Source organism: Myiozetetes cayanensis, unplaced genomic scaffold, assembly GCF_022539395.1.
Source record: "Myiozetetes cayanensis isolate MyiCay16 unplaced genomic scaffold, myiCay2020 scf3, whole genome shotgun sequence".
Classification (NCBI taxonomy): Eukaryota; Metazoa; Chordata; class Aves; order Passeriformes; family Tyrannidae; genus Myiozetetes; species Myiozetetes cayanensis.
The window spans coordinates 66,446,813-66,735,170 of record NW_026087521.1 but is presented as its reverse complement, the minus strand read 5'-3'; the positions used below and the strand labels follow the sequence as shown (position 1 = coordinate 66,735,170).

The window sequence follows — 288,358 nt, the reverse complement described above, 5'->3', positions numbered from 1 at the left end:
ACCAAGAAGCTGTGAAAATTCTTGAAGTAATGCCTGAATCCTATAATAATATGATTTTAAACAAATATTTCTTGAATAAACTGTGTGGCTAGGAATGGTTTTTGTCTCTCAAAAACTGAATAACAGCAGTACATGATAATAGTTAATACCCATGTGAATATTTCCATTTCACCTGCCAATCTTGCACTACTTTACACAAAACAGTAAGTAGCTTTTCTCGCCGGGTTTATAGGAGGAAGTTTGCTGTACTGCACACACACCTTACAGATGGTTATAATTTCTAGAGCTGTCACTCAGTTTATCTTGATAGTAATTTAGCCCATGGGAATCCATCGCACTTACGTTCCTCATCCCTTTGTTAACATGAAAAAAATCAAGAACTGAGTAGCTGACACCAGAGCCTCATTTCTATGGAAAGGCAGAATTTCCCTTATGCCTCTGCCCTGGACCATCTTTACACCTCCGTGCAGACACAGCTGGTGACTGGGCTAGTGAAGCTGCACGTTTCCTTAGCACATGCTGGTGCAATGCTTTCTCTGACCTTCTCACTTGCACCTCTGCTGAGGCTGTTGCTCCTGTTGCAGCCCCCCTGGTTTTTAGGGATGAGCCTGACAGTCAGGCTTATCTACTGCCACAAGAAGGCAGCAACATTTGCTCTCTAATGCCCTTGGAGCAGGATTAAGTAGAAACCTATAAAAGAGGCTGTATATCCACTTCCCAGTCCCTTGAAGCCATTTATTCCTACTAGCATAACTTTTTTTGGCATCAATTTATTTTCACTCGCTAAGATCATTATCAAAATGCAGTGAAATTAATTCAGAAAAGAATATGCAAAGGAAATAAAGTATGCTAATCCCAGGGAATTACTTTTTCGTGGTTCAAATGAAAGCAGCCTCTTTTGCTTTCTTTTTTCTGCCTTTCTGCTTTTTATTTCACTTTTATGACTGCAATTTAAATCTTAGGCCCTCATTTTTACTAAGCAGAAGAACAGCTTACACATTTCACTGGCAAGTGCAGAGGTCCTAATGTGACTATGTCTTCACCTTGTCAGAGGGGTATTAAGAGACCTGTGACAGATGTTCTGGTTCTACCAGAATAACATTTTAAGCAAGGTGCAAGTGAACATGGCATAGATATAACTGGTTTATGCCTGGTTTATGTCCCTTCTTTTTATTTATTGGTTTTTTCTTTGCCTTAAAGTTCTTTTCTTGCTTTCTGCAGAAATCAGTGGTTTTGTAATTAGCTGGGCAAGACAGCATTTGAAGCTCCTGATTTATTGCAGATATAGGTGCTGGGGTTTGTAAATACAAAGCGAGATGTGGACCAGTAGCACTGTCTGAATTGAAAAAAGTCAGAAAAATAAAGGACATAATCTAAGTAACATGGGAGTCCTGTAGGACCTCAGAGTAGATAATTGGAGTTTCATGACTTTTAAGACTGCTGATGTATTTGGAACATTTTATTGCTTTGTGGAACACCAACAAAATTTGATTTCAGCTTCAGGAGAGAGGCATGTGAGGGACCATGTTGTAAGTCAGTGCCAAATTAATTTCATTCCCCTTGTGCTTACATGTTGAGTGGGTGAGAGCAAACATTTCAGCACCCTGGAATTCTTCTAGTTACTTGCCATTTAATGCTCTTATCAGACAAATGGTAAATAAAAGTGTAATTAATTATTCTCTACTTACACGACAAGTTGCCTATAAGTTCCATCTCCCTGGGAATCTACTGTTTACCTGATAGTGAGGGGAAATTAGCGCAGGGTTATCTGGAGACTACCAGGAAGATGAGCATGAGTTTTGCATTTAGTTATTTGTACATCCTTCCCAACCTGATAGATAGATTTTGCTGAAGACCCCACACAAAGAAGGAAGAATTTAGGAGACGCCAGCTCTTACAATTGCAGCTGGCTCGTATTCACTTGCCTGGGAGAATCAACATATGGCAAATTCTTTATTTCTAATGAAATGCTCTGCGAAAGAAAGCTGCCAAATTCATAGTTCTGCAGATGAAATTCCAGTTCTTATCCACACTAAAGATGCCACTGAAAGTAATGGCAGCTCCATATGCTGCAATTCTTTCCCAAAGGCACTTTGTTAGGGTGAATCTGTACTTTGTGTCCATTGCAAGATCCTCTGCTTACTCCTGCTGTAACCATTGGATAATGAGTCATTCATGGTGTGTGTAAGAAACATCAGTAAATCTAATTTACTTCTCCAGCAATAATAGAACTGCAGTCTGTGTTTTCTGTGCCTTGGTTTGGGCCCCTCTCTCCTTTCTGATGTCTTAAAAGATATTTTCGGCATAAAATTGAAGTGACAAAATTGTTGCTAGTGAGGATATTCCTCCAAAATGTGACACAGGAGAGGCATTAAAACATTTGAAAAAGAAGAAAGGAGGGAAAGGACTAATAAACCTTTTGTTTTGCAATTTTCATGCCTTTGCCTTGAAATTTTGTGCATTTTCCAAATTTCAAAACAAAGATCTAATGCGTGAATAGATGCAAAACTATCTCTCCTGACCACCCCAACTGTAATGTCTGGGGGGGGAAGTAATAATTTTAAATGAATTTCTCTTATAGTACTGTAAATTAGGCAGATTATATAGAGACCACAGAAACCTTAATTAGAAACCTCATTAATAACCACCGTAACCCTTATAAATGCTTTAGGATGACTCAAGTGTTCAGTAAGTAAACCTTTGTATAAAATTTTTTGCAAGTGAAGTTGACGGAAGCATTAACATTGACCTCACAAGAGGTAAGACTTTATACTGTAGCTTCTTCGTATACAATCAACGAAGTTCAAGGTTGTGTGACATAATGATTTTTCTTATCTTCCTCCAGCTATTCTGTCTAATTACCTACTGCTTATCCAGGCACTGGGAACAAGATCGTGATTCTAATAGATATTGAGAGATTTGAGGCTTTTCTTAGTAGAATATAGAACACTTAATGTGTTAGTAGTACACTGTGATCTTAAAACACTCTTTTAGAATTGGAGTTCACAGTTAAATCTCTTAAAGCATTTCCATTTTGTTCCATTGGGTTTTATCTAAAAAAAAATCTTGCAAAGAGGAAGACTGACTCGTTAGTGGCATTGTTATTCTGATTTTCATTTATAAAGGAAGGAGGTTCATTGACCATCTTACTGATATCAAATGTACATTTCTCACCGTCCAAACACAGATATCTTCAATATTTGAATGAGAGAGAGAAAGGGATTAACTCCTAATATTCTCACCCTTTGCATCTTCTTTAACACCTTATTACATAGGAGCACAGGTTCAGTATTTTCTCCAACCAAATCACTCAGTTCTAGTGCGGGATTTCCCTTCCTCATTCTGGTTAATTTTTGCAGGTCATTAACCTATTGCAGGGAAGCTGACTAATAACTCTGGTCTGCTGTTTGGCTTAGTAAGCAGTCTGATGGTCTCTACAGAGAAGAAGGTTCCTTTTAATTTAATATAAGTATGGATTGGAGCCAAAAATTTTCTTCAAGATCCCACCAGAAAATGGAAAACAGCACAGAGAGGGAGGGTGGAGAGGAGTAGAGTTTGATCTGTACAGTTGAATACATACGTGATGGATAACGTACAGTAGGATAAGGCTATCCATATGGGAACTGAATGCTACATGTAATCTTTGTTAATAGCTTTCCCATTTCCCTGTTAGCTTGGATATGAGATTTTCCTCAATATCTCAGCTGTACTGCAGTGTTTAAACCCTGTTGGAGATGGTCTCTGAGACTGAAAAACAGTTATTGTTCATCCCTTCAATTAGTTCCTTCCACTTCTGCTCTTCCTGATTTTCCAAAATGTCCAGCACAAGTATAGCTTGATGGAGAAGGCTCTATCAGGACCAACTGGTGTGGTAAAGACACCTACTCCACTCCACCATTACCAATTTTCTAGCTGTTTCTCTTCACGCAAACTAGGTATTCACCTAAGTGTACAGAACCAATTTTCTGTGGTCTTCTGTCTGGAGAAATTTTTCCTGTCTCATTATCTCAGTACTATTGCAAATATGACATATAATACACCAAAAAAAAAAGAAAAGGAAAAGGATAAAAAATACAAATATAAAAATCTGAATGCTACTTGAAAGGGAAGAGGTAAATGAAGTAGAAGAAAGGCTTTACAGAATAGAAATAGGCTAAAGAAAAGCAGCTTAATTCAGTAACCAATTGCCCAAAGCCAATTTTAACCATGAAGAGGTTTGTCAGTTCAGCTTAGAATAAAATTGGCAGGGGGAGGAAACCCAAAAGTGAAATGATTTAGCCTTTCAGGGTAAGGACAGAGCTATGAAACTGTTGCAAACCTGCACATTTGCAAACCACTGGATAGCAGGAAGCAGCCAGGATAGCATTTCTCATTTACCTGCATGCCAGGGCATGATCCTGACTACAGCTTTCCAGGTTTATGGGAAATTGGTCCTCAAATCTCATTGCAATTCAATTGGAGACAGCTGTCTAATTTCCTCCTCTGCAAATCTCATTTTCTATGAAGCACACAGCCACAGAGGGCCAAAAGCAATACCCCTCAGGTAACAGCACTGTGTTCAGCTGAGCTCTGGACTCAGAAGTTTACCCTAAGAGCAGTTGTGGTTTAAACCAATAGTACCAACAGGGATGTGACAACAGGATTCATTATTGTTTGAGGCTGTGCTTTTAATAGTAATTCTACAAAATGAAGTTTGTGAGAGCACTGGAATGGGAAAGCCACTGAATGGAAATGCAAAATTCCCATCAACCCTTTGGCAGTGAAAGGACATCTTAGAACCTTCAAAGTTCTCTGTTATTGTATATAAATTTGCATAAATCTCTCATCCCAGAAATGAAAATACCAAATGCCTCAAGCTACAAAATACTCACAGTGTATTTCTGATTTCACTGTGACAAAAAAGCATTGTAAATCTCCAGGAGATGAGTGGTCTCAGGGGACTCCACTCTGATTTTCTTTAGAAGTTGGCACAGCATAGGTGTAAAATCACTTCAGATGAAATGATTCATGGGGTAATTTAAAAAAAAAAACAACCCAGCCTAGTGAATGAGGTATCTTCAAACCATGTCTTAAATGTAGATGAGAATTTCATCAATATTCAGAAGGAAATTTTATGTCTTGCATTTTTCTGGGGTTAGCTCATGGTCTCCTTGACCTTTGCTCTCATACTTTAGGGACTGAGTACTCACATTCTCTTTGCACTGAAGTTGGCTCTTTGAGTTACACCAGTTTGTCCTTTCTCAGTGCTCTAAACAGCCTTCAGCTTCTTGTGAAGGTCAGGAATATGAAGAGGATTGCAATAAAATAGCGTTGCTCCAAAATGTCAGCAGAAATATCAGGTAAGTTAAGTGAAAGGAATGTGACACTTGCTTTTTTTTTACATGAAGTGAACAATACCAATTACTATAATTTGCAGTCTATAAATATTCAAGAAGAAAAGCTTAGTTTCTGTGATACAACTGGATTGTTTTGTTGATTTTTTGCAACAAACTCTTAGTAAATTCAGGTGAAGTAGGACTAACAAAAAGTAAATAAACGCAGCAAAAATGGGATTATCTGTGATTTCTCTCAATATGGCATCTGTTCACATTGCTTGAGTCAGAGCCTGGAGTTTAAACACTAACTTGTCCTGTGTTTAAATTGCTGAAGTGACAAGCCTAGACTCTAGTTCTACTGACCCAGTTCTCTCATTGGAAAATCTCCTTTCTCTGCAGAGCTAGTGTTATGTTTGTGGCAGAGCAAGCTTGTGGTCTGCTCCTTATGTGGTCAGAATTAGCTGGTATATTTTGTATGTTTTAATTTTCAAGCCGCTTACAAAGTGTTGTGGTGGGGTTTTGGGGTGTGGGGTTTTTTGGGTTGGTTGTTTGGTGTGGGTTTTTTAGGGGGGTTGTTTTGTATTGTGTTGCTGGGATTTTTTTACTTCTCTGCCACCTACATTTATCTTTAGACTGGCTTGTTTCTCAGCATCATCAGTACTTATCTACTGCTGCACAGACTGATTTGTCATGCACAAAAGCAAAACAAAGCTTGGTGAAGTTTCTAATGGAGTGAAATCAGTCAGCTGAAAATTAGCAGCTATATGCCTATCTTGGGCTATGAGACAGGCAAAGAGAACTGACTCCTAAGTTGTTGCTAAGAAGGACTGGTCCAAAATTCTGTTGATTTCTTTGCTCCCTTGAGCCCTGTTCACTTAATCTCTGCCCAAAGGGTCAACTCTCACTTAACACAGCAATTGGCCAAACAGTGCAGCAGCAACCATATGTCTGTATGGCTTACATGGAATGGGATGCCATTCCAGTTGTGCTGTCAGAAGTACCAGAGTGCAAATCCTGGTCCCTACCTTGTTTTCCTCTGATCAGTACTATAATATATGTAAATGACTTTTTCCAAACGGAAAGTGCAATATTTTTACTGAAGAATGCTCATTAAAAAACTGAAGCAGTGTTGGTGACTTTGACCATGTTGAATACAATTCTGTTTCCTTGTAGTTAGCACCTTCCCACTTTCAAAGAAGTAATGGAAAGGGGCCTTAACAGTGTTTAATAACTTGCAAATTCATCTGTTTAAAGGAGTATTTTAGAAAAGATCTTGCAATTTATCAGAGCTTTGTCTATGTCTTGATGAAAAACATTTTCAAGAGCAGCTACAGGGAAAGGAAAAACACTGGTTTTCTGGTACTAATTTAATTTATCAGAAAAAAAGGAAAAGTCAAGTAATTAGGAATAAAAGCTCTTGCCTAATCATGTCCACCTCTGTGGAGTATGGACACTACTGTTTACAAGTTTTTCTGACAACTCCATGCTGCCAAACCTGGTCTACAAGCGTTTGGATCTTTTTTTACACAGATGTTGGATTTCCTCAGGTGCTCTCAACCCACTTTCCAACTGCCCAGTTATTCTGCATCTCTGCAAATCACACGTGTTGGGCCACATCCCTGCTGCCCAAAGCCCTGGCATCAGCACTGAATGATCTTAGTGCTAATCCTAAACTAAAATCTACAGAAATAAATAAAAGCTGTCTATGGAGTTAAAAGTGTTCAGTCAGGAAAAGTAAGTGCATTTGTACACACAGAAGCAAAAAGGAGGTAAACAATCTGCTTGTGTCAGCTTTTCTCTTCCTGAAGAGATAAGCATGGCTTTGGTTTCCTTCTTTTATTTTTTAATTCTGCTCTTTAGCAAGAATATATGGCCTAGGATTGATTAAAAAAAAAATTATCTGGAAATTTTTGTTATGGGTTCATTCTCCTGCTCATTAAAAACCCCACTGAAATGTGAAAATTTTCATCCATCTCATTTCATTTATCTGTGAGCATCCAGACTCCACGCTGAGGTCATTAGTATCTCAGGTGTATTACCTCATCACAGTCTGTTGCTATGGAAATAGCTCCAAGCATCTTCAGTGCCTTGGCTGTATACTGCCCATGCATCTTGGCAAGAAAGGCTGAATACAAGAGAGCAGATAGTAGTTTTAAAACATAATGATCAAAATTTGAACATTTACAGGTATTTTAAATTCTTTACTTTCTTGTAAATCTAGCATACTTGGTGGTGATTTTATGCAAACATATTTTCTTCTTACCTGCCTGATTTTTATCCCTTCCATTTGTGTGAAAGGGATTTCTGAAGAAAAGGAATGTCCTATACAGACAATAATAACCATATAAAGAGAAAGTTTTTTCCTCCCATTTGTCTTTCAGTTTTCTAGGTATTCCTGTGTGTAGCTTCCAGCTGTATAACTATACAAGCACTGCATCTAACATACCACTGTATTTAATAATAAATCAAGCAGCAGATAGTGTCATATTCTCCCTGAACTTACTGGTTTGACTTACTGTCTTCTTACTATACTGGTAATTATCAAATGGATTAAACATAGGTAAACATCCAGGCTGTTTTGCACCTTTCATTTAAGGATCTTCAAGAGCTTTATACAAGTTAGGACTGAATCAAGCTGCTCTTATCTCTCTGAGGGAATATGGAAGAATTGTCACAATATTTTCTCTGTTGCAGCTGCAGGCTGTAGCTGCTGACTCTGTGGTTTACAGCAATAACCCTTGGCTTAAAGGAGAGTGAGTGTGGATTAACTGAGCAGTCCTGTGCCCCTGTGACAGCTAGGAAAGGTGACAGATCAGGGTGGCTGATGATCCTTGGCTGCCAAATTTCCCCTGGAGAACTATTTGTTGCTGCATTCAAATTAAAGGCACTTGTGAAGCTAGTGTTAAATTTCTTGAAGGCTGAAGTGCTTTCCTTTCCTTTTCAGCCTAAAGGTGAAATAAAGCAGAAAGGGTTTTTTTCTTTTTTCTTTCCACCCCAGTTCCTTGCTCTAACTGTGAGGTAGCATTCTTCTGATTAACCCAATGGTGAAAGTTTTAGATATTTTTACCAGAGAAAACCAGCCAGCTCTTGTACATAGGAAGGAAGCTGTGGCATACACAGAAGCACCTCCTCTGTGGGAGATGTGTGGCAAGTGTCCATTACCTGTGTACTGTCTTTGCCTTTCTGCTCCTGTGCTGTTCCCTGTTGCCACTAAAACTTTGAAGTCCTCTTTTTTTTTCCTCTGTTTTTTTTTTTCTGGTTTTTTTTTCCCTCTCTCTAAATGCCTTTCAGAAAAACCCAGATGATGCAATGAGTAAGAGTTATGTTTTTAATCTACTTGGTTTGAGATGCACAGTGAGCAGTCCCCCTGAATTCCCTGCTCATTTGATTGTTTGGTACAGTGCTCTGGAGACTTACTAATAATTTCTATAATCCTATCTCCCAGACCCAAGAGTGTGGGTTATATTCTGTTTCCACCTTTTTCTCAGAACATAATCACTTTCAGTAGTGTTGAACAGCTGTAACAGAGAGACAAATTTTGTCTACATAGCTCGACACACCTCGCAAGGTGGTTCTGTTACAAACCTGCTTATCAATGACCATTAGTGGATTGAATTAGTATAACAAATTGTTTCCTAGTATACCTGCCTGGCTGCTGGTGTACATAGTTGTCCCATTTAGATCAGCAGGCTGGCTCAAGCAGCAGCCATGAAGCCTGAGACAGTATAAAACCCCATTAAATCCCCTAGAGCACAGGTTTGTTTGATACCATAGCAGGCAGAGTAGGAGGGTTTGCAGGATTTCTTGCTAACTCTTGTTAGTAATAGACTTAGAGTTTGAAGCTGTGAGATGTGATTACCTTGTTTCCCCATGCCTCCCCTTCATGCTCCATGCACACACACACACACACACACACACACACAGAGTGACACTCAGACACATGGACATACACACTTTTCCTTTGCTTCTCTTGGAGAGGGGCAGCAGGGATAAAGGGGCAGCAGTAGCACACAATATTTTTTCTTCTGAACATCTGATTCCCAACCTGTTATCTGATTCCCAATGCTGTTATCCAAGCATATATTTTATACTTGCACTTGAAAGAGAAGACTTTTTCAAACTTCAAAATTCCCCAGAGAAGAAAATACTGGGAGTTTTATTGCCTGCTCTTTCATTTATCATTGTTAAGATGAGCAGAAATGGAACTGTTGGGAAGATCCTTGCCTGATAGCAGCTCGTAGTACCCTGACTATGAGAAATCTCTGCCAAGTTACACCCAATATGATCAGGCTCGTTTTGGAAGGAACTGTGCAAACAAATTATCATGGAGTGATTTGCGGTGTTCTTATTGAGTATGACATCTTGTATGCTGGAAACTTATACCCACTGTATAACATTTAAGAAAAGCATTTTCAAATTAATTCTGATGGCTGCTGCCTTTAGTTGCAGATTTGGTTGGTGGGATGCAGAGTTTTTACTGGGATAGAAGGTATTGTTATCATGCTTGTTGCAGTTCACGAGCTGTATTTGGCCCCAAGGGATAGCTAACCCATATCACCTTCCAAAAAGGAGTGGAGGGGCAGGAAGAGAGCACTTGTCTGCTCCCAAAATATTGAATGTAAAGCCCTCACCTGCAAGCATTTGTCATAGACTAGAACTGTGCATTAATTGGCATTCCTTCTATGAAGAAGCATATCCTTCCTGAATCTTGCCAGTATCTTGCAGTGAGGGGAAGTGACAGTGATGGATAATTGTTGGGACTGAAGGATATCTTCTGTTTGTTAATGAAACGTTGCTTGTGATGAGCTAAAGTGAATACCTGCCAGGGTGTCATGACTGCTTCCACTAACTTTTGTGTTGAGTTATAAACATCAACTCCACCAAATATAAGCTTTTCTCTTTTTTTGAGGATTTGGAGAGAGGAAATTCTGACTACTGCAGGTATCACTGATATTGATTAGTGGCAGTAATAGAGACATAGAGCCCAAGCAAAAAAAATCATAATCTTCCAGCATCTTTATAATTGTTTCATAGAACTTTAGATAATTACATTAGGTGCCTGCAGGATATTGTCATGCCAAGCTCCTGCTGCTGCTGTTTTGAGTGGAGCTATACCATTGTAGGAGATAGTGGGTAGTCTTTTACAGGAAAAACCTCTTGAATAGACATATACTATTTACAGACAGCATTGACAAAAATTTACATTTAGAACAGACTAGAATATGAAAGGTACAGAGTATGCTGGTAGGAATTCATGAAGCCCATATATTATTGGTTTTATTGACAAAGACATTAAGAAGTGACAGCTGACTTAGGGCAAAATATTTTTGTATCCTCAAACAGCGATGAGTTAAAAGCTAGTGATTTGTAAGGATTAGGCACTGAACACCTTATGGTGTGGACATAAATTTTTCTGTCTGTTCATAGCTTACTATATGCTTGCCACTTTCCAGTCATATTGGTCTATCCCATGCAAACTCATATCTGAGAAAAACTATTTGTAAGACAGAATATGCTGTCGGACTGAATATGCTGTTAGACTGAATATGCTGTCTCCAATGTCAAATGCCTTGGAAAGTAATCCACCTGATTCTATTTTTTTTCTGTGTTTAAAATCTGTCATTTACTTATGGAACTTTACTGTATTTTCCTTCTTTTTTTTTAACACAGAAGAAAACCCAAGATCTAAATAAGAGTTTAAGGAAGGGGAAAATATCCCGACACCTTCCTTCTATATTACACTGTAAATTTCAATTACAGAAATGTAGTCAGATTAAGTGCAGGGCTATTTATTTCTTTCAGCTGTCAGTTCTGCATTTTTTTGTTTATGCGTGCTAGAGATAAAGAATGAATCCATTTTTAAAGAACTCTGTATAAACCGCAAGTGTATCAGTTCTGATCCTGTGGGATTGTTTTTACATTAAAATTTGTACTAAAGACATGAGGACAAAGAAGGACCCAGAATCAGGCCCATAGCCAGAAAAGTATGAAAACTTAAAAGCCAAGCAGAATAATTGGATGTTCACTAGCAAACTGACAGAGACTGTCATAGATAATCAGATTAACATGGCAGAAAGCCCTGAAAACAGTGACAGAGTAATGTTCATCTCTTACCCACAGGAAGCTTGGAATTTAACAAGCCAAAGAACAGGCTAGCTGTGCATAAGGTCATTATCAAAGCCAAAGTGATGTTTGTTGTCACACCTATCTCTCTCTCTCTCAAACCTTTTGAAGAACGGGAACACCTACAAGTGCTTTCCAGAGAAACCTCAATATTTATCCCCAAACCCAAGGGGCGTGTGTACCCCCGGCCTTTCCCAATGCCACCCATCACAGCCAAAACTGCCTCCTCAATCGCCCCTCTCATTGTGCACTGTGGCCACAGCCAGAACTGGACCGTAGGTGATGACCATCTGAACCTCCTCTCGGAGTGATGTATTGTGAAATAACTGTAAAAACTGGCATGTATTTTTAGCACAGCCAAGTATTTTGGAAAAGCATTCTCCCAGAGCGGTTGCCTGCTGATAAGATACGTATGCAAAAGACTTTTGTGAGTTATTTGATTGGGCCATTAATTGTCAAAATTAAAATATGCTAGGGAAGAAAAAAAGGGTAAAAAAAGCAGCAAAAAGACAAACACAAGCCTATTTAGAAATTCTCCGTTTTTAGATATCTAATATAGCGATAGCAAAAGCCTAATTCTCCAAATGTGTATTTGGGGGCTTTTAATGTGTGAAGAGACTTCTTCTCTTTAAGCCTGGGCTTTGTGGAAACCTGCGTTCCGTTTCTTCAAACTGCGTCTGTTGTCTTAGGCAAATCTCTTTAATCTTCCCCTGCCTCAAATCTCTGTAGTGTAGCGCAGATAGATTAAGTTTACTGCAGATATCCAAATTATCAATGGCACAAACCCTCCAGGAAAAAACTCCTTTGATCCTGCAGTAAGCAGATCCCTAGTAAAGCTAATGAGACTGAACATGCAGGATTCTGAAGTGCTGCTGTAGGTATAATAAGGCTACTGGCAAGATGGGAAGGAGAGTAATTTTTCTACTGCATCCAGGTTGTATTTTGTTGGTGGAGGGAAGGTGGAAATCCAAGTGGGTCTGTGTTTGTGTCTATGAAATGTCAGTACATTCTTTCCAGGCTGCTTATGTTTGCATTCTGCTCTTCCCATGTTCCTCATGAGTATATAAGCCATCCTCCTCCAGTGACCCATCAGTGATGAATTACTTCTCCTTCACATTGTTTAATCACACTGATATTTTACATGGCACAGCTGTGTTGCTGCTGCTGGAATTAAATGTGCCTTCTTGCTTTCACCTTAGAAAGGGCTGACCCTGCAAGGTGTAGCATGTCCTCCTTCCTCCCTGAGAAGTTCTAGCTGATGATCTGGGTGACACCTCCCAGCTCAACTGCAGGTCATGGGGCCAGGTCCAAAAGTTGGTGGGTTGAAACCTGTGGCCTCTGTGGTACAGGATGTAGGCTGAGGAGGTCAGAGTGCCTTTAAGATGATCAATCTGTGCAGTCCTGGCACTGAGGTGTTCAAGATTGCCCAGGCTGAGGCCGGAGTCCCTTTTAGCAAAGCTTATTCCTACAAAATGGTAGTTTAGGAGTGGAGAGCATCATGAAGTTGCAGGCTGTTATTTGATGTATTTTTTTGCTAACTCTGCTGTCAATCTATCTACATAATTTTGACGGAGCTTTGTTAAGTGATGCTTTTCTGTTCTTTGTCATGCTTCTTTATACTCAGTGCTGTAGCAAAGACCCTAAGACATGGCCATATCTTTTTGAGGTGGTTAGACATGCTGTTCAAAAACAATCCCTGAGACCAGAGATGCTGGGAAAAAATTTTCTTTTCTATTTTTCTCTATAAAGTTATTTTTATTCTTGGCTGACACGGAGATCCCTCATTAGTTATCAGTGGAGTTGGAGGGCCACAGAATAATTAAAACAGGAAGAGATCATCAGGTGGTCATCAGGTCCAACCCTCCATTTAAAGGCTTTTAGAAATTTTGCAGAAATAATGAACTTCTTGTGGAAAACAAAAATGGAACTTTGAAGATGTGCATTAACTTTTCTTCCCTTCCTCAGGTTTCTTTCAATAATCTCTATATTATTTATAGTAAATACCTGCAGATATTTTATTGTCTAGGTCTTTTTATACTCTTTGCTACTTTGCTCAGCTAAGATTTCCTTTTCCCACACTTTGTCTGTCTGTTGTTGTGGGTTTTTTTAATCAAAATCTTTAGGGAAAGGACAAGTTGTTGCTCTGTACAACATGTAGTACATACAAATCTTGATTGTGGTTAGATTATAGTTACAATACTCTTCAGAAAAGATGACACCACCACCTGCAGGCAGGCCTTTCATAGGATGCTAGATACTGATTTTCTGTGATAACACTGTAGTACAGGATGTTCAACATCTATCATAAAATGTTTTTTCTTGAAGCAATGAATGTTGGTAATAAATAGTCACCATTGTCTCTTGTACACAAATGAAAATGAATGTTAATCGTTATAGTGAATAATGACCCTAAGGTGCATCTTATGGAAACAAATATATGTCATTTTGCTTGCTTCAATAATGGGTCATATTTGCCTCAGTAACAAAATACAAAATGCTACAAAATAAGTCTGCTCTTAGCTGCTTGTCTGCCACCCATCAATGGTTCATTACTGTGTTGTGGTGGTGTAACACACAAAGGATATTGGATCCCTACCTATGTCAAACACTTCAAGGAAAAATGTGTTCAAGGCAAATAGAGGCAGATTGTCAGGCTGAGGTAAAGCCTCCCTTAATAAACATGTACAAGTTCAAACAAGCTTTTTTAATACACAAGCTCTTGTAATTGCAGGTTTTGTCAGCTACTGATCTGGTTCCTTTGCCCTCTAAAAATTGCTCTATGGACCAGAGGTCTCTTAGCCTAGACTTTCTTCCCTCTTGGAGAGGGAAAGGCATGTCAAGGCTTTAAGCACAAGAAGAATTGATGCTGCAGATCTGCTGTGCTTCATCAAGCACATTCCAAATTTGGCAGAAATTGAGATACCGGGGACCTGTGAGGTCACCCTTATCCTGAAGTTCAGCTGACCTGCTTACTGGGTTGGTCTGCCCTATACATCAGAGGTTTACAGAATAAATTGAGAATGCTAAAGGGCTTGCAAATGACCTAGACATCAGAGCAGGCTGAAGGCTTATGGTCAAGGACTATGAAATATTTTGGTTGGTTTTGACTAGCATAGGTCATTAATGTAGTATGTCAAGAACTGTGTGTGAGCTTTTGTTTTGGTATAGTTTTTTTCTGTTCTCTGAAATTACTTCTGCTTTGCACTGGTGTGTAGCATTCAGATTAATATGTGAACTAGCTACGATAGAACATTTTAAAGCTCTGTCTAGGGAAGAAAAAATAGGTTTTAACTTCCTAATTAAAAAAAAAAAATCATTTGGAATCTCTTTCAGTGTTTCATATTTTCAGATTTTGAGAAGTTTTTACATGCATGCAGGCCGGGGACTTGTACTGTGTGCCATTCAAACACAAATACAGAGGCAAGTTCCACATCAGAGATCTACCTAGGAAAGACAACGCCAGGCAGCTTGATCAGCAATATTGCAGCTGCAGGTGGTTGAAGATGGAGTGATGCTGTGATGTGAGCTGACAGGACTAAGGAAATGTGCACTAAAGCTTAATTATCAGATGCAGGAGAAGAACAGTATATGCCACCAACATAAACATCTTTTTTTTTCAGAAAAACTGACCAGTAGCAGGAAAAGCTAGCAATAAAATAAAATAAAATTTATAAGGAAGAAATACAGAGCACCACTATATGAGTGTAGGATTTGTTGGTTTGGGTTTAGATTCAAAACTATGGCACAGTGGTTCACCTTCCTACACAAACAACTGTGTATATATATGCCTCAAATTTAGCTTTATTTTAAGAATGATTTTTTGGGCTAGTTTTTTGCTCCTCAATCAGAATTCTACTTAGGCAGATATCAATTCCAAGGAGACTTTCACTGAAAAAATTATTGGGTGAGTAATGAAATCTTTAGTTTTGAAGAAAGATTGTTTCTGGAGGAGGTAATATTTTAAGGACCTGAGTATTCTTTTGTGATGTGCAACCCTCAGGTCCTCCACCTGCTTCAGCAAGTGCCATAAATTATTGATGATTTCATGATAGCCCTCTCAGCCTTTGTGGTTGGACCTGCTGCAATCTGAGTTTATAATATGCTGTGCTCCAATATAAGAGTGACTGAATGTATAGCCTGGAAATCAGGCCCTTTGTGTGGGATGCTGTGAGCAGAGAGGCTTGAACTCTAATTTTCCACCAGTCATTCTTATTCTTTTGACCATAAGCTCAAATTCTTTTGGGCCCCATTAGCATGTATATACACAGGAAGCGATGACTCCAGGAGGTGAAACATATGAAATCTGCACCAAAATATCATGTTCACATGCAGTTAAAGGCAAAAAATGGGAATATTTTACCTTTTCATCGTCTCCTCTTTAATTTAATCTGGCTTTTCCTCCTTTCCCTGCTGCTCTCTTTCCTTTCTCCCATCTTGTGTTTCTTGTCTTCTGTGGAAAATATTGCAACCTCTGTGTCATCTTGGTGAAGAATAGGGAAACAATTAATCTCAATTTCTTTCTGCAAGAGGAAAGAACAATGTCCCATCACTTAAACTGATGTTCAAGTCAGGTAAAAGCTAAAAAACCTGCATATTCAGAAGGCAAAAAAAATTGTATCTGGTACTCCTACTAGATGCAATAATCTTTGACTACTGCAGAGCTTTGACTAAGCAGAACTTAGAAAGGTGAGAAATTATTTATTAACACTTTTGGATGAAAAATGCAAGGAAATAAAATGTTTCTTGGTGTGGTTCTTAGGAAGATATGATTATGCCTTTTAGCAGTGTCAACACTGACATAATTAAGCTGATGTAGGGCCTGGTTTGTGAGAGGTTGCTACAGAAGCAGCTGTGTTTGTACCAAGTCTTATTCCTTACCAATGACTTATTATTGCTTCCACTAGCTTTACAGAGGTGGAAGCATCTGGACAAAGTCTCCACCAGAAGAAGTGGCTGCAAAGCATGGAAGAGTGCTGGGAAACAGTGAACATAATTGCAGAAAGAGTTAATTATTAAGTGCACAATTTTTTAACACCTTATTTTAAATTGGCAGGCAAGATTTGGATAGTTCAGGGATTATTAATCTAGCAGACTCTGTCTGCAAAGCATGGGCTTTGGAAGCCATGCAGGCTTTGGGTTTCCCCTGCTTCTCCTTTTTTCCCATCCCAGTGTCACAGTGAGACCTAACCCTGCTGCTTGCAAGTCTTTGCTTTGAACAGTACCATGGTGCCAGTTATCCTTTCCTCCCAGGGCTTTTCCTTCTCTTTCCCTGTGTGTTTTTCCTTTAACCCAAATAATTTCAATGGCTGAGTTCAGAGCAGGGCCCCAGAGTGTCTGCCTTGGCAGGACTATGGGGTGGAGAGGGTGTGTGATGCTGGGAGGAGGGCAGCAAGGAGCGGCAGTGCTGCAGGAACACCTCAATCACAGCACCATGGCCTTGGACCTTCTTCACTGGCTGCTTTTGTAAGGTGGCAGTTTCACAACTTTTCCTTTGGTGCTGGTTAGAGCCATGCCAGAAAAGCAGCTGCTTTTGCCCCTGCTGTAACCCTCCACCTGCTTATTCCTGTTTATACTCTTAGGCCATTCTGTTCCCATTCCTTCATTTCTGTGGCTACACAGCAAAGGAGACTGGGGGAGAGCTTCATCTTGAAAATGACCACTCTTAGTGAACCGATGAAATGAGTGAGTACTGTGCCTTCAAGCAATGGCACAAACTCTTCTTTTTTATCATCATTCCTGGTATAATTGTAATTTGTGCCACAAAAGAAAGTGTCTCCTTTTATCCAACCTCTGTCCTTCTCAGAGTGGCCAGGTAATGCATCCCTAGATGCATTTGTATGAGCACCCAGCTCAAACTTCAGAAGCCTTGTTATAAGATTGTGGAGCCCATTAACTGTATATATCCTCAGAGAGGAATATTGGACTTGTTTCCAGGAGTGTGTGGCTTTATCTTACCCTGAAACCTTACATACATCCACTAACTGACTATTCAGAGATGAAATTCATCATCTTTCCCACTTTTCCCATGAAACTGAAAATTTCTCCTCCTCAAGAAAATGGCTTAGTGCAGAAGGGATGCCACATAGTAAGGTGGAAGACTGAGGTCTTCTCTTGGTCTGAGGATGGTGAATGAAGAGGGTTGGCAGAGGGCAGCAGGATCATGGTTGCTCAGGAGGTTCTGTCTGAGGTAGATCAATACAAATGAATAACAAATAGGGCCCCTGAAATGTCAGGAGGCAGAGACTGCCTCTCCAAGCCAAAGTCCGCATCTCCTTGTCTCAGGAAAAGCTTTAGGAAACCCCTCTCATTTCTTCTGCCTCACAGTACTGCGATGCAGAGGCTGTTAGTGGCTGATGTTCCCTGCTTTCCTGAGGCATAAAATGCAGCAGCCTAGAATGCAGGTAATCAGGACCACTGCAGAAATGCCAAAATTAGTTTGCAAATGTGTCAGTTCATGCATTTTTAAACAGGTGTCTGAAAGGGTGGCTGTTGTTTCAAAAGGCATTTAATTGGCATTCCAGTTTGTCTTGTTTTAATTGCACAAAAATGCAGTGAGAAGAAAACCTGTGAGTGGGAGATTAAATAGGACAGTGTCTGCAATAAAATGGAATTTGCTTAATTAAACCTGCTCAGAAGTTACTAAAATTTTGTCACTTGGTGTATTTCACCATTTAGTTCCTGGAAAGAGGGGTATGTTCACACAAAAATAGTTTATTAGTATCATCTTTTGTAGATGTTTAAAAGGTTGTGGGATAGAGTTCCTGGTAGGGAAATGATTGAGTCACAAAGGCTTTAAGGTTTTTTAGAACTTCTGCATAGTAAATTCAGGAATTCTTTGAATTTTCAGCATCTGTGTGTGTCATATCTGAATTAATATGCTGACTTCCAAAGTGCACTTACTATTCAACAGCATGAATTGAGACTGTAAAAACTAAAGAACATGACCCTAATCCCTGGCTATGATAGTGATATATTCCCTACTGTTTGCAAGGGAAATCCATGAATCTGCCAAGTTCACCTCTAAAGCATGTCCGTAAGTGCCGCATGTACACATCTTTTAAATACCTCCAGGGCTGGTAGCACAACCAGTTCCATGAACAGCCTGTTCCTATGCTTGACAACCCTCTCTGTTGAGAATTTTTTTCTTATATCCAATCTAAACCTCCCTCAGTGTAAACTGAAGCCATTTCCTCTTGTCCTATTGCTTGTTACCTGGGAGAAGAGACTGAGCCCCACTTTGCTACAAACTCCTTTCACATACTTATAGGGAGTGATCAGGTTTCCCCTGAAGCTCCTTTTCTTCAGGCTAAACAATCCCAGCTCCTCATAAGACTTGTGTTTCAGACACTTCACCAGATTTGTTGCCCTTCTCTGGACGTGCTCCAGCACCTCAATATCTTTCTTGTAATGAGAGGCCAAAAACTGAACTCAGTATTCAAAAATGAATATGTAAATTGAAATCTGGGTGAGATTTTGCTCTGAGCACCCAGGTAGCTATAGAAAGTTGTATACTCTTTGACCACCAGCGTGTTCTCTGCTCAGGGCACAATGGCAACTTGTGGAAACTGCTCTTGAACTGCATAGCACTATGCTACAGTTTGGGCCAATGCCCAAAGTATGCCCCACATGAACCTGGCCCCTTTGGCTGCCTCCTTGGATATGTGCAATATTCCAAGCTCTGACTCTTGCTGATAAAGAAGATGGTGCTTCTCATTATTTAAGACTAAACCCTGAAATCCAGCAGCAAGTCTTTCATGATCAGTTTGACTTTGATGACTTTCTTGCCTGGGTCAGCCTGTTGGCTTTTGCCCCTGGGGAGTGGGTTTTTTTCAGTATTTTATCCAGAATGTGATGTTTACACTTCATAGGAGAAAACCTATAAATGCGGGTGAAATTTCTATAGCCCTCGCCTGACCAGTGGCACACAATGAGTTGGCTTAATGATACCACTTCCTTGGGAACAAATTGGAGATTGTCACTGCTGCAGTTGGTAATTAGAGATTTCAGGTGTTCTGCACAGAATGAAGTTGAGCTGAGAAAAAGGTAATTACACTGCAGTGCATTAAAAAGCAGGTACTGCATGTATAATTACTAAAGACTTTGTGTGTGTGTGTGTTTTCTTAACTTCATAGTCATCCCCTAACAAAACCAGCGACGGCTGGCGTGGGGTTCTTGCCAAGAAAAGCAAATTAGGAGGGTTATTACATGTGTTCAAAGCCAAACTTAACAAATGTTCACTGACTCCTGAGAGGGGAGTAGGGAATGGAAGGAGAAGCAGAGAGTTGAATTTCTGAAAGAAATTAAAGTAGTTTGTTTATGTCTGTGTGGCTATGTCCTGCCTCTGCTTTACCACTACTAGTATAGTAACAGAGTGAAGTGGCAGTACACGGAATCTTGGAAGGTCATCAGTATTTATTTCCATGAGGGGTTTCCTGCCATGCATCTCTGTGGAGCTGGAGGGGAGCAGCAGTAGCCGCTGCCTTAGCGTTTCAAACTTCAACAGCAAAATTGCGCAGGGGTGAGTGTCCTCTACCTGGGGACTGTGCTGCCTCTTCGAGCTGCCCCTCTGCCACAGGTCTTGTTCCGTGGGGGAGACTGGGGAACACCAGCGTTTCAGTGATGGGTGTTGTTGGCTACCAGAAGCACTCTTGTATCTCTTGTGGCCTTCTGGTTTTTTGGCATTTAATCTGTTTGAACTGGATCTTACTTTATCATTTGATACATGTCTTCATCTTTGTTGCACCCCCAATTTCTGTGTGACATAGCATCTCCAGCTCCTCTCCCTTTGCCTTTATGGGGACACCTCTGCTCCCGCTGCCAGGAGGGTTGATTCACTTTTTCTCCTCTCCTCTTCTCTGTCCTCGTATCTTGAAAGGGATAGGAACATGACAGCAGCTCTTTTCACCTACAAGATCATTCATACGTAGGATATCTTTGCCCACGTGGAGCTGGTGGCACAGCTGAAAGTAAAGGCCATCTGTGTCAGCAATGACAGTCACAGAATCACAGAAGTTGGAAGGAATCCACATTCACCTTCAGTGAATGGCTGGTACAGGAACCAAACCCGTGACCTTGGCATCATGAGCACTGTGCTCTAAACAACTGAGTCTATGAAGATTAATTTGAAAGTTCCCATTGCCGGGAGCCCTTTGCTGTGTTCATGTGTGGCTGCTGGCAACAAGGTAATTTGGCATTGGTCTGACATCTCACCTCCTGGTGAGTGACTTACCACGCAGGTGGGGCAGTAAGTCCAGGGCCAAGGCATTGGGCTACTGTGCCACACTGTCATCCCCACTTCCCTGCAGCATGACAGCTTAGGAATAGCCTATTCCTTTAGTATTTAAATTGCTCTAAGAGTCAAAATAGGCATTGGTGTGATAGAGAAATGACATTTGTGTGCATATTCAGCGTGTATTCCTTTTCTTGCAAAGCAGGACAGTGTAGCCTCTCAGACCATGTGAAGAGGTGAGGATCTCTGGGCTGGGTTTTCTCACAAACTATGATCACTAACCTGAAGCTACCTTATTGATGTTTTACATTAGAAATATATACATTTAGCAAATTAAACACTGTTAAAGGAGACCAACTACTGGTAAAGAGGCCCTCAGAAAGACACCAGGCTGTCTCCCCAGCCCAGAGAGCACATGCTGCATCTCTGAGCAGGAGGGGAGGATGGAGAAACATCCTCTGCAGTTCCTCAGGCTTTCAGTCTGACAACAGGGATTATCAGGAGTGACTGCATCTAAATTAAAAGGGAAAGTGACGATAATGTGCTGATGTCATGATTGGTACTTCGTCCATACCCAGGTAGATCAAATTAGCCTTTCAAGACATCACACAGCAAAACACTTCTAGGTACAATACATAGAAAATGAATTTGTAGTTGCCTTCTGTAGATAAAGTTGAGGGCTTTAGACCTTGGAGATCACAATTTGTGTTGTTCATCCTCTTTTTATCACACATGTATGTGAAGGAAAAAGAAGGTTAGTCTTCAAAGACACCACAGGTGACTGTGGAGATATTCCTAGAGAAATTATATTTCTCAAGCATGTATGAGCAAAGAGTGGAGATGCCAATATTCTACTTCTGTATCTGAAAGGCTGCTAAAGATTTTTTCACCACGTGTACAGGGAAAACAGCAAATACTAGTGTGATGCTTTAAAAGGGCATTTTTTTCCACATGCAATACGCATGTAAATGCAGAGAAAATAATGGACTAGTGAAATGCTTACTTGGTGGTATCCATCAAACTTCCTCGAAAACCTAAAAAGCAACACTGAAATATTATTGGTTCAAGGAAAATAATGCTGAGTGGCATGCTGCAAGACAAAATATGTAAAATGTTTTCATTATATAGATGCAAGTGTGAAATATTTTTTTTTACTCCTTAGCCAAATATATCACAAAGAAGGAAATACAATAGTTTGTCATTTGTTCATGAACCTCTCTTAGGGAGAGTAATTTCCACCTAAGGAAGAGTGCTGTTTATCATTAGCAAAATGAGTAACAGTGAATGCAAATGAGGTCATCTTTTTACTAATCATCCAGATTGTGAGTCTGCTACTGTAGACATGGCAGTGAGCACTCCTGCCTGAGTGAGGAGCCCTGAACTGCATTCTGAGAAGGTGGCACTGAGAATAAAGGAAGTCTGCTCATGCTTCACGGCCTAAATTATTAATCTAGCTCCTTCTACCATGTTAAAATTGTAGTATTGTTCCTGAGGTCTTTAGGCAGACAGGGTTGCTCTACCGCCTGATAAACCTTAGATTTTTTATATTCTTCACCTATCCCCATTAAAAAACAGACAAACAAACAAAAAACCCCAAACCTACAACTCAAAACCTTGGAGGTTTTTATAACCAGCACTAGTAAGCTACTCCCAGTTGTATTTTCTTGGTTACAAAAAATTACAGTTACATAGTACTTCCCAGGCTCTTTTGACATAGAAAGTCTTTTCTGTACTAGTCTGCACTGTCTTTAATTTTGAATTCAATTTGCATGGGCTGAGAGACAACGTTGTCCAAAAGCAAGACTGCTGGAATTTGGATTCTTAATAGAGCACAACGGTTGCAGCAGAATAGCGAAGATTATATCTGCACTTACCACTGTAGACTTACATCTTCATAATGGAGGAATTTTTTCTGATAAAATAAGCGTGCAGTTCTACATTACGTGATGTAAGGCTCATGGAGATGCTGTTTACTTGTGTCTGGCATAATTATCTGAAAACTATGCAAAATTTTTAGTGGAATGTAATATGATGTTTTCTATGGCATCCTGACAGTCCTGTTGTCATTCAGTGAGGATAGCACTGTTGTGGGGATAGGAAATGCTTTGATTAGACAGGAAGGAACAAGATGAAACTGATGAAATTCCTCCAGATCAATAAGTCCAGGGATAAATATTGCCATGAGATTTGTCATTTCAGGGTCCTTGCAGACTTAGGTACCTTGCAGTGCATTGATATTTTTTTCTCTAAGCACATTCTTAACTGTTTACTGATCAGGAGAGCTTATATTTTTTTTCTCTTTCCTCTTTTTTTCTCTCTTTTTAGCAAAGTTTTGACTTTTAGTTCATTTATACAACAGTAGCCAATGTTTTGATGTGTCTTGGGCCATAACAACTTGCTGTAGTCCATCAGCAGATTCAGTTTAGAGGATTTAACTGGGAAAAAAGGCACAGGATATTAAACAGCTGTTTTAAGGAAAAATTGCCAGGTCCCTTTGTTTTCTCCTTTGTCACCTTGTCACTGTCATGATGTGACTAGAGCCTTGGTTACCACCACTTTACCATGGCACTTTTGCATGTGTTGTACTATTTACAGTCCAGGACGTGAAGGTCACCCTAAAAGCACGGAGCCTGGGGAAAAGCTAAGAATGAGACATTTGCTTGATTGCAAGTTTTTCAGTGTGCTAGCTCGTTCCTCATGTTAAGAGCAGAGGTAACGGTGCTTGCTGCTGCTTTGCAGACCCGGACCTTGGGGACAGGGCAAGACAGGTCAGGCTCATACCGCACACCGGCCACATTTTATGAGGACCCCATTGCTACTCATCTCAAGTGCAAAACTTTCCCCAAAATTGTTACTGGTTTTCCCTAATGAAGTTAATTCCAGTAGTTTTCCCATGGCTGTTTTATGTGGGCTGTCTGAGGGAGAACAGAAGAACATTAAAATTAGGTTTTCCTGCTCTGTATTATGCTTCCAGCCAACCAGCCTTGACTCTTTCATGTGAGTAAGACATATTTACATTTAACAATTGTACAAAAGAATGAGGATTCCTCATGAAAGGCAGTATAGAAAGAGGCACTTTTCACTCCTCAGTAAATTCTCTAGAGATGGATTTTCACCTTTCAGCAAATGCGGAAAGAAGATAATATTACAGGAGACAAAATTTCTTAATATCTCTAGTTCTTCCTAGATCTCTTTCTGCTGTCTTTGGGTAGTTTAGATTCATTTCTATAAGAGATCTCCATTAGTGGTTGTAGGGTTTCTTTATTACAAACAAATGCAATTCCACCAATAATTTTATTTCTGGACTAATAAAATCCAGCTTCTGCTGGATCTTATAATGACATACAACTGGCTGGTCTTGTGGATTCTGCAGGCTACTGCTAAGCTGTGCTTTTTATATATTTTAAAAACAGATACCATAAATTTGAAAAAGGCTTAGGAAAAAAGTTATGAGAGTGATGCTTGGGGAACATTCCTTAGAGTGGGAGATTAAAGAAGCTTGATCTAGTTAGTTTATCCATGGGAAGGAAAGGAGTCAATTTGATTATGGTCTAGAAGAACCAATATGGAAAAGAGAATTCTGATACTACATAGTGTTTTGATCTCCATATTTTTTATTCTGTTAGATCTGAGGATTTGATGCTGAGTTTAATATGGAAAAAAACACATTATGGATAATTAATCTCTCTAGATACTTAGGGAAGCAATGGATTCTTCTTCACTTGTAAGTCTTTAATTCAGTATACCTACCTCATTTATATATGTTTTTCTTTTGTCTGTTACAAGGTAAAGTTGATACAGGTGACACCAAGACTGGGTATCTGTGTGAAACTGTTTTATGGGTCAACCAGAGGTTTTAGCATTAAGAGAAATTGGTTGGTGTTCTCTGGCCTGAGCTGTGTGAAAGATCATAATAGAGTATGGAATGCTGCCTTCTTGCCTTAAAAAATAAATCTGAGAATGTGATCAGTTACTAAAATAAGCTGTTATGAATCAAGAGGTACTACTAGGCAAAGAAATATGTAGAAAACACATATATTAGGAGAGAAATGACCAGATTTTTCCAGTCTTGTCTCCTTTTATCTTAGCAAACCTTGTCAGTTTGAATGTCTGGTATTATTGAACCAATAATGGCCAGTTGTGCTTTATTTACTCTGATAATATATGACAGTTGTGCAGAAATAAAGGTCACGGGCTGGTGCTGGTTACCCTGTCAGGGAAAGCCAGTTAGCACAATGATTCTGCACAGATTGATTAAACAATGCATTTTGAAATGCATTTGCAACATCACGGCAAAATAATCAGACCTCTGGGAACTTTTAAGCTTGCCACCACAAGCCTGGTGTTCCTGTGGGTGTGTTTATCACATGGGATCCTCACCATAGAGTGGTTATTAATATGCAGCTGTTTGTGTTAGAAATATTTCGCTGCTATTGGAAGATTTATCTGGTCTGTTTGACTTGCTATCGAAGAAGACAGTAAAGCCAGACTGTTGACTTTAAATCTCTGCTTCTTATGCTTAATATTGCTTCTCATCTGCACCCAGGTACAAATAAAGGTCCCCAGGCTACATATCTCATCAAATTTACACTGTAAGTAAAAAATATTGGCTCCAGCAGTAGGGTTGTCAGGGATCAGTGGCCTAGCACTCCTTACCCATCTCTCCTTACAAAACAGTCAGCAGGTGAGAAGCTCTCCTATAAATGCCCTAACTAAACTGATATACCCTGTCAGTGACAGCTTATTTTCCATGCTCTGCCAGAGACAAAGGTTTTCCATGACTTTATGGTACAAATCTTTTTTACAAAATCAGTCTCTTTCTGGTATGGCAGAGAATAAAGGGAACAAGCAGGAGGCTGAGGCTTTCCAGCAGCATTCCATGGCTGTGGACTGCATGTGCCAGAGTGGTACAAAAAGGGCTGCCTCTTACTCCTGCTCATAGGTCTGCCATCCACTCAGCAAGGCTGCCACTCGAGCTTTCTTTAGCCTTTCTTTACACTTGCTAAGCATCTTTCTTTATCTGATCTGCCCTACCCGCTTGTCCAGGGAAGATGAAGATCAAGTTGGTTACTGAAAAATTCACGTGCTGCTAGAATCCCGTTTCTCTGCTCATTTTTACACCTTTCTAGAGCAGAAGAAAATAGCAGAAGTGAAATCATCAGTCTTCATGTAACACATTGCATGAGGAAAGTTCTTGACAGAGCTTGATTAACTGAAGCACATGTTGATTGTTTCACTGTGGCTCTTGGATGAACCTAGGCTATACACACACACAGCCTGAAGCCTGGGCACACCATTTTGCCATCTGTCTGCAAAAAACCTCTGTGGATACGCCCTGAGTTACTCAAGCTCTTTCAATTAAAAAAATAATTGGGATTAGCAATTAGCTCTTTATTTCAGTGGGCTTTGGCTGTGGTTGAGAGTATGTAGTACCTGGGAGATACCTGAAATAAATCTAAATTAACTGCTGCCCGGCAGCACTGGAAAGCACTGCTCTGATGTGACTACACTGCTGTGTATCCCAAGTGCCCTGCTTCCTTTTTTCTTGTGGATGTGCTTCTTTGAGTACAGTGCAGGAAGTAACAGCTCTGTGTAAGCAGTCCTCATTCAAGCAGATAATGCTGTTGTCGCCACTAAAATTATTTGCGAGGTGTCAAGCTTGAAGTCTGATCAGTCTTTTCTCCTAATTTAGGGGTTTTTTTTAGCTCTGTTAGGAGAGTTTCCAGATTGTGCATTAGGAGGAAAGAATAGGGCAACAGACAGATCTGAATTTTCTAAAAGCTGGAATGAGTGCCCTAGTGTAATTGCTGATTACTTTTGCATCTCCATCTGTGTGGAATCTCCCTGGTTGTATCAGGCAATTCCTGTAGACTCAAACTACAAAATTTTGGCCTGTGTAGATACAGGGTTTTGCACACAAAAGGGAAAAATCCTAAGTCAAATTTAAGAATTTTGCTCACTTCCATATATGGGATTTGTGTGTGAGGGATGGATTATGTTTGTTTGTCTTTTAAAGTTCTATAGTAAGAAACTGAGAGGAGAACTAAGAAAGCAGATTGTAGAATACAGGTATTATTGAGGTCAGCTTAGTAACTCAATTGGATTCAAAGAACAGAATTTAGCAGTATTTCAGTCACTATTGCTTTGACTGGATTTAAGATCATTTTACTGGAAGGGAGGGAATGCTAAAAGTGGGTGATGTATTCTTTAAGTGTAATAAAGTGTTAGTTCAGTAACACCACTTATATAAGAATGGCCTTTCAAAAGCCAAGTTAAAGTGTTATCTATTGAATAATGATGCAGGGAACAACTATTGCCTTCTTGCTCTTAGCATCCATCAGGTTAAATAACTTCTGCATCAGTCATTCTGCATAGTGCAAAATGTCATTTTAATAGAGCAGTGACATGGGATCATTAGTGCCTTCTTTGAATATTAATTATATTTGTCTTGTACTGCTTGCTGGATCTTCAGGAGAGGACAAAGAAAGCAGAGAGTATTCAGAGTAATACAAAAGTGAATAAAACTGTTTCAGTAGTAATATTGAAACATCCACCATTAAGAAGTTTGCTGTCCTGAGACAATATCCTAATCTTCTGAGACAAGTTTAAGTCTACCTAAATGAATTATTTACATGTTTGCTGCACACACACTCTCACATACAGATTACCATGAAGACACAAATTGATGTGAAGCGGTCTCAGGTAACAGTCCAACAGCACAAATGTGCCTTGATCATGGAGGAGCTCAGCTGTACTCCAAGTTTATAGGACATTGCAAAGCAGTCTTCTGTGGAGGAGCTGTTCAGTAAAGCACTACTATATAAACAGTAAGATGTGAGACGTTGACCAAATGTGCTTAGGTATTTACAGAACGAGTTCAAAAGTCCTTTATGAATACAAATTTAGACAGTGATGTTAATTTCAAAATACGTCTTCGTTTGTTTTCATGGTCACTCCACTCACCTCAACAACTTTTCCCCCTTTGAGCTTATCTTACTAGGTTACAAGGGCTGTGATGAAACCATTTATTCAAACTGTATAGAAAACTGATGAACAAGGGTAGCTGGATAATAAACTGGTGTTATTCTGGCACAGGATCATGTGCTGAACCTAAATTCAGTTAGAAGGCACTCTAAGATCATATGTATGCGTATGGGTGAAAGAGATCCAATGAGTTTGTAAGTCAGCCGGTTGTTGGTAATAAGGTCTTTTGACATCAACTGCATTGGCACCGTAACTGCCAAATAAGTGACTTCTTATGGTCCCCTGTCTTTTCATAATTGTATTTCACAAATCACTATCTCACACACCTGAAGATGAAACCAACAATAAGGTTAATTTCTGAGTTGGATTACTTAATGAAAAATGGCAGGGGGGGCGATGACTTACAAACTATGCAATGGGCACAGAAATATGGTAATTAAGTGAACATACACTTTCCCTAAATTGCTCCAAATTTATGGCTCTGAAAGCTAAAGGGAACTGAAAAGAGACATGAAGCTTGGTGAAAGGGAGATTCAAGAAGTAAAGGAATGGCACAAACATGGATAAAAGAACCTGCAGGAAAAAAACCTGTATTATTATTATTAAAGCATCGTATATCCTATTTTCATTAATTTTTTACTGATTTTCACTACGTATAAAATTGATTTAATTTTTATTGATCCAAATATATAGCCTTAAATATTTAAATATAGTCTTAAATATATTCTTATTTATATTTATTTGTCCTAATTAAGGCTAATATAGCCTTAAATTTCAATCATCTTTTATCTTTTTCTTATTGGCAATGAGCATCAATCAAGTTCAGATAAGTCAGCTGTGTATTTTGACCCATGATAATATCTGTGAATGCTGCATCATGTCATCTTTTTGATCAGAGTCCCTAATTTTTCACATTGACAGATTAAAATGGTCCATTTATTTAAAAAACAAACAAACAATCAAGCAAACAAAAACCAAAAACAAACATTGATGGTTTATGTCTTTAAAATATGGATGTGAAGTCTACGACAATGTTAGCCAATCTATATTAGATCTTGAAATTTAGTAACCATTCATGGATATAATAACAGCCATAAGTTCAGGTGTAGAATTTCAGGAAGCCACATCAGGAACAGGTGTATATATTGAAGCATCTGAAAACCAATACTAAATCACTGGAAAATTAAGGAATCACTTGTGCTGTAATTTAGTCAGTCTAAAACATCTTTGCCAATTTGAGGATATGCTCGGTGTGTGCTTACACAGTGTGCACGTATACTGTATATAGGTGTATGTGTACATAATGACAGTTGGGTGAGGTGTGGGAAATGTGGACATTCCTCTGAAAGCAGTGGGGAGTTGGGGAATCCTAAAGTGCTCTGTGTGAGTAAAAGCACTTTAGGATGTTGCTTTCTTTGTTTAAAAACATATATTTGGTTGTTGCATTTGTCTAGGTGTTGCATTCAAACCAGAAATGAGTTCCAGTGGAGCAGAACGTACTATCAGAACTTTAATAAACTTGGTAATTGTTGTGAGAATTGTAATGGGAGGATTGTTTTAGTTGTTGGGGTCACATCTGTGTGGATTTTCTCATCTCTTTGGAGGATTGGAAGTAAAGTTAATGGCTGAAAACTACCTGAGTGAGCAGAGTGAGTGTATGCACTCAGCTTTCAGATTCAGCCTTTCTCTCCTTAGAAACTCAGTTCTAATTCAAGAAGAGGATGCCTGGAAAAGCTTCTTATGTTATTTCTGTGCTCATCATTGCTCTCAACATGTCAGTGGGATGAAAGCCACTATAGAAATGTAAAATCATTATGATCATTCTTGTTTTCCTCAGCATGGAGTGAAAAAGAGGTCATGGAGAATAATGTTAACAAGAATGACTGGAGAAAGGCAAACAAAACACAGCTGTGTGACTTCTAATGAACATTTTGACAGATAAAGTTGAAAACAGGATATTTCCTTGCTCTGACTGAAATTACTGATGGGTGCCGCATCACAATTAGTAGCACAGGATTGGCAGTGCTGTGTCACGAGTGGACCATGCAGCATTGTTTTTCCTCATTTTCTGTGACAGTGTGGAGATAAAACATGTTTAAAACAAAAATCAAGAGCAGAGCAGACACTGATTTCCCCCCACCCTGTTCCACTTTCATTGCTCTTATATGGCAGTGAGTTCCTTGTAGTCACATCGGCTTCCTCCTGCTACCAGTGCAGAGTCTGGTGAGGGGAGCTGGCAGAAGGGGCTGTTGGTTTGGACTCTGTCCACATCTTGGCCCGTGGCTTGAGCTGTGGCCTTGGACTACCTGATCCTTCTCCATGCTGTTTTTCCCAGTGAAAAACCTATAGTAGAATAATTCTAAATTACCTTAAAAGGCTATTGGGGGGTCTTTATGAATATTCACAGAGCACTTTGAGACCCTTGAATGAAAGAAGCTATAAAAATGCAAGATGTTATTATTTATTTATGAAAGTCCTCTGGGTTTTGGCCAACAACATGAATTGTTGACATTTAATTATTGAAACAGTATGCCTATCAGACCCCTTATGGTAGGAAGAGATAAATAATACAGAAGACTTCAGAAAACCTGGTCAATACCCTCTCAAGATCTGAAGCAAATATACCAGACACATAGCTCTAGCCTAAAAAGAACTGAATAATTAAACCAAGGAATGAGATCAGTTGTTTGGAATGCTTTTTATAATTTGTTCACAATGTTCTACAAATTATTTATTATCAGTCCATTACTTTCAAGCAGCCTTTTCTAAATAAATATTATACTCCTTGCCTATTAGGATCTCTTTATCTGGTGAACATATTAAGGACCAGTGAAAATGTATGAGCATTTTAAGTTATTTGAGCAATTACAATCTTCCTGATATCTTCAAGCGTTAAGGGTTTTTAAAAAAACCTTGTCATTGAACCTATTAATACTTTTAAATATGCAATCAGTCGTCTTCATATGAAAAGAAAAAAGGGTTTAGATGGTTAGAATGCTTTTGAAGGAGCTGTTTAAAAGAAGGAAGAGTCTGTGCAGTCACATTAATTATACAGTGTACTTTAGATGATGTTTTTCATCCAAGCGTTGCAAAGTTTTTACAACTGTTGAGGCTTAATGTCACTGCAAAGCAAAGTACGTAATTTACAGTACTGATATAAGACACTGATATCTAATAAGACAGCTTATGACAGGATCCTGGGTGCACAGCAAGGAAACTGGGAAATTCTATTCTTCCTCTGCAGGGCATACTTCCCCCTCTCCAAACTGTAGAAAAGCAGTTGTATTAACATTTACAGAAGGCTACTAGGAAGGAGGCACACTTCTGGAAACCAGACACCTTTGGCCCCACCTTCTCAATTGTTTGCTCATTTTAATGCCTCAGTTTTGGTGACACAAAATTTATAAGTAGGTGCAGTTGACTGACTCTAGCAAGTTCTGGTTTATCTGATGCCATGCTGCAGGCTGAGTAAAATTGAGATTAGAACTCCTCCATTCCATGACAATGCAGTGATGCGTGGGCACAATGCTAAATGAAACCTCTGACTGAGCAATGGGATTTTTGCTGTGATTTGAATGGGGGATTTTTTTGCCAGCTTTCTTGCGAGAGATTAATTCAGGAATTTATCCATTGCAATAGATCATAGTGATTTTGGCTAACTGAGAGCTGTTTGTTAAATTATTCTGTCATTTCAAGTAGAAGTGTTATTTCTCTTTGTTTCCAGCTCTGTAACAATTGTATCACAACTGACTGTACTGAGAGAGCGATGCTCTGTGCAGAATCATGTAAAGTGTAATTTGCTGTGCATCGATTAGCCAGCATCATCTCCACGGCATCTCGCCTGTTTCTGGCTGTCTCTTGTTAAAGTACTGACCGTGTCTGACCCTGCCTCAGTTATCAGATATGACAAGCTCACAGCCTTAGGTAGTGTGACTCAGAAATAGCTGGGGAAAGGGACAACAGCCAATTTCTGTGATGGCTGTAGAAGAGGATTAGTAAATTCCACAGACGTGAATGATTCCTTCCAGCAGTGCAGCTACCGAGCTCAAGAATACAGAAGGAAACTAATAATTCAGGCTGAAAATCCTCAGGCTGGGGCAAGTGGTGTTGCTGGATACTGCTCCTTATCTGAGTGGGGACTAAAAGGATGAAAAATCATATTCACCTTCACTTCTCTCTCTCTCCCTTCCTCCTTAGATGCTGTAGTTCAGGGTAGCCATTGTACATTATGTTTGATATTTCAAATATATTTGTAAAGTTTTCGAAACAGGACTGAAGGTTAATATTTCATCTGACACCACACAAAAAACAAAACAAAACAAGAGAACAAGAAGGTGATTATCCTCAGGCAATTACTCTGAATTTACTCCGGCTTAAGGTAAAGGGGTTTCCTTCATTTTATGTTATATTGTACAAAAAGCTACAAATGAATGAACAGATTTTTAAGTGCTTACTGATGCTCATATGGCTCAATTCTTGCAGTTAAGCTTTCAAAATATTTGCTGTGATGCTTAAACAATAGCCATTTCACACACTGCAAGTATATGGCATAGGTAAGTGTGGCTTCCATTTGTCTTTGTCACCAATAAGCACTGTGATTAGTATGAAGTCCAGGAATTAAATTTTCCATGACATAAACCAGGATAGTAGAATATTGAAAACAGAAACCATTCCCCAAAATGCATCCTGTGCTTAAAAATCCAGTGCATTCTGGGATCCCCAACAGAATGAAAAAATGTTTCTGTGATCACCTTTCTCTAAAGATTCTGTTTAATTGCCTTAAATTCCCCCCTTAAATCTGAGGGGGAAAAAAAGTGTGGGTGGGGCAGGCTTAAAACATGGACAAGAAGGTCTGGAGTCAATCTGTGGCTCAGACATTGACTTAGCTTAGTGATGCTAAATAAATCTGATTCTCTTCCTTTGCGTTGCTTTATTCAATGAGAAGGAGGAATGAGAAGTCTGTACTTGTCCCAGTAGAAGGTATTCTGGGACAGGGAGCCTGTGGCTGTACAGTGCTCAATAGAGTGCTTCCCCTAGCTTGAATAATGTCATGAATTTAACACAAACTGTAGCAGTGCAGTGGTATGGGGCATGGCAGGGAAGGCAGAAAGGAATTGTGGATATTCAAACTACTTCAGGTTTTGAGAATCAAGGTCTTGTATTAATCTCTTCCTCACATTAACTTTGCTTGTCTTACCAATATTTTCTGTGGGATGTGAAGTTATATCTGATATTGATTGCTGTGTAGTCTGAAGCACAGATCAGTGTCAGCTTGCATTAAGCTGTAGTTAGACCTCTCCTCTCCTCCCCAGCCCTCCCCCTTCCCCTCAGTGCTTTAATGCCGTTAAGTAGGTCATTGCAGAACTGGAAGCTGTATTTTTTTCCTTCTCCCCCATGTGGCTGCTGGAATACATTTAATTGCAAAGCAGAGCATCAAAGCTGGAGTAGCCAAACTCACCTCCGAAAGATAATTAGCAAATCTCTGTAAGTGCAGTGCGCTGGAGGGTGAGCTACAATTGGAGGCGGATAAATAAGCTGGCGTTGGGAGTCCTCACATTTTAAAAAACAATTCCTGTTTGAGGCTTCAATGGATGTGTTTTACTAGGCCAGAGCAATGCTTGGATTCCCATTTCAAGTGCACTGATGAGTGCATAGTCAGGTAATGAGGATGTGGATGACTTCAATGCTGTAGTTTGGAGGCCTGGCTAAAACATAAAACAAGCAAAAAGTGAAACTGAGGAGGAGAGAAATGAGTTTTTACTCAAAACTGTGTCAGGTGATGTGCAAAGGGCCAGCTTCCAGCAGACATGTGGTGAAGCTGTAATACAGCCAGTGATGCTTGGTATGCTTTTGGGGGTTTTGGCACCAATCCCTTTACTGTGAATATATGAGGACAGCTGTTAGAAAACTCTTGATTTCTGGATGTGTTTAACATAAAGACTATTTAAGCTTTTGGAAGATTGAGATGGAGGATTGATTGGAGTAGGGTTTGTCTGTAAAAGTCCAGACAAGGTTTAAGCATAGGATAAGAAAATAGGATATCTAGAGCCTCTTTCTGACTCTCTAAGAACTTTCTAAATGAACTCCCTGTATGGACTTATGCAGCAATGTAGACCACAAAATAAGGATTATGATCTTATTTTAAAGGATTTAGTAAATCAGTCCACTTTAGTGATTATGAGATAAACTGATAAGCAGTGTCACAAAAATCTTTACTAATAACCCAAATATCGAGTCTCATATTGCCATTTTAAGCATCATACCAAGCATACTTTTTGGGTTTTGGTTGAGTTTGGATTTGGTTTGGGTTTTTTTATATGGGATAAACTTCCTCATCTTGGTCATATAGGTTGTTTTAATAACTGGGTAGTTAAAGGATAGAAGTTTTATCCAGAAGTCTCTTGTGGCCATAAAGACACATGTTGTCATTCATCACTGGAAAGGGCTATATCTACAGGGACAACCTGTCACACATTAATAATGCTAATTAAGCTTCACTGGCAGCTACAGCCAGAAGATTTTAATCCAGATGTCTTCCTTTCAGGTTAGAAAAAAAATATACCTGGTCCTAAAATTCAAAATCTTAACTTTTACCTATATGTATTATGTTGATACCTCATGTTACCATTAAATGAGAGATCACTGAGGGCTTTTTTGGAGATAGTGGTGAAATTCTGATTGGGCCGTGATTTGTCTCAGGATGGGATATTCAGAGGAGCTAAGGGTCCTAAGAAGACAGACCCAGGGAAAGAAAGTGCAGTCATGTGGGGCCTCCACAGCCCAGGGCCTCATTCATGTTTTGCGTCTCACCCCATGGACCAGAACAGAGTTTGGCTGTGCATGTCAGAACAGAGATAGTGGGTGAGGTTCACAGCTGAGGTGAATTTCCCTTGAAGTTGTGCCAAGCTGGAAGTGACCCTGTGCCCTGAAACTCTTTGGAGCAATTACATTAAGGGTCTATATATGGATCTTTATCAAGCCTTGGAACAAATACTGGAACCATGCTCCTGGCTCTTTAATGCCACCCTGTATCCATTTTCTGAAACAGAGTAATAATTTCATATGGTGTTTGTTTTTTAGGGAGGCGGATTCTTTGGTTTTTTTGGTTTAGTTTGGTTTAGTTTGGTTTTTTGTTTTGTTTTTATGGTGTGCATTTTCAAAAGAAAGGTTGGTTTATTCAGTTACAGTTGAATCCAAATTGACAAATGCAGGGATGTTAGCCCACAGTAAAAGAAATCCCTGCTTCACTGGAAAATGTTTAGAAATGTGCACACTATTCCCTTGTTTTGCCATCAGATCAGCTTTGCTTTATTAGGCCTCTAGTTCCTGAGTTTTCTGAAGGTTTCTAATCTGTCCTACATTCTTGTGGATATCCTTTTTTTCTTGCCTTTTATGAGAGCCTGTCCCTGAATCTGCTACTAGCTCTGCTGGCTACATGTTCCTTTTCATGCCTTAATTTGTGAAACAGGATAATGCTACTTTCTTCCTTTGTAAACCCACCGAAGAGTTGCAGTAGAAGAATGAGCTTGGTATCATTATTTTTTCTTGCTGTGTGGGGAGCTCCTTTTCTGTGGCCGAAACAATAACATTCATTCTTTATTAATTTAAATTACAAATCAAACATCGGTAGCTTCTCTGCAGAGGCGGTGACAGCATGGCAGCTCTAGAGTGCAGCATGCAGAGTCAGGCCTTGGGCTGATACAGCTCAGCATATTCCACTGGAGGTAATGAAGCTGTGATTTATAGCAGATAAGCATTTACAATATCTCTAAAAGCCCTCTCCTCAATCTGTCACCTGCTAGTGTGGGCTTAGCAGCAGGATAAGATAATAGGAAAGATAAGGAATTACAAAAAGGCTTGTTTTCTTGTAATTGAGGAAAAAGAGCCTGGTTAGAAAAGGAAGACATAGTGTTAGTCCATCTGTGATCCAAGCAGCACTTGCTCCAGACCCTGTCCAATACGTGTTGTTTTGGGTCTTTTATGGTTTTTCCAAAACTTCAGGGCCAGATTACCAAGCCAGCATTTTAAGTATGGTTCAAGGGAAGACAGCGTGTGATGAAGTGCACTAAAATGAGTTCCCTGAGGCTGTGCACCATGGCTACCCTTACCTGGGGGCTAGGATAGCTCCAGCCTAGGTTTTCCAGCCATAGTGTTCGAAGACAGCCACGCTGGGGTACAGCATTGCCATGTCCCTTGCCCTGGTTCCATCGGGGCATGCTGGCAGTTGCAGGAAGGGCAGAGGGAGCTGCCTGTTCTGGCTCTGAGATAGATAGAAAATCCTGCAATTTTTCTTGCTCTTTGTCTGGTTGGAGCAGTACAAAAAGAGCAAATGGCATTAAATAATTTGGTTAGTGCTATTTTTTCTATTTATTCCACTGTAGAGCTTTCACATAAAATCCATGGTTTGGCCCTTGCTGTAGGTAACTTTCTAAAGTAATTATATGAACACAGTTGCAAAAACAAAATATTGAATAAACAAGGTTTTTGTATTCTTGGTCCCTTGGATTGTGCAACCTACCATACTTTTAACTGAAGTTTTCAAACATTTACATTTACTACAAATATTTTAAAGAAGAAGCAAGTTCCACTATTGATAGCTATTGGGTTTACATTAATCACTTTTAATTAAATATCCTTAAAACATTCTTGTGTATTTAAAGACAGGGGTTTTCGAAAAGTCATAAATTATGTACTTCACCTTTAAAAGGAAATTTCTTTCCCCAAGGTGTGAAAATCTGGTTTTCATTTGTCTTAAAAGACAGAAAATATTGAATGACATTATTCAGCAACTATTTCTGAAGCTGTGTTTCTTTATTTTCTATTTTTGTTGAGCGTCCAGGGAAAGCTAATTACTGTTGGGTTATACTGGATGAAATGGGTAAAATATCTTTGACAAGAAAGTGGTGTTTGCTTTTCAGTGGTCATCAAACAGACACTTCATCAATCTAATCTAACACCTCATCTAACTAATTTCCTTCCAGATATTTTATTTTATTTCAAGATGCAAAAATACCACAATTTTTCCATATGCTTGTTCTTTTGGACATCCCCTACTCAGGTGACAGATCTGTTTTTCATATAATTAGAGATCATATAAAAAGCTGCAAATTTCAGATTTTTCTCTTCAGGGAATCACCTCATGGGCCATAAAGAAAAAAATTTGAAAAGTATTTATTTTCTGTAAAGTATAATTAGACCACTTTAAAGAAATTCTGTAATTAAATACAATGCTGAGTTACTGTACAAAAGCACATTATGTGTTTCCTTGAAGTTGCTTAGAGAGCAAAAAGAATTATTATTATGTGGCAGTTGATATTATAGTGCTGTCATGTCATTATCTTTTTTTCTGAGATCCCATAACTAGGGCTGAGCTAAGCACTTTCAAAAAATTAAAACTTTTCACTTTAGTCCAGTAAATAAACCTTGCTCCTTATTAAATCTAGACTTTTTCCAGCTGGTGGATTTTTTGGACATGTTTTTTTCCATGCCTGATATCCATTCAGTACAGGAAGTGGATGTACCAGAAAATACAACAAGAAATCTGGGTGAAGAACTGTAATAGCAGAAACATATCTCAGATCACCAGCTGAAGACTGATTATTCACCGTGTTAAGTTCAAAATAATATAAATTTGAATATATAATATTTTATAATATAATTTTGATCCTTGGCTTACTTAGATATATAGAAATGGGTTTGAATAGACAAAATCTTTAAGTACATCTGTATAGCATTTTAGAAACACTGATGCATTTCCTTGACTCTAGGTTTTTTTTATGATCCTGACATTAGAAATTAAATTTTTTAAAATATTAAAATTTTCATTTCTGAATCATCTTGAACTGTGCATCTAGCACCCTGTTTTATGGATATTAAAAATCTTCATGAATTGAAATGACTTTTCCCCTCTCTGTAGTCTAAGAAATATAAGCCCTTCTGAAGTCAGCAGAAGAGCTACTAGCACATTACTGACAACTTTAAGTATCACCCTTGACCCTTAGAGGTGCATTGATGTACTCTCTGAGACACACAAAGCTACGTGTACCAAAACTCAGAAGAAAATTCTGTCTGATTTTTGTACATGGTCAGACATTTCCTCCAAAATAAATGTCATCTACTGAGGCTGCCTATATAAGGCTGACACAGAGACCTGGGTTTGAAGCAGAGAGTTTTATGATCATGCAGAGAAAGTTTATTCCAAAGATTTCCACTTTTGGGGGATAAACCACTTTAATGCTTCACTGATGCTGCAAACTTCCTTTTGCTGTCTGTTGACTCTATATCTTAATAGGGAGATGGAATGAATGAGAAACGTTCCCCACGTGTGTGAAATGTGAAGCATTTAAAATGGAAGCCTACATTCTCCTTCCTCCTGCTGGAGGGCTGGTAAGATACTGAGCGAACAGGCAGTCTGTTACTCGATTTTGGAAGAGGTAACAGTTTCTCTGTCATTTTTCTTCTTTGAAACCTTCTTTTGTAACCTATTGATTCCCTGTAAGAAAGGAACTGAGGTCTCAGTTAGTGCTGGTCTCTAACTGACCATGAAGGCACCACTGACCTTCGATTCACCTTGGTGCTGGGTGCTGAGATCAAACAAATTTTGATTGCCTCCTTTCTTCATCCAGTAAAAGAGAAATATGGACTACATTTGCTTCAATCTGGTCATATCTTGTTCTTCATGACAGTTACAGAAATCTGATGTCTACAAGAAGAGGTGAATTTGGTAGGGAGGTGCTCTTCTTAATCCTCTGAGGAGTATGACGAGAATGCAGCAGTCCATGGAAGCTGATTTATGCTAACCTTAGTAGAGTCACTTAATTTAGATCTTCCTGTTTATTCCCTGCACACAGTATAAAAGGCTGTAGGCTCTGCATAATACACACTTGTTCAAGTTACTTTGTATTCTACATCATTGCTGGATGCCCTCGTGATAATAAAGGGTTTGACTGGGTGGGGTTTTTATTCTAGAGATTTATGTTCCCTTCAGAATACAGACTCCATTGCAGAGTATTTTTCTCTATAAATGTCTAAGAAAAAAATATAGTTTTATAAAGCCTTGGCTGGCAAAGCCCCTTACTTAGTTAAGCAAAAGGTGTGGGATCTGGAGACACACTGATTTTTTTTAAGAAGTTTTAACATGAGCATGTGTAAGGATCAGGAACAAAAAGGTTCAGAAAGGCTGAGAGAAGTCACCAGCAGATGACAAAACCTGACCTAGATTGTCAGTTTATCCTTTTTAGTTTCAAAACTTACACTTTTAGGTTGTAAGACCTGCTTCTGTCAGATTTTTTTGGGACTTGGGGATTTGCATTTATTTTGAACTAGTCATCTGAATACTCTTTGTGTTTTTTTGGGGATGTGCACACACACATACATATATATAAAAGATGTTCTTGACAGATTTGCTAGGCTATATCACATACACTGTTTCGTGCTTTTCTTTTCCTTTTGTGGTACATGTTGTTTTGTGCTGTCTCACAATAAATCGGAGATGACAGTAAACAACGTGCCTGATTTGGTACCTTGTATGTGATCTGAGGGCAATGTCGATTCCATCCTTCAAGGATTTCCCTCAAGATCTGTAACTCAGCCTTAGATGTGGCAGGGGTAAAAAATGCTTCCTGTCAGAAGTGAATCCCTTTGCGCAATAAAACTCGAGAGATGCAGTTGCAGAACTATATTAGAAATGAAACTCAGTTTCCGGTGAAGTTTCTGGGAGTGAGCCTGCCTGTTCAGAGAGAGAGGAGCAGACCAAGGCAGAGAGCATTCCAGCCCAGGCACCATGGAATCCCCCAGGTTACCATCTTCTTCCAGCTTGCCCATTGCTGGTATCACACCCTGCAGAAACCCTCACTTCCATGACAGGAGGGGACTGTTTTGACTTTGAGGGGTCTGGAACTGGTCCAGACTTGGGGATACCCAGCATCTGGAGAAAGGTGCAGGTCTCAGGGCTTGCCACTCCAAGGGTTTTTCTCCCTCTTGTATACTGAGCACCCCATCATGTGCCTTGGTAGCACTTCAGTCTCTGAATCAGGAGTAATGATTTTAGTTTTGTTGTAAAAGCCTCACTGTTGTAGTTTTCTTAAAAAGGTGCTCACCTTACTGTGAAGTGAGTCCAGTTTCAGTACTGTCCTATATATGCAGTAGTATGAGTGAGTATTAACTGAGACTGAAGCATAATAATTATGTGAAGTTGACCGATAATTTCCATCGAGGAGCAAGACTGTGTGCAATTAACTTGCTGAAGGAATTACATGGACAATTATCATATATTTTGGGTAATGAAGAAATGCCAACTTACTAAATGGATGTCTTCTGAGTAAACAGTTATGTTAATTTCAAACCTCATTTATATAACAAATGATATGCAAACTGCATTTGGACTGTAATAGATACAGCTCAGGTCACCAGCTAATTTAAAATACATATAAATAATATAGCTCCCTTGACGATATAATTAGTGGAAAGTACCAAATTTGGAGCCCCTGGTCTTGAAAATGGGAACCTTAAGTTCACAAACTGGTAGACTCATTGGCAAATTGCTGCACAGCCTCACCCAACATTCTACAGGTCAAAAGAATAAGCTACTCTTCCCACCACATGAGATTTTCCATCTCCTTTCCCCATCTCATTAACCCCAAACTGTCTTCTTTCTTCCCCTGAAATACAGGAGGGTCCTAGGGTAATTCCTCTCTCCCCCCCAGGTATTAACTCATGAGAATAGGGGCCATTTCAATGTTAACTCTATCAGGTGTTTCAGAAGAACACAGCCTTTTCCAAATTGTACCCTGCCCCAAATAGCGATAAATCCTTTCAGCCTGTAGGAGCAGCCGTGTCCCAGACAGTCTGTGATTGACCGATCCCAGTGCACAGCCGTTTCTCTTGGGTTGTCTCTTGGTGATTGCACATGCTTTGTCATCAATTTTTTCCTTAGCTTTTCATGGATTGATCATCCTCAGCAGGTCAGTGGCTGATAGTCTGAGGGCTGTGCTATGTTGCTGCAACATGCAAGTAGATGCACTTGAATTTTCTGACATTTCCAACCACTGTTCCAGCTGGAATTTTTGGAATGTCAGAGCATTTCTGTACTGTCAAAGAAACAGAACATATCCATGCAGACTACTTGCAGTAGAGCAGACCAGGCTGAGATAGAAACATTTTAAATGGTGAAGTTCTTAATTCAGTTTTTAATTACTACAGGAAAGGCTTAAATGAATCACTTAACTTGGTTTAAGCTTCAGTGGGTTTTCTGAATTTTCAAAGGCAGAGAATAGACATTTTTCTATTTAAATCAAAATTTGCAGTCTTAAATTCTTAGCCATCATAGCAAGAATGAAACTTGCAGTGGTTATGGATGGCTAGTGGTTCAGAGGCAGATCCTACCTATAGAATCTGCTCTCAGATTTGAGTATTGAAAAGCTTGGAGTTATTTAGCTTCAGGATAGAGAGGAACCATTCATAAAGACAAGAAATGAGCATGATTTTCTGTGTGAGAAGAGTGGGAGCTGAGACTCCTGGGATTCAACTGAAGCCTAGAAAGATGGTCTCTCTGTCCTTCCTCCCATTTGGAGGGTAGAAGGAAGCATCTTCCTCTCCTTCTTCTCCTCCTGCTTTCTTTGCTTTGGAATAGCAGTGCAGTTACTGGGGTTTTCTACTTTCTTCCACCCTATCTCAGTGCTTTCACCTGTGTGAATGCTGCTGCAGAATTTGCCTTCCTTTTTTTTTTTTTTTTTTGGCTGAATTCTACCATGCCAATTATCCTGTATGCAGGAAAGAAATAAATCACTGTGAAATGGGTGGTTTCTTCCACCTTTCTTGATTCCACTGAGACTGGGTTAAAGAAATCTAGCTGCTGTGGTTTCAGCTCTATTATTTACCCTCTGTAAGGCCTTTAACCTTTTATTTATCTCATAGTAGTTTACTGACAGACATTAGTTCACGTACCAATCCTCTAAGCTAGCAGGAAGCTACACTAGCTAGTGCTAACCCCATGCTAATATACTTGACCTCTCATCAACATGTATGACTGTATCTCAATTTATCTCAATTAAAAAGCATCTATCTGGCTCAAAGTTCCTGTAAAGTAACACACAAGCAAATCTTTCACATGTCTTCATTATTGTTCTGTTTGTAGAACCTGCTAAGTGGGTAATTGCCACAGGAGTAGAGTGAACACTTTGAAATTACTAGGGGCTTTTCAGGAACTTAGTGTTAATAGTTAATCAGCTAAATAAAAATGTCTGAATTTCAGTTAAGGGCATAGGTAAGTTTAAGAGATTATATATTGATTTTTCCTCCTGCTTTATAATTAAAATCAAGTCCCACAGAGGATCTATACCTTTTGGATCCATATCCATCCCCCAGCAAAGTTCCTTCTCTTCCTTACGTCCTCCTACAGATCATTGATATAGTATGGTGTGTTTAGCATATGAGGAGCTGTTATACATTGCTTTAGAGGCTATTTTCTTATTAGAAGAATGCTCTAAATTATTTTTCAAGACAACTACTGTTGTTGTTTTGCAAGGCAACCATGCAATGGGAGGGCTGCAATAGGGAATATTTCTCTCAGCCTGAATCTTGCTAACTAGTCAGGCTTGTGACAGATTGACCTCTGAAGACACAGGTACTGCTATTTTGGCTAAGTTCTCACAGAGGAATTTGCCTGAATGCTGCTCTGTCACTCTTGTTCAATCAGCAATCTATGTGATGTAAAATTAATAAGCCACATGAGTCATGTTCTCATGATATTGTATTTATAGCATTCTTGTGAGGTCTCATTAAGATGTATTAGAAAAGTACTTGGAAAGTCTTCAGCGAAAGTTATCATATCACAGAAATATAGCGCATTTTACAATCTTCACATTAGCCTTAATAAGTTCTTCAGTTTAAATTTTCTAGATCTGAATTTCAGTTTAGGATCCTCTCCTTCAGCATGGCAAGAAGGTTACAAGACTGAAGTGCTTCCATACTTTTTGGGAAACTTAATGATGGTCCATGAAGTCTATGGTTTGAGCACTTCACGCATTACATTTATATACCATAAACCATGCAGATTTTCTCCAGTCTTTCTCAGTTAGCTGCAATACCAACAGTAGAGCTTATAATTGACCAAAATTATTCTTTCATTACCATTTGTTAACATAAGAGCTGGAAATGTAGGCTCAGCTAGTCAACCAAAACATACTCCTTTGCTACTGAATTTGGAGTGGGAGGAAACATGGTGGGGGAGAGAACAGGAGGACAAATTGCCTTTTCTCCTCCAATCTCATTTGTTTTCAGATCTGAGCGGGCGTGTTGCCTTCTGAAAGGGAGAGAGACAGAAACAGACAGTTAAGGGAGCAAATTGGGATTAGTCACTGCAGCGATTATGCATAGAGGAATACATGATTATTTCAAACTGACTTTTCTTGGTCTCTTGTCAGAATGCACTGCTTCTGTGCACAGAGCAAGAGGAAACTTAGCAGAAGGATTTTCTGGGCCACCATGACTGACATTAGAAAATAGTTCACAACTGAAGGATTTTCAAACAAGATTATTGGTGGGGTTGTCATATTGCTTCAGGTCAGGATCTCATGTGTCCTTCTGCACAGAACAGAGGAGATGCAAAACCTTTATCCTTTTGGGGAACAAACAATGAAAATTGAAATAGATTCATTATCTTGTAGCTGTGCTGGATGGCTGCAGTACAGACTGGAGGAGCAGTGAGAGCTCCCAGTAGGGCTGGAAACCTACCAGGCTGGTTGCTGTCACCACTGGATGAGGTAACCAGCATGGTCTCCAAAAAAGCAGCATCAATCCACATCAGCCAGAGGCAAGGAAAAAAAAAGCAATACAGAAGAAGAAGAAGAGAGAGACTGAAGAATGCAACACAGATAAATCAGTCAGAGAAACAAAACATATTTCTAAACTACTGGCTTTTTAAATTAGTTTTTTAAGGGGAGGAACATAGGAGCAAACCACATGCAAACTCTATATGAATTATGTTTCCTATTTATATAATTTTTAAATATATACATGAAGCAAACTGACACAAGCTGTTGGGTTTTACTACAAAGCTCTATAAAAAGGAGACATTCTTGATTTTTGATGGCAAGACAGCATCACATACAGGGAGCAGAAATAGAGGCAGGTAACAATAGGGAAAGAGTAGCATCGAATAACAGTAGCAAAAGTCTTTGGGGAAAAGGACAAAACCTTAGTCTGTGTGGGATAACCAGGGAAGGGATTCTATAAGAAAGCTGACATCATCAAAACACACAGGAAATATATTTTAAATATTAAGTGTTCAATTCAACTCTTATCTAGGATAACCGGAGCTGGGATAAACCAAAGTCAGAAGAAAAAAAAACATTTATAAACAGGGCATTAAGAATATGAGCAATGCATCCACCTTGAAAATTTATAAACAAATAAGTAGTTTTGAACTGGAGCCAGTGGAGAAGGGAAGAGTGTGAATGGTTTGTTCTGTGCCTCTGTCCTTGTGTGGCAATCCCAGGCAGGCAGCTGAACCAGGGCAGAGCTGAGCCAACACAACGAGAGCTTCAACATCTGCCCATACCCAGCACTGACTGTGCTCTGTGGATGGAGCCCCCGAATTTGATCACCCTATGTGTAATAGCAATTCTGACTAGCAATGGCTCTAGGGAGTTATTATTCAGAGCAAATAATGTTGTCTCAAGCCCCTTACATTTCTCCAGTTTCTAAAATGACACTAAAGTGTCACAGTTTCTAAAAGTCACTAAAATAGACCTTGCTTTTATGAACCTGGTGCTACTCCTGCAGCAGAACAAGCCCTTCCTCTGTTAATTGAGACACAGAGAAATGTATTTAGCTTCTCAAATTACTGAATCAATTTTTTTTCCTCCTCCCCCAAATTCCTTGCTTTCTCCTTCTGCCAGAGATCACTGTAGCAGGAAAGAAGTCAAACAGCACACTTAATGCAGATAATTACTTCCTGGATGGTATTGTTTTTCTTTTGGATATGCTGCCTGACAGTTAAAATCTCAAAGAAAAAAAATTTGAGGGGTATTTAATTAAATCTCACTTAAAAAATAAATCTGTCTAACCAGGACAAAATTCTTCTTATCATTTTTTTGTGTATGTAGAATCAAATCAATTAGTTATCAGAGTTGTAGCTTCTTCTGCCCCTTGAGGAGTTTTGTTTAAATTGTAATCATTATTCTGTGTGTGCTCTTGGTCTTTTCTCCCTAGATCCCCACTCTGAGCTTTTGCAAAACCATGCTGTAATTTCTTGGAATAGCTAATTTGAAATACTTAAAATGAAAGAAACCAGCACCAACCATGTAAGATGTGGATATCAAATACGTTCTTAATATTTTTTCAAAAATTAAGTAGGAATGAAAAAACATGCAAGTTTTTCAATTTCAAGTAAAATACTTTAATGTCTTAACAAATACAAATTAACATTGACATCAGTGAGTTAGCCTAGTTCTGCAGGAATTGTGCTTTGGCCAATGGCATGGAAGTCACAAAGGCCAGATTTGTAGGTCTTTGAAGGCACAAACTGGTGTCAGTGGGGTTTTTAAAAGCAAAAATTTTTATACTGAATCTGTAAATACCTTTAAAAATTTGAGAGTACTCTGAAGCTACTGCAGAAACCTTTGGCAGTACTTTGCCTAGCCACGAGACAAAGTCAAAGCAACACTGGGGTTAGCCTCAGTGAGGGATGGCATGATCCTGAGACTGTGTGTTGAGGTCACAGCTTCCCTGGTGTGAAACAAGGAAGGATGATCTTGCGATTAACCTGGCAAACTGGAACCCAAGGAGAACTGACTGGATTCATGTTTGAATGCAAAAGGTGGCTTTGTTTCCATCCTCATATCTACAGTGATCAAACTGTACTGTATCAGGTGATGATAACTGTATGCATTTGATTTCAAGCTATATTCATACCATATTGGATGACTGGGGTTTTCTGACTTGCATCTGAATGATAGCTACTGGCTTTTCTAGGACAGCTTAATATAACAGCATGGTCTTTACTTTCAAACCTCTGCTTTACCTTGTGTAGGTGGCAACTGCTTTTTTCTGGCAGAGATGTGGTTTTGTGTGTTTGGAATTATTTGTAATGGGATTGTAGCAGGTTTCAACCTAGAGTGGTGCCTCATTCTTGTAGGAAGTACAATTTTTTTTTCTTTTGTAATTATTTAATTTGATATGGAATAATTAATTACTCTATAAGCCCTTAAAACTTACAGGTAACACAACAGCTCATGAGCTGAAGAGGCTCCAGTGCCCTGTGCTGCACTGGGCACACTGGGCAAACTTTGTGACACTGGTCACAGCTTAAGTGACACAGGTGTGGTCTTGAATATTTCTTCAGATCTCAAAATCTTCTTTTCCTCCACAAACTTCTTGTCAGGCTAGGGGAGTAATGGGGTGACAGTCTGAGATAACAGTACCTTGTAAGTCATAGCAGTGTGAAGAGGAAAATTTTCAGGAGTTCAAATATGTCAGTATGAGACACAGAGCTCATCTTAGAGAACAAAACTGTTAAGTACTCATAAAGATGTCTGAATTGCAAAGCTGTCCAGGACTATAAAGATGTAGCTCTTTCATTTTAGTTTTGCTCTGTATGCCTTGGTAACAATTGGTGTGGTGTGATTTTTTTGATTTCACACTTGCTAATTGTTCTGTGTTTCAGGAGCATGTGTCAGTTTTCTTTCACAGCAAGAGCCCTAATTGTGAATGACTCCTCAATGCTGCTGTGCACTTTCAATTCTATTCTTGGTTAGCCAAAAAGTCACACATTATGACAGTATGAGGCACTCAGAGAGAAGCCTTTTCTATGACAGAGGTGAAGACAAGTTACACCAAGGCAGTGTATTGAGAGAATAATAGATCTCCCAAATCTGTATTCGTCTGCACATGTTGTTTTATACATAATAGGACTTTCATCTGGCTCAAGGAATACAGGACAAATTATTTCACAAGGATGATATGTCCTTGTACTGTTTCTCTGGTGAATTGGACATAAATAGGTCTTCCATTACCATCAGTCATGCGTGTCTTTTTTTTCCTGCTTTGAAGTAGAGACAAGCGGGGAAAAAAATGTAAAATCTCCCCAGCTTCTCTTTTTACTGTGGCCAGGAATAAGGCATTCCTGCTTTTTGGAGCATAGTTTCTGGTCTTTGGGTTTAAATTTCTTAACTATGTAGGCATTCTGCACTTGTGTGCAACTTTATAAGGACATTGATGTTTTTCTGTCTTTTTGGTATGCAAAGTGTGAGAACTGAATGAAGAGCTCACAGGGGCTAATAAGATAAGGAAGAGGAATACTGTCAAATTTATTATAGTTTATTCATAAACGTGCAAGCATGAATGTTCACTTTCACATACGTACTGGGAGATGTATTTGCAGCAGCAGAGATAAGGAAAGCAAAGCTAATTTTGTTACCAGAGATAAATAGATTTTTTTGTTTGTAGACTGAGCTAAAATAACTGATTGTGTTTACGACCCAAACCTTTGGGGTGATTTAAGCCAGTCATTTTTACCTGGTGCTTGAAGCTAACTCAGAGTGGGCACCCAATCTGTTACTGGTGGTGTTTCATTAAGCTGTGGACAAGCTGTTGCTTGGAAATGACTTTTGGTGCTGTGAGTTGCAGGGAGCTCACAGTGCTCTTGGGTGATGAGTTCCTCCTCTAAAGTCTGGGGGATGGACAGAAAACTCCCTGGCATCAGTGACCTATAGCTTTCTTCTGTATGTTCTCCCTACTTCTCGCATTACAAAAACTTGCCTGGAGTTAAAATATTTAAGATAATCTATTGTCAGCCACAGAAAGAGCCCTGATGAAACACCAAACGTTCCTCCTCCTCTGCTGCTTTAAATTTCTAAAGGCTGATGGGAAAGAGCTAGGTCAGGAGTGTACTTCTGTCCATTGACTCTCCTGGTACCTGAGTTAGGTGGCAAAAATTACATTGGGAGTAAACCTGAGCTGAGAAACAACATCGTAGACTGATATTGATGATGAAGAGTTTTCATTGCTGTATGAGCACACTGGAATGGCAAAGGAGAGAAAACTCAGTGATGTCAGTAAGGACCTGGTAAAGAATGAGTAAGTAGTGTAATTAAAATTTTAAAAAGCTATAAATAACTAAGAGAAATCTCTCATTTGCTTGGAGATGAAACAGCTTCTGTTACCACAGGGGCTCAGTGCTGCCAATGCGCATGTTCTTGCATCTTCTTCTGATGGGTAGGTTGTGTATGTATTTGTGCGTAAGGGACCATGCTCAGAAGGTGCAGAGATTAAAAGGGGCAGACTTGACTTACAAAAAAAATATACTGGTGCCCAGCTCAGTTTTTTTGAAGGATCTTGTACATACTATCTAATAATAATGACCAGTCTTCACGAGCAAAGATCCGGGGAAGGTCTTTCCACCTTCCAGCCTGCGCATTGGATTTTTTAGGTGAGACACAGTGTGCGCGGAACTGAGCCCACCCTTTAATCCTAAGGTTCATCTGCCGGGGCGAAGCGAGCTTGGACAGTGGCAGCGAGGTCCTCAGGACGTAGGTGGGTTGCCTTTAAGGGCTAACGAGCTCCATCTGCCCGGGGAGTGTCCCTGACCGGGAATCGAACCCGGGCCTTGGCGGTGACAGCGCCGCGCCCTTAACCACTAGACCACCAGGGGCTCCCATACATACTATCTATATCAAAGACATCTATATACATTTACAAAACTGATTCTAGTGACTTTTCATAGTCCCATCTGTGGAAGAAAAACCACATGTATTTTGGTATGCTCATAGGAGGATCATAAAAAAAGCTTTGGTTCAGTCAATGAGTTGGTAAGAGCTTAGGCAATGTGTTTGTTTCTTGAACTCTGAGTGCAGAAATTGATGAGATAAAAGAGATTTATGTATATATTTTTAATATATTTATATATATGTATATTTATACATTATATATATTTCTAGAAATATATTTATAAAATATTTGTTTGCATTTTATATCTTTATAGATTACTATAAATATTTATATAAATAGCATTGCAGTTATTGAGAAATGACCATACTAAGACCTGCAAGCGGCAGTCAGACAACTAGACTAATGTATTTTTTTGCCTGGATTAGTGTAATGCAAAACAACCAGTGTTTATGTATGGAATCACCACTTGCTGTGAATTAAATAAAAGCCAAAAGGAAATCCATGTCATCATCCCTTTTATTGGTGACAAAAATACTTCATAAAATAGAAGAAGAGAACAATGACATAAACACATGGTGAACTCATATCTAGAAGTAGGACAGAAAATCATTATCACTTTTAAGCTGTGCATATTTTTAAATGTCACAATCATAGTATTATATACTGCATCGTCGAGTGACCTGAAAGCTGTTCATGTTACCAATGAATTAATGCCTATGAAATAAAGCTCAGTAAATTTTTACTGTGGGGTATGTCTGGGAAAGGTCACGTTGACTCATTTCAGATCATGCTGTTTATAAATTCATCCATTTTAGAAGAGACTGTAAAGGTTTAGAATCCTGAGTTAAAATGAGGTAACAGTGTTCTAAAATCATATATTTTTGTTTTACACTCAATTCTACCATAGGGAGCAGACTTCCCGTTGAAGATTTCCACACAGCCTTTTCTCAGTTTATTAAGCCTTCTATTGCCTAGCCAGCCATTGTTATGCCTGGGGAAAAGCCCTGTCAGGTATTAAAAGAGAAATACATAAAAGAAAACTATTGGCTAAGGTTTAATGCTTTAAATTCTGCATTCACAGGGTATGTAGCTGCCAAACCAGCTAGAAGTTTATTCTGTATGCTCTCCATGCTATTACTACTGAGCTACCTCAGCATAAGGTATTAGGCTGATGAATGTATTTCTAACCATTTGTCTGCATCTTTCTTGGCCACTGAAAAACTGCCAAGTGTAAAAACCACATGATCATGGAGTAATAATTTCTTTTAAGAGAACACCAGACCTGTAGAACAGTGGTCTCAGCATCACCTAATGAACCAACATTTTACTATCCTTTGAATGACTTTTTAGCAACCTCACTTCATAAAGGACACAAAACAAATTAGAAGGAAGTTTCATGGGTTTATTACTCTTTGGTAACTCCAGAAAAGATACCTTGATCTCCAGACTGATTCTTTGTACGCAGAGCCTGCCATTGTCACCTAGGCAACAAATTTATGGACATGCTTACATCTTTTGTTGAGTAGAACCCTTTGTGTGCTTAAGGTTATTTGCTTTGCTCAGTCATGGCCATAATTTACTTTTAGACTGCTGAAAAGGAGACTAGGTAAACAAAATTTGAACTTTATAATATCAATTTAGACAAAAAAAAATTAGGAACCACAAGACATAAAAATGGCTTTACGAATTTGAGTTGCGGCTGCCATCATACTGCTGATGCTTCTGGTCTCATCTGACTCTTGATGGAGTTTAAATGGAAGTTGCACAGAGAGAGAAAAGCATCTGCAGAAGGCAGTTTGTTTAAGGTTAAGTGGATAAATCAAATTCTTCAGATCTGTCTCTCCCTAGAGAGTACAGAAGGAGCCTAGATGATATGCCCAATTTTTATTTTGATAAAATGAAGCCACATTAATTCCACACCAAGTACAGAAGTCTCAGCATAAATGTTCTGACCAATGTGACGTGTCATTAAGGTGTCCTCACTTTGAAGGCAACAGCACATTTAGTCTCTTAGTTAAACTCAAAGAAACGTGCAGAATATTTCAGCAAGTTCTTTTGACAGCACACAAGTGGGTCCCATGAAACGTAAATGTGGTGACTGTGTATTAGAGTTGAAGTAGAAGGATTATTATTTTCCTGGTCTGGTAAACACAGTTGCAGAAGATTCAGCTAAGTGAGTTGAAGCCATCAAACTGCTAGGAGAGGACATTGTAGCAGAATTATGTATTTCATGAAAGGCATATAATACCCAGTAACATGGGCTGTCATCCCTCTGATAGGCAGCAGCAGTCATTCTTCCCTGGCCAGTCTCTTCTTTTGTGTAGGTGTGGTGGCAGTGTTACATTTGAAAAGGTTTTCTAACAGCTGAGAATCCTGACCCATTTACTAAGCTCTTTGTATTCACTCCTCTCATTTGCTTCCTTCAAGTCAACCTGTGGCAGCTGTACTAAAAACCAAGTGCTTGATATACTATGACCAAATAAATCCTTCTGAAGTTATCCCTGCAGGGGAAGGTGGCAGTGACAAGTTATGAGTTTCTGCAGTGTTGCAGTTTGGTAGTGTTTATGACTTCTGAGCAGCACATTGCCAGCACTAGTGTGACAGAGCACGCTTATGTGGGTATGAATTTATTAGATCTGTACAAATGGCTGAACTAAAGCCACACTAGAAATGAACTGAAAATCAAGCTGTAACCACAAATGAAATGTTCTGTGTGGATTTGCAATTGACCTGTACTATGCAGAGAATTACATCTCTTGCTAGTAATCAGGGAAATGGCACGGGCTGCTTGTCTCATGTTGAGCACAGGTTGGGAAAAAGCAAAAAATAAACCAACCAAGCAAAGCAACCACCATCATCCCCTCACCCAACCTGTACAAATATTTTATTAAGAAAAAAAAAAAATTCATATGTGGGAACTAAATAACAAGAGAAAATCTCAGCAGGTTTTCTTGTCAGTTCTTGCCAATCTAGAGAACATGTGATCACCAGAGTAATCAAAGTACAGATCCACTTGGATCTGAAAGCAAACTTGCACTTGAACTTGAGTAAGAAGTCTTCCAGGGATAGCCATAGCCACATTATAATTATGGCTTGGGGCAGAAAGATAATAAGTATTTTTGAGCATAGAATGTGAAAACTGGTGATCTAGATTTAGACTTCTGTTTTCCTGACCATGCCATGACTCACTGAACATCGTGGCAGGTGTTTGGAGCTTTTTTTATGGGGGGTTAAGGGGCAGGGGCTGATAGAAAAATGAGTGACAATAAGGCAGACTGGTCGTTCAAGGTGACGGGGAGACCAAAGTGAAGTCAGCAGCTTTGATGGGGACACAGTGTACCCCACATCTGCTTCTGAATCCTTCATGTCACAAAATCAGATTTGGAACAGAATTTTTTTTTTCTAAGAATGTATTCTGATTTAAATTTCAAAATCTCTCTAGTAGCTTGAAAATATTTGGGAACACTTTGATGCCTAATTCCCATTAAAACAACCTGCAGATATGGAACAAGGAGTTAGGATTCTGGAGTAGCCCCTATCTACGAGTAAATTACTTTTCTCTTGTCTGTTCCCTTATTATAGATTAACATGGAAAGAGAACATAAAGTCTGGTTCTCTTTCACCTTGATCTCCATTTTCTCCAAGGGAGAACTTCCTCCCAGCTCTGGTCTTTGGAGGTAATGCAAATGGCAAAGCATTGCATTCTGCCTTTAAGAAATAGTTCACTTGTGTACATGAGAGGGTGTATACACACCCTATCAATTCAAAATAAAGGCATTTTCTCTTCTGTAGTACTCATAAGGCTCAGTCTCTACCCCACTGTCATACTCTCTGCCAGAGCATGTAAAATGAAGTTTAGCTGACACCAGTACAGTCCAGTTCCTCTCAGCTGCGCAACAGTGGTGGAATAGGTCACGCTCACAGTTTTCTCATGATGCAACATCAGTCTTTGTGTTCCATTGAACATCAGGAATTTTCTATGTGACTTTCTAATGTCACCTTTCAGCATCAGTAGTTGTTCTGAAGCTATTTCAGCATCAGAAGCTTATAATACAGACTTTCATTATTTGCAGAGGTGAACCCACAGTTTTGGAGCTGAAGCACTAAACAGCATGAATGAATTTGTCCTTCATCATCCATGAAACACATCTTTTCCAGTGTTCCTTTTCATCTCCTATAGGGCACTTTGAAATGTAAGACACCTCAGAGATTGTTTCACGCCATGGAAAGAGAGACTTCTTTCTAATATTTCAAATTATTCAAAATCTGCATTAATTAACTAATTAATTAACTAACTTATTCACTCTGCCTTCTCCTTCAGCCTTATCATGAGGTGATCTGTTCATCCATTTCTCTGTGATGGAGGGCAGACTGAAGTGTAGTTGTATATGTTTTGACCTGTGGATGCTGTACTGTGAAAGCACTTACTCCCAATTGATGGAGAATGTCTACATTCTTGGGATAATATATATGTGAAGTATTTTTTCCTTTTCCTTTCTACCTAACTTGTTCTTTCTGGAATTTAACGAAGGAGCCAACTTCATCCTCCCACCTGGCATATGTACAACTCTGATCATTTTACATTTATTCAGGTAGAAATTTATTCTTGCTCTTCTCTGAAAGACAGAGAACAAGTGTTGACTGGAAAAGGGACAGTTTGGTAGAATGAAGGGAATTGATGAAGCAATGTGATATGTTTTCTGTGCCCTTTTTTGTTTTCTGTTATTCACAAACAGGCTCAAGAGGGAAGATGCATTTTAATTAAAGCATGTGATTTAACTGACATGTTTGGGTACATCCACAAGGGATGGCTAAAATTTAATTACAGGCACTCTGTAAAGGTCTGTAATGAGGAAGGGAACCAAATTCATATATTTATTCAGCAGAATTATCTTTTCTGATATAATTTTAGTAGTAGGGAGAAGATAAAAATCTAGAGTGGAGAGAAACCAAACTATATCTGGCTGGGTGTGAAATAACGTTGTATTTGGGGTGTACATGTGTAGTCAGAATCAATAATTCAAACTACAATCAAACTTCAAATCTGTGAAGTTCTAATCTAGTTTTAAACTTTTTCAGCATCACTGTCTCTGAATGTCTGTGCTTGGGCTTTGCCCTCTCCAGTTAGCAGTAGAAAGATGGGATAGGAGTTTATCATTAGCAATAATTTATTAAATATTGGATGTGTTAATAATGTGATACATAAACGATATCAGCCTTACTGAAATCAACATTCTGGCATTTGCTTAATGCTGTTGTAGTACCAGTTGATTGTGTGAAGAAATATTTCCTTTCAGACTATTAATTTCAGAATGACAGCAAAACATGGTGGACTGTACATACCATAATGATGTTTGCATAAAAGAAAACACCCTCATATTCTGCATTTGTGGGTAGAAATGGGAAAAATACCTATCCCTTTAAAACTGTCTCTTAGAGCAATGAAATGTTGAAGCTCATTTATAAAATATGACTAACAGATTGTTATTACTGGCTTCTTGAGACTGAGAATAGCAACAGTGCTGAGGACACTATTCGTAGAGCAGAATGCCAGAAGTGATATGTTAACCTGAATCACAAATCATGAATTATTGAGAACTGCTGCTTTTGCTATCTTTTCACTTGTTAAAATATTCGGTTTTGCATGGAAAATCTTGAATATATGGGTTTGCATTTCTCCCATGGAATATTTCTTCTAAAGACTATTTATTAAGGGATGTTCTCTACACAACCTATGGAGATGTGTAGATAAAAACAAAAGCCCCAGAAATAAATACCCTTCTTTTCAAGAATGTTACAAGGCTGTAACATCTTTGTTCAGATTCTTGAAGACCATTTCAAACAATCCTTTCTTCTTGCAGCTGGCACTCAAGTCTACGACTGCTCCAGAATTCACTGCAACATGTGGAAAGCTTAGGATGTACTCCCTAAATTCTGTAAGGATGTTTTTGCCTAAACTGTAGGGTCTAATGATAAGATAAGAGCTAGCAGTTCCAAAGAAACACATTTTGCCGTGCTATTTATTTCTTAGGTACTTTCTGTGGAGGTACCACTGCAAGAGGCCAAGATCATGAAATCCATCTTGGTTGTAAGGCTTGGACTCACTGCACCCAGTGATAGAGGACTGCAGGAATGTTGCCAGGCTGGGACCTTTGGCTTTCAGTGCACTTTCAAAAGTAATTCAGATCTCAGACGAATCCACAGGTACTCTGTCTGAAAAGGTCATCCTGGCTCTTAGTCATTCCATTTCAGTACCTAAAATCAAGTAAGATGAATCGTGGTGAGAATGAATCATCATATGATTTAGAATGAAATTAACATTATTGGCCACCAGAAGAAAATACATGAGTGTAGTAGAATCACTCACAAAATAATCAGTATTTCCAACACAACCAAGAGATGGATATAGTGTTCAATATTGTCTTGTAGTACTTACATTGATGTTATTTTTGTCCAGCATTATACAGTAGGTTATTATAACGGTGCCTAAGAAGTAGATCCTCATAGCTTTGGGGCTTTCAGATGCCCACTCTGAAAACACTGTGATGTTGCAGGACTTACTCTGTAAGAGCTGACAAAAGTCAGATTTGTTCAGGATTTTAGTTCCACTTGTTTACCATTAGATAATGTGATGCAGTCACCAGTACTTTAATTTTACAGAGCTGATGAGCAGCGACAGCTCCTCTTAAAGTCAGCAGAACATGTAACTACTTGCACTTCTGGTAATTGGGTTCTGGCACAATGTGTTTCACAGTGAGACATTTAAAAGCTAGAGTACTTAAAATTAGTAGTTTTGCAACTTTGATCTCTTCCTCATTCTGTTAAAAGGAAATGAACTGAGGATATAGAATTCTGAAAAGAGAACTCTGAGCTCTGCTGCACACCATTTGTTTTCTTATTACTCTTTGAATATTGTTTATTTGACATATTGTATACCTCCTTGACACCCTTTCCTTTTTTTTTTTTTTTTCACTGAGACCTGGTTATTGGCTGGAAATTCCACTAGCATGACTCATCCCTGAGCTGAAAATTACTGTGAACAGGCATCACATTGTGGGATTTACTCCTTCCCCCCTTTTTTAGTTTCTAAGTACTTTATCATGGCACGAGCTTGTAATAATAAACTAGGAAGGAAGTAGGAGCTAATCATTTGGTTCTGAATGCACAAGCCCTGCCAAATTTCCCCACAGGCATGAAACAGCCGCTCAAGCTGTGACACCAGCAAATTAAATCCTGGAGGTAGCTGACCAGAAGTAATGAAATGTGTATTTACCATACTGATGCTGTCAGTCTTAAGACACACTGGCTTTACAATCTAGTTAAGTGGGGCACGTTTGTCACTTCCAGCGGTGCTTAGAAAAAATACTCAGTTTTCTTCCTATCCTTCCTTTCAAGCTCAGTTCTGTATGGTAACCCTCACCTTGTACAACATGGAAAACAGGATGACCAGAATGGTCTGTTCTTTTAAAACACTGCCAAAGTGAAATTCAAATCCCAAAGGAGATTTCATCTTATGACATGTTAATTGCCAAGTCTTTTTATTCATCCCTTATCTACCACTTCATTCTATAATCCAAACCTTAGAGATAAAGTTAATTGATAAGAGCTCTTTCAAGAGTCTATGGCTAATAAGCAACAGATGCCCCCCACAAATCATGTGTCCCATGCATGTAGCAGTTTAAAACCCTGTGAGCATAGAGTGATGTGGAAGAGGGACATGTAATCACTGAAAAGGTACCACTCAAGAGAGGGATGCTTTATGCAGGTAGGCACAGGCATGGGATGGACGAGGCATGCAGCTACTAAAGAGATGTCACTCAAAAAAAATGCCTGTATATCATGGCAGTAGAGGTTCAAGAGCATCTGGACATAGAGGAGGGAAGTTATTTTACAATCCCCACATGCTTAAGGTCATAAAGGACTCAGAAAAATTTATTTACTCCAGTCAGGTATTGTCACAGGTAAACACAGCATATGTCTGAGAGGCATTCTATGCCAACTGTGTGAGGACTATTCAAGAAGGTTAGTGAATCATTTGTTGAATGGTATTTGTTGTGGATTCACAAAAAAGTTGAGAGGGGAAAAAAGGAAAGCACAGTCTTCCACATGGTTAATACAATACTCATGGAAAAATCAAAAAATAAAATCACAACCCATATGAGCCCTTTCTGAAAGCATGTAATTATATCTTAGGAATGTCTATGACTGTGCAATTATATGCTTAATTTCCAGCTGTACTTGACTAACATCACAAATTATTTATAATACAACCAAGTATAAGGAACTTACTTTGAACTGTTTGCTGCATATATAGATTTGTTTGGCACTTTTGACTGTCTCTTCATAGTCAGGTAGGCACGTTGAGTGTGATTCAGTGGCAAGGCAGAGGGAAGGCCACAGTAATTTTAGAGATAACACCATTATTTTTCCTCTAGTGAAGCACTCAAATGCAAGTCTATGAAAGGTCAAAACCAATAGACTTCTATGGGATTACACATGCATTTCAAGCTTAATATGTAGAAATAACCTTGCTGAATCCTTGCTGGTCTTCCAAGACAACCTTGGTTTCTGGGATACAATAACACAGTAAGCCAATTCTTTTGTGGCTTTCTTTTGCTATTTTCCCACATCAGGAGGGCTGAAGTAAGATTCATTCCATGTTTCCTCAGTGCACAGAAAACAGGGATGAGGGAGGATAAGAGAACCTCTACTTGTTTTTTACCAGATCTAAACATGTTTGAATCTGTGTGAATCAAAATGCTAGACTGGGATTTTAGGCAAAATACAACTTGAACTGTGGTGTTTTGATCTACTCAAGGGTCAGCCTGCTGAAGTCAGGTGAGGCTGAGGAGAACACATGGAAGCTTTTACATAATTGTCATCTTACATTGTAAACTTCTTGGAGCAATTGCTCTGCCATCTGTCAAAAATTACCCAGGCTTCTACACCAAAATATTCTTTCATTGATAGCATTGGCTTATATAATTTTAACAACTTAAAAGTAGTTTTTAAAAAGACTAATCAAAGCAAACCTCAAATCAGCAACTGAAGCTGCATTGCCTCTCTTTGTAATCGAAGGGTTGAAGCTGTTTAGATGAGTTTTCCTGTTTGAGCTGGACTGATTATATACTTGTTGCCTTGTTCTCATGTTGGATCAGGTGATTGCGTTTGCTTAGGTCCTTTTTCTCAAGTCTGTACTTTTACCTGTAGGATGATATTGCCTTAGGTACACTGCAAATGTCAAAGGCCAATGATAATAACATAAATATATGAAAAGATGGAACTACTGTTGTTTGAGATCTTACACTCCTAGAACCAATGCTTTGTTCTTGGTGGGGGGTTTTTGTTGTTGTTGCTGGGGTTTTCTTTGAATGCCAGTAGTTGTCAACACCATATGTGTGATTTCAAAATAGGGATCCTGGCTGCTGCAGCATAAATCCCAGAAAGATTATTCTCCTGGAAGAATCCCCACTAAACAAAACTAAGATAAGACAGGAGGTAGCCAGGCTGCTGGAATTACCTCTGAAGGAAGTATATAGCTTTTTGGTAGAGGAAGAACTTGACTGAATAAGTAAGTTGCAAACTAACCATGGTTGCTCACCCTGCACAGAGAGTTCAGCCTGTGAAGATGAAGGAGAAAGAGTTACTATAGAATTGGGAACTGAAAATATCTGATATTGCAGTTTTCACAAGGGGTAAAAAAAATTTAAGGAGCAGTGGGGTCTGATAAACAAAAAAGCAACTCTTGAACTTTTCCTTCTCATTAATTACCATGAATCTGTTTTGAAATTCCAGTAGAGAACAAGTACTTCTCCTGATAGCTGGTTTGAAATTAATAAAAGGGAAAGGGTTTTCAGCTGTCAATGACCTAACATGCTCATGATACATGAAAACAAGGTTAAATTGCTCCTTTCTCTCTACTACTAATAAAAGAAATATTGAAAATGAAATGCTGTAGCTTAGGAAATGAAAAGTGCCAGCCAAAACTATGGACATAGTGCTGTGAGCTTCTTATCATCTGGTACTTGTTGGAATGGGCATATTTGGAAAAGCTTAGTCAGTGCCAAGAATTATTCTTCAGTTGTAGGCGTTCAGAATAAATTGCATTGAGGAATATATGATCCCATTTCTGCATGATAAAGGAGTCTTGATTTAATAATCTCTTTTTCAGGATTCAAATGACTTTGAGACTTTATTGGAAATCCTCTTGTGCTGATACCCTTTTCAGTCTCATCCTTCTTCTGCTCTACTTCACCTTCTGTCAGAAAAGAATGACAGGGGCTTTGTTGCTCAGAATGTAAGGAATGGACTATCCAGAGCATCAGAAAGCACATGGGAGAATCCAGCTTATGCTACAGAGAGGCTGGCCTGATAATCAAGTGCCTGTGTACTGTGAAATAATTGCTAGGATTTTGTATAAACTCTCTTACGGAATATAAAATGTAACTTTATTGTAAATATAATATGAGTATCTTATGATCTTATAGAAAATGTGTGAAAGCAAAATAATTTATTTTACTTCAGCAAACTCTTTATTCTTGTCTTATAGAATACAGAACCTTTCCAAGTTACCGTCCGAGAAGACAATTGTATCGTTGTCTCCCTGGAAGCATCTGATGTGGTGAACTCGTCCTCTGTATATGTTGTGAAGATAGCTGGGGAATCCAAGAACTACTTTTTCCAATTTGAAGAATTCAATAGCACTTTACCTGCCCCTGTTGTTTTTAATGCCAAATACCATGGCCTATATTACATAGTAACTCTGTTGGTAGTGAACTCAAATATGGTTTCCAAGTCAGCAAGATCAATCACTGTGTTAACCAGTAAGTAACACCTTCCTCTTTTTTTCTTCTGTTTCGTGTTTGGTTTTTTTGGGGGGGGGGATGGGGAGGCTATTCTCCAGAAGTTCTTCTTGCGGAGAAGGTTGGGTGAGTTTGTGGGGTTTTTTTCCATAGATCCTGATTGTGTGTAGGATGCATCCCTGTGTGAGAATAGTAGGGAAGGTAACTTGAGAAGGTTGAGTGAAAATTCACTGGGCAAGAAGAAAGGAATGCCTTTAGGTTTCCCCTGGCTGCCCCTTCCTGAACACTGAGGTGTAACATACTGAAATAGTGTGATGGATGAACCTCCTTTTCAGATTTTCATCCTGAATACTTTGAACCAGGAGTTCCAAAAATCTAGTAAAAGGCATGAAGAGTGTTAACTGACATTTCAATGTAAAGCACTCCTGTTATATGGTGAAGTTTATTCTGCTTTAAATACTGTTCTTTTATTGCTAATATGTTGAAGCAATACTAAAAGTCATGGAAATGATGTGTTTCTAGCCAGTGCAGCTGGAGGTATTTGTGACGGAGACCATATTTGTAGTAGCTTAGCTCTTACTACCTCCAGGTACATTGTTCATGAGGGAGATGTGGGATTTTGTTTGCTCTGTCATCATGCAAAGCAGCATAGATTTCTGTGTGATTCCAGCTGTGTTTCTGGCTCTGAGATTGCTCCAGAACTGTTTCCATTTGCCAGCGTGAAAACACCTTTGTAGAATATAAAATGATTTCTTCATCTGGAAAATGACAAAAATGTATTTGGATGGAGCAAGACCAGTTTGGGGTTTTTTTTGCTAAATGGCACCTTGGAATCTGTGGGTAGTTTTAGTTGGCTTACAGCTGGACTATGACTATGATTTTTTTGCACCTCTATTGTTCTATCAATGAGGAAACATCATCCACTGTAATAGCATTCAAAACCTATTAAAATAGGCTCTTATGGTATTGAGTGTGCCTGAAATTTAGGACTAACAAGATTTTACATCACCTCTATATTCTTCAGCATTCCTTTGTGTGGTAAAGTTGTACAATGATGAGGACAACCATGAAGAACACCATGGGAAAAATATCATGTTGTTGGGTAATGAAAGTCTTAAGGCATATGTGCAAAAACATCTGAGCCTAGTGAACAACTTCAGGGTTCAAAGGCAGCCTGAATATCCTCTTCTTTGACTGCTGTAACCTTGCATACAAAGGAGTAGTTCTAATCCAATTTCCAATTTTATATTTATTTCCTTCCAAGAATATAGTGGAAGCATCCCGTGTCACATACAACTGAAAAAAGAGGCTCAGTATGCATTTTTAGCAGGTTTTGAATGCTGCATTTGCAGTTGTGCAACAGGGCTCTGCTCTTTGATTTCCAGAGCCCACAAAGGTCTCTGGTAGCAGGGGAAGTGTGATCCAAGATGGCAGATGGTGTACATGCTCCTGGCAGGGAATCTCTGAGGGAAGAAGGAAGCTGACCAAAGCCAGCCCCAGACTTCACATTTCTGGTTCGGGGGATTTCCTCAAGGTGTTCCTGAAAAAGCGTGAGGCTGACGGCTCCCATGTCACTCTCCTTCCTCCACATCTTGATGGTGTCCTTCCCGATGGAAAGGAGCCCACCCTTTTCACCACCTGTCTTATGAGGATGTGCTGGCAGCATCTTGGGGTTTCCTGCTGTGGCCTCTGCTGCTCAGCCAGACCTTTGAAGGACCAGTGATTTTGGCAGTCAGCCAGCACTGCTTGTGGAATTCATGTAACAAAAAGGGAACAATAGATTTCTCTGGTTTTGTCTCAACAGAAAAACAACCAGGTTCATGGAAAAGGAAACACATTCCTGCAGGCAGCACTGAAGGATGCTTTACTGAGCACTAAAAGTAAATTGTGAGCTTTGGAAGGGAAAGGGTCCAATCTCCTGTGTAATATTTTCTGTTGGGTAGACTGATGAGTGTAGCTCTCATGTAGCAGCCTCTGCTACTAAGAAAGTTCATCTTTTGGAGCACAAGGCTACAGCGATGAGAGTAAATTTGGAATGAAAAGACAGTGTGGCAGGGTGGGCTTTTTAAGGTATTTCAATATCTTTCAGCTTTTGAGAAGAGATCTTAAAACTCCTGTAGTGACCACTGGCTTCTCCTACAAAAATTCGTGAGGTGACAGTTGATTTGGGTTTTATTTTCCTCTTATTGTTATTGTCCACTGCCTGTTTTACATTATTTTGTGACTATTAAGTAACTTGATCTTTTTGGCAGACAGTAATTAGGATAGTTTCATATTTTTCTTCATGCCATATGCTCTCTCAGCCTGTTTAGCATTCTTGTTTTATTTTAACTATGCTAAGACATAAAACTATCTAATTTATTCCATCTATATCTTACTCATGAAATAATGGCATATTGCTGCTAACTTCTATGACCAAATTAATTCCTGTTTGAAGTTCATTGATATCAGGAGAGCTTTACCAGTGGCAGATTGGCCCCATTCATTATGCTGCCACAGAATAAATCAAGCAGGATAGCCAGTGATGCCAATGTGGTTATTCCCAAGGCTGTACTTTGATTTTCACAACAGTTTTCTGGGATCTTCTGATGTCTGCAGAGAAAACCATGCAGGGAGATGCAGTCTTTCAACTTGGCCATATACTGGAGATCTGAGCAGTGTGTATTCAAATTGAGCACGTCAAAACAAGACCAAGGTCCTTCAAAGACACTGGCTGCTTAAAAATCCGGTGAGAGTCATGAAAGACCTCTCCTTTCTGATGTTATATCTTGATGGCATTTCCTTTCTCCTATTCTCATCTCTTAGCAATATGCTGCATCTAAGCAAATTGGCAAGAAATGACTAAGTCTCTTCTTGGGTTGAAACATTTGAAGAGAAGACTCCATTTGAGTAAGAGAAGACTTATATTACACCTAAAGATTTCTGGCCAGAAAAGCTTTTAAAAGCTAACAATAATTTATACATTATGTCTGTGCACATATAGATATACATGTGTAACTATAAATACATATATGTGTGCATAAATATGGAGATATAAAATATAAAATAACATTATATAAATATACATATAACATAGAATTATAGTATCATTTTGATTAGAAAAGACCTCTAAGATCAACGAGTCCAACCAGTAACCTACCACTGTCCTACTAGCTCATGTCCTCAAGTGCCACATCCACATGTTTTTTGAACACTTCCAGGGGCAGTGACTGGACCACTTCCTGGGTCGGCCTATTCTAATGCCTGACCACCCTTTCAGTGAAGTTTTTCCTGATATCTCATCTAAACCTCCCCTGGTGCACTATTTTCTTTTGTTCCATTAGTTGTTACCTGGGAGAAGAGACTGACCCCCATCTCATTACACCCTCCCACCCTCCTTTCAGGAAGTTGTAGAGAGTGATAAAGTCTCCCCCTTGAGCCTTCTCTCTAGGCTAAACAACCCCTGCTCCCTCAGCTGTTAACCATCGGACTTGTGTTCCAGACCCTTCACCAGCTTCATTTTCCTTCTCTGGACTCGCTCAGCACCTCAATGTGTTTATTGTAGAGAGGGGTAAAAACTGAAAACAAGGTTTTAGATGCAGCCTCACCAGTGCTGATTACAGGAGCATGATCACTGCCCTAGTCCTGCTGGAAGCACTATTTCTGATCCAAGCCAGGATGCCATGTTTGGGATTGCCTCGACCGAAGTAAGCATCTTGCACTTGGACTTGTTGAACTTCATAAAGTTCTTATGGGCCCACTTCTAGAGTGTGTCCAGATCCCTCTGGAGGGCATCCCTTCATTCTGTTGTGTCACTGCAGACTTGCTGACAGTGGACTCGATCTCACTGTCTTATGTCACTGATAAAGGTCTAACAGAGCACCAGTCTCAAGAGCCCTGGGGGACATCACTTGTCACTGGCCTCCAGCTGGACATAGAGCCATTGACCACAGCTCTCTGGCAGCGTCCAGCCAGCCACTTGCTTATCCACCAAATAGTCCACCATTCAAATCCACCATATCTCTTCAGTTTAGAGGTAAGGATGTCATGTGATACCATGTTAATCAAATCACCACAAACTGTAGGCTCCTCGTTTAGGTTCTGTAGTCCAGATTGCTGTGTTGCAAAGGATATTTGTTGCAATGTGTCTTATCAGAGCCTGTCATAGGTTTACTTGTTCTAAAAACCAACTGGGGAATTTTTCTTTCCCCTGTATCACTGTGAGAGAAAAATGTTGAACAAGGGAGGGTAGCTTGGCTAGGGTAATTCACATGCACAAAAGAACCAGCGAGCAGACTCACATTCCAAGCTGATGGCCCTCAGAAGACTGGGAGGAGACGGGGTGAGGAGCTTTTTTTCTCTCTACCAAGAAATGGCAGGCACTTCACTTTTGCCTTGACTCAGGGAGGGTGTTTGTGGGGAGGTGGTTCCAAAGTTTTTGTTTTTAACCAGTTCATCTGGCTGCTTCTGGCCCTGGTTCTCCTGCACCCTGTTCTACCCCCAGCCTGGACTTGCTCAGATTTCATCGGAGAGGCTTGGTCCTTCTGCGAAGGAACATTTGGGGGAGGAGATCACACTTTCCCTCCTCCACTCCTGTGCTGGCAGCAGCTTGTGCCCATTGAGGAGGGGGGCGGGAGTCCCAGCCGGAGCCAGTCGCCAACAGTGTGAGACTGTGGGAAGAGCCCTCTCTTCTCCCCCTTTACCCTTTCCCTTCTCGGTGGGGGGTTTGATCTCCATTTTCGGCTTCTCCCTCACACCAGGGCCCCCACGCTGCGACCGCCAGAGCCCAACAGCACCCCCTGCCGGCCAGCACAGAGCACCTGCAGGGTCTGCGCCCCAGAGACCAAACAGCACCCCCTACTGGCCATGGTTAGAATTACACCAAAAGGCGGAAAGTACTGGAATTGTTTCCTTTTTGAAGGGGATTTGTTCTGCCAATACACAGATATCCTTTAATAAAGGGCTGTTATTTTTTCCTTTCTCCATACTTCCTCAGTTGGGCCTCTTAATTTCATATTTACAATTGCTTAGAGGGAGGAGCTTGGTCTTTCTCATAACTCATCCTCCTTAGCAAAACATTGCAGTCTCATTAAACTGAGAAAGAGCCCAAGGGTTTTCTCAGCTTGAGCACAGCCCTTGCATTGCTCCTTGTGCTGTGACATAAGAAGGGTGACATGAACAGACCATGTGTCTTCAGCTCTTTGATAGGAAACCAGTAACATGGAATTTGAACACAAAATAGCACCTTTTTTTCTTATTCTGTAGCAAAGCTGCGTTCAGCAAATTGGGCTCAGTACTTTACTGAAGGAGAACACCTGAAACCCTGACTACTTTTTAAAGGTCCCTGTGATGACTTTCACAAGAACAGTAATGTGAATCACAACCATCCTGTTCAGATTCCTAAGAGTGCAATTGTATTGTGCCTATCAAAGTGACTTTCTTTGCAGTCTTCAGTCTGGACAATGTTAAAAGTACTTCTGGTATCTAACACAACTATTTCAAACCTACTTTCCTCTGCTGTTGGACCTTTGGCATTTCAAGGCAAGTGAAGTAATTCCAAAATTTTTATTATTCATTTAGTGTGTTCCAATATTTGAAGGAAACTTCCATGTTATTGCTAATTGATTTCAAAGTAGTTTATGAGAGAAATAAAGAGCATGTCTGTAAAATCAGTGACTGAAATTCTCACTCATCCTCTATTTTTTTATGGAGCCCTGTTTTAATCTTCCCAGGGTGACTCATACCCATATAGCCTCCATTTTTTTTTTTTTTCAAATTCAGTGTCAACTTTTCTTTTTATTGTGAAGAAAAAAATGTTTGTAGATTTGAAGGAATGGGGGAAGCAGTCAACTGAAAACCTATGGTGTGCTGTAGGAAAAACGTATCTCTGCTGGGAATTGGAGAAATCAGGATCTGAGGATCTCTGATGGTGCTTAAGAGCAGCTCTGCCTGACTTTTATTTTAGCTGATAATTTGGAGTTTTGAGTGGTAAATGTCTCATTGTTTCAAAGGCTCATGATTCCTTACATAGATCTCTGTAAAATACATTCCCTTTAGGGAGAGTTCTGCCTCAGTGTCTTCTACAGAAAATATTCTCCTCAAGAGACTAACAGGCCTGGTGCTTGGGCCTCTGATCTTCAGCTCTCAGAAAGTAATTGGTATTAGACTTAGTTAATACTCAGTTGTCGCTGTGCCAGATGCTGCAGGAGGTGATTCAGCAGGTCGAATCCTTTCCTCTGGCTTGTTAATGGATCAGCGTTGTTGTTGAACTAGGAGCTTCAGAGGTTGGTTGCTTTTTCTTTCTCAAAGAATGACATGAAACATCTTTAAAAAGGCTGGTTATCTGTGGCAACCCTAATTTTGAAATGTAACTCATAATAGCATCTAGGTCCATTAATACTCAGATTTGTCTAGCAAATAAATCATGTTATCCTCTTTTTAAGGTCAAAAAACATCTTTATCAGAATCAAAGAAACAGAAAGAACTGCAACCGTATGATTTCCTGCTGTAATTTCCATTGTAAGGATGATCTAAACGACTGCCCTCAATCTGTTCAAGAACAATAGATATGCCTTTGCTCTTGTGATAACATTATTTTTTAGTTTTATGTCATCTTTTTATTTATCATCCTATGTGGCCACGTAGAAATTACACTATATTCCATCGTCGTTCAGATTTTCACTTACATTCCCTTCCATAAGCAATAGCACATGGTATCTCTATTACCTATCATAAACTTGAACATTATGTTCCTGAAGTATTAAATAACAACTTTTTAACCTCAGAGGTGGTTTCTTTTAGCGAGAGATAAAACAGCCCTAAAGTTTACAGCATAATGGAAGCTTTACCCTGGCTGTGACTTATTCCCACTAGTCATATAGATACATAAAGTGTCATCCTGGGGAGAAAATTATATAAATCACAACTTCTTCATGTGAGTAAAGGGGACTCCCATGGGAGTTCGGTCACTCCATTAATGGGGCATCTTTTTTATAAAAGTCACAATACGGAGGCAAATAGTGATTAATCTGGGTTTGAGTGTGAGAAGCAAGAGAGTTGATCTCAGCCCCATTTCAACCATCCATGCGTAATGCTTACGTCTAAGCTACAACAATAATAAATCATTAATTTAATCTGTAGAGGGACACAAGCTACAAATATTACAAACAAACTGATTAGGATTGAAACTTAGTGCTTATTTTTAATGTAAACCCAGCCCCTCCTCCCCCTCCGCAAATTTCAAATATTAATGTGTCTGGCACAAATTGAATGCATTAATGGAGGATTTAGCATCCAGAATTTTCCAGGGCATTTGAGGAAGATGTTAGGTGCATTTATTATGCTATCTTGATTCTTGTGTAATGCAAGTTATACACTAAACACAAAATACTGTAAAGTCTTGGAGAAACAGAGAAGCTGTATTTCCAAAAAAAAAAAAAAAAACCAAAACATAAAATGGGAAAGCAGTTGCTATAGGAGCAGGAGATTCTGAGGCACTGAGAAAAAAAGGCAAATTTAGGTCTTGATCTTGCAAGCTTATCTGTATGTGTTAAATATAATCTGCAAGTCTAAAAATAAAGAGATTGTACATAAAGAAGTACCTTAAAAAAGCTATTAGAGGGATATTGGAATGGTCTAGTCCCTTCTGTAATATGACTTCAATGTGGTACAGAGTGTTTATAAGGCTCTAAGTATTGTACTTCTATGATTCTATGATTGCACCCTATTTAGGTTATTTTTTGAGAACTACTGAAATCTCTGACAAACTGGATCCTAAATACTGAAAAATATAAAATTAAAAAGACCAGACTGTTTATGCTCTGAATTATAAATATAGATAGTGAAGAGTGGCATTTTACATATTCTTTCATTTTAATAACCCTAGGAGCAGTTAGTAAGTGGAAAACAGAACATGATGGTTATCTGCTGAGTGTTCTTTTAATTTCACAGTGTGCAAATAGCCTTTGATGTGAAGATTTGGTGCCAAAGGAAGTAAGATAATGGAAGAATCTTTAAATTGCATTATATTACTCATGCTACTCTGCTAACATCAGCCATGAGCAAGGAGAGGATAGTGAGCGGAAGATAACAATACGAAAGGGAGTCTGTGGTGATTACCACTTAATTCAATTATTGGTTAATTAAATCAAAGCATCAGGAGGAAAAATCATTTGGATTAAAAATGAATATAACTTCCATCCTTTATTTGATTTGTTGTAGGAAGGAATAAATGGGGTAATTTAATCACTGACATAAAGTTTCAGTAATTCTTTCAGAAACAAGACCTCAGATGTGAATGAGATAGCAGAAGAAAGCCCAGGGCACACCCGCTAACATGAAAGATGACTGCATGTAAACATTGCGCTGTTTAGAGATGGTTACTGACATTTAAACTACTATAAAGTGCTGTGTGAGCTGTGATATGAACCCTCTGGTCATGTGGATATCAGATCCACTATTTATTTTAGAATAAGCGATGGGAAGAGTCTCGGCAGAAAGAAGAGGGTAGGCTTTGTTTGCTGTGATCTGCTTTACTTCTGTTTATTTCTAGGCTATCATGAAATGTCAGCAGAATTTTCATAGATCCCATCACTGAAGTGCCTGTTAGTATCTGTGAGATTGGGATTTTCTATTTTTAAGCGGTCAATGTACAAGTATACTGATATATATTTGATAAAGCTAATGAAGTGTCTTTGCTATGAGAAATAGTTTAAAAGTCCCACACCATTGCATTTCCATTCTCTGACAAAGTTAAAAGTGACAACATGGCTTCTTCGTAAGATTTAGTGAGAGATTCTGTTTGCATCTGTGGTCTTGTTCCCAGTTGGTTTTTTTCTGTGTTTCTCATCACATTGGAAACTTAATGCTGTGGTGAAAATACTGTGCTGGTCATTGGGATTTAGTTTTCTCTTACATTACAATCTTGCTTTTCTATCTTTGATTAATCTATTCCACCCTCTGTGGGGTAATTTCTCTTTTGATACTGATAACTGATCTTCCCTTTCATCTACTCTTTCTCTTGTCCATTGTGACTGGATGCTCTTTGGGGAAAAATATTTTATCAGTTTTTCTCCAGGGCCTACAGCAGCAGAACTTTGAACTGAGATGGTTCCTCCGAGGCCATGCTAATCCACAGCCTGAATTTTGCAGCCTGATCCCTACAGTGTGCAAGAACTAAATCAACATGCTAATCTTTATAAGGATGTAGGCATAATTACATTAAATATCTCTATTAAAATATGTTAGCCTGACAAATTTCAACTAACAGTATAACCTTGTTTTGAATATCTCCTTGTCCCTTTAACCAATATATAGTTGGTTGCTGACATTCTTTTCTTATAGAGGAGAGCATCAAGCAAAAAAGCTTTGTGGGTTGCTGGTTTTTGGTTGGGTTTTTTTTGGTGACTAAAGAAGGATGAATAAAACTGTGGCTCTTATTTTAAGCAACAGTCCAGACTCCCAGCTGCAGTGAATTGACACGGTTTTCCCCAGGTCATGGAGCTACAGTGGTCTAGATTCCACTTTTTGTAGCCTACCTGGCTCAGATTTCAAAGCACTAGATTTTCAGTGTCTCTCTTACAGACTTTCCCTGTGTCCTCCAGAAAACCATTTTATTTCTCTGTACCTCAGTTCTTCATCTGTTAAATAATGGTCATGGTTCTGCTATATTTTGTAGAAGTTTGATGTGGATAAATATGTTGAAGATGATGGCCCTCTCACACAGTAAGAATGGGGACTGTATAACTACCCATGAAATAAAGAAATGCATAGATATCAAAATAGAAAATTTTTCTTCATGTAGCTTCCTTTGGCCATTACACTGATAAGCTCCTCAGTTAATCTTAAAAGTTTACATTTATGCTAAAGTCACAAGCAATTTCAAGTGTTTTGTTGTTTTTATCTGGGAACTTCTACATGATTGGCAAGTATTAAAGATGAAAATCTTTCTGAGGTGATGATTGTGAGTGCTTAAATAATAACTGCTATATGTCAACCTTATTTTCTATGGGAAATATGGAAATTATTAAAGCATAATTGTCAAGAACATAAATTATTTTGGGGGGAAGGTGGACACAGAAATATTGGCTTTGACAGTGTCCCACGTAGCTTTACCACAGACCTCTGTGAAGCCCTGTGGTAGATTTAAAAGGGTCTGTGCCACCTAGCAAAACCATTTATTTCATTGGTGGTGTATGTGTGTGACAAATATCAGTTCACCTATTAATCTGATCCTTTCCTCCTTTCTTTTCCTTTTGTTTGTATATCCTTTAGAACCCCTTCCTGTGAGCAATGTTTCTATCTATGATTACAAACCATCTCCAGAAACAGGAGTATTGTTTGAAATTCAGTACCCAGAGAAGTACAATGTTTTTACCAGGGTAAATATAAGCTATTGGGAAGGAAAAGACTACCGAACAATGCTGTACAAAGGTAGGAGAAAACTATTCCACCAAAACTTAATGCTAACTCTGCTAAAAATATTTTAAACAGTGGTCTTGGCTGTGGTGTTGACATGTGTTGTTTATAATGATTTACATTTATGGTAATGTTTTATATAATAGTTTTTATATCATGAAGTGAGGAATGGGTCTTTGATTTGAGCTGGTAGTTCACTTGGGATTTTTAAACTTGCTTCTATTCTAGTTCTAGTGATGTTACCTTTCTTTTGGATTTTAGAGGAAGACTTGGTGGTCTGAATTTTTTTAATCAGTCTGAAATCAATCTGGGGAGGCATCCCCAATTTCTAGTGCTTCCAAATTAACATGTGCATTAACATTAAGAAAAAAAAATCCACTATTTCATCTTCCCTGCAATTCAAAATAAAAGGAAAACTGAAAGAAACGCAAATCTCATATTTGATACATTTTTGCTTTCTAGATATGTTCATTGAAATCCCTAGATTTCTGTGTCAGTTGAAAGCATTAAAAAAGTTCCCAGTCTCTTCCCTCTGGCCAAGGTTTCCTGTCTGGTAAATAGCTGATAGGAAAGCTTTGGGCTGCCACAGAGCAGGGAAACCCATTCTATATGCCTGATTCTTGGCACAGGACTTAAAACTGGTAGTTTGTACAATGACACAGTGCTAATATGCTGTATATCACTGTGGCATTCGGTATTGTCCCTAAGTTAATAAACCATGCTGGATAGTATAACTTTCAATTTTCTTAAAATAATCGAATTAAAGGCAATCAATTAAATAGTCTAGACAGTCAGCCTAAACAATTTCAACAATGAATCTGACCACCTAAATGATCTAACAAGAGCAAATTCTGCTTTCTTTTTTCACTTGTTTATAACTGAACTTCCTTTTGCCTGTATATCTTCTGCACAGTAGCTGTCTGAGAGATGTAACTGTGACTGCCCTATGGGAAGCACCCGAAGAGGCAAGAAAGAACCACATACTCTGTGGGCCCTAAAACCCTAAACCCTAACCCCTAAAACATTGCATAGTGGCAGTAAAATGCCTTTGAGCAATCTAGTATGTGCTGAATTCAATTTTAGGCACTGAATTAAGGCTCTCAGAATAGACAGCTGGTGGCTGTAAGCTCTCTTTAAAGTCAGCAGAGGGAGATAAGCACCTCCAGACAGGGGTCAGAAAATTTTGGTGTCTCTTTGCTTCAATTCAAATTGAAGTCACATGCTATGAAATGCCAAAAGTTAGGAAGGGTAAATCTGGATCATAGCAGAAAATATAGGTGACCTCTTTCCAGAGAACAAAAGGGATACCAGCAGTAATTTTTATCTTCTACAGCTAATAGATGGTTCCAGGGGCTATAATGCTAAAACTGCTGATAAATAAAAATGTCAGCCTAAATTAAGAGATTCACTAGTCAGCTTGCACACTCCTTCCTGTAGCCAAATAGCCCTAAGCAACTTTTCTTCGGGCTGCACGTGTACTGACAGTGGACGTGAGCTCTGCCCTCAGTCCTGCAGCCTGTGCTCAGTTGCATGTGGATGCTCCTTTGAACATCTACCCTGGGCGTTGTGCCTCAGTCAGCAAAAGACCAAAGAGGCTTTTGCGTGCAGCAGTTAAAGGTCTGCAGGAAGTGTCAGATGCTCTTTGAGATATTCATTGTCATGTGGAACAGGTTGCCAGATTCAGTTCCCCTGCCTGTGAAAAGTAGTTTATGTTTCTTGTGCTGGGCTTTTTTTAAAATTCTTTTTTTTCCTCTCTCTCTTTTTTTTTTTTTTTTTTTTTTTTTGGTAGTAAAGTGGCTTTGACATCCAGGAAACGTGTTGGCAAATTAAATTGTTACAATTTCATGTCTCAGAGCAGGCTGATCAATGTTTAAACATCTGAAACACTGCCAGATCAGCATGTGCAGTTGCATTATCAGAAAGTGAATGTTTGTTGCGTTATCCTCTATTTTTCTTTCTTCTTTTCTCTTTAAACCTTCTGCAGATTTCTTTAAAGGTAAAACAGTTTTCAATCACTGGCTGCCAGGTATATGCTACAGTAACATCACATTCCAGTTGGTATCAGAAGCAACCTTCAACAAGAGCACGCTAGTGGAATACAGTGGGGTCCAGCATGAGCCCAAACAGCACAGAACAGGTGAAGAAAATTATTATATACCATTTCTTTCAACCCTGTATAGCAGCTTTTCTTTCTGTTGTGGGTAGGGGATTGACCCCACAGAGAGGAGGGTCTGTGTGGGAGCAGCCCTGGGAGCTACTCCAGGTCAGGAGCCTGGGAGGAGAATGCTGTGGCTATTCCATAGGGCTATGTGTACAAACAGTGCAAAGGGAAATTTGTGTAAGTGTTTCTGTTATAAAACTTGCTTTTTAGAAAATAAATTCTGCTTCACGTGAGATATCCTAGGCCTTGTGCTAGGAATTAATTTTTAAGTCACAGGAATAGCTGCACTGAGAGTACTATTGATCTATCTCTATTGGCCTGTCTCCTTGTGCAGTGAATCATAGCTAGACTGTTAGAGAAGGCATTCCTCATTGTGCAGTTTTCTATCATCACAGAGAAGAGTGTTATAGTTGCCCCACTTGGTGGCCAGTTTGTGCCCTGAAGCATGAACTTTTAATAAGTTCAACAATAAGACAATAATATTGCAAAGACAATAAGACAACAATATTGCAAAGGCTGAAAATTGCATTTGTTCAGGGTCCAGAACTAATTTAATTTGGTCCTGGGACAGTGCCCAAAACTCTTCTGGAAATCTATTGGACCACAGACATTTTTCAGGGTCCAAAGTGAAATGAACCAGTGTTAAAATCAAAAAGCCAAATCCACAGATGAATACACTGGTGTTGGTCCGTTGCCTTGAACAGAACAAAGCCAACTGATGCCAGCTGAGTTCTGTCCTGAAGATCCTAAATATAGTTATCGAGATATTGGACCATAAGAATGCAACCAACAGGATCCCATTTTTCTTTCCTGATGCCCTCCCACCCACCATTTTTCACATAAACTGCAATGAGAATATAGGATCTGGGTTTGTATTAGTGGTTGTGGCTGGGACAGGGAAAGTGAACAAATTAGTGTGTTGTAAAGTGCCAGCATAAAAGGGGCCAGTCAGAATTATTTGCAGAGGCTACACACGCTTATCGTGTGTAAGGAGAGGCAGACAAGCCATTACAGTGAAGCAGACAAAATGCTGTGTGATCACCTCCTGGCATAAGTTGAAGTAACTTCTTCGCGTGCCAGAATCTTGTCTTCTGGAGACCCAAATCTTAAGATCAAGCTTTCACAAATATTAAAATTTAAACTGATGTTTAATGCTTGTGAAAAGGTGGCTGCTAAAAGCATATGAAAAGACCCATGGCAATGTGAAGGTCATTTTTTTTAAATATGAGCTATGTCATATATTAGTTTTGCATGTATTTTTGAATTAATTTCTATTGAGGTATTTTTTACCATGATCAAGATCTTCCTGGAAGACACAATAAAGTAAATTAAGGTCCACTGTTAAAATATCACACTCAGATAGCCTTGTTGCTGTAATAGCACTGAAGTCCGATTTACTGTGAATTCACATCTGCTTTTCTTCTTGAAGAATTGTGATTCTTTTGTGAAGTTATACTCAGCTTGATCCCACTAGAATCACATCTTCGCTAAGTATATGTAAGACAAGGGAGAATATTAATAAGAACAAGTTATTTCAAAGTATCCCTACCTGCATTGTTTTTTTGCCTGAAGAATTAACACATCTTCAAGGTGCACACAACACACAAAAGGCTAACCCTTGCTTTTCTTTCAGTTCCTTACCCACCTCGAAACATTTCTGTTCAGATTATACCAATGAACAGAAACAACTGGGAAGAGCACAGTGGAAATTTTGCAGAAGAATCATTTATGGGACCACAAGAAATCATAAGGAAAGAAAAGCTTAGTCATTTTTCTGGCAACCCACCTGAAATTCCAGCAGCAAACACATCTGCAGCCTGGTCGGACTACCGTTCTAACAGCACTGAGTATGAAACCACATCGCAGCCTTTCTGGTGGTCTAACGAAGCTGAGTCATCAGAGGGTGAAGAGGAGTTTGTCAATGCAATTTCCAGTGATTACAAGGCAAATGATGCCAACAAGTCTGGAAGACCCACGCCAGAGCCCCCTCCCTTCCTTCCTGTACAAATGGTGCTGACCTGGTTACCCCCAAAGCCACCTACTGCATTTGATGGTTTCCATATTAATATTGAAAGGGAAGGTAAAGCAGAGCCTTATACCCTTCTCATACCTCTTGTCTCCAATTCCATTGATGGATTGTCTCTACAAACTAGTAATTATCTAGTAATTATATAGTACTGTACTTCAGAGGTCTTTGTTAGATCCCCTGTATTTCTTGAGAAGTTTCTTGCATTGAATAGCATCTAGTTCTGGCTGGACATCATAAAAGTAAGTCAGGAGAGGTAAATCACAGTTTGCAGTTCTCTTTTGTTAAACAACAAAATTTATACTCTTGTACATACCATCTCACTGTTTACACTGTAGTTTTTATAAATTCAAAAGAAGGAGAAATGAGCTGATAGAAATTTGCGACAAGGTACATTATATCATAGACTGTCACTGAGAAAGGTTCTCAGGGAGAGCTGGACTGGAGGGGACATGCAAAAACGGTAGTCTCAATTCAGATCAGCAGTTGTCACAGATTACAGCTGCCAAACACATTCTTTAGGCCACAAGGAGGCTGTGGTAACAAATGGGGAGATTTTTTAAGAGATGGAGATATGAAAAAATTACCATGTTGATTGAAGATTTTATGTTTTAAAATATATTTTATCCAAATGAATTTTATTTTCTGGCAGTTTTCATAAACCTTTCCATGCTGAGGAAAAATACTTTTTTTTTTTCAGAATAAGAATGTGATAGGTGGAAAACTGGAAACTCCTTTTCTCTCATGGTGTGATGTTTGTCACTAGCTCAGTCATGGCAACCCTATTTTATCATGCCTTCCACGGAATGAAAATTTGGCCTGGGTTAATTGTTACTCTACTCCCACACTGCAAAATTTGTCATTAATTACTCTTGTGCTGATATCAAAAAATATAACCACCAATCCAGTAAATCCAGTCCATTTGGATACTTTTTAATCTCATGGCAGAAAAAACGTTAGCACTATGTAAATAATTTTCTTAGTGTTTGGAGCCTTTCAAATTTCAATTAATCCATGCTTTTTTTCCCTCCTACTTTAGAGAACTCAATGGAATTTTTGACAGTAAGTGAGGACACTCATAAATTTGTTGCTGAACTGAAAGAACCAGGAAAATATAAGTTGTCTGTAACAACATTTAGCTCCTCTGGCTCTTGTGAAGTCCGTGGAAGTCAATCAGCGAAAACCCTTAGCTTTTACATCAGTAAGTATCTCAACAATCCCATCTTTTTCTCCCAGAATAGCATAACTGTAATGTAGAGTTTGACCACTCTGGCACCTTTGGCATCTGCTGAAGGATCAGAAGAGTTTAGTCTTCTGGAATTCCCTGTGCCAGAGAAGGAAATATAAATATGTTATATATTAAATAAATAATAAATAAAATATGTTATATATTATATCCTGTCTGGATGGACCTTCTTTGTGTCATCTTGGTAGACCTAAGAACTGAAAGTAGGTGATATGATGGAGTCATTGCCTGGGATTCAGAAGTGGCTCACTGAAAAAAATAACCCTTTTGCATCTTTCAAAATGAGGATTTAATTCTGAGAAATTATTGGTGGTTATAGAGGGTCTTGGAAATATTTAACTTCCTTACTCTTGGAGCATGCTGTATGTACTGGATTAGGCATGAAGGGCAGCTCAGGCTGAAAGTGTGGGAATTGCACAATTAAACACTGAACTCTGAAATTGCATGGTCTCTGAGAGAACATGGAGCAAATTACAGTAGATGAAGTAGTTCAACCTGCTAAATTTAAAGGAGTAAAAGTAATTTATTATTTCCCTGTAAAATCCCAGAGTTTCTTAACTGGTGATTTAGTAAAAGGCAAAGTAATAACACAATACTGTGTAAACTAATACCATGACTGACAATTAGATCAGCAAGTGAGAGAGGTGTTGGTGGATTCAGATCATTATCCTCCTGATGGCTGTGGTCCCCTTTGTACCTTTTTCTACAAAAGGAAATAGATATACTCTATGGAATGCCCATGCAATGACAAAGGGGAATACTTGCAGCACTACACAGTTTTACCTGTGGGAAGACAGTGTCTCCCCAAATCATGTAGATCATGCTGCAATGAGACACAGTAGCTAAAACTGACAGAAAAATTCATATTAAGAGGAAATACACTCAAGCACTTAAGTACATTAGGAATAAAGATTGTGTCTTTAATAGCTCATAACATTTACAAATACTAACTATTTAGACTTAAATACATAATAATGCTTGACTGCACCAAACAAACCAATTCCACTATTTTTTTAACAACTTTATAGTTGAAAGAAACAGTAACTGAAAGAGAGAAAAAAGAGAAAACAGCACATGAGAGAAAGTGTCTCTGCTGTTATAATTTCACTGTTTTCTGGCTTTCTTTAGGAGTAGTTATTAGACAGCTTCATTGTATGAAAAGTATTAAAGTATACATATATGTAGCATTGCTATTACTATCAAACATTATTCCATTTTACAAGGTGTGACTTATTTTGGTCAAGCAATATTCATTTCAGTGTCCTCCATCAAATGTACTCCCTGTGGACAGAGACCTGAGAGAAATGAGGATATACTAATCCAAAGTGTAGGGTGAACTTGAATCTCATTGGGTACAAGTATTAAGATGTTAAAGGAATCTAATGATTTTTCAATTTTACATATAACACATGAGAACATTTGGGGTCCTGGGTTTTGTCTGTTAGTTTTGCAGGCTTTTAGAATCAGATGAGGATTCTTGAAAGTTTTCATATTTATTCTGTTAAATGCAAGATCCTTAGTATTTTAGATAGATTTTTTTATGTATTTCTGGTAGAATGCCAAATTGGAAATGTGCACAAGTGCACTTACATTGAAACTACTTTTCCTTTCCTCTTTATAAGTTTGAGAAAGTAGGCCTTTTGTGTGGGGACTACAACTCTTGGTCATGACATGTAGTATCTCCGTTCCCTTAATGCCAACGCTGAAACAGTTTCTGAATAGTAAGAACTACCTGTACATCCACAGGCTCCAGAGACTAATCTAATGATCAAATTCCTCTTTTTTACCTGCATGGGGGTGGGTCTGCTGCCATGAATAAATTTTGCCCACAGCTTCAGTCTTATCCTTGTAGCATTCAGTCAGTGAATCATCCTGTCAAAGTACTGGCTTACACAAGGCTTTTGTTGTACCCGGATAGCAGTGTGGATTGTCAGATCTTATAGGCTGATCTTATACCACATTCTTGCTCTGGCATTTGTTTTATTTTATCAATAAATGTAAATTGCCATGAGAATTGCACGGAGGAAGAAATGTTAAGGAGAGACCTGTCACAGGAATCACTTAAAAGTGACAAGAAAAACTGACTATTTTCATTAAATCTGAAATTTTGAACAAGTCTAGCTGAAGTTATTTTCCAAACTGTTATCTTATCTATAAAGTTGTGTTGTCTAGCAAGTGCTTCAAAAAATCTGATGGAGAATGAGATTCTTCACTGTGGTGACCTCTGTGAACTTGATTTTCATGCTTCAAGGCTTAATAGTATGCTTGGAGGGTATGTTAGTATATGGATAGGCGAAAAATTTTGTGTGCTTATCCTTCCATATTGGTCAATGATCTGTACATTATTGGCTATCACTGCTTTTAAACATTCCCTTGGAGCAAATCTGATATTGCTGGGTGGTTTCTGGTAAGCACTAGAGAATACTGCAATCTGAATTTCCAGACAATCACATTTCTTTTGTCATCTGCTCTGCTACAGGTGAAGTAACTCAAGCCACAGACTGTTTTCCAGGGGCTTCCATCTTGACTGCCTGAGGGCTGTGGAGATGGACAACTGTCAGTCCAGCCTCCCTCACTAGCAATAAATAATTCCATGAAGGAAGGGTGTTTTAACATATGTGCCTCAAATGGAGAGAATGGCTTGCTCACATATGCTTTTTGGACATGTCCCAGGTCCCGCAGGTGAATGGATAGAGGAGCTCACTGAAAAGCCTCAACATGTGACCGTGACAGTGCTAAGCTCCACCACTGCCCTGACATCCTGGACAGCATCACACGAGAGCGGTGGCAACACCACCATTGTGTCTGTGCTCTCCCTGACCTGTCAGAAGCAAAAGGAAAGTCAAAGGCTTGAAAAGCACTACTGCACTGAGGTAAGGAGCAGAAGCTGAAACCTTTTCAAACCTAGGAAAAAATTTCCCACAATCCTACTGTATGGAATCATCATGCCCCAGGGTTCTATCAGGCTCAGGGCTGCAGAGTAGGGGAGAGCACAGCATTTAGGACTGGAAGTGTGCAATACACCACAGTATTGTTAAAACTGGGTTTCTGTTGTACTGACTGTGACCAATCCTTTCTTCAAGTTTATGAGTTATGGTGTACCCTTTGAGACATTTTTGTGGCAGTAGGCAAAATGGTGCCATACCATAATAACACTTGGGCATGTACTGTAATCCATTTGTATTAAGTGGAGTGCTCATAAGAATCACTATAATCAAATCAGCATAAATTGTTTCTTAGATATCCTACATATGAATACAGAGCCTGACTGTAAACTTTCTGGAAGTTTAGAGATAATCAGAAGTCAGCTTTTCTTTTCATCCATAGGAAAAGATGTCAGCACTGGGAAGTAAACCTGTAATTTGGATGGACAACAGTTCTTTGTTGCTGCTGTATGGGACATGTTTATAATCATAAAGAATCCTGAACCCCAGAACATGCCAGTTTTCTGTTACTTGAAACCTTTAATGAGGGCAACCCCACATCATATTCTGTGTCTATGATGGATTGGTGGCAGGTGGCTTCAGTGAGAGAGAGGTTTCAGCCCACGTCTCAGTAACCTTACCAAGATGCTGATAAGGCCATTTTCTGAGTAGTGCCATGACTTCTGTCTGGCTCCCTAAATAAGTGTGATGGGAATCTGCAAAGGACTGCAGTACTGCCCTGCTGCACCCTCTGCTCACCCATGAGAATGGAAGGAGACCACAGGCACTGCCCATAAATCTTCATCTCCTTCAACTTTCTGATTAGCTCTGCAAGGGAATTAATATGAAAGTCTGTGTCCCTTAAAATGTCTTTTAAAATGAATCTTTATCAAAAATTTTGAGTTTTGTTTCAAGAATAGCTGTGAACTTAAAGGTTTGGAAGTGTCTTTTCATGACAATTTGAGAATTGTTTTTCAGAATCAGCTTGTAATCTCAAGTTCTTTATTAAAAGTGCAGTCATTAGTCATTTAAACAGGAAGCAAAACAATATGGTAGGTGATTATAAACCACTGGTCACAAGTACATACATTCATAATTTAAGTAATTACTACAGGATTCATCTACAAACTCAAAAAAAAGTACCTAAAGCTAATCTATGAATAAACAACATAGCTTTAAAATTAAATGTGTGTTTATTGCCAGTATGTAGAAAGGTCTAAATACAGTCACTGGTTTCTTTCTGCCATTACAAATTTTTTTTATCAAATTCTACCCATTTTTATATATATATATACCTTATTGTAGCTGCTGGTTGGAATTCTTCTTGATGAGCTGAAAAGGGCAAAATTCAGTGCAAAGTTCTATCCATTCTGGTGCATGATTTACAAGTGATTTAGCTTTCCAAAGCAACTGGTGAAGACAAATTCTGTTCCTCACTAAATCTGTGCTGGCACTGATACGTTCGTGAGCGTTGCAGTAAACCACCAGTGCAGAGGTGGCTGTGATACAGACTTTGGAAAGGTTGTGAAGAAAATATTGGTAGGAAATACCAACCTGCAGCTCAAGAAGGGATGTGTGAAGGCTTTTCCTCAAAGCTGTTCTCTGCATTTGCTGTTAGTGGAACCCTCAGGAGATAAGATTTTTCATATTTTATCAGACCAGGAGTCACTTGGTCAGGCATTCTGCCTCCAGCTCTGACTGAAACCTGGTGTGGCACAGCAGAAATTTTAATGGTGATGTTAAAACTGTAAACAAAAACACAATGCCCCTTAGTCACATTTTTTAATGTGGAGGGGAGAGTAACAGAGAATAATTCCTCTCTGATTTCACTGTGGAGTCACTTACTACATGCATTCAGAAGACAGCTATCCCATAATGCTTCAGCTCACATAACTGCATCTGATGACAGATGAAAAGCCTCAGGCTTTAACTGAAAACACATGGTCTAAATTCTCCAGCCTGAATAATATCACCTGAAAATTAACAATGTAGCCTGAATATTTTAATAAACTTTGACAACAGGAGAGAGTGAGTCTACAGTGTGATAGCTGACCTTATGCAGACAGGCAAGTGCGATTCTCTGAGTCCGATTACTTGTTGAGCCAGTCCTGACCATTTTCACAGTTTTACCATTTTGGACTTAATGAACAGATTTTTTGCTGTTGATGCCAGTGTGTTTGGCTTCATGCCTTTCAAGTACAGTCTCAATATTCATCAATATTCTTCTAATTAACCAAGTAAATACTTCATATCTGGTGTGTTCCCCTCCTATTAGGTGAATTCAAGCAGCAACCTCATTGAAAATCTTGTTCCTGGTGCCCAGTACCAAGTTGTGGTCTACTTAAGGAAAGGACCATTGGTTGGACCGCCTTCTGACCCTGTTACATTTTCCATTGGTAATCCCTGCACCTACTGTTTGAAGAGTGTTTGTTTGAGTTTGTTTTTAAATATGTATAATACATTCATAAAGTCCTAGATCCCATGAGGGAGTAAAAATTTGTCATATTGGTTATTATTTCAAATCTAATGAACACTTACTGAGAATATTTTTTCTTGTATTGCCTAGTCCAGTACTGAGGTGGTGAAAATACTCCTTCAGTGGAGGGAAGATATTTCACATTTAAATGTTATTACCAAAGTTAAATAGAGAGAAGTTATGGCCAGGAATCATACAGACAGTGCCCTGTGGAAAGAACTGTCTTCACCCTTGGACACTTGTTTGTGTCTAGTGCTGCTCATCATCGATGCCGTTTAGGGTGGGAGTCACCTCACTTAGGTGTAGCCAGCTGTGGGTTGTGCATGGACAGGTGTACATGAACTTCCTATAGGAATTCATTCCCACTGTCTGCTGATGGGTGTGGGACTGCTGTTGATGCATTTGTTGCAAATATGCTTTATGAAGGTTGTAATGTGGTCCAGTCTGAAGACCACAATGCTGTGTTGGGGGAACTGGCTCTTCTCTTACATAACTGTATGACCATAACCAACTTCAGTTGTGTATGCCTTGATTTTCTTGAGTTTAATGGTGGATCTTGATATTCTCTGCTTTGGGAGTTGAAGATGGGAAGAACCCTCTGAGACCAAGGGTAACATTTTCAAAAGTGTGGGTTTATGTCCAACAGGCAGAGCTGCTGCCCCTATGCCTGTAATTCAGGATTCCACCAAACTCCTAAATGAGGGTCATTTAGGACAGAATTCAGAATCTCTTAGTTTCGGTGTAATTTATTTTGTTAAGGTTACCACTTAAACAAAATGTATTAAGGAGAGAGCAAAGAGAAGGAGATTCAGTGTACAGAGTTATTTTGAGTCACTTTTGACAAATAGTCTGCCCAGAAGGAGAGCAGGTGTATTTCTAATTCTGCATCCTCTCTGTCATGTAGAGAAGAAAGGGAAACAGAAAAAGAAGTAACCTTTTAACAATTAAATCCTTACACAAAAGCAAATATGTGGGCTAGTGAATATGATGAGGGCCTTTTCATTCTAGGCAATATCCTTATATATTTTCATAAATTAGGTCTGAATAAAAATTTGAAAAGTACAGTGTATTTCAGTATGGTAAAAAGATAGTAAGTAAACATATATTTAGTTATTAATGAAGTTTCTCTCTTTGGACAATTTTTATAAATGTTTTTCATTTTCTTTCTCACTGTAGTTAAAAAATTATATTTTTCTTTGAGAAAGTAAAATCATGCATTCCCAACGTAAATTCCTTCATTTTCTCCCCTTTTGTATGGACTCACTTCCATAAAAGTTTCTTACTAAACTCCAAATGGCAATCAGTTTCTAAACATAGGTTTATTGATATAAAGGGATGTTTTTATGCACTAACACAAGTTGTATGAGTTTCCATTTCATAAAAGGATATTGAATTTGATATTAAAATAATAGAACTGCAAAAAAAATTGTTCTGTGATATTATCAGTGTTGGTTAATGATGAACGAAAGTCAAATAAAATCTACTTTAAAAAGTGCTCAATTCTCCCCATGTTTAGCCTAAGGCTCACTTTCAGTGAGTATTAGCACTTTAGAGAAAGCAAAGAAAAGGCATAGTAAATGATTTATAAAGGTAAAGGCAATCATGTGTTAGCATGGGTTGAAGTAATCTAGGTGCTGGTCTCGGTTCTGTCCCAGTGTGCAATAGCTGGGGCTCTGCAACCCTGGCAAATTATAGCAAAGTACTTATTTGAGTAGCCTCGGTTAAGTCATGAAGAATAATGGCTTTCCAGACCAGTTTAGGTTGCAGAAGTTGACCCTTGTGTGACATTTTTCAAATCACTTGACTCCTCTTTCTCAGGGTCACCGTCTGTGAGGCAAGAATAGCAATACATGACAGAACCTTTAGGTTCCCCAGGGAAGGAGGGCTAGAGATAAAAAATATTCTTTCTTATGGTGTTATGGCTTTTGATGCTTTTGGTTTTGAACATCTTGAAATATCTCCTAAGCATTCTGATTTTCAAAGTGGAATGAAACTCTCATTTATGAGAAAGCAAGCCCTGTGCTTTATCTCAAGCTAAGCAGCCAACACCAAGTGGTCTGTAGTCATTTCTGAAAAAGTAGTCTTAAATTGGAGAACAAATGCTTAAAAAACGATATTCAGCTGTGACAAGGAAGCTCTAGGGAATTAAAGTAAGGAACAAAACAGAAATAGGTAGAACTTGATTAAGAAAAGGTATTGTTTTAAAATAAAGTGCAACTGATAACACATACACATTACTAATGATAGTTTCTGGTTTATAGTGCCCACTGGAATAAAGGATCTGACACTTTACCCTTTGGGACCTACTGCTGTGGTTTTGAGCTGGAACAGACCTTACCTTGGGGTGTTCAGGAAATACGTTGTAGAAATGTTTTACTTCAACCCATCAACAATGACCTCTGAGTGGACAACCTACTACGAAATAGCAGCAACCATCTCCTTAACTGCCTCTGTGGTAAAGTGACCATTACTGACTATTGCTTTTCCATGCCTTTGTGGTCCTGGCACCTTGTGACACTTCTTTGCGCAGCCTTTTTTCATGAATTTGTATATATGCCTTTAAGCCTGGCACAGTTTTTCCAAGCAAAGCAGAGAAAATGGCCCATATACTGGAGGCATTTTCTGCTCTGAAGTAAGGGAATTCCAGCTGAACCATGCTAAGTTTCAAGCAGAGTGATGAGGTGGGAGATAAGTCTCTTTTTTTGTTGTTCAGCAAGTCCAGAAGCAGGTTCAGTTTGTGGGTCAGTTTGTCAGTCAAGGCTTTAAAAGTTCCATTATCTCCTTGGGGAGTGTTGTCCAAAACCTTATCTACATAATAAATATTAATAATATGGATTTGGGGTTTGTGGGCTAGTCTTGCAGTGTGCCATCTGAAAGGCTTAGATGCAGAGATGTTTTTGTGAAAACAGCCTTCATGTTTCTGAAGCTAAAAAGATTTATACCAGGGTTTTAACCAGTTGTACACTGGTCTCTCTAAGAGCACACATACATATATATTCACAGGCATTTTTGCAGATATAAAGCGAGATTTTCTTTCTCTTTTCCATTATTTCCTAGAGAAGGTGAACAGATTTTATTCAGACTTTGCTGTAGTGCAAGACAGAAAGCAATTTTAGCTGAAATTAGTCGTTCAGAAAGTTATGAGTATGCAAAAAGGATAGCAATAACTTTTGCTACTGGTGAGAGCCACAGTGATTTACTGTAATTGATTTGTATAATACCATTTGTGGAGTCATTTTGGCTACAGCGCCTTAACTGTAATTGGGTACATGACAATAAATCTCCAGGGAAATTAAAAACAAAAATAACTTACCAAATGAGTAATTAATATCTTGCAATCATGACTCAGCACAAATAGATTAATAACTAAGTGATCTGGGTCATCTAAGAATTAAAGTTGTCATCCAGAGTTAATGTGGTTCATTAGAAAATGAGATGATGTTGTCCCTTACTGTTGCAAATCCTGCTTAAGGAAGCCTTTGTCTGGATTTCAGTCTGAAATTTGACAGTGCATTACCATAGCTAAAGTGAGCATTTCTTAAAGAATAATTTTAGAGAGTAAGCCTGAATTAGGAAAAGAATGTCTCCCTGTTCCTCTGTTATGGTATTTAACATACACGTAGGTACTGGTGAATTTTTGTTATGGGTTCTCTAGTGGTGCTCCAGAATCCCACTATGTCCCAAAACTTTCCCAATGATCTACTGATGTCTGTGAGTGGTGTATTCTGGAGCAACAGTCAGAAGGCAGGGGAATCAAAATCCAGCAGCTGGAATCATCAGATATTATTTCCTGAAGTCCTAAGAGTTGGTGAGAACCTTCAGAAGTGAATTTGTCTTTTCAGTCTGTTTAGTTGCTTCATTAATTTTGTGCTCTGTAACTTACTTTAAAGTTGTCAAAGTGGTGTTGGTATTTTAAATATTACACCAGGGGCATGTCAGGAGAAGTCCAAGCATCTTCAAGATTTCGGTGCCAATTTGGATACAACCTTTGCCCAAAATCATAAAGATAGATAACAAACTCTGTATTTGCACTGCCTTGTAGTAACTGGACAAAAAAAAAGGCCTCTGCAAACAACAGATCTGTAAAAATAGCAATTATTTCCACTTTGTTGAAAATGTTCATTATTTCCAATTTGCTTTTGTTTTGAATTTTAAGAATATCATGAGGTTTTTCATTTAAACATAAAAATTAAATATTTTAAGTGTTTTGCAATGTCAATGGAAGTGTTTGAAAATAACCTAAATATTGCATGTGGTATTATAACATATATTGCATTTTATACTTCATTTATATCTCATTTATATTTGCATATCTAATTCATGTTTCATAAGTAATTTATGTTTCATTCATATTTCATTTGTAATAAATGATAATGGAAAGTGAAATACACTTTGAAAATTGGAAAAAATACATCTTTTAAAATTACAATATTTGAGTCAAAAACATGGCTTTTAATTATTCTCAAAATCTATTTAATCAAAATAGAAAAGCCTGCATATTCCAGTTAAATATTTTGCCTTCATCAAATCAGAATTTTGTGATGGAAGATTGCTCTGTGGGTGTTTTTCTAACTGCCCTGGAAATCAATGAGAGGTTCTCATGGCAGGTAGGACCTGGCACCAGGTGAGGTGGGTGAGCAGCAGAGCCACCACAACTGTTTGCTCAGGTTTTTTAATAAATTGAAAGGCCAAATTTCAAAGATTTTGACTGAAGTAAGGAATGGGAGCTCAGAAAAATGAGTGTGGGCACTAGATTTATAAATATAATTGTATTTCATAAGTCATATCTCATGCTGGTGAATTTTCTCCTCAGCTGCTCTTTGCCTTTTGTCTCTTTACAGAGAATAGCCAACCTGCTGCCTGCTTGGTATTATAATTTCCGGGTCACCATGGTGACCTGGGGGGACCCAGAGCTGAGCTGCTGTGACAGTTCCACCATCAGCTTCATAACAGGTAAGCAACCAGCTGAAAAAACTGTGGGAGTGCTCCTGGGAGCAGAAGCACAGAGAGAGTCTGACTTAGGTGTTGTGCTTCACCTACAGATAGTTGCAAGTTAGGATATTTATCGACTAAGTGGTTTTGTTTGGGTTTGGGTTTTTTTGTTTTATTGTTTTATTTTTAAGGAAGGCTCTGAGGGCTGCTTTAAAGGAATATATATATAAAATTTTCCTGTGCCAAGCACAGTGCTTGGTTACTCTGTTCCAGTCCTCCAATCAGCTGAATGCACATGGCTCCAGTGAGGGCCAATGGTCCTGCTCATTTTTTACCACACTATATGCTTGATGCATGGAGAAGTTAATAGGTAAATAAGTAAACCTGAATTCTTAGGGCTCCTAATATTATGAAACACTTTTCCATATATTTGCTGACAAGTCATTCGTAATCTGGATTCTCAGCTGCAGTGAATTGATATAACCACATGGATTGCCCTCTTTCAGTTGAGACCATCCATGTAGTTAACACACTCTGGCATCTCTTGTTAGATTCTTTGGGTTTGAATCTTCAGTATGTCCTGCAGATCAGCCATTGAGGGACTGGCATAAAACAGGTCCTGTTAGCACCTTGCCACATGTTCCAGGCTGGCTAGGTCAAATTCATTCCCATTGAATCATTTTGCTTTTATGTGCCACTGTTTAGTTCACTTTGCAGAAGTATAGGTGAGAAAAATCAGGCTATGATGTCCCAGCCACGCACTCCAAAGCAGATACCAACCTAGTCCCAGATTTTCTGTTTGTGAGAGGCTGAAAGAATGTACCTGAGGAAGTAACCAAATAAGAGCCATTTGCAGTTGTATTTAATACAGTGCCTGTGCCTGATGGACCCACAACAGAAAAGTTATCAGCGAGTTAAATCGTAGCTCCACTGAAGCCAACAGAAAGCTTCCCATACTGAAATGTCTGATCCTAAGCTACACTGCAGACAAATTCTGGCACTTTTCCGGTGTATCAGAAACTCATAACACCCACCATAGCCTAGTAAAGGGTCTCCAGGGATATTCATTGTCCTTTGGCATCAATCAACTTTTCTGTAGCACTGTAAAGAAGCAATTTTCCAGCTGGTTGGTTGCTGTATGAGGGAAGAAATGTCTTTTCCAACAGGTTTGGGTACCAGGCTAGCATTTTAGAGTAGAAATATTCCAGTGAGACACTCACTTCAATATTGTGTCTCTGGAAACCTGAAGCAGAAATGAGGGAGATTAAGGTTCTTCTAAAATATAAGCTGTCATCAGTATCAGTCTGAATCTCTGTATGATGACAGTAAGGACTGCTACTGCTGTTAAATGAAAAATGGATCAACTTTTTAACTAGCAGATGTAGAGAAAACCAGAAATTGATAAATCTCTTAATGTCATACATTTATGAGTGACAAAACCTCTCTTAAAAAAGGTCACCTGGTCCTTAGTGAAAATATCCAACTAGAAATTTGTATCGATAGTTAATTCCTCTCATTTTCAAAGGTTTACACCCTGTATTTCTGATCTGAATTGTTCTAGTTTTAATATACAGTTCAAAATTCTTGTTGCAATCTTATTGATTGAAGAGACACAAAGCTTTTCTTTCTGCTCTCTATACAGAATTTAGCTTCACTTTTTTTTCTGGTAATAAATTGCTTCCATTGAACTCTTTGGGTGTTTTCACTATAAGGTGTTTTCTTATGTTACTTTTTTCCCTACTCTGCCTTTCTAATTTTTACTGTCTTTATAAAATACATAAAAACTGGAAGTATAATACCAGCCTGCTGAATACTCCCTGAGAAGCAAAATCAGCTCCCTATTCAAAGCTCTCCCATTTGTGTATCTAGATGACTCATTTGTTGTAACATGACACTGAAGATCTGTGTTGATTTACTTCTACTATGTGTCTTCTAACAGAATTTATCATTTGGGAAATGTTGTCTACATGCCATTTTCCTAAAAACCTCAACTTTGCACCTGGCACTTTGAAATACATTTTGTCTGAGCAGGCCCACCTTAGGGGGCAATAATTTGAAGCACAGCACTGTCCAAATCCTCTACTTGCCACATTACTTGCATGGTTGATCAACACTGCTTTTCCAGAGTATTGGTGGAAATGTTGAATAGCAACGAGCTAATAAAAAGTGAAGAGTCCTAACAAAGAAAGCTGATTTAGTTAAACTACAAGCTCTTATCAACAGATGGTCACCACACTCCTATCTTCTGATTGCCTTATTACTTGCAGTCTCCTCAACTTTGTCCAGGGACTGCTGTCGGGCTAACTTGTGAGAACCTGGCATGCCAGTTTGTCATGTCTGCAGGTTTGAAATGTTTTTTCCCAGTAGGTGCTGCCTTTTCACTCCTTCAAGTTATCAAGAGGCTGCGGAGTTCTTTATCACCCTCAGCTTCTTTCTTTTCAGAGAGGGAACAGATGGTTTTATGGAGTACTTGGTCTCTTCCTGCATTATTCCAAAAGTGCTACCTCCCCTGCACAGGTTGCCAGGAATTAAAACAAATAACAAACCACACCAAAAAGCCCTAAATTTTAAAATACTGGAGTGGAGGTTTCACAGAGTCTTGACAGTACGCCATCTGTCAGTTCTTCTCTGTATAACTGGAGAACTAACCTCTGCACCTGGAACATAAGCTTGAGTTTTAAAAACAAAGTAGAAGGATCATCTGGGAGTTTGGGAACGCACCTTGCAGAAAGCTCAGAGCAAACCATTTCTCTAAAGCAGGATCCCACTGCTTGCATGGAGTCTATAGTGAGGCTGAGGCTTTACTGAACTGCAGTACTTGAATGAAAAGGGATCGGATGATATATAGCTCTCTCCCACAACAACTGGTCAGATGTCCGCTGGAGCATCAGAGAGATTTGGGGATCCAAGAGACTTGTCAGAAGCAGCATTTGTTCTCTCAGGCTCCTGCAGCAGCAGTTGAACACTGTTATTTTAACTCAGGGAGAGATTGTGTTGCTGTGGTGGCTAATGAGTTTAATGCCACCTGCTGTAAACAGCTGGATTTAAAGCAATCATAAGTAAGGGCTCTTTAGACCACCAGCATTTTCTTTTTACAGTGAGAATGCTTTTATCTTTGGAGAAGCAAAAGGAGCAAGAAAGACAGGCTCTTGATATTGGTGACTGTCACCCCATCTGCTGCATGTGGATGCTTTTAGCTGTCACTTTGGACCAGGTCAGCAGTGGGATGTAATTTCCTAAAGCCTCTCTGTGCCACTCAGCTCCCAGTGGCACATGGAGCTAGAGCAGTGGGTCACACAAGCCCTGGCCCTTGGTCTCATTTCACATGTCCTGGACATTCGTTGTAAGACACCGAAAACAACCATGTGTGTGAACGTTAAGAGGGAAAGCATGTCATCAGTAATAAGGTACAGGGGGAAATTGCTATTAGTGTATAATATTCATGCCAGTTGTTACCTTAAATTGTAAGGAATGCAGAATCTGTGTGAAGGGATGGACTGGGAACTCTTAAAGTTAAAAGAAACATTGCTTTAAATAAATTAGGCTTTTTCCTCTCAACAGCATAAAAGAGCATCTTCATGATGAATTTGGGAGAATAATCTTACTAAACGTTTCTAAATGGCTCTAAATTGTCCGTGCATTGTATTTGCTGCCTTCCTCAGCAATTACTTCAGTAAATCTGTTCGCCAACGAATATCTCAATGCCAGTCATAGGAGCCTTTGTGAAAGCAGCAGTGACATCTTGTGGCCCCTTCAGACAAACCTGAGCTCCGAGGCTGTCCTGCGTCTCCTCTCGGCGGCTGGCACCCGCGGCTGTGCTGGCTTCCAAGACTCTGGTGGTAGGGAGGCAGCTGCATCTGACCTGCCTTTGCAGAAACACACTGGACTCCATGGGCAATGTGCAGAGGAAGACCAATCAGTTCATACCATTTTCCTTATGTTGCTGCCTAAGAATCTGCCAAGCATAGAGATTCATATGTTTCCCTGTTTTATCCAGGTTATCCCACTGCTATCACTTTGAGAGGGGGCTGAGATCTTTACTCATCACTGACTTTCACTTTTGGGTTTCTATTCAGTATTAACTCCTCACTAGGGACCTGCAACTTCTAATTAGGCAATCAAGGTGTGCTGACCAACTATGCTCCCTCTGCCGTTAGTGGGGACACACCTCCAGGAGGTAATTCTCATCTTGAATACCTGTTTTAGGAGGAGATGAGTTGTTCTGGAGCTTGCTATCTTTCTTCTGCCATCCCACATATGGGTAGCATCAGTGACCAGGAGTGCCACAAACAGGGCAGGCAAAACAGGACATGGCACAGCAGCTGGTGTGGCAGCTTGTGCAGAAAGGCATGCAGGGAGAGTGCTGAAGCCCTGCCAATTCAACCAGGGAGCAATGGTGTCCACCTGCTAGAAAGCCACAGACTCCCTAAGGTCTGCACCCACCACAGCAGGTGCAGCTGCCCAGGCAGAGCTCCAGTGGGAACACATGGTGCCCCAGGTGCCCCAGGGACCCAGCTGCAGGAACTGCCCTGCTTTTAGGCCAGCACTAACAGCAGAAGTGAGCAACCCCGTGGGAGGTGTGCCCAAGTAGAGAACTCCTCTTCTCATTGACAGAGCTCCATGATAAGGATTCTGTAAGCTGCTGGGAGAAGTCTCTCAGTTGCCAACCCTTGTTCTTTAGAGGGACTTCAGCTTACCAGACGTCTGCTGGAAATAAAGTATGTGGAGTGTAGAGCTTCCTGACACAGATGGTAAGAGACCCAACTAGGGGAGGTGGTCGAGTCACAATCCCTGTAGGTATTTGAAAGACATGTGGGTGTGTTGCTTAGGGACATGGTTTAGTGACGGATATTGCACTGCTGAGTAATGACTGGACTCGATCTTAAAGGCCTTTTCTACCCTAAATGATTCTATGGTTCTTGGGCTACACAGGGAGCCAAGGACAAGCACAAAACAAGCCATCAAACAGCCTGTGGTGGGGCAGTCTGAGCTGTGCAGCACAGAGGACAGTACTGGGTAGGAGCTGGGAGTGGGGAGGAAGAGGATGGACAAGACCTGTTTCACCTTATACCTAATAATGTAGCTACCACGTGCCTGTAGGTTGGACACTTGGTGCTTAGATGGCAGTCAGCTGTGGCTGCTCTCTGTGGTGGTGGGACTTTCACCCTGGGAACAAAGGTGGTCCGTACCTTTCATGCAAAAGTTGTTCTTTGTAAAACTGCAGGTTTTGGGCTTTTCCTCTTAGAAAGATGTGAGCTCAGTGAAAAGATGGCATTTTTTCCTGTGGAAAAGCTATCACAATTACTCAGTGTACCAATTCATTGTTTCTTTTCAGTGCAATAACACAATGAAGCAATATGTAAGGCTTTTAGCTTGATAGTTATAAATGTTGACTCAAAAAATCATTTGTATCAGCCAGTAGCTTTGTGATTTTTTTTTTTTAAGTGAAAGATTGCAAAAAGAAGTGTATTTTTGTTCTGATTATCTCCCAGGTTCAGTGATAGCTTTCATATCTTTCAGCTAAAGCTCAGATGCAGTAGCTTTTTCTACTACTTTTCTGCTAACTTTGTGATATTCTCTTCACAACAGTATCCTTTGAGGAAGGATCCAGAGTTTATTACTAGATTTGGTAATCAACTGGAGCTTGACTGTGTTAGACCCTGTCTATAACACACATGCCTTCTTCCTTCAGCACCAGTGGCACCGGAGATTACCTCCACAGAATATTACAACCACCTTTTGTATGTCACCTGGACCTATGGAGAAGATGGTACTGACCTTTCTCATTCCAGGATGCTGCATTGGATGGTCATTGCAGAAGGAAAGAAAAAAATCAAGAAGAGTGTAAGTGTGAGTGGGGACTGTGTTGCTCATTTCTCTAGGCTTTTTTATTCTTTTTTGGGGGAGGGAGGAGGGTGCTGTTACGTGCTTGGTTTGGTTTGGCTTCCTTTCCTGAGCCAACTTTGTAGTACAACTTTGTATTACAAAGTTGCAGCAATTTAAAGTTTCGTAGTATTAGCATGTACTTCCAAAGACTTGAGATCTCAAAATAGCCAGTGAACAAAATGTTTCTGTGGTGATCCGGTAATTTAGATAATTTTAAAATAGCTTGTAAACTTCCGAGCTGCAGACAGTAAAACAGTATTTTTTTTATTGAACAGAGATATGGGTTTTCACTTTTTAGGTATTAACAACCAGAGTACATTACTGGTTGAGTTTTCTTTAGTTCATTCAAGCCAGGTGCTATCACTTTCCGTTTCCTGATGTTATTTAAGAAATCCTTATAAATTATGTGGTTTTCATTTTATGTTTGAATACAAGTTTCACTAACTAATGGGATGATGATTTCACACAGAATGTGTGCACTTCTTAGAAAACTGCTAGATATTTAGATGTGTTCTTGGTCCATTCTCTTGAACATTTTGAAAATTCACTTGGTAAAAGAAATCTGGCAGCACCAATTATGGATTAAAGTCATGATGCAGAAAGGTAGTGAGATGAAGGTTTAAGCTGAAGTAAAAGAGCAGCCCCTGGACATACAGTGAGAAGTGTTTGCAATAGTGGAGGAGCACTGCAGAGCAGGAATGTGTATGGCCAGCAGTGGAGCTTCATACAACCTGTGGCCTGTGACTGTCCAGTATTGGCCTTTCAGTTGTTGGCAGGAAGAAAGTGTTCAGTCTTTTTCAAGAGAAAGGTGTCTGGCCTTTTTCAAGGGAAAGTTTTCCCTTTTGCTGAAGACTTAGTAGATGCTGAATTGAAAGTGTATTTTCAGCAGAAGTGTAAATTCTTCAACAATTTTTGTTTTAATTTATATGTAGTAACTTAGCTTTCATTGGATTCCTTATGGCTGCAAGAGTGCATCCATCTGGAGCTTGTTCCAGCATGAATCTAATTATGTGATTAGTACAACTGATGACGTTTCTGAAGTGCAGGAACTTTCCCTATTTGGATCTTTGTTTCAAACAAGGAAAAAACCTCTATATTTTATTTTTCTTCCTATAAATAAAATAATCTAATAACTGAATTCTAAAAAACTTTTGCAATGATATCCCTCTCTACTCTTCCTTCTAAAAGTCATGATCTCAGTAAGGTTATTATTCTTCCAGTAAAAATCTAATTTCTGTGCCATTCATAGAATCATAGAATCAGCAGGGTTGGAAAAGAACTCTGAGATCATCAAGTCCAACCCTTGATTCACTACCACCATGGTTACTAGACCATGGCACTAAGTGCCACATCCAGTCTCATCTTAAAAACCTCCAGGGACTGGAGAGAATCCACCACTTCCCTTGGGCAGTCCATTCCAATGTCTGATTACCCTCTTGTAAAGAATTTCCTCCTAATATCCAACCTAAACCTCGCCTGGTAGAGCTTATGCTCTCTTATCTTACTGATAGTTGTCTGGGAGAAGAGACCAACCTCCACCTGGGTACAACTTCCTTTCAGGGAGTTGTAGAGAGTGATGAGGTCTCTCCTGAGCCTCCTCTTCTCCAGGCTAAACAACCCCAGCTCCCTCAATCTCTCCTCATAGGACTTGTGCTCAAGTCCCTTCACCAGCTTTGTTGCTCTTCTCTGGACCTGCTCCAGCACCTCAATATCCTTCCTGAACTGAGGGGCCCAGAACTGGACACAGCACTCCAGGTGTGGCCTCACCAGCTCTGAGTACAGGGGAAAGATCACTTCCCTGCTCCTACTGGCCACACTGTTCCTGATCCAGGCCAGGATGCCATTGGCCTTCTTGGCCACCTGGGCACACTCTGGCTCATGTTCAGCTTTCTGAGGATCCAAACTCCCAGATCTCTTTCTGCCTGGCTGCTCTCCAGCCACTCTGTGCCCAGCCTGTAGCGCTGCAGGGGTTGTTGTGACCAAAGTGCAGGACCCGGCACTTGGCCTTGTTGAACTTCATCCTGTTGGAATCAGCCCAACTCTCCAGCCTATCCAGATCCCTCTGCAGAGCCCTCCTGCCTTCCAGCAGATCAACATTCCCTCCCAACTTGGTGTCATCTGCAAATTTGCTGATGATGGACTCAATCCCCTCATCTAAATCATCGATAAAGATGTTAAACAGGACTGAGCCCAGCACTGATCCCTGGGGGACACCACTGGTGACCGGCTGCCAATGGGGTGCAGCCCCATTCACCAGCACTCTCTGGGCCCGGCCCTCCAGCCAGTTCTTAACCCAGCACAGAGTGCTCCTGTCCAAGCCATGAGCTGCCAGCTTTTCCAGGAGTATATTATGGGAGACAGTGTCAAAGGCTTTGCTGAAGTCCAGGTAGACACATCCACAGCCTTCCCCTCATCCACCAGGCTGATCCCTTGTCCATCCTGTAGGTGTTGTGTGATTGCACTTAGGATGATCTGCTCCATAACCTTGCCATGTACTGAGGTCAGGCTGACAGGCCTGGAGTTTCCCAGGTCCCCTTTCCAGTCCTTTTTGTGGATGCGCATGACATTTGCCATCTTCCAATCATCTGGGACCTCCCCAGTGAGTCAGGACTGTTGGTAAAGGATGCAGAGCAGCATGGCAAGCTTTTCCACCAGCTCCCTCACCACCCTTGGGTGGATCCCATTGGGTCCCATAGACTTGTGAGCATCCAAGTGGCTCAGCAGGTCACTATCTGTTTCCTCCTGGATTACAGGGGGGGCTATTCAGCTTCTTATCTCTGTCTAGAAAGCTCCAGAAGCCAGCTGTCCTCAGGACAACCTGTCTTACTGTTGAGAACTGAGGCAAAGAAGGTGTTAAATACCTCAGCCTTTTCCTCATCTTTGATAACTATTCCCCCCCCCATATCCAACAAAAAATGGAGGGTTTCCTTGCCCCTTCCTTTGCTATTGATGTATCTGTAGAAAGACTTCTTATTATCCTTAACAGAAATGGCAAGATTAAGTTCAAACTGTGCCTTCATTGAATATGAAAATTGTATATTAAATGAATATAAAATAAACATTTAATATGAAATCAAATTTAAAATAAAATTGAATATGTAATCAAAAAGATTAAAAATAGAGAGTATCTACAATACAGTATATCCGCAAATAAAATAAAAGCTTTAGGGATGTCTTTAGAAATGTTTGTCTTTATATTCTTTTCAAGACAAGGGAACCCAGAGAGTATTCTTCAGGAAAATCCTGCAGCAGCCTTTTTATAACTAACTTTTATGGTCCTGCTCATATGGGTAAATATGGGTACACACTTGCAGGCATAAGGGTGTACCTGTTCTCCTAAACTGTTCGTCACTTTCAGAAATTGTTTCCTTTAAAAATCATACTATATTGCAGTCTTATAATATGATTTACTGAGATTGTTAAGATTGTTATTATGGTTGTTTTTCTTACGAGATTATTGAGATAAATCAGAAACACTGTCAAACAATGGTGACTTTTTCTTCCTACTACTTGTGTATTTCCCAAGACTCCATAGGAGTCGGTCAGATTTTAGAGAAGTGGTGAAAATTTTGTGCAGAGCCCTATTAGTCTTTATTCAGAACTTGCAACAGAAAATTCATCTTGAAATTTAAGTGACTATGAAAAACAGCATGAGATTCCTGAACAATGCCCTTTGTAGATAGTGTGCAATTGCTCCAAAACCAGTTTGTTTTGAGTTCTGCATCCTTCTCCATGACACTGGAGAAGTGAGGAGGCTACCACTATAATAACAGGAAAAAGTTATTCACAGTCTTTTGAAGCTCAGCTCGGTTTTGGGTCATATCTGATTTCAAACTTGTGGATGAACGAAGTCAGACTCTGAGATCTATTGTCAAGTCAACAGGTCTCCAGGCAGGTGTTAGACTTGCCAAGGTGGTTTTAATTTTCGGGTTTGTAGGATATACAAAGGCTTTGCCTATATGTCACTTGTGTGTTCTTCTTAGAGGTATCTGAGCTGATTTAAATTCCTCTAGAATTGCAACGTACCCAAGTCCATGGCCTGTTTAGCATTTTAGCATTTTGCACAACTTGAAATATCTAGAAGCAAGAGTCCTCTCAGTGTGTGAGAGAATTTTTCTTTCTCCATAAATTTTCATATGGAAAGTGCAGCCTAAGATTGGCTTGTTTTTGCATTATGCTATTCTGCCAAGCATTAATGCTTTCATAGTTTGTGTTAGTGGGAACTAATTCATGTAGCAAGCCTAGAGTATGCAGAAGACATCTGCTGTGATGCACAGAACTTTCTTTGTAATGTATTGAATAACCAGATTAATTTTGCAAGGAAGGTGTATGGTTTGCATCATATTTAAGTTGGTGTGTCTAATTGTTTAGGTAACACGCAATGTGATGACTGCAGTGTTGAGCTTGCCTCCGGGGGACATCTACAACCTTTCAGTGATTGCTTGTACTGAAAGAGGCAGCAATACTTCCCTACCCCAGCTTGTAAAATTGGGTAAGAAATGTTTGTTTGTAAATTATAAACTCACTCCTTCTCTTGTTTGACTGTAAAAGTAACTCTGTCAGCAGATGCAGCACTTTCCTTATTTCAGAATTATGTACCTGTGACCCCATTTCTTTTGCAAAGCTGCAATTTTCACCCCACCTAGCTCTGAATATTGTTTCATTCCTGCATGTGAAGCTACTCATCTAAAACAGTTTTGCTCAAGAGGAGGAAGAATGTCAGAATTTGACTGTAAATGGAAGTAGGAGAGTGGAAGTCGCTTAGTGCCTCTCTGAGACAACAACTCAACTTCATAGTTGCTTCCCTAAGGTCTTGAACACATGCAGGTTTTGAGAATGGCAACTCAGGCTTCACAGATTATTTTTCAATAAAAAGTGGAATCTTCCTTGTTTCTGAGAAACCTATTTTTGGGTCTGCACTCCTGGCAGATGCCACCTGGTCTGCTTTCCTGCCTCCCCTCCTCTCTCTCTGGACATCTGCATAGTCTTCCAACAACAAAAATACACCCTTAAATACAAATCAATGACAGTGCTCTTGATAAAAACAGTCAGATTTGGGGTTGTGGAACCCACCTTTGTTCTTAGAGAAATATGTGTAATGTACTCAAACAAAAGACAACTTGAGAACTTGATCCTTAAGGTAAGACTTTAAAATACAACTTTCTGCCTAACATCTTTCTTTACCTGGGAGGAAGACTGGACACTGCACCATTGTACCTTAAGAAATTTTACTTCTCTTTTGAATGTACTTACAATTGTTGAGCCTTAGGTATCTAAAACTGTGAAAATTCCAAGTGTGCCAGACTGCTTCAACAAGCATTAACTCCACTGTGAAGGTGGGTAAAGAAAAGTTTGTGATTTCAAACTGGATTATCTTCCCTACATGAATAATAAAGCTCTTGTGAGTCACAGTGAAAGAAGTGAGTTTAAAGTACTCTATAATTTCTGATTGGATTAGAGGTTTTGAAGCAACCATTGTCCATTCCTGTTTTTCAAAACTCTTAGTCAAATTGCTTAAACAGTGCTGGGGTAAGCAGTGCAGACACAACAATCTAAAGTTCTTCCAGGTCTTTTGACCAAAGGCAATATTTGAAAGATGTAGACAAATTCTATGAATCTTTTCTTCCCTATGCAAGTCCTGTCCACTGTTTTCCCCATGCCTCATTTCTGTGTGCAGTCACATGTGTATTTGTCCCTGGCTGAGTGGGTGGGTGTGTGAGGGTGAGTACAACCCCCTGCTGCAATTGTCCAAAGATTCTAGGGGGATGTTTCAAAATACCAGCTAGCTTTATCTTTCAGACTGGTCCACAAGTGTTATTCATATTGTACACCCTGCAGCATAGTTGTATCCTCCTGTTCTTTCCTTAGGGACAGGCTGAGATGGGTATTTCACCTTTCATTTACGACAACAAAAAGGTGAAATGAATTCTGTTTTGATAAATCCCTTCTAGACTTCTTGGTGTGGGTTTTTTTGTTGGGTTGAGTTTTGGGTTTTTTGCTCTGTGATGTCTGAACTTCGAATAGACAATAATAAGGGTGTTTTACCAGAGGTTTTCCTTCTCTCTGTTTCCAAGAGGAGCAATGGGAATTGTAATTAGCAGTAGTGGAAACTGACTCCAAGTGATAGACGACTTGGCAGTCACTTCAGCATTCCTGCCAAATGTTCTTCCCTCTATGATGTTTGCTTCATCCTGGCAACTTTCCACTTGCAGAAAAATCAAGCCATTTGCTGGAGGCAAAAGGAGGATTTGCTTGGGACGATTCCCAAATGCAAACCTTATATTTTAATTGAGGCTATTTTTTTACCTGGAGTGAGGGATGGAATGTTTCTGAATCCAAGAGCAGATATATGGGTGTAATTATGGGAGAAGGATGCTTTCCTTTGTAGTGCTGGGACAATATATACACTGCAATCCCTGTGACACATGTGAACGTGCTTCAGTCCCTGCCCAACTCTCTCCATAATGACAATGTAATTTTGGCGGCCTCCAACACAGATCTGATTATTTCAGGATCAGATATGTCTCCAAAATGTCTATAACTACTTGAACAAGTCCTTTGTGCCTTTTTGTGTGGTGGATCTTACACATCACATCCAGGTTCCTATGACAGCCTCTCACAGAATGAGAATAACAAATTATTTGTGAAGGGAAAGAATAAAACCAAAATGTTCTTGTGCATCGCTCATTGTATGCAGTGTGTCAAAATCCTGGAATCAGTTCAATGATTGAGAATGGCAGCTTTAATTAAACATCCATAGATTAGAAAATCTGAAAACTGTGGAGAACAGTTCAGAAATTTAGAACCCAAACTTTGCAGTCTCTGGAGGCAAACCAGAAGAGCCCAGGATGCCTAAGGCCCTTAAATGTTAGCCTGGGGAAAAAAAAACCCCAAAAAAAGACTACAAGTGTTTCTTTAAACTGGTAATTGACTAAATATTTCCTCTGCAACAATTAAATGAACCTAGACACTCTTTGCTTGTGGGAAGCTGCTTCTTTATCATCTGCTGGGACAGGCCTTTAGAAGAAGAGCTTTCTCAGGCCAAATGCATTACTAACAGGTGGACAGTCATCTTCTCTGGAAGACTTTCTGCTAGCATTGTTCTATTAATAGAATCCACTGATCATCCTCAAACAAGGGCTCTGTTGAAAAGGGAAGTGAAGTAATTATCCATCTGTCCAAATAGAGAACAGTTTAAATAGAGAAGAAAAACCAACACACTTCATCATCTTCCCATTTTACAGTGGTAGTCTATCATCATGAGAGGTTTTACACTGGCAGAATTTATCTGAAGAAAATGAAGGATAAAAGGGCATCTGGTATTGCTTTTTTTTTTTTTTTTTTTTTTTTTTTTTTTCATTTTTCTCAGTTGTCTGGAAACTTAAAGATAAGCTTAATAAAAGGAGATTTTTTTTTCTTCTTAATCAGAACCAGCCCCTCCAAAGTCATTGTTTGCTGTCAACAAGACTCAGACCTCTGTGACGCTGCTCTGGGTGGAAGAAGGAGTGGCTGATTTTTTTGAAGTCTACTGCCAGCAGGCTGGATCTGGTCAGGAAACAAAAGTCCAGGTATGTAAGCCTCTCTTCTTTGGTTTCTGCTCTTTGTCTCTGAAAGTGAGACTGGGCCTTTCATCTTTCTGGTTTGGCTTCTGCTAGTTGGCATGTGCATGTAAAGCCCAATGATATTTTATATCAAATGTGATAAGGTGGTTCAGAATTAAGCCTTTAAAAGCTAAACTACTAAAGCATTTCAAATACTAAAATATTTTGTTATTTTCCAGTATTAAGAATGGCTTCTATCTTATTGATGAGATAACTAGTTGGACAGTTGAAGCTATGTGAATCCAACAGTGCCAGGCTCTGGCTACTCATGAAAATGGATCTACAATACCATGCAAAACCTAAAGGACCACAAAACTTAAGGGAATGTCAATTAGCAAGAAGGGAAAAATGGTCAGCTAACTTGATAAGGAATGGGAAAAATAGACATATTTAGATGCCTTGAGATCTTTTATGCAGCACCTATTTATTTCTGGCATACTTTATTTCTGGTTTTGAGATCTGTTAAGTAGTAATCCCAGTTAAGTTCAGTAGTAGCTTCATTGCTATTCAAGGAGTACCTTTCTGCTGCAAATGTGGCTGTTCCTCATGCATTTTATCTCAGGGTATTTTCTTCAAGACCCACTTTCTCAGCCCCAGAAATGAGGCTTCTATTCTCTCTGTCCAGTTAGGTACCTGTGCTCAGAGGCCACCTGAATACAGGAGTGTTTAAACTGAAAATGCTGTTCAGTGAAAAACAGAGAGCAGTAGTAAATTTAATTCCTTGACATTCAGTGCAATGTGTGAGGTTTACTTTGTGGTTTAGCTGATGGTATAGTGAATCACTGTGATCACGTACCATGAAACATCATTTTCTCATGTGGACTGTCACACATAGGGGGGAATCATTCAGTAAAGAAGTGAAAAATAACCTGCTTAAACCACTGATCATCACAAAGCAGATTTGCACACTCTTTAATCCTATGGCATACCAATGTGAATTATCTAATATTCTTTTTAAATAGAAAAAGACACTGACTAAAGGCAAAAAAAAATGTTTAAATGGACTTTAATCTTCTGGATAGTTTGGAATCCACATCTAGATTCCTTCTTTTTCACTCTGTATAGCTAAAGATCATGAAGTCATTATCACTTATCACTTAGGAGAGATTCAAAATAACAATGTGATCAGGCAAGGAAGGTACCACAGGATTTGCAACTTTAGGGCAGAGCAGATCTGGTTTAAGAACAGACTGCTTCATTTGGCAGATGCTTCAGTGGGTGTCACATTTGTTGACAATAACATCTGGCACGGGGTAATGCACAGAGATTGTCAGCTCACTTCTCATTAGATTCATCACTGTCTTTTCTGTCTCTGTGAAGAAAATGGGAAAGGCTTCTTTTTGAGCTGTAAAAAGGGATGCTTTCCAACTAAACTGGCGAAAATTCTTTGTGATTTTGCATGGAAAGCAAGAGATTTCCAGGTTTGAATATCTTGGATTTTGGTTGACTAATTTAAAGTTCCCAGGGGGGAAAATGGAAAACATTCAACCAAGCCCAATTGCCAAAGAGTGGCGCCTCCTTTCAGCTCAGGCAATAAAAGTCTCCTCCCTTACACTTATGTACATGTGATTTCCTCTGCATGATACACCTCAGGATTACACTACAACAGGAGCCCTTGCAAGCCTAGAATTAGGCCAGGACTGAAAACAGGCTATTGTAAGTAGTGTTTGGGACTTGTTACAGCATCTTGCACTCCCCATTTCGAGTTCATTCATAACACTTCTCCTTCTTCCCTTTCTAAACGACCAGTTCAGTGTCTCTGTTTCTGCAGCTCCAAACCACCTGTGGTTTTACTGGACAGTATAGAAAATTGGGGACCTTCAGGAGCTTTGTCCTTAAGTCAATGCACGTGTAGTACTTGTGTTTGTTTTCGTTTGTTTTGTTGTATCGGCATTTAAAAACCACAAAAGCGTTTACCAGGGTCATAGGAATTAAAACATTTTATAAATACGTTATTTAAAGAGTTTCTAGCTAGAAAAACTGAGGTGTAGGCTGTCTGATCATAGGTATTACCAAAAGGTTTTGCTCTGGCTTTGTTTTTCACTTTGGCCACTCAAAGGGCTTACATCCAGAGGAACTGCCTCAGAGGCAGAGATGACAGAGGTTGTAGCTGTCTTGGCTGTGCTTTGAATAAAAATAACTATGCTTTCCTCCTGCCTGTATGGCTTAGTAACCAGAGCTCCTAAGCACTGCCCACCTCTGAGGGTGTCCTGAAGGTCACAGCTTTTTCCCCCACCAGGCATGTGCCTGACCAGCCTGCTGTGAGGCACCCATTCTCCCTTCCCCAAAAGGCTTTGAGGTCCCTGGGCTGCTCTGGGCTGTTCTTGCTGCTGTTTTCACCCTATTCCTCTCTCGTTTTCTGCCAGACTACCTGATCATCTTCCCTGTGTTTCAGGGTGCTAATTTCTTTCACCGGATCTTACTTTACCTGGTCAAATATATGGAGCACTAATTTGTGCTGTTGCATTTAGAGGAGAGACAAACTTCTGTGTGTTTTTTCCCCATGTCTAAAGGAACCTGTCACCGTCTCTTCACACGTCGTGACCATTTCCAGCCTAACTCCTGCCACTTCCTACAACTGCAGCGTGACCACCTTCAGCCACAATAGCCCCAGCATCCCCACCTTCATTGTGGTTTCCACCATGGGTAAGCAGCACTTCTCTGCTTTCTTCTTCCTTATCCAGCTACATCTGTTTCCCCTTGCTTTCTAAAGCTGCACTTTGTAATGTTGGCCCCAGGGGTATTTTGTGTCATGGAAAGGCTGCCAGATGTGGATGGGATGGGGAAGCAGCTTTACAAAGTCCTGAGAAAAGACCCCACTAGGCGTTTGACTTGGAAAAATATAAACTAGAGGGTCAATTCTGTACTGGGTTTTAGAAATCAGAGGCCTAATTTGTGGTGTCAATACTGAACATCAGGGTAATGTTTGATGACATTTATGGAGAAAAATGTTGTCTCAGCCAATCTCAAACAAGAGGAAAATCAAATTCGTGATTCATGACAAAACAAAGCTGTCAGTGCTTCTGAATTGAATAACTGAGAATCATTTTTTGTATTTACAGTCACTGAGATGAATCCCAATGTAGTGGTAATCTCCGTGTTAGCCATCTTGAGTATCCTTCTGATTGGACTGCTGCTAGTGACTCTTATTGTACTTAGAAGAAAACATCTACAAATGGCCAGGTAAGTCCAGATTTATGCTAATTGCAAAAAAAATCAGACAACAACAAACACATTATGACAGTAGTTTCAATTAAGAATGTGCTACTCAAGATGCTTCAAAATAGTTGTCCTGTTGCTGTTTAGGAGAAGCATGTCTTCTTCCTCTCTCTACTTTCATTCTTGACCTGAGTTATAAGCCTCAACCTTTGTCTCATTTTGAGCTTTATAAGATTGAGTTATAAGGGTTATGTCAGGAATGTAAATGATTATTAGGATCTGAGGCAACCAGACACAACTAGGACACCAAGATGCTTTGTGAGTCTTTCATATGCTTTGGAACAGATCTTCTGTATCAACAGATAACATGGTTTGTTCATCAGGTCCAGGATGCTGCATTTCGGAGGCCATGTGAGGCCTGAGCCCTGGCAGCCAAACCCCTGGGATGAGGGAAGATAATGCCCAGTGTCCTGAGTCTCCCTCTAGAGCATTTGCTGCCCTCAAATGGGAACTGCAGCATAGAAAAGGCCATGTGGGCTCACTTGGATCTTGTGTTTCTATGCAGCCAGGGTGCAGCCATCTATACAGAGTGATACCTTGGAGTTTTGATGTTTTAATTTTTTTATTTTTGTAGACCTTAGAAGTAGTTATGTAGTAAATGTAGATTTTAGAGTAGCAGCATATTATCCCTTTACCCTTAACACACCAGCTCAAACCCCTGTTACCCATTCCCCTATCAATTCCCTAAATTCCATAGCCTGTTTAGTCTCTTTTTCAAGGTAGAATTGTAGAAGAACACCCTAACCCTACGGAACAAGATATAACCATAGACCCAACAACCTTCAGGCCTAGAATTCTGGAAGGCCTCCAAGGACATTACGTGCTCTGAGGAAGATGAAGATGAAGAAGAGGGGGTCCTGAAACGCCCCCAGACCCAATTCCCAAGAGGCGTGGCGGGGGCAGAACCTGGGTGGTAACAGGACGGGGATTGGGCAAAAATCATTATAAAAACTGTGGACATCTGTATTTCGGGAGCGTGCGCTGGGGGTATTCCAGAAAGCCTGGGGGCTCATTAAAACTTTTGTATCCTTATCTTATCTCCTACTAATTTGGCTTGGAGTCTTTTTTTTCCACAGCCATTTAGGCAACAGAGACACATGAATCCAGGATGATCCCCTGTTCTGCTGCTCACTCATATATTTAATGATCCCATTTTGTTCTGGCACACAGAGGAAGGAAAAAATTATCTTGTAGGAGTAACTGTTTTCTGGCAGAACCTTCAGCTATCTGCACCAATCACTTGTATCTGACTATTGAAATTCAATTTCCTTTTTTTAGGTGACCTTACCTGTATCAGTTCACTTTAGTGTGGGTTATGTTACAGCATTTGCGGACTGCAGCAATTTCTCCACACCCTAGATATGTGTTTTACCTCCTAGTTTTGGAAGTGTCCTGGAGTCGTCATCCTTTTATAATCTATGTAATATATTTTTTATTAATTTGCTGTACTATGTCAAGAAAGGAAATTATTTCATGTAAAAAAATTTAGTGAAAAATCTTGCACTTAACTTCTTAGTAGATACTGTATTTTACATATTGTGTCTTGTCTATGTATTCCATGCAATAGATGACCACATCACACAGATTTTGCAGGTTATCTCTTTCAGAGAACATTATGTGATTTCTTCCTTTTACATGTAACTGTCTCTGTGAAAATCACAGCTAAATTAATTCTCTTTCTTATATAATTACTATGCAGGCAGCCCAAGGCTTTTTTTTTTCTCTTCATCACTGCTTCTAGCCACAGAAGATAAACACCCCAGAGGAAATTTTAAAAAATAAATCCAGTAAGAAGCTGCAAGCAAATGTTTGCTTAAATCAAGAAATCAAAAATAGTCAAATCAGTTTATAATTCATAGCCGAAAATAATGGACTTGTGATAAATTCCCTGGAATGTTATTCAGGAATTCTTTTTCTTTTCACCTCAGTTATTTTCCGAACGCAAAATTACCATGATCCAGTAATAAGGACACAATTAAATATCTTCTCCTTAGGGTGGGGACTGTGAATATTTAGTATAGAAAGGTAAATATTTAGCATCACTACTGAGGCCAGAAAACAGTGCTAGTGCTGGGCTATGGAAAGCACAAATCTGGATAGAAGATGTGATCTATTTGAGAAATTTATTAACAATTCCCTTGTTTCACTTCACTCTTTTTAAGCATTTTTAGGTAATTTGATCTCAGGTGGTGCTGAACATTTATTGGTTTTGGACAAGGGATTTGATTTTGTTAAGGGATTTCAGTTCTTTTTATTACATATTATCTCAGACCTAGTCACAGATGTGAGTGAGTGTTCGTCACTTTTCTGTAACTCTGAGAGTTCTCTGTTAAGTCAAGCTCACTGCAACCATTGTGAATCCCAAAATGCTAACTTTTTATCTAATGGTCTTCCTGAAACAGGGAATGCGGGGCAGGAACCTTTGTGAATTTTGCATCTTTAGAGAGAGATGGAAAGCTTCCCTATAACTGGTGAGTGTTTGAAGCAAAGCTTACGTTTTCTCCCATCTCTGCTTTTTGGCAAATATTATCTATAATGTTAAAGTGCCCATTTTTTATGCCATTGCTGTCCCTCTGTGGGATTAAACTACTATACCTGCTAATGTAGCATTTTATTCCTTGAATGTATTTTATTTTTTGAATGATGACATGTATTCTGTCACCTGCTATTTTTAGTAGGGAATGATGTATGTACATGTGAGCCAAGTTGCATAGATGTATTTTGGGAGGTTATTTTTTTTCCTTTCTCTTGCAGACATATTTCCTAAAATAACACAGCTTTGGAAACTTGATCTATAAATCCATTAGCACTTCCATATATTTACATCCAGGAGTAAGCTTGCCTGTAGATGACTAAGTAGCAACTGTCTTCATGCAGTGACATTAATTAATATTTCCTTACATTGCAAGACAATTTCCTTACAACTGCAAGACTCAAATATATACTGTAACTTAATGTTCAGTGCTGTTGAAAAAAAATCCTAAACATATTTTTGCTAGTCTAGAAAACCACCTGCAAAGGTTGCAGGTACTGACTATGGACTCCAAACTGGCACTGGCACCATCAGCTGAAGAGAAGTATTTGAACAAAGAAAGTCTGTAGGATTAGCTTTTATAGCAGTAAAAGGCTTTGAGAGCAACCTGACTGGCACCAGCATGGTCATTTCCATTCCTGTTTTGGTAATCAAATGAGTGGGGATGATGGACTCAAGGTTTACTGTTTTGTTACCAGAAATCTCTGCAAAAGCCTCTTCTTTTTCAAGGCAAGTCCAAACACAGATATTTAAAAGCATAATGTCAGCTCCATTCCAGCATTTAAGAAGAAGAAAATATGTGCCTTGATTTTACAGCCACGGTCAGCTTTGTTGATAGCTAAGAAGTTGGAAAGAAGAGTTGGTGTGCAGGGAACTGCTTTCATGATCTTATAGGACACAGCCTGCCAGTGGGGATGGGATTAAATGGATTGACACTGCACTACAACAAGCCTTTTGCTAATAAGCATGCAAACTGAACTAACAAGCCCAGTGAATCTTGTCAATACCTCACTGTGCTGCTAATTAACTGGATATTAAACAAGCTTCACTTGCTTGGTTCAGCTTTAATAGCAGCCAGCTGTATGCTGTACAAACGAAGCCATCTTGCAGCTTCTCTTGCTTGGACTATATTAATGGCAAAGAAGGCAGAAGATCAAACACTCACGTTAATTAAATAGCCAAGCTTGAATGAAATTATTAAAGTGGTAACAGATGTTATTAAAACCATAAAAGACTTTTTTTTGTGGGAAGGGAAATTAATAGGTTTGGATGTGAAAGTGAAGGTTCTTGTTGCTTGATTTGTTATGTGTATGGATGTGTGTGTATATCTATGTGGATATATGCATATATGTACACACACATAAATTATGTTATAGAAATATAAATTGGGGTAAAATATTCCTGCTTAATATCTCCACAATTTTATGTAACTGATGGTAGTGTGCCCTAAACTTATGGTCCCTATTTATCTGAGAGTTGTTTTGTGTGCTCTGTTTAATGTCAAGACTACATTCACCATCAATCCCGGCAGCCAAATGGAAATTATGGCACCAAAGACAGATAGAAGGATGAGGAAACCCATTTTGCTTGGGGTCATTCCAGGGAATCTAGTAAGGGAGGCATGGGCATATCCACTGTTTCCTAGGGGAAGATCAGCTCAGCAGAGTTTTCAGGGTATAAGCACTCTCTGCATCTCTTTGTTTAAGTAAAGTTGTTCAGTACATGTGAACAGTATGTGAAAGACTACATAACTGCATTAAAACAATTTTGTATTTTCTGGGCAGTTACACATTTTTCATATGCTGAATGGAATCAATTGGTTTAGATATCAGAGCTCTTAAACAGATATCTGTTTAACAATATTAATTAGGTTTGCAATCACATTAGCCTGTGATTTGATAAAGTGTGGAAAATTCTTGTGATGATTCGATGATGAAAAAGGCTCAGGCCTAAATAATTCCTTTTGCCTCTGTAGGCAAGAGGAAGTAAAAACCTCACTTGCAGTTTTCTAAAGGAAAGAGGAGTATTCCAGCTAAATCATCACTTCTCTCTTCTGAGCCTAATGGAAACCTCATTGTGGCACCAGAGATCTGTTCAGGGAAAACCAGATTTCATCCTCAGTTCAGTCCCATAGAGACTCAACAACTGATGAGCCCTAAGGCCTGATACTGCAGTTGCTATGGCATATGATTAACTAGAAAAGGCTCTTGCTTCTGGCTGACCCACAGAATTCCTCCCAATGCCTGGGGAAGGTGCCCTGCAGAAACTGCACTGCCCATTTCCTTTGCAGCAGCAAAACCCATTAAAGCATAACTTGCAGTTTTCACTATGTGGGCAGAAGTTTCCTCCACTGGTTGGAAGATTAAGGTGAGAGATGATTACATTTGATGTGACTTGTTTGTCAGGGAAAAAACAATATCTACTGACTTTTAAGAGCCAAGAGTACTGAACAAGGAAATTTCACTTTGTGGTTCCTCTTTAGAACAGTTGCAGAAGGATGGTATTACTTTTTAAGACAACAGATTTTCTGAAGGGGAAAAAACACACTGAGGTTGTATTTGGAAAAAAAAAAAAAATCCTTCCACTGCAGAAATGATTGTTTACTGGATTCATGCATAGCAGAATCTGGTAAATGGTTTGCAAATGATTTAAAAGTTTAGAATTATTTTGTACTCCAATTTCCTGATGTGAATAGTTATTCATAGAAACCACCACAGTTAGAAGAACTGTTTAAACCATGTTTAGCTTGAAAACCTAAGAGGTAATTTAAAGCACTCTCCAAAATGTTATGTGGATGTTTTCAGAAATATAACTCAATAGAGGGTATTAAGAGATATTAGAAGCATCTGAATTTGTATCTGATATAGATCTTCTCGTATCCACAGAATCACTTGCAGGAACAAACACGGGAGATTATCATAGCTGTATATGGTAAAAACAAGCCTCGTCAGTCCTGAAATATCTCAAAACATCAGAAAATAGACTTAGTAACACCTATGTAATAGCTATAAACCTGTCGATGATATTTTCATACCCTTTTTACTCTTAAATTTTAGAATAATGGTCCTGAATCAATACTATAAACCACATTTATTCTGATCATATAGAATTTTTTGTTGTATAGCTGAAAATCCTGCAGAGGCTGTCAGGCTGAGAGTAAAAATTCTAGGGATGCTAATAATATTCTTATGAAGTAAGAAAGAAGGATTTATGGGATGAGCTGATTTTTAAAATAGAATTTGCTGATCTCCTGATTTCTGTTTGTCTTACTAACTCTCCTCACTTTTTCATCTTTATGTATGTTATTTATTAATGCTCACAGGCGTAGAAGTGTATTTGCTTTCCTAACTCTGCTACCCTCATGCCTTTGGACTGATTATCTTTTGGCATTTTATATTAATCCTTGGTAAGTGATTTACTTGTTTTTCCATATGCAATGTGTAAACAATGTCAATTCCTATTACATGAAAAATGTGGGAAAACTTTGTTTTCAAATGGGTTGAAGCTTTTGAAGATATAATTTTCTTGTACTAGAACATGGATTGGAGAGGATGTGGGTATCAAAGTATTTGCTACCCTGCTTCATCTAGTTTGTCTGCTTATGCTCCAACCCATTTTGGTATTAAAAAGCTAATCTTACAATGGTCATCATATTCATCTCATTGCTGTCTTTGCAATTTTTGCCACTTCATTATAAATCCTGGCTTCTTCTGGTCCCACTTACTCACCTGTTCATTGCCTGGCACTGACTTCTGCGGATGCTGTTCTATTACTAAAATTGCTTGATCATGCCCCAGCTGTTTGGTGTGTGATGTCAAAAACCTTAGTTTTTTAAAGGTGCAGTTATGTTCTCCTGACTAGTAAAAACTTTGCTTTTGAAAAAAAAAACCAGTTCACTGAGAACTGATACATCTAGAAGTCCCAAAGTGAAAAGATTGGATCACTGTATGCATGTCACATTGTGTATCTGTGTATATTTAATACTTCAGTCTGTAAATAATGGACAAAGACTTAGTAAAAAACTGATTTTTTTTTTTAAATACCTAAAAAAGCCATGGGTCTCTTTAGAACCAGAACTGTTTTACAAACTGTTTAAGAAATAACTGTAAATTGACTGTCATCCAAAAATGTTTAATTTATATAAAGAAAGTTTCCTGATGGTCTTGAGTCCAAACTATAGGGATTTACAAAAAATGTGGTAAGGAAGTTTACGTTTATTTTTCCTGGTCTTGCCACATGACACCAAAGCACTGGCAAGCAGACATCAACATCTTCAACATAGGCATTTCTGAGGCTGAATTTCCTTGAGTCACAGTAGGTCTGAAGAAAAACCCACCTAAATTTTCAGTGGGCCCAGAAATGAGAGCGTTATGTAACTAAAGAAAGGTCCATTTCTTCTCTCAGGAAAATAAAATCATGTTCTTCACACACACCCAGCTAAACAGTAAATGGAATTCCACACCTCTCCAAGGTTCCTATTATATTCACTTGTAACTTGTCTGATGTAAACTCAGCTAACACTCGAGCTGCACAGCGATGGAGCTCCTGCAGAAGGAAGTATTATCTTCTTTTACCCCTTTGGTTTTTGTCTTTTAATATGCATTGGCTTTCCAGATTTGTATCTTTCTTTAGAGGTTTCCTCTTCAATCAGTCTACCTAGTTTAGTGTAGATGATTAAATTCACAGGAGCAGAAGTTGAATGAGATGAGATTAATCCCTCCCTTTGTATTTTAATCTGTAGAGTAAAGGGAATAACAGGTGAAACACCAGCTAATGTTTCAAATGTCTTTGTTTTGTACACAAGTTGGCTTAAAATATTTATGAACATTCAGAAAACAATTGCAATGCTAAGAAACAAAGGCCTCTTGAGACTATCAAATCATATGAAATTCTTGCTGAGAAATGTATGTCAATCATTTGTTTTATTGCCTCTTGAAGTGTTCCTTGGAGAAGCATTCTTAGAAGCATCCCCATCATAAAGAACATTTAGGTTTTTTTTTCTTTTCAAATTAATTCCAATGTGCCCAACATTAAAACGTTTTCCATAGTCACAGGGGATAGAGATGTGTTGAATAATTTGCTGAAATTAATTTTAAGATTTCTTTGGAAGAATTCTTTGAAGATGGAGAATAAATACTGCTAGTTTATGTGTACAGCACACGTGAATGTACAGATACTGTAACGGTAATATCTGTACGGATAACATGGTAGGCTGAAGAGGTTTATAGTATTTGCAAGGTAAAGCTTTGCAAAGTAAATCTCTGCATTAATGTACAGCTGGTATTTCTATAGCTCTTGTTCATTCTGCAGGCAAAACTCCTTATCTAAGTGGAAATGTACCTTGACAATTTACCAAAATCACTACAGGATATGGCTGCTCCAGAAACTGATTATTTTTTAAAACTTAATTTTGGAAATTCATATTTTATTGCTTTTTAATTTAACTTCTAAACTTAGTGGGATAGAAAAATAAAAATACTCCACTTCTTAATATTTCTTTCTGTATATTTTCACTGATTTGAATTTAAATGCCTTCTCCTTTAATTTACTAATTGAAGCTATGAACCAAATTATCTAGAAGTCATTTTCATATCATATATATGATATATATTTTTTCATATATAAAAATAACATTATTATAAAGTAAAAAATGAACAGCTATCGTGTAATGACCAGTAAGAAAAAAAATGACACTACTAAAATTCTTTTAAATAAGCAAGTATCTGTTTATAGTCTGTTGCTGATTTAACAAAGGAGATCAGGTTTTTATTCTAGTGAGCTTACTTTGTGTATTTAAGCTGATTGATTGCTTAACTTTTTTGTGGCAAAACTGAAATGAACACACATACCCCCCTCCAAAAAACCATATGGTGGTAGTTAGTGTAGTGCAGTTCTTAAGTCCCAACCTTTGGGATGTACTGCTTAACACATTGAAAAATTTGCTCATAACTGTTGCTAGTGAATTATATCACTTATAAATCATGTACAGACTGTATTACATGACTGGCATAATTATCTCTAGCTGTTAAAAGTTGATTAAAATTATCTAAGTTTTAAGCTTGAGTCCCACTGAGGTCAGTAGGATATCTGCCATTGTCTTCATTGACCATCATAAGCAGGTTATAAAATAGGCCCTTTCTTTTCTTCTTCATCCTTTCTTAAGTTTGCAAATGGTGATCTTCTCCCTTTACACCCAACAGATGCTTCTCATTCCCAGTTGCTCTATAGTGTTGACATCCAGTTTCCCAGCCCACTCGAGACTGAGCAGAGCAGCCCAGGAGACACTGTGGTGTTCCCCCCAGCAGCACAGCCCCCTGCCAAGCTCGACTGGGCTCAGCCTACCCAAACCAACAACACTCTGGGATCAGGATTTATAGAGGACACAGGTTTTCCTTTTCCCGAGGGTTTTTCTTTTCACATTCTCAGAGCCATGGAATGGAAAATGCATCACATTGGAGTCAACAGAAATTTTGCTATCAGCTTGAAATTGTCCAAGTTATTATCACCAATCTCCTCCTGAGTATGGTGGTGAGCAGGAAGCATACATTCTTAAATCAGTATTATCTTTGAATAAAGATATTAGTTTAATGAATGAAAAACACCTCTGTTTTGTTTTTTTTTTTTCTTTTTACAGGAGTAAAAATGGTTTAAAGAAGAGAAAGCTGACCAAGTATGTAACTTCTTTGATATTTAAAGGAGTAAGACTTAGACTAAATATGCATTATGGAGTACATGTCATAGTGGTATTGCAGTTACAGATATAAAAAACTTCTAGATAAACATATCCTGAGAGAAATATCTGTAGGCAGAAAACAAACAGTAATTGGACAAAAGCAATTCTTCTCAACAGATTGTAGTAAAACATCTCCTTACTGGAAGAAAATTAGTCATCAGGGAAAAGATCAATTTTTCAACTTAGTGATTTCAACAGAGCTTATCCTTAGTTAAAAATGACAAAGGGTGGAAAACTGGGATGGATTTATTTCTACTGATATTTCCCTCTTGACATCAGGCTCTCATTACAGTTGTTGCTAGAACATTAGGTCATTAATGCTAACGGGTAAACAGGAGTAATTAAGTGGTGATAAGACAGGTTCCTTTGGGCATATTGCTTCAAAGTAAATGAGAAGATTACTGTGTACATGCTTCAGTAGCTTGTAAATTAGAGCATGATAATTAGGTGAGGGAAGCTGTTTACCTGTGTTTCGTTGTTCAGAGTGTCAGTCTAATTATTTTTGCGTTATGTTCAGAGGCTGTGCCTCTACTAACAGATAAATCCCACCTCGTGAAATAGTGTGTAGAATGATGGGAGTCATTAAATCAAGGCTAGTTCATACCTGCTGAAGCTCTCCATGATTTTCTATAGTTATATGCTTCTTTTTTTAGCCACCATATCTCTTTGAGAAATTGACTTCTGATGAGAAATGTGTATAGCTCTTGAAGCCAGCAAAGAAAGCACTCAGGACAGTGGCATCCAAAATGATGATTTAGGGGAATTTTTTTTGGTGGACCATCTAAAAAAATCAAAGCCTAAATATGAAATCAATTTCTCTGCATAAGCAAAGCTCAGATGAGTTTTAAAAGTGTCTCTTCCAGAAGTGAAATTATCTGAAAGCAACATTTCTCACAGCACAAGAGGCAACTTAGATGAAGTAGCAGCTGCTCTGGTGCCAGAAGCACATGGGTGGGATGGCACTGACAGTGGGTCTGCAATGGATCCTGGATGGAAGGGTGCATGGGCCATTCAGACCAGTGGTTTCCTGCAGGTAGAACAAGTCCAATCCCTCAAACCAGGGTGCTTACTATCATCAGCACTGGCAGCTGCAGCATTGAGCACACTCAGAGGGATCAGTACCCCTCTCTTAGCCTCTCTTTCTGGTGCTGTTATGTTATGATACAGGTAATGAGCAGTACACCCACATTTTGTGGCCCTGAACCACAAGGTTGCTCTTTCTTGTTGCTTTCTAGCATTAATAGTTGCAAATACATATTTATGACTTGAGAATCACAGAATATGCTGAGTTGGAAGGGACCCACAAGGATCACTGAGTCCAGCTCTTAACCCTGCACAGGACCATCCCCAAGAGTTACACTATTCTGGGGGAAACAGAAATGAAAGGTACTTCAAACATTGGAAAATTTTAACTTAATTTCTGTGTATTTTTCCTTCAAAGCCCTGTTCAGCTGGATGATTTTGATGGATACATCAAGGATATGGCCAAAGATTCAGATTACAAATTTTCTCTGCAATTTGAGGTAAATCTCTGTGGATTCTGCCCTCTGCTACTTGCCATGCCCAGATCAGCTTTTTCAAGATATTAAGTCTGTGTGGTGTGTTCCTGTGCTCTGTGTTGATTGATGTGAGCTGTTGCTGGGTGGGTCAGCTTCACGTCCACTTCTGCAGAATTTAAAAGTGGATGTTGGTGTTGCTAAAGCCTGCATTTAGTAAACAGATTTGAGTGGCTCATCACAATCAATTCAAGATAATTGTCAGAACAACACACTTGCTTTAAGATGTGCTGGTAACCTGAATTCAGTATGGGATTTTAATGTCTTTATTTTATGTCTTAAAAGCCCTTCATTTAAGAGGAAGCATTGGAATGAGAAAGCAGTATCAAAAGTCTCTGTAAAAGCAAGGATATCTCTCTAAGACAAGTTCAGGTGCATTCTCTTAATAACCCAGAATTTAAAGTCAATTTAGTAGTATAAATCTAAAAAAAATCCTATCCTTGGGCTGTCTTCCAAAGATTTAAACATGGAAAGGGAGTGGGGAGGATTCTCAGGGTATTGAGATGGCTGGCAGTGAAACTTCTAATGCAATATATATTAAATGTAACTACTGAAGGTAATGACTAGAAAGATCTTCCAAGCATTCCCCCAAGATTAAAAGCCATTTGAGGACTTGAAGAAACCCCTTTAAGTGGGGCAGATGACCACTACAGAAGTAACTTAAAAACCTCCTGGTTTGACACTATTTTTGGTTAATTAAATGTGGGTAGAGAGGAACAGTCTGCAGTCACAGCCTGGAAGGCAACAGTGTGTTGGCAGCATTCAGCAGGAGAGTCCAGCATTGCTCTCCAGTTGATTGGAGCCCAGCTCGGAGACATCAGGTAAGGAAAGTCAGTATAGTCCTGATGTCAGTTTATAAAGTGATTCATAAACATTTTCTCTCTGGTACCTGCCACAAGTAATTGCTTCACAAATAACTATTTTTTGAGTGTTTGTGAGTTTGACCTTGGCATTTCTGTTACCCCAGGAGCTAAAATTGATTGGGCTTGACATACCCCACTTTGCTGCTGATCTTCCCATGAATCGCTGTAAAAATCGCTACACAAATATCCTGCCATGTAAGTACAATGCCTACTAAATCCTACTGACATCCCTAGTGAGGGAAAAAAGAGTTTTAATAAGAAAATTGGAAAATCAGGACAAATTTTCTGACTGATAAAAATCTGTTCTAAAAATCTGCTCTTACAGAGAACCAGGCAAGAGATGGTTTTTGTTAGCTTTGAACAGACATAGCTTTCTGGGGATGTTTATCTCAAGAGTTTGGGGGTGAGAAACATGAGGTTTTTTGTGCTACTTAGTAGCGTTACTATTTTTCTCTTGTGATTGTAATGAAACCTAAGGGGTGGCACTTGGATGGTGTGGTTTGCAGAACAGTAGTGATGGTGTGTCCATGTAGTGTTTGCTGAGTCAAATATTGCTCTCTTGGTAAATCTGAGCATTTTCTATTTTTTAATAGATTTTTTTTTTTTGCATTTTCTATAGGATTGATTTTAATTTTGCCTGGTTGGGAATGAGTGCCATGTTTGAGAGAAAAAGTTTTGGGTTTTTTCCTTTTACAGATGATTTTAGTCGTGTCCGGTTAGTCTCAATGAATGAAGAAGAGGGATCTGATTACATTAATGCCAACTATATTCCTGTGAGTACAGAGATTTGGTCAGTGTAAAGTTAAGTGTCGTGCACAGCAGTGTGCCCCCTGATAGCACAGTAACTCCTGGAATGTTCTCAGCATCGCCTTCAGCTTCCAATATTTTTCCTACAGGGAACTCTGTGTTATGTCAGCCACCAATAAAAGAAAAAAAATGGTGGCAGAAGGGAAGACTTTGACAAATTTTGCCACAGTAGCACTGTGTGAGCTTTGTGAAACCTAGATTGGACTGATGGGGAAATGGGGAGGAAATGTTAAGTGATTTAGTGGCCTTTTAAGACAGCTAACAAAAACATAAACTTTCAAATGAGATATTTTTCTACATTTCTACAGCACACGGTAAAAGAGTTAACACTCCACAACTGACAAAATGCAGAGAGCCCAGATGGTGCATGGAGAGAATTTCTGCTTTGTGCCTCATCTGTGGTGCTCCCAGAGGGCCTCCCTCCGCCTGGCAGAGAGCAGCCACTTACCAGGGAGTAGCACCCACAGCTGTGGGATAATTAAAGTGTACACAGAGCTGTAGCCAAACATTTTGACACTGAGGGGTTGCCTGAAACCTCATCAGCTTTTTCAGCTCTCACCTGTGCAGTCACTTAGGCTTACCCCGCCAGTGCCACAAAGGTTTGCCCCCCTGTTATCCTCCCGTACTGTGGCCCTGTGTAAGCTGGAGAGCAATATCCACTGTGTTCCTCTGCATGGAGAGGAGGTAGAGCACTACAGCATCCACTTAGAAAAAGGTCTTCTACTTGGGGACCACAGACAGATGAGCATTTCTGCACTGCTGCCATGAATGGAAGGCAGAGCTGGGGCCCTGAAGAGAGCTGAATCAGCATTATAGAAAAGGGAGGAGGCCTTGGATGAGTCAGTGAAGCCACTTCTCTGTCACTGTGGCACTGTGCCCATATCTGGACTGTTGAGCAAATTGCCTGTACTTGGCTTCTATGTGCCAAGAGCATGACCTTGCATGACCTTGAGCACTCAGGCTGCAAGTGCCTGAGCTCGCAGAGAATCAAGAAAGAAAAATGTTCCAGCATTCAAAAGCATCGTGAACAACGCAAGAAACTTCTATGACGTGGGATTATGGATTATAGGATTTTAAGAAGCGCTCCCTTTTGGATGTTCAGTTCTGCTTTACATCTCTTTAGTACTACTTATAGCACAAAGCTGACCATAGAAACTGGGACAGACATGTCATCTTAATGCTTAGCTTTTCCTGAGGATCACTTCTCCACTGCCTCCAAACACATAAACCAGGGGGAATCTGTGTCCCTCTGCTAACAGAGGGATTTGACGTTTAGGTCAGACAGAGCCCATGCAGACAAACAGCAATAAATTCTGTGTAGTGCAAAAACTCAGACTGAGCTGACTTGTAATGATGTCTGGAAGAAGCTGTTTGTGGAAAGTGCTCCCAAATCACAAATAATTTTACTGTATGCATACTATGGTGGCACAGAAATTGTCCAATTTGCTCGGAATGGGATCATGCTGTGTGTTGTATGTATTTTTTGCTCCTACTAGGGATGTAAAAAAAATTTCCAAATGCAGTTTTGATAATACAATCTCAGCATATATGGTTATAGTCAATGCCAAAATGGTCATTCTTTTATTATAACAGTCTTTTTATTATAGTCTTAATAACAGTCTTTTGGTTTTGGAGCATGGAAGGAATCTTTCCAACTAAAAGCATGCTGATAGGGATAGGAAAAGGAACACATGGGTATAAAACATTTGAGTATCTGTTAAGAGTGCTGGCTCAGCGTGTTCTCTATTATTTTAAGCAGAGTTCTAATTAATATTTTATTATTTCAAGTCCTTATGACATAAGCACATGCTTTCATTGGTACCTTCCATTTACACTAGGGACTGAAAATCACCACAGGCACTGCTTGGGATGAGCAGGCTGAGCATATGTAACTGGGTTTATGCCTGTATCTAAACAAACCTTAAAATTACATGATTTGGAAGAACCTGAAACTTTGGTTTAGGGTTCTTATTACTTGCTTTTTTAATGTTGCCTTTTCTGCTCCCTGGGCAAATGATTTGTATAGTAACCATTTCATCTTCTGTCCTTCATTCTAGATTGCTTACACTTCAGAAGCACCAAAATCTGGCAAAAGTTGTCACCACAGAAATAAATACAAAAGATCATAAAATAGTTTCTTTATATTAGAAATCACTTTTAGAATTTCAAATTGAACATAAACAAGCTAAAAATAGAATGCCAGAGAAAAATACATGTTCTGAAGCAGAAATCATTGTTGATAAAAAGCACCTATCTCTTTGTTTCTTAGGGTTATAATTCACCCCAGGAATACATTGCAACCCAAGGACCACTGCCAGAAACTAGGAATGATTTTTGGAAGATGGTTCTCCAGCAAAAATCTCAGATTATTGTTATGCTCACTCAGTGCAATGAGAAAAGACGGGTATGTAATAAAATCTTGTATGTAGTGTAAAAGAAAATACTCTGAAAATGACATTATTTTCTGGTGAATGTCTTTGCACTGTTTTCTGATCATAAGGCAGTATCACAACCTGACCTAGAATGGCACTTCCCTTATGGCAGGCATTCCAGGACCTTCTTTGACCTTCCCAGACCTTCCCAGACATTCTTTTAATTTTTCTAACCTTCTTTGATCTTCTTTGACCTTTCCTGGATGTCATTGACCTTTCCTGACCTCCCCTGACTTTCTTGGACTATTCTGACCTTCTTTAACCCTTTTTAACCTTCCTTGACCTTATTTGACCTTCCTGTGACCTTCCCTGACCTTATGAAGCCTCTTCTCTTACATGAGGAGAGGCTGAGAGAGCTGGGACTCCTCACCCCAGAAAAGAGAAGGCTCAGGGGATCTTGTCACTGTGTATAAATACCTGATGGAAGGTAGTGGAGACAAGGTGCCAGTGACAGGTCAAGAGTTGATGGGCACAAATTAAGAAAACACATTAAATTCTATCTGAAATCAGGGAACACTTATTTACTGTGAGGTTGACTGAGCACTGGCACAGGTTGCCCAGAGCATGTGGAGTCTCCATCCTTGGAGATATTCCAAAGCCATCTGGACATGGTCTTAAGCAGCTGGCTCTAGGTGACACTGCTTGAGCAGTGAGGCATTTGGATGAGATGGCCTCCAGGAATCCCTTCTAACCTCAGGCATTCTGTGATTCTGCTCTTTTAAAGTTTAAATACTGATAAAATTCAAGGACAATGCTTTATATTTTTCCATGATGTTATAATAGAAATATTCGGAATATAATAGAATATATATAATATGTATGCACATTCTCATTCCCTATGTTTTGTTTCATTTTTTCTAATGTATTAGGAAAAATAACCCTCTACAATGACACTGGTTTTTCTTTCTTCATTGTACTAATGCTGCCCTCTGGAAAACCAATGTATAGCTGATGGCCAGTTACACAAATAGGAATGGTCAGACTGGAAGGCATTGCAGGATAAACTACCTCTTATTGCAGCATAATGTGAACAATGCTGTAGGCATTTCTTAAGCAGAGGATCTGTGTACTTTTGATTGCACTTCTTTATGTATGTGTATATTTATATAAGTACAACTATGTATGGATGTACGTCCCTTTCAGGTGAAGTGTGATCATTACTGGCCTTTTACAGAAGATCCTGTTGCATACGGGGATATCACAGTGGAGATGCTGAGCGAGGAAGAGCACACAGACTGGGTTTATAGGAGTTTCCGAATTAGCTATGTAAGTGAAACACTTGGCATGGTCCTGCCAAAGGAGTAATTTTGGTCCAGCCTTTCCTTAACTTTTGTCCATTTCTGGCATTCAGTGGGAAATACCCAAAAGAGACTGATGTACTGACTCACTCCACATAGGTAGATGACCAAATCACAAAACTTTCCCCTAAAATTGTTGTCTCCATGAATTCCTCAGCACAGTGCAAAACTGAAACAAAAGCAGTTCCAGAGCTCTGGACACTTCTATGGTGCCGATAATTAGTGACAACAAATATGTGAGTTTCTTCTTTTCTGTATCTCAGGCACACCTTCTTACTATAAATTATTCTTTTAAACTTGAAAATACCAATGCAGAAATTGAAAATATTTTTCTAAAGGGCAATTCTGCAATAATCATGTCTTCCTATAAAGTATGGAAGCACATGTGAGAGCATGCAATTTCCAAATTAAAGCTCTCCAGACTTTCAAGCATTACCACCCTTGTTTCCTGCATCAGCTCATTGCCAGCACCAGCTCATGAAGGAAAGGTCAGGAATATGGAGGGGATGTGGGAAAAGCTGTGCACTGGCAATTCCACATTGGTCCAGGACTTAGTCCTGCCCAGCCTTACCTTACTGTGTTCCAAAGTGTGCACAGGGGGCTGCCCAGGAGTGCAAATATGTAAACCACGGTGTTGGGGTCAAGTGAAAAGAAAAGACTGTGGTTTGCAGTTGAGGTAAACTGTCCTTTACCAAACCCAGGGCACCTTCTGATCTCATTTTTTGATATCCTTTGCCTAAGGATCAGCTGTTCTCTGTGACTGGAAAGAGGTTAGGGAGTAGGGAGATTTAGCCTGACCCAGAACGGAAAAACCGAAGTCATTGATACGGCTTTTGGTGAGGACAGCTCTCCATCCCTCACCATGTCTTAAGTTCCTTAAAGGCTCAAAGACAGAATGTCTTGTGTTGAGGATCTTATTTAGTTTAGAGCCAGTTAGAATTTTTAACATTAGAGAAGTTTTTTATTATAATGAGTATTTTCCTAAATGGGTCTTCTCCCCCTGTAATAGTTTTCTCTTCCTTTTTTTTTTTTTCTTTAAAACTTCAAAAGAAAAACTCTAGAGAGTCCAGTATTGATTGTTTGTAAACAGCATTGTTCTTTATCTCTGGCAAAATGAGAAAAGGAGAAGGAATGGAAGAGGAAGAAAGTCCAAACTTGAAAAATGCAACAGTTCTTGATTTAAAAGCAAAATAAAATGGAACCACCTTGGAGAGAAAAGCAAAATCCAATTTCCAAACCCAGAAACAAGAAATTCATCCCACTTTGTTTATAATGAGCTGCTATCCCCTCATCTTTTTAATCAAATGCCATGTACATTCTTTGCCACATTTTTGGCTGACTTCACTTTCTTAGGCTGTATTTGAGGGAAAAAAACACCACAAAATGACAAAAAGCTCTCAGTGCGACTGAGAGGGACTGCACTGTTAAAACTCCTGTGAACATGCTGCTCTTCTGCTTCTTCCATTAGGCTGATGAGGTGCAAGACGTGATGCATTTTAACTACACTGCCTGGCCAGATCATGGTGTGCCCACGACCAACGCTGCCGAAAGCATTCTCCAGTTTGTACAGATGGTCAGGCAGAAATCATCAAAGACTAAAGGCCCCATGATCATACACTGCAGGTAAATGCTTCAAGGAAATGGAGAACTAGAAGTTGTTACATTAAATAGGTTGGAAAGTGATTAGAAGGAGAGATTTTTGGGTTCCACTCACGCGTTAACTGAAGACGGTTATCTCTCATGTTACGGGTATAGAATTGGTCCCCTGCTTTGATTGCAGAGGAGCTGGAATTTCAGCCTGGCACTAAGGCATTTCGTTCTGAGGAGAGTCATTTCTTTGGGTGTTATCCACAAATGGTTTCAGGAGGCCTAGCAGATGATCCTGATTTACACCAGCTCAGAGCCTGCCCCTGCTCTCTCATTTCCACCCCTTTGTGATACAGACAGTGCAGTACAACCAGCAGGTGCTGCAGAGTGCTGCTCCCCTGCAGATGGAGATCCTCCTCCTCTGGTCATTCAGCTTTTGGAACATTCAGTGGGCCAACAATAATACCAGTATCCCATGTTAACAGTTATGTGGGTTTCTTTCTGATTTTTTTTGAGGATGGCTGTTTTATGTACTGTCAGATTTCTCTCCTGCATGTCATCTGGTGTTTTATTAAGATGCTCATTTATTTGTCCTCTCTGTGGGCAGCTGCCCTGTTAGTGGTGATATCATACAAGATTTGTTCCTCACGCAAATTTCCCAGCTGACTTCAAAGCTCTTTGTAGCTCCTCATGGGAGAGCTACTCAAAACAAGTTTCTTAGAAATACATAAATAGATGTTTTTAGTGGATGAATATGTGTACATTATGGTGACATACTTCTAATGGAAGTCCAGGCTTGCAATGCCCACCCCAGAGACAAGAGTTACATTGCTGCACAATGAGTCAGCACCTACCAGAACTGTCTTTCCTGGTGGTGATGCGATGGTCAGTACTGACTGTCTGTTCCCAGCACTTCACACACTTTCCTTCTCAGAAAACAGTCTTGTGTAGTAATATCATTTCTAGTTTCTAGATATGGCACTTAACGTTCTACTGGAAGGCAAACAACTGCAGCATTTTTAAGTGCAGCAAATCATGCAGTTCTCCCCTGTAGCTTCACAGAGAATTTCACTGGGGATATTGTCCTGGGAGAAAAGTGCCTGTAAGTCGGGGGAGATATTTACATTACAAAATCAACCCCCATTTATACTACGTAATTGTTTTGGGAAAGAACAGAAGCAAGTATCAGAGAGCTGGGTAACAACTGTAGTATTTTCTTTTTAATTAGGATGCTTAGAGCAGCAAAGAGAGATATTTCTAGATAGTATTTTTAGGCTATATTGTATGTCTTACTGACCACATAGAATAAAAGTAGCAATGGTATGAAATTAGTGTGGGGAAAGAAAAAAAAAGTATTGATCAACTCCTGCAGCAATTGTTCTCAAATGCTAAAGAAGGCACAGAATGAATCTATGAAGTTAATGGATCTGTCAGATGAATACATCAAAGTTCTGTTGTATTCATCTTATTCAAGAAAGTAACACAACACAAGCAAAAAAACCCCAAACCTGTTTTGTGACAGTTATGTTGAACTGTGTTGAGATGAACTGTTAAATATTATTGCAAATACTTTCAAGGCTTTTCAGAAAAAATATCACAAGGCAGAAAAAGAACTTTTGCCAAGATACACACTAGTAGGTATGGTGTTGGAATGATGTGTTAAACTATAAAACCTCTAAAGCTACAGTCAGTGAAATCAGATTTAAACATTACACATGAAATCACAATGAAAAGAATCATACACACATAAGAATCTCTAAATGAAAGCAGTATGTCTTTTTTCTAGTCACGAAGCTTCCCCTTGAGGGAATGAAGATTTTCAGCTGGGTGGTTGCTATTTCTCTCCTAAGTCAGAACCTGGAGTGTAGACTCTTCTAGGTGGTTTGTCCTGTGAGGATGAAGTGCAGTAGTGCAGTGCCTGTGCAAGCCAAGAGCTTTACAGTGTGGAGAGCTGTGGAAGTCCTGCAGGTTCAACCTCCGCTGCATTTGTGCAGCAGTCGCTGCCAAGCAGATCTCTGCACTTCTGGCTACAGCCTCCGAAGTTAGAGGGGTCTCGTGAAATCTGTGAGGGTAGCAGTGAAAGCAAGAGGAGCTGACAGCTAAGGGTCGATGAATGCACGTTCTCATACACATTACATGCACATTCTATGTGTAAATGCGTGGAGTAGTATGAAAAGGTGAAATATTTGCAGAGCCACCCACCCCTGAACTCTGCTGAATCAATCAGAGATGGATTGCATGGCATTAAATCCAACAGGTTAACCAGCCTGCCTGACCTCCGATTTGCTCTGTCTGATTACCACAGCTGCAGGACTCCTGCTTTATGCAGTGCCACTGATTGTCCTGTGTGTCTCCTTCAGAAAAGCCTGAACTGAGATGCACGCTATGCATATCTCTGTGTCTTGCAGTGCTGGAGTGGGACGAACAGGAACCTTCATAGCCCTGGATCGGCTCTTACAGCACATTCGTGACCATGAGTTCGTCGATATATTGGGCCTGGTGTCCGACATGCGCTCCTACAGAATGTCCATGGTGCAGACAGAGGTAACATCAGTTTACTTCAACATTGTGAAAGTATTGTCATGTCCATTTCATACTCCTCTTAGTGTGTTTATATCCCTGAACACTCAACAAAATGGCTATGAACAGACATAATTAAGTTTTCATCTTTGTTTTAATATTGTCGCGTTATTAGTCTGCTGCATAAGTGGGTCTGATAATATATCTGCAATCTCAACGATATCTTCCAGAGGGGATGAGTTATTCTCATCTTCTGTGAAATTAATATGCAAACAATGCATTAGAAATGATTAACATATGAAATTTTCAAACCACATTGAAAAGAATGGAGCTTGCTGAGGGAATTAATAGCTCATGAAATGATATCAGGTAGCCTTGTTCAAGTATCATGTTGGTATCATCTAGCCAAGCACAGGATTTCAATTACACAATGGAAATCCAAAACACAAGCAAAACAGAAAAGAAAGACTTCGAGTCTGCCAGACACCCTCCTCCCTAACCAAATATCTACTGGGTAGTTATTTTTCTGTTTTGGAAAAATGTACTGGGGAAAAAAAATCACAAACTCTTTTTTCAAAACAGAGTCTTTTACACATCTGAAACTTTCCCAGTTCCCCTAGTCATGAGGGAAGGATTTTATGCCTGTTGCACTCTTCCCTAGTTTGGCACAGTACAAGGTTTGACATAGTTATAAGCTGGCAACCTCCATACAGTTGGAAGTGACACCATCACTGTTTTCAGGCTAGGTCTGGCAGATAGTTTGTTACCAAGGATTGTTGAATCCAGAGCAAAGCAAAGTTTTATCAGGGAGAGGAGAGGAGGAAGAAAACCTGCAGTGACAATAAGTAGCATCCGGAGATGAAAAAGTTCATTATTCTTAGTCCATTCTGGATCATTCCTATCAAACTGCCACTTTTCATCACAATTCAGTGTGTTAAACCGAAGGCAGATCCATGTGTAAAAAGCAGATAAAAAATCCTGATAATTAACACAACTTCAACTGTGTTAATCATTCTAGAAGGGATGTGGTTTTCTGTTGGGTTTTTTTGGTTGTAGAGGGTTTTTTTTTCCCATATACAACCTCATTCCCTGCCTGGGGCTGATGTCAAGGGCAGTTGCTGAGCTTCTGCTGCTCCAGGCAGGGGCCAAGCCTGGCCTTAGAGGTCACTAGGTGGCACTGACACTCAGGTACAGAGGCCACTGAAAAGTCTTTTCTTACAAAATCTGAAACCACCGACAGCTGATCTGAGTTCATGTTGCCTTGTATGCTGGAAACTTGGCAATGTCTCAACGAGTACATTAAAAAAAAAAAAACAAATGGCACAGGCCCAAAAGGGGGATGAGAATGAAGAATACCATGAATTGAAATAGTGACTCCAAATTAGCAGGGCTGAGGAAATCCTGACATTTCTGTGGTCTGAAACATGCTTCAAACTCATACTGATACCTCTGGCATCAGTAGGCCACTGGGGACAGAGACTGAAATCCAGACTTGGGGTTTGAAACAGTTGTTTTTGCTTGAGATCCACTTGCTCCCTGTGCCTCAATTACATAAAGGTTAGCATAAGGATATATCAGGATTTGCCTTCTCTCTCTTTGAAATCAAAAACTCATCAATTAAGGTTATTCTGAATTGAATTACAGTGTTTAATCTGTCTAATGATAATGCTAAGAAAAGTCAGTCTGTAACCAAAATGTAACCAAGATAACCATGCTCTTGTTGCACAAAAACCTTTCCACAAATACAGTGGTGCAAGCGATTGACCCAACTTACTTATAGTAAGTATAGTCACCTGCACAGAGGTTAACTCCCCAAATAATTAACTGCTCTGTGGACAAAATCAAGTTTTCTCTTTTCTTTTGGGAAAGAAAAACACTAAGGAACATGAACCTCATTAAAATATTTCAGATGCATATGTGGCATGGATGCAATTATTGGAATTCATTTGTTTTTAGACAATGTAAAGTACACCCACCTTAGCTCAGGTTCAACTCTTCTGTCATCATTCAGGTTATTAATAAGTGATTATGGTGCCAGGTGGATTTCATGCTTCCCCCGCTGCTATCTGTAACAATTGTGGGCTATTATTTTGGGAGCTGATAATTCACTGTACATCGTGGGAGAGATGGAGCTGTGCAGGCTATCAAACTGTGAACTATCAAACTGTTTCACTGTTTGGGTTTTTGCCACGCTTTCTGAGGTGCAAAAATGCCCACTCATTTGGTCTTTTTCCCAGGAACAGTACATTTTTATCCACCAGTGTGTGCAACTGATGTGGCAAAAGAAGAAGCAGCAGTTCTGCATCAGCGATGTCATATATGAGAACGTCAGCAAGTCCTAGTGCAGAGTCACAGGTGGTAAGTCAGGCAAGCCTGGCCCTGTTCCATGCCCAGAGCCTCGCATCCCAGCTGCTGGCAGCAGCCAGCATCACAGGTGTTTGTACCAGGAGCTTTCCCAGACTTATTCCCCTCTGATGTTCACATGGAGAGTGCAAGGAAAATCGGTGTAGCCTGTCACAGCAAATAATCCCCTATAGTTTCCACAGCACTGAGAGTATACGGGCTCACTCAATGTTCAAAGAAAAAGAGAATCCAGAACTCCTGAGTAAGCCATCTAACCATTCCCTGCCACTTCTCCTAACACTCCTTACAAAGCCTAAAGGACAGGACTTTTAATATCTTCAATTATTCTGAAGTCATTTAACCAAGTGCCAAGTTACCAAGGCCAGCAAAGTTTTGGAGATGCTCTGTTGGAGGGTGAGAGGGTAACCAAAAAGCTCTGGTGTGAAAGGCTGGGGAAATTTTTTTCATAAATCTAGAACCATGGAACCAGCAGGGTCTCAAATTGGTACTATGAGTAGCATAAGTGAAGTGATCATCTTGCTTTTCCCCTGAGCCCCTGTGCCTGGCCCGCAGTGTGCAACTGGCCCAGCCCAGTCCCCAGCTACAGAGCAAAGCACAAGGCTGTGATGTAGCGAGAGGTTTGCTGTTGGGGACCAGCTGTGAGGATGTGCATCGCTGCTCTTCAAGCTACTGAGCTTTGGTTCATTAGGTGGCAGCAGTAACCCAGCCATAACTGTAATATTCACTTTTGGGTGGAGCAGGAAGTTGCAGACTTTGAACCCAAACTGGTTCCTCAAATAGCTGGTGGAGAGCCAGTCTAAGGCACCACCACCAGCAATGTCCTCTGTATGTCTGTGGTGTTGCACATGTGCCATTATTAACCTCTGTGAATGTCATTCCCCTGTTTGTAAAAGAACCCAAATTTGCTTCACTTGTTTGGGTAGTTTACTGTCTAATCTGAGTCTCAGAACCCAGCTACCTGTACTGGTGGGCTGCAGTCCCAGCCTGCATGGAGGGTCAGTAAAAACAAATGCTAAGAACTGTATTTATCTTCTTTTCTTATTTCTAAAGCATTCTGTTTGTTCGGTTCCAGGTGAGACCATGAAGCACACCCATCTTCCCTTGCTTCTGATTTTTTTTCTGTTGATGGTTTGAACGGCCAGGTGTTGTGCTATGAGAGATTGCTGCTTTGCAGTACACAGACAATAAAAGAAACTTTTACCTTTCTGAAGCACTGGGGAGACAAAGCCTTAACAAGCCTGCGGTGTCTTTTGAACTGTTTCATTTCTGGACTTTTTTTAAATACTGGACCAAACTCAGCTAAACAACATGAAGGAAAAGACACTATATGTGCATAAGATAGATTGCTCCAGAGTATTGGGGTTTTGTTTGGTACTTTTGGTTAATTTCTTTGATAATTTTTTTTGCTGTGCAGGTTGGGCTTAAGGTTAAAGAAAGTGCAATATTTTTTTAATGGTTGACTGAAGAGCTTTCTTCATGTGTCACTGGTCAGTGCTAACGTCCCTAGGAGAGCAGGCATTGTTAGTATCTAATAATACCTCATTAGTGAATAGCGAGGCATGAACATACATGAAGAAATCTGGAGATTGTGAAAAGGGAATGGGAGGGCGGTGGGGGGGGTTACTGGGTACATGGACTTGACTGTTTCCTTACAGCACTAATGTACGTGGGGCCTGGGGGGAGCACAAGACCTGAGGAATGGACTGACGAGCAGACATCCAAACCATGAAGCCTGGAGCAGGCAGCCGACACTGAGAGATGGGGTGGTTTCGGTTTTTGACTGTGCTGCTACTAATTAAGCAGAGGGACTGCTCTTTTTGCCAACCTTTTCAGTAATGCCACTGATGAGGCTCCTGTTTTAGATCAATCTAATCACAGGGCAACTGAGTTTCAAGCTGGGATACGTTAGCATATAATACCATAGCATTTAACTGTCCGAGCAGTCTATGGTGCCTATACCCCTCATTTGTTTATTATTTTTAATAGTTATTAACTCTGTGTAAAAACATGAATCTGGTTCAGGTTGGAGGTGTAGAAAGGAAAGAGGGGAAAAAAGGTGCTTTAATGGATGTAACTATTTCTCCAAACCAGGAAATTACGATTTTATAAAAACAAGGTTTTGGCATGTGAAGGGCTGGTTATTGCTTTAGTGCTACAAGGTTGCCAAAGTGTCAGTATGGATTCCTGCAGGAGCTTTGGGGTCAGGGTGGGGGGCTCTTTTCTTTTTTTGCTGTCAGTTTCAGTTCTAGTCAGAATAATTAGCTATATACTTTTTTTTTTTGGTCTTTGTATAATTCCGGTACATCATTGTGTATTGTGACATGGATGCTGTCAGAATGGATGTTGATGGCATTTTTGTAACCTGTTGCTTTGTGTCACCTCCTTGGAAGTCAGCAGCAATGGTACTCAATGTAAACAAAACAAACTTGAACTGAAAGTAAACACACTGGATTGCTTACCTGTCAAGAAGTCACTGTCAGCAAAACAGCAAACACAACTGCATATGCTTTTTATTTCATTTATTCTTGGGGTCTGCTATCACCTGGCAGGGTACCAGGCTGTAGTTCAGAAGCTCAGCTACTTCAAGAAACCTAGTAATCTCCTTCAACTGATATTCTTCTTTTTTTCTTCCAAAGTTATTCCACTAACAGGTAAATAGGTTTATACTCCTTTTAAAAAAATCTACATCAACATTGTATTGGTTATAAGGGAAAACTTCTTTCAAACTATCCCATATAGAGTATGCAAAGCTGCAGAAACTTAACATAAGCCCCAAATAAAACAGGTCCTTGCAAAGGCTACTAAAGAAACAGGACTCCCCCTCTCATTACTAAATGGGTATGATATGCATTTCCCCCTCTTCTGTTTCCATGCATCTAATACTATTTCCACTGTTTCCACAAATCCCAGCCCTAAAGCAGAGATACTGTTTCTCCAAGCATGATGCATAGAGATGGATGCAAAAGGGCAGGTCTTCAGAGAGCGAGCTGCGAACAAGAAAGGCTTCAATGGCACACATTTCTCTCTCATTTCACTGGTGTGCCTCAGCTGGAGGGTCTGTCATTCCAGTGGGAACAGTAAAGATTTATCTGGCTTAATGTGAGCAGAAGACAGAATTATAAGTGAGCGCTTGGCCATTTAGGTCTTGCCTCTATGCTTTTTTAAAAAATGTATTTCAGAGTTGCATTACATATTTACTCAGAAAATATGTTCACATCCCTCTAGAGAACTGGCAGGGGAAAAAAAAAACAACCTACAAATGTTCTTTCTCATGTACAGCCTCCTCCTAGCCATTGCCCATTGAGTCTATATTTATTCTGTATCACAGACCAAGTAAGCAGGTTACTTCTAAATCATTCATGTGCCCACAAAATATCGCAGTGTGAGCTGGCTGTAACAGAAGCTTGGCTGAACATGACAGGGGACAAGATTGCTGCAAAGATGCCAAAATCACATTGTTACAAACAGCACTGCCTGAATAGCCTGAATTTACTATACAGTTTTTGAATTCATGTCAAAAATTATTCCAGTTGCACAGTAACAGGTGTGTATTTTGCCTTTAATATCTACTTAATCACAAAATCAATTACAATGAAAGCTTCTTCATAAAAATACCTTTTCCTACTCCACACAGTACACAAAACTGCATAAGCGGGCAGATTGGGATGACAGTGGAAACCACCTCTCCTAGCATTCAACACATAACTAAAGTAACAAGTCTGGAAGATGATGTGGTTCAGAACACTCATGCAGAGCCATTTAGCCTGAATTGACACATCATACTTTTGGTTTTACCTTGTCAAAAGAAGTCTGAAAGAATGTTTTGGATGCATTCTGCATGTTAATATTGTTTCCAGCATCTGTCAGAATAAAACTCTCAAGTCATCACAGCTGTAAAGCTGGCTGGAGCTTCAGGTTTGGTAGTAGGTTTTTTGAATTATGGGTTTCATGTCCATAGCTCTGCTGACACTATGGATGTTCGGTATTGATCTGCTGCTCTTACAGCATCTGCTGACCCGATGTCTGTAAAAGCAGCTCTGCACAGTGAGTGACCATCCATTGAAACCAGGGCAGGTTTTCTCCTTGTTGCCTCATGCTGTGTCTGCTGCCACAGAAGCAGCAAACAGGTAAACCTAAGAACAGGATTTAGAAGTGCTAAGAAGTTTTTAGAGCCATGGGTGGAAGTGTTGCCTCTCTTAGCATGTCCTGTGCAGTGCACCCTGACATCCTTGGGTCTTCAGAACTGTTTCCTTCAAACCTCACACAAGAATTAAGAACAGGTTGGGAAGCCTTACTTGTGCTTTACTTCATTTTACTGTTTGGTTTTTGTCCTACACCAAAAGAAGACAAATTTCCCTTGTCAAATAATCAACATCATCATCCTATTCACTAAAATGGTCCTTCCCTCCCTTTGTTCATTAACTACCTCCCTCCCACTTCTAACTTTTTAAAGGGCTTGTGTGCAAACTGTAGTTTCATTGTGGCAGCAAAAGCTGTTGCTTTCGACCACTTCTTGTGGTTGAAGTTGTTAATGCTCTTGGTGTGCATGGGATGAGGGTGGACCGAGCTTTTCTGCTGTAGTGGCTAGGAAACATCTAGGAGGGCTCCCTATTTTCTTTCATGTCCTCTTTTAAACTACAAAAAACAAGGAGTAGAAGCATAGATTAGTATTTTGATACTAATTTTGGTCTGAATGCTGAGGTAGTTGAAGGCCGCAGTTGCAACCTAAGCAACTCAGAGAAACTCAAAGTTACAGGAGAGCCAAAGACAATTAAATAGTCACTTACTTGCAAAAAATTAACAAAGCCACAGTAGAAATTCAACATGTTTGTGAAATAAACACAGAATCCAGTACAGAGTCCCTCATGTTTGCACTTCCCATACATGATGCTGTTCGGAAGTATGCAAAGGTGGAGGCTGAGCACAAAAGTATTCCCTCAAATACTCTTGATATATCACTCAATCCTTATACAAGGCTGTTTTAGACACTACACAGACTTCACAGTTGAGGGAGGATATAATAAAAAGCCTGGGCTCCTATTAAGTGGTAGTTAGGCAAGAAATATGACTTCCCATAATCATGACTCCCTTGTGCACGAGACACAGCCCAGAAAATGAGTGGAGATACCTGCTTGGACAAGGGTCTAGTATTCAAGCTAATGGCTTGCTTCTGCATATGACCTAAAAAGCTGAAAACTCAAAATGCCTTCACTTCCCACAATAGAAACACAATAAAAATTTTGTGACAACAGGTTTCCTAATTAAAAGGACTTAATTCACATCTTACAGTTATATTTGTTTGTTACTGTCCAGCAAAGCCCTTCAAGAGATGCTTTCAGAGGTTCACAAACACTGAAGAATACACTCAAAATCACTGGAACCTCTGAACATTTCAGACTCTCATACCATTTTGGATATCTACTGCCTCATAACCATTGATTTCTGCGCACATCAATCGTGGAAGTCTGCACTTATTTCCCAGACCCCTCCACACACCCCAACGTTTATACAGCACAGTGCTTTGGAGCAATACAAATATGTATAAAAACTCACTTACAGATCACAATTTCTCTGAATGAAGCACTGTTTCACATTTGAATTGTTAGATGGTAATTAAACTACTCCATCCATTAGTATTGGTTAGAAATGTTCTTTCTGAATTACATGGGAGGTTTCACAGTGGTTTGCTCTCTCCATGGCACCCCAAGGGAACAGGCAGCCTAAAGGAGTGGGAAGAAGTGCCTTGCTGATGTTAAAGAGGTTTGTGCTCTGAAAACATAAAACTGCTGAGTGAACATATGGTGCTAAAACTCTCCCTCCACCCAATTAAAAAGGCAGCTTGTTGGTAGCAAATTAGTAAAGTAGTCCCTATGTTATCAAACATTTAATAAGGCACTTTCTTTGACATTTAAAAAACTGTTTTGTTTACTTTTCAGAAATTTTTCATGTATCACATCCTTTTAATATTAGTATTATAAAATAAGCCTCACTGCTCAAATCCTAAAGAAAACATTTTGAATGAAACACTACATTTTGCTACTGATTTCATTTAAACCAGTGAATATTTTGAAGTAAACATTTTCATTTGAGGAACCCCAGATGAGATCTTCTTTTGATTTCTTATAACTGCCAACAAACTCAAAATTCAAAAACTGCACAGCATAGGGGTGAAGTTCCTTGCGGTGCTTTCAAACCACCAAGGAAATTCCAGCAAAAAGGAAAATAGCTGCCTTGGCCCCAGATTTCACAGACTGTAACACAGAAATCATAAAGGTTAGTTCAGCAAAGTTAAAGGTTAAAATACAGCTGAAGTTGTACTGGCTTGTTAAGTCATTAGTAGCTAATTTAGAAACTATGAAAAAAGACAGATACAAACCAACTAACCCCAGATTATTCTGCTTATCTCTTCAGTATATGGAAGGGGTTTCCTTTTTCCCTCCCCAAATATCTCCAAAGATGTCTCTGAGCACTAAGCCATTCAAACTTGTTTGCTTCTTTCTAAACAACAACCACGCAAAAATCCAAATTCAAAAAAAACCCAACTTAGAAGCCACCTCTTTTCTCTCAGAGATGAACCATGGGTCCTTCCGCCGAGACCCTGGCATGCCAAACTCCACAAACTCAGAAAACTCTCAGAGCTGATGCCTCTTTCTGGGCAAAAGCCAACCATGTGCTGAATGCTAGAATAAGCTTGCAGAGAGGATGAATATTGGCTTCTTATTTTGGTAATTAGCAGGGGAACAGAGGTGCAGGTTACTGCCACAGAGTTTTCAATGGAATCAGACATAATTTCCATGAGAAAAGGGACTAATTTTTAAACAGGAATTTCAAAGACCTTTTTAAAAGTTTCCTACTCCTATACTTACAAGTGAGAGCAGTTTCACAGCTCCACTCTCCAGGCTTGCTATGGATGCTGACCAGAAAGTGTGGGGAAGAGGGAATTTTGAGTAAGAGAATATACCAAGCCTTTGGAGATCTGGGCTTGGCATTTAATGACAGGCACTGAGTGAGACTGACAATTTTTCCCCTAAAGCTCTGTATAGGTGTTGAATGGATATAGTCAAGGTGCAGGTGTGCTGGTTGAAGAGTTTCCTAGAGGGAGAAAATAATTGATAATTGTTGTTTCTTTCACTGGATAAGACAAGAATCCATTTTTTAGTGGTTCCTATGGCAGTTGAAGTCTTCAGTTTAGGATTTATTACTTATTGACCCATTTCTGAATAAGACCATGCTTATGCAGACAAGCATAAAGAATATATATTAAATGTAAAAACATACATAGACACATAACCAACACACAGAAGTAGTATTTGTGAGGGCATTTACAATAAATGGCACTTAACAACTTTATTAAGAATTTAATATTTTCTTTTGTGAAAAATGAATAGGATTCTTTTCTTCCCTAGTATGCAGAGGAAAAGTAAACTAATGGCAAAAATCAAGATTTCTTTCTTATTTCAATACTGTCTTTGTAGCCACAAAGATACAACAATTTAACAGACAAGAAATACTGTTTATTGCAGACTTTAAGCTGATTCGTGTGAAAAAGGCACTATGAAACTCAATCAAACTAGATGATTAAATTTGTCTAAATTAGGTGATATTATATATTATATATAATAAATATATTATATATAAAATCACATGACCATAACAGAACATTTTGTGACAAAAATGATTTCATTTCAAAAATAACATTTTCTGGAAAAGATGTTTCCTCTTCTTTTCCCCCTTTTGCCTCCAGGAATCTGCTTTCCCAAAAGATTACATTTATAAAGGAATAATAGTTTTTTACATAAGGAAAAAAACTGATATCTGGGATCAACACACAGAGGAGTCTAGATTACACACTGTTCTTTTGATGGGTTAAGTTACAGGCAAAAAAAAATGCAAGTATATTTAAAAAAAAGTACTGTGAGTTGTTGCATGGCCAGCTACAGCAGACCTCATCATCTCTTTGAGCTGTGTTACTATATTCTAGTTATTCCTTCTGTGCAATATTATAGTTCATCATGGGTGAAGCATTGATAAAATCAATGTACAGAGTATTATTTTGCTATAAACAGCATCATTAGTAGTAAAACACCTTGGGAGTGATGCAAGAAAGATTCAGTCTATGTTGGGCTGCTGTTCATTCTCTAAACATTTCCTCTCCAATTGCCAGCATCGACAACTTAAGTAAATGTCCTGCAGCCAAATGCATGACAAGAAAGACTGAGCCAAAAAGACATAATTGCACACTACAGCAAGAGATGGGATTCAGAATCTTATAATTACTGAAGGGGTCAAATGCTTTTTTATTGCTGGCTCAGCTTCCCTCAGATGAATCACAAAGATGTGTGACAATTTATCTGTCATGTTAATTCCATAAAGCCAAGACTCATCTTTGGGTGTGAATGAATCATGTACCAATATTTTCACCTGCCAGGAAGCTCCACTGAATTTCTTATCTGTTTATTTTTCATGATGAGAAGGCAGCAGTAGGTACTTCTGTGGAGATTACTGTAAATTTTCTTTATGTTGGCTAGTTAAGTTACAATATAGTAAGACATTCCCCTTCACTGCTTCCTAAAGCAAAGCTGGATGGTATGATTCTATGGACAATGGAATTAAAGAAAAGAGGAAACACATTTAGTGGCTGCTCCCTTCATCAAAGGACTCCACACCTGAATCTGTGGCAGCTGCACTGATCTTTTCCTGTCGTCTTCTCATAATTTCTTGCAGTTCTGAACTACCACTGTTTGCCTATAAACAAAAAAAAAAAAAAAGAGTTTATTTGTGGTTTTGGCACGTGATGACATTCCTCTTACAGCATTTTATTAAGATGGGTTTTTGAACAAATTAAACTCACCTTGCAGCTCCAGTAAGAAAATATTTACACTACCCTTAAATACAGACCAGAAAAAGCCTGTAGATTAAAAGTGTGAGCTCGCCTTTCAGCACTGCTGAGCATCTTTAATTCTCACACAAGGCACTGGAAGTGTTGGATACATATGGGGTGAAATACTTCTTCAGTAAAAGCAGAGTTAAAGGTCAGATTCCACCTTTGAGTACTTAAATATCAGTGCAATAATATTTAGAAATTAAAAAACTGAAAAGAAATCCTTGATGGTTTTAGATTTATGTAAACACAGAGCTCATGCACACACGTGGGATTGCACAGCCAAGGCCTAAGCAAGGATTCAATTCCAGTCACTCACATTACACAATACACCATCTGCATTTGCCTCTCAGAGACACAGGCTTCAAAGCTGTTGCACAGTACTTGGAACTGAACCATATCACAATATTAGGAACAGTGAAGTATTGTGAGGACATGGCTTTATTTCACCTTTTAAGAGCGAAAAACAGGTCTGCTGAGCCAGCTGCAAACAGATTGCTTTGACAACATAAATGAAGTTATTACCAGGGCCAGGACACATATCCACTAGAGCAGAACTCCCCAAAGTGTGCATGACTTTGAATAAAGCAAGAGCCATATCTGCTACTGTATTATTTGGTTATGACATGACCTTCAAAACTTCAAAGCTTCCAAAATGGCCTCTGAATAAGGAAGCAGAAACTATTTTTGAAATCTGTAAAAGAAATTCCAGGACTGTTAAGGGGAAAATCCTTCAGCTGATTCTGAACACTGAAAATGTATCCTATTACATACATTTTAATTTAGATATATCCGATTATATCCATTACGATGCATTATCTGGTGCCATTACCTGGCCAGACAGGTTAGGTGTCCACAGGGAGGGAGGCTACAATGTTCCTTCTATTTAAATTACCATTGCTCTCTTCTCCCAGAGTGGAAGGGCAAAGCAGGGGACTTATAAGTGATTCTCTGAAGGTGAAAAAGCAGTTTTCTTTGTCTTAATTCATTCTGTCCTCACCCTTTTGGTTTTAGATACAGAGCAAATGCAGCAGTCACCCACCACTGAAGTCATGCACAAAAAGATCAGCAGATACCCGAAAACATGCTTTATCAGGAGTCACATAGAAGTATTTTTCTGAAAATAACTGAACAGCAACAGTTTGCCCTCCTGATAACATCAATGACAACATGACTGATGAGCCTGAAATGCTGCTTGACTAAACCAACTGCGATACACAGGTGGCACAGTACAACAGGCACATCCTACTCAGAAGTGAGGGACAGCGTAGCTGAGCAGCCTAGGGCTGTTCTTAGGAATACAACTTGTGGAACAGCCTGCTAGACCTTGGCCATAGTGATTTACCCAGCTTAGTCTCTAACCAGCTCATGAGGTAAACTCCATCAGTCAATCCCACTTCAGTGAGGTGTCAAAGAGAACAAGCTGTTCTTCCAGGCAATTTGATACATGTATTAGACAGAAACCATTTTCACTTTTAAAGCGATGTGTGCCTGTGCTTCCCACTGATGGAGCAGAAGGAGATTTAGAATGTTCCCTTATGGAGCTGACAGAAATGGTGTTCAGGATATTGTGTCTCTACACTTATCTTCTCTAGCCCTTTTCAACACCAGAGCCTCCAATGCTCACCAGCAGTCAAGGAAATGGACACATAAAACCCCCATAATCATGGAAGCTATTAATATTTTCAACTCGCAACGAAAAAGTAAAACCATGTAAAGTAGAAGTAAGTATGACCAGCCAAGCTACTGTAATGTCCTGTACTTGGTATATAAGGTCAACTTCAGCTCTCTGGTACAGCCCCAGAAAGAGCTCCCAGGAGGGATACTGTGATCAGGACACAGAGCATGGTACATCCTGCCTCCTCCCAGGACACCCCTGCTGGCCACCACCATTTCCTCTGGCAGAAAGGAGGTGTTTGGTCCTGGCTATGACCAACTCTGCTGTCTTGACACACTGGTCTCACACAGTTATCTTTCAGCTTTTGCTTGGTCAGGCCCAGAAAGCCTTAAACACCAAACACCTTCCCTGCAATTGCAGTCTGTTTCTTTTTAGTGTGTGGGTTTGCTCTGCCTCTTGCAGTCTGTTACTTGGTCATGTTCATACAGGGGCCACACAGCTCCACTGGGAGTTCCTTGGATGCTTTAAACTTTGGTGTGATTCAGAGCTGAATGGAGGTACCATGAAAATAAAGTATAAAAATTTAAAGTGTGGTACCTATTAATTTTCTTCCTCATAAGGGTAAAATTATTAAATTCCAACAACAACTGCAATTCCAATTATAAAATTATAAAATTCTTCTGCCTCTGGCTCTTATTGCTATTTGTATAATACCCAGGGCATTTACTGCAATATGACACCACAAGTGCTACACAAAGGATGCCAGAGAACTTCATGAAAATTTGGCACTCATTAACCATGTAGGACAATTATGGTGGTCAAAGCCATAACCCAGTAACTGCTCATAAAAAGCATTCAATTGTAAAATAGGCCTGACACTGGTACAAGTATGCATGTGCTTAAATGCTTCTGTTATTAGAAGTGTTTCCAATTTGAGCAATAAGAACATAGCCCTATTTGGAACATGAAAGCTCATCTTTGCTGGGTCACATGTAGACATTTTCATAGAATCATAGAATAGATTGGGTTGGAAAAGACCTCCAAGATCATCAAGTCCAACCCCTGATCCAACTCCAATTACTATATCATAGCACTAAGGGCCATGTCCAATCTCTTTTTAAAAACCTCCAGGGATGGTGAATCCACCACCTCTCTGGACAGGCCGTTCCAATGCCTGATCATCCTCTCTGTAAAGAATTTCTTCCTAACATCTAACCTAAACTTCCCCTGGCAGAGCTTGAGCCCATGTCCCCTTGTTCTGTTGTTGGTTGCCTGGGAGAAGAGACCAACCCCCACCTGGATATAACTTCCCTTCAGGTAGTTGAAGAGAGTGATGAGGTCACCTCTAAGCCTTCCCTTCTCTAGACTAAACAATCCCAGCTCCCTCAGCCTCTCCTCATAGGACTTGTGCTCAAGTCCCTTCACCAGCCTGGTTGCTCTTCTCTGGACCCGCTCCAGCACCTCAATAAAAATCCTTCCTGAACTGAGGGGCCCAGAGCTGAACACAATACTCAAGGTGCGGCCTCACCAGCTCTGAGTACAGGGGAAGGATCACTTCCCTCATCCTGCTGGCCACACTGTTCCTGATACAGGCCAGAATACCATTGGCGTTCTTGGCCACCTGGGCACACTGCTGGCTCATGTTCAGCTTCCTGTCGATCAGCACCCCCAGGTCCCTTTCCACCTGGCTGCTCTCCAGCCACTCTGTGCCCAGCCTCTAGACTTGTGAGGATCCAGGTGGCTCAGTAAGTCACTAACTATTTCCTCCTGGAATACAGGGGGGCTATTTGGTTTCCTCTCTCTGTCTACCAGCTCCAGAGGCCAGCTGCCTTAAAGGCCAACCTGTCTTACTGGTAAAAACTGAGGCAAAGTAGGTGTTAAGTACCTCAGCCTTCTCCTCATCTCTATTAACTATGTTTCCCTCCGAGTCCATCAAAGAATGGAGGTTTTCTTTGCCCCTCCTTTTGTTATTAATGTATTTATAGAAGGACTTTTTGTTATCCCTAACAGAAGTGGCCAATTTAACTTCAAATTGTGCTTTTGTATCCCTGATTTTCTTTCTGCATGATCTAGCTGTCTTCCTGAATTCTTCGTAAGTAGCCAGCCCTCTCTTCCATAGTCAATAAACTCTCTTTTTATCCCTGATTTCCTTCAGAATCTCCCTGTTTAACCAGGCTGGTTGTCTTCCCCGCCAGCTTGCTTTTCGGCACACTGGTATGGCCTGTTCCTGTGCACTCAAAACTTCCTGTTTGAAGCACATCCATCCCTCCTGGACTCCCTTGTTTTCAAGGGTTGTTTCCCAGGGTATGCTCTGGACTAGACTTCTGAATAGGTCAAAATCTGCCCTCCGGAAGTCCAGCGTAGAGGTTTTATTGTTGTTTCTCCTTGAATCTCTGAGTATTGAAAATTCTATTATTTCATGATCACTATTTCCTAGGCGGCCTTCAACCACTATATCTCCCACCAGCTCACCACCAATTTTGTTGTGATACTGAGTCCCAGAGCCACCCTTAAACACGAACAGCCTTTTTTAACCATATGATTTGAAATATTATAGGGAGAGAAACGAAGATGCAATGCCTTTGAAGATAAAATTCAACAAACAACAGGCTAAAGCCACCAGGAATTGCATAAGTTCTGAAATTCATCAGTTTAACCTCAAATATCAAGGCTGAAATAAATATTTCAGTTATCTTTTCACTAACAAAATGGAATGACCTTGTTGAACTGTCCTTACCCTTTTATTAATACTTGTAGAGCATTTATTAGACAAGTTTGGACTTTTCAGTTTCCTGCAGAGTGAGACCTAATTGAAGCAAGCAGAATAACAGCACAGAGGGAAAAAAGGACAGATCCCTCCAATCCTGTGTATCTGTACTTTTCAAACCAACTTCCACTACAAAAGCACTTCCACCTCAGTACATAGCAGTCTTACAAAAATGAAATAACATTGTTAACATTCAAAAAATTTGAAGAATATGCATATATTTTCACTAGGAAATAATGGATTGCTCTGGGCTGTAGTGACTTATATTCCTAAGAACGAAGGTGAATTATTTCTCCCTCTCACAGGAAAACAGGGCTTGACGAAAGGAATAAAGCAATTTTAACAATGTTGGAAAGTGGTGCTCTCTGATCCACACTGATCAGGTAAATTGTAAAATATACATCATCTTAAATTTACCTTTAAAACTGTGCCTGGCAGTGAATGCTTAAAATCATTTAAGCAAGACAGTCTCAGCTTTATAAGAGGATAGAAAAACATCTTAAACTTCAAGATTTTCTTTTAAATGGGATGTGGAGAATATAGTTTCTCATTAGGGTTAGTCTAACCTCTAGACATTATCAAGTCCATTTCTCCACTTGCCACAGTGTTTTAAAAGAAGTACGTGCCTCTCCAATTCTACTGGTTTAAAAATTGGCAAGCACTGTCCTCAGCGTAGCTCTGTATACAAGCTTTTAAGGTGTTTAAGAAACAATACTACTGTAATTAAAGCAAACTGCTGCAGAGCAATAAATACAGAGATATAACACTTTATCCTTTACTCAGTAACTCTGGTAGCACAGTGTCCAAAGTGTTTGCTACTCTTAGAAACCTTCCAATGCAGGTGCCACAAGGTTTGACTGTAAGGCCTTAGATTCAACAGTGAGCTCTACCACTTTCTCATGCCTATTACATCAAATCTCCCCTACAAAGAAAAAGCAAAACTAACACAACACCACCAAAAGTACCTGTTTGTCCAAGTACCAGGCAAAACAAGAAGAAAAAGAAAGGGCATTTTACTCTCTCCTATTGTTTCCTCCAAAGTTCTTTTTGGCTTATTTTGACTTCTTTCAGTCTGGTTACAGCACAAAATGTCTTAAACTTGAGCACTATTTCTAATGCTTTTTGGACCCCTGTTGCAATGGATTAATACCAAATAACTCAAATAGAAATAATGCTTATCGACGTGATGGGAACTGAGAAAAAGCCATCTACATCACAGAAATAGTTATTTACTTGTACAGATTTAAAACTGGCAACCCAGATTAGGTCAGTAAGAAGGGTTATCCATACCTCCAAGGCAGACTTCTGTACCGTAATTTGGCTGTAGACTCTCGACCCTTCTGGGCAAACAGTCCTCAGTTCCTCCTTGTTGAGGGAGAAAAGCTGAGCACCTGTCAGCACACCAAGGCTGTTGACAGTCCTGGGACACACCAAGGGAACAAACAAGAAATAAGCAAAAATACACCAGCCAAGAGAGAGAAGTAGGTTTGCCTCAAGTAAGGCTACTAAATTAAGAAAAACTTTTATACAACAGGACTGCTAAAGTCATTTGAGGATTTGTTATAAGTACCACCTTTTGGTGGAGGCTAATAAATATCTACACTTCTGTAGATCTATAACCACACTGACATGTATTTTTATTTATATATATCTTAGGTACAGTTACATATATAAATATATATGTGTATGTGTGTATAAATATATAGGTAAAAACAAAGTATTTTTTCCAAGAGTGCAGCTGACATTTCTTGACTTTCAGAAGGCTGCCTGATTTCAAAAAGTGATCAGACCACATCCTACCTACCAACAGGAGAATAATTTAAAGAAGTCTTCTGACATTTGCCCTCAGACTTACACAGGGTTGAATCCTTTGGACTGCAACCACGCTTTCACATCCTCAGGGGAGGAGTCATAAGTGATGTTAACCACCGGGATGTTGGGTCGTGGCACATGGAACTTCCTCTGGGCAGCACTCCGGCCGATGGTGAGGCGGTGAACAAGTTCATCCTGCACCTCCTCCATCTGCGATTTCCTGCCTAAAGAGAGAGGTCCCACAGGAGTTATTCTCAAGGTTGCTTTCTCAAAGCCAGGTCTCTTCTTATACTCTACTGTAAACCTTAAACTTTCTTCCTTAGGGATTCATTCACTAGATCTGATCGAATTATTGTTCTCCTTTTCCCCCCAGGAATATTTCAATATTCCCGATCCTCTCTTTGGAAAGGAAAACAAAAGCGAAAAATAAAAACCCAAACAGAATTCAGCTGAGACCCTAGAAAGGAGATATGAGCTGGATGTCACACAGAGGTGCAGATCAGTCTGACAGCACCCAAGCTGCAGAGGAAAACAGGCATGGAGGGTTATTCAATTATTGTAGTCTGCCTTTCTTCAACTACAAGTGTCATGTTTTTAAAATGAAAACAAAAAACGATGATGAAGGTTATAGGATTGCTTACACTGTGGAAAGGTAGTGCTTTCCACAAACTTTTTTTTAATTGAAAGTTCAAGTTTTTAATGCAAATCAACATGGGAAAAAGTATTTCACAGCTGCTGACATATATCACTCATTACACTTAACAAGCTATTACAGCAGTCACATTTTTGAAGGGATTTTAAGAAATTTGAATTCACTCCAAGCCTGGAGTGATTGGTTAGCTGAAATATTGTCACATTTTCCACTAAAAAAGGGAAAGAGAAAAAAGAGCTTGTTTGTTTCTTTGTTTCAAACAAAACTCTATGAATTCCCTATTCCCCAGCACGCATTTGTCCGAAGTATTTAGTGCAGTTGCTGGTCATTTGCAGGTAACAAACTGAAATGCTTTTCCAGCCATTTCAACAAAATCAATTATAATGACACTGAAAATTGTTTAAAATGCATAGAGAAATTTCTTTGGATAACTTCACTAAAATAGGTAGCATCTGAAAGGGTGTAAATACTTTTTTGAGCTCACAGAAGACACTGATTTAGCACAGTTAATCTCTCTGTGCTGAAACTTAGGAACAACTATAAAAATCCTTTGACAAGCAACACAAATTATCTCAAAAATTCTCAGGATTTCCTTGCCAAGATATTTTTAGCGATCTTTATTCAACCTTCTCACTTTGATACACAAACAGGAACTACAGCACCTTCTCTGATTCTCTCACATGGCAAAAGCTATTCCTTTTCTCCCATTACACTGATAAGAACAGAAGAAAACAACATAACTTCAATATGAAAAAAATGTAAGATAGCAAAAATGTTTCCTTTTATATTCTGTCAAAACCTCTCCAGGAATCAAAATCTCTAGGCAGTTACACAAATAAAAACAAGCTTTACAAAGGCCTCTGGGATTCATTTTTTTTAATCACCACAGAAAAAAAAAAAAAGGAAAAAAACGTTGATTTAACAAAGTAGCCCCAGGATCAAAGTGGACAAAATATCTCTAGTATAATATTTCAGGCATTCAGGCCCTACTGTGTAGGGTTCCCCCTCACCAGTGTGAATCAGAAGCCCAAGTGACATGTGCTCAGTGATACATGTGAAAATCTGAAATGGGTTATATGAGTAAAGCCTTTAGGCAATGTTATTGAAGCATGCACCTGTTATTTTCCTTAGCAGGAAGAGAGAGAACATTGCTATTTCCCTTCTATTTACACAGATTTTGAAACACTTACACTTAATCTAGACCAAGACTGTATCAAAAGACAAATATTTAGTTGTTGGATAACAGATTTTTACTGTTGTTAGATGTGTTATCAGAAATAAACAAGACACCCTGTGTGTGGAGCAGGCTCCACATTGTTCTCTGCAGGAGTCAGGTGGGCACTTGGACAGCAGGTGCACGGTTGGGGTTTGGCCATCACCTTTGGAGAGGGACCTATTCTGCAAGGACTTTGAGGTATCTGAAGCCCATTATCTGGGCTTGAGAGGGCAAGAGACGTTTTGTAACCACTTAGCCTACAGCAATCCTTCACACCTCACATCCTGCACCTGAAGCCAGGATGGTCTTCTGATTTTCCATAGATGGATAGAGAACACTGTCATGGATTCAAGGACATAGATAAGCTGTGGCATGCAAAGTTCTTACATGGAAATAAAATTGTCATCATTTTTGTGCACGTGTGTGTGTGAAATTCACTCTCACTTTCCATATATTTTGTAACTGCTTGGGTTCCTGATTTTATTTAAGTAACAAACTGCCCAAAATAGGACTAAGAAGCTGGCCCTACTGTTTCTTTGGGAAACAGCAGTGAAGCTTGTTCTTCCTGCCAGGCTGTTCTTCATTTCTAATTTCCAGCCAGACTGTCCTTTAGGTGAATATATTAAAAGGGTCCCAGAGCCTTCCTGAGTTCAGAGCTTTAGGCAAGAGCTTGTCCTCAACCAGATGTGTGATAATCTACACAGGCACACTTCCCATCCACTGGAGACAGGGGGAAAAGAAGCCCTTCCCCAGAAAGGCTTATGCTCAATGCAGTTTCTAATCTTAGGTAGAAGTAGGATTTTCTGATAAGGCAGGGAGGCAGAGGATGAGAAAAGCTGTCAACTCTTGAACTACAAAAAGCTCATTATTGTAACATCTCTTTCTTTAAAAGCCATAGCAAATACTTGCCTACATGTTTCAGTTATTCCAAAGCCAAACAATCATATTGCTTTTTAAACTATTTAGGACAAAAATTACTGACTACATAAGTTCTTCCAGCCCAACCTGCTTTTCAGTCACGCCTCAGCATTGGCTGGGCTTTATATTTACAAGGTGACCTTAATCAGAACTTCTCATGGCAGCCACACACTGTTGGATGTGCATGATCAAGTTTTTCCAGCTAAAGAGCTACCTCGTAAGACAAGGGCATGAAAGTTCCATGGCTTGCCAGTTACTGCTGCTTTGACCAAGCCAGGGGGACCTCATCATAAGATGAGCCTCCAACAACACTATTACAACATGGTTCTATGCATCAGCCACACCTGTAAGTCTTGAAAACCTTGGATACATTTTAGAATGGTCTAAGTGACCACTATGGTTCATGCACTGAAGTGTAAAAACAGTGTAACTGATTTTAAAATTGGTTGTAAACTCACAGCAGTGAGTTGAAAGCCACTGACTGGAGACCCCTGACATTCATAAAAGGAGAGGATTTAGGACTGGGACAAGTGTGGAAGTGCTCTGTCCCTACTTACCAATATGATTATGGAATCTCAGAACAAACATAGGAAATCTGTATTTTAAACATAGGGTTAAAACTTAATTTTTCATTAAAATTTTATCCGAAACACAATTTTAAGGAATTTTAGGAGTAAGCAAAACACACAGGAATGGGAGAAATACTTTCGGTCTTGTTCCTTAGACAAACTTACGATCCACAGGAATTTGCTTCTGCCTCTGAGTGTCTCGTGCAACACTCCCACCGCTGTCGCTGGAGGTGCTGCTTTGGCGGCTGACGGCTGCTGGCGCTTTGGGCACAGGAACTGGAATAGGTGCTGGTGCACTGGGAGGAAGAGGGACAGCCACGGGGACAGGAGCAGGTGTGGGAGGTGGTGAAGGAGTAGCAGGAACTGGATCAGATTGTTTTCCTACATAGTCTGTCCTTTGTTTCTGGAAAGATGCAGAGAGACTTAGTTCAACCACAAAATCTCGACATCAAACTCTGGTTTCTGCTAGGATGCATTGCACCAACTGATGTCATTTATTACACAAAGGCATCTTACTTGCCAGACATACGTCCAAAATTTGCCAAAACTTGATGTGGCATCAATGTTTGCCATCAATTGTTGTGGGATACAAAGCTCATAGCAATGGAATCATCTGAAATACCCTTCCTTCTTTCAAACATATGAATTCTATAAATGAAATTGTTCTTAAATTCAAACCTCTATTGCCTGGCACTTTTCAACAGCATTCAATATTTCTGAATTACTGAACTTCATCAGTGTAAAAATGTGTATTTTAGAGATGTTACGTAAAAAAAAACCAGTGAAAAATGAATATACTCAGCCAAACCAAAGCCCAACTAGGGCTTTAACTTACAAATGTCAGTAGGATTGGGATAACACATTGTTTCTTGAACTGTGGACAGTATTGAAGAGGTTCCTTCTCCTCTCCATTGCACTGTGCCTTTTCGGCTGTCATGTGATCACTACATATCACCTCAATGCAATGATCCAATTAAAAATAACCCAAAACCCAAATTTCACAATTCTTGGAATAGGGCTGTTGTTTCTTTTCCCTCCACACAAAGTTCTAAAAACATGCAAGTTATCTTACTGCTAATAACTAACTAACAGGTGTCTCAAGTAATTTCAGGAAGGGATTTCTTCTTCTTTCCTTTTAGAATGGCACGGATTACAGGAAGGTGCAAGTATCTTCCCAAAGCAATCCCAATGACAGACAAGTCCGTAAGCAACCTATGCTACCCTTTTCTTTCAAACAGTTCACACTTCCTGTCTCACTGTTTAACAGTGTTCCCCCTCTGCAACTTTGGACTAACACAACTTGAAAGTTCAATATTAAAGTTTGTTTGCCCAATAGGAATGCCTCATTTCTTAGTTATGAGAACTCTGTTTACTTTGGTATGAAGATAGATGAGTACATTCCCCAGATTCATTGCTACTTCCTGAAATAACCGTCCCTATTTCCTTGGAGGCAGAGGGTTTACAGCAGATCAAGTAGGGAAATATTTGTAGGAGCCATATGTCAGAATATGAGCAGCAGATCACTGCCCTGACAACAATCAAACTTTCATTAAATGTCAGCAACTGCCCTTCTACAGGAATCTCCAATTCAGTTAAGTCCAGCTGATGGGCAAGGCATTTTGTCATGACTGTAAACTGGGACCACTGCAGCTGGACAAGTCACACCAGCAGAAAACTTACCCCATCAGCTTCTGCAGCCAGTCAATTAAGCCTGAGAAATCAGTCTTTTATTTCCCTTAGATAATTTTTCATTTTAATTGTAATAGTTACTGAAACAAACATTATTGTTTGTTTTTTATCTTAGCATTTAGTTGTTCAAAGGCATTCAACTCTCAACTGTTTTGTGTCTACCTTATGCGGTGCATTGTGGGGAGATAAAAGAAAATAATCATGACTTTTCTGTACGCTACTATTTCAACATTAAGACAATACTTTTTAAAATGTCAAATGACAAGAAATGTGAAATGCATAATATAAAAGAGAATAAGCAGAAAAAATATATTTATGAAATTTGCCCTTTGGTGGGAAGAGAGTGCCCTACGAGGTATAAAGCAAATATACCATAATTTATGGTACATGTACTATGCTATATCCAAAATCTTGTTAATGAATTTTAAAAATTCACAAATATTAAAATGTTCTAATGATATTGACATTTTTTAATCTTGTTCGCAGATTCCAATTACTAGACTGTTATCCCCACAATGTACCTTCATGTGCCTTGATCTCCTTAAAAAAAACATGCAAAGAAAAAGTAGGACTTTTTTATGATAGAGAGGATTCATTACAAACCAAGGCATCATCACCACAATCATAAGCCAGAAAAAGTGATAGCTAAAAACCAAGTGTAGCTCTCAATGGATGCTCTTGGAGTAGTTTCAAAGACATGTTGTACTGCACTCATAAGCTTCATCACAACAACTTGCTGGAGTGAAAACCAAAATTAATCTGGAAGCATCACTCAAATTCTAAATTTACAGATGAAACCACAGTGAAATACACTTTGCATTTTGTTGAACAGTGCCCAAAAGCCAATTAGATATTTGAATCATACTTAACATTTCTTTTTTTAACTCCAGATCTTTTGAGGACATCCACACATTCATCCCATCACTTCTATTCATTGCTACAAAAAGAACCAAGCATGCACTGTGGAATTGGTGACTACATAGTTCAACAGAGTAATTTTTTGAGACTCAATATCAGAAGAATAATTCAGTTACCTCTGAAAGCTCTCCCAGTAATTGCTGTGAGGAAAATGGAGTAAATCACATCAAATAGTACTGCCAGAAAGGTAAAACGTAACTGCCTCACACACCACTCCTGAAATTTTATGCAATTAGTAATTTAAAACAAAGGAATATCAGTGTTAATTATTACTCTTCTTACTTACTAAGAAACTCACATAGTGATTTATTCTCATATTCTTATTTTGAATAAGAAACAGAGTGCTACAAAACATACATATATGAAACCATATAAGCAATCAGCTCTTTTCAAAGCCCCTACTTTGACAAAAGCTTAGAGTTTTAATAAAATATAAAATCCAAAGAAAAAACTGACAATGGATTTAAGATCATCAGGTGAATTTAGAGAACATTTTCAATTATAGAGCAATAAGGGTAAGTCACAGCAGCAGGTATTAAGAAAAGTACTTATTTGTTTTAGCTCCATAAATGTTGGCTAGCTCAGAAAATGAGGTAAAGGTCGTTGCTGTCAGACATATACTCATAGGAGAGGCCTTCACATTTCATCCAGTTCCAAACTCCTGTCCCAAAAGGGACACCTTCCCACTAGACTCAACCTGGCCTTGAACGCTTCTGGGGATAGGGCATCCACAACTTCTCTGGGCAATCTGTGCCAATGCCTCACCACCCTCACAGTAAAGAATTTCTTCCTAAAATATAATCTAAACCTCTTTAAGATTAAAGCCACTATACCCTGTTCTGTCACTACGTGCCCTTGTAAACATCCCTCTCCAGTCTCCCCAGAGACTTCTCTTCTCTAGGCTGAACAATCCCAGTTCTCTCAGCCTTTCCTCATAGCAGAGATGCTCCATCCCTTTGATCATCTTGGTGGCCTCCTCTGGACTCTCTCCAACAGGACAGTGTCCTGCCTGTGCTGAGGACCCCAGAGCTGGATGCAGCACTGCAGGTAGGCTCTGCATCAGACTACAGGGCAGACTAGAGGGACTCCCTGGAGCAGACTACAGGGGCAGAACCACCTCCCTGGACAGTTTGCTGATTAGCTACTCACTCCTTTTCTCACAGCAGTAAGAACAATGAACAATTCTGGGTTTTATTTTTCCTACTTCCTCATATTTCTATTTCTTTTGAGAATAAACTTGCAATTGTCAATTCATGTAAATTGGAACAAATCCTTTGAATTACTTGGAACTGTGATGATACACATACACTCATTAAAAATCTGGATATACCAGAAAAGCTTGCTGGGACTAAATTTTGTTTTCTTATTTCTTGCCAGAAAACCTTTGCTTTTACAGGGAGAAAAATGAACTCCCAAAGCTGTTTTCAACACACTACAGGTTGCATCATGTAAAAAAACCCAAGATTCAGTATGATTCAATCTATTTTTAATGAAAGCAAAATAATATGTTTGAGTAAAAGTGCTAATGGTATCAATCCTAATTCTTGATCATTGTAAAAGACTGGGAACAACATATTTTTGAATGCATTTTGGCATAAAAAGGAAATATGCATATTCAAACTATGGTACATACTTAACATCAAAAAAGGCATTGGAAACAGCCATAACTAGTGTTAGTGCTGGGAAATGTTCTCATTAAGTTAACACAGACAGAGAACTTCCCCTTTACTCTCTTTCCAAACATTTTAGTGCCACATTCCTGTTTGCACAGTGACAGGAGTCCACCAAGAGGGATGCAGAGCATTCAGCCTCAGTTTTGTCAACAGCATTGTGGTTTGGATGTTTTCCTGAGACTCATTTGAAGAGAGAACCAAGTATTTGTCTTCAGCCAAAGGGCAATGAGGTACCCAAGACTGGAAGCAAAAATTTCAAGTGAGGTCTTTTGCCAGAGTTTACTTTGGTGGGTTCAGCTCTTACACAAACAGCTGCCTATTAAAATCCCATTAAAAGTCACCAAAATAAATCTTTGTGGGGTGCACCACATTTGTGGTTTTACTGAATTTACAGGAAATTTAGACACAATTTACTTATTCAAACTGTTATTAGCTAGGGTTAATCCCTGGAAGGAAGGAAAGAAGAAAGGAAAGTATGGACAAACTGGGGACTTTCAAGTCTTATAGTTATCAAATCCTTTTTACAACTACTCAGTACATTTTTGTTTAATACGTGGCATCCCATAATTTGGGATTGGATCAATTTTGAACCGGAGAGGAAAGGACTTTTTCTTTTCTTTATTAAAGCTCTCAGAAAGTCTTGGTCTAATGGAAGCTTTAAAGAGAATTTGATATGAGATAAAAAAAGATACTGTCCTTTGGTCAAGAATTATGACATCTCATTGACTACTGCAAAATGAACACCTGGCATGTGCATCTCTTCATCATCAAACACTTCATGATCTGCAGGAAGGATATCAGTTGGCAAAAGATGAGTATGACACTGACACTAACTTGGAGTCACAAACATTGTACTTGAGGGGAAACAACTTCCCACAGAGGTGTTTTTAGTGAGCTGATAAACAGAGAGACTTGAAAGAAAGGTTTTGATAGTAGATCACCAAGAAAGGTAAAGGACACTTGTCCCAAATGAGGTGGAGACTTTTGTCTTGGTGCTCATCTACCTCAGACATGCTTCTTATGTACTCTGTCACTGTGGACAGTCATGTTTTTTTTAAAGTAAGACTACAGGACTGCATTTGACTCAACATTTACTCCCTGTGCCTAAGGATTTCATACACATCACTGATAATATAACTGTCTCACCTCACAAAGGGTGTCAGGAGATTAATTAACACGCTCATCAAGATACACACCTCTACTCCAATTATGTTCTTCAAATGTTGTTTTCAAGAGTATTAAAACCCGATAATACAATGCACAGTAAATAGGAAATACTATGATGAATTATTTTATAGGTTAACCAGCAATACTTGCAGAAGTTAAGAGTGCTTGAGAAACTGTTTATATTCATACATAATGGGATGGTGAAATACCACTGTTGGTTCAAAATTAAAAGACAGATTAAATGACCAACACCACATAAAACTCTTATAAACAATAATTAAAATTAGTAGAAAATAGAAGAATTCAGCAAAATGCTCTCCTAAAAGTACAAAAGTACCAAACAAGCAAAATGTTGCCTGGAAGTAATTCAGCTGACCAGAAGACAGACAGGGTTACAGCCTCCAACTCACAAGGATGATGAAATATCTTGGATGTTGCTGGCAATGCTCCTGCAAGTATCACCTTGTGCTTTCAAGTAACAATCTGAGACCTGGATCCTGAAAGGGACTCTGTGAAAAATCAGGGTCTAAGCTAATGTGTGGGTTCAGAAGTCACTAGGAAGGGGACACAGTGAGAGTAAAATAAACTTTGAGGCTCTGAGAATAATTGTGATAATGAGGTATCCACCTCTCAGAGAAAGGGTGTCTGCCTGTAGCACAATCAAATGAAAAAATTATGTCTTTCAATGGAATCCTTAATCCTCCCCAGTAATCTGGAAACATCCTTTGGTGAGCAGTGCACTGAAGGCCATTAGCCTGTAAATGAAGACACCAACCTTTCACACACCACTTATCTGCAGCTCACACCACAGCAGACAGGATGCTTTGAAGGCAGTCCTTTGGAAACCAAAGATGATTCAGGAGAACAGCAAAAGCTGCACAGCACCAGGTGCTGAGCCTGCTCGTGTTCAGGTTCTGGCAAGGCAATGATAGGAACTGCTTCAATTTCCTGCTCTACCCACAAGCTCTCCTGTCTGACCTTGGGCGAGGCAGTCATCCCCTCACTGCCTCATTTCTTTCTGAAATAGCAGCAATGTCTCACAGCGCTGTTATGAAAATAAATAGACTTATGCAAACAGATCCCAAATGAACCATGTATCTATCACAGGAGAACACACAAATGAGCACGCTCAGGACTGCTAAAATTATAATAATCACCACGAAGTTAAGAACAACATTACTGACATTCTTGGAAAATACACCATTTATCTTGTGCAATCCATTGTATTCTTAAATAATTTCACAGTGCTTCAAGCTCACATTTGAATATGATCAAGCTGTAGGGACTAACCTGCCAGCAGGCAAAGAAACAAACTTATCTTAAATGTTGTTTTCTGACCCTAATTTTCATAGGTCCATGGAGAAAGCTTTGTGGAAATGATTACTTTATTATATGCCACATCCTGTCATTATTTCAAACAGAAAACTGCAAACCCTGCAGTGCATTACAAAGAACAGTGTAAGAACCTCTACTCAAAACTGTACTTGGTCTGCTCAGGACTTGTTGGCAAATTCCAAACACACAAAATGACATGCACATGAATTAAAAAAACAAGTCAGATCTTTAAATCAGAATTTGAAAAGCACTCTAGATGCATGCTTCATTTCGCAGACAGGCAAAGCCATAATCAATTCAGAATGAGCCAATACATTACAGGCAAATAATTATGGATAGGAAAGCTCAGAAATGGTCTGATGCAAGTCCATCAAGCTCCAGACAGGTCTACTACATTATTGTGCAAAACATTATGGCATTTATTGGTTTTCAGTCATCAGCTGCAATGTGCAAGGACAAGGAATGAATATTAGATTAAATTAAATTAAACTTCAAGTTTCAACAGAAATTTGGGTTGCATTTGGACGTTAAAAGTCTGATTCAGAGGCAGGCCTGGAATTTCTGCTTAATCCAAGCTTGTTTGCCTAAGCTTTCAAGATCATAGGAAATAAAAGAAAAGAAGCAGGTCTTTGAAAATATAACCTCTTATTTAAGCAGCCTCTGACTCCCTTTCAATTTTGTCTAAAAATACACATTACAACTTTATCCTGTATATCCTTACTTGGGCGGACAATTGCACTGATGGAAGATTACCTCTTTTAGAGAGTATTTTACTCTCTAATTCTGTTGAACACATAGAAGAAACAACAACAAAAATCTTAATTCCACACCACTACACGAAAGAAAGAAAACCAGAATTAGGTCAGGATGATAAAGTGCTATTGATGCACAGACAAAGTAATTGAAAAATACCTGCTTTGTGAATTCAAAAGCAAATATGCCTTTTTTCTGACTACACAATTGCAATAATAAAAAAAAAATCAAGACCAAGATAGAGACACACAAAGACAGAAAACAAAAGCTACAGTTCACTCTCCTAGGAGAAACAAAGATGACCCTACCTTAAATAATTCAAACTCCTTCTTTGGCATCAACAGCTATCAATCCACAAAGGACATTCGCAATTAAAATAAATACATACAGATCCATTAGGATTCAAATTACCGCCTCTAAGCAAACAATCAGGAAACAAACAAAGTAAAACATTTTGCTGTGTCTCTATCACATTTATTCTCCAGTTGGACTCTATGAAATACAGAAATCACACTCATGCTGTACAAGAAATATAAATTCTTTTTGACATATCACTGGAACATGCAGCTACTTTAGCCTTGCTGTGAACCTCTTCCTCCTCCACATGCACACATTCACACTTGAAAGTTTGGCTGCCAGCAGGAGACAGTACCTGGATGGTGCGAGTATACGCAGGCTCCGGCCATCCTTGACCACCTTCTTGATTCCTCAGAGGGTCCAAAATATTGTTTGGCACAAAGCCTGTGCTGCCACTCCTGTTCTGAACCTTCCACCACTGTTTTCTGTCATCCAGAATCTGAAATAATTTGGTAAATTAATTACATATTTTTTCTGATTTTCCTCCTGCCAGTGCTTAGTCTGTGCAAAGTTCCGAAACAAAGCCATAACTTTGCCGGGTTCTGTGACTGCCAAAAGATCTTACAGAGATATGTCCCTAAGAAAACTCTGTAGCTTCCTTGATTATCATCATTATTAATTCTACATGGTTGTACTGCACTTTTCTAGACAGGGCTCTCAAGAAAGGATATGGAAGAGAAGTGTGTAATGAAGCTCTGTAAACTCAGACATGTGATGGATCAGACAGGGGAATGAAAATCAAGTACTTGCACAGAGAGGCTGGCCCCTCTACAATCTATATGCTGGCAACAAAAGGACTAAATAATTATTAATCCAAGTAAAAGGGCATTGTTCTAGGAGAGCACAAATTTGGAGAGGCAGCACTTCTGAGTAAACATGAAACTGGAGCAGGATGGCCAGGAAAAGCCAGAAATCTGACTACCTGCTGTACAATCTCATTTACAACATTTTCTGTCTTTGTTGCTCCTTTCCTTCCAAACATATCTCACTTTCAGGGTATCAGCTCCTCCAGGAAAGGACAGTCTGTCCCTATACCCAGTGCATACAAGATAGTGCTTGCTAGAGCCAGTTCTTGAAGTACGACTAAATGTTTAAAAGCAGCACCAGAGACGATGTAAAAAAACCACACAAATATATTTCTAGCATGGATCTCTACAGCAAAAATGATCCTTTGCAAAAATGATCCAAAACAAATTAACTGAATTTTCCATGTTGAGGGAGATAAATCAAACACATTGCAGGAAACATTAAGGACAGCCACACTGTCCACAGAAAAACTTTCAGCTTTGAGCAGCACCAGAAATTTGTGTCCTCTTTGCAAACAAAATTACCTCTACGATCTCTTCTTTCATGACGGAAAGCTCGCTGTTGTTTCTTGCCATAAATTCATACTTGCATTTGGCATATTTCTTGCTCTGTGTTTTATTGTGTGCTTCATAGTTTCTGCAAAGCAAAGATCAGACTATTGTTCAGTGAGACATTCAAGCAGATAAAACCAGAAATGCCCTCTTCCAACGACCTGCAAAACATTTTTTAAAAAAACCACCTCTCAACCATAACATGATGCTGCTGTAGAACTACCTATTCATAATATACTGATTTAAGTGCCAAAAAAAAAGAAATAAAAAATAAATAAAAGAAAATAAGGAGGTGGTTGAACTACATGGACCTTTATCAGCTCACTGCTTGCAAGATGTATGATAACAGATTAGCAGGTGCCATTGTTTTAAAATAAAGAAGTACAATATATTTAGTTTCTTTTCCTACAGAAGGTTAAACAATCATTTGCCATAGAAACAAATGACTATACTTTCTATATAATTGATATCTTGTGCTTTGTATGAAATTGTATTTCTAGTGTTCATCATAAATTGTTTTAAATTCATAGTAGATGAATAAACTTTTACCATAAACACTGATGGAATTAAACTCTAAAAAACACTCACCTACTGTTAGGTCAGTTTTCTTAACTGACCATAAGATACCATCAATTCTAACAACCTCAGGTTACTTCATCAATTAAAAAAGAGAAATAATTTCTTGGCAGTTACAAACAGGGTTCATGGCAGAAACAAAGCATACCACAGTTTAGCTCTGTATCTTTCTGTTTGCATGAGGAATGACCGTTCAGAATGCCTTTGGTTAAGAGGCTACTAGGTTTTTTGACATAGTACCTCTTCAAGTTGAGAAGCTCCCAGCCCACTCAAAACAGGTCCAAAAAAAAACCCCCCACCCAATAATATTATTCACTTATTGCCAACTACACCAAACAGCATAAATCCATACCAGGCAGTAAAACAAATAAATAAATAAATAAATATATTTGAACAGCTGATGAAAACATGCAGCAACTGATGGCTTGAAATGCTGCACACATCACAGCACAGGGATACAAGTGCAGATGGTTGCTGATGCTGGTGCTGTGTAACCGCAGATCCCGGGTGTGCCTGAGCAATCCAGCAGTTACCTGGCTATTGCATGGCTGTGGAGAACTGTCTCACTTGACTTGAAGAGCAGAACCAAGGAAGAGTCATATTTAGATTGAAAGATTATTTTGAAAGAAAGATAAAACACTAAAAGTGTTTAAGGAGAGAGTGAAAAGCAGGGGATGGAATAGTTGTTATGAGGCTGAACAACGTGTGAGTAATCCAGTTTTTTCTGCCACCCACTTAAAATTTATATAATTTTCAACTCCCTTCTCACTATCTCAGCTCTGACAGTGCTTTTACTTTTAGGCTCTTTTTCCAAAATCACTCCAGTACCTGAAGGAACCTTATGGGAAAGATGGGGCAAGACTATTACAAGGGCATGTAGAGACAGGACAAGGGGGAATGGGTTTAAATTAAAAAAGGACAGGTTTAGATTATTACAATATTTGGAAAAAATTCTTTCCTGTGAGAGTGTTAAGGCACTGGAACAGGTTTCCCAGGGAAGCTGTGGATGTCCCATCCCTAGTGGTGTTCAAGGCTAGGCTGGATGGGGCTTTGAGCAACCTGGTCTAGTGGAAGGTGTCCCTGCCCATTGCAGGAGGGTGGAACGAGATGATCTTCGGGGTCCCCTTCCAACCCAAACCATTCTACGAGTCTGTGATTTCAATAACTGTGTCTTCCTACCTTGTCTACATCTGATTGTCTACATCCTGATTCCTTCAAAAAACATCACTCAGGAAGAATTTAAAGTAAACATCTACATTGTAGTTTTATTCTGCTCAACAGCAACATGTCTATAACACGGGCCAGGCAATGGCTGCATGCTTCTGAAGAGACTAATTCTTCAAGCCTATCCTAAAGAGTCAGTTTACTCTGGACACAAATATTTTGAACACTTACTTCCATCCACCCATCCACTCCTGTGATTCCTACTGCCTATCAGATAAGCCATAATTTCACCCCTTTGCTCTCCAGTGCACTCTGCTTGAGAGCCTAGGGGGTTGCACAGACTTTCAGAGAGCTTTCCTTCAAATGACATCACAAAAACAAATCACACTGCATAAAACTCTGAAACATCACAAAACTTGCTGAAAATTATTCAGTACTCTTTCAGCATTGGAGTTCCCAAAATTCCTAATATCACACCGAAAGTTAAAGATTCTGACACTTTACTTATATCACCCAAGGAAAACACTACGTATTGGAGGTCCTAGTATGTTGGGATAAGTCCTCCTGAAATTCCCTGTGATTAAAATTTCCATGGACAAGGTGTAACCTACCTGTCCCTCAACAGGTAGTGGGTGGCTTGGTCACTATCTTCAGACTGCTCATTAGGAATGCCAGCTTTGAGTCAGCACGAATTTCTCACTCCTCCCCCAAACTCATTCCTCTTTGTTCACAGATGCTTCAAAACCTAACTTTAAATGAGCTCCCTCCAAGCACTGTGTTATATGTCTCGAGAGCTAATTAACAAACAGAAGCTTGTGTTGTATTGAAAGGACTGTAAGATAGGGGCACACTGTGGATGTTTGCATCAGTACCAGCCATCTAGACTCCTTCCTACAATCAGTGGTGAGAAACAGGCATCACTATAGCATGTCCCATTTCTTAGTTTTCAAAAGACTAATTTCACCTTTCTTGAACTCCTTCTTAGAAACACCCATTTCTCTTTACCTACCACAAAGGAAGCTTGGGTGACTCTTTCAGTTGCAGCCAGATACACTGATATTATCAACAATTCAATGCAATTAGACTCATTCTCTAAACTGAAGTAGAGGCAACAACATTTACACAGAATACTCTTGCTCTGAAAGGACAAAACAAGTCTTACCACATTACAGATAAGAGAAAGGAATTTTTCATACAAATCATCTAGATTTCAAGCTGACTGGTCCTGAGACAAGAATGCAACAGACAACCAAGTTTGAGGAAACAATTAAGAGATGACTACTCTGCTGTTGTTGTTATGAAGAGTAAGTCCAAAGTTCAGGAAAAGAATTGAGTCTTTGACCTGCATAACACACGGGAATTTGATGCATGTAGATTAATAACAGGATCTTTTAGCACACAGTAGGAATAAAACTAGGAATTTTGCAAGGGTTTTCATCACAATAGTTAATGATCAGCAATCTGATCCTAAAAACTTAGCTTAAACATCTTCCATGGTACATAAGCCAAAATACTGTTCATATGGCTTATATGGAATATGGTTTGGCATGGGGGAGCAATTCCAGCACTTCTTTACTGATCTACTTCCACAACTTGTGCTGGTACAAATTCTGCCCCCAGCCAAGGTCAAGGATCACTGCACTTACTCTTGTCAAGTTATTCAGGTTTAGAGAAAATGAAGTGGGGAGGATGTGCAAAAAGACACTGGTTGCTATGCAAAGATTTCAGGGCATTTTCTGTAACATTTGAAAAAGAATGAAAGAAACAAAGAGTCACTGTTCTGAAAATGGATATTTATACAACAGCCCAGAAAACAAAAAGCAGGAGACTATGAAGCACTAAGTGAGCAGCTAAGCACATCAAACAATCAATCAAAACAAGGACAGGTGAATCTCAGAGCGGGCTTGTCATTCTTTGTACTTCTGAAAATATCAAAGAGTATATTTAAAAACATGAAGCAAATCAGAACTAAAATTTGAGCCCTAATAGGAGGATTCTGCACTTGCAATTGGATTGCAATTCCACTATATCATTTTTGACAACAGCATCAATTTAACATCATAGATGAACAGGGTAGTTTCATAGAAATTGAATTAAAAGAATCTTAATGGTGCACCTTAGAGAAGCAGTAAAAGCAGAATACACACTGCTAACCAGAATCACTCCCTCAAAAGAAATAATGAACTGCTGTAGACAGAACCAGAGGTAATTACAGACACCGCCACCCCAAGAGCAATAAGTCGGGACAGTTTTCCACAGCACCACGAACGCCGTTGAGTCAGTGTTACCTATCTACATGTCGGCTAACAGTTTGCTTAAAGGCAGCAACAGCTGCCCCCTGGTCCAGCAGAGGCCCTCTTTTGTAAACTGTGTTACTGAATGCATACCCATCTGATGGAGGGTAGTCAGGAACACCGGGAGGCTGAAAGACAAAAAAGAAACAAAGCCACAAAGTGGATTAGTGTCATCAGTGGTACTGCCTACTCACTTAATCCAGCACCCCCAGGGTCCCTGTCAGCATTCCCGCATCCTCAGGTGCCCGTGGTTCTGCTATGAAAAGTTAATAACTTCTGCATTTCAAATACAGAAGCACAGAGATCAAAAGGATAAGAATAAAAGAATTTCTATCCTATGTCATCCCACTGCATTAATATTGCAGTGGATATTCTTTAGAAAAACAGTTCTCTGGGGCAAGGTCCATGTCATCTCTCAGATATCACTACAGCAACACAACTTACAAAACAATGGCTGAACAGCTATAAAATAAACTGCACTGCAAAACTGCTTTGAGCTTTTGTTCTAGGTGTACACTTGAAGCCAGAAACCTCTGGCTAGCCAGCACTATGTCTGTACAAGAGATAAAGCCTCACAAGTAAAATTATCACTCTATTGCAAGATCATAATATAAAGTGTCACCCTCCCACTGAACATGACTATAGCCAATGAAGAAATGCAAAAAGGAGTGTTGTTTGGTATAATTAAGGAATTTAGCTAAGAAAAAACATTACAATTTATCACAAAGACATATATAAGAAGATTCAAGGCTTTAGGAAATTCTTTTTAAAAAACCCCACTTTAAATCCATCAGTGATGCTCAGCTTCTAAGTAAGAAATATTTTAATCACCATTCCCCCAAACAAAAAGAAGCTAAACAGTTAATTTCTGGATATTATAATATTGAAATTTCTTGGTTTGTATCTTCTCTTTATGTCACCATCCAGTTGCCCAAGTTAGAAGGCTGAGATTCAAGAGCAACTGCCAAATCTCTAAGCCTTGTTTCTTGGTTGTTTTTTAATTTTTTGTTTGTTTTCTTGTGGGTTATTAATTGGTTTTGATTTTTTCATCTCTGTCTGGGTGGCTACAGAAAAACCTACCTCCAAGTATCTGACCTGGCACTCAGAGACACTTGTGCAGGGGACTAAGGGTTTAGGAAAAGAAATAAAAAGCAAACAAACTCCCTACACCATAGAATATTCTTTAAAACTGTATTATTAAGACCTCTTTGAAAAAAATACCGAGTGTCATCTAGCTTATACCTTACATCAAAAGACACCCTGGAAGCAGGAGCTCATTGTACTTCACACACAAATTATTTGCATTGCCTCAGCCTCACTGGACTCTCTGGTGGTTGTTTCACCACCATGTGAAGTCCTCATTGCTGAACTGACTCCACCTTGAAATCCCTCCAGTGGGAGCTGCATGTGTGGCTAGAACTTAAGATTCAGGAATGGAAAGGCAAAGATAGATTCTCCTGAATGGGAACCCTCAGTGCACTTTTCCTGGTGCCTGAGCAGCCCCTGCCCATCAGGGAGGATGGCAACATGCACCCCCTTTTCCATCCCCAGCACAGCACAGCTCTCCACAGCCAGTCGTGGTCCCCAGGAGATCAATGCCACACTGGGACACCAGGCCAATTAGCAGCAAGAGATAAACACTTAAATTCTCATCTTACTTTTCCATCACTCTTCATTAAATAAGCTGTTATGGTAGACTTAAGGAGGAATAATTATTCTGGTATCACCCATTCCAGGGTGGTCTTTTTGCTGCAGACAAATTGCCTTTTGCACTCATGCAGCTTTTTCCAGTTGAGCACCTACAGCATTTCACAGCTATTAAGCAGCTCAGTGTTCTTCCCCCTAGGGATGTGCTGAGGAGGCATGGGCACAGGGAGCCAAGGTACCAAGGTTAAATCAGTTGCCCAAGACCTTGAGGGAACCAGTGACAGTCATGAAACCAAGGCCTGACATCCCAGGAGCCAGGCACACAAACAGCTTCAATGATCTGGGATATATATGTGTGTGTGTGTGTATTTGTGTGTGTGTGTGTCTCCTGAAGGTTAAGATAAAGAGACTAAGTTGGCATAAATAACTACCAATGCAATCAACCACCATGAAAAGAGTGAAATCTACTCCCCAAAACACAAGCAACCAAAATACCTCAATATATCCTCCCTGTTCAAATTTGTTTTAGGTTATTATACATATATATAAATAAAATTTTTAGAATCATCAGAATTCTTTTTTCAGTACTATTGAAAAAGTTTCAATACTATTATTATTGTTGTTGTTGTTATTTAGAAGGAGCACAATATAAACAAAAATCCACATGGAAACGTAGAGCAGCCGGGAACAATGAAAAAATGTTTGATGACATTTTCTGGGGAGGTGACTAGGGAAGGGGGTGACAGCAATCCCAACAGCTACATTTCACTTTATTGTACCATTAATTTTACTAAATGCTTTTTTGCTCAAAATAGAGTATCAGCAATAACTTAGTTTTTGGCACATTTCTTCTTGTATATCTTGTTAGGCATAAAGCAAAAAAGTGTTTTAAGTAATCAGATATGTACCATGTTATCCTCCTTTGCTTGGCACACTTTTAACCAAATTTATTTGTCTCTAAAGCTAAGCAGACATTTTTTTTTGACTGAGATTGTCATGAAAATAAAGTTTTCCTGTGACTAAGCAGTTTTGATAAACTTTTGCTGGGGAGTCTTTATTGTTTCCAATAAGAGAAGTGCTATGGAAGAAAACACCATCCCATAACTGTCAATACTCATTCCCTTCAATATTCTTCTGAATGCAACATTTTTACTAGCAGATAAAACCATATATAGTTAAAAATTAAGATAAAATCCAGTACTGTTGTGCTAAGATTTACTCCAAGTATGGTACTGGTGTAGACTGCTTGAGGAAGATAGACAAAAACTATGAAGTGAACTTAGAAAATTCTTAGGTGCACTTCAATGTTACAGCTGCTATCAGGGGGACCTTGGACTAGCTAACACTTCGTTTAAATGAAAATCAGAATAGAAAAATAAATAAAAAATTTAAATTAAATCTTATGTCTTCCCCCCAAAAAAAATCTTCCAAAATGAAAATTTTTATATGTTTAAAAGGCAATGGCTTTTTTTGTTAATTAAAAAGCAAGAAAATCCATATATACTAAAATTTTCAGAAAAATCAAAGTTCATTTTCTGACCAACTCTACCGAAAAAGTAGGGATAGAATCTTGGTTGAGAAACAAAGGGACTGACTATAAAGTTGGTCAGTAAACACTCTCTCTGAAGGCTTTAGATGGTGGTGCATGTTTCCATTCTCTAAATAGAATTCTCTAACTTTTGCTAAATTCACCACATTACTTTGAAAACAAAGGTTGGGAAAATGTTTTGTACAATAATTGTCCTAGTCAGCAGTTATTTTTCAGAAGCAGGTTAAACCCAAAGTGCCACAAAAAAGGGGCGTTTATTTCTTTTACTCTACATGCCTGTACATGGAGAGCACATTTTAGAGCCCTTTGGTTGAAATACTGCCTGAAGTATACATGATCAAAATCAATGGGATCTGATAGCAGAGGGCCCGAATCAAATTGAACCTTAGGGGCTTGGACTGTCCTCCTAAGTTCAAGGAGAGCAGCAGGCAAAAGCCTTATATTTTTCCTAACAGCATTTTTGGTACCTGAATGGTTATTTGGTTTCACACGACTTTAATGTAAGTGTAAAGTGCTTGCACTGATGCAGCAAATCCCAGAGAATGGTAACTCCAACAGTATCATGGAATATCTTCTTTATGAAGGAAGCAGTTGATGTTGTCATCAGCTAATTTCCAGAACACTGTCCCAAGTAACCTACCTCAGCTGACATCCTTTTCATCTCTTGCTTCCGCTGTTGCTCTGCAACGTTTGCCACAGACTCAGCCAAATGGTTGAGTTCCTGTTCCTTCGGAGCTCCCATGAAGTTCAGCAAAGGAGGTTCCCAACCATTTCGGAAACGGGGGACATAAGGAGGAATAAAATGGTCTTTGGGCCAATCAGCTCTGTATGAAAAGTAAATTAGAGATCTGCATCAAGGACCATACAAATACTGATTTATTAAGTTACTGAAAATTGAAATGCTTTAGAGTTTTTATCAGTGTAGTGGAGAGGTTGGGATTACAGTAGAGGCAGAATTGTGCTAGAACACAGAAAATCATCAGAAAACATTTACCACAACTACCCTCCCTGCAGTGCCCCGCAGAAAGAAATTGCTCCTGCTGTAAGGACATGTCAATGCTAAAATACAACAAACTTCTGTCTTGTAATAAAGGATGGGTATTAGAAGAATCAATCAAAACAAGTCTAAGATTTGTTTTAACAGTGAAATGGGGGAAAATACTGCTATGCTCTCTCTGTTTGTGTGAAAGCACCAGACAAAAGACTTCAAAAAAACAGCCAGCTTTGTAGGAATTCTTGAAAGCAGTGTGAAGCATGGAAGCTTAGGGGGACTAGCTACACCTAATCCAAAAACTTAGATAGCTGTTACTGACAAAAAAACTCACCCAACTCTACATGCTCCAAGACACACGAACTGTCATCACATTTGCTGTTTTATAGTCCAGATTGATCTTTATAAAATACTGTACTACTTTTCAGAGTTCCATTAGCATTCTCTGTTGTAATACAAAATACCTAAATTAATGCTTTCATGCTCTGCCTTTGCACTACACATAACACTCCATCCTGCAATATAAATTAATTTGTCTTCACAGTGGAAACAGGAATGGGAATGTACATTGCAGTCTTTTAACAGGCTCATTGCTGACACTGCTCAAAATTAAGGGACAAATGCTTCCAGTCACATGAGCAGTCAGCAATTCCTAGCAGGCCTGAGCTAGGTCAGTAACCCTCAAGTGGTATCATTCACCTCTCCTGCTACACCCCAACCCAGTGTACTTCTGGATACTGAGATCAATCAGAGCATCAATTCTAATCTGCACAGGTCAACCAACTACACTCTAAGTGCTTCATTCCTCACTACCCAACAAAAGCTATTTCTCTTTCCATTAACCTCTTCTCAGGATGGACTAAATGAATGGATGAAGGTAGTTCCCAAGACAAGGAGCTCATTATTTTACCCAGTGATTCATTTTCCCTGCACGGGGCTCCAATGCCATGAGGCAATCTCCAGTCCCCCCGCAGGCTGCTATGGAGCCTGCAGGGCTTGAGGCAGGCAAAGGCAAGCAAATGGTGCTTTGCTGGGATAAGCTCCCTGGCAATCACAGGGAGCTGCACTTCCTGTCTCCAGTTCATTTTGTAGTACCAGGCGAAACCATAGACCCAAAGGACAAATTTGGACAAATTCCTGATCCTGCAGCAGAGTGAGAGCAAGGGAAAGACCTGTGTGTCACTCTCCCTGCTCTGATGATTTTTCTTGCTCCATGCTCTTGGGCTTTCCATGCAGTTTTTTTCTTACCAGCAAAACACTCTGTAGTTTTTAATCAACCAATTAATTAATTTAAAAAAAGAATCCGTCTGGTAGGCATTTATGTTCCAATTTGAAATCCAAGAGCAAGGATGAATAAACACAAAACACATGATGCATTTCCAGCCCAAGTGATAGCATACTTCATCATCATCAAATGTACTTACCCACCACAGATTACAGAGTCAAAATGCACTTCACTGATTTAAGGTTTTCCTTTTGCATGTTCAATTCATGTAATTTCAAACTATATACTTACCTCAAAAACAACAAATGCATACAGAAGTTAACTTTAAGCTAAGTCTAATATTAATACATCCATTAAATGCAATGTATGCACATGTAGCACAGCTCAGACAATAAATACTGTTTTAAAACTATAAACATTTTTATAGTATTAAGATGCTTTTAAAGAAGCAAAGACATTGCAAATTTTTAACTTTTAATAATTATTGGAAATTGAAAATAGACATCTGTATTTTATTCTTTAATATTTTGTCATCTTTTTATTGCAGTTTCTTTGAACTGATTTTTAATGAATTCCAGATAGATGTGTTGGAAAAATAATGGTGAAAAACAACAGGACACACGCAAGGGACAGTTCAGAAAAAAAACTACTGCAAAAGTTTATGTCAATAGATTCTGGATCACAGACCAAAAAAAAAATCTGCCTGCATTTTCTCTCTCCTTGAGATCCCAAATCCCAGTGAAGCTAAACAGTTCCTTTCTAAAAACTTCAAAGAGCAGTTCTGAAGAGTCCAAAGCCTAGCAAAGTAATGCTGAATTTACCGGAGGCTGAACAACCTGGTTAAGAGCATGTCAATAAACTTGATTTTAGAGATCTCCTCTAAAACATGTAAAGACTTTTCCTCACCTGGCTTTGGTCCACGTGTCACCCAACGACATCCATAACTGTCCTTCCTCGCTGGTGACAGTATATCGCAGGAAGTCTATGGTATCTTTTGTTAGGAGGGGGCTGAGTACTGTACCAGCAAGCTCTGGACCTCCTGTTGTCTGTACCACCTAAATCCAAGGATTAAAAGAATACAAACAACATGCATACTATCAGTGGGGAAGTTACTGTGAATATATGGTACCTGCAGTGCTGCCAATGTGTCTTAAGGTCCTACAGATTAACTAAGCTATTTATTGCTGAAGAACTGCTGGTCTGGTCACCAACCATTTCTTATTTAGGCCCACTTTTGGCAATGTTATTTTTGCTTTACTGATCAAAGCCACACATACTTCAATTAAATAGACATATGGCCAATGCTTTCAACTCTCCTCCTTCATTATGCAGAATATCTCCATTTTTTTACTGCTACTTAAAAATTATAATGGCAAAGCATAACAGAAAACTAAAGATATTTAAATAAATATATCTAATAGATGGGTATACATGCAGAAAAGGGTATAAATTATTTCCTAAAGAAAACCTCATACTGAGATATGCTCCTTGAAAAGGCTACAGAGCATATAAATACTAGAGTTTTGAAGGAAAACACTGAGAAAATTGTAAAAGCTTACCATTTGTAGTGGGGTAAAGAGAAAATGAACCAGATCAGCTGCACTAGGATTCTGGATATGGAACTTCAATTTAGCCTGAAGGAATGGAAATAATTATATATTTTAAGAAACATTTAACTATTATGACAATAAATAATTTACATAATAATGGCCATCCCTGGTCAGGTTACAGGTCCAAAACCAAGTGTTTTGTCTGCAGCATCCACTAAGTACTCATTCATCCAATCACTTTTGAATCCATGCATACTGTAGCACCTATTGTGCAAAACAAGAAGTTCCAGGGCTGAATTACATGCTTTGTGAAGTAGCATCTCCTTTGGAAATTTGACACCTCTATCTTTCATTAGTATTCTGTAAGTTCTTTTCCAAATAAAAACTGAGCTGCCCTTCTGCCCTCACGCTTTCCAGCAATGCTCATAACCATTTACAGATTTATTATGTTCTTTCTCAGTTTGGACTTTTCCAAACTAAACTAATTCCTTTGATCATTCTTGTCCTCCCTGCACCTTCTTCAATTTTGCTGTACTGGCAACAAAATAAGGCCAGGGAACATAATGGCTCTTTATTTGTTAATTTTCTGTTGTCTTTTTTTCCCTGATGTTTTTCAACATTTTCTTGGTTGATTCCATTAAACACAGATGACTTTCTCCCAGAAATCTCTATTACATCAACATTTTGGCCTGATTTGTTCTATACATGAGATTTTTCCTCACCCAGCCATGACTATCATATTATCAATACTGAATTTCATCTATCCCTTTATCTGATATTATGAGATATTTCTACATTTGTAGATTTTGCTTCCCATTTGCCAGAACACCTGTAAACACAGGGGGCAGCCATGGCCTTTGCAAAGGCATGTGTGGGACTTCACTGCTAATTTACTGAGCTTTGAGAACTGATATTTTTGCCCTATATTTTGTTTTCTATTTCACTAAGCAAGTATCTAAGGAGCTACAGGTATCTAAGAAGATACACTCAACCTCACAGTAGCTCAGTTTCTTTAGGAATTGTGCAACCTTGCTGGATGTGTTTTGGAAAACCAAAGATACAAGATCACAGAAGAGATAGATCTGAAGACATTATTTTGTTTTTTGCAAAATACATGTTTCCTTCTTCCTCATGCTAATATACACTCCTACAAACTGCACCCCTTATGCTGGTATCTCAGAGATATCTGGTTGTCTCAGATCCTTGGAATGACTTTAAAGATTATCAGCATTACCTTAACCACTTTTATTCCTCTGGAAGAAAGACAGTTTGAAAGAGGTGAGATAACATGCTGTGTGGTTTGCTGACTTTGTTTTTGAATAGATGGATGAATGGTGTCCATTCAAACAGGGTTTCTATCCCTCTGCCTTTAATTTGCTATTTGGATTTGCTGTTCTTTAACCCATTACCAGTTCTTCAATTTGAAATTGATACTCTCTTGTGCCCCACCAATAAAAAATGGTTTTAAAAAACATTATCAAAGCTTTTCCAAGTAAACATATACATTAAAAACAATAATGATATTATAGAAAAATTCAGAAAAAGTACTAAAAGTCACTGATATAGCTTCTTGGAGGATTTTTTTTTTATTTACACACTGGCCTTGTAGGTTGCAGAGATAAGAAGCATACTCGCATGTGTTTTAAAAAGTTATAGTAGTTTTTATTGCATCTTACCATCTATTCCTCAAACTGCTTTTGGCTAGACTTATCCTGCTTTTACATCTAGCCTTCCAGTATGTCCCTCCAAATGAAGGAAGGAGGAGGATGTGTTTTTACTTCCAATAACTTCCTATGTATTGTTCTTCAGTCATTACAACTTACTTCCAGTATAGCTTTTTGACAGATGGTAGGCATTTTCTAGAAACTTCCAGCACGGGGTTTTAAAACAGTTTCCATTTTTCCGGCAAAGATTATATTCTTCTAGCTACTCCTTCTACTCTTAAACAGAATTCTGCATTTTATATAGTTCTCCATGTCTGTCATGAAGTCTCAGGAAGTGAAACTTTTGTGAAAGTGAGGCTTTTGTGGCTCCTGCAATGATGCTGAAGTAAAGCACTGTTACAGCACAACTCTTCAAGAGCAACATTAGAAACCAGGTCCTAGATGCTACTGAGCACCAAAACAAGAACTGCTTTCCTCCTGCACAGAAGATAAAGATTCCAAGGATGTACAAATTGTCCTTGGGTAAAAAAATTAATCTAAATGCAGGAGGCAGAAGAATGGGAAAAAAAATGGACATTACAAGCACTACTGATGAAGACAAGCATGTTCCAAGACATCCATCCCCCTTCTAAATAGCAACCCTTTAAGGTCAGAATCACAGAACTTGATAAAGGTTTTTTTCTTTAAAAATAGACATTCTTAACATTTCTAAATATCTCTTACAGCCCAGCAATCAGAATTCATTCCCTAGGAGAAAGAAAAAAATCTGGTTTGACACAGTGAATAAAGAACAGTTTTCCCCATTGGCATAGTCTCCCCAGCAATTGGAAGAAACAGTCAGTATCTGACAGTAAATGCTTTGAAGGTGTCCCACTTGCTGCCTCCCTTGAATAGGAGATTCCCACTTGAGAGGAGATGCCAGGGAAGGCTGTTGAATTAGCATCTCTGCTTACTGAGACCCTACAAAGCAACAGCAATTTGTTGGATGGAACGTTCTGAGCCCAGAAGGTCCTGTGGTAATGATGGCAACAAACACAGAGAGTTTGATGGGCATAGCTGAATAAAAGTAAATTGAGGCCACAGCTGGTGATGCTGGCAAACACACAACAGAGCTGTGATTCCAACAGATGTTCCTAGAAATTCTTTTATGATTCAAACTCAAATTTCCTAAGTAAAATGCTTTAAAGAACCAGGAAAAGAAGAAACTCAACAATGCTGAAAAAGAAATATGCTCCTCTAGTCACTGTGTAGGGAACTTGAGGAGTAGCACCCCAAAGCTTAAAGGCCAACCTAGGCCAGAAGTGGCCAGCTCTGGTCTTGCCTAATATCGTCCTTGGATGGAGAGGGAAAAGGTCAAGAAAAGTCCAAGACCAGTCAAGTACCAGCTGAGCTATCTTCCTGTGTCAGCCAAGGACAAAACAAGATTACATTTCCAGGTATATCAGCCTTCCTGTAGAGAATACTTGCAGGGTTGCTCTTTCTGAAAGAGCTGTGGAGACCAAGACAGTGCAGACTCAGGCTCACAATTCCCTGGATGGTGTGACCATCTCTGCACGGTTGGCAGCTGCAGGGCACTGAAGGCCCCACAAGGTTTCTCTACATGGTCAAGACAACAGGAAGGTTAGGTAGAAAACTTTATTAATGCACTTTTAAAGACAAAATAACCTTCTGCATCAACAAAAAGCATTCACACCCTCTGGAATAGCAGAAACCTCCAAGAAAACTTAAAAATAACTACAAAGCAAATTCATCATGTTATTGATTCTTCCTTCTCCTCTTTATTTTTCACCATAATTTTAGTTCTTCCCTCCAAACTAGTGGAATAAGCCATAAGAAAATGTACCAAAACTGACACCCAAATTAATCTGTAGTGGTAAGGAAAACAAAAACCAAGTTACACTTAGCCATCAGTTATCCCAGGAAAGATCTTACTGCATGTCACACACCAACATATCCATGAGCAGTCAGTCACCTACCAGAAGATTGAAGCCATGCTTGAATTTTTGGAAACAATCAACAAATTCATCTGGAGGTGGTGGTTTTGCACGGAGAGTGAGAACTCCCTCTGGTGAACAAAATGAGATTTTTATGTACCATTTATACGTATATAACTTCTATCAATATTTCAGATATAGCAAACATATACATACATAATAAATTTACCAACTCACGGAATTTTCTAAATATAGAACCAGAGCAGTGGGCATATTCTGTGGTCACATCTCTATTTAGTCACCTCCCGCTGCCTTCAAGCAAATGGTTATTACAGGTTTCTAAGAATACACTCCATAGGAATTTATTTGCTCAAAGTGAAAAAAATTACCACACTGATAAAAAAGCAACACAGAGACACATTTGCTAGCTCCTTCAGTGATCCTTAGAGAAACTGAATTGCATGCAGTGAGGACTCCTACCTCCAGGTCCTTTCTTTTTACTTTTCTTAGTTTTCTTCCTCTTTGAAAGTTCAGCAAATGCTTCAGCAGCTTTTTGAAGTTTGGTAACAAAATACTCTATGTCATCCAAAATATGGTTCAGAATTTGCTGTGGAAGAAATGCAACAGTTTCTCTACAGAATATATAGCAGAAGTACTCCAGAAATTGAAACATCCAGATCTCTCACACAGCAACAGCTTCCTTGCAACAAATTTCATGCTAGAACAATCCATATTCAGATTCATTGTGTTCTTAACTTTACATATTTGTAAAGATTTTAAAATCTTATCTTTTTAAAAACTTACTGTCACTGGACCCTTTTAAAATATGATCAACAGAATTATTAAGTTCAGATTGCAATTACACAATTTGTTCCCACATTACATTCTCTCTCACAGCACATGAAAAAATTCTAATTTTTGAACGGACAGCATTTTCCTTAACGATATAACTTCATAATCTTCTTTAGTACTAAGTGTTAAGTTATTTGGTGAAGTTCCCTACAAATTAAGCTATTTATAGAGAAGTATTCTTTGAAGAATTGATTTCGAAGAGCAAGTGAATGAGAATGAATGAGACTCTGGGGAAAACACATTGACACCAATTCAGCAGGTCCCAACATGCTTTTCTCAAGACCCTCTGATGTTGCTGAGAGTGGAAAAGTTACAACTGACAAACGGGACCATATTTGATCTCACAGACACCCAGTGTTGTTGCTTATAGGCAAGAAAACTTTAGGTTAGAAATAAACATGGTCCACCTGTCTTCAGAAGTGATCACGTTTTTTCTTCAGATATTACACATATTCAAGTCCCACTAAACTGATGGAATTTTTTTACTCCTTATATAGTTTGCTCAAACTGGTCTACTGCACAAAATCACAATTTGTATTTCTAGCTTTTTACAGTAGAAAAGCTTATATCACATTCAATGTGTTGGCATTCCCCCACCTCTTTTTCTGTTTAAAGAACAAAATTAAAAAAAGGAACTACCACCTATTCATTTCTAGATCTACCACACAAGCAGAGGCTGCCTGGAAAGTTTTTCTTCAGAACTGAATTTACTATGTGGGAAAAGTCTTCTCACAAAGTAGAGTTGCAAAATTTAACAGACATTAAGCAACATCGTTTGTAGTTTCTCACTTACAACATCTCTGTCAATCCTGGCTGCCATCATCTCTGCTGTTTCTTCATGTTCATGGTATTGTCTGTGTTTTTCAACTGCAAAAAAGGGAAGAAGAGGACAAGACAACCATATATGTGGAACTACTATATAAGTACATAACACTTTATATATAGCTTATGCTTTAAACCATAGAACTGTAAGAAAAAGATGGACAAAACTGTTTGTATCATTCACTTTGCAAGGACTCCACATAACGTGAAAATCCTGTACCCTAATGCCTGATCCTGATAAGTCTCACAAAGAAGCTAAGTCTGTGCTTTAGTCAATTTAACTGCATAAATGAAGTTTACCACAGAAGTTGAAAACCAAAAAATTTCAGCACAATAGGGAATCACCCTATTTTGCAAAGGAACCCCTGGTGGTCTAGTGGTTAAGGGCGCAGCACTGTCACCGTCGAGACCCGGGTTCGATTCCCAGTCAGGGCCACTCCCGGGCTGATGGAGCTCGTTAGCCCTTAAAAAGGCAACCCACCTACGTCCTAAGGACCTCACTGCCACCGTCCAAGCTCGCTTGGCCCCGGCAGATGAACCTTAGGATTAAAGGGTGGGCTCAGTTCCGCGCACACTGTGTCTCACCTAAAAAATCCAATGCGCAGGCTGGAAGGTGTAAAGACCTTCCCCGGATCTTTGCTTGCGAAGACTGGCCATTATTATTATTATTTTGCAAAATATGCTGAAAGCTTCTCCAGCAGAATTAAGCAAGAAAGAGTGTAGCCATGACTTTGAAGACAAATTTGATGTAAAAGGCAATTAGCAAAAAGGAATGCCAGTTCTGGCAACATCAAAATGGGAGTTTATGATGTGATAGAACCAGTACTTACAAATAACAACAAACAGAGTCAGCGACTTTTGTTTGAAAACAACAAGAGTCAACATTTTGAGAAATTGTAAGTTTCGTGTTTTTAAGTTACACTAAGTACTGCACCATGTTTTGTGAAAGGTGGGATTTCAGTAAATACATTTTAGAAAAGATCTGCATGAGCAGAATAAAAGGATCTGCAGGAACTCAGATCCACAACTGGTCTGGCATGACACTAGACAAACTAATGAAACTTTTCTGAGGTGAAAAGTCAAGCAGAAGAACAGGTTAGCCATTATTCAAGATAGATTTAATTCTGCAGATACATAGATTAAATAATTCTTAACACTTCAGTTTGCTCTGAACATTTTCAGCTGTTTTCTTTGCATAGTTGTGAACTTTGTTAATTAATACAGATATTATTTAATAAACCAAAAATAATAAAGACTTCAAGATCTTCTAATTCTACAGTTTTAGTATCTATTATTAAAAGAACCCAAACAAACAAACCATATGGGACCTCATCTTAACCTTATCAGTCTGTTTTATAGAACAAACTTTATTCTTTCTGAAGAACTTTATTAAAGAAATCTGATCAAAATATGTTTCCCTTAGAGATGTAAAAAACCCACCAGCAAGCACCAAACAAAACCAATCCAAACCAATTGGGAATGCTATAGCATTTCTTGGGTACAGCTTTAAAAGATAGCTTAAAAAATAAAAAGAACCAGTTTAGCCATATAGACTGATATGTAATCAAAATAAATGTACCATAAATAAATAATGCTTAAGTCACCTTTGAATCCCTGATTATAGTTTTTAATTGTCCAAAATATGTGGCCTACGCTCTCCATATTACTGAAGAGAGCATCATTAGATGACTACAGTTATGAAAGTACTGTTTTCTATGAACATGCTACCATGTTCATAAAGAAGCCCTGATTAAAATCAGTAGCCCACACCCCCACTCAGCTAAGCACAAGGAAAAGCAGCTCTGAACAAAAATTCAGAAAATGGATACGTGCAAGTAAATGACAAGTCAGATTATGACAGTCAGATCTTATTCCCCAGATCAGAGGACAGTGGCTTGGGGCATTTCAAACTAGACTCAGAGAATAATCATATCCGCTCTCAGCGAGGGCAGAGGGCTGACCTTGGACAACCATTTCTGTATCCAGCTACTGTAATCTTTATGAAAGTGGTCTTTCTAAACTATTTTTATTCTTACCAAGCACCACAAAAATCCACTGCCCAGAACAGCTGTTTGCCACCCCTCTATGCGGCAGCTGGCACCCAGAAATACTCACAGTCGCCCTGCTCAGCAGCCCACGCAGACCACGCTGCCACGCGGCTCCTCACGTCCACCTGCGTGATGGTCCCCGGGGGCACTGGGGCCGGTGCCCGTGGCGGAGGAGGGATGGCACTGTCAGCTTTGGAGATCATTCTGGAGGGAGAGGAGAGAGCCCGTAAATGACACTTGAAGGAAAAACGTTCTATTCTCTAGTGCCTAATCAGAGAAGACAAGGCTTCTTCTACTGCAGACCATGCTGTGGACTTGCCAAGTAAGCACTACTCAAGACCAGGATGTGTAAATGCACTAAAAACGGCAGGAAACCCACTCCATGATGGGGTTAGCAAACCTCCGTCACCTGAGACATCCCCAAGCAGTGACAAAGAACATGATGAGACCTGTCAGTTTACATGGGTAAACTCAGTGGCTTGGGTTAAGCAGGTGGCATTTTTACTCCCTATACAATCGTACAGTCTGGACTTGCCTTTTGTGTGAAAGAAAATTAGAAGATTAGAAGTTACCTTTCAGCCATCACAAGTATTTAGTCCCTAAATCTGAGCAGTCGTCAACCACCTTTTTCTGAAAACTTTACCAACAAAAACCACTTTACTGGATGATTTTCATTTTTGTAACAGGGACCTATTCATCCTGTCTTGATACAAATGTATCAATGTTCCCACATGCAATTTTCCACTTTTCCAGTTCTTACTGTCATTTAAAATACCATAAAGAGGTCTTTGAAGTCATTCTGCAGCTTGATACCAAGAGACAATAAAATTCCAACAGTTCCTGTCATACAGATTTCCCACCCCTCTCCCTTTCCCACACCTCTGTTTAAAAGCAAGATCTTCACCTTGAATTCATCTCTTTATAATCCTATCTCATTCACGGCATTCAACAAGGCCACCATAAAATGTCAGATGCTGCTTGGTCTTTCAACAGTGAACAACAACAACAACAAAGTATTTCCTTTGCTTTTCCTTCCTCCAGTGCCCTTTCACTTGTCAATAACCTTGCAGCAACATGACAATGTCACGTCAGGCAGGAGGGTCCCTCTCTGTGACCCAGTGCCAGCAGGCAAATGACATGACAGGGAGTAACCAGCACGAAGCTGCCACATACACATGACCTCCTGGCCTCACAGCCCTCAGAGACTGATACCTCGGATTATTTGTCCCAAACAGATGTACTGACCTACATTCTTTTCCCAATTAAATCTCATTAGTTTCCCAGCACATCCAGTGTGTTTGAATCCCTATGGTCCCACAAAGAGTAAAGTCTACTTATCTGATTTTAAAAATGCAAATAAAGCTAGACACAGTTCAGTTTTTGCTTTATTTTTATAGGAGTGTCCCTTACTCAGGAAAATTTCGTAAGTTGCACATCAGAATTTAGCAGATAGCCAAAACTGTTATAAACTCATTCACATACTGGTGTCAATTTTACTTAATGATTTTTGTCCAGCAGAGACTTCTCTACCTGAAAAAAATGTAAATAGTATCAAGAAATACTATCAGGATGCAGCTATATACTAACATTCCAACTACTACCATCACTATTAAGTATCTAATTTATTTGTGTCCTTGTTTTTATGCCTCTGTTTGCTACCTCTCATTTCTGTATTAATCTTCTCCAAACCCAACAGATTCTTTCCCTCACATTTTCCAACTGGCAAAGAAGCTTTTGCTACCAGGGAAACAAGAAGTCTTTCAGCATCATTAAACAGGCAGGCAGGAAAATTATTCAGTCTTCAACTGTTGCTTGAACATTTTCAGATCCCGAAACCTTTTAGCATAATCTTACTTACTTGGAGTTATGGGGCATTTATGTTTTTAATTTAAATTCTGAACTACTTAATCCTTATGCAGAACTGAGACATGCAATGCCATCCTCTGGTAAGTGGTATTGATCTCAGCTGTTCCCATCACTAAGGTGGAATTGGGAAAGGTAAGAGTGACACTATAAATTGTGACACTATAAACTGAGAGAACATGAGAAAATTATTAAAACAAGACCTCTACATAGGGCTTTGGGATGATATTATTAAGTCTAAAAAAACCCAAACCAAAGCAATAAAAACCCAAAATACAGTGGGCAAACCTGGAGAGCTTCTGAATGGTGTCACACTATTTGGTTCTGTACACTGTCAAGAAGTTAGGTTTTTACCTCAGTGTTTCAAGCCTCTTCTTTTGTTTCCCACTTTTGCTGTCACTGATTGCACTTTCAATATCTTCGTGAATAAAGCTAGCCTAAAGAGACAGAAGCAGAAACCATCAGGTATCGTCTAGAGTATCCAGATATAGGAAATAAATATTTCTTCATGCACTTTTTTTATAGCACCTTTAGATTAAAGAATACCATATCAAATCACATTTATTTAAAAGTTCTGGGGCAAATTATTTTACATATAAGCAGAACAAACAACAGAATAAAGCCTGGGAGTTGGTATTTTTGTCACTACTCCAATCTCAAGCATGATCATTAGACAAGTACATAATATAGATACCAAATTTGTCTGAACATCTGTAATTATCTAATGTCAACCATTATTGCATAAGCTGCTTTTTCCCTCTGCATATATAATTTTTGGTTGTCTCAAGTACTTTGTTTATACTTTAAAAACCCAGAATCTACTATATATAGAAGCAACAAAACTACTATAGATAGTTGCAACATAATTAGAAAAGTAACTCGTTATACAATTTCCTGTCAGAAATAATGATAGGTTCCAATTTCTCTTTGATGTAACAGAAGACTAATTTTTCAGAACATTCCCTAATTTGTGGATTCCCGCCCCTCCAAAACTGCAGAATGCCTCCACCAGTGGCCTACCAGTGTAATTTTGATGCATGTCTAAAGCATTATTTTAATAGATCTTGCATTAAATAGGTCATGGCTTCTCGTAGGATTTAGAATGCTCTGTTACATGTCTTCAGCTGACAAATTAATTTCCTACAAAGGCTGTCAAAGCCCAAATCTGTCAGTGTCTGGCTCACTCTACAAGGACTGTGTCTTTCTTAGTACTCCAATAATGCATAAGATTATGCAACATTTTGGAAGGAATATGTAATTGTAACTTCTGCTAGGACCAGAAGACATTGTTAAATTTAGGATCCAAAGGGATTAAAAGACTTCTCAGGCTATAATGAATTGCACTACAGAATATTTATAAGGGATACCTTAAGATTACAGAATTAATAGAAAAAATTTTAGGGGATCAGAGGAACTTAAACCCAGAAGAATTCCATTAATCCAGTACTCTTAGATATTTATTATTTAAAATTTTTCTTGTTTAGAAAATATTGAATGCCCCAAATAGTATTGATTTTAACTAATTTTTGTTGCAGTAGCTCCTGCAGTTCATGGTAACTTCTAATCAAAAGCAGGTAAAGCCAATGGAGAAAGACCTAAACTTTTAAAACCAGACAAGTTTCATGGCTAAGGAAAAAAAACCCAGGGTATGGTCAGAGACTCAATCAATACCTCAGAAAAAAAGGGAGATCCTGGACTTCCAAGTCATGCTTACATACTCTATATTTTTATTTTTAAAAAGAGACCACCTCTACATTCTGGGAAACTGAGTCCAAACAGACCCTAAAAGGGATCCCTGCACTATTTAACATAATGCCACCTGAACTTCTGACAGGATCCCACTTTCCACTGAAACAGCAAATTCTATGCAACAAATCACACAATTAGCCAGTCATCTTCACACCACCCTCATTATACCAATTTCAAAACAGTTGCACAGTGTGATTTAGCAATCTGTTGTTTCATGACAATGATACAAACTACTACAAAGGAATTAAGAAAAACGCATGAAATTATCCATTTGAATTTAAAGAAATGCCTATTACACAGAATAACTCATTAAGAAATTAAAATTTATAATCCTGAAAATAAAGAAGCATTGCAGAATATGTTAAAAAAATTATTTACACTTGAAGAAAATATTTTAATCAGAGACAATCAAATCTCTTTCCTTGTTTTGCCCTCCTGCAAGTAATATTTTGCCTTTCACAATCTTTCCAGTGGAGCAGAGATGAAGAGAGGTGAGAATATAGAGAACATTTAATAGTTCAGTAACAAAAAGAGGAAAAAAAAGGGGGAAAAACTAGGTGAGACTCAGGGCTCATATGAGTTCATTGCAGATTATAAGATAAATTTGAGATAACTCAAACTATTTTACACTGCTCTTTTCAGAAGTGTGAATGCAAACCATAGACATTTTTCAGAGCTTTACACATTTGCAAACCTAAATTAACAGCTATGGAGCCCAAGAATCAGTATTTACAGTAAGGATGTATTTGAACATGTACTAAGGATTCAGCCTACAAACTAGATCACTCTCTTGCAATACGTACTACACTACATTTACTAATATGCTGTAAATACTGTTGATAAGTGCATTAAACTTATGGTATTTTAAACGAATAAAAGTACAGAATTGTTTTCCATGAATCAGCTCATTTAACTTTATCCATTGTACTTGTCAATTCATAAAATCTCCCCTATTCAAGTAAGTCATAGTAGATCTCCATTACTGTCTTACCTTAATTTCATCACATTGGAAAAGATGCAAATCAGGTTTGTTTTGGGTTGGTTCTTTACATACTAATGCAAGAATTGAATTGTAATTGCATGCATTCATCACAGCTTGGCAATGCTGAATTGTGCTTAAAGGAAAATTCTCCAGTTCATTCTGCCAGAAAAGAAAAAAAAAATAGCAAATACAAAACAGCACTTTACTATACAGTGTCCTGATCTCAGAAAAGCTGCATGAGTTAAAAAGGAGAAGTGATAATAAGCTAATTAAAGTCCTCAATCCCACATACATCATTTTTCTGCTGCTCCCTTTTTCTTTCTCTCTGAAAATGAGACTGTCACTCACAGATCTTACCTTTGATTCCAAGTCCACCAAACTGACAGCTTTGTCATCCACTTGAAGAATCATATCTTGAGTCCACACTTTGCCTTTGGCGTCCAACAATTTCAGCTTTCTTATTCCATCATCTACTGTAATCATTGCCTCTTTTCGGTCCAGAACAAACGTGGTCAAGTGCTAGTGAACGAAACATACATTTAAAAGAAATTATGATTGCAATTTTCCCTATTGTTCAGGAGTGTCAGTATTCAAATTGCCAGGAAAGAGCAATGCAAATTATTCATGAATAAAAGTGCCTTTGTATATGACAGATTCCACCTATAAGACATAAGAAAGGTTGTTTAGTCCGTAATGCCATTTTAAGTCAACTGATTTTGTAGCTCTGTTTGTCATCCTCTGTCATTTCCTCACTAGGGTAAGCGGTTAGACCTGAAGGCATATTCTGACATCTTTCAGGTATCAAAGCTAGAATTAAACCGTGATTTTTAATTAGCTTTCTTGAGGAGTGAAAACCTGTCTCTCTTGGCAAGCTGAATTCAGGCGGTGCCAGCAGAAGCTTCCCAGAAACACACTGACAATGTACCTCCACCACCACCTTGGCCTGGAGTGTCCTCACCTCTTCCAGGGCTGCCAGCTAGTGTGCTGATGGCAACCAGGATGGGCTTGCATCTAGCTGGGGTACCTTATGGACAGTCATGTTGTTGTGGAACACAGTAGAAATGTAGTATAGCAACTACTTTTGTTCACCATCAACTTGGAATATTCTCCAGATTCAATTAATGGTCTAGAAACTAAACACTACTTCCCAAACATCACCTCAGTTAGCTTCCCTGTCATTATGGTGGTGGTAATTTCTCCTTCAACATGCCAGCCATGCAAGAAACCCCACAAAATTGTTTAATTTTATTCAAGCATAAATCCAGCTTCACATTCTTATTGAAGATCTGATAACACTCATTCAAGCTGAACTAAGTTTAATATATGCCTGCACATCTGTTCTCTAAATAAGTTTGAAAAATAAATAAATAAAATCAACTGTGCTTTCTTCTATTACAGGATAATGGCACTTAGTAATTAGAGAGAAGAAGGTAGGTGTAAACTGCACATAATCAGAGTATTTAAAAGAAATGAAGTGAAACAAACTCTCTACTGGCTGCTCACACAGGAATGCTTAGACTCCAGATGCAAGTACTAATTGTTATACCAGTACAGGACCAAAGCTCTTATAAAGAAACCAAAAAAAAAATAGGCAATAAGAAGCAACACACAGAATCATTTGCAAGCTGATCATAGGATTGAAGCACTTGAAATTAAAGACTCTTCTGCATACGATCTCACAATTTACAGCTGATTTAAAACCCAGCAAAAAGGAGTTGAGAATACATGGTAATTACAAGACTTGGCTTAACCCATGACATTGGCCTGATGGCAGTAGGACAAAGTTTGAGTCAAAGTAAGACTACAAAATGAGGCGCTGCATTCAAAAGTGCTTAACAGGCTACATATAGGCACTCAGGTTTACTTTCGCAGAATATTTCAAATATACCTATTCCTCGATAAAATATGACAGCAGAGTGCAATAATTCTGCAAAGCAGCGTAAAGACAGCAAGTACATACTTTGCACTTAATACTGGGGAAGAATCTGTGCAGGCAGAATATTTAACTACTATATATCAGACTAACTGGGGCTTTTAGGGGTTAATGCTCCGCTCTTTAAGAATATTCTAATACCTCTGCTGATTATATCTAATCAAAGTATTAGTTTTAAATATCATCCAGTGTGCCTTGCCAACAGCACAGCATTATTCAGCTCTGCCTCATCTTTGTAACAAGCCAGGTTTAGAGACAGGGCAGCATAACACGTTGAATTGATACCCCATTGAGAAGTCCTGTCCCTTTGCCAAACTACACACAACTTTGCTTACATTCTTCTGTATCTAACATTTCAGCTTATTATGGTAAAGCTATAGAATTTGAGACATTTCACTGTAATCTATTCTGAAGTGACCTCAGGCTGGCAAGATATTTTGGAAGATGTATGTGCCTTCAAGTACATGTATCCTCAAAAATCATGTAGGCAAAAAAAGCTGCACATAACTGAAAGCTGTAATTGGTATATCACTCCTCATCTCACCTCTACGTGATACTGTGATGTTTCGGATATGCTGCTGGCACTGTCCCGTGCATAACTCTTTCTTTGTTCTAGAGATGGGAGGAAAAGAAAGAATAGTTATTCATTTAATTTCTTATCCTGATGTTTTGACTATTTCTCAGAGATACTTTAGACAAGCTGTGTATATGAGAACAGGAGATAAGCTGTGGTTACTTTCTGTATTTCAACAGAAAATACCTCCACCCCCACACAGTCCAGCACAAGGACCATTCTTACATCAACAATGTTAACAGAAAGCTGGTGGGTGCAAACAAAAGCCAGTTATCTCATCCCAGTGAGTCAGGACACTGGAGGGGAGCAGCGTTCTGACTGAAAACACTTTGTTGGGAAACCTGATTATGAAAATCATTGGTTTGCCATTTTAGTAGCAATATGATAACTAACATCAGGCTTACTATATTTGTATGAGTGTCCTTGAAAGCAAAAGTATTTTCTGATCTATACGTATACTTATGTTAAATCTGCAAAACAACAAAGTCACACACAAAACCAACCTGACTCATCCTTTATTTCTTCATAAAGTATTCAATTCGATGAATTAATAATGTAGAAATATGCATGGAAATATACATATACACACCAAAATATCTCTAAACAGAAATACTTATCAGCAAGACACAATGCTGCAAAATCAGAAATATCATTTGCCTTTTACTCAATACAATAGGTTAATATTAAACCAGGAGAGGAGGGGAGGGGAAAAGCAAAATGAAGGCACAACACGGACCCATAACACAAAATAATAAATTTAGATGAATGCTGAAGAAAACTTCTCAAATTAAGTGGAAAAAAAAATGAATGCAACATTTGGAAGGCTTGAGGTTTTTTCCACTACAACCATTTAAGTGCCTGATCTGGAACACCAGGAGCTTTTTTTTGGGAAAGTCAGTACCTAACATGGCCAAGAGAGGTCTATGGAAACTCTGCAAGTAGGCATTTCTTTGATTTCTGATTTTCAATTAAAATAGGCAGTTTGATTCTGTTCAGAAGCAAAGTACCTGATCTACATACAAAATACATCAATTTAATCATACCTGGAGTACTTGGAGGTAAAATGAAAGTGTGTGATTTTGTTGACAGGAACCTTAAGTTACTTTTTGCAAAAGAAAAAAAAATGCTAAATATTACCAAGTGCATGATCTATGACATACAGAGATCTGCAGTGAGGACACCATAAAAGTCACACTGCAAAAGTCTCTTCTGTGACCAGGGTTCCTTCATACAGGAACTCCAGGTTCTGACAAAGACAGCAGTGCCTTGTTTTCAGACATCACTTGTAGAAGTATTTGTCACCTTTTATAAACATACCCTTATCTCTCCCCTTCTCGAGGAAAACAAACTTCTGAAATACATCACTGACTTGAAGACCCTCTCCCATGGTGAAAAGCACCACTCATGCAACAGAGCCATTCTGCTCCTGTACAGTAGCTATTCAGCTTCTTTTATCAAGAGAAGTGTGCAGTGCAAACACTCAAATTCAAGAACACAGATTATCAGAATTTTCAGTTAGATGTGTGGATGTTTCAAAACAGGTATCTTACTTTCACTATCCATTATTCTGAAATCCCAAGGCAGAGTATCATCATTGATTCCATCTGTAACTACTATTTCTGCTTTTGCAGCATGTTAGTTAATTTTTTTTTAGTTGATGGTCTTTTTAACCACAACAGACACACACACACACATGCACACCAGTCAGTAAAGCAGTACTGTCTGATTTGCTACCTTTCTTTTTTTGTTTGGATGATGATCTGAAGAAGTAAAGTCCATCTGTTCCTAACAAAACAAGGGGATTAAAAAGCAGTATCTAGTTTAATCCCATAGAATTATTTACATCTTTAAGGGGATCAGTTAACAGTCTTCTGCTATGGACTGTAAATTCTAGTTAAATGCTGTCCAGTATGAATATATGCTTTCTAAAAAAAGGACCCTTGTTTCAATTAACATTGCATCAAATATTCAGTTTTGACTGTTATTATCTTCTTTCAGGTGAAAAAAAATATAACTTTTATTCTATTAAACAACAGTAAGAAAGTTTACATCCATTGTAAGATTCACAAATGCTGCAAACAATAATAGCTGGAGTTACTTTAAATAAAGAAAGTCTGATATATGTAGAGGCTCCAAAGGAATTAAAAAGCAGAGAGTAAGTGTTGCAAGAGATTCCTTATTTGCTTCACATAAATTTTGTCCTGCAATAAGACAGGAATTCCAAAACCATTTGTAATACTGATTAACACATCTTCTTACACAGAGCAGCACAATTCCACCTGATAGAAAGGTTTTCAAACCACTATGCCATGGTGAGAAACAAGAGTGTTTATAGAAGAGGGAGAGTTTTCTGAATGTTAATAAAATCTGTGGTTGCCTACACTTGAGAGCCAAGGACAGCCCCTCAAGTTCTGCATTATTAATTATAACATAATGGTCACAAGAACTTCAATAAGATTTCCAATTAACAGAAGTCAATCAGTGTTTGTGTTAATAAACAACAAGCATGGATACAACAACTGACAGTCCATACTGAGATCAACTCCAATTTACCAATTTATTTCTTTCATGCAGGTAGAATAAGTATGAGAACCTGCTAGAGACCTGAGTTATCATTTAGGGTAGAACAGAATATTTTAGTTGAATCATCCAGTCCAACTGCCTCACCACTTCAGGGCTGGCCAAAAGCCACAGCATGTTATTAAGGGCATTGTCCAAATGCCTGTTAAACACTGACAAGCTTGGGGCATCAACCACCATTTCTTGTTATCCTCTAGGCCCTTCTAACAAAAAAACACTGTTGGGCACTGGAACAGGCTCCCCAGGGAAGGTCACAAAACTAAGCCTGACAGAGTTCAAGAAGTGTTTGGATCACACTCTCAGGCACATGGCGTGAGTGTGACTATTGGAGTATCCCCTGTGCAGGGCCAGGAGTTGGACTCAATGGTCCTGGTGGGTTCCTTCCAACTCAGGATATACTATGATTGTTGGATGAGGTAAAAAAGAAAAGGAAATAAGAAAAGACCGGCATCTAGAATGCGTCCCCTCTCCCGTGGTTTTTTGCTGGTAGCTCAAAATTAAATCTCAAACTCCACTTTCTCCTAATGCCTGGCTCCTGTCCCAGATTCTACCTAAACCCTCCATAAGTTTTCATCTTGCCATCAGAAAGGACACAAACCCTTTTGCACCCCCTCCTGCTGATGTGCTCCACTGCCCTGGACTTCTAGGAAAATTGATATAAGCCTGCAAACCTGTTCTCTGTCCTCATCTCTAGATGACATAAGGGACTCTCTGCTCCTTCCTACAACACTTCTGTGTTTCAACTTCCAAGTCATAGATATATCTGAGCACATGACCCTCACAGTCTTTTTCATCCATATACAACTTCTTTTCCTACAGAGTTGCCAATTGCCCTTCTTCTGAAAATGGAGCTTCTGTCTCTCAACTCTTTCACATATCAAAGTGATGGATTATTATCTATCAGTAATAATCAGACTACTTTTAAAGAAACCCTGAAACATCTCCTGACTTATTACATTATCTTCAAATGCAAGTAACACATACTTTAATATTGAAAATGAGCAACAGAAATTGCAGATGCACTGAAGGCACTGGGTCTTGCTAGGATGGAGTTAATTTTGGATTTGTGACCAAAACAGTCTTGATAACATAAGGATGTTATCTGCTGCTGAACAGTGTCAAGGCCTCCTCTATTTCTCACTCTGCTGCCCCGGTGAGTGGGCTGGGGGTGCACAAGAGGTTGGGAGGGGACACACCTGGGACAGCTGATCCCATCTGACCACATTGTACAGTGTCATGATCAGCAATAAAACTGGTAGGTAGTCTTTCCAAAAAGTTCTTGCCCAGACAGTCTGGGCATTGGTCTGTTTATGGGTGGAGACAGGGGGAATGAGCAAGCAAATGGGTAGATCCTCAATTGCTGGCTGGAGTCAGCCCCTGACACTAAGAGCAAATTAATGATTTGTATGTTCTGTTTCACTCTTCTGATCCTCCCAATCAATCTCAGCCTCTCACAGGTCCCTTCATGCGTGAAGAGGCTATTAAAGCTAAAGTGAAATACAACAGAGACTTCTAGATATGATGTATGAAACTATCAAAGGATGAATAAAACTACCAAAACTATTGAGTTTTGTTCTATATACTCTACTTACTGCAGCTCTTACATCCACTACTTAGAATACAGGGCAACCTCAATACCACAGTTAGCTCAAACTCTGCTGATATGTTGTACACCATTTACCTAAAGGATTTTCCCTCTGGTAAAAGAAAAAAAATAAAAATCAATGAATCATGGCAGAAGATACTTAAATTCCTAATCACAATCTATAGCAAATGCAACCCAGGGGAATTTGAATAAAATAAAATCTCTCAAAACACAACGACAGTAAACTTAAAAGCAGCACATAGGTCATGAATATAAGATCTACCAGCTAATAAAGCTTCCAAAGGAACAGAAACATTGATCCACAGAAACTAGTACTTTTCCCACTGTTTGATGGGGACAGATGTTACTACTAGTCATGTTCTGTGAAGTTACTGAATTCACCAGTCATCAGCAACAGACCATGTTTCTGTTTTCAAAAACATGTTAAAAGGCACTGATTTTATACCATTTTTGAAAGTATCTAAAACACCAGAAAGCAAAATGCAACTTCTTAACCAAAGACTCTTAGCCAAGTCAAAAATATTACTAGACAGAACATGACACAGATAAATAGGATTGAAGATTGCCATCACTCATTTCAGTCCTTATCCCCACTATACCAAGAACTCTTGAGCTCTCACAGTTATTTCTGTGAAGGACCATTTCACACTTTGGAAAGACAACTATTCCACAATTTCAGACAAAAATAACAGTACTGCCTAGGGTCCATTGAGTCCTGTCTCACCCATTCTCCAACTGGAAGGGGGTGCAGTAATATGGCAAATTTCGAAGTTGCTCAATAAACTCTACCATAGCCTGGCTCTGTGCCACTGTCCAGAAGACCACAACAAGAAAAATCAAAGTCTTTATCTAGGTAGGGAAAATTCTTACTAGAAGCAAAAGATCTCAGGTTGTGTCTTAACATGACCTGAAGCACAGGTAGTGCTGGGTAGGGCTATATTTAGGCACAATAAATTTTCAGTTCCTAAAAGACAAGTGAGGAATATTGATGCCTAGACTTCCACCAATGTCTTACAAATATTTGCACAGATCAGATGTAATAAAGGTTATCAATGTTATAGTTGTGATAATACAAAGAACGGTAAAGGTAGACCTTCACCCTTCCCTTTACCCTTCCATATCTTCCCCTTCCATAGCCAAACTGTACAAAGAGACACAGCTCTGTGATGGCAATCCACATGGGCATCGAATCACTCTCCCTCACTTAGCTGTCCTAAGAATCCAGAAGTAACAGTATAAATTATTACAACACACCTTCAAGCAGAAAAGCCCAATACTTAGTTTACTACCGTGTATCTGGACTGGATTGATTGCTGACAGCCCTTTCCTGTAGCAGCTGGAAAAACTCAGCGCGAGACAGGGCAAAGTGCAGGAGACGTGACTTGAACATATGGGCAGAAAGGTCAAAACTTGAGTTCAAAACAAATCTCCTTTTCAGAGGAGCAAACACTATCACTTTCAGAGATTTGTAACATGATGGTTGTGTAGAACCAGCTGTCAAAGAAAGTGTGTTGTTTGGCAATTTAACTCATTTGATTATCAAACAGTACAAGCATGTTACCTGGATAGTTTCTTTCAATGGACTCGTTTACCTTGTCTATGTTCTGCTTGTGATTCCCTTGAATTTGTTACACTACAGTTCTTGCTCTGAATGAGGTATTTGAACAATGCAAAAATAACAGGCAATTTCACTTCTAGCACCTAATCACAGCTACGAGAATATAAACACAGTGTATAAAACAGTCTTTTCTGATGCCATGTGAAGACAATTTTAGCAGCATCTTTCAATTCTGTGTTGTAAAATAATCCAACAATTTGGAGTGAGAGCCACTAGCTCGCTCCTTCTGGGGAGTGAGGCTGCTTCACACTGTGTCACTCGCTGGCAAACCCCCAGCACAGTCCTGAAATGACACTGCAATGTCTCCCCACAAAGCAGAGCTGCTGAAGAGAGATGGAGAAGCCAATGCTAGAATAACAGATGACAGTATAAGCCAAAACCCATTTCAGATGGAAATATCAGGAAGTAAATGATGAAATAAGCCCCATAAGAATGTGCAGGGGACACCTTCCCTCCCAGCTCAGAGGGAGATTTATTGTGCAAATAGAAAACAGTTCATTTCAGGAAGGAAGTAAGTGAAAACAAAGGGATCATTTGACACAGGAAAAAAGGCAACTGCAAGGAAGTTTTTGCTATCAGATAGCCCCATCAGAGATAGTGATGGCTCTGGTCTAGTTTTTAACTGAACTGTGAGTAACATCAATAAAATCCCAGCCTCCTTTGCAATACCACTGTGGCCAAGCTCCCGTCTGAAGACTAAACAATCATGAATCACCTCAGCACTGAAAGTTAAGAGACAAACTTCAGGACACAAACATACCTGTGTGTATATATATATATATATACACACATACCCACGAATAATAATAATAATAATAGTAATAGTAATAATAAAGTAGTAGTAGAATAGTAATAAGTAGAAGTAATAATAATAATTTTAATTTAGTGTTTACAGTGCTTGCAAGAAATTGACTGCAAGATCTAATGGTCAGTTAGGAGTCAAGGTACCATCCTCATTTGTTGATACCTATGGATAGGTAGCTTAGTCCAAATTCAAAAGTCTTTAAGAAAAGAAGTTAGTCATGGACAAAATTTGCTGCTAACATCACATTGTCACGTTCTATCAAAACAAAAAAGTCTAGTCCATTTCATTTTGCAGTAAAATTATATTTTCCAATATATTACAAGTGAATCTATTAAACATATGAGCTTTATGTATTCATATAAAATACATACATTTAAAATATATGTACATAACATAAAATATAAAAAGAAAGTCTCATGACTCTAAAGTAAAATATTTTAGTCAATAATTATAAATAAAATACTTTATAATAAGCATTTTTAACACATTTTAACAATTCCAGAATCACTCAACTGATTTCCACCCTCCTTAGGAGAGCATGCACAAAAAGCCTTAACACCACAAAGGAAGAAGAGGCAAATGTGGGATGCAGGAGAATAACAACTTAGTTGCTAAAAATTAGATAAAAATATAATCTCCCTGAATTCAAGAAAGGTTTTAGGTGTTTTCCTTGTTCTATCCAGTTCATATATTTGGTGATACTGACAGCCTAATTATTTATATATATAAAACAGAGCGGAAGCAGTAAAATGTGCAAACTGTACTCTAAAAGCTGTGCTAATACGTATTCACTCAGAGCTCCAGTGTAATTGAGTCTTCTACTTCATTCAGTTCCTGGCAACTGCAGCTACAGTTTTGTTATACATCTACCAGCAACAAAAGAGAACCAAGATCAACAATTAATTTTACAGGAGGCAGCACGTAGCAGTTACATGGCAAGCATTTTCAATTACTACCTGAAATCAATTAAGTAGTGTGGAAGTAAAAGGCCGATTACCATTATATATCAAATTTACTCACTTGTCCCCATCTTCTACTGATATATGACTATCCCATCACATCTGATATGAAAAAGCTCAGAGAGATATTATTTTAAAAGCCCACAAAGATTAAAGGACATGGTTAAGACACTTACTGATACTGCTACATATACTCTTGAAAAATTATGATGATGACTTAAAATGAAAATCACAACACTCTCATAACATCTCATAAAGAATCTGCTAAGAGTTTTCTGCAAAGTCTCTTGCTTGTTTCTGTTACCACCTACTATTTCTGTCAACACTTGCAATCAGTTTGTTGAGTGAACCCATACAGGATGCAGAAATCACTGTTTAAAGTGATCAGTTCAGAATTTTCCTCAGTTGCAGTTCCTGCCTTCAGCACTATGTCAAGTGACTGACATAGTAGTACACCACTAGAAAATTGTAAATTTAAACTCAGAACAGTTCACATGCAATATCATGTTTAGATTGGATATTTAGGAAAAATGTTTTCACCAAAAGGGTTGTCAAGCACTGGAACAGACTGCCCAGGGAAATGGCTGGGTCACCACTCCTGGAGTGTTAGAAGACAAGTTCATGTGGCGCTTAGGGACACGGTTCAATGGAGGACTTGGTAGTACTGGGGTAATGGTTGGACTCAATGACCTTCAAGGTCTTCTCCAATCTAAACAATTCTAAGATTTTAAATCATGTTACCATCCCTGCCTTAACCTCTGAGGCCACTCCCAGCCACCACCCCACCCAAAACAGGAGGGAGAAAAGATCAGTTACTATTTGGCATATTGCAGTTATTAGCCACTGCTCTTTGAGCTTCCCAGTTTAACCTGCAGAAGAGATGGTAGATGCAAGAGGGCAGAGCAGCCTGAGGTGTGAGGAGTCCTGCACAGGACCGGTTTCTTACTACAAACCTCCTACTTCCAGTCTCATCAGTTGCACTGACTTTCAAAAGAGCATTTAACAACAGGCACAGATTTACACAGCAGAACATCTCACAGCCTCATTGCTGCTTCTATTTCCACTACCAGCACAGTTACCAGCAGGATGTATTCACAGCGGAGGAGGATGATCTGAAAATGGTGCAATTTGGTTGGCAAGGAACATGACTACATTCTGCCTCCACACTGATTTGGCATTAGGCTACAGAGTAGTGTATACAGCCAAGACAAATACCAGCATTTGTAGTTGGTAAGTGCAACAGCGTTTACGGATTTGTAACGTCACATCTGACAATCACAAAGCCACTTGAAAATAGCACACCAAACAGGACTTCAAATCTGCTACATCAAATCTAATTTCCATTAAATCCTTGTGTCAAAGAAGAATAACACTGTAAATCGCTTTTCTGCTAGCAGGGGATAAAGTTGGGGGAGGCAGGGGGTGGCACAGGTCATGAATCAAATCTATAGCACAAACTAGGTCCCTGAATGCCTTCTCCCTGGTACATACCTTAGCTATAGAATCACTCTCAGTTTTGTGATAAATGTTTTATACATTGCTGCCTTCAAAATGAGCAGGGGGGAGTTCTCTGCTTAGTAAACTGTAAAACTATTTTCTAGTTAACTTAGTTCATTTTATTAGGTATAAAATCACTTTCTTTTCTAATTCAGTTGACATTGACACCTATGTGTATGTACATAGACTCTCAGATTAATGTAAAATATTTCCACCATGACATCACAATCAATATTCAAGTAACAATTTAGCATAGAAGTGCAAAGAATTTTGCTGTCTTACCATAAAGAGCTTTTGCACTTGTTCTCGAGTTCTGCTCCCTCTCTGCCTGAGCAAATGTTGGGGAGCCATAGCCACTGAAAGAAAACATTTCTGATTAAATTCTGTATAGAGGTATTTGGCACTGGAAAAAACTCTCTCCTTACGTAGGACTACACATACCTCCAATATTAGTAACAGAGGTAGTGGATATTTGTTCTGTACTATGAATACAATGAAGAATGTTTCACTTAAGCTACAAGCTTTTCTGACCTCTTTTTTTTACTGCATTAATACAACAACAATGCACAATCAGGGTGTGGTACACACCATAATGTAAGTAACCAAAATCACTAAATAATTATAATAATAACATTAACAACAATAATAATGATAATAATAATAATGACTATGCCAAAGACTTGGGTAGGATTTGGGGATTTTTTCCTGCATACACAAGTGTTGATTGTTTTTAGCAATTTTAACTGTTTTTAATGTAAGACTTAAAATAACTATAATTGTCTACAACAAATGAAAAGGCAAGATGACTTCCTTCTAGTGTAACAACAAGAATGAGTCACATACGAGCTCACCTTAAAGGGACAACAACATGAAATGCAAAGACCAGCAGAGATGTCATGTTCCATATAGGAATACAGTTCTTTGGCATCAGCCAGGTAAATTCTCATTAGCCTAGAGCCATGCCCCTGATACAGGGATCATCCTCTTATCTTAGGCAAGGTAACACTTGCAGGTAACAATTGCTCGGTTCTGTTTACTGGGAAACAGTATGTTCTCACAGATGGAAAAGGCAGCCTCATCTTTTATGCATAAAAATGCATTCACTGAGAGCTAACCCTTAAAGATCTCAGGCATACAAAGACCTCTCTAAGTGAAACAATAAGTATGTTATGGCTACAGCAATTTGTTTTTCTGTTCCAGATGAGTCTATTCAGTAATACAGCTTTATCCTTACATTAATACAAAAATCAGTCAGATGATATCTATCAGTTTGGTTCCACAGTTTGGAAGTTGCACACTCTTTTACAGAAACTTTGTATAATTCCAATAGTTATAGCTCTATCTGAAATGAAAGCCTAAAGAAGAAAATACATCTTTTTTTTTTTGTGTATGTCCATAATAGGAAAATCAAAGGCATAACCTTACTTCATTTGGGGAAAATAACTTCCATATCCACCAGGAGGGGTGTTTGATATGTGTCCATTCATTCTCACTGTCGCTTACTGGGAGAAACAACCTGGGAAAAGAAACAACAGCCCATGAGTTGCAGTCTCTTAAAAGATGAAGGTTCAACACAGACATAATACAAACATAATGAGAAAATTACGGTTGAAATAGGAAAGAAGTTGCATCCACAAGCTCAGTTGTTATTAACTGCATCATGGTGATGCTTTTAAGACCCCGTTATGGAACTTCTCCCAATTGCAAATTTGATAGTTATTGCTTCAAATATTTTATAATTTAGTGAACAAAGCTATTATTTTTGATACAATGGTCTTTAGGAATAGCTTTAGAAATAAAAGGCTCACTAAACAAAGAACAACATCTACTGCACTAGTGAACAAGATATTCCAAATGGCAACTTTAATAGTCAAGCCTGATTTCAAGCCTCAGTTCATTTCTTTCAACTGAAACTTTTGAAATGGCTTTTTAAGACTTAAAAAAGCACCTTTTTTTTTTTTTAATAGCATTTAACGTCCTGAAAGTCTGGCATGCCAAATAAGATCTTCCATATAAAAGCAGTGCTGAAAAGGCTATGATAAAACAGTTTAAAAAATGCCTTCTCCCTTTAATACATAACATGCACACTGAAGTTAAAACTGACTATGGAAACCAATTTTCATAACCCTTTCATATTCAAATTCATATTCAAATTTATCATGGGTAAGTATTCTTTAATTTACATACATACATGAATAATGTAATTAGAATATTTCTCAACATCTCAGTCATTAAATAGAGAAAAAAAGACTTAACTCTGCAAAAAAGTCAAAAGTATATCAGACAAAATTTTTACCTAACAAAAGTTTCATTTCCAAAGTAAGCACAACCAGCTTTGTTTGTACGAAGACCACCTTACAACTAGCTTATCTTCTGAATTGCTAAGTCAACTTAGTGCCTCACTTTCACTGTTCTCTTCCTGTTTTACAAAGCAGCAGCAGCTGATGGACCTGCAGTACTTACTGGACTTTGTATCCACTTATATTCTGCTACGTTCCCCTTTCATGCAAAAAGACAATCAAAATCTGTTCTCAATTGTCACTTCAAGAGACATACAAGCTGCTTTCACTCTTCTGTATTGAGAGAACACAGTAGTTTTTATACCTTTCTAATGAACACCTGACATCTCCTGCCTCAGATGCAGTTAGAAAAGCTAACTAGAACTGAGCTGCATTTCATATGCCAAGCGAAATCACGTGGAAGTGTGGTGTTGCCATTAGTGAGCATATACTTAGTAATTTGGTTTAGGGGTTTTTTTATATTTATTTAATTTTCTTTTAAATCTTTGATTGCTCCTTGCAAAACCTCTTTAGTGACATACCTACATTTTACTTCATTTCCCCACAAATATATCACACATCCCACTTGCCTTTTATAGAGTGCAGTCCTTAGCAACTGTCTCCAATAAATTACTATCCAAGTGCTGCTCAGTTCATTATCAATTACAACCCTTGGGAAGCATCCAGAAATTGTCCCATGACTTGAAAGGATATAACTGTTCATTTTCTCAGCAGAATTTGCCAGGTCACTGTGCACTTCTTGTTCTGTTTCAGTGACTCCATGGACCAGGGCTACTCCCAGTGCTCTTCTCCAGCTCATGCTGCCATGAAGCTCTTCAACACTTCCTATACACTACTAATTCTTATCATCTGCAACCATTGCCCAATTTTCTGCCCTGCTTACTAGTTTACGCTGTGATTAGCTTCCTAAGAACAATCAGATCCAAAACATTTACACAAATTATCTCCATTGCTTGTTGGTATCCCCAGCTTCCTCTACTTTCCGTGCATACATTGTTTAAGATAACACTTATTTAATAATCCTATTTGGCATAATCTATAATTTTTAATCTTTTTCATAGTTGTATTTATAACAAATTCTGCAACTATCTGCTTTAAAGTGAGAACTGGGGAAAAAAACCTTGGTTTAAAACTCAGAATAATTCCTCTCCTCTGACATCTTAATCTGACAAATACTTGGTTTGTATTTGTATTCCACTTAATTTTATGAAAGTGGTGAAACAGAAATTTTAAGTAGAAGGAACGTAATATATTAGAATTTCAAGCTTGTGCCTTTGAAGTCCGCATGACACACTGCATTTTAAAGCAGCAATGAAGCTGAGCTGCAGATTTTCACACTGGGGAAAGAAAACATATCTGATGACTAAATACTTGCCCACTGTAACACATAACACCACTTAAAGTAAATACAAAAAGCTTCAAAGCTCTATTTCGAATGAAGTGATACTGAAAATCAGAAATCATAAATTTTTACTCTTAAAAAAAAAAGGCCAGTAGTTTGTTCTGCCAAGCACAAAAGCTTTAGTCAGTTTTAGCTGATGCACAAACAAAACACAACTTGCTATTTGAAAGTTGAGTAAAGCCAACAATATTTCCTGTCCCTCACGCAATTTTCCAATGCTTTTGAAAAGCCAAGACAACTACCTTGATATGATAATTTTAAGAGGCTATGCAATGTTTCTGTTCTTTGTTCAAGAAAGCTCTTGAATATGAATACAAACCCTTTACCATAATTATTTATAATTAGTCTATATATTTATAACAGCATCAAAGAGCTACTCATAATCCCCCAAAATTATAAGTCAATTTCATATCTTTCAATGTAAATGTTTCAGAAAAATAAATTTTAGGAAAACTCTTTAATTTATTTTTTTAATTAAGTGCATGATGGAGAAAAGGGAAAAACCACAAGAGTAACAGAATGTGCAGTGCTTTGTTTATTATTCCCTTGTACAACTTTCTCTGCTGTATTTCTCATCTCAAATGCTCTTTCATCTCTTTTAACCAGTCAGTCCTGTAGCAAAAGTCAACTCCTGCACACTGCAAAGACATTGTCATCGAGGCCTCTATTAATAAACTCCACTTCCTCTTTAATCTTCCCTTTCACCTCAGCCCAGCAGTTCACAGTAGCATACTCTGGTGTCCTAGCCTTTAAAATAAACATCCTTCACAATTATCTGTACAATCCCTCTTTAAGCAGGCCTGAATTATCAACAGTTTACTTATGAATAAGCCCAAAAATGGTCATGTCTCAGGATCCTGCAAAGAAATCATGCCTACTCTGAAAGAGAAGTATTTAAAACCAGGAAAATTAAATAAGAATTCAAGAAGAAAAGAATAATAGGAAAACTGATAAAATAATAATGCATACCAAGACATATATAATAAGGTGTTTATCTCTTAATATATTAAAATATTACATTACTAAAACAAGTAAGAAACTAGTTATAAATATGAAATCTCTAAACACAAATGAACACTAAATTATCTTCTGACAGGATTAGAGACTGAACAAAAATAAATCCACTTCACTGCTGCCATCAGCTTTATTTTTGAATATATCAGTTTCCTGATAGTCAGCAGCTATGTAAATGGGGTCCAGCCTTTCTAACAGACAAACCATTTCTGAGACAGATGTACTTTGATTATTTAGTAGTCTGCAGGTCATCTAATCCCAAGCATGGGGAGAACCATACCAGTATACAACATGATTCTATCACTCATAAATATTCATTCTTAAAAAAATGTCCAAATGCAAAAATACTCTTCGTCTTCCTCATCTTGTAGCGTGGCACCTAAAGAAAGCAATGAAATTAACGTGCAAAAAGCTGACACATCAACAACTTGCATGTCATGCCATCCAATTTCCTAGGAGTTTGAAAGTAACAAACCCTCTCAATTTATTTAACCCCTACCACCACCTTTTCTAGAAAGGCATAGATATTTCATTTAAGAAAATCAGATATTCCAGACACTGGTGCTCTTTTCCACTCATCCTGAAGCAATCAGTCCCACCCAGTGGCAGATCACAATATCATATGGAAACAAAAAGAGAAACAATGTAATGACATGGGTATTTTAGAAATTACAGAGGAGGAAGGGTTAAGGAGAGAAGGATGTAGGGGAAGGAAAAGGAAAGCCAGTAACAGTTGGAATGATAATTATCTACCAATTAAGAAAGTGTTTTTAGCAACAAGCCATTGTTATATCATTGTGCTCCCAACCCCACCTCCCCCCTATCCCCGGAGAATTCTGCCCAAGATAGAGCTGCAGGCACAGGGTGCAGCTACAGCCTAAACAACCACGGGTGGATTACTACAAGGTAACACTTTTCTGAAGTGGAACTGACAGAGTAGTAATATCAGATAAGGACACTCTCTCTCCACCCTTATCCTTCTAAAAATATCATAGAAGGAGAAAAACAACGAAAAGGTTCGATGTACCCATGCTACACTGTGTATTCAATAAAAATGCTCCTTATTGCTATCCCCCAGCATTGAGCACTGCTATTCTACAGAACGTACAAAACCCACTTAACTTGCTGCATGACTTGCTGGTTTTCATCTGTTTCTTCTCAAACTGCATCCTGGTCACCCACACACACTTTCCCTACTTGTGTTAAGTTTTTAAATAGTATCTCCTTGTTGTTCTGACCCATCACTATCCTATTTGTATTTTTGCTCCAGCCACAAATTTTACAAATTGGAAATTCTGTGCAGAAATATGTCCTGAGGAGCCACATGAAATGTTGCTGCTGCCCCTCTGCTTCGGGACTTCCTTCAGAGCACGACCACGAGCAAAAACACAAGTTCTGCTGGTTGTTCAACACCTTGCCTTGAGATAAACACCAACATGCACATGCATGCATAAGAAAGTAATACTTCAGAAATGATCCCTGGAGATTTTACATCCTCAGTACACTGAACTCAGAATTTCTCTGAGAGAAGCTGCAATTGGTTGAACTGGCAGCAGCTTTGCACTGCTATGTTTTCAGTTTTCTATTAAGTGAATTGGAGCATCCAAAGGCTGGTCAAAAAGATTACAGCAAAAATCACACAGAAAATTGAAAACCAGGTCCTACCAGTGGCGCAGTTTCAACACAAACATTTGGACTTGATTCACCTCCTGTTGTCCCCTTTGCTCCTCTCCAGCCACTCTTTATTTATGATGGGGGGGGTTTGAAGATTTCTGAGAAAGGAATATATATACTCGAGTACACACTCCTGTGTCCAAGCATCAGGACTTCAAGCAAATATGCCAATGAAATAGCCACAGTAACATCATTTTGAAAATGCTGTTAACTTTCATGTCTTCTCTGGATTCAGAGAAGTTGTCTGGCAAGGCCATGAGCACCAATTACGTTATTTTTAGTTTATACAAACCTGCACTAAGTTAAATCCTACGTTTGGATTTTAGTGCACCCCCAAAGAACCCTTCTGCTGGATGCAATGTTAGGTAACTGGGGTTCCTGCCAAAGAAACCTGGGATTGGGGAGGAAAAGACTGGATGTGACCCCATCTCCTCCCTGAATTTCACTCCTTACAGGAAGCTGAACTTATACCCAGAATATTATCTACCTGTTTGTGTAAGAGGTCAGAGGTGAAGGAGCATTTCAAGCAACCAAAGATGGTGACAGACAAATGAATACAACTCTGGGCAGGCAGAAGACAAGGCACACAGCACTGCCCAGGAGGAGGGATTTGTAAGTGTTTTCACCTCCACCTCTGCAGGGCAGCAGATGAGCTTGATCACTGCTGTTTCGTCCAGTTTCAAAAAGTGATTTGATTTTCATTAACGCTTTCTGAAATTTAACATTTTTTCCTCAGTCCTTTGTTAAGACTTTGTCCTATGTTAAATTCATTACCAATATTCCTATTTATTAAGAAAATTTGGTGTCATAATTATCAGTCAAAGCAGAAGACTTAATATGTTAATGCAAGAACTGTCTTCAGAGCAATAATTGTTAGTTAAAAGAAGAACTTGCTATTAGAAAACTAAGAGGATAAAAAATGTTCTTTAGGTCATCTTTTTCCTATTATGATATCTTTCAGTGATTCACTCTTAAGGAAATATTCTAACAATACGGTTAAGATAGCTATCTTTTATTTTAAGAAAGGGGAGAAATATGAAGACCAACAGGAAGAACTGAATTAATAAACTTCAGATAGATCGTGTTCACAGAGTTAACTCTTATTATTGACACACTAATAAAGACTTTGCTTGAAAACAGGTTCTTATTGTGGCATAGCAACCTATCCCCATTCATTTCACTCAGGTCTGGGTCATGATTTATAATTAACTGTATAGAAAGAAAACAAAACAGCTTTACAGATACAAAAGCTTCAAAGACTTAAAATCCCTATTGCAACAAAGGAACTTTAATAAATATGCCAAGCATTGAAGTCACCACTTGCTGCTATTTTTAATTAGAGAATTAAATACCTCATCCAAAGCAACATGCGTATTAATTACCGAGATCAGGATCATTATGCAGACCTTGCAGAATGTACCACCAGGGTGGAAGACCAGTCTCTTGTTTGATAGAAAAAAAAGAAAGGAGAAAAAGAAAAAAACCAAGCCAAATGCCCAGTCAACCTCCATACATACAGAACAGTTAAAAGAAAAAGGTGTCTATGGCACGTGAAGGAATTTGTGGAGGGAAGTAGAAAAAGGGATTATAATGTACCATAAAATGAGTATCTTTTATAAGTCTACCTCAAGTACAGTAGTAAGCTAGGAAAGGACACTATTTTTACTCATAAATCCGAACTCCAGCATGGCTACAACCCACTCAGTATCTCCACTTGAAAAGAGATGTATAAAAAACTTGTTCTGGTTTGGGTTTTTGGTGTTTGCTTTATTTTTTTTTCTTTCCTTTTTTTTTTCTCTCTCCTTTTTTGGTTTTTTTTTTTTTGGTGGTTTTTTTTTTTTTTTTTTTTAATAAAATCAAATAAACTCAACCTGCCTTGGAACCACTCACTGGTGAATTCCACTCACATAGCACAGAAACCACAGTTGTATTTCCTTTCTTCACACTTGGAATTTTTTCATTACTTCCTTCTATATTTTGTTACATCATACTTCAGATAAGATAAGATTTCAAAAGAGGGCACCCCAGACACTAATTTTAAAGTCAGTTTGCAGTGTACAACGAACAAGCCATCAGTTCTACTCAGAAATGCAAACTTACAAACAATATTATAATACTAATGTGCATGTTTAAAGGAGACAGAAGAACATTCATCAGGAAACAGTGTGAAAAGGGTGCTTCCATCCATATGCCATATGATCATGCTTCCCTGAAGATAACACATGTCAAAAAGGTAATGAAATTTGGATATAATTTTCCCTTCATGTTAAAAACAGGTTGTGAGTGTAGCTGCTGAAATACTTCTCAGCCATTTCTTGCACTGAGTCACTTGCAAAAATTTCAATAAATGATAAGACTGTAAGTATATAAAAATGAACAAGACAATATCTTCAGGTTTAGATAAAGTTTTTGTCTCATTCTGGCCAAAAAATGAAAGTACTTCCAACATGGTTAAAAAATTGTATAGTGCTGCAAGCTGACAAAATGAAACAGGCTAAACCACCTATCCACATTTATTTGCAAGTTAATAGCTGTGTCATGACACAGTGACACTATTAAAATTGGCGTGGTAGAGTTCGTAACAAAAGCTGAACTGAAAATATACAATGACATACTCTAACCATACCCTTAAAATTAACATGGAGGAGGAAGATAAAAAAAAGGACAAGACACTCTAATTGCCTCTCTAATTTAGTTTGATAGAATTGTGGCAAGATTTAATTCTTGTTTTCGCAAATTTGCTTTCCTAAGTTTTGGGTCTGTAGACCTTGTAGCCACATACACACACACACACATCCACTGCAGTTACTGTGGGCTCAGATGACTCCCAGTGCAAGACTTTCTTATTGCTCCCTACCCAAACTTCAACTCTATCCCTATAAAAAGAAAGAAAAAGGAGTCATACACAAATGCCCCACACAGCTGACACCTATTCTTAATGTGGCAGCACAAAGAATAAATCAGAACAAAGGCACGTTTCCATTAAAGTCCATCAGCTAGTTCCACAGAAGAAAAAATTTCTATGTCAGTAATAGGTTACAATCTTGAATTAAACAACACAAAAAAAGGTAAGCAGAAGCAACATCCTCTAGCTTCCCAATCACCTTAAACAGCCAAGCTTCATACCACTGTGGGCCACCCATTGATGGTATTCTTCAATGATACAGCATCATTAATTTAACCTTCATCTCTTTCACCAATAAAGTGCTCTGAATGCAAATTCAGATATATCTGAAAAGACTCAAAATATACTGTTGGAAGGGTTCATACTCTTTATTTTACTGTAAGATCCAAATTTTGTATATGGTGCAAAAAAAAAAAATAAAATTAACAGGGCAGTTTCCGTGCAGTTCAGTGAAAACAGAAAAAGGTCTTTTTAATGAAGGTGGACAAATACTTAAGATTGAAATGTTATTGATCAGACCACAGCAAATTAGCAATGCTGAGCTGAAAGATAAGCTCACAGTAGAGCTCAATAGAAAACCTAAAGTTTTTCTTTTAAAACTTAACAAATGAGCACATACTCTAATTATGCTAACTAACTCTTCAAACTTCCCTAGGGAAGGACTAAATCAAATAATGTGCAAGCAAGGCAGCAAACAAGGCTTCACAAGGCTGATATGCAAAAGCTCAAGACTTTAGGTAACATGACTTAAAACAAACACCACCATCACAAGTCTTGGTGATTAAGCAACTTTTTAATACACGCAAAGTTAGTAGAGTTTTTATATTTTCAGAAGTAATTTTAAATATTACCCTAATATTTTCAATGTAATTGCAACTTCATGTATATATGAAAATATTTAATTAATGTACAATTCCTGGAGAGTATTTGAATTAAAATCTACTCAGCATGTCTCCTAAAAGGGACCAGGTTTTCACTTGTCATACACACATAAAACACGTAAGAAGTAGAATTTGTCCTCAAAGCCATGTAGTTACGAAGCTGTAGTGAACAGCAGCAACAATGCCAATACCTGTGAGTCAAACCCATGCCCTAATTCAGCACCAAGGTTTGACTCTGAAGCTGGTTTATAGATATATACAAGAGAAAACTGTATGTTTTCTTTAAAACTTACCCTGTGCTACAGGGATCTTATTTCTTTCGAACTCTGGGACCTACAAAAATTAGTTTGTCTTTAATCTCTGGGGGAAAGGGTTGCTCCTGAAAGTTGGTATCTAAGCTGTCATCTAGATTATTATCTCTTCTATCATTCAATAATAGTACAAGTACATAGTAATGTAACAATAAAACCATAAAGCCTCTGAAAATAAGACAGAAGAGAGAAAAGGCAAAAGAAAACAAATTATACTTTAAATAAAATTGGAGAATAAGTTGCACTATAAGCTATTTTAAGACCTAGCACCAGCAGACACTGACTTTTACAAACCCTTTTACAAAGAAAGAACCCAGAATGCCAATCAATGGTGCTAAGTGAACGGAGATGCTCAATTTAATATTGTCAAAAAATACCATTATTTCACTGTCATCGAAAAATAAGCACAGGAAAAAATGTTTTTCAAGGGAACATTCCTTTTTCTTCTTCTCCCTTCTACTTGAAATACTCCCTTGACACCAGTCAAGTAATCCAAAATCATTTCTTACTCCACAGCATAGTGGAGTAACACAGAGGTATGAGAAGACCTGTGTGACATGTTTGCTTGTACACTAGTGTGAAGTCAAATAGCCAGTTACTCTAATATTACACAGAATTTCCCTGATGATTCTTCCTTCTGAACCATGAATTCAAAACAATAAACTTCAAGGACCACTTCCCCCTGAGGTTAAAAACAGGCACATGACTGCAGCAGGATGCATGACCTTGATCATAGTCTACGCAGTTCTCAGCACTTTGAGACACACAATAACTCACCTGCATCCAAGAATCAGCTGGAGATGCTTGTCTACATCATGAAAAAATTCTTGGGCATCAATTTTTGTTTGCATTAACGTGCACATAACCCAAAAAGAATATATTGCAATTCAGTGAGTAAACAAAAGGCACTATCTTAAACATCTAAGCATAACTGATTATTCCACATTGAGGTTACAATTATTCAGCACAAAGTGAGTCAAGTGTAAAAGAACTTACTGAACTGAGGTCACAGCTGACTGAAGTCACACCCTGCCGCAGTATTTACAGCACTTAGGTAACTCAGTAATTGTTTCATGAAGAAAATAGGCTGAACAATAACAGATTCCACAATCTGTGGGAATAAAATAGATTTAAGCTTTTGACATTTCATGTCTGATTTTGTAGTTTCAATTATTTATGTTTCTCTGTACAGATACATTTTTCTCATCCACTAATCTGGGCCAAGCCCTTCCTCTACCTGCATTACTATTACAAAAACATATATGTCAAATTTTTTATGTTTTGTTTTAAATTACTTGATCAAATGCATAAATGTTAATTCCACCCCTCCCAAAGTCAAGTAACAAATTCATATTTCCAAAGGCAGCCTCTGATGTGAATGCCCAGGCCTGGCAAGTTTCAGGCTTGACTTTCAGAAGGAAAAGTATTTATACTTCTTTAAATTTTAGGGCCTTTATAATCACATACTAGGTTTCCAGTAAACATCCTGTGATAAAAGATGACAAAATTAGAAACTTTTATAAAAGATAAATTGTAATCAGTGCAAAATGATTTTGGCTCCAATTTCCTCTAATTATGGAGTTCGAATTCTCGCATATCACAAAATAATTTTGCCCAGGAATTTGTCATTGCTGGTTACCAAGACAAATTTAACAAACTATCACTAGAAAGGGATTCTGAAATGCTAAACCCATGCACTTTATTGCAATTTGCTCATTCATTCAACTGAAAATGTTTGCTGAGGTATTTTCAATGTAAAATTTTCTCTAAACTGGTCTCCAAGAGTTTCCCAGTGGAAACCTCAGTCCAGGTCAGGAGCCCGAGATACCCTGCTCTCAGGAAACCTCAGAGGAGCTCTTTTTTTTGTAAAGTTCCAACAGGTTTTGAAGGCAGATAACTTTCAAAAATCTTTCAGAACATGGATTTACTGTTCTTCAACTGGCTCTTCTACTAGAAATAAGTGTCTGTGTGAAGTAAATGTGGGTGGGAAGGTGAAAAGGAGAAAGAGAAGGAGCTAAAAGGCCATATGAGGTAATGCTTTTTGATCTTTTCCTGGTTGGGGGAGTGACAAATGAGGCTGGGGAAATTTGACTCCACCATTCAATTCCAAGCTCTTCAAGAATTGTTCTAGAGGTGATTCTAGTGATCTTAATGTTACTTAAGAAATACTCATCTAAAATCCTTTCGTCAAAGATATGGTTACCCTCCTACTGACCCAAGAATGATTAAATAATTAGGTCTTTATCTTTCAAGTTGAGTCACTACTTTATGGGGATCTTGCACAAATGATACCCACTGGAGATGCTTCTAATACACGATACTGAACAGAACTGTCAGACCTCAAGGGCTGCTCAACTCTGAAAAGCAATGATACTACAACAAAGCAAGTTATTTCAATTGGAATAAGGATTACCCATAGAGACAGCCCTTGAACAATGTTATCTTCAAAACTACCTTACATAATGCCCTTATTCTCCTGGTTACACCCATGTGGCTAGAAAACATTAGAGCCCTGCAAAAGATGCTACAGAAGGGGCATCCACAGAAAATTTTTGAGGGACAAAGGCCTATATAAACAGAGCTTTCTCCCACATTGTTAGGCAACTAAGAGATGTTGTTATAAAACTACACCAGTGATTAAATTCTGTTTATAGAGCTCTGAGTTGCCTATAATACATTTTCTATTTGCTGAGATTGAAAAGTGTATTTTTCCCTTTTCCAGAAGGCATGCTAGATAAACTTTAAACTTGTACCCAGTTTCAAAGGAAAAATATTTGTCCTACACAAAGGCTCTATTCAGCATCCCTGTTTTTACTACAGTAAGAAAAATAGCTGTGCCCTGGATAATTTGTTCATATATGCCAATAAAAGCACATTGGATTAGAGTCAGTACTTCTAGCAAGCACCCAGATTTCTAAAATCCCACAAAAAGCAGAATATTTTTCTCTACTTATCCTTTTTCTATTTGCCATTCCCAATATTTAGTACTTGTTTCCCTTTCATTTGCCTTTATGTTACTGTGAGAAGCAACTAGAAGAGAAAAATAAGACTAAAGAATAAAACCAAAGCTTTTAAAGATGTTTTATGAAAAAGAGCTTTCAGATATTTTCATACAATGTTTCAAGTGTTAAGCACTTATAGTTTTGAACTTTATTTAAAAATTATAAAGGAGGTTAAAATATATTCATGCTTTAAACACATAAAGAAATAAGAAACATACTGACATAAATACTTAGATATCTATGCTTTTGTGCAAGACTCTAAACAAGATGCTTGTTACCTAAACTAGGCAGGTCTGTAGCAGACCCAGAGAAAAAAAGACCCTGGACAAAATTATTGGGAAGTTATTCAGATCACAGCAATTATCTGTGCATACGTGCTTCCCCAAAACTCAGTGGCAACTTTTCAGAAAAGTTTTCCAAAAAAATCACAGAAATGGGGCTGAAAAGGAAGAAAGTCCTCTCATATCCTTCAGGCAGCAGCAACTGTGCCCAAAAAGCAGTACTTTCTAACTTCTTCCTTGGGCCTTTGGTGAAAGAAGACCCTGGGAAACCCAGGGTCTCATTAGCCTTACTCTGAAAAAGTTTGTCTCAACAAATAATCTAAATCCTTGTTCAATTTAAACTCCCATAATACTGCTTCTATCCATGGCATACTCAAAAAATACATTAGGTTCCTAATTTCAGAAGAAGTAAAAGAAGGTAACAACAAAGTATTGAACTGATGTTTAACTGGGCTTAAAAAAATATCCTTTTCCTCAGTCTTGTCTGATCAAGAATAGTTGGCTTACTGCTACCTCCTCTCTCTTTTATAACTTATCACTCACATCAACAGGCCTACAAGGATGTCATCTCATGTGTATCATCTCATGTGTTTTTCCAGACAGGCAATCCAAAGTAAGCACACGTCAACTTCTATTTTCCCACAGGAGCAACAAGGCAAGTTTCAGGGGGAACAATATTACAGTTACTTCATCTATATATTATCTTTCATTATCTCAGTGTTTTTCTAACCCTTTGCTTCTTGAACTTTGTATAACCTCTTCTCTTTCCTCATATTGTTTAATTCAGGCTTGTATTTTTCTCCTCCTTTTCCTTTTTTTCATGCACACCTACAGCAAACTTTCTGGGGGAAAAAAAAGTTATTAGAGAAAAAATAATTCAACTGTAGACTCAAAAACAGTTCCTGACATTGTAAAAAGTCTTTAAGATGGAGACTGAGTTTGCCATCCACACTCAGGATGTGACTGTCCTTCATCTCCTGTCTGATTGGATGACAACTGAGAAAATTCACAGTGACAATTGTAAATATTGCCTTTCCCATCAGAAAAACCAAAATAATTACAGGTAGGATTTTTTTTTTTGTGAATGGATATGGTAATTTATGTTGCCCATCTGTTGCATTAAGCTTTCTGAAAACTCATTCACAGATAGGTTTAAGTGAAATGGCAGAAGTAATTACTGCTCTAATTGGCTATGCCCTCTTTCTGCCTTTACAAGTATGCAAAAATGTGACAAAAATCTCAGCTTCTTTGTAGGTGTCAGTTTGAAATCCAGTGTAAAACAGCAAGTTGCAACTTGCATGGATTGAGGTTATGGCCTAAGTAAAATTTATCAGAGGGATAAGGCATTTTACTAGTACAGCATGAAGGCTGCCAGATGCCTCACCTTCGTCCATCAGCAAACATCTTAGTCACCAGACTACCCACACTTGAGTCACATTCTAAAAATTTTCACTACAAACTAAGGACATAGCCCTTTCAAGACTGTCTCCAACTAAACTGGTAGTAAGCAAAAATCCTGCTGAGCAGAGGCCTCATGGTCCTCAGTCACTTTATTAGGCTCTAAACAGTTTTTAAAACCTTCTGTTCTCTCCCAGTTTGCCTTTACCCATCACCAGCTATCCATATGCCACTTCACCAATGTGCTAACCTAGTTTTATTGCAAAAAGAGGTCACCATACAATGGGAAACCTCCACAGACTGCAGTCGGCATCACAGGCCAGCATGGAGTTTGCATCAGAGGCACATGTCTACTGCTGCTGCTCCCCATCTGCACATGGATGCTGTCTGTCAGATGGCAATGCAACAGCAGCACCTGTCTGATGTCACTGAACTGCCACTGACAAAACTGTCACGTTTTGTCCCGTTTTCAAAAGCAAATGGAGAGATGCATCCAACTCCTTGAGTGAGATGAGCCTCTCCAGTCCACATGCCCATTGCCCACCCTACAGCAAAATGGTCCCAGGGCTTCAGCTGCCCACTCTCAATGAGGACATGGGTGAGGGTAGACCTTCAGTCACAGCTCAAGCTGGTATTTCAGCAGCAAACTGCCCTGAATCATGCTCAGATCTCTGTTCAGCCCTACACAGCTGTTTTGGTAAATACCCAAGTGACAGCTGCTGATGGTCTGTAAAAACCTCTCCCACTCTGGGGATGTTTCCCTCACCAGGCACAGACGAAGGCTGGTGGGAGCAAAGCCATTAATTGGGATGTTGCATTGCATGGTGGGAACAGAGAGGTCAACAAATCCTTTGCTGCCCATGCACAGCAAGGTCAGTACTCCTTGCCAAAGGTGTAGGCACTATTAATATCTAGTCAGGCTGGCCAAGCCTACTACCTTTGTGCCCTTTGTTAAAGGAGAAGCAGCACAGCTGCACTCCAGATCACTGAAGGTGACATTTTAGGTAAACTGTATCCAAAAAATTTGCTTCCCTTGCCATTATTCAGCTTTGTGACTCAGCTCTTCCAGGCATACGTACATCTCAGCCAGTTCCAGGCTCTCAGGTGATGTTAACAGGAGATATATACATCCATTTCCTCCAAACAAAGTTAGAAATATGGAATAAGATCACAGGTCTAATTCGATTAGGAGGGGTTAAGGATTACAGAAATTAAAGGGAGAAGGCCATTGGATTCAGCTCTTTTCCTGCTACAAGACCATGCCTCTAGTAACAAGCTTTCCGATTTCGCTGCTGGAGCAGTACCTCTTGAAAATCTTACACCCAAAAGAGAAAAAAAAGGTAGATGAGACATGAGATTTCTTCAGGGGAAACATGCCGCTGAGAGCACAACCACGCAGTCCTTCCCCTCCTGCCATGCTTGCACAGCAATCCTGTCACCCAGGAGTTCATCTTGTACTTTAGGAGGGGCTGTTGGTTTGGATTCTCACACGTGGCTAAAGGAAAGATAAGCCAGTTTTCAGCTGGCAGCCTTGAGACTTGACAAGATGTACTCTCATTTGGAGAAAATACTGAGAGCTCATTATCTAGGGATAGGGGAAAAGCTAACACAGTTTTAGATTCAAAAAAGGGCACTTGTGGCCAGTAGTTTCAAAACCCCTTATTGTTTCTGCAAGATTGCTCCTGTCTCCCTCACTGCCTCTTTCTCCAGTGAAGGTATGTATTGCTCTTTTTCTAAAAGTTCCCAGAATATTTGTATGCTTCTGCAAGGAATTTATTAGGAAATCATAGATTTTTGTCAGGGAGGGGATCCAATATTCTACAAACAGGGAAATCCCAACAGATGTCCTAACATTTTTCCCTGCTGCCCAAAGGATTGGAGAGCACAAGGGCTCCTGTGTTGTTCACTCCTGCCAAGTTTTAGCATTGCTTAGCAGATGGCTACTTGTCTTTGTGCTCAGGGGTTTCCCCTCCCTGGCACTGAATGGCTTCATGTCAGGTAGAAGTTCAGGCACCACTTTGCCAGACTTTACAACCACCTCCCTTCACACCTGCACCAGCAACAGTGTGACTTCCCTCTCCTGCTCAGGCTTGGTGCAATCCAGAAGCTCAAGAGATGCTAAAGATCCACTTTCCTTTTAATCATGAGCAGAAGTGGCACTACAGCCCCGACACGTGTGATCAGACACTCTGGCAAGTGACAAGACGATCAAAGTAAAACAAAACCAGTGGCAGCAATGGCTCTCCTTCAAAATTTCGGGCATACATTGCACAGCATCTTCATTTCCAGTAGTGACATCTAACACAAAGAACTACAGCAGATGACACGTGCTTTGAATGTTTAATAAACAAGTGTTTAATCCCTGTAAGTTGTCCTTAAGTACATAAATCAGTAAGGCAGCTCTGACGATGGAGGAGATGATCCTCTTTGGATTGCTCCTGAAATGGAAATATGTAAACTGTGTTGTCATGTAATTCGCACTTCCCTAATATTAGGTTGTTCTTATCTAATGTTCCTCTCTTGTTCATATTTTAGTGTACTCCAAGGGGATATTATCCAAGAGGATAATACACATGATGCAGAAAAGCAGCCAAATGCGGTATAAAAAATAATGCGGTATAAAAAAATGCGGTATAAAAAGACTGACAACAAATGCTTTTCCAGAGATTTCCAAACCTGTCCAAGTGGAGGCAAGGAACGGAAGGTATCTCTCACTTCTGACTCACGCTGTTGGCCTGAACATGAGATGGTTCATTACTCAGAAATGGCATTTGGACACCCTCCTCCCCAAGAGTAAAGAGCGGCAGAGCAGGGAGGAAACATCCACAGCTCCAGATTTATGGAAGAAAAAAAGATTGCACAAACTTGAGGAATCTGGGATACATTTCAGGCCACAAGAGAAACAACGGAAACTGTAAGCAACATAATGATTTTTTTGTGTATTTTTGAATTATCTAGAGAGAACTAACTGTATCTGTACAATATAATATATTGTCCACATCCCACAGAGTTCGAGTCAGCTGTGTTGTTCTCTCCCAAACATACAAATAAGGCTAGGAAGAAAACCTTGCTTCCACTTTAGTTTTCATTTGCTTTCTTTTTTAAAATCCCTGTTAAATTTTAATCCCCATCTTGTTGCACATAGAAAACAGATACTTGAAAAGTGATTGCTAATAGAAGAAATATTTGGATCAACAGGTCAATATTTAAAATCAAATTACAAAAGCAGAAAAAGAAGTCCACAGGATTGCAAGAGTAACAGGCAAGAGAAAAGAGCATCATTAGATGCAAACCATGCTTCCAGAAGAAAGCTACAGTTTCTCTTTTTTATTTTTTCTCTGTTTCAGGAAGTTTAGGGGAAGGGGTTGAAGGAACCACAGAGCAGTCAGTTGCCCAGTTTCCATTAGTCTCTTTTAAATACTGATTTTGAAAAATATTCCTACTTCCTGAAAATCAAGGCAATCACATGCACCTAGATAGTTCTCAGAAGAAAAACATGACATAATACCTGTGTGTGCAGTACTGCATTCAGCTGGACACTTTTGTCATCTTTAACACTTGCTTCCAAATGCCTTGGTCAATAATTTATTTCACCACAATATGCTCACAGGATTAAAGCTCACACTGTAATTTGAGCATTACTGTTCTCAGATCAGTCTATCCAGAATGCCCAAAATATTAATTAGCCTTGCCTGATTAAAAAACCTAGACCATGAGAGATGACTGGCACTTTTTAAGTCCAAATATTTAAAAAAAAAAAAAAGAAAGAAAGCATATTTAATCTTTTCAGAAATTTACAATCCTCTACTTCATCAGCTAATACTGGAATATTGCACCCTTCCATGATTCCCTGGCACCTCCTTTTCTCTGGAAGTAAAAACATATCTCAATTGCCAGTATCAGGCTAGTCAAGCACAAAACTTATAGTTTTGACAGACTTCCAACATAAATACAGAACCAATGAGCTTGAGAGCCTGCTTCTGTTTGGAATTGGTAGGTCAAGTTGAACTAACACATGGTTGTTCTGCAGTTATATCAGGTTTTGGGTTTTTGGCTGTGCACAGCACTTACTGCATCATGTACATTTAAAAAGTGTGCACAGTTTTTAATTTTTGCTTTGACCACATTACATGACCACAGTCTCCAAGAAAGGAATTAGAAGTTAACTGTTATAAAATTACAGATAAACCCAGCCTGGGCTGAGTGAGGGTTCTGCAGAGGTAAAGCTTAATTATTTACAGTTTAAGTCTTAACAGACCAGGTCCCAAGGTCATTTATTACCAAGAATGAACATAAGTCACTGTTTTCTATTTTTATAGTGCAACCACCAGCACTCAGTAAGAGCTATAAGGTGAGTAAGCAGAGATACCTACCCTTAAATAACACCATGGGACAGACTTCATGAGTGTAAAAATGACAGAGGGTAAATAAATCTGCTTAAAAAGTGGGGATAGGTTCCAGAAAAAGAAGAATTGACATGATTTGGCTTGACCACAGCTGAAGGGTGCACCGCATAGTGCAGAAGGACCTGTATGCCACAATTCTCTGAGACAAGGGAATCCAAAACTCGTAGTTGGACTAGATATCATGCAAAGTACCTCTTCATTTGCATCTTTACAGCAGCAACCATCACGGCCCTGAAAGTATCTCAGTCTCCACATAGGAACAGATGACTCCTCCCCCCACAAAAAAACAAACAAACAAACAAACAAAGAAAACCAAAACAAAACAAACAAACAAAAAAGATTATCATGAGAACGATGATGAACACACTGCTAATTAGGGCATGGTTCAGGGCCGTGTCTGGACTCTCCATGTCATGGCTTACCTGAAGAGTTACGTCACCAGGGCCAACACCCTCAACACCCTCACAAATTCCCAAGGATGATGGTGCCTTGAATAACTTGCAAAGACTACCCAGAAAAAGAACTCGTGTGATTTAGAAGGTGGTAACTTTGTAATATAGTTATAAGTATATAAGTCAAAAGAACACAGTTTTCAGTACCTGCCTTCTGAAAATAAAGGTAGCTTCAGGTAACTAAGATTGAATATCACAAGATATAAAACATGCACTAATTCCTGTGTTGATCTGACTCCCAAGAAGGTATTGGCACCATTTAAGACTGGTATTTATTGTTCAAGTTACAAAAGCATATGCTGATTCTTCTACTTCAAGGAAAAAAATGCCCCATTATGCACTAGTAATTAATGTACATTGGAGTACAAATCACCATTTGCAGTATAAACATATTAGGAGGGCACATATAATTATAGAAAAGCTCTGGTGTTTATATTTTGTGAACATCAGCAGTAGCAAAACAAATGTTTAGTTATAGGAGGAATGGAAGTTCAAGGATTCAGTAACATAACAAGTCAACTGCAAAATGAATATACACAAATGTACCACTAATACAATCTACTATTGTAGAACATTTTATTCTGGTGGACAACACCCTGTTGTTATTATTTTTAAATGGGCATAAATGAATAAAAGTGTGTTTAAGACTTATCAAAGGTGAAAACAGCTAAAAGTTACTCCTTTTACAAGCAGATTCCCCTGCCACAAGCATACTTGTGTAGCCTTTGTAGTAAATCTTTTGTTAAAAAACTTTTAAGGAGAGTTAAGAATAAGAATTTTAAACAACATTCACAATAAGTATATACCAGACCTTTATTTCTATGACCTATCAATTAAATAGTGGCTTATCAAGACCCTTTGAATAGCAGCCTATGCAAATATATTGAGATGCAAAAGAGAGATACATCCTTAACTCTCCTTTATCTCTTAGCCTATGAATCAACCTATTGTTTCCAAATTGTGAGCTATGCTCAACAGTTCTTTTACTGCAGTGTCTGCTCCTTATCCATACTATGTTTAAATCACCGTATAAATTGCAAAATAATTTAGGTTGGGAGAGATCCCTGGAGGTCATCTAGTGCCAACTTCCTGATGAAAACAAGCCTAAGTTAGACAGAGATATGATCTATGAATCATGTACAATAATCACAGTGACTCTTCAAGCCACCAGAAGTTCATCAAGTGATCAATAAACAGCTCCCGACCACAAGTAAAATAAACTCTCCCATTTTGGTCCCCTGCTTATGTCCTGTTACATCTGAATAGGATCAAGAACAGAAGTAAAAGTCTTTGCAAGAACAGCACAGCTGCCAACCTGTGACTCAAATGCAGTTCTGCAGCATTTTAAGAAACCTGGTGTTGAGACAACCAGGCTAATGAGGAGGAGGAAGGTGGATCACATGGTGGGGGGAGGACTGTGGGTCAAAGTCAACAGAACATTTCTCTGGGGCAAGGAAGCACAGCTTAGCTGGCTAACACACGGTTCCTTAAAACCCATTTAGTACAGCTTCCATGGTCCCCATTGTCACAGTTTAACTCCAGCCAGCAACTAAGTACCACAGAACTGCTCACTTCCTCCCTCCCTGCCCCTGGTGGGATGGGGAGGACAATCAGAAAAAAAGAGTAAGACTCACGGATTGAGATAAGAACAGTTCAATAACCAAAACAAAGTACAATCGTACTACTACTACTAACAACAACAAGAAAAACAAATATTGTAAAGGAAAGGAGACAGACAGAGAAATGAAACTCAGGAAAGATAAGTGATGCACAATGCAATTGCTCACCAACTCCTGACAGATGCTCAGCCCGTCCTGGCGCAGCCATTGGCACCTCCCAGCCAACTACCCACAGTTTATATACTGGGCATGACGTTCTATTGTATGGAATATCCCTGTGGCCAGTTTGGGTCAGCTGTCCTGGCCATAAGAAGGAGAGGCTTCTTGTCCCTCTCCTCACTGGCAGAGCATGAGACACTGAAAAGTCCTTGAGTCAGGGTAAGCACTACTTAGCAACAGCCAAAACATCACTGTGTTATCAACATTATTCTCAATCTAAATCCAAAACACAGCACTGTCACAGCTCCTAGTAAGAAAATGAGCTCTATCCCAGCTGAAACCCAGACACCTGGTGACCCAGAGATCTCACTGCATGAAGACACATCGGTACTCAGGACAGCCTTGCTGCAGCTGTTTATACACCCCCTTAGCTGAGGCCTCACTGCAGGGCCGCGGGGAGAAAAGCGATTGAGTTACAACAAGCTCCATCCTCAAGCACAGAGCAGAGAATGAACATTTACTATCTAGCACAGACAATCTGTCAAACTGTAAATTAATACAATTGCTTTGGATTAGCATAATTCATACACACATACACACAGATACACATATTTAAATAAGAACTGTAGCACCTCAATATGCCCCGATAAGTTTGGCTTTGTCTCCTTGGACATGACATTGACATCGAGGCTACAACAAGGAGCTATGCCAAGTGCAACAGCCTGTACATTATTTAATAGTTTGACCATTCTACACTATAGTTTGCCATGGTTCCCACAGACAGAAACAAATTCTCTTAAGTTAACAAGCTTGAAAATGGTCACTCTGGACAGTGTTGAAAGCAGTCTATATTAGAAGGTATGTCCAAAAGAGAGGAACAAATTTTGCTGTTCACACTTTGACCATACTGGAAAATTGAATAAGTGCTGAACCACCAGCAACGGCAGCAACAAGAACATTCTGAACAAATTCCAGGTATGTTAACAAATCACAGAGCTTAACATGACCCACTGCTCAAAATCCCTTGTGGTCGTAGAAGTTCCTGGCAAACTGAAAACATTTTTCCTTCCACACTTCCTCTCTGTAGTACAGCTGAATGACCTTGGTGGTGGGAGAAGGTCAAAGTAGATGAGAAAAGAGTCTTTAAAAACACTGATTAACTATTTGATTTCAAGTAATAAATTCACATTTTGGAGACAAAGACAACTTCATTAAAAACATTTAAGTCTTGGAACTTAAAAGAAGATGCAGGAGTTCCAAGAACAACTATTTGAGCCCACCCCATCGCCCCAACAATCCTTTCTTGTAAGCCAAGGAAGCAATAGAATGAACAATCTCAAAAACATCAAACTACCAAAACCAATCAAACCAGCCAAGCAACCAACTCACAAAAGAAAAGCAATGGAGGAAGGGATGGCGGGGGGGCTTGCCTTTAACTTCACATACTCTCTCTTTGCCCCGTGTATTGCCAACTGACATAAACCACTTTACACTTTTGCAGGTCACCTTTATGATTCCGTTTATTTGTATTTTTGCTCTTTCCAAGACTCTTGGTTTCCTGCTCTCCATGAATAAGCAAAAACTGTCAACAGCATAGAAGTCAGTTCAGACAGCTTCCCCATCCCCTGGAGTGGTGACTTACAAACTTTTGTCAGGTCTCAGCACTTTTATTTTGTTTCTACAGACAAACAAACAAATTTATTTTTACACTGACTGTTTTACTGTTGAGAGAAATAATCTCAATTTTAGATAGAAGTTTACTGTATGCCACACGTGCTCTCTGGACTCAGGGTATGTTCTAAGTCAAGATAAGTAGCTGGTCCAGGAGCCACAGAGCTGGTCCAGGAGCCACATTAAATAGCATAAAGGAATAGTTGCCCTGAGGACTGCAAGCCCAGTCTCAGCATGGCTGCAGCTGCCTCCCAGGAACCTCTGCATCAATCTATGCCCACCTTTGCTCACCTTATTACTCTTGGACCTAATTTCACCCTCTTTCTGCCTCCACAGCTATCTCCATGTTAAAACACCATATATTTAGAACTGAACATAATTTTTCTTTTCAACAATTAACCTCAAATCCCAAACCTCTTGCAGCATCCAGATAAAACATATAATTAATTCCCTCTATTTCCTCTTTCTATTATAACTCATTACTGGTTTACACCGATCTTCTCATGTGCTTGCAAACAGTACAGTAACAGCATTCCTGTACCTCTGCCCATTGACTAATTGACAAAGTCAAGCAAATTTACATGTACAAAAAAATGGCAAAGTGAGGAATAAATGAAGTACCTGAAAACCCTGTGCTGGTCTAGTGCTACACTCCTTCACTTCCATGCAGGCTGATGGGCATTTTACCACAAGTACTTTATCCACAGCTCTAGGGTAGCACAAAGGTGACTTAAACTGAAAGTTTCCTTAAACCTATTTGATAAATATTGAAATATCAGAGAAAATAAAGGAAGAAACTTCTAAAAGTATGCTTGAAGTACTTTTCCTAAATGCTGATTCTGCTCAAATATTTTTTTCTGCTGCAACAGTAGCAGTCTCCAAAATAAATAAAATAAATGCTTCAAAAGGTAGTGGTTCTGGTCTGATAAACAGTAATATAAAAATGGCATGTTTGCACTCAGCAGACCTGCTGCTGGTGTGCAGTCAGGAGTGATTGCTGCTGACTAGTGAGATAAATAAGGTTCTACTCCTTTCATGCTTGTTTGAAACAGGATATCATTGCTACTGTTGTGTAGCAAACTGAATACTATTGTCTTCTACATAAAGCCAAGTTCTTCATTAATTTTCAATTACATATCTGGACAGTTCTTGCCACACCACTCAATAAGAGGTAAATGGGATACAGAGACAATATCAAGGCCCACTTCACTCTGCACAAACTTTATGATGCAAAAATGCTCAGGAAGGGAGATCAGCCTACGAGACTGGGAAATGCTTAACCCAGAGCCAAACAGAAATTCCAGCCTCATAAAGCTACTTTTAAACAATCACTTTCCAGATTCAAGAGCTGCATTTCTTTATAGAATGCTACAGATCCAAGCAATGTCGAAGAGGGGGAAATAAGACCAAAAAATCAGTAAGTGCATTGATGTAAAAGGTTTAACAAAGAGTTTTCACAGCCAAAGTTCAATGGTATGAGTGTAGGCTGCAGGTATAAAATAAAATACAATCTACAGATATGGATAAAAACTGGCTTATCATTTCAAGGAAATATATAGTCTAGAAAAAAACTATTTTATGATACTACCAGAATATAAGTACATTTTATTTTACAGGACTGGTTGGTAAGTAATAGAAAAGAAGCAAATAATGCAAGTTGTCAGCATTCAAATTGTCAAACTACCAGATTTTAGAAACTATTAGGAAACACATCCTTGAAAGTGAGGGTTTAAAATATTTCTGAGTATATTTTTGAATACTTAGAATAAATAAACAGTAATAGTGTCTGCTCTTTGCAACCTCAAAGTCAGAGAGATAAGGAAACTTCTGAAAGAAAGAACAGATAGGAAAACAATAAGACCTGCTTCCAGAGCCTCCCAGGACTCATAGACAAAATACATCACCTTTATTTTCTTACCATTATCTGACTTGAAGCTCCTGAAAGCTAACTATTTCCCTTAAATCAAATACAGCGTTCATCGCACTTCCATCTAGAAGTGCTTGATATTTCTCAGTATCTCACTAAGCATGATTAAGATGTTATTGTGTCACACTGCCATTTTTTTCAGAAACTCACCACAAAAGGAATTATATCAAGCCTGAAATTTCTTATAAAGAAGTCAAGCAGTATTTTTCACTTTTAGCTACGAAGTTCTGCCATATTAATTTTCTTGTTTCCATATTCTTTTCCCTAAAAGAAAAGTGTCAGTGAAGTAGTTAAGACTCCAATAAACTGTTTATCTTAATGAACAGACACAGAGACTGAATTAGTAGGCCATAGCACTTCTATAAAAGCATTACTAAACCACTCCATTTGTGCCAATAACTATGTACGTGCTGGTGTGATGTCAGAGACATTTCATTTCATGACACGAAAGAACAGGACAAAAACTTAGGGCAGAGAACAGAAACAAATCCACTAAAAGTTTCATGTTGTTACTGATAGTCACAGTTTTCCAGATTTAAGAGGATGGTTGACACCAAGAAAATATTTTCCTTACGTTAAAAGAGTCTGCAAATGCTGCCAAAGAAGATCAAGGGAGCTTGTTCTCTTTTTTGTTGGATCTTTAGGTCTGACACTTTAAATAGAGTTTTTGGCACACAATAAAGTAAACTCAGTCAACTTCTCAGAAATTCCTGGCTTTTTATGACTCAAGCTGCCAGGCCTTTTAGTTGAGCCAAGCTTCTGCAAGAATTAAATACTGTTCAAGTTAACCTGGTATAAAAGGCTGGGTCCTTATCAGGTGAACATCAGCACAGCTGTCAGTTCAGGAACTCCACAGCCATTGCACCTTGAGGCTCATAAGATCTGTCTCTGTGCCAGGACTGAATTGTGCCAGTGCTCACCTGCAAGCCAGAGTAGCTCTGGGGAGAGGAGAGAGGGCTTCTCCCACCTCTTCACTTTCATTCATCTATTTGTTACTACTGCTGTGTTCTTCTTTACCCTGAAAACACAGGCAGCTGTTTGAACTGCTCAAAGATGTGCATTGTGAGGCTGTATCCCAGAGAAGGCACTAAAAGGCAGGTGGTAAAACTGCAGGCTTACAACACATCTCGATCCAACCACAGGCCTGGGATGCATCACTTTGGTACAGGAGAAATTCTGTTTTTAAACACCTCTCTGCCAATACATAGGAGCACCACCGGTGAAATTCACATATATATACGCTCCAAGAATTTGCACCCAAAAACAGCTACAGTAACTTATTTTCATGATATTCACACAGTGACATTTGGTTTAAAAATAAATGCATATTTTGGTGAGAAACTGTCATGAAAGCAAAATGTATCATTCATTATTCCACTATTTCAAAGAGTAAGAAAACCACTTCTGTCTATCCCTCCCAAAGCAGTTTTGGGATTATCCGTGGTCCTCTGAGGCCTCACACCAACTGCAGCTCTATTAGTCCAGGCTGCCACGCCTTACCTTTCTGAAACATTTTACATCTGGTTTCTTTTACACCTCTTGAATCAGAAAGCACATCTTCCACCACAGCAGGTGGTCTCCCTCCATGTTTTACTCTGTCTCACACTAGACTTTGCAAGCATGTGCCCTCAGACAGCAGGCAAGTGTCAAGCTGGAAGATGTCCTTTTGTATCCCTGACAGTCCAGTAGTATCATACAATGCTCTCTTGTTTTATGAGGAATCACCGAGATGTAATTTTTTTTTTGCCAGTTACTATGACTTAAATGGAAGACAGAGGAAAACCTTCAGAGAATATAAGTGGATTTTCCCTCAAATTCATGAACTGTTTCCTTGTTTGGGCTTGATGAGCATAACCTGCTAAGGGCTGGCATTTCTTTACCTGCTAAACCAACCTACAGTTGCTACCTACAAGTAGCTCCTGTGTTTGCATGGATCACATGCATATGGTAAAATGAAGAAATACCTCACAGATCTTTCACATGAGCCTGTCTGTCCACACAGCAGCACATGGAGATTTTTTTGGTCCAGTCCTAAAAGGAGCAATCCCTGGGCATCACTGTATTGCTGCTTGTGCTGGCTAGATACCTTACCCTGTTGCTACATGCACTGTTTTAGTAAATGCAACAGAGGGGACCTGCCTTCAGCTCTGAAACCAGATACCTCACACTGCAGGAGCAGATGGATTCTTGCTGGACAGGTGCCTAACAGAGTGCAATTGCATCACTGTGTCAAACCACTTTCTACAGAAGAGCTTACATAAAAAACACAGATCAAGAAACCCAAATCATCATATAAACCTTGCACACAACTGAGCCACCATGGTAAAAAACATTAGGGACATCAGTACTTCTGTTTTCAAACCTCATTCTATCTCCTGGTCAACATCTTCTGTACCACTCCCCTAAGCAGCTCCCTCTATCACCTTTTTCTCCACTTCTTCAACTGCTCACTTGCCATGGACAATCAGGCAATGAAGCAAGGTGTTGCACATGCAGTAAGTATCCCTTCAATTCCACCTCTGGACTTCAAAATTTGTTTTGTCACTTACATTTCCAATCCTCAGTTTATTTTTGCCTTCTAAAGTGGCTGTGCATAAAGCTTCATGGGGCTCTGTTGCTAAAACAACTCAGAACCTTTGCCCTTGGTTACTCAGTTATTCAGTAAGAATCTGGATACTTTCCTACCCTTCCTAGAGAAGAGGGCATGGGGAGAAGTTGATGAAAACCATCTTTTTTTCTTGAAGTTCAGCTAACCCACCATCTGTCTAGGAACCACAGCAAGGAGCAGTCACTCAAATGCCTCTTCCCTAGCAAGCACAGAACCCTCGTGAAGGACAAGGAGAGGATGGACATAAAGACTAGATGGTTCATGTGCAAACTGTGCAAGACCTTCTGTTAATGGGCATCAACGCTAAAGCTTCTGCTGTCCCCTGGTCAAAAAAAAAAACCAACCAAACCAAACCAAGCAACCAAATAAAAAACAAGCATTTGGTTGTTTAAAGGTTTAATGATAGAATTTTCAGTCTTGAAACAGGAAAACTTTTCAGCATAAGGATTTTAAACTGAATTCCTTTTGCAAAAGCAACTGGTTTGGAGAAATGATTGCTGAATATACACCGTCTCTCTCACCCTACATCACTTCGAACAGATTCTCAATGAGCTTTGGCTCTAGGTGGGAAGTTTCTCCATTTAAAACATCCACTGATCTGCAACAATGTTCTCATTTGTATTACTGTTTACAAAGTTAAAAAAGCTATGTGTTCTCATTCATAAGCAGCGTGATAGTTCTAGATTTTTCAAGCATTTGTTAGTACAAACAGAGTTAAAACACATTTAAGCTCAGCTGCAAACAGAGATTTTAGTAGACACTAACAACCCAGGTAGCAAAATAAATATCAATATTTTTTCTAAGCTAACCCTGATGTTTGGACAGGTGTTTGGGATTTACAGGACATGATGGTTACTAAAGTATTCACAACTGTGCATTAAAACTGTCACTAACTTATAATACTTTTCCCTCCCTCCTGATTTGGATAAAAACAGAAACAAAATAGCCCCTTGCAGTTCTCAGAGTTATGGCCTTGGCTGATCATAGAAGTGAATAACTGGACTGATTTTTTTCTTCCAATTGAAAATGCTTAAGTGATTAACAGTCCCTTGCATTTTGATACAGTATTGAAAGGAAGGCTCTCCTGAAGCAGAGACAGATCTTCAGTTTCTTTTTACAAGCAAATTAAAAAAAAAAAAAAAAAAAAAAAAGGAAAAAGAAATGGAAGAAGAAAGGGTGCTTTCAGTTTTGTTTCTGCAGGCCTCTTTCATTGCAACTTAAATTTGCATACCCTTCTTATCCTGAGAAGAGAATGGGTGACTGGAAAACCAGTACAGTGTTCTACATTAAAAAGAAATGATTAAGGTCAAAAACTTATTCATAAGACTCTCTACTCAATCCTACTCCTAGAGAGGCTGCTACAAGTCTTCCAGTGCTCTTCAGTATGGCTGCACTCCTGCACTTTCTTTCACATGGTTTCCACTACTCTCGCTCTCCTTAAATTATGAGTAGAACTGAAAAACTGAAGGTGGGTTTATGAGCACCACAAGAAAGAGTCCAACCTGGACCCAGCTGGGAGTGCTGGCTCATGGGGAACAGGCAGAGACCCATTTCATTGCTTTGCATCCCTTATTCACCCCTCCTCTATTTCAGTACAAGCCAACTCTGCTAAGCCAGAACATTACAAAGACCATCATAAAGGATTTGTCCCTAAACTCAATTAATTAGTCAGGTGAATCACTAAATGACCCCTGTACCATTGTTTTTCTCCTTTTATATTAACTTGTAGTTTAAGACTCCAGCCAATGCTCTACACTCTTGATATTTTATATATTGTGGCTTACTAACTACAGGGTTTGAGATACATGCAAGTTACCTGAAAAACTCATGCAGGCAGATGGCAGAGCTGAAACTACTGACACCTTTGACTGAGCAGAATTTTTAAGGACTAAGCAGGAACAGTGGGATGACAGCACCAGCTTCAGTGTACTATAATCACTCAGTTTTAGGTGGTGCTTAAACCCATGAATCTCTACAAAAATCCATGTGGGAGACTGTAAAATAATCTGTGTATTGTAAAGTTATCAGGTATTATACTTAAGTAAAAATAAATCAGAAACCATAGCACAGTGAGATACTTCAGAAAGTATCTCCTAACTAGCAGTGACACTTAACTGGTAGTAGTAGTTAACTAATAATGACAGAAGCTTGATAACTATAAAGGCACACTAAGATGCTAAAATGGTACCTGATTTGTTCTTGGTGAATATCTAAACACTGACTGTTATTCTGGTGAATCCTAGTGCCTTGTGCATTTCAACTCTAGGACTGCTTTCAGAATCCTTATAAACAAAAGAGGTTTGAAACAAAAGTGCTTGTAATGAGGAAGCAAAGTTAGGACTGGCATCCGTACTGTATACCCACTCCAAAGCATCTTCAGAGCATACTAATCTCTCAGATTCATAGCTGCATTGTTCCAAGCCTTTCTTTCTCAGTGTTTTGTGATTGAAAAAGAAAAATAAAGGGATCAAACTGTTAAATCTAGTTTTTCCTGTTTCACTCTCTTTAATTACGTATTGAAAGGAATTCAAACTGGATGAGTTTGATACAAGCACTCTTCAATGCCAAACATCAATGTAAATCCCAGGGCACAAAGTGTGGTAACAAGAAGGAAAAAAATAAGCTTTCAGAAACAAACAAACAAAACACAAAACACAAAAAAAAAAAAAAAAAAGGAGAGAGAAAAAAGAGAAAAGAGTGTGGTTTTCCCACATGTTCAGGTCCCCCCAGTTATTATTCAGCTACTTGAAAGTGTCCACTTAGCTCATGTTCAGAACTTGGCTTTAACAGCGCAGGATAAATAAACACACAATAATCAAAGTCCTCTTTCTAAAGCAAAATAATTACAAACACTGCCATAAAAAGTCTGATGAACTCCAAGTAGTATTCCTCCTTTGCACTGGAGAAAATACACAACATTTTTAAAACACAGAGGAGTCTTTTTCAGGCAAGGAGGAGAGGGAGGCTGGGTGCTGTGGAGAGTGGAATTGAGGGATGGAATAAATCCAAAAGTAGGACAGTCATCAGTGCTTCATCTGAACTAGAGTCATCACTGCTCACCATTACTGCTCCTGCAGCCTATGCACAACCAGTACCCTGAATTCATGTTAAAAGGCACTCGGAGGCAGGGAAGTTGCACCTGGGAGTCCTTTAACGTGGCTCAAAATGCACAGCACAGAGCACTTACAGACTGAGGGCATTTTAAAAATACAAAGAAAAATTCTAAAAATCCTCTCAAGAACATCAAGTAGAGTTTTTTGCAATTTAATAGTTTTACTGAGATGGCAAAATATTAATCCTCTAAACTATTTAACATAAATATTGTAAAATAAAATGTTAAAGGAAATTTTTAAGAAAAAAATTAAGGTTACAATAAGCTACAGTAAGGTTTAACCTGAAGTGGAAAGCACAATTTGTATCTTTAAAACATGTCCTACTACTATCAACTTCATTTCTATTAAAATACCAAACCTCAGCACCACTGAGGTTTTAACTCAGAATTCAAACTTCAACAATATTATCCAGATGCCAACACAGGATGTCCTGAAGACATCCTTCTACAGCAATATCTTTTGAAATGTTATATCAATACTAAAAATACTACAAATCATGACAAGGAGATTGTGAAACAAATAGGGAAAGGGGGCTTTCAAGTGCAGCTTGAACCAGGTTCTGAGTATAAGGAGTTTGAGCAAAAAGCCACTTATGCTGAATCACAGTGCTCATTCCTGAGGCTGGTTGAACACAGGAGGGGAAAAAACTTACAGCTGCTTCTGCAAGCATTAGGACTTCAAGGGGACTTCTTTAGCACCATTATATTCACAGAATTATTTGTTAGCAATTTGGTCAAACACAGGCTCCGTGGGTCAACCCAACTCCTTAATTAGATGACTAATTCTGAAGGTCAAACATGAATAAAGAGAAGGACACTGACATCCAAAGGATGAAATGACTGCTTCTAGTAAATGAACTGAGAAGTAAAACTCATCAAAACGCAGGACCTTAGTTTGGGAAGAAAAAAATTTAAAAAAAGAAATTAAAAAATGTAATGCAGTTAAGAGAGCTAATGCCAGAACAGTGGAGTAATACTGCTTTTTAGTTAACTGTGGCTCCACTAATTTCCCACGGGCTGATTCCAGATGGTGAGAAAGTTCCTGCCCTGCTTGCCACCTTCTTTCCTGGGAAAAGGGGAGCAGGTACTTGGAAGGATCCTCAGTTCCCCTCCCTTACAGCCCTCTTTTTCAGTCAAAGAGCCTGGCACTCTGACCCAACTGGCTTCTCTCTTGCTCCCCAGCAGCACCAAAGCTGACAGGTGACAATATAGGTGTGGTCTGACATTTACATCTGTGAGTCACTGCCCTGTGACAGTAACCACAGAGCACAAAGGGACTCTCAAACCCCTAATCTCTGGACTGCACAAACATTCAGCTACTGAACCCGACCTGACCCCGCATAAAACTCCATCTCATTTCTCCCATCCTGTGGCACCCTTTTTTTGCTGTCCTCTTAGGCAATTTAGTTGTGTGAGAAAAAAGCAATGGTGGGTAATCTTATCAAATTAACAGCTGTGTTTCCTCCACTGTAAAGGAAACAGTAAAGGATATACAACATAAAACAGTCCTCAAAGTTCAGTTTGGTAAGAGAATCTTAAAAATCAAAATTAAAACCACCATGATTTTCAACTCTCATTACAAAAATGACTGAGTCAAAGACAGTATGATTACAGATAGATGGACCAGCCATAATCTCTCCTCTGTCCTTCACAAGATCAGAGTACAAAGTGTTCCATGCATTCCGGAAAGAGTTTTTGTTACTGGAATACATCAAGACACAGGATGAACAAGTCATAAGTTACTTTAGAACAAGTCATAAGTTACTTTAGACTCAGGCCTTTTGTATTGCTCAATAATGCATTGATAAGCACTTTAATCCAACCATTTACCGTTGAGAAAGGGAGAAAAAAAGGTAGAGCTTACCACAGAAATATTAGCTTTCTGAACAAGAATGAATGTGGTTTGAAAAGATCAAATAATATCCACATATGTCAAATACAGGTTCTAATATCAACATATGTCAAATACAGGTTCTAATAACAGTTAGAGATAATGAATAAAACTAAAGTAGGTAATTTTTAGTCATTTAGGATTCAACAGGAGGCATATTTCTTCATAACTGCTTGTTAAAATATAATTAAAAGCATTTTCTGTATTTACAAAAAATATCAATATCAAAGGTTTAAAAAATAAAATGGGATCTTTTACCATGCTTTAATTTTCTGGTTTTGTCTTATTAGCATTTGAGTAGTAAATGGCATATGAATATGTTAATGTTGTAATAATTTATACAGCACAAACATAACCACAAGTAATATGGCAGCTATAAATATTCTGATAGGAGAGAAGGGTTTTCTTGCTCTCCTGAGTATGGCATCTTTAGTAATCCACAGCTGTCCGTAGGTATGGAATTGAACATACAGAAGCTGCTCCTGAAACCACAGCAAGTGTCACACATGCCATGGGCACAGCTCATGGGCACAGCTCAACAAAAGTGCACCCATCATTTTCAGGACTTTGCCTTGACCAGAGGCAACACTACTTGTTGCCACCTTGGAGATGTCCCAGACGCATTTGCACACATCATCTGTGAAACAGGTTATCTTCCATTAAAAAAAAAAAAAAATTCTCAAGAGGGACATGTCTCATTCTTCCCCTTAATTAGATTCACTCTGGACTCTCACTAAGTCATACTTCAATGACCCCTTCTCCCAGTCTCTAAAACTAGGAACAGTCGTGCCTGCTCTCAATGGTTATGACAATTCAGAGTGAAATTTAGTATGGAAAACCAATTTTATTTTAGGCCAGTACCCAAAACAAGAGATTCTTCACTATTTCCAGTTTGATTTATATATATAATCAGCAAAAAAAAAAAAAAAAATCCAGATCAGATTTAAGCCAAGTCTTTTGACACAAACCTCAAAAACATTTAAGTATTCTACTGCTGGATGTGCTTGCAACTGTACACATTGTCCCTAAGCTTTAACTACATGCTGAAAGTAGTTAGAATCAACGCCATAACTTCTGGTACAAATCATAACACTTATAAAGCAAATCCTTAGGATTAAGATTGTGTTCTCACAGCTAAAATCAACCCATGCTGGACTCTATTAGTAAAATAAAACAAGTTTTATTTGAAGCCCAGGACTGTTGTGACAATCATACTTTTATCATCTCAGAGCAATCAGATTCTGAAGTTCTGCAAAGTATAGGTGATATCAGTGCTTTAAATTCCTAACAAAGACCTTCTTTTATGAGACCCTTTAGTGATGATAAGCTATAAACACTCACAGGCCAAATAGACTAAGGTTTATCAGTGTTGCACACCCTGCTACCTACTTCGACAATCAACAATTGAGACCATTAAAATCATCAAACAGCAAACAACACGTTCTCTCATAGTTAATACCACATTCTTTCAGACCTCCACCTTAAAAAAAAATGCTTCAAGGCACAGTCAGGCATTCCTTACACTCGAGATGCTGCTTTATGTCTTCCCTGAATGACAAATCACTTTGCATATCAGCAAACAGGTATCAATCTTCTCTATGAGTGAAGTACTGTATGACATTCCTTGTTGAGTTTTCCAAGGGCATTGACCAAGAATTATTTTCTTTACGAAGTAAAGGGTTACCTTGTTTCTGTGCAACACCTAGCCATTGCATTAGCATTTTACAGCAGTGAACAACATTGTAAAAGGGAAGAAGATCGCAGTATGGCTACTCCCAGCAGTTTAACTGAAGCAACATGAATTTACTATCAACAAAGCACTAAATCACTGAATATTTCAAAGCAGAGAATGCAGTTTTACAAGGTAAACATCCAGACATTTACTGCAATCTTTTCAAAGCCCCCAGTACCAAGGTCAATTTTACTGTTCTGTCATACCATAAGTGATAAGGACTTCTAAAAAGTATACTTGACTACTTATTGTAATTTTTAAAGCATGTAACTTGAAAGAAAACAAAAAATATCCAAATTTACAAAACAGAACAGAGAACAGAGAGAATTTCTAGCAACCTGAATGCTACTGGGAGGGTTACATTTTCCAGCCCGCATTGAAAAACCTCAATGCCTGTATTTTTGAACACTGTTTATAACTAAAACCAAGAACATAAAATCACTAACATGGATCATGCCAGGACCCCATATTTCAACTGCACCTATTCAATCCCTATCAAACTTGTCAAAAGGAATTGAATCTAAAGAGATCTGTAGGAGCAGTATATAATTCAGGACCACACCTATTGCTTCCTACGTACACCATAAAGTTCACCCCACATTTTGTACCTATGACACATGGTCATGCTGTGCTATTTCAACAGCAAACATAGCACCCAACACCTGAGCACAGCACAATTCAGAACACCAAGTGACGGGCTGCATGTATTCTGGACGCAACAGAAAGTCAGACAGGACACACACCCCCAAAGCTTTGCTTTGCCGGGTCACCCAGGTGTTAGGTACTAAGGCAGGAGACTAAAGGGCTGGTTAAAAACACGTGGGAAGTGAGCTCAACTGCATAATTTTGAGGAAAAGCCCAGAGTAGATGGCAGCTGCTCAGACCAAAGCTGGAATGTCAAAACAGTAAAAGACTTCAGCAACTTTATCTCTAAAATAAATTGTAAACAGCACCTGAAAGGTTTTTCTGTTTCAATAATAAGAGTTCCTTTGCCAGTAAAGAGTGGAAATAAGCCCAGTGAGGAGAGAGTGGAGAAAACAATTCCAACACACACACACACACACATACACACACACAGAGCACCAAGAAGTATAGAAAGCAGGAATCAGGGAAAGGGGGTTGTGGCTTACAGCTGCTTACAACAGCTAGTTGTGTTGTTCATATTGATAATGAATTCTAAATATATGTTTAACTGAAAATGTGAGAAATAGTAGAAAGGTTTTGTGTTTGTTTATTTTAAGAAGACAAATAGCAATAATAAAGGACAGAAGGAGTACTGAATTTCTTTCGACCTCCTCTTCTCCAAACAAGAGTAAGAAGCATGAGAAACAATTTACCAGCTGTAAAAGAAATACTCTGCCTTTTTTTTTTTTTAAGCATACAAAAATGTTTTAAGAACGACAAGAATAATTCACACAACAAGGAAAAATGAGAAAAAACAATGAGAAACAAAAAAAAATTTAAATGAGAAAAAACAATGGGAAACAAATAAGAAAAAAATGTGCCCATCTCTGCCATATACAACTATAATGACTCCAGTTTGATCCATCTGCTTTAATATTTTGCATTTGTTAGCAGCCAATGCTACCTGGTTGACCACAACATACAGCAGGTGACCTTTGTGATGGTCACTAAGAATTTTAGACAGATAAAGTCTGTTCCTCATCCTGAAGAGTGATCAGCACAAAAAACAAAGTAAGAATTATACCCTTCCTCTTTAAAAACAAACCTTGAACTGGTGCTTGCACTCCAACGTTATAAAACTGTACAGGTGTATCAATGCCTTGCCAGTATCGTGAACTTTAGTCTTCCTTTTCACAGAGGGAATTTGCATTTCCTTCTTTGCTATAGAGTGTATTTTTTCTGCACTTCACCTCTGTTATAGTAATTATTAGCTGCAACCAGCTGCACCTGCCTGGGTTCCTGAAGCAGTCTGGGGAGCTCTACACTACCAGAAACAGGTTCATAGGAACATATCAATACTGTATAAGCTGTCAGTTGAATCAGATCCTTATTTATCAACAATTCACTTTACCAAGAAAGTAACAGAGCAGCAGCATCCTCTTAACCCAAAATGCTTTAAGCCACAGAAGACAGAACCTTGATGCAGCCCTGTGTTACACAGGGCACGTGTTGCATGATCTGTGCAAGAGCCATAGTATGTTAACATGGGCTCTTGATTAAGCTGCAAAAAGGACAACAGACAGGGATGAAATTGGATAGATGTGTTCAAGGCCATGTTGGATGGGGTCCAGTAGAAGGTGTTTCTGCCCATGGCAGGGGGGTTGGAACTAGATGACCTTTGAGGTCCCTTCAAACCCAAACCATTCTATCATTCTATGACATTAGGAGCTTCACAATAAATTGGTGCCTTGCCACATACCCAGTTTCAAACAGAGTAGCCTGTGACACAAAACTGCAGGTTTGCTGTGATCTAACTGCAGAGAAACTACTGAGGAGTGAAATGTAAATTACACCAGCAGGAAAGTGGCTATTCTTTGAAACCACAGAGTAGGATTCAGCCCTCTCTCACTGACTACTACACACATTTGAGTGAGCAGTTGCAAAGAGGAGACCAATAGCAAGAGACACATCAATGACTACAAGCATGCATTCCTCTCCTTAAAGAAAACAAGAGATAATTCCTAATGCAGCTACTTACTTACTTGAGATGCGCTGCCCACAAATAGAAGCAGATGGTAGGTATAGAAGAAATGGACATAGCTTTGTGTCTCCTTAAAATGCACATATGCACCATCACAAAGAGCTACAGCTCAGTATTCAGCAGGTGGCTGAGGTGTCAGTAAAGTGTCAATCTGCAGTGGCTTTTCTGCTCACCCAGAATAGTCGTGCCACTGGTTTTTCTTTTTTTGCCAAAAAGCAAATATCATATGTCCCAGTGAAATTTCACATGGTACAACTTTATCACAGTAGTGTTTGACTAAGGAAAAGACGAAAGTAAATTGTCTCCAGTAAAATAAATCTAGTAATTAATTTGGAAACAAATGTAACCTTTAGCTCATTGTTACTACATGACAGATGCTACTTGGTAACACAGTATACTACTAGAGAGTGTTTTTAGGGAATACAGACTGAATAAATAGCACAGAGTAGACTTTTGCTTTTCCCTCTCAATCATCCCAGATGCAGTAGATAAGAGAGTAAGGAGTAAGAAGTAAGAAATTCTGCATTGCTTACAGCAGGCTATATTCCACCTCACTTACCAAAAGGAATTCCCAAAAAAAGTAAACTCTCCTATTTGCAACTGAGGCTGCACCAAGAAGAAATCTTGCAGTAAAGATATTGGCAACAATATATAATAGAAAACATTTTCATAATGTTACATTTTCTATACATCAACAGAGCTTTCATATACAATTTCTAAATAAATAAAGTGGAAGGAATTTCCATCTCCAAATGACATGGAGTATTTTAGCTTCTGTTATAATAGCTACAATAGAAACCAAGGAAATTTAATAATGCTGGCACAGGATTACCTACTAAAAATGTACTACATCAAAATCAGGTTGCTAGGAATTTCAAAATGTTTTGCTGTCTATCACATCCTTACTGATTCAACCATTACAGTTTCAGACCTTCACTAAGAGGTGTAGCAAGTAACAGACTACAAAACTCTTCTGTCAGTGCTGTCTGCTCCTTATCCCATTCCCACCTCTGCATTTGCAAGAACAGAGTATCTGTTCTGTCATGGTTTAATCAAAACCAGCACACATACACACCTAATAAAAATTAAATCAGATATAAAATTAAATCAGTGCTACTTGCAACTACAAATACAATAAAATCAGAAAAAACTTGAAATTTTACACAGCACTACTCGTACTGCTTATGCTATGAATTTATCTCAGTGATTGGAGCCCCTGGTGGTCTAGTGGTAAGGGCGTGGCGCTGTCACCGCCAAGGCCCGGGTTCAATTCCCAGTCAGGGCCAATCCCGGGCTGATGGAGCTCGTTAGCCCTTAAAGGCAACCCACCTACGTCCTGAGGACCTCGCTGCCACCGTCCAAGCTCGCTTGGCCCCGGCAGATGAACCTTAGGATTAAAGGGTGGACTCAGTTCCGCGCACACTGTGTCTCACCTAAAAAATCCAATGCGCAGGCTGGAAGGTGTAAAGACCTTCCCCAGATCTTCGCTCGCGAAGACTGGCCATTATTATTTATTATCTCAGTGATTAAACCCGTATTCAGTCACAGATAATCACAAAATATATAACTCTGCTAGTTTCAAGTAAGAAACTAGAGATACAGAGATATCCGAACACCAGTCAGTTTTTCTGCTTACAGCATACCATGGTGCCAAAAAGCTCATTTTTAAAAGTAGTTGAAAAAGCCAAAGGAAAAGAACCTTGTTTTAAAAATTAATCATTTGATCCTTAGTGATCAGTACAGTGTAGACAAGGTATCAAGGATTTAATTCATAATCCTCTTTGATACCAATGCTGCCTCTTCAAATATGAATGTAGTGATGGGCTTGGCATGCCCTGCCTGAACTGAAACATGGGACATTCCATCTGAATATGAGAAGAAACTTCTTCACTGTGAAGGTGACAGAGCACTGGAAACAGGGTGATGAAGTCTCCTCTGGAGGCATTCCACACCCGCCTGAACGCGATCCTGTGCAACCTGCTCGAGGTGACCCTGCTTTAGCAGGGATGTTGGGCTGGATGATCTGCAGAGGTCCCTTCCAACCCCAACTGTTCAGCAATTCTGTGATCTTGGAGAGGGATGTGGGAGCTGAGTGGGCTGATGCTGTGCACAGACACCCCCTAAGCTTCTTCATGGAGATGTCACACCACGTGGCTCTTTCTGATGTGGGAATTCTGTCCCTTTCAGTAGGTTCTCCATGTGCACCTCCATTTCTCTATGTGGGAAGGAAAAGAGTTTTCCTCTTGCCTCTCCTGCTAACTCTTTCCATTCAGGCCCATCACGTTAAGTGTGAAAAGCTGCAATCAGCTGCACTTTTCAGGGGTCTGAGCACTCCCAGCAAGGAGGGACATGCTCATCTATGGGTTCACAGAACATGGCTTTTCATACACTCACTGATGCACAGCTTTTACTGCTCATTAGGTTAAATGGTGAAGGACTGAACACTTATTCTGCACAGATAATTTACAGATACTGCATGTTTATAATCCAAAGTCCGAAGTGCAAGTATGTGCAAATGAGTACCAAATCTTAATAACTATATTTTAACACCATTAAGTATTTTAAAGGAAGATAACAAGATACTGTCAGCTAGTAAGCAATGGCATTCCCCTGATAACTTTCCTGATTAAACACATGCAGGAAAAACAATGTACTCCACAGAAAAAAAAAAGGAAAAAAAAAAAAAAGAGCATGTCTTGACTCCTTCTGTCAACCATATTTTCTCAACACAAGCCAACATCAATCAGTCTCTTCACCCAAAGTGCAACTCTCACCCTCTCTTTGTGGAACACACTGAGTTTCCATTAAAAAAAAAAAAATCATCTGTATTTACCAGGTACCCAGCAAAAACAGGCTCTCCACTATATGCAGTGGTGCTTTCTATGTGTCAAAGAAAAGCCAAAGAGGTTCCTCTGTTGCCATAGGACAACAGACACTTCACTTCAGAGACACTTCAACTGACATGAAACACAAGCTCACAAAGCTCAGTGTGGGTGTTCTGCTTTAGTGTATTTTTTTTTTTTTTTTTTTTTTACCCTCTCTCTGCTTCTGCCAGCACTGAATTTAGTGTTAATTAAAGGGCTGGCTCAGCCCTGCACCAGGAATGCAGCAGCAATGCAGCTGCACTGTTGAGCAGCAATGCCTGCAGACTCCATAGCAGGAGTGCTCATGGCACAGAGAAGGTCATGGCAGGGAAACATGGATGGACTTTCCCCACTGCATCAGGTCTCCTGATGGCACGGGCAATGTGAAATCATGTTTATCTGATCACCAACAGTGAGTAGTATCTGTGTCTGGAGACCACAACAGAGCCTAGAAATAAAATATGGCTCTCCTATTACAAAAATAAGACTTTTGCGGTGGTGAAGGAGGCTGTACCACTGCTCTGCTTCTCCAAGGAAGTTTTCTTTCCTAAAGTGAAATGATGTAAGGAAAATTACATACCTGGGGGAAAAAAACTTGTGCTGGTAAGGAATGCTTTTCCATAAAGCTATACACACATCCCAGCACGAGCCCAGTCCTTGCCACAAAAGTCTTGGTGAGGAACAAAGTGGGAGAAGGAAAACAAGAGAAGTTACCTCTGGATAAGACCAACAGAATGTAGGCCATGAATCAGCTGGTTTCCATATCCAGTATGTAATTTACAAAGAACATTACAGACTGAAGCTTTCACTTAAAATTACAAGAACAATTAATGCAGTCAGGAAACAACCATTTGTTACTTTCAAATGTTGCCTTAAATGCAGTTTGCAAAACAGCCTCAGGAGACACATTTCCCCTTCCTCTACTTGTAAATGAAAATAAAAAAAATGATGCTTTTATACTGGGGAAGAGAAAAAAAAAAAAAAAGCTGTGTTGTCTCCTTTTGCTGACTTGAATAAAACATGACTTTTCCCTTTCAGCTCTGAAGAACAATGCTACAATCAAAATTTGTAAAGAGCTGGCAATGAAGTTCATTAAAGGGTCAGGATTAAAAACAAACAACAAGCACCACATGATTTCTACAAAGCTTACTGCAGGTCATCTCCTAATTTCAGCCTACATCTGAACACCAATCTGCACGTGAGTGCAGAAGTGCTGCATGTAACCACTGTGCTCTCATCTCAGCAGGCTGAATCACAGCTCTACAGATGAGGCTGCAGGGGTATCCCAGAGTCCATCCAAGCACACTTTGTTTTGATTTGTTCTCTTCTTTTTGGCAAACAGTACCCAGATACTGCTCTGGTGTAATCAGGTCCCCTGACAATGTGAAACTCACACTTTAAAAGAGCCCAATGACAGATGGATTCAATTTAATGCATGACTATGAACAGCTGCTGCTGATCACCGGCTTGTACAGCGAACTCATTCATCACAAAATATTTCAAAAGACTGAGCTGAAATGGAACAAATTAATTTGAAGAAGTATGAGAGGTACAATGTTAGCCTTGGAGAATTATCAGATGTAAAAAGCATAGCTATGGGACTGCTATTAATTTATTCCTGTAAATGCTGGCTCCACTCTATTAGCAGCATTCTCCAGATTCTCAAAAATCCAGGAGGGCTGCCTGAATAAGGTATCAGAAGGTGTAATTAAATACTCCTTACTGAAGGTGATTTTAACTAAATGAGCCACTAAAGGGAGCTGACAGAATGCTTAAATTCTGCTGGGGAAAACTTCAAGATGACAAGCCTCAAAAAACTGCTGGAGAGAGAGGAGGGTATTTCCCCTACTGCTCTAATTCAGCAAGAAGACCCATCAATCATGCAATGGATAGGTAGGGACCTGCCTTGGCCACCTTCATTTTGAATACTGCAAGCAGCCTTAATGCTTTTAAAAAGTTTTCATCTTCCTGTTTGGTCCTTCAGTATGGCTGCAGTCAAGAAGAGGGACACCTCCAAAGTACGTAGCCTCACAAATGAAATCACCCGTTATGATGGTCTCTGAAGAGATGGGGAGCTGATACAGAGCTGAGTAATTCACAACTTTTTTTTTTTTTTCTTATTTCAGGAATTAAGCAGCAAAAATAGACATTTTAAAATTCAATGTTCGTCATGGCCACTGGATCATCCCTGAGTGACTCAATTTTTCACAGAGCAGTTCCTACAAGTTCTATATAGGGCAGTTTCACACACATCGGGAATGAGGGCAATGTGCAGGGAGGAAAATTCCCTGTGAGCTGCCTCAGGTGGTAGTACAATCTTGCCAACCCTTGCTAGGGTTTTCTAGGAAGGGGGAAACAAACGAAGTTTCCAAGATCTTCTTGAAGGCAGTTCTTTATCTAGAAGAGATATTTATAACATCTCAGACATCCGTACCAACAAAATGTACTGGTATTTCTGGGATTTCATGAAGAAAGCATGTAATGCTCATGCAGAATTCTAATTTTCACAAAGTCACTTTTGAATCAATATGCAGTTGTGAGATCAGATTTTTTTATCTTAGAATGAAAAACATACCTATTTTGAGCAGTGGTAAATTTAATAATAATTTGTTCTAATACCTACTGATAATGGGAGAGTAAAAAGAAACAACATTTTCCTCAGTATAGAAAAAGTAATCTTGCAATGGTGAGGGGAAAAAAAAAAAAAGAAAGCCCTCTTGGATAATACTATTTCCCTCCTTCCTTCTAAAGAGTTCCTTTGCCAGTCTATTTCTTTACCTACTATCCTTCCTTAAGCCCAGGTGATGAGACAAAGCTCAGTGTCATAAACTTTTGCACAAATAAGGCCTATCAGCTACCCTGCAACTCCCCTTCCATGCAATGGAAAAAAGCTGCTGGTTTGCCACCACCCAGTCTCCTACTGCTACCTGGTATGAAAGAAACATGGGGAAGTGACCAGTAGATTTACACCGTGTCAATAACTCTAAGACAACAGAGGTTTTATTTAACTTATTCTGGGGAGCAGCTGACCACTGCCAGGATATGTGCTTTGATGCTGCAGTGAGAAGCTGTGCAGTCAGCAGCATTGTTTTATTTGCCAGAACCAAGGCAGGAGCACACTCCCTCTCACACACCCTCTGCAAAGATTATTCATCACCACAGCAACCTCCAAACAAAGGTGGGAGCCAAGTCAAAGAGCCCTGTTCCTCTGATGACAGAGGATGAAGGGTGTTCTCTGCCTGCACCCTACGGGGGACTTGTTTGCTTGGGTTTGTGTTTATGTTATTGGATTTAATTTACTAATTTAACTTCCAGCAGCCCAGCATGCATGCCCAGAGCACAGAATGGCCACACTTATGCATTCAACAAAAAAATTCTATAGCCCCACTTAAAGGGAGAGAGAAAAACCAGCTGGTATACAACTCCTTCTTGCCACACAGCTGAGCAAATACCACACTCTTCTTACATATTCCCATCACCCCCTACACAACAGGAATAGCTGTAGTAAAATGAACACCCCACCTAAACCCAAGAAAAGCTCAACCTGTTTAACTACCATTTCATCCTTCCTCTACCCTCACCATTTCTTTTCTTCACATCCTCTTTCACTCCACAGGAGATTAATGATTTTGGATACGTCATGAAAATCCGACCGAGACAGTAAAATAACTGCAAACTCAGCACAAATGAAATGTAGAGTGTCTTTTTTTTTCCCTGAATCTGGAAAGAAAAAATGCCAATGTTTCCCAAGACACTTGAAGAAAGAGATTATGATCATTTTTAAATCTTTTCAACAAGCCATGAGATAAAAACACTGCCTATAATGACAAGCTGTCAACACTCGGCAAGTAGCATAGCTCTCATTTGTGACACTGATCTTTCACCTGCAGAGCTGGGCACATGGGCACCAGCAGCCACACCACATGCAATGACAGTACTCAAAATACCCAGATTTCTCTATTTCTCTAAAAGCACATCCCCCACCCGAGCAGCCAGGTCTCAAGATTTAAAAGATAGGGTAACCATTTGTTTTGAAATACAGGATTAAAAAAAATTCAATGGTTCCTAGGAATTTTGGTTTTTAAATTGCAAACACAAGTTGATTGGAGAGGATAACAAAATCTCATTATCTCCCATTTACTCCTGTCAAGAAAAAGAAATAAGTTAAATTTTGTTGTAGTGAAATCACCAGAAATACCCACCTAACTTCAATGATTCATGGATCTAAACAAACTGTATGCTAAGAAAAGAGTCGTTTGATTTATAGCAATTGCTTATACTAATGTTTTTCTTAAGTTTATAAATAATCACTGATTGCTAACCATTCATCTTTTGTGGCCTTATGATGGTTTATTATTTCTGTCGGTGTGTTTCAGCCAACAATGACATGAGACAGGAGGTTGATTTATCTGATTCTGCAATATTTATATTATCCAATCACTTTGGTGATTTGGTACTTCAAGGGAGCCTATAGGAAAGATTAGGACAGACCTTTTAGCAGGGTCCATAACAACAGGACAAGGGATAATGGCTTTAAACTAAAAGAGGTTTGCATTAGAAAAGGACGTTTTTTACCAACGAGGGTAGTGAACAGGTTGCCCAGAGAGGTGGTGGACAGCCCATCCCTGGAAACATTCAAGGCCAGGCTGGACTGGGCTCTGAGCAACCTGACCTAGTTGAAGATGTCTGCCCATTGCTGGGGGGCTGGACTAGATCTCCCTTCCAATGCAAAATATTCTATGACTCTATTATAATACTGCTCTGACACTATAATTAAGAAGAAGTAGAAATAAAAAAAAAAAAAAGAAAAGAAAGCATAATATTTTTTAAAAAGTATGAGAAAATTCACGTTACAGATGGAGGTTCACACTGCAGTTTCAAGAGATCACACTATATTTGCAGATAGCAAAAAGCAATACAGTGGGATTTGGAAGTAAAGTGCACAGCACCATTTAACCCCAAGTGCAGGACACTCTCCACGTACTTTGCACTCAAAAAGCTCTATGCTCTATAGTGCTCTCAGAAATAGCAGAAAAAAAAACCCCAAACCCGCATTTGAGCTCACACACATTTCTTAAGTGCAGCCACAGGCAAACCCATCGCACTGGATGTACTCATAGCCCAAGGTGATTTATATCACAGCATAATCACTAGCTGACGTGATAAGCAGGCCTTGGCTGACTCAACCTTTATTTGTGCAGTACCTTCCTGATATTCTTGGGTTTTGGAAGAAAACTCTCCACCTGGAGATGGTTTCCCACCCAGGTTACAGGGGAGCAAAGGTTATTGCCTTCTCACCCATGCTGGCATTCTGAGTCAGACTAGGACTTCAGCAACTTGTCTTAAATAAATTTGTGTCCTCCCTGACCAAGACACAGACATGCTTCCATTATAATTATTAGGCTTCTGGAAAAATCTGTGGTCTCTAACTTCTAATAATTGAAAATCCTTACTGGTGGAAAAAAGGTGCACCTACACAAGCAATAATGATTTTAAATAAAAAAAAACATTGCCTCAATTACTACCTTGCATTATTTCTATGCACTCTGAAAATCAATTTCAACAATTTTAAAACCTTTCTCCTCCAAAGCTGCTGCCATTAGCACTAAAGTTGTTATAATATTTAAGTCCTGGGGTTCAGAGTTCTCCAGTAGTAGAAAGGAACTGCATATACCATCAGTGGCTCCCAAGATAGCAGTTGTTACGCTTGAACTGAAGCAGGAAGAGCAGCAGCAATAAAAAGGAAGAAACTTAAGGACAGGTATCTTCCCACTTCCAAAAATACAACGGCTATGTGACAACAGCACCAAATTTGTTTTTCCAAACTTTCCATTAATTAAAGCCTACTTGTTTTATCCTGGCTTAACAGGCTACTGGACCTTGAAATAATGTACTTGAGTTCCTTGTTCTGCCTTTGCCTCCTCCAGCATAGAGCCAGAATTACCCTCATAATTTTTCAGGCCAGAGTAATTTTCCCACTCCACTGCTAATCAAGATAGCATGTATAGCTCAGTAGAGCACTGACCTTCAAGTTTTTGTCCACATATTCCAACAAGCACTCTTAACAATATGGTAAGAGCCTGAAAGAGCCAAACAAGAGCCCCAGATGTGTATTATCCTTCCTGCACCCATCCTTCCAGGGGGTTCCTTCTACCTTCTCCAAAAGACACCTTCAAGTGCTTCTGCATAAAGCACCATCAACTCTGATATTCACAGGATGGTTCAGCACCTGATGCTGAGCTGTATGTTTTAATGGGATCCCATCCATGTACAGAGGGGCTACTTCCCCCAAATTCCACAGAGATGTTTAAATGATTAGCTATACCTAAGGGCACATACGTTGTTTTTAATAGCAAACGTGCGCTTTGCAGACCAGGCTGCATCTCATCAATAATTCCTTGGTGCCACACTTCCAGGAAGACAGTAGTCAGCCCAGTACGACAGTCTTAAATAAAGCAGGGTGTTACAAGGTGTGAGGCAGCACTCCACTCATTCTGCCAAAGAATCACAGCACTTCAGCTTCTGGAAGAAGCAGATTGACATTGTTTTATCAAAAAAAATCACACATGGGAGAAACTGACTAGAAACCACCTTCCCCTCAAAAAAAAAAAATTGCTAGCTATTATCTTTAGCAGAGAGGGTATGTCTAGTATTGAAGTGAAAACAGGATCACACCTCAGAGGTCAAAATAAGCACACTCTTTTCTTTACAAAGTATCTTGATAAGGAAGCTGGGGATGAAGTTTGACTGTGCATAGCCAGGCAGAGATTTAGATAGGAAAAAAAAAAAAAGCCCGAACACCAAAATCCATGCACTTACATAAAAGGCTTTGGGTAGTTTCATTTTCTGTTCAGCTGGAAAGGAACTGAACCAGCACACACGCACGCATTTTTAATCACCCTCATGCTGACAGCAGCCAGTCACTACTTCTGTTATCAGAACCCCACAGCTTGCATTACCAGGCTACAAAGCCCTAAGGAAGAGGGTATAAAATCTCCTCTGATTAAAAAGGCACAGTGATACCATCTAGTATAACACACAAATGCTACAGATTTGATGCTTGGCCTCACCAGGATGTTACTCACTGAGTGGAGAGAAACAAGAAAATAATCTGTAAACGTACAAAGAAATAGGAAGGATTTCCTAAGATTAGATGGTAACCTGGATCAGTCATTTTCTCTAAGCTCGTCAGTCACTCTCTGGGAAAGACAAGCAAGGCAGGTGGGTCTTTGCATCCAGAAACTTACAGTTTGCAACAAGGTGTCAGTTGTTAAAGATCCAGAAAGCAAGAAGCTGTGCTTACATACAACTCACCAGTGATGACTCGAGCAAATGCCACGTGCCTGGGATTAAAACTTCAACCCGGGTAGGCCCTGTCCCTGCCACTGCTTGATTCACCTCAGGTGGCTGGCATGTCTCCAGTGTCACTCAGAAAACAGCTGCCCAACAGGTCAAATCACTGAAAAAAGAGAAAAGAAACAGGTTTAGCTTTGCAATTCCAATGCACATTATATAATGAGTTAAGACTTGCTAATCCCTGACTTCTTAAAATGTGATTTCCCTTACTGCATGATAGGGAGAAGTATAGTTCTGGTTAGATGTCATTCACTGCTGTCAACATGTGAACTTTCTAAATACCAGTAATAACAAAAAGAACTCCTCTGTACAGCTAGCAGGAACCTCATACTCAGGATAACTCAACACCTTCCACCCTAAAACAATTTTGAATCTGACATTCAAGAATTAGTCCTTTTCTATTTCATTTCTTTAGTCATATCTAGCCATTTGTTCTAGCCTATCTGTAATACAAGTCACTTCCAGTTTCATAGCTGCACCACTCCAGGCACTAGCCAGTCCTTCAAATTTTACCAAACCTGCCCAGTTTACAGTGGAATTTTCTTATGAGTTGCTCTCTTTAGGACACCATTTTGACTTTGACATTATCCCAATTCTGTGACTTCTATGAGAGGTTCCTCTCCCTTTCCCCTGCAGGGTCAACCCTGCAGTGATGTTTTCCATTTTACAATAAATCAAATTAAAAATAATTTAAAAGTACAGGTCGATTTGATATAGCAACAGAACTGGGAAGAAGCACTAAAAAAGTCAATTCAGTAACAGAGCAAGTGACAACAGGTCAATCCAGTCAATCTGAATTGATCCAGTAGTTGCATATTTATATAGGAAAACAGTAATATATTGAGTTAGTTTATGTACTAAACCTTATTAGTTTGCTTACTAATATGACCAGATTATAGTAGCGGTTTCTGTTAATCACCTATTTCTGTCAAAGCCGCAACATTTTAATATTTGAAAGGGAGATAGACATTTCTTGGTTTTCTGACCAGGAAACCTTCACTGAAGAAAGGTAAGATGCAGGCATAACACCTTAAGGCAGCACAGGCTGCCTTCCACCCATACTCATTTCCCAGCCATGAGTCTCAGCCTTTCCCAGCTCACTGACCTCAGGTAAGGCCCTCTATGCCTCCATGCCCACTTTCTCCCTTGCAAAACATGGATAAAGGTGCCAGTCTTCTTAATGAAATACACAGCAAGTGCTGAGGAGCACTCGGAGCCAGGTATGGTTAGTAGCACATCCAGTGCTTATACCCTGGGTCAGTGCAAGAGTGTTGACATTGATTTCAGAGTAACCAAGGTCTAAGGCTGAAAAAGCAACAGAACAAGGAGCCTTTGAGAACAATCACAGTGAGACCTTCCTGTGTGCATGTCTCAAAAGGGCTAGGGGGTATATGCCAAAGAGGAAAAAGGAGCATGTTCAGAAGTTACCTCTAAACAGATCATGGTCAATAATAAAGCTCTGAGACAGGGGAATATGTTTAGCTGCATGCAAACCTATACGTAACTATATCTACGTATATGTATGGACAAAGGCAAGTATAGGGTACTGCACCTGGGCAGGAAAAACCCAAGTACCAGCACAGGTTGGGGACTGAACTGCTAGACAGCAGCTCTGCTGACAAGGACCTGGGAGTCACGGTGGGTGACAAGTTGACCATGAGCTGGCTGTGTGGCCTTGTGGGATCCTGGGGTGCCTCAGGAAGAGTGTGGCCAGCAGGTTGAGGGTGGTGATCCTGCCCCTCTATTCCACCCTGGTGAGGCCACATCTGGAATATTGTGTTCAATTCCCCAAAGTTCAAGGAAGACAAGGAGCTACCAGAGAGGGTCCAGCAGAGGCCACCAAGATGATGAGCGGTCTGGAGCACATCTCTCTTATGAGGAGATACTGTGGGAGCTGGGTCTGTTTAGTCTAGAGAAGACTGAGGGGACCTCACCAATATATATAAATATCTCAAGTGTGTGCCAAGAGGGTGGTGCAGGATTCTTTTCAGTGGTGCCTATTGACAGGATGAGGAGTAATGGTCATAAACTAAAATACAAGAAGTTCCACCTCAGCATGAGGAAGAACTTCTTTACACTGAGGGTGGCAGAGCACTGGAACAGGTTTTTCCCTGTGTGTGCAGGGTGTGGAGTCTCTGTCTCTGGAGACATTTAAAACCTGCCTGGACGTGTCAGCTGCTCTAGGTGACCCTGTCTTGGCAGATGGGTTGAACTAGATAATCTCCAGAGGTCCCTTCCAACCCAAACTAGTAATTCTGTGTGATTCTGCAAGTCTGCTAAGAAAATACCCAACATTAGCACCTTCATTGTTTCCAAGCTCCTTATTCTCTGAAATTTGTGACAGGTTTTGGGATTCTCATCTGAAAGCCAATGTAAAACAGAAGAGGATTTCAGTGGTCAGTTTCCGAGCTCCTCCTTGCTAATATGATTCTACTATTTGCAGCCCTGGACATGAACACAGTTAATGAATAATGACTTTCCAAACAAAATATCAGACAATGATGGGAGGGGGAGAGAAGGGTGAAACAACTGTGTGGGCAGCTTGGATTGGATTTGGCAACAATTAGAAAAATTGATGCCCTTTTAATCATAGGAAAAGGCTTTGCTGGAAAGATAAGACAGACATGACATTTAAAATACTTTAGTCTTTGGATTTAAATGTATGGAAATTGAAAGTTCAAAAAGGTGGGGATTTTCATTGTGTTTTGTTTTTATAATAAACAATATATAGCTCTTTTAAAGTTTACATCCAGATGTGTGTGTGTAAACCTTCAGCTCACTTCAAAGCTGTTGCAGGAGAGATTTGTTTTATTTTTATCACTCTCTGCAAATATTACTTGCTACAAGTAGGACTGTCTCCTACAAGGTACAAAATGTCTTTCATTTCCCTTCTGGTAACAGCCCAAGACAGGAGAAGTTACAGTCACTTGAAGAATCAGCCCAATAACCTATTAACATCCTTTAAGATCCTCCCCTAGCTGGTTCCACCAAATATATTATCAAAAGAGGCCACTAAAGATTGCTCCCTGTTTGATTAAGTTTGCACAGTGCGTTTCCTTCCCTGCCCTCATTCACAGTTCCAGGAGTTCATGTCAGCTTCTCATATGTGAGAAATAGCTACATAAGCACACAAAATGCATTGTCCTCAGCACTCCCTCAGTAACAGAGTATCTTAATAACACACTTTAAAGAAGTAAAAGGGAAAAGAACATTTCTCTACAAAAGTCACACACAATTCCTCAACTACAAAATAAATTAAAATCTCTCCCAGTTCTGAATGTTTTACTGCTGCTTGGTGCCTCTACAGCTCATTTTCCTCAACACCAACAGTCATACAGCTCATATTTACAAGATCATTTCTACAGTGAGATATAATCACTCTGAAAGAGGTGCTATTTTATAAACAACACTTACTATCCTACAATTTATAATCACCATTTCTATTACTCAGTATTTTTCATAAACAGATCTCCAATAATGTTTAGAAGATTTAACTGCAGATGTGACAAAGTGAAAGCACAATTGTACAAGGCAGAATTTATCCAGGAAATAGGAACTGTGATACTTAATCTTGCAAAATAAGTGAGAGATAATTTAAAGTAAGGTATCCACAAAGAACAGTGTCTGTGCCAAGAGACTGTTTGTATTAGTTTTGCAAAGAGGGGACAGAATGTTCTTTTCCAAAGAACCACAAAACAAACTTCCTGAACCAATGTGAGCTTTCTTTTTGCTTGTATTTAATCCAAGTAAATGTGTCCTAGCCAAACTTATTTAGTATGGAGGAAAAAAAAGTCCAATAATTTGGCATAGTCTTGTCTTGAAAAAGTACAGTCACACTCCTTCAAAGTGAGTGGAACTGGTCACCTGGACAGATCTAGAACTACGGCTGCTCTGGGAAATTAGTGATAATAGTCTGGAAGTAGGTTTTTTGACCATTTTTCTAAAACCACTCTTTTCATAGCATTCTGAGCAGCTGTAACTAACTCTTTTTTTGCTGCCTCCTTTTTGTTTTTTTAACGCTAGTCTCTTGATGTGCACCAGCAGGGTTTGAGGATGTGGAGAAAAGAGAAGCCGTGTGTTAAGACGGCAATGCAGCACAGCAAAAAGAACTTGAAACCATCACATTCCAGTTTATTTAACATAATATTTTGTTTCTCTGTTTCAAGTTTTACTTCCTTTGGTGTTTCAGAAGATGATGTTCACAGGGAAAAGTTTTTTTGCAAGGCAAAGAGAACAGCATTACTGATACAGTCAAAAGAAACAAGATATCCTTTAGTGTGATGATTTTGTAACCCCTGTTTATACATAGTAATAAATTTAAAATTAAAACAACATAATATACACCCTCTACCCTACAGGAGGACACTGAGCCCCTCAAAAAACACATCAATATCTAACTCGGCAATGGTTCTGTTTACATGAACATTTGTGAAAATTTCTTCAGTAACAAAAATCCTCATTTTGTAAAACTACTTCCAGAACCTCTAGAAGTAGAGTTTTTCCCAATGTACCACAGGCATATCTGTTACATTTACCACACAAATACCCCTCTCTACTCACAGTCTGACAAGTTAATATGCAGAATTCAAATAGAAATGGAAGCTGCCACACAACTCATAGTAAGACACTTAAAAGATTACATTCAACAATATAATTATAAAATACAGCACTACAATCTCACTGTAGAACAGTTATCTTAAACAGACCAATAAAATACCACCCAAAACTGGGAAGGATATGAAAAAAAAAAGACAAACCTGATGGGCAGACAATACAACTGCAAAATGTGTTTCATGTAATGTATACTGACGCAAGTTTTGTAAATCTGAGTCAGATGTGTAAAAGCTGTCCATCTTCATTGCCAGGGGAGCTTAAAATTAATATAGTTGTTGTTGTTATTGTTATTATTATTATTATTATATCACTTCATTTGGGATGTTTATACCTTCTTTGGTTCTGTATATTATTGCCTGACTTGGTTTAATAACAGCTGTTAGATTTTCATGGCTATTTACTTGTCACTGGTTCCTTGTTTACTTCTACTCTTTTCCCAGCTTGAGTTTCTTACAGCATCGACAACAAAACGAATCAATACGATTTTTATTTTGAAATAGGGAACAAATTATGTTAGTCTCAGGTTTTATAGTTTTTTCATATATTCAACTTGGATCCACTTCTTAACTTGAGCACATTAAAGTTACACTTTCAAATATATTGATATATAAACCTTTATTCTCCCTACCAGAGGCATATATTGGGAGAATTCCTACAACTATTCCTTTTTTTTGAATTGAAGTACAGAGAGATTATTAATATAAAGTTACAGAGGTTGTTTCTGCCTTTCTAAAGTCAATATATAGTTGGTCTTACATTTCAACAGACCTGGGATTTCTTGTTAGCACTACAAAAGACAAATCTGTCTCTTTAGATATCTGCATGCAGTAAGGAAACAAAACTGAGAGCAGCATATTATTCAGGAAGATTAGATTACTGTCTTCAAATACCATTACAGACTTTAAAAGGATGAGCATAGAGAGTATCACAGTGGGGAGTAGACACATGGATGTTTGTGGCTCCAGCATAAATTCACCGCCTACTCCCACAAAGGGACATCGTAAGATTGTGAATGCTCTTGAAAACTACATCGACTCTCAGACCTTTGACTGATGTAGTTTAAAAGACGTGTGGGAAGCATCACATGTGGTATCAGAAAAAGCAGTAAGGAAAATAATCTGGATTTTGTAAAGGAGTAGGGGGGCTTAATAAAGGGAAGGTTTCTTAGTAGTGGCTCCAAAGGGTGCTCAGAACAGAGATGCTGAGCCCTTGATTCCCAGACTAAGCATTTGATGACTTGAACATTCTAAATATCAATTTCCAGATACAACCTTGTGACAAAACCACCCATCATATCCCTGTTCACCCTTTGCATTCCTTCTGCACCATCCTACTACTGGTTTAGAAGGGGACATTGTTTGCCACAAGTGCTCAGAGCAGTAGAAACTGGGCTGTGAAAAGTAACTGGGCTAGTTCTTCTAGCTGACCTTTTTTGTTTGATTTTTCTTTTCAGTAAAGGAAAAAAAAAAACAAACAAACCACATGACATTCCACAGAAACAGGGAAACAACATCCATCCTTAGCATATCTCATCACAGAGATTACCAAAATGTCCACTGTGCTCAGTAGCAAAGAAAATTAATGTTCCCAGCTGCCTACTATCAAGTCCTTTCATTGCTGGCCCTCTTGTAAAATGAGAGCTGAAATAATCCAGGCATTTCTGTTCTGCTGTAGCCTGAAAAGTCAGGTTCTCTTACTTTTTCAGAAAGGCAAAACGAACTACACAAAATTCCTAGCACCTACATTTAAATTTAACAAATAAAGAAGCCTATTTAGGAAATTTGCTAATCTTGCCTTGTGTAAATTTATTATAGCTCATTTATCGTGTGATACTTCTAAAGATGTAAAAGGAAGCCAGAAAAAAGGGAACCCATTCACAAGCAGAAGGATGGGGCAGCACCATGAAGGACAGTAATTAGAGAGTTAAGAAGAAAACTCGTGGCCAAAGGGTGAATGATTGAAAATTTTGGTTCAGATTGGTATAAATTTTATAATATGATACTGTGCACTAATAAGTGCACAGTAGTAGTACACAGGGTAGGCATCTTGCCCTTCCTAACACTATTGCAAAACTGTGCGTCATCACAACGATCTTGAGTCTTTTCTGTTTATTAGGGAAAGCACAAATTCAGGCAGCCCTCTGAAATCACTTCCTCAAAAGAAAGCACAGAGGTTTCCACATCAATACACCTACAGAATTTCACCACATTATAGCCACTATTCTAATAAAAGTTATTTTGAGCACGGCCTGTGGTAATAAATCAGTTTTAGTGCCAATAGTTTTCTTTCTGTAGCTAGGAAGCAGGGGGAGTTTCCCCATCATGATATAATCAGAAGTTGCTTTCTAGCTAGATCAAAACTTAGATGCATTAAATTTTTATCTCAAGAGAACACAGAAGTTTTAGGTGTTTCAGAGGCCATGTCTATGCCATGCTCTATCAAGCTCATAATTTTTTTCCATGCTCATGCACGTCAAGTCACATTGTTTATATCCAATTACAAAACCAGATACATTTCATCAGTATATGCCAGCCACCCTCTCCCTTGGAATCACAAATTGGCCCATTTTCTTAAACACCATTTCTTACCCATGCCTTTACACTTATCCCAAATTAGAGTTCCTGATGTTAGAGCTCATCTAGTCCCCTGGGATCAAAGCACTGCACTGTAAATGATGTCTTCCAGTCTCTTCTGATATAGCCCATCAAGGTCACAAAGCTTCTACTCTAACTCAAAGCAACCTGTTACACAACTCAGCAGCTAATGACCACTACTTCATGAATTAATGGTTTATTATAATTTAATGTGCTTCATTGTATCACATTCTAAGTTAAATCTTCCTAAAAATCAATGCAACTATGAAAAGCAAGGATTGTAATAGCTTTTATTAGTCTAGTAATGTATCTGGGACAAAAAAATAAAAGAAAGGGAAAAAAATATGAGAGCAAGAAAGTAAATCTCTTTTCAGGGCAACTGTTGGGTCTAACAGAAAAAGCAATGTTATTTTGTCAAAAGAAGAATCAGGAACCTAATAGTCTGCAACAAGAACAAGGATGTAATTTTCTTAGGGCAACCCTGTTCCTTCCAAAGAATCTGTGATTCTTCCACTAGAGCATAACTACTAATTCCTATTATAAAACAAACAAACAAACAACAACAAACCAACCACTCAAACAAAAACAAACAAAAACCCCACAAACAAACAAACAAAAAGCCCCCCTAAAAACCAGATTCAAACAATAAAACACATTTTTATAGTACTTATCACTACCACTTTACTACTTTTATTGTTAGTTCCCATTGTACTGCTACACATCACCACGAGCAATCCATGAGTCTGGAGCAGGACTCTGGCCAGGACAGATCTCATAATACTCTGAAAGGGAAGGATTTCCGGAAACCTTGGGCTAATGCTCTCCTCAGATCCTACATAACAAATATTACAGTTCCTGTGCTGCTGGACACAGTCCCCTGCAGATGACGACAGGTATCAACGATGGCCAAGTACTCATAAGGAGCCCTACAAAGGACGACTATAAAATAGTATTCCTTTAATCAATTTCTACCCAGCTCCTCCCAAGCCCAAACTAGGAAACAGCTTTCTAAAACGTTCCACTTCTTAAAAAAAAAAACAGAAGAAGGACAAAAACCACCACTTATCCCTATAAAGGTTTTCTTGCTAATGTTTCTTTTATTGAAGCCTATTAAAAAGTAATGCTTGCAGTAATGCCCTTCTACAAAGGAAGGGTGTACGAAAAGGAAATCCTGATGCTTAAATACCCTCCAACTTTTTTAAGTATCTCTCTTCCTCCATTTTATAATTTTGGAGCAAGAGTGTTTGTCCTTGATCTGATCCCAGACTCTTTTTTACTTTCTTATATCATCTCATCTGTGCTTTTATCTGACACACTAACATGGACTTCATTCTGCAACATGGTACCTAGAAGTACAGAAGTCCAACGAGCATTCATTGTAGGCCAAGGGCAGGATTTACACCACAAACTAAAAAAAGCCTAATCCTGAGCTAATTGATGATATATGAAAACAAACATGCAAAACAATCAACCTCCCTGTAAACTGAAAAAAAACCCAACAGTTCAAACCACCATAGTTACATGGATACCTTTCCCTGCCTCTGTATTAACCAATCTGCATATCCCTTGCATTCCCACACTATTTTTTGCCCGGCAATTGTGTTCAAAGCACAGTAACTTAATTCAACATTGCTATACAACAAACAGAATGCGGACATTAAAAATCCACATAACCAAAAGGGACTTTTTTGTATCACATCCATAAGCAAAAAAAGGTGAAAGTCATTAAGTTTCCCAAAAATGCCTAAAATTTTGTCTTGCCAATATCAATAAAGTATTTTAATTGTGTTTGGTTTTGTTCACTGCATAGAGTCATGTATTATCATTACTGATGCTGAACACACTCAAACACAAAACCCCTCTGAACAAACAACTCCTAATCCAATGTTTCATCATTTTAATCTTACCACCAGAATTTTTCTGGGGAAAATAGATAAATAAAATCAGAAATCTGCTCTAACCATTTAAAATAATGTTCATACCTTCTTATTTCATGTATTCAAAGATACTTTCAAACTTGCAATTATAAATAAAACTGGCAAACTAAAATATTACATTCACAGTGATAAATCAAAAGATTAAACCCTAAACTGGTAAACAAATTCAAGAAAATGTGAATAAAACAGTGTTCACTGTAGGCTGAAAGAGGTTATCTTTGCACGGAGCAAGAAACTCAGGGCCAAAACACAAAATGTAAGATATCAGTTTGTAATGGAAAGGCTGCCAACACAGGTACCACAAAATACATCTTATATATGTGCATTACCAGGCTTAGAAAAGAAGGAGAAAGCTTTTGTTGTGTTCAGAGCAGGCTTATTGCAAACACACAAAGCTCCTAAACAGCTCTCATCTTTTTATTCCTCACCATCTCTCTCCTCTCACAGAACAGAAATCTGTCAATATCCCACTGGGTAGGACAATTCTGCTGTCATGGACAGGACAACAAATGTAACCTGAACAGAAGCTGCCTGTTGGGCAGTAAGGACACCAAATTTTTCTGGCACCAGAAGCAAGAACACAGCTCAGCTGAAGTGTGGTGTGTGAATCTGTAACCAAGCCAGCAAGTGCCCAGTCTTAAACTCTTATTAAGTACAGAGGTCTGCAAACACACACAATATTTGTGTATGTTGTCATTTTCACTAAAAGTTAACATTTTTGTCATTGAAATTTATTAGCTCATCTAATAAACCACAGCATAACAAACTGGGGACAAACCTTTTAGCAGGGCCTACTGCAATAGGAAAAGGGATTACAGTTTTAACCTAAAAGAAGATCCACTGAGATGAGATACAAGAAAGAAGTTTTTACAATGAGGGTGGTGAGGCACTGGCACAGGTTGCCCAGAGAGGTGGTGCACGCCCATCCCTGGAAACATTCATTCAAGGCTGGATTGGATGGGGTGCTGAACAATCTGATATAGCTGAAGATGCCCCTGCTCGTTGCAGGAGGGTTGGACTAGATCGCCTTTAAATGTCCCTCCCAACCCAAACTATTCTATGATTCTCTAACTTACTCACAGAACTGGTCTCAGTGACTTGCTCAGCATCTTACCAAAAGCAAGGAGAGTGGCTGGGTACTCAGCAAACCTCTCAACTTCTCCTACAGCAAAACACATTTACAGCAAAGAGGAGAATTTTGGCAACTCTCCTGGGAAGTTTCATTTCTTTGAAACATTACAAAAATCAGAAAGGAGAGACGCTCCTTTTTAAGCCTAATAAATAAAGTAACAGTTACCAGCCTAACTGGAAGCTGAACTTTACCAACTGTTTGTGGGAGATGTGATGAGGTGAGAAACTCTAGAAGTCTCTCCAGCATGTCAGGTAACCTACTGCATTATTTACATGGCCCAAGTAGTGTCATTTGTCTTTAACTTCAAAACAATTTGTGCATCCTTACTGGAGTTTAATAATAAATCCACAGATTCCCTGTTTGCCAGGATGAAATAAAGAGCGTTAAAATAAAGAGAGGATGTACACAGGAGAAAGAAGAGAGAGAAACCTTTTGATGTATCAAGATCTTACTCCGGAGGAAACACTTTCACTTCCCAGGAGGCTCAAAACACTGTTGTCAATGTCAGGCCACATCAAACATCCCCCCAAAAATAAACTGGTTACTTCAGGTTGCCCACCTAGAACACAAACCTATAAAACATATAAGTTATGCCAGTGGATTACACCAAATGCATCCTGTGCTAAACTTCCTGCAAGCTTCTAGGAATTGTTTTAGAACAAGATGGATGAAGAAAGGCCATAATAAGCATGTTCCTAGAAGACAGACCAAAACTAATACTTTCACAGCTCTAGAACTTTGAAATCTAATATAATGAAAGAAAAAAAAAAGAGATAAAAGAACACTAAATAATTAAATACACTCTTCAGAATAAGAAATTCAGATATTTTATTGCTTTGAAAGAGAGGAATATTAGCCCAATGAAGACAAGTATTTTAAAAAATATTCTACTGGATTTAAATCAAAAGAAAAATTTTCCTCAGAAACAACAAATAGACCTCAAGATGCAAAACTGACATCTCTTTTATTAAAATGTAGAGATCTTCAGGAGATTGAATAATTCTGCACAATCTCACACATCTAAGGATTCCTAGTGCAGGATTTAAATGGAAGATTTAAATCAATTTGAGAAGACATACAAAACCCACATAATATAAGTGGCTACCATCTTTACCATTTTAGCTTTTTCTCTTTTGAGTGTATGGAAACATCCACTATAGGAACTTTGTTTCTAATAATAATATTACTACTAGCATTGCAAATTTCATCAAAATAACTTACAGACTTAGCTTGACAAGATGGGCCTTATCAAGTGAGTTTTCAACCTACTGGCTTGAAAAATACTCTTTCGTGAAGACAAAAGCACAGTAGTCAGTGTATTATTGAAAGTTCATCTCCAGTCTAAAAATAAGTTAAAATGTATTTACAGAAATGTGAATTCAAAATGTATTTACATTTTACCAGAAAAGGCAAGACTGCTTGTCTAATTACCCTTTCAAGTACAAAACTCTACAACATTATGATTTCCCTTTTTTCCCCCTCTCCTATCACAGGCTTAAATGTAATTAAAATCAATTTGATTTACCAGTCCTCTAGGAATTGGACAAACATAATTAATATATTAGGTTGAAAATTCAAACTTTTATTAATGGGCTCAGGGACCTTCAAGTCTTTAAAAAAGTTAATCCTCATGTAAGTGTTGTGGCTTCAAACACTGGGCTTTTCAATGAGAACATGCTAAACTCTTTCCCCACCCAAAGGAAAACAAAGATGTGGTAATACTCCACAAAGAATTAACAGAATAATAACTGGACATATAGTGAAAAGGTTCTTTGTCTTGAAAGGCATAAAAGCATTTCCCTGCATAAGAGATGATTGTGTTAACTGGAGCACTGCTTATTCTGTTACACTAAATATTGCCTCAGGACCTCAACAAACCATGACATGGCAAGGCTACATGCCAATTTTTTTAAAGTTACTTCGGAAGAATGATGCTCAGGCCAGGATTTGGAAGTTCTAAATCTTTCCTTATAGGAAATTAATGTAGATGCAGGATGACTCCAAGTACAGCAGCAGAATGAAGATTAAGTATTCAGTCTGTGTTCATCATCTTCTACTTGAGACTAAGGCAGCTGTGCCACTGAGAGATGACACATTCCACCTACAATGTAAAAACACTTAAGGACTTGTCTGTAACAGCTCTAAGTTTTATCATCTACAGCATCCATAAATTAACTCAGTAAATATTTGTTTTGTAGCAATGCTGGGCCAGTGACTTGATGGGATTCCCTGATCTACCCTTGCGAAAGTAGTGAGATTAAGTCTGTTGGGCAAATAACATTAGAACAAATTCTCCTGGGAAAACTAGGCAGGAAGATGCTATATTTATAGAAATGGGAGCTAGGGTCACTTGGTAAATTTTTTTAACCACTCATTAATTTTACCAATATTGGCAATCGTGGGACCGCTGCAGAAGGGACAAAGAAAAAAGTTTTGACCACACTGTTGTTAACACGTAGCTGGGAACTTAAATACCTCCTCTGGTAGTGAGTAGCAGTAGTATGGCACAGCTTTGTCCCAGGAATGCTACAGATTTCCATGAAACTGCCAGAAATTAGGACTACTGCAGTGGCAAAACCAAACACAATGGGCACAGATGGATTACAAAAAGAGAAATACTAACTACTGAGCTGTAAAAATAACGCAGGAAAATAAGAATAGTATGTTTAATCCCCTATCTTCCTGAAGGAAATAAAAATGTTTTGCATGAGACTCACTCAGAGACATAACAATTCACAGAATTAAAAACATGACATATTTTTCAGTCTATTTCTTTTCTATGTACTTGAAGTGCCTTTTTGTTTGCACTGCAACCACTCAATGCTGATACAACAAAGAGCCTGTCAGTCCTGCAAATCATATTTCTAAGTTCCAGTGAGACATGATTATGTGTTATTCAGGTTACATGTGGATTCTTCTTGACACTGTGAAAGCTGGCAGTCCTCTATCCAGGCAAGAAAAGAATTACTTCCCCATATATCACTGCTTGGAGAGTTCCTAAAAATCTAACTTTAGCTTGGCATATTGTGGGTTTTTTTTAGAAATCTGAAAATCCTTTGTGATTTGACAGTTTCCAGTACTGTTTTCACTGTGAATTTCCTTGCAATACAGGTGCTGAAAATGGTATTCCTCTGTCAAAGCCTAATGGAAAACTTCTCATCCAAGCCTCAAGTCCCAGCTAAGCACTTCCCAGGGCAAGCACTGGGACACAGCAGCAGATGCAGGAGCTCTCCACTCAGCTTCCCCCATCAGGGAAGAAAAGGTTGATACTAAATAGTCTGTACCACCTATTTTTCCCCTTTGCAAGTTGTTATAAACCCCACGTTTCACTCCATTATGTTCCAGATTAAACAAGAAAGCTTAACAGGGAGGGAGTTAGGCAAATGTTTCCCACTAAATTTGCATGAGGGAAGGCCTTACACACTTACTCTCAATCAGGGCCCTGAGGGTATAAACTATACCTGTTCTACCAAACTGAATGGTTATTTGCATTCAAGTCAGGACTAAGATGCAAAGCATCAACAACAGATTTCTAATTATAACTATGTAAAATATCACCCCACTCCCTAAGTATCAAACTTCTAAAAGAGAAGAAAAAAAAGAACTTGTGGACATGCACAACAACTCCCTCTCCTCCACCCCCAGGAAAGGCAGAAAGTCAGCTGTGAGCTTAATTTTTTTAAATACATTTGCCTCCTCTTCAAGGAGACTTACAGAGAAAACAACCTATGGCTTCCAAGCTTGTAACAGAGATGGTCTGAAAACACGTCTCAGCATAAGACCTCAGGTCACCACCCTAAATTTCTTTTTATCTCTAGCCTTGAGCAAGTTCAATTTGTTTACTAAAACTGGTACAAAAAACCCCCCACCAAACCCACAACAAAACAAATGAAAAATAACCCCAAAAATCTGTAGAGGAATATTCTTCAAAGAAGAATTGGCAGTATTAGCTGAGAACCAGATTCTTTCCTCTGCTTCTTGGAGGGGGGGAAGAATCACCACCCCCACAATATCCTGCCAAATGGAAGCTATGGAGTTTTCCACTCCCTGAATCAGGAAAATTGCCTCTTACTTACCACAAAGTCAAGGAAACCCCACCACAATCAGAGCTCAAAGGCAGTTTTGCTCAAGACTCATCTGTTCTTTATTTTTTACCCCAAAGGCACCACAGCCATCACTCAATGCTGCAAATCAACTGACGATGAGAAGTAGGCAATAGGATACTAACAGTTGGAACTGAATAAATAGTTACAGACATCCAACATACCCAACAAAAAGCCTACAAAAGTTGAAAGTAGAAAGCTAGCACGACCTGACCATGGTGAGAAAGACTCATAAAGAATTTTTGGCATTATCAACCAGTCGGGCACATCTCAACTGAATGTGCACATGAAGTACACCAACAACAGGGGTTGTCATCCCTCCCAGCCTCTCCTCTCTCACCCAAATGTACTGCAGAACGTGAGACCCACTGCTGTCTACAAACAGCTCACAGATGCTGCTAAACCACTCAGCTAGATTGAAAAGAAACCCAAACCCAACATCATCTGTGATCCAGACTGTGCTCTGCTCTGCTGACTGCTTGGGGGCACTGACAGGGTTGGCCCACTGCCCTACCACAGAATGTGTGGTAAAACATCACCCAAAATAAGAGAGAACATCTTACACAGAAGAAAAAAGCCATCACATTCTTGCATGTGCGAGATGATGGCTTCTTAAAAAATCTCTTTTGATTAGAGTTTGGCAAAAAAAGCATAAAAATCAAAGAGAAGAATTATTCTTACTAGATAATGTAAAATATTTACACAATGGTTCCTTACATTTTATCCCCATCAAGATTTCCTTCTCTCCTTTAAGTCTATGTGCAGCCCCTTCTGCTCCTGTTATCTTTTTAGGAAAAGGGCAATGAAAAAGAGATGCTTGAACTCCTCTGGACGAGGTCCAACCTCTGGGGCACTAACTTTGAAGGTGAGCTCTCACCTCCGTGGTGCTTCAGAAGGAAACAATGCCTTGGCAGGGCACAGGATGCCAGCTGCTTTAAAGCATGGGGAAGAGAAAGTGATTTTCAGGAGCAGAAAGCCAGTGGTGCAGACAGCACCAATGCCGCGTGCCCGCGCGTCACGCTCAGCTCCTGCAGTGTCCCCTTCCCACAGCCACTGCACTGACGGAGGCAGAGCCATAGCACCAGAGACCAACAGCCTGGGCCAGACCTCCATCACTGCCCATCAGCACCTGGGAAACCCTGGAGCAGCAGGTCCAGTAGCTCACTCAACACAAGAGAGTTGAGTAAGAAGGAAATCACAAACAGGGTGCAGCAAAGAGAAGCAGGGACAGAGGGAGGGATTACTTTTTCTCAGTACACCAGAGATGATGTTTTATTGGAGTTCACAGACTTAACACATTTGCAGAGGACTACTAGAAAGTTAAATTAAGTGTGCACACCTAACTCGTGTCCCAAATGGGATATACAGTGACCAGTTACCATAGCAACTTTCCTTTCAAGGTCCAGGACTAACCAGATTTCTGATGCTCCACACTGCTGCAATTGCAAGAACAAAATACCCAAGGTAACTATTGATATAGTGTTATTTTAAGTGCCTGAAAAAAATCCAAAGCAAAATAAACAAAAATATTTTACTTAAGATCATAAACCTTTTTTTTTTTCTCCAGGAGCTCTACAGAAAAAAAAACCAAACACCTATATACAACCAGCATTCAAAAGCAAGAACCAAAGGAGCTGTGGGGAAAAAAGAAAAAAAGAACAAGATAGTCTCCATGAATTTAAAATATGACATTTAGAACACCAGCATTAAATAAAAGCACACCCTTAAGAAATGTTATCTAGCATAAGAGTTGTAAAAAAGTGTGATGCCTAGTGTAATACCTCAAAAGCTGATCAGGTAAAACTCTTCATTAAGATCAGGTCATTACTTCACATAGAAAATAAAACTTTACTCAGAAGAGATCTTTCATTCACTACTTAGCATTAGTACTTTAATAAGAGAATATTTCAGTTTTAAGCTGAGCCAGTCTCACCGCTGTGCTATAGAAATCAGTTTTGCTAGTTGAAGCAGCATTCTCTTTCAAAACAGTAAGCTGCAGACTACTTGCTACAATGGAAATGGCTTTCCTTTATAAGCATGTCCAACTTGGTTATTTATATGACGCCTTTTAGAAATTCCTTTTTCCAATTGACTCCTCATTTCCTTTAATTCAATGTTTAAGCCTGATGTGAAAAGATTCTATTAATTATTCAGAAGCATGCTAATTTTACTGATGGATGAAGTTGTATATTCTTTAAATATGACTGCAATACTGAAGTGTAGCACAAGCGAAAAATCTGGCAAAGTTTGCCTTCCTTTGGGATAAATAAAAAAAAACTATCTTGTTGTCCTCACAGAAAAAAAAAGTGGATGTTCCTGTAAATTATGACTCATTGAATTTTTTCTTGGTTTTTAACTTTTTTAAAGGAATCTCAACAGCCTTTTCTAATTCAGTAAGTTTAAGGTTTGCAAAACTTCCTTTTCCTCACAATATTATCTGTCAAGAAAGAGCTTGAATCCATTGCACCAGAGGTTGGTAGAACTGTAAGCTTACCTTAAAAAGGCTGGTAGTTAGGCAGGCAGTCACAACTCTTAGTTTGTTTCAGAGAAATAAATGGTTATTGAGAGGTAGAATGGAAATCACAAATCCATTAGTAACATCTAGTCTGTCCTACCCATTCCCATCACCTTGAAAGTCACCTTTCAGCCATAAATTTCAGAGAAGATCATTGTAATACTGCTGCAGTCTGAACTCTATTTAGGAAAAAAAAAAATATTTAAACAAGACAATTTTATAACTATATAATTTAAGTTCTGTTCAACTGACTGGGTAAGCATTTCAAAGTGTATGTTCTCTACAGGTTGCAGAAATGTTAACCTAACTGAATGACAGCATCAGAATTATGACACATCTACAACTTGCTAAGAGAAGAGGAAAAGGGAAAAAAGAAGTAAAATACCATAAATCACACTTTGTCAGGTCAGCTTTACAGTTTCTGAAATGCCAGTTGTACATTTTAGCACACCACTAGTCTCAAATGATGAAGGTACTGTCAGTCAAAAGATTCCTATTACAAGCAGGCTCTGGGTTTGTATTTAAGCATGAGTGAAGAGATAGAGGGAAATAATCTCTGTACTGAGAATATACTTCGATATAATAAACTGGAAAAATAATGAAGAAATTAAACTATACAGGTTTGCACACTATGGCCCTGTAACACCAGCAGCATCAATGCTGAGTTAAGGGCCAGTTACAGCTGAAGTCACCCAGGGATTCCTTTTGTCTTTCTGCTCTTTTGGCTCACAGCCCTTTTAAGGGGAGAAAAGGGACCATGCCAGCAGTGCTCACATATCCTGAGTGCTTTGGGTCCTTTAAAGTTAGATGGAGGGTCATAGCCTTCACTCTGCAGGTCTGCATTTTTAGGAATCATTTTGCATACCTTAAGTGTATGTGCAGACTCTCAAGAGCCATTACAGGAGCTTGGCTTTGAGTCAGAGCTTTGCACCTGCTCTCTTAAAAGTCTAAATTCTCAAATTCTCTTTCCTCCTCCCCAAAAAGAGTATTCCCAACTGAGGTACCTCTTGAGAGAAAAATTAAGTGTCTTCCATGGTATAATCTTCAGCTAAAGCATTGTATCCTCCGATTAAACTTTCATGTCAGAGCACCCTATTTTCTTGAATTGTCAAAAAATGCCACGACCTGCTTTTAGCAACCTGCAGGCAAAGCACCCAACACCTCCTTGAGCTGCAATGCAGGTCTCACTGCTAACTGTCCAAGCCCTCATCACTAGTCACCTCTTCCTTTACTCATAGGAACAACATTTAAATTTGAATGCTGGTGCCTCATGTTTCATCCCCGCTAGATGAACCAGCATATCCATTTCCAGCACTAATAAGTTTAAATGAGTAGTGACAGTTTCCAGTCATGCAGAAACATGGGCAGACTCAGATGTCATTCTCAAAATGGTAACTGATTTGAGAGAGAGCATCACAGTCAAGTTGCTAAGCTAGATCTCTGCTTTTAAATGACTCATTCAAATCCAGGACAGATTAAAGGGTCTGATAGCACAAGGACTATTAGAAAAAGCCCCCCATCGTATTTAGTGCCTTAGCTAACATGTTAGAATCCTCAAGAAGACAAAGCAATTTTAGTTTCAAACAAAAGTACTTGCCTTTGTGAGAAAAGACAACTTATTATTAATTCAAGATAAAATTCACAGTACTGCTGGAGGTGAGCCAGTTTATTGTTTTCACAAGACTTAGCAGACTGTACAAAGATAAGAGAAGAATCCCAGGGCTTTGCAAAAGAGGGATAAAAGCTACAAGCTCTGTAGCTGCCAAGAGGCAGCACTAACATCCCCGCTCCAGACCACTGTTTGCTACCACTGTCAGAGGCTTTTCAAGGATCGTTGAGGCAGTCATTTTGGTTTTCACTATGTAGCAGTTGGCAACAGAGATCTGAAGCCAGTGCAAAAGATGTGGAGACTGTAAAACTATATGGAAACAAACCCTCCATCCATATGCTTGATCCATGCAGTGAGTGCTATGAAAAACACAGGGGTCATAGGCAAGAATATTAACGATGTTAATCCAATTTTCCATTTAACTGTCAGCCTTTACAGGGGTAAGTCTAGCTAAAGACTTGAGTAAAAACAAATTGAAGTGCCTCATGGTTGGGCATCCTGGAAGCTCTCCTAGCTCTCAGTAGTCAGATCCTGAAGTTTTTAGTGGAGATGAAGTGAGCTCTCAACATTACCATTCTGCTTATTCCCCCACTTCATCTCCACATCACTCACTACTGCTAATACTCCCACCTCTGCAATGCCAATACTCAAATATGACAGCTGATTCTTCAACTAGCAAGTGGTTGGAAATTGTGATGGATTTCAACTGAGAAGAGCTTAGACAACTTTACAGTAAGCTTCTTTGTTTGAGACAATACCAAGTAAAGTTGAGGATAAGCTGTCAAATTTAATTCATTAGAAATCCCAAATAGCCAACCAAGCAGAGATCCCAGTTACATATAAAATTATCAGTCACAAAGAAAAGATGTTAGTCCTCAAGTTTACTTCAGTATGGCACAGGTAGCATCCAAAAGACATCATCCATCATTAAGCACTTGCATCAATTCTGAATTTCCACCTCTTATCTGAAACCTACAGCTAAACAGAGTAAAATCAGAATCAACATATATCAAACAATGTACTGCAGCACTTTCTATCTCTCTTTACTATGCAGTCTAAAGACAGCGTTTTAAGATTTCTTTGTGGTACATACCCCAGTGACATACCAATGAGATAGTGTAATTCCTGAGGACTGCAGAAGAACATTAAGGAACATTAAAGAGAGACAAAGGAGACCATTAGGTTGTTTTAGATGCTCTTTCTCTCCTTTTTTTAAAAACAGTCCTCTCATCTCAGATAAACAGAGGGTTTCTCCTGGTTTATTTGCTTTTATGTCTGGAGTTAGATATTGCCCAGCAGAGTTTTCATGAAAACATAATGCTCATTTAAAATAGTACACACTTCAAACAGAAGATGTGTCTCACAGCAGGATGAGGACAAAAAAAAAAAAAGACAAGACTGGTGACAAATTCTTTTAAATTGCTTCCAAGTGATCTAAGTTTCCATTAATAAAACAAGTACGCAAATTTTCTTGGGGTTTGTTTTGTTGTTTCGTTGTGGGATGTTGGTTTTTTAATCTGAGATTTTTGTGCCTCAATCTCACAATGATTAAACAGGCATACAGACAATTTGTTCCACTAATATCAGTGGAACAAATAGGTATTTAGAGATCGAGGTTCTGATCTGGCATCAATCTTCTCACCCACAGTGGAGACAAATCCTTCACAAACATCGCTACCAAGGTTTATCCTGAACTTTTCCAATTGGGCTGAAAAATACCTTCAAACTGCTAAAGGGAAGTCTTAGGTAACACTTGGTAATTTCTGAAACTAAAGATTTCTCTTCACTCCATCCAGCGAAGGGGGAGAAGACTTCCTGCTAAACCACAAACATTTGAGTACTACTGCACACCAGATCCTCTGTGCCATCAGGTTCACAATACATGAACTGTATCAGTGTCTGGAATACACTGGCTGCAGAATGTACATTATATACAATATATACATTATGAGATGTGGTTTTCCTGTGAAAGACAGTAGATCTAGATGAAAACAAAATACATAGCTGTTGTAAAATTGCAAAGGAAGTGGAAAAACTATCGGTGCAGGATACGTACACATACTGTCTGAAAGGCATAAATGAGGGAAAAGCAAGAGAGGGCAAAAGACCTGTTTGGTTTTATTTTTTCTGCCAGAGCATTTCTAGGAGCTCTAGGGGGAACACTTCTAGAGTGGAGAGTGTGCACTTAGACTGAGAAGGCTAATCAAATACAGTTTCTAATCAGTGAGTGCAATATCACCGCCTCAATGCCTACTAAAAAAAGAAAAAAGAAAAAAAAAAGAAAGAAAAAAAAAGACTGTACAACAAAAATTACCCCAACCTCCAGATCTGCATAATTTTTAAGGTCAGTTGTTCCTTGAAGGCACATGTCTATCACAGGCTAAGAACAGAGGAATTACTGGAACTCTCTGTTATTTTATGTCATCATGGCAAGAACACTGCCTCAGAACATTTCCTCATTACTGGAAGCTAGAGTCCCATGCAGGGAGCCCATAAAGAGCAAGGTCATCTGTAAAATTACCACACATTTTTCTTTACATCCTAAAGAAGCCACTGCACTAAAGCTCTGTGAGGGAGTGTATCAAACCAAGAAGGACTTGCATCACTTGTGACACATTCCCACGCAAATCCAATTTTTGGACTCAATTTACTAAATTGGCTAAAGTGACATCTGCTAAATCTTGTTTGGTAGAAGCTATAAGGCAGATGTGACCATAGAGAAAAAGTGTTATTACTGGCATTACTGAAAGAGGATGCATCTGGAAATCCCAGTCTCTGTACAGCAGAAGCTCCATGGTCTAGGAGGTAGGAAGGCCCCAAATCTCTCAAAAGTCAAAGTAAACCAACACAAGAACCTCCCCAACACTTGTATGGATTCCCCCTACAGGGTAATACAGCCTTGAACTCTTACAAACTGCTTTGCAAAGAAGTGGCTTGGTCTGCCATGAGAGCAAAACATTACTATGCAGAGAAGGCTACAGTGCTTCAGAAACTGATTTGAGTTTATACAATTTATACAGTGAAGCATGAAGAGAAAGTAGAGATTCGAGGAGCAGCTGCTTTTAGTCTATGAGGTTTTTTGAGGAAAAGGTCTGTATCTAGAGGAGGAAATCTGGACTGCATCTGCTATTTGCCAAAATATATATACATATATACATACATATATATATACACAAACAATAGCATTTAGAGGGTTGCACCATATACAGACAATCACTCGATTCAAACACAAAACAACTGAAAATTCATTAATGTACCTGATGGAAAATGCCAGTGTTTGTCGGGGGCAAGTAGTTTAAATTACTGTGTCTATCTTCCCCAGAGAGAAAGGATAAGAAAACTTCTGTAATATTTTTCTACCACAAAAAGAACGCCAAAACTCTCCTCCTTCATACTCTCCAGAGGTCAAACTAGATTTGTAATGTTCTCTTGTGGCTTTAAACAGGTTTTATAGATTAGCCAACTTAAAAATAGACTCAATGTTTAAATAATAACATTCTCTTGAAATTGAGTGCCTAATACAACAAGCCTCCATCACTGACTAGGATCTGGAGTAACTCTGGCCATACAAATATTTGTAATAAACCAAAGGAAAAATCCCAGGTAGACATGTTCCAAAATTGAATACTGTTGACTCTATCCACCTGAAAAGCAAATGATGTACACTTAAAACATCTTCTGTATGGCCTGCCTTAGCTAGGTGCAGATCTCCATGACAGCATGCAGATAGAGGATGTGTCCATAGTACAAACACCATTCCCAGGGTTGGGTACTGGACCCAGTTAGCCACAGCAGCAAGGATCTCCATCCTCAGCCAAGAGGCATGGAGACCACCGTGTCCCATGCACTTGGAGCCTGTTTCTGGTACTGGGTGAGTACAATTAAAATCAGCTTTGATATGCCTGCGCTGTCCTGACATCTCTGCTGTAGACTCTGATAATTTAATTCAAAGCCTGTTACCATACAGTAATTGCCAGAGGTCACACCATCATGGTTCAGATGAATTCATTAAGTGAACCAATATGCATGTTGCCTTTTTGCTCCCTTTTCAAGTACACGCCAAAGGAGGAAATGCAGGAGAGATGTGTTGTAATCTCTTCAATGGAGCTGTTCCTTGTCAGCTACACCATTGTTTAACTTGTCACAAGTACAAGCAAAACAATACAACACAGTAAACCTCACCAACTTGTATGAACAGCTTGGAAGTCCACTGGATATCACTTAATTCCATGAGCCAGTGAATATATGAACAATAGGAATCAGATTACTTTGCTCATATGCTTTGACAACAGCAATTTCATTTTATTTATTATGATAATTCATAAAGCACCATCAAATGCAGTGTAGAACCTCTTGTAAAAATAATTACAATCTAGTAATGCAAGATCTCATTGAAGCACACCATTAATTCTTTGACAGTTAGGGAATGAGCCAAAGACTTTAAGCAAATGAAGGATTAGCAAGGCTTCAACACACATTTCCTTGCACTTAAAATGTGCAAGGAGCAAACCTTATTAAAACAGCACTTCATATTGTGCTTTAAAATTATAGCCCCTGAGGCAGATTTTTTGTACTTCAAAAGATAGTTATTATACTACCATATGTTACAGCCTAGAATAACAGAAAAACAAATTCCTATCTAATTCCTGTATACAGGGAGCATCAAATACTTGCTGTTTCCTACAGCTGTCAAGAAAACCCAGACTTCTGTGCACAATGAAGTGTCACCAGTCTCACACAATAAAGAGAGAACAGCTTTAATACAATGCTACCAATTGTCTTCCACTTGGCCACTGAAAATCTTTTGAGCAGCTAAAGTAATCTTTTCTGAGCCTACCATCCAGCATTTGGGATGTTTCCAGATGGGCCTCAGGGTTATAGGTGTTTAAACTGCTTCTATTTCTATGTAGAACGACTTTGTGGTTGTACACTTTATAGTTGTTTTTAAAGTAAGATTTCCCTAACATTAAAAAAATTCAAAAAGGTTTGGTGCCTTTTCTTCTCGCTGTTTAACAATGTTCAAAGTTGTCTGAAAATTTGCTAACACATAAAGGACTGAATCAGTTACCTGCTTTGCATCATCTATGTTTTACAAGTCCTTGCAGTACAGACACTATGAAATTATGACACCCATGATCCAGATTTGTGTGATTTCTCTAATGTGTTAAATCAGATCTTCGTGATTAGAACTGATCCAGAAGTTATTAGGAAATAAGCACTTTACTAAATATTAAGATACAATTAGACCCAGATAAACTGCCTATAGCAAGTAGACTGCCCCACTTAGTAAACTAGAGCCCCCTAAAAACCACCAGAAATATCTGCCAAAGTTAAAATCAAGATCTCATAACAAGCAATTAAGAATGCTGAAAGAATTTGCAGAAGATGTTGCATTCCTTCAACATTTCCATCTTATCTCAGATGTTTACAGTAAAAAGAACAGAGAAGTTTTCTTCAAAGCACAATTATTATCAATCCTCTCCAATCTTCAAGCAGCACAATATTCTTCTTATAATGTGACCAGGTGACCCCCTCTGCTCCTCAGGAGACGTTAGCAAAATAATTGTTCCCCTGCACTGCTCCTTTGTTTTTACTTTATTTTTTTCACACTCTTATTACTTCAGGCAGAAATAATTTGGAGATACTATCAACAATTTACCAAAACAGAATTCCCCTGCATTTATTTTAAGTTAGACTTTTACAATTATAGTGTACATTAGAGCTGAATCTAATGATTTTCAACTTGGCTGAAACTGATTGGCTCGCTGAGTCTACAGTTTAATTCTTCCCTCTCTCTCTTATTTTGCTAGCTAGAAGAGAAATCAATCTACCTTCAAGCCTGTTGGAATCAATCTTCTTTTCTCTTTCTCACCATTTATAAGCCAGAAGCTTAAAAAGTGTTCATATCTGCTTTTAACAAGCTGGTTATGCGAGATAAGCACAAGAACATTAATGAAAATAGCTCCGCTTTAAGTCATGAATGTTTTACAAAAGTAGACCTAAAAAAAAAATCCTAAAGTCTAATTGTGATTTATACTACGTTTCTTTTCCTATACTACCAATTATCAATCATCTCTAAGAGATACCTTCTTTTATATGCCAATGTCAAGAATGCAACTGCTGCCACCCCATTTCCAATCAGGTGAGACACCACGCAGCACAGACCACCCCCTAGTTAGTCCTGGGACATGTAGATGCTGGAGCACTGCAGAAGAAGTTTATTCTTTCCCAGTTACGGACTTTTACTTTTTTTTGTTTGTTTTGTTTTTGTTGTTAATTTTTTAATTTTTTTCAAGAAAGCTCCACAAAGATTTCATAGCTCTCCCACACATTGTACCTCAGTATGGTCGACACCATCACTTTACTACCACCCTCAATGTCTCCAGCATTCACAAAACTTGTACCTAGAACAGCGGCAACAGAACCACCAGTACTGAAGCTTTTATTACTGCAATTACAACAAAGCAGTTGGTGGTAATAATAATACTACTTAGCATTTATATGATGCTTTCTATCTTCAAAAGGCTGTATAAACATTTGCTAATTAAGCCTCATAGAACTCCTGAGAGACAGATACTTTATTTGTTTATTAATAGGAAAACTGAGGCAAAGAGACAAAACAGCTGTTTCCAAATTCTAGGTTTTTAGATTATTTTTAAAAAGGAAATGGAGATGTTTGGGCAGTTAGAACTTTCAGAGTTATAAAAGTACAGCTTAAAATACTCAAAGAATCCAATGGGACATAAACTCCCACGCTCTGAGCATCCACCCCCTCAAAAAAAAAAAAAAAAAAAATTCAGCAAACCCTGTCCCTGGGAAGAAAGACACAGTTCCTACTACCAGCTGCCCTAAGCCACTCACCACTGTGGAGCACAAAAGGCTGGATTGCATAGGCCAGTGGGACCATTCCACCTGTCAGACACCCAGCCTGGAAGTCTGAGTCTCTCTGCAGAAGTCAAACAGCCCACAAGCTGTGCAAAATTGTGATTTCAAGTGGTCACCACCAAGACTGGGACTCAACAGCAACTTGGATCTCCTCCAGGCCAGTGTATTCTGCTCTTAAGAAAGATATGAACCCTTCTGTTTCCTTGCATGTTGACATTTAGCTTTCATATAAAAGTAAGAAAAACTGTAAAACCTATGTAGAAAACAAAAAATTCCACCATGTACTGAAGGCACTTTTGAGATCTTACATTCATATTCAGTAAGACATTTATTGAGCACACTTTTTTATGTGTATTAGACACCTCACTCACATAGGGAAAACAAATGCCTACACACACTCTTAACAGCTCCCAATCAGGTCTTGCGCTGCAGAACTGCTTCAAGAGAGCTTAAAATTATTGCCTAGACAAAATACACAGTGTTCAGCCTTTAAAGAAGATGTTCCTTACAAAACTCTAACCACAAAGACTTGACTACCCATGTAATTTCACATACAATATTCCCCACTGGGACCAATAGGTCTGGAATGCTTTTCAGAAGACATTGGAATAAAGACTAATGACACAAAAGGGGAAAAAGAGTTGGTTTGTGAGTAAGAAAAAAGCTTTACTGCAAGGAGGGCATGAAGTACGTTCTGCAATGCTGAACACAAAGCACTGTGCAATTAAAGAGTGATACGAACCAGAAAGAGTAGGGGAAACTTTGGGGTTAAAGAAGGAAATGGAAAGAGAAAAAAAGCAAACAACAGGAGACTAAAGCTATATCAAGACTCAAGTGTAGGATGGACCAGAATAAGGAAGATGGTGGAAAAACATGACTCAGGTAAGTGAAGAAGGAAGGAAAACATTAACAGCTGAGCCAGGGGGCAGGCTGAGCAGGGAAAAGTGAGAATGAAGCTGAAGGTGAGACTCAAAATCCAGCCGTACTTTACCCCTAAAGCAACCATGAGAAGGGAAACCCTGACTGCAACGGAGAAGCTGTGTTTGTTTCTTGTCAGAGGTAGGACATTCATCACACGGGGCTGACTTACCTAATGGATACTAAGGTACAAAGTCCAAATTCCTTACACTGTCCTGCCCTCTGTATATGAGATAGCACCAAGAGGCTAATTACCAGTTAGCCAGGATTTATTGCCCATAAAGAAGTTTGCAGCTAAAACAGAAACAGACCTCACCCTCCCACCTCCCACCCCTCTGCCCTCACCCCTGGACAATTCTTTATCCTTGAATATAGGAAGAAACAGAGAGATGAAACAAACATTGCACTAAGGTTGTGAAAGCACAGGAAGATCACCAAGCAATAAACAATGCTAGAAGTCGAGAAGAGAATAAGGAATTCCACTTTGGGAAAAGTGAGTCTGAGAAGACATAGATAAAGAAAACATATATTTAAATCCAGAGCCTGCTACCCAATTCTGAATATGAAATATAAATGTGTATTTATATCTCCAACTGAAGGCAGTATAATACACTCGCTGGCTTCTCAAGACATGTACAAAGCTGAAAATTACTTCAGAGGCACAAGTAAAGACGGCTGAGTTTTCCATGCCATTTTTAAAATTGCACAGAAAATCATTAAGTTGAATTTTATTACAACTTGATATCACAAACTCCTCATGATGTAACCCGGCTTCATTGCATTATCTTTGCTAGATCATTGTCAAATGCACTCAGCTACACCAAAAACTCAACATAAAAGATGAATGTCTCACTCTTTGTACAAAGGTTCACATTCACATGCTCTGAATAATAGAATTGTGCATTCAAAAATATTTTTATGATGTACACTGGGATTCTGATGAATCTGATGAATCCCTGCATTAACCAGATACCAACTCCCCAAAACACCATTAACTCCCTTATGGATTAGAAAATTAAACCTTTCTCAAGGCTAGTTACTCCAAATTATAATTTACACTGTAAACAAAGAGACCTTTGACTCAGGAAATAGAGAAGACAACACCTCAGACACACTGTGAAACCAAGCAAAAAGAGCTACAGCATCGGAAGAAGGAAGAGTACATGAGAATGAAGAGCAGAGTCTTCAGTCTTCATGAAAGGAGCATTCAGAGGGATGAATTAAGCCCTCTCAATTACCCCAGAATGAAAGAAAGTGCTCATTATACAAAGTTCATGTTTCAGGTGAAATAAAATTCACTAGGAGCATTAAGGGAACAAATCACAGCAGCATCAAAGTCTACTTAAAACACTGATAAAACTGGGGTAATCTTACATGTCACCAGGTATCTGCAAGTATTGAATGTAAAAGGACTTCTGTGATCTCATGGATTTCACATGATTTTTAGACCAAGATTTACGCTGCTGTTTCAGGAAGGCGGGGTATGTTAAATACCATTTCCTAATGGGTCTGGGTCTATCTAATGAGCAACAAACAAGTAAGATGCAAACATCTCACTTTCAGTTTCAATTTGCACTTGAGACAATTTCCTGAAGGTGAGAGGGAGGAGAAGGGAGTACTGATGGGAGAAGCAGCAAGCCTAATGCCTGTTTTTCTACTTGGTCCATCCTTAAAAATGCTTTTACGTGCAGAAGCAAAAATTAAAGTAATATACACAAATCCCCAGGAGTCATCCCCTTATTTCCCGGTTACAAACATTCCTGGGCTACCGACATTAAGGCTTACAGTGAAACTTTTGCAGTAGATGAAGCCTGTAGCATCCAGCAGCTACAGCAAACTCCAGCCCCTCACCCCAAGAACCAGCTCTGGCAGCTTCACAATTAAGTCAGCTGAACACAGTTCTCTTTACGCTTATGGAAGTCTTGAAAGAAATTGGATGTTCCCTTACGTACAGTGGTAATCTATGAAATCCAAAAAACACATAAACTGTAAAATTCTGGATTATTAAAAGACAAATCCTATCTCATCTAAACCCAATGTATTCTTAAAAAAAAATAAAAACAAAACAAAACAAAAAACAAACAAACAAAAAACCACCCAACCAAAACCACACAAAAACCCCCACAAAAAACAACAAAACATACACAAATCAAAACACAAATCAAATCCCCCCAAAAAACAAATAGAAATCTGTACAAATGCCATTTTTACTAGGACTGAACATTCATAACACCTACACTCACTCAACAGATATCATTCCCAAAGTTAATGACTTTTTTTCTAAATATTCTGTTGAAATACTCTAAGGTTTCACAATATTACATGACAAAGGGTTCACCATTTTACAACTCAGAGTTTTATACTGTTTGGGTGTGATTTTCTGCTTTCCTCTCTAGCTTTATAGAGAACATCACAATTTCCATGGCTGGGAAAAACGACAGCGTGAGTGAGGCCCTGAGAACAAAGGCAAGTAGAATCCCCTGTCACCACAGTAATGAAGATGTCTGTCATACATCAGAAAAGTGCACAACAGAAAATCCCACAGAAATGGATAACTTCACGGAAAATACTAACTCTGAACCTTTGAGGCCAGACACATCTGCTAACTTTGTCTATCCAGAATGCATAAGGTTGCTGAAGTCCATTCATAAAAAGACAAAGATAATAAATGCAAAGAAAGTAATTTGTAATTTGCTATTTCCATGTTAGATCTCAACCCTGTGGAGATTCACAGCATGCCTAACTTTAATTACCGAGACAGTGGCATACAGAGAAAAGGGAAGAAAAGACTGGAAGCATTTAACTAGTAGCAATTCAAGGTCCTGAGTTGGCTAATATTTAAAAATTTTACTAAAACTGACGTAACAATCAAAGGCATGTGTTAGTGATTATGGGCTCATGGTCACAGCTCAAAATGAAAACAGATCCTAAAAAGCTAATGGTAACAACATTTCCATTTGTGATTCATTTTTTATCCCCCCAGTGTCCATGACACGCAATTAGTAACAAAAAAAAAAAAAAATTGTCCCTCCCCACAAAACAGATGTGAAGGTTCCTTCTTCCCACATTATCATGGTCTTTCCAAGAAGGCTGTGACTAGCTTCACCAGGGAACAAGCAATTATGCAGGATCTCTGAGTACAGAGAGCTATAAAAGACACCTTAACATTCCATTTCAGTGACTGAAGAGCTGTTTTATAAATGGTTATGCAAATGTTTTCTACACACACCCCAAACAGTCTCACTGACTTAGATAGAACTTTCTACAACTTTATACTTAAGTTCCTCCATGGGCACCACAAAGAGAAACTCAGCAGTCGTTGAGGACTGAAGTTCCCAGCAAAATGTAAAATTCAGATGACAGCCATCATCTAACTTGGGATCCAGGGCGGAAAACTGAAATTCCCAGGTATCAGAGTTAAATCAAGATCTGTACAAAACTAAGAAATTCGGTGTGTTGGATGAGTAAGTTGATGGATAAATCAGAATCCAAAATTTTATCTGGAGTTAAGATAAAATGGCAACAGATACATCCCTCTCCAAAAGCAGGATTTCTAGTTTCTGGTCATGCGAAGTATTTAATATTGAAAACAATAGAGAACTAGTACTGAGAACAAGATACGAGTCTCATATATTGAATTTTCACCTTGAAAAATATACCAACTGCACTGTTAATTTCATGGGTACTGTGTAAGTATGGCCCTACCATGAGGAAAAAGGGTATTTCAGGCATCACAAAAATCAGTGAAAAGCCTTCTAACTAGCTGTTGATTAGCCTCCTTGGGAATCCAGCTCAGGACTAGAATGATGAAAACTGAATCCCCATGGACAAAGGGAACACAGAACCAGATGCCGTTAAGTGAGAAAGCAAGAAGAAATCCTGGTTTCAAATGAAATGTGTGAAACAGACCTATCCACATGCAGAAAACACACAAGTAAAGAAACTTTCTGATTCCTTTTGGATGAAGATACAAGAATGGGGGCCATTCACATTGCATCATAAGCACCACAGCTAAGAGGAGTTAAAAGTCGTTTCTTTCTGGTCACCACCCCACTTCAAGGAGAGAAGACTCTGGATGGGTCACACACCAAAGGGCTTTTTTTTTCTGGCTGGCACAGCTAAAAGCTGTGTCTTTGAGAAATCTCTCACCATTGACCAGTCATTCACTACATGAGAAGAGATTCAGGAACCGTAATTAGGAGCATAAGAGCAACAAGTGGTTAACACTGATATCGAAGTTAGCAACTACTTTATCAGTGCAGCCTTCATCGTGTGGACTTCAAGTCTTCTCTTATCTCACCAGAGTAACATAGAAGTTCTTACATATTTAACCTATTTTGATCCTCATTGATCCTCCAATTCCTTGACTTCAGATGTTAGATTTTAATAAGGTTTTACCCACAGGACAAAAAAAAAATGCAACAGTTAATGTGACTGATTTGCCCTTTACAGCTGGACTATGGACTGAAAGAAAATAAACAATATTTTCAGAATTTAGTTGTCACCAAGTGCAAAAATTCTGTATTTTTTTTCCATCTGTGCATTTCACAGCAGAAATAACTTTAGACTAATCTTGCCCTCTCTATTACTGCTATAAATAACACAGCACCTAATCACTACTGGGTGTTGCTGCTTGTAGGGTGTTACCTCCCTTCAAATAAATCTAATGGGATGCTTTGACTGCTTTCAAAATTACATGCAATCAGAAACATACATTCTGAGCTATGAGAAGGCATAATTCAATATTGCAGCCATTATGAGTGTTTGACAATACAAGCCAGCTGGACAATTACAGTCTGAAGCCACTTATATTTCCACAGTCCTTCCCAGTAAAAGCAAGCAGCGGCTGCAACCTGCTTCTGTGGAGCCTTGAGCACAGTATCTCATTACCTGATGATACCTGGATGCTAATAATGCTACACTCACTGTGAACTGTGAATCAAGAGGAGATAATGCTGTGTCTCCCTTACACCCTGGAAACCCTGTAAGCTCTTTGCAATCCCCACTGCTCGCTGAGAGGATACAAACTCACTTCAAGCCTGGCCTAGGAGAGGCTTTTTCTCAAGGGGCAAGGGTAGCAGAATTTCCATGGAAAGGAGACAGGACACACAATGCTGATTCAGTATTTCCAGTTGCTAACAACAAAAATAGTCATTTTTATGCTCTCCCATGTAAGCAACTTTTGTAGCTGACATATAGACATTGCACAATCACAAACAAGAAGTCAATAGGAAGAGAGGAGGACCATATTTTTGATGATGGTGAGGCATAATTAATATACGATCTACACTGCAAAGGCATGTGAGATCCATCATTTGGTTAATATTTCAGAAGACACAACGTAGAGCAGCAATACTTTTATCTTCAGTACTTCACCTCAAGTAAACAAAGCAGGCTCCACAAAAGGTCATACCACTGCACGTCTGTAACTCTGGAGGGTACAAGACCCATGAGCCAAGGCAAAGCACAATTTTTGAGTGGGAGGATTGGTTCCCAAACAACATCCTTAAGAAAAACTTGTTCCAACCTTTCTTCTATTGCCTGCTACTCACTGGCTTGAAACTACGGTTTAGTGGAAGCTGCGATGTCTCGCTTTTCATGGATACAATGCAGTCCTACTGAGGTTACAAGAGGACAGGAACACCTTAGATCATGCCACAAGATGCCACGAACCTGTTTTCCACCGTGTGCCCTGGTCACCTGCGCGCTGGCAGGGAGTGTGTGTCATGGCGATGAGAGGGGCAGGAGGAAGAAAAACGCCAGGGAAAGTTACCAGATAAAGGGAAAGGGCTAAACAGCGGGGCAGACGAAAGACAGCAGGGGAGAGCACCGAAGAAACGCAGGCATGTAACAGGAATATCCCACCTGAAAGCTGCCCTTCGCCCGCTACCAGCAATACAGGTGGAAAAGCCAGCTCAAACACCGAGGAAAAAATACCACGATGAGGACTGAAAGACAAGTCACCTGGTCGAAGGTGAGGCAGGAGGAGGAGGAGGGCAGCGGCGGATCCTCAGCCCGGTGGGAGCCCGGCGGGCAAGGTGCGGCGGCGTTACCGCAGCGGGAGAGGGAAAATACACGCACACCTACACACCTACACAAACAGACACACACAAGGAGAGGGGCGTGGGTACAAAGCCACGGCGGGGGAACGGCGGCGGCAGCGAGCGCCGTGCCCAGCCCGGGGGCCGGGAGGGAGTTCTCGGCCCCCCTGCCCGAGCGGCGGCGGGTCCGCGGACAGGCCGGGTCAGCGCCCCGCACTTCGCCCCGTTCCCACCCCGGGCGCTGCCCCGGCGGCTTTTGGCGTCGCGGAACAAGAGGGGGGGCTCGGCGCCCGGGGGAAATCCTCGCCCGCCCCGCCAGCCCCTTACCTTCCCCCGAGTCCTCCTTCCGCCCCGCGGGGCTCCGGGCGGCACGGCCGGGGCTCCCCCGCCGCCGGCGGGTCCGGGCAGGGCGGGAGCGGGGGCTCCGCTCCGCGCCGCCAACAAAGTGCCGGGGCGGGCGCCGGGCACGGGAGCGGAGCCGAGCTCCCCCTGCCGGACCGCCCCGGCTCCAGCCTCAGCTCAGCCCCAGCTCCCGCCTCGGCCCCGGCCCCGGCCCCGCGGGCTGTGCGGGGCAGCCTCGCCTCTGCCGCTCCCCGCCGCGCCTCACCGGGCGCTCACGCAGAGCAAAGATGCTGAAAGCAGCTCCCCGGAGCGGCGCTGAAATATGGGAGTTGTTTAAAGTCACCCTAAGCCTTCCAAAAAAAAAAAAAAAATTAAACAAAAAGCCACACGATAAACCTACCAACGCTCCAAAGCAAAATCCTTCCCCGGAGAAGTAGGTGTATCTAAACCACCTTTGGAAGTAGTGGACGACGAGAGTATACGTTTCCCATCCTAGCTTGAAATCCCAGATGAAATCTCCCAGCTGTTTATGTTGTTTCCATCTGGCACCACATTCCTCCCGACTCTGACAACTTACACGTGTCTTTCACTCAGCACAGGGGAATAGTCCCGTGTCCAGATACTATTGGCACGTTTACAGGTAACCAAAGTCCTCACTCTAAAGCCGTGATTTCTACAGCAAGCCACTCCCCTCCTAAAATCGGGTTGTTCCACGAGAACCTTGGTTTTCACTGATTTCACTTTCAAATAAGCTTTTGCCTTTTGTGACTCCAGATAAAAGCCTGAAAACTTTTGACAGCATCAGACATAGGAAAAGAACCTGCATTCAGGTAGTATATAGGAGAGCTAATCTGATTTTTGAGGTTCTGCTCCCGAGTTTTGATAGGATTCAATTGCCAGTCCTGAAAGACACCTGTTTGATTATGTTCCCAAAGCTCCTTCCAGGCTTCACCAAGATTCCTCACGAAGATCACAATCTTATCTAGACCAAACAGCCATTTCCATTGAGCCACTGCTATCCAAGTATGGATAGCTTTACAAAGTTTCTGTGATTCCAGGCCCTCCTCAAGGAACCTGTGGAGGAAAAGTATAAACTAATGAAAGAGCAGCTGCTTGCTGAAATTTCCACTCAGTTCCAAGAAATGAGGCTTGGCAGGTCCTTGCTTTTTATAACATTCTGTGACTCATTTACAGAGGCAGGTGAAGTCAGAGCCATCACTGCCAGAGTCACGCCACTGACAGCTTCTTTGGGAAGGACATGGATTTCACCATTTTTTTAAAAAGAGGAAAGGACCATATTGCTCAGCTTCTGTTTGCAGCTGTTTGGTTGTTGAATCTCTTCTCAAGTGCTGCTAGTCCATCCTTGACCTGGTGTTTGCCAGTAAATCTTCCTGAAATAAGGTCTGAACTCTACAAACTGTGTTATTGTGTCAGGCTCCTTGGTAGGGTAGGGGCTGAGGGCAGTGGTCAGCAGGCAGGCATGAGGCTCACTGAGGGATCCTGTGAACCAGACAGGAGAGAGTAACCCGAGCTTGCAGGTCAGGCTGGAAGAGGTGGGGCCTCACTCCACAATTGTTTAGGAGTTCACCTTAAACTGGCAACAAAACAAAAAAAAAAAAAAAAAAAAAAAAAAAAAAAACACCCACAAAAAAAAAAAAACCAGTTCAGGCAACTTCCCCTTCATGGCTTGGAGCCGGCAGAGTCCCTGGTACATCTTCTAATGGTTCTGCCTCTGCTATTTTTTCTGGCTCAGAAAGCCCTCCAAAAACAGGAAACCATAAAAAAACTTGTGAAATAAATCCATTTCTATGTACCTAAACAAGCACTGAAATGTGCAGATACCATACACTTACCTACTTTGTTTCCAAGAAACCTTCAAGCCTTAAAGAATCGAATTATGGAGAGGCCACCAAGGTAATTTGTGTGAATGAAGCTTACAGGAACACTGACATCTAAACTGACATTTCCAAACTATCCATGCCAGACACCATACACTCTTCCTAGGTAAATAATAACAGTAATTTTTACATGAAAGTGCTTACCCCATGAGAGGTGGAAGGAATACAAGAGACACTCTTAAAGAAAGGCTGGGGACTGCTTCAGTCCTTGGCAGGGATAAACAGTGCCTCTCTTCCCCCTTCTTTCCTGGATAGCAGCCTAAGCCCACCCCCTGCTCCAATTCCCTTTAACAAAGGACAGAACACAAATGCAGAAGACCACTGTGGGCTGATATTTTTGTTTGGTTTTACTCGAGAAGAAAATATTTTAAAGGAACAGAAAAAATAAAGAGAAACGTGGAAAAAAAAGTGGGATGTGAGAATGAGAAAAGGGAAAGCAGAAGGATAAATGGGAGAGATAAAGATTTGGGGAAGAATAAATTCTATTTCTGCTCTTTATGGACTTTTCTGTGGGATGTGTACAGAAGGTATGGACATTTATAAAAGTATGTTATATGATTAAGAAGTTAAAATCACTGCAGACAGGAATCCAGAACATTGCAACACAGGGGATGAAGAAGGTATTTCCTCAATGTTTGTCTGTTTGGGGAAAAGACAAAATATGCCAAAGAATTTCCTTTTGTTGTAGAACAGCCTAAAGATACTTTCCGTGCTGGGAACCTGCAGAATGACTTACACACAATGAAAGACTTACACAACGGTCTGGCAGGCCCAGCAGAGTCTGTTTGCTGACACCCCCCCTTCCTGCATGGAATGTGGCCAAGCGCCACAGCCCCAGCCCGTCCCAATCTCCTCTGCAGGTGAATGCGCGACGGAAGGCACAGTGTGGGGAACAAACCTGCAGGCCCATGGGGAGCACCACTGCTCAGGCTCTGCTGAAAAGAGATGGGCAGGGGTTCAATTTGTACAGTATTGGCTGCAGCAGGCCTGAGGATTTAAGATTAACTGCTTGATACTGGAATTTCCACTCTCATTGAAAACAGACACCACTGTATCCATAGAGTTTTCAGAAGAAAAATATACACAGCAAGCCTGATTCTTTAATTGATTTTAAGGCATGTGGAGCTCAGTGAGAAACAGCAGAATTGTTCCTGATTTAGGTCATAAAAATGCAAGGTAAACCCAGAGGAATCCAGAGCAACTGAGAGAAATAAAAGAGACTGGCTGTTGGTCCATGCTCCTCCATTCTTTATGCTGTGGAAAAGAAAAAAGATTGCAAATACAGAAAGTATTTATTTACTGCTTTTGTAAAATTATAGAAAACATTTTGCCCAAAGCTAAACATGGTACTATCTAGAAAACTATGCAGGTAAGAGGATTTGAAGAATAAGCATAGAGATTCTTCTAGTCCCAAAGTAATTTGTAGTTTGGTTGGGAGTTCCTTTTGAGTGTGTCTGGTGTTAAAATATTCTGCTTAAATATGTCATCCTTTTTGTTATAAATATATATTTATATATATAGTTAGACCATTTTTAAAAGACAATGAATGTAAATAAATGTTCTGAATTCAGATTTACTATTTGAGTAGCAAATCTATAAATAACATAATAACCACAAAACTATGGAGGTCTAAACATGTTCAGGACATTCTATAAACTTCTATATTAATTAGGAAGCTGGGGTTTGCTACCCAAAAACTAGCTTTGGGCAAACCCTCTAATATGTTTGGGTTTGATTCCACCACCACCACCTCCAAAAGAAAAAAAGAAAAAAAGGCTTAAAGATTATTAAAAGATCTCCTCTCTCCCCATTAGTCAATTCCTATGTTGGAGAGCTTGTTCTTAGTTGATTAATATGAAATTACAGAAGCTAATTGCATTTTTTTTAATAAGCTTTCTGTGGAAGGTTGATTCAGGTACACTAAGTAAAGCAGACCAGAGAGCTACCCACAATCTAAATGTGAAAAGGAAGGAGGAACTCAGTATGTCTGTAAGCCTCTCCTCACAGAAACTGAACTTAAGACCGGGGAAAACTCCTGACTGACTCATGTACTGTGTCCTAGGTACAGAGCCAAAGCAGCACAAAGAATTCCCAGGAGTCTCATTTCCACCCAAGAAATGATCCTTTGGAAGAGCTTGAGGATATGGCAGAAGATATATCTGCTGAGAACAAGGTGTCTGTCAGAGTGCAGCCACGGCATGGAACTCCGTGGAGGCTCCCAGTGATTGTGATAGATAAGACTGCCTCAAAGAGCTGTTGAGAATTACTGTGCTCAGGTTATATGAGGGACTACTCCATACTGCAGAAAATATAGGTGTTTTAAAAGAGAAAAAAAAAAAAAATCAGTCATTTGCTTGTGGTCCTTGTGGTGCCTGCATTCCAAGTCAGAGAGCATGGAATTCCACCTCCATGGTGGACATTTGGAGTTTGCATCAGTAAACATACACCTTCCCTACTTTTCCCTTAGTCTAGCTGCCAGGGATTATCAGATTTTTATTCCTTTTTCCTAATTATTGTTGCAGCCATGAGGGAAATTATTTGACTGAGTTGACTAGGGTAAATGAACTTCATCCTGAGCACAAAAATCTTCATCCTGAAGCTGCCACCACTGACAAATTAAAAACTTGCCATCCAGCCATTCCAACTACTAATGCATCAACTACAAACCACATAAATTTATGGGTAGGATTGAAGCTAAATGTGTGATGATAAAAAGCCTTCCAGTAAGACAAGGCTCCGTGACGTTATGAATTATCTGGCAGCTCTTTCTGCACAATCCTATGTGGATTGCAATCAGCCAGTGAGGTAATGCAGAGGGCCTTTCTCCCACTGGAGCCATAGGGAGTGTTGCCATTTATTTTGGCAGGAACAGAATCAGACCCAAATCCTTAAACTGTGCATTACTTAATCTCTGCACTGAATCCTGGATAGCTGACACTTGGATTTGGAAGTCAAGGCCCCTGTCCAGAAAGAAACCTGAGGTGTAAGAAAAGTCATATCTGAACCACTGACATCATTTGGGCAAAGCTGAGCATGTTCATGATTACTAGAGTTTGATCTGTCCCCTCTCAAGAGTTACACTGTTTGATAAATGAGACTCTAATTGAATTTAAGCAAATAAATTGCAGATCACAAAGCAAACCCAAATGTTGTTATGCATTTTGATGCTTCCATATTCCTGTCTTACAGAGACAGAAATGAAATACGACACAGACAAATCAGTCATTTCATATCTACACTCTGCTCTTTATAGGGAAGCATGACAGATGTGTTTTATTACAATTCTATGTTTATTGTAGAGGACAGAGCATTAAAGCTCAGATATTTAATTTTTCCTATATCTCAGATTCAAAGGAGAAGAAAGAGGACTGGCACAAGGAAAAATAAATAACTGCTAGAAACAATTTCGTTTGTTTTGCCAGAATTTGTAGAAGTCTCTGTTTTTTCTTTCCTCTTCTGGGGTTTTGAACTATACTTCTGTGGTGGAGGATAGCTCATAACCAGATAGCTCATACCAAAGCCTTCAGAGTTCTTGAGTCAAGCATCTAAAATCAATAATTTTTTTTAGTAATCACGAGGTGTTGATAAGAAAGAGGTTGAAATTTTTATGTGGATTTGGGGTTCATAGATTTCATGTTTCCTAACAGAAATGTCAGAGAGGGAGGCTTTTTTCTTCTAACAAATGACAAGGATTTGGGGCATTCACAAGACTAAGTTAAGCTTCTGAGAAACATATCAAATATCATTACCACAATACTAAAATCATTAGATTGGTGAAAATTACTTTCTAAACTGTATTATTGTCAATTATGATGAACTTCAATTTTGAAAATTATAGTCCCGGTTCCTGTTTTTAAGGAGAGAAGGATCTGGTTCAACTGTCTGACCTACTCAGAGACTGTGTAGGTCACCTAAAATTCTGCTTTTGCATATACTTTCTTAGTTTTGATTGCATAATTATTTCATTAGCTGAGGGAAGTAATTAATAATGCTAATGACAATTTTTTTTGGTTACATAGTTCTTGCCACAGACCTCAAAATTGCCTACCAGCTTTAATGAATTTGGAGAGACAAGCTTCTTGTACAGGAGGAATGGACAAAGCTCATCTAATACTGAAGAACCTCACAGTTATATTCTGAAACTTGGATTATGTTGTGTTTTTATTATTAGAGACTAAAATTACAAAATTTGAAAGATGATACCACCTAACCCTGGGAGACCAGAAATAAAAATAACAATAAATACAAATAAAATAACTCTGTGTGTGTGTACACGTATAGTTTTAAATACATTGAATCTCATGAGTTCTAATTATTATGTGAATCTCATGAGTTTTGGGCAGAAGAGAGTGACTCATTATTTATGGTCATACCACACTGGCAGGGATGAAGAGGCTCTGTCACGCTGGGATGTTGCATCCAGAGCCCATGGAAGTAGAGCTGTGGTGGGACCCAGGAACCCAAGCTCCCAGTGTGGTGCTCTGGCCATTACAGTGCCTTGTACAAAAATGGGGCAATGTCTCTGATTTCACACAGAGTCAGTCACAGGTGTGGTCCTGGGAGTTACGATTGAGAAGGTTTTGGCACAACTGAGGCTGCAGATATAGTCACCAACTCAAACAGACTCTGCAAGCTTTTTCTTTCCTATGGAAAGTGCCTGTGAGATAGTTTAATTTCCATACAGTTTCCAGATAAACATATGTAATGTCTAAGTTCATAATTGCTTAAGTCTATGACAGATGTGGTAGGTCTGCAGCTGCATTACTTGAGGTTATGATTTTGCCTTAAGGCACCCCAAACCCCTTAGTAATATCAGCATTTGAAACACACATACTACCAAATCAAACAGGACCTTCCCTGAGCTTGTTACAAGTAAGGGAAGGCTAATAATAATTAAAAGGGAGACTAAATCTTACTGTTATTTGATCAGTAGTCAGCCAGTGATGGATTTCATACCTGAGGTAGTCTCATCTGTTTGCTCAGATATGCAGGGGCAAGGAGAAGCCACCTACCACAGCAGATGTTCTGCAGTCCTCCTGGAGCTCACAAAGTGTGGCTGAAGGCCCTAGAGGTAATCTGACCCTGAGCAAGCAGTCTAAGCGCTACTGTCAGATATTGAATAAAAATCTTCCTGGAAGAAGCAATTAACCCCACAAAGCTCATCAGGTGGACTGCAACGACTTCTTAACTGCTAACTAGCACAATACACAATAACATAAGGCAAAGTGAGAACATAAATACAATAATACAAATTCATGCCTTAGAAAAGCAGGGTTCAATTATTTGGGTTGAATTTTGCCCAGTCTCTGTTTACACTACAGAAGTCACTGCAGAGCAGTGGATGAGATACTGAAAGAACAGAATATAAAAGATGTGCCAGTCAATACACACTTTTAATGTAATTTTTGAACCTTTACTGTGGATGCCTGGGATAGTATTCTATTTTAATTGCCTCACATATTTATCCCATGGCTTACTCCTGGTTTCATCATCTTTGTCTAAGATATTGCTTCAAAGACCTATGAACCTCTTGTTCAGAAACCTATGTTTCTCATCAGACAGCTTCAAGTAAATGAAGGAGTTGAGGACAATGACTCCACACTCTAACTCACCAAAATATCCCAAACTCTATGGGACATACTGTGTGTATATCTACAATGTGGGAAGCATCTTGTATAGTTTACAGCACATCACTGTTCTTGTGTGTCATTCTCCTCCCTCCACCATGTCAGGAGTTTTTAATTTAAATTGATTCTTCCAAATGCTATTTCATACCGCTACCTTGTTATAATCTCTTACCTTGAAAGTTCACGGCAGGTATGTGTATGCAGAAACAAAAATTTCCCCTTTTACTGAAAAATAGGCAAAGCCTTAGTATGAGGTTTTCAGACATTACTGAGAGATGTTCTTCCAGAGGTCTGAACAACCTTTTGTACTCCAAAATTATCCTGCCTAAGAAAGAGGGAGTGTGAGAGAGATTTTAGAGGACATCCACTGTATGCATATTATTCCAGAGAGAAATCTTGCAAACATGTGGGTTTAAACCCAAGGGTTTATGAAAATTCATGGTGTTTGGCACCCTCTCTCACTGATGCAGCAATGGTAGGAGCACCATGAGTGGTGTGGCACACATCTCGGGAAGCATTGAACAGAAATGGATGGGGCATGGAAAAAGTACTCAGGAAAACTCCTGGATGGAGTCCACTGCCTTTCACCAGACCTGAATAGTGCAGGGGTCTTTGACAGTACCATCCCTTAAGGGCCATCCTATCATCAGCTTGTTCAGCTTTTTTTCAGCTGAATTTAACTTTCACTTAGTTCTAGAGCTGAGTAAAATCACATGGCAGAATCATATGGTATAAGCATATGGCATATTAATTTTTACACAGATAACAGTAATGAGTTGATAGTCTGTGTGTTATGGCATATTTATAACCCTGGTATAATGAAGCAGGAGGACAGCAGAAGCCTCCAAAGTGGAGACAGGGGATACAGCCCAGTGAAGTACAGACACAGGATGATACTAAAGGTTTCAAGGTGATAAACCATTGACCCCTGGTGAATGGGCCAGGGCCAGACATGGGCCCAGGAACAACTGTGGGGATAGGGATTGGTCAGGATGTTGGCCCATGTTTGAACCTGGCTCCAGGGCCCCATGGCTGGGCAGGGCAGGGCTGTGGGGGAGCTGGAGACCAGCCCTGCTGCAGCACCTCTGGGGGGACCTCTGGCCCTGGGGGGCTGAAATGAGGTCCTGGGCTATGGGTTGGGCAGGGACAGCAAGGGTGGTGGTATTCCCAGGGACACGACACATGGGACACTGATGCCTTGCATATCCACTGCTTGCTTTTGTTTCTAAGGAAGACTTGTGCCATTGCCCCTGGGACACAGTGAGGCAGTGGAAAGAAGCATAATTCAGAGAATGAGGGGAGATTTGTGAGGTTAGTTTCCTCGTATGACTATTTTTAAACATTTGATTAATAGGACTTATTTTACATTAATTAGATAATTTGGACTGTGAATATTTGTGTACTGTAACCGTACTACTACTAATTAACTGTGTGTTGTGTATTAGTTAGCATGTTAAGATTTTAATTAGGCTAAAAGATTCTTGGCTTGTATGTTCCTCCTTTGTCAATAAGATTTTGCACATAAACCCCTCTCCATCAGTCCTCCCCCTTCTCCCTTTCCTTTTTATCGTGATGTCTCATCACTCCCCCCCTCTTTATAAGTAAGTGCAGTCAATGACATAGTGATGGGCCCAAAGCAGTTTTGTCCTTTCTAGGGGAAGCAAGAGGCCAGGTATTTGACCCCTCTGTTCCAGAGGTCCAAAAAGCAGAGATGTGCTCTTCAAGACTGACAGCCCCTCACCTAGATACGTCTTTCATTGGCACATCATGAATGTGAAACCAAGGAACACATGGACTTCTCCTTCCCTCCACGACCCTAGACACAAGGGGGTGATGAGGTGAAGTGGTACAGGATGAGGAAAAACATCATGTCATGTTATAAGTGACAGGCACATCAGCAGAAAGGGTCCCATGCAGAAGCTTAGCTTCATGCTCCGTCCCTGCCCCTGCACCCAACCACAACGGAAAGCAGGAGAAACCTGAGCTGCCCTCTCCTCCTGACCCTTCACAGGGTGCTTTTCAATGAGCTGAAGGAAGAAACTGAGCTTACACACAACGAGAATCATCCTATTTGTTTACAGAAACATTTCCCCACATCTTTTGCAGTTTCACTTTTTAAAAGGGTGAGATTTTCAAGGCTGGGACTTGTCCTCACATATATATGTATCCAGTGCCTAGCACGGCCAGGGCTCTGTGCTGAGAAAAGTCTCTGTATCCTACCAAATCAGGCAAAACAGTAACAAAAATAATGTCAGCCCTTCCTCTTTATGTGAGCTTCTGTTAAAAGAATAAGCAAGTACTTGGCCAATTTCTTCTTCCTCTGGAGTGGTGTCAGCCAGCAGAATTCACCACTCCAAAAGGGCACCCGGACTGCTGTTGAATTTAAAAAAGGGGGGTTGAATGGTCTCGATCAGGCGATGCTTGTGGCTGGTGCAGCTGTATGGAGACAAAAGGAAAAATTGAGAAGGACTGAAACTCTTATAGTGTGACACAGATGATTTAACCCCTAGAATGCACAAACTATGGATTGGGAACACATTCATGATGCAGATATTTCTGGACTATAAGAAAAATAGGAAGAAAAGGAACTGAATTAATCTCCAAGTATAATAAACAAACAAACAGTTACTGGAAATAACAGATAATCTGGGAAACTCCCTGGAGGGACCATAAGAGCTTTCAGATTCAAAACTGTAAGACAGCAGTACATGCCAGATATGTACACAGGTATTGCTGGTTTACCTGGTCTAACAGAAACTTATTTCAAGGATTTGTAAATCCACAGTATTTGTGAATTTGTGGGATCTGAAGAAAACATTGTAGGCTTACAACTGTTTTTTCCTTGCATTTAAAACTTGGTGTGTGTAGTTTTTTTGCTTTGATGGGGGTGAGGAAAGTGAACTGCGGATGTCTGGATCATTCCTCCTTCTCAGTCTGAAAACAAAAGCAAAGCCAACACAAATGAGATAGTCAATGGGATTTCCACCCTAAGACCCCAAATCTCTTTTAAAAACAAAAATATTTAACTGCTCTTATTTCTTTAAACTTCTGGTTCTTTTCTCTATGTCTTTATTGCAAAGTGAAACATTCCTGATTTGATAGCAGTTGTACAAATTATTTTGTTCCCTTCTTTTTAATCATATTCACACATTGTACAAGTTGCAGGAAATGCCAATAATTTTGTTGAAACACTGCTCCTAATTTTCCCTCAAAATAGAGGCTCTATGACATTTTAAATGGTGCTGTATCTATATCAAAAGAAGCTTTCCTTCTAAGGTGTATTATATGTATGTCATAGCCAAATGGATAGAGGGTAAGAATAAGCATATCTCAGATTTCTTTTCCTTTTTAAATGAAGACAAACTTTTGTAGTCCTGAAAGTGCAGGTCTGTCACCAGGGAGTGTGAGCAGGCAGGCTCTGTTTTCACACATGCACCCTCCAGAGAGCAGCTCTCCCCAGCCAGGCACTATGACCAGCTTTGCATTCCCCTCTTATCCTGTGCCTCCAAATTCCACCCTGCCCCTGCAAAAAGTGAGTTGTTACATAAAGGAGAGTGAGACACAGTGAAGATTTATTTAGGTATAATTACAAAACAGTCTGAGACCCTGAGAAGAGAATTGCGATAAAACTGAATCCAAAGTCCTCTGAATCCAAAAGGAGAATGGAGCAGGCCTATATATACTGCAAAATTACTACTGAACTTTACAGAGTAAATGACTGTGGCAACAGATGAATCAGAATGCACACAGTACTATGAAACTAGAATTATTTATCCTTTCATGCACCTTTGCACTGAATTATTCCAAAGAGATATTCTTGTTATCCTCATCTAAGTTATAGGTTGTTAAATTACCATCATGAAGATTGCAACAACTGAAAACAAATCAGGAACAATGGTTTGAGCTTCCCTGTCTGTGAGAACAGGGCAAATGGCAAAGACTGTTTTTCAGTGCTGAGCTGAACATAACATATATGACATCTGACAGCACCCCCAATCAAATCACTATAGCTTGGACAGACAATACTCCCCCAGAGTCGGGCTCTCTGTGCTGAGAGCAATTTTCAATTAATTTTCCTCATCTACGAGGAAGATGCTAGAACAGATTTGAAGAAGTCCAAAAGCTTAGCGGTAAATGAAAAATTCTCTTGTGTGCCTCATTCAACGTGCTTCTCCCAGGAAGCATGGAGAGAGACAGTTTGATAGCTTATTTCTTTAGGGGAAAGACAGACAGACGTGTCTGTCTCCATTTACTTGCAATTGAACACACACAATAGATCAGGTTGTCTTAACAGGGACACAGAAATTTTCATGCAACTCCATGTGCAGCTCCCTTGAGGAGCTACTTGCCAAGAAAGTGGAAAGTTTTAAAGAAATTTTGTGGTTATGAGTGAATCTTCTCTGTCACACTGGTGTGACAAGCACTGGCACACACTCCAGCACATGAGCTGAGAGAGTTTTCCTGTTTCAAACAGATATGAACTTCTCCAGTTCACACTGGGAACTTTTTTTCCATTCATCAGCTTGCCAAGAGCAGTGACTCCAGCTGATGGCCACTCATAGCCAAATCTGACATTTGGTGGACCTAATTCCTTTTTATCCTGCTATAGCAGTATAGTTTACTCATTGTATTTTTTTAATGAATATTTTGTTTATTTATTTGCACTTACTTGAAAGCCCTTAACAACTGCAAGAATTGGGGTAAAGAGATTTTAACGTTTGTCCATATTGCTCTTGTATTCAGGTACCTTGCTCTAGGACATGGCTTCACAAGCACTACCAGAGAAGTAGAATCACTTCTTGTGATCTGCAGGTACTTTCTGGTTACTACTGCCCAGTATGTGCTCAGCCTCCATCTCCTCTGGTGCCTGTTCAAACCTTTCTAACAAGACCCCCAAGTCCTTCATGGCCAAGTCAGTCCCCAGCTTTGTTCCCACTCTGTAATCCCAGAGCTATTTCATGTTTGGTTGTATTTTTCAAGTATTTGTACATTAAATGTAGCAGTTGTTTTGCATTTTGCACTTGATTTTAAGGAACCTGGATTGGGGTCAATGTGTGTCCATTGCCACATGTCTAGCTGACGGATGATAGTGGTTTGAGTGCTTTCCAGCATTTCTGTTCCACAATAATGTAGCAGTGATGATATGGTAATGTCTGCAAAATCTGAGACTATGTAAATGAAAAATAACGAGAAAAAAAAATACATGACCTTCTTCTTAATAGTATGTTATAATAATACATCTTAACAACACAATTATTTATTATGCAGTCTATTATTATTATAGTAACCCTGTAATCCTAATAAAGAACCCAGCAGTGTAAGAAAGCAGTTCATAGAAATCTTCAGGAACTGAAAGGATTCTTATCAAGGTAAGCTGTTTTGGACTTGGGTTTCACTGACTATTGCATCCACGTAACTATAACCATTCCAGCTTTTTATGGAATATGAAGCATTATTTACATAGTTTATTATGATTCTCTGGGTATGAATAAAGTTCTTTTGCTTGTTCAAAGTATGTTTAGCCTAGTGAAAAAATACCCATGTTTCTGAATAACAGCTATAACAGAATGGTCTTTAGTAGGAGACCTGTTCTTCAACAGGAAGGCTTTCCTCTTATCAACATCTTTTCATAAAGTTTTATTTTCATATTAGGAAGATTTCATTGCTGCTATTAAACAAGTCTTTATGGACTAAGGGTTGGAGAAAAGTGAGACAGAACTTGATTAACTGATGGCAAGATTAAAGTTTTGACTGTGGATTTCACAATATTGGAAATAAATAGCTCACAGTCCCCCATTATCATTTGCCAGGAAGTGATTTGCTACATTTTTCATCCTTATTGATGTATTTCATTGAGTTTACAATGTTATATTGACCTTATCCTTGTTCTAGTCATCAATTTCTATCCTTAGGATATTTAAGGACAGTAAATCTTAAAAGTTATTGCAATAGACCTTTCTCTTCAGATGATTTATTATTTTATACTAGAGAAATGTGATTTTTAATGATGCACATTTTTAATTATTTCTCACTTAGAGGCAGTTTTGACCATATAGGAATAAAAATGAAATACAGGTCTCCTCCTGGGTCCCAGGAGGAGAGCAATAAACTCTAACAGCTAACTACTAAAACTATTACTGTTTGCATTAACTTAAACTGTGGGAATACGCCAAAGAAATTGCATTTGATTTCTCACTAAGGTGCATAAATTTTAGTACGCTTTATTTCACCTTACCGGGGCTCATTCATGGTTTTGGTTTTGGTTTATTTTGTTTGCAGCCCTGTAGTGATATATGGAATTAGAAAAAGTTGACCGTTAGATATGTTTTTGAAGGTCATAACAGGGGGTAATTTAGAATTACCTTTTCTACCACTGAGTTATCTTTTGGACTCACATAAAGAGCTGCAGATACCTTCTTTTTTCTACCAATAGCCAACATTTTGTTAGCTCAAGGGTTGCTCTTGCATCCTGTGGATTCCAGGCCTGTGTTGTCACAGCTGCACTTACTACAAAAGGAAGTTTGTCATTAAGTTAGAGATATAAAACAGAAAAGGATTTATTTAGCTTATAGAGGTTGAAAGCCATAAAGTATCAGGCTTCTAAACTGAAGTATTATCTGTGCTTTTAAGACACTAAAAGCACAGAGCAGCGCAGTGTAGAGGAATTTGGACACTGAACAGTCCAGAGGATGCTCTCATATACAGAAGCTCAGCTGTTTCGTATTTTTCAAAGCTACCTTTTTCACTTCCAATACTACATAGATAATGTATAGTTGCTTTTATGGTCACAATATGGAGGCTTGTGAGGCTGCCTGTCATATCTATCTACATCAGCATTACAGCTCCTGGACAGGGAGATTTCTCTTCCAACTTCTTTAAGTGCTTTTTGGGCATCTTTAAATGGGGATCAGAGTGAGAACAGCACCTCTGCAGCAGAGTCCTTTCAGTGTCAGGAAGTTTTCCTGACTCCTTTCACACTACCCTGTGCCGCAGGGAGTCATAAGAATATGACACAGAAGCAAGAAACACAGACACTAGTAGTATGCACTCACAAGTCAAGGTTCATTTTTCCATTTTAAAAATGATGTGAATGTTTCAGTCAGTGCTTTGTCCAGTTGGTTCTTTATGGAACTTTATATGCATAAGAGGGACATGCATATTAGCTATCACTGGGTGTAGGTACATAGATACTGCTCACTGTATGAACACTTACTTAAACCCAAGCTCACTCAAGACCAAAGCCCAGACTTTAACTCCCACCACACTCAGGATGAAGGAGTCAAAATATAAAGACTTAATGAGTGAGTTTAGAAGGTCAGCATTTGCAATTGAATGGTACACTGCAATTTCCCAGTTCATTTGAAAACCTCTTAATGTCTAGTCAATATTTGGATCCTACACCTAAGAGAGGAAAAACAATACTGTGGTTGCAAAAGGACAGACAATCCACTGTTAAGTCCCATCACTCTCCTACAACTGCTACCACTGTCTTCTACTCAATTCTGGAATCACACAGCTGTTCAGAGGAACATTATGCATCCTTTACCTTAGTCACTGCCACTTTGGGATCCCTAATAGTTCCTCCTTTTCAACTTTGTACAGCCTAATCCTTGTTGTCTGAGTCCCAGACAGCCCTTCAGCTCCTGCTGAGTGCAGCAGTCAGGCAGCTGGAGAGTGGGCAGTTAAGGATGGGATGGAGTAAGAATGTGGGGACATTTTCCTAGGGCTTGAACACTTGTAAGGGTTAAAAAGGAGGCAGAGAAATAAACCAAAGACGTGAATATTTGATGTTGGATAAGACCCTTTTTGTTTTTAATACACGAGAGAAATAGCTGAAGCACAGAACAGCCATGTGAAAAATATGAAGTTACTTGCAGAGCTGACCTCGGCAGCAAAGCAACAGATGCCTGAAGGACGATAGCAGTTCTGCATCCAATTTCTGTGAGACTGAAAACAAAAGCAAAACAATGTTAGAAGAAAGCTGTCCATTTGCAAGGATTTGAAACAGATCTGTCTTGAAACAAATCTGCAAAATATATTCATACTAATATTAAAAGCTTCACATATTTTTGCAACAGGATTTATTATTCTGGACTGTGCTGAGTGTGAATCAGAACAGTTTCTAAAATAAAATCAGAAATCCATTCTAGTGATACTTTATACCATATTTTTTAAATTGTTCTGTCTAAAAATTTTCTGGAAGAATAAGGATCCCATCAAGAATGCTAAACTTCACTTGGGCAGATTTTGAAAAAAGAAAAAATGTTTCAAAACAAAACCCACAAAAATAGCTTATATAGGTAAGATATGGGTGTGTTCTCTTGACTAGACAAAAATCAAATGGATTTGCAACAAATGCAGATTAAAAAATTAGACCAATCCTTTTTTGTTCTCATATAATGTACCTTGCAGTCTCATACAAATATAATTTAACTATATTCAAAACTTTATGAAAGAGACAGCAATTATCTGTGCCATTCCATTGTAGGAAATAAAAAGACGGATAACACACTTCCCTTACATACTTACTCCAGCTATAAAAATAAATGAAAAGACCATATGCAAAATTCCTATCTGGTCTGGTGTCTATATTTCAGGTACTTGCTATGTCAAATTTTGGGGTTAAATTCTTCTATTAATTTCTAACATTCTTTTCCAAAACACAATATGAGTATCAATATATATTGCCACATTTTCTTCATTAATCGTTCCACACAAGCAAGCCATTCATGAGATATGGTGAGAACTTAATGTAGCACAAGCTGGTGGTTCCCAAGCACAGTATATGATCTACCTGGAACAGGCAGAGGCATTTGATACCAAATTCCAGGGAGATAACATTGACACAGAAGCCTGAACACAAGAGCAGTATTTTTAGTTGCAGAACAAGAAGCTGGAGGTTCAGAGTGACCTTGCAGCCCTCTGTGATGATGTGGCACAGGCGGCAGCTATGCCAGAACATCCTCTTCCAGCAGCCGGACCAAGTACAGGGAGCCCAGGGAGGAGCAGGTACAGGAGGACAACTGCAGGCACACTGGTATTGCCTTTGTTGTTGTTTTCAAATGTTACTTATTTTTCTGTATCAGTTTAGTATGACATGTTCCATGAAACTGATGTCCTTAATTTAACCACAAAACAGAAACAGAATGGACACAGAGTCTGCCTGAAGTGAGGAAAATGTGTTGAAGGGATAGGGATTTCTCTTTCCATATGCATTGAATTGTTGAGAAACCACCAGCTAGTAGGCTAATCAAACTGTCCTGCACACTGGATAACCCTCCACACCACTTGAAAGTTTTATCATTTTATTAATAACTTCATTCATTATATGAAGATAAACAAGTATATCTATAGGCTTTGAAGTCAAGGTCCCTTCTGATATACACTTGATATACATTCTCACTCCTATTATTTTCCTTTGTGAAGTGCTCTGCTACAAGAGCAAAGATGACAGAATCTGTCCCATTGTAACACTCTGTTTATTGTAAAATAAAAGGAAATCCAAAGGATCCCATTTTACAGATGCTATATGAGGCAGAGCATGTCATTTGACAAATTGCACAGAAAACACAAGAAAAAGGTGAAAATAAATGGCAGGTCTTCTGATATCTAGTTGAGTCTATGTAGCCTTCCCCAACTGATGACAGCCTGTGACAGCAGGTTAACAATAGCTGCTGTCCACTAAGATATCATCAGAAATCATGAATTAAAAAAACCCCACATTTGTTTTTGTTAATGTTATTTGTGTCATTATGGCTCCCAGAGAATAAAAGTCCCATGACACTGAGATCATGGGAAAGATTGAAAATAACTCCCTTTACAAGTGAATCACAACACTGGAATCTTTGAAATGTCTTTGAGGGGAGATCATTTCATATTTAAATTATCAAAAGTTCTCTCAGAAAAATTTGATATCTAGAACAGAATCTTTGGCAAAATCGCTAGTTGTAAACATCACAAATTATGCAATTTAGCTATGAAATATTAAATGAAGATATTTTAATTTCTCTGTAACTTTGAGCCCTTAAGGTGCACTTGGGTTCATGGGGGAATTTTTCCTCTGTGAGACCTAATGACTTTATAAAAGTGAAGTTTGTGATTCTTCAGGGCCTGAAGTATCAAGTAAAAGCATGTAATCCTGAAAGTTTGAAAATGAAGCTGCAACAATCTGTAGTGTTATTTCACTGTTTTCTGTCCAATGATGAAGGTGAGTATGAAAGCATTCAGGTGTCTTAAACTTTCATTCCAATATCAACAGGCAGAGTTCTCCCATTGGCCTACTACAGGGTAGAAAAATAACTGCAAAATAAACATAACAAGAGTTGTGGGGTTGGTAATTGGTTATTTTTGCTCAACATTTCCCCTTTTTTTCCTCCTTGTCATTAAAAAAAAATGGAGCAAACTGTAGGCTGTTGTATGGATCAGGTGATCTTCAAGCTGGTACCTGACTCCTAGCATTGCCTCCTGGAACACCACTGATTGCTTATAAAGGAAAGATAAATCTGTTTTTCTGCAAGAGTCCCTTCGCACAATGTAGCCATTCTACTGCAAATGTAAATCTTGCATCAAACCGTTGCTTGAGCAATCCCAGCATGAATCATCCGCTGCAGGGGATTATCTCCATCAGGATATGTGGAAAGGCAGAAGAGACCATTTCTGAGGGAGTTGAATATGTAACATAAATCTTTCTCTTTTAGGGAAGATTTACTTTGTAATTCAAATCAACTTAATTCTACTGGAAAAAAGTCTTTCACAAGAAAGGTCTGCAGACATATCAAATATCATTTAAATCTGGGAAATAACAGTATCTATTTCCAAATGGCAAACTCCAGAATGTCTGTCAAAAGTATCCCACAATAAGCAGCAGTTTTGCTTTTAATTATTGTACAAGTACTTTTCAATGATTGCAGGTTTGCTCATTCTAGATTGTAAACAAATCTGAGTAATCTTAGCTCACAGTTCCAAGTTTCTGACAGAAAAATATGATTTTGTACCATAAAGATGAGGGGAATATTACACAGGGAAAACAGGTAACTTTGGAAAATATATGAGGAATGGTTTTATGGTTCAGGATTGCTGAGTGTGTGACCTCCTTGAGGAGACACTCAGGAGTGAACACTCTCTGCCAAAATCATCTGTCTTCAGCCTTAGTGTACTTTGTCCTGGACACTCTGAGCTGCTTTTCTGGGAGGATGCAGATCTGTAGCTGTCATGCAGACAGTGATGCCCTGCCAATACAAATAGATTAAAACTTGGTGACGGCTTTGAAGATTAGGTAGCCAGAGAAGACTTGAAGCTAAAAAGATCAGTGCAGAGAAATGACATAGATTAGCTGCAGCTCTTAATCCCCTGAAAATTAGACATTGCATTCTTCAGCAGTAAATCCGGGTGTTGTCTTTACCTTTGGACAACCTTTGTAACTGATGGGCTACTGTAGTCAGGATCTTTACTGGCAAGATACAGGGAAATGGGATCAAGTTTAAGGATGAGCTTTTGCCATGCTGCCTCTGAGCTAACAAATTGCCTGATATTTCTGATCACAGTAACATCTGGATGGAAAGAAGAAAATATATCTTAACTACACAGATCAGCTGTGGGAAGCAGTTTCTGTCATTTTGGCATTAATCCAAATAACTGGTTCTTCATTCAAGCATTAAATATGGTAGAATTTTTGATGCTGAATCCTTCTGCTGCCCGTAATCCAAACACAAACTCACAGAGTGTCAGTTTATGCGGTGCTTTATTCAGGGCCCGGGGTCCCTGTGGACTCCTGTCCCAAGACAGGTACCCAAAGACCCACATTTTGAACGCATCTTTTATACTATTTTCCAAGCAAGGTTACATGATTGGTTTTACATTTCACAGGAGACATAGTAGTTAAACATAAACTTACATATCACTTTGATTATATTCAAGTATTAATCCGTTTACCTAACTGTAAACATCGTATAATTAAATCCCACCACCAGATTACATCCTATCTCTAGTTGCAAATTTTTCTTGTCTCGGTTCTACTTGACTTATTGTTTCTTTTTGGTCAGCACAGCCTTAATGTCTAAGCAGTCCTAACTTAGCTCTGACATGCCCTGACTTGTTTCTGGCAGGGGTCTTTTCAGGCCTATGCTCCACACTGCAACAACTCCCCCCTTTTGAGCATTCTTCAATCTTCAATTGCAAGGATGCTCAAATCTTTCTGTAGTCGCTTATGATTCTTCGGGAGGAGAATCACCATCCGGAAGAAGGACTTCTTTACGAGTCAGCGCCATCATAACTCGCCGAGTGTGTTGTCTTTCTTTTGCGATTATTCTTAAGAGACACTTATATACTATTAAAGCAACAAGAATTATTATGCTAAACATTAAAACATATTGAATGATGGAAGACAGTTATCCTGACATATGAAGACCGAGGGAGCTGAATAATTCGCCGATCCAATTATGTTCTGCTTCTTTTTGTAATTTATGCATGTTTCCTTCAATTTGTTCTAATTGAGAAATATCATTTTCAATTTCATGTGTGACATTTGGGATGTGGACACAGCAGTGCTCATCCCGTGCGTGCAGGTAACCGCAAACCCCATGTTGTTTCAATAGAATTAAATCTAATGCCATTCGATTTTGTATGGTCATGCGTGTGGTTGCTTGTAATTGAACATTCATATCACGAAAACCTTTCTTGATAACTGCAGCTAATCTTTCAGTTTGTCGCATTAGTTTAAACAGCATTTCTCTATTGCGATATGATGCTATTGGTGCGAACAAAGACTCCATTGCCCACCCAAATTTGACTCTGTCTGACGGGTCATGCCAATTTTCAGAGTCTTGTTCTGTATCTCTCTTTTGCCTAGGTTGCATGTCAAGTGTGGTCAATTTTCCTGATTTCCAGTATGGGCAAAGCGTAGGAACACCCAAGGTAATTTGTGTCGCCGGACCATAGTGATTATACCCACGACACTCACAGCCTAATTGTAAAAGTATTCTTACAGGGACTAAGCTGATGTCATTATTGGGAGTGTCACATGTGTAAATTCGAGTGCAATTCCACAGTCCTGTGGGTGAGACTATTTCTCGCCACTGTTTGTGTTTCGGATGTAAAAAGGAATAATCCTGATTTGTGGTACCTACCCAGTGGATGCACTATTGTACCTGTCCAATGTACATAAATAGAGGTAGGACCATTCCATCTGGCAGACTGCATGTGAGGGGGTGGTACTTGCACTGTAGTGTTTTCAGTGTGTGTAAAATTGAGTGTCTGTATTTTGACATATCCATAATCAAAACTCATTCGAATCCATACTATGCAGGAATATACACCATTTGCATCAGAGGTTACATTGGGTACCTGCAGGACGGTATAGCCTTTTTGCTGTGTCACATTCCATACCGTAGTCACACCATTCATCATAATGTGGTCCTGATCCATCTTCCGCCATCTAGCACTCACTTCTTCTAATCCAGCTCCCTGGTCGTCAGAGAAGGAACAGGTCAGATTGACAGCTGTACCTTCGGGTACTAAGAAAGAGGAATTAGAAACACTGACTTTAACAAATGCATTAGTAGTATTTATCAATAACAACAATACAGTCCTTATTTGACTGGCCAGAACACCATTTTGGTAGGTGCAATGGGTTCTACAGACCACAGCTTGGGAACTTTCTCGACCCTCGTGT

The 288,358-nt window shown here is 39.1% G+C and overlaps 2 protein-coding genes across 15 annotated transcripts in view; one reads left to right on the top strand and one right to left on the bottom strand.

Moving 5' to 3' along the window:
* PTPRO (protein tyrosine phosphatase receptor type O) overlaps window positions 1-127,137 on the top strand; it is a 152,077-nt gene extending 24,940 nt beyond the window's left edge. The window contains exons 2-27 of one of the 2 annotated variants that reach the window (XM_050323350.1): window positions 58,868-59,141; window positions 69,372-69,530; window positions 71,500-71,652; window positions 73,310-73,756; window positions 74,742-74,903; window positions 77,622-77,821; window positions 80,148-80,268; window positions 82,610-82,803; window positions 85,190-85,301; window positions 90,973-91,124; window positions 95,538-95,658; window positions 98,595-98,734; window positions 101,281-101,413; window positions 101,830-101,950; window positions 104,389-104,457; window positions 107,842-107,925; window positions 111,154-111,189; window positions 112,694-112,775; window positions 113,776-113,866; window positions 114,368-114,444; window positions 116,748-116,882; window positions 118,054-118,176; window positions 119,677-119,831; window positions 122,204-122,339; window positions 124,553-124,673; window positions 125,752-127,137. In XM_050323350.1, the coding sequence (XP_050179307.1) occupies window positions 58,868-59,141; window positions 69,372-69,530; window positions 71,500-71,652; window positions 73,310-73,756; window positions 74,742-74,903; window positions 77,622-77,821; window positions 80,148-80,268; window positions 82,610-82,803; window positions 85,190-85,301; window positions 90,973-91,124; window positions 95,538-95,658; window positions 98,595-98,734; window positions 101,281-101,413; window positions 101,830-101,950; window positions 104,389-104,457; window positions 107,842-107,925; window positions 111,154-111,189; window positions 112,694-112,775; window positions 113,776-113,866; window positions 114,368-114,444; window positions 116,748-116,882; window positions 118,054-118,176; window positions 119,677-119,831; window positions 122,204-122,339; window positions 124,553-124,657 (3,582 nt within the window). In that variant the 3' untranslated portion in view covers window positions 124,658-124,673; window positions 125,752-127,137. The remainder of the gene's footprint in view (window positions 1-58,867; window positions 59,142-69,371; window positions 69,531-71,499; window positions 71,653-73,309; window positions 73,757-74,741; window positions 74,904-77,621; window positions 77,822-80,147; window positions 80,269-82,609; window positions 82,804-85,189; window positions 85,302-90,972; window positions 91,125-95,537; window positions 95,659-98,594; window positions 98,735-101,280; window positions 101,414-101,829; window positions 101,951-104,388; window positions 104,458-107,841; window positions 107,926-111,153; window positions 111,190-112,693; window positions 112,776-113,775; window positions 113,867-114,367; window positions 114,445-116,747; window positions 116,883-118,053; window positions 118,177-119,676; window positions 119,832-122,203; window positions 122,340-124,552; window positions 124,674-125,751) is intronic. The other variant, XM_050323351.1, reaches the window with a different exon arrangement.
* A 4,851-nt stretch (window positions 127,138-131,988) lies between these two features.
* EPS8 (epidermal growth factor receptor pathway substrate 8) lies at window positions 131,989-267,711 on the bottom strand. 13 transcript variants are annotated; one of them, XM_050323355.1, is made up of 24 exons: window positions 267,150-267,260; window positions 266,647-266,872; window positions 234,433-234,577; window positions 188,270-188,360; window positions 187,127-187,200; window positions 179,514-179,564; window positions 177,750-177,817; window positions 175,630-175,791; window positions 175,282-175,431; window positions 172,896-172,978; window positions 170,746-170,882; window positions 168,602-168,675; window positions 167,437-167,563; window positions 166,999-167,087; window positions 163,368-163,442; window positions 162,715-162,863; window positions 160,233-160,416; window positions 156,391-156,524; window positions 152,336-152,447; window positions 151,300-151,443; window positions 143,278-143,515; window positions 139,801-139,981; window positions 139,236-139,365; window positions 131,989-133,424 (listed from the first exon to the last, which is right to left on the bottom strand). In XM_050323355.1, exons 4-24 carry the CDS (start codon window positions 188,329-188,331, stop codon window positions 133,311-133,313), a joined length of 2,538 nt encoding a protein of 845 aa, XP_050179312.1. In that variant the 5' UTR covers window positions 188,332-188,360; window positions 234,433-234,577; window positions 266,647-266,872; window positions 267,150-267,260; the 3' UTR covers window positions 131,989-133,310. The 13 variants fall into 13 exon arrangements, with proteins under 13 accessions (XP_050179312.1, XP_050179314.1, XP_050179315.1 ...); XM_050323357.1 differs by having other exon boundaries at window positions 266,746-266,872; XM_050323358.1 differs by lacking the exon at window positions 267,150-267,260 and adding an exon at window positions 198,328-198,442 and having other exon boundaries at window positions 266,647-266,968.
* Window positions 267,712-288,358: the final 20,647 nt, after the last annotated feature.

Coding starts and splice junctions, on each gene's coding strand:
- EPS8 (XM_050323356.1), bottom strand. CDS start 188,331: ATGAATGGACACATATCAAACACCCCTCCTGGTGGATATGGAAGTTAT. Junction 175,432..175,629: donor TGGTGGACTTGGAATCAAAG/GTAAGATCTGTG, acceptor CTTTTCTGGCAG/AATGAACTGGAGAATTTTCC. Junction 152,448..156,390: donor GTTAGCCGACATGTAGATAG/GTAACACTGACT, acceptor TTTGCTTTGCAG/AAACTATGAAGCACACAATA.